Genomic DNA, 288,358 nt, shown 5'->3' with positions numbered 1-288,358 from the left:
TTTCTATCTTCAGGTACCTTCTACACGTCAAAGTCCCAGACCAGCACAGACCCCGCCGACACCCGGATCATCTTCACACAACAATTAAGTACCTATTTATTTATTTACACTATTTGCATTGGACGAATTAATCTGGTCTCCTGGTCATCAATACAGACAGACTTGGTGATGTATAAGGAGTACTTACATCATCACATGGCCACTCAGGTGCAGTCGTATCTGACAGACAGGTCAGTCTGGGTTACGTATGATGCACAGTACTGAGATAGCCCTTCTGCGGGTCTTCTGCTTGCTACTGACTCAGAAGTATCCTCCTTCTTTTAGATTTAAGTGCTGCTTTTGATATGGTTAATCACGACATACTTATCTTCCCTCACTTTCCTGGTTTATTTCATACCTCACCACTCCTAATCATTAGGTTTTATTAAGTTCAAGTGTTTCAGCCACATTTTTTCAGCTACACTGGCTACCTGTCCCACTTTCAATTCAATTTAAAATTCTACTGATAATATACAAATCCCTCAATGGTCTGGTCTCTAGTGTGGTCACTATTCTCCTGCACGATCTCTTAGGTCCTCAGATAGTGGTCTCTTGTCCATGCCAAAATTCAGATTAGTCACTGTTGGTGGCAAATCATTCAGCGTTATGGCACCAAAGCTGTGGAACTCTCTCCCTTTGCTTTTTATTTTCTTCTTTTAAATCTCAGCTAAGGGCAGCATGGTGGTTCGGTGGGTAGCACTGTCGCCTCACAGCTAGAAGATCCTGGGTTCAATCCCCAGGTGGGGTGGTCTGGGTCCTTTCTGTTTGGAGTTTGCATGTTCTCCCCGTGTCTGTGTGGGTTTATTCTGAGTGCTCTGGTTTCCTCCTACAGTCCAAAGACATGCAAGTGGGGTAAACTGTGTTTGTCATTAAAACTTGTGAACTGATTAATCTTGTGTAATGAGTAACTACCGTTTCTGTCATGAATGTAACCAAAGTGTGTAAAACATGACGTTAAAATCCTAATAAATAAAAATAATAATAAACTCTGATAAATACCTACATTTTCTCTCAGTACTCCCTTCCTCCTCCTCTGTCCTAGGTGTGTTTTATTTTCTTTTATTTTGATACACTATATTGCCAAAAGTATTCGCTCGTCTGCCTTCACACACATATGAACTTGAGTGACATCCCATTCTTAATCCACAGAGTTTAATAAGATCTCGGTCCACCCTTTGCAGCTATAACAGCTTCAACTCTTCTGGGAAGGCTCTCCACAAGGTTTAGGAGTGTGTTTATGGGAATTTTTTACCATTCTTCCAGAAGCGCATTTGTGAGGTCAGACACTGATGTTGGACGAGAAGGCCTGGCTCGCAGTCTCCGCTCTAATTCATTCCAAAGGTGTTTTATCGGGTTGTGCAGGCCAGTTAAGTTCTTCCACATCAAACTCACTCATCTTTGTGGACCTTGCTTTGTGCACTGGTGCGCAGTCATGTTGGAACAGGAAGGGGCCATCCCCAAACTGTTCCCACAAAGTTGGGAGCATGAAATTGTCCAAAATCTCTTGGAGTCCAACTCCTGAAAAACAACCCCACACCATAATCCCCCACCACCAAACTTTACACTTGGCACAGTGCAGTCAGACAAGTACCGTTCTCCTGGCAACCGCCAAACCCAGACTCGTCCATCGGATTGCCAGACAGAGAAGCGTGATTCGTCACTCCAGAGAACACGTCTCCACTGCTCTAGAGTCCATTGGCGGCGTGCTTTACACCACTGCATCCGACGCTTTGCATTGCGCTTGGTGATGTAAGGCTTGGATGCAGCTGCTTGGCCATGGAAACCCATTCCATGAAGCTCTCTACACTCTGTTCTTCAGCTAATCTAAAGGCCACATGAAGTTTGGAGGTCTGTAGCGATCGACTCTGCAGAAAGTTTGGATTTGGATGGGTGAGTGAATACTTTTGGCAATATAGTGTATGTAAAGTGACCTTAGGTAAAATATAGAAGCTATTTACATTAAACTTATTATTATTATTATTATTATTATTATTGTAATTCTCTACTTATGAACTGAGTGACTGTTTCCTCTTTTTATTATTCACAAAGAGGGCCAGAATACTGTTTGGTAATATTTATTTGGAGACATTTTTACATTTCTGTTCCCTTAACTTTGTAAATCTGTGATTTTTTACTCAAGGGGAAAAGAAATGCAGCCTGTAAATGCTATCATTACATAGATTAATGAAGGCATGTGGTCTGTGAGGCTTGAAGTCAGCAAACAGCTCTTTTCATACTGTTTCTTATAAAATAGCATAGGACTTATTATGGATGCAGAAAAGTACACTAACTTCCTTATTATGTATACAGTGCAGGTATGAACGGCCTACAGAAGAAATGTGTGTAATTTAGTGAAAGACTGTTTTTAAAAATAGAACAACACATCAATATACATTCAGAATACTAAATAGGCAGCAGCTAGAATAGTGAAATGAAAGTTTCAGTTTTGAATACTTTCATAATTTCCATCTGTTAAATGCATGCGCACACGTCCATTAAACGTACATTAACTGATGGTCAATTGCTTCAGTAAATAATAGGATAGCTCCTCATATTAACTAAGCATGGAAGCAGTAATAAGCAGATAAAATCTCACAAAATGGCTATTTCCAGTGTAGGGTAGTGGTAGTTTGGTAGTTTATGTACTGGACTGGACACCGATCAGCCATAACATTAAAACCACCTCCTTGTTTCTACACAAACTGTACATTTTATCAGCTCCACTTACCATATAGAAGCAATCTGTAGTCCATCTGTTTCTCTACATGCTTTGTTAGCCCCCATTCACCACAGGACCACTACAGAGTAGGTATTATTTAGGTGATGGATCATTCTCATCACTGCAGTGACACTGACATGGTGGTGGTGTGTTAGTGTGTGTTGTGCTGGTATGAGTGGATCAGACACAGCAGCACTGCTGGAGTTTTTAAATACCATGTCAACTCACTGTCCACTCTATTAGACACTCCTAGTTGGTCGACCTTGTAGATGTAAAGTCAGAGACAATCGCTCATCTATTGACCTTCATCAGTGGTCACAGGACGCTGCCCACAGGGCGCTGTTGGCTAGATATTTTTGGTTGGTGGACTATTCTCAGTCCAGTGACAGTGAGGTGTTTAAAAACTCCATCAGCGCTGCTGTGTCTGATCCACTCATACCAGCACAACACACACTAACACACCACCACCATGTCAGTGTCACTGCAGTGCTGAGAATGATCCACCACCCCAATAATACCTACTCTGTTGTGGTCCTGGGGGGTCCTGACCATTGAAGAACAGAGTAAAAGCAGGCTAAAAAGCATGCAGAGAAACAGATGGATTGTAGTAATTGTAGAACTACAAAGTGCTTCTATATGGTAAGTGGAGCTGATAAAATGGACAGTGAGTGTAGAAACAAGGAGGTGGTTTTAATGTTATGGCTGACCAGTGTATGTCCCAACTACCTGACTGTGAGCTTGTTGGACATTCAATTCCAAAACCACAATTGAATTGTGTTTGTGAGAATTGGTGAGGTCAGTCACTGATGTTGAATGAAATGACCCGTCTGGCAGCTGAAGTTTCATTTATCCCAAAACGTTTTATTGGAGCTGAGGCCAGGGCCAGGGCTGTGCAGGACAGTAGAGCTCCTTCCCACCAAACCTGTCAAACCATGTCTTCATGGATGTCTCTTTGTGAGCAAGGTCACAATCTATGCCACACTGAAGTGTCAGGAAGAATTAGGGATTTTCTCTGTCTTATTTAGGTGCTAACAGAAGTCTAGCAGGACAAAAGTGTTGTATATAGAGGGAATGGACAGAAAAAGAAAGCCTGTAACAATATATTATTACAAAAAGAGTTTTTGACTGTAAAAAATATCCAGGCCACCCAAGAAAGATGGGTCCCCTCCTGAGCATGGTTCCTCACAAGGTTTCTTTCTGTAATTGATATACAACCCCAAATCAGAAAGAGTTTCTTACATTAACTTTGACTTTTATTTTTCTGCTGCCACACACTGAACTACAGGGGTTGGACAAAATAACTGAAACACCTGGTTTTAGACCACAATAATTTATTAGTATGGTGTAGGGCCTCCTTTTGCGGCCAATACAGCGTCAATTCGTCTTGGAAATGACATATACAAGTCCTGCACAGTGGTCAGAGGGATTTTAAGCCATTCTTCTTGCAGGATAGTGGCCAGGTCACTACGTGATGCTGGTGGAGGAAAACGTTTCCTGACTCGCTTCTCCAAAACACCCCAAAGTGGCTCAATAATATTTAGATCTGGTGACTGTGCAGGCCATGGGAGATGTTCAACTTCACTTTCATGTTCATCAAACCAATCTTTCACCAGTCTTGCTGTGTGTATTGGTGCATTGTCATCCTGATACACGGCACCGCCATTGGATGCACATGGTCCTCCAGAATGGTTCGGTAGTCCTTGGCAGTGATGCGCCCATCTAGCACAAGTATTGTATTGGGCCAAGGGAATGCCATGATATGGCAGCCCAAACCATCACTGAGCCACCCCCATGCTTCACTCTTGGCATGCAACAGTCTGGGTGGTACGCTTCTTTGGGGCTTCTCCACACCGTAACTCTCCCGGATGTGGGGAAAACAGTAAAAGTGGACTCATCAGAGAACAATACATGTTTCACATTGTCCACAGCCCAAGATTTGCGCTCCTTGCACCATTGAAACCGACGTTTGGCATTGGCACGAGTGACCAAAGGTTTGGCTATAGCAGCCCGGCTGTGTATATTGACCCTGTGGAGCTCCCGATGGACAGTTCTGGTGGAAACAGGAGAGTTGAGGTGCACATCTAATTCTGCCGTTATTTGGGCAGCCGTGGTTTTATGTTTTTTGGATACAATCCGGGTTAGCACCCGAACATCCCTTTCAGACAGCTTCCTCTTGCGTCCACAGTTAATCCTGTTGGATGTGGTTTGTCCTTCTTGGTGGTATGCTGACATTACCCTGGATACCGTGGCTCTTGATACATCACAAAGACTTGCTGTCTTGGTCACAGATGCGCCAGCAAGACGTGCACCAACAATTTGTCCTTTTTTGAACTCTGGTATGTCACCCATAATGTTGTGTGCATTGCAATATTTTGAGCAAAACTGTGCTCTTACCCTGCTAATTGAACCTTCACACTCTGCTCTTACTGGTGCAATGTGCAATTAATGAAGATTGGCCACCAGACTGGTCCAATTTAGCCATGAAACCTCCCACACTAAAATGACAGGTGTTTCAGTTATTTTGTCCAACCCCTGTATATTGACTATGTTAGATTGTTTTTACCTGTTTATTCAAATATTGAAAAAGTCTTTTTGTATTTTTGCACCTTATTTACTTCTTAGGCACCTTATCTCCATTGCCAATTTTACTGCTTATTCAAATATTGAAAAGTCTTTTTGTATTTTTGCACCTTATTTACTTTTTAGGCTCCATTGCCAATTCTTACGCTGCTAATGTACAACATGTCACTACCTCATGAACCATTGTACCATCTATTCACCATCATGTACTAACACTTGTCTTTAGTCCTGTCTTCTAATTACTTGTTTAGATTAGGGATAATTAGGAATATCTTTTGTAGTTATTTATTATAGGATTTTTTTGTATTTATTGTTGTACTTACACTGTTTTGTATTTACACTGTTTTGTCTTGCACTTTTTGTACCGTGTTACACCGTGATCCTAGAGGAATGCTGTTTCGTTTCAATATGTACTTGTATGTAGCTGAAATGACAATAAAACCTCTCTGACGCTGACGCATTTTTTCGTTTCAAAATTCTCCTCACTTTCTCTATTGGGGACAGGTCAGGACTGCAGGCAGGCCAGTCCAGTACCCGTACCCTCTTCTTCCGCAGCCATGCCTTTGTAATGTGTGCAGCATGTGGTTTTGCATTGTCTTGTTGAAAAATGCATGGACGTCCCTGGAAAAGATGACGTCTTGAAGGCAGCATATGTTGCTCTAAGATCTCAATGTACTTTCCTGCATTAATGCTGCCATCACAGAAGTGTAAATTGATAGCCCTAAATTGCTCCCTTCACAACTTTTTTTGGAATGTGCTGCTGGCCTAAAATGCAGGAATGGATGTTTATTAATAAATGAAATGAAGTTGAGCAGATAAAACATGAAATATCTCAGATTCATCCTGTTTGCAATCAAATTAATGTCAAAGTAACTGTAAGGAACACTGCATTTTAATTTTATGTGCTGATTTGGGGTTGTATATATAGGGGACAGTGGTAGCCTAGTGAGTTTCAACTGAAAGGTTGAGAGTTCTAATCCTAGCTCTGCCATGCAGCCACTGTTGGGCCCTTGAGCAAGGCCCTTAACCCTCTTTCAGAGAAAGAATATTCATTGTACTGTATGTCTGTATATGTATACATGACAAATAAAGCCATTCATTCAGGGAATTTTTATTCTATTAAGGGAGTTTTTCCTTGCCACTGTCGCCCTTGGCTTGCTCAACAGGAATTGTTGGTCTGTCGGTCCTGGATTCTGTAAAGTTGCTTTGAGAAAATGTAAAAAGCGCTATACAAGTACATTTGTTTTTCATTCTACCGTTTCCTTCCAGGACAACTGTATCCTTCTCTGTCAAGCATGTCCAGTATATATTGTGGTAAGAAATTAGAACATTGAATGAATCTTTCAGTACTTTATTGGTAAAGGGAGTGAGATCTATTTCTTGCAGTCTGTATACCAGTCTGTTAAAGTGTAATAGTGGTTTGCTTTACATCACTCTAGCCACTCTAGTGTTTGTCCATTAGAACAGTGATCATAGCCTTGGTTGCATTTATACAGACATTTCTATTTCCAATTGGAGATTAAATCCAATAATCTGACAAAAAGTTCCTGTGCTGACATTGCCATTGGTGGCAACATTCAATGGCAGATTGATTTTTTATGCTTTGTGCATCAGCACAGTTATCCTAGCTCATGTGGCACTTTAAATAAACAAAACTGCTAAACTGCTATGCAATATTATGGAAGCAAATCTCTTCGGCTCATACAGTTGACCTGGACAGTGCTAGCAGGATAAATATCTGACACAGTTGTCTAGGTCCAAGCCAACCAATGTGATGTTGGAGCTCGCAGTCGCTGGACCCTGAGCAACCAGCCCATAGGCCATTGCCATTCTCACTCCATTGCAGTCTAGGCCACAGGGCACATGTTTCTGTTAAATGATCCAAACACATTCCAGACAAACAGCTAAACTCACAGGGAGCTATGCAGGGGAAAAGTGAAAGCAATGCTTTGACTTGCAGAAATGTGATGGTTTGGAGTGGAGACAGTGGGAGGGCTGTGGAGTAGCTTGGCACACTTGTGTGCTTCAAAATGTGTTTCGAGAGCAGCAGGATGTTGCCCTTGTGTCCACTTTGGAGCCATTAGCCCTGCCAATAATCATCCAAGTGCATCTCTAATGAAGTAAGCCTAAAAGCAGTATTTGGGTGAACCCTCTAAGGCAAAAGTTCCTTTGGACCAGCTATAGTTCAAATCTATTTTGCAGTCTTGTTGGAAACAGCATTCTGTAATTCTCCAGGTGATGTTCTTCTACACTGGAGGAGTGACGGCTCTTTGTTCAACCTTGCTCATTTCAAAGCCAAGACCAAGGTGAGACAGACAACACTTCGAGACTTGCTCTTTGCCGATGATGGTGCACTCGTTGCTCACGACACCAGCACTTTCCAGGAGATGATCAACAAGCTGAATGAAACATGTAAAGCATTCTCTCTGGCTGTGAATGTTAAGAAAACTGTTGTTTTTCATCAAGGCACAAATGATGCACTAAAACCTCACACTCGATAATGAGACGCTTGACATTACTCACAAATTCTGCTACTTGGGCTCTACAGTCACCAGCTCTGTCTCCTTGGATGTGGACATCAACTGCGGAATAGGGAAAGCAGCCACTACCTTCAGCAGGCTGACCAAACGAGTATGGCAAAACAAATACCTTGCAACAAAGACAAAAACCCAGATCTATGGTGCCTGTGTGCTGAGTGCTCTTCTCTATGCCTCAGAGACATGGACTATCTACAAGGCACAAGAGCGAAAACTAAACGCATTTTATCTGCAATGCCTACGCAAAATCCTTGGCATTAAGTGGCAGGATCATGTGTCCAACACAAGAGTTCTTGAGTTGTCTCACCAATACTCCATTGCAACCATCCTAAGAAAAGAAGAATGAGGTGGCTTGGTCACAGACATTCCAAGTCTCCCAGAAGTTCAGGGAGTCTCCCGCATATACATAGAGGCTCCCGCAATTCAGATAAAATCTCCCGGAATCTAGAACGAGTGGCCAAGAGCGCACACACACGTGCACGCACATACATGCGCGCGCACGCAGGCGACACAGACTTTATTCCCCGATCGCGTATTAAATCTGTTATCTGATATAGAATCTAGCGCACTGTGTAGGGAACATAAATCAATTGTCTAATATACTGTCTAGTGCACTATGTGGGGAACATAAATCCGTTATCTGATATACGATTCGGGTTTCGGGGTCGAGGTCCGGGTCCGGGGGTACCACCCTGAAATGAGTTTTTGCAACTTGGGATGTCTGTGGTCATATCAAGCGGATGGAGGACACTCGTATCCCCAAGCAGCTCCTGTTTGGTGCCCTTGTTGGTGGACAACGGCAATAAGGACGTCCCAAGCTGAGCTACAAGGATGTGTGTAAAGTCACACTAAACAACCTCCAGATCAACCCAGATGCCTGGGAGAAGATAGCAATGGACAGAAGCAAATGGAGAGAAGCAATCCACACAGGAGCCTCAGTCTATGAAAGACAACAGAGAAGGAACCAAGAACTAATGAATCAATGCAGGAAAGACAGAGCTGCATCTTCTTCAACACCCCTTGGGATAATCTTTCCCTGTTCCAAATGCAGTCACCCCGTCTTTCCAATATTGGAAGGATAAGTCACGAACGCACGTGTCATGCATCCACAAACAGCTGCTAAGATCGTCTGTCAAGACGCAAGAGCCAAAGTCACCATGATGAGCGTTTCCCGCTTCTGATTTAATACCACCTATTTATTTTACCCTGTCTGCAGCAATCATCTTCCCAGCTGTCTAAACCATTGTGACAGTGGTTTCATTTACATTCCGCATGTCATCTGCTTCATGATGCCAAGATGGACAGGAGAGACTGCGAGCTTGCTAATGAAGAGTTTGACATTTCTTTTTAGGAAAGAAATCTTTCTGTTCCTTGGCATTTCCAGGACTTTACATTTTTCCAGATTTAATAGAGACCTGTGACTTGTGTTGCCTATGGATTTTTAAATAAATTTTACATTTTAAAGAAAATTTCTAAAAAAAATGCTGCACTTTATTTTTGATAATAGGGTTAAACAGGTAAAGAAAAGACTGCTTCACATTATATTTATTATTATATGGTCTTCTTTACTATTGATGTTACCTGTGCATGAAAGTAATACTAAATTAAATCCATAAGTTTTAGTGATTGTCATTTATCAGTGTCCTCATTATTAGATGTATGTTTTGACTGAAGGAAAGGATTCAAATGTACGTCCAAACAGTGGCTCCAAATAGCATTTTCTTCAACACAATTTTCACTTAAGGTCGGGATTTCAAGCCAGGAGAGTGACAGTCCCACTTTTGCTCATATATAATGGTACCTTGTAACTTAACAACCTCTAAACTCAAAATCTTTGAAACTCATTGCCCTTCGTTAAGAAATTTGTACCCTTAAACTCAATGTTTACCTTAAACTCAACGTGCTCAGCTTTTATTTAAAAAAAATGATTTATTTAATTTTGAAATAACAATGAACAACCACTTTGTACAGCGGCTTGCTTGAGTAGTGCAGTAAGTAATAACTGTCAAATCCACTCTGAAAGTGTCCACATGTATCTGTGTTTAGCTGGATTTTCCTCCTCTTTCACTTTTAAACTTGTGTTATAGCTCAAGGTTCGAGGTTCTGAGAAATTGTATCAGCTTTTCTGAAGGAGTCTAAAATGCTTATCGCTTAAAGAGAAAGCTCAACGTGACCTAATGTATTAAAAGAACGACATAGAAACACTTTTCTTAACAATTCTCTTAATTATTACTGCTCATAAGTTCTCTCCACTAATGAAATTCCTCACACGTTTTAGTACAACAAGTCACGTTAACTTTTGTGCATGTCACACCTTATAGGAAATAATGACATAGCCAGCGCAAAAGCAATTTTGCCGCTTCTCATGTGAATGTGTCCTTACTGAACGGAATACGATATTCCAGGATCAAGCATCTTCACAATTAAGAAGCATAAGGAAACAAAGAAGTAAAGTTAAAGTGCAGGTTTTATTGTATTTTTATTGATTTTTAACTCATTTTAATTGTATTTCAGTGTTTTATATTATATTTGTGTTATTTTCAGTGTATAAGTGTCAAAAACAACCCCATTATTTTACATTAGACTAAAATATATGGGACCATGGAACGCATTAACAGGTTTCCCATACATCTTTATGGAAAAAATACCTTGAAACTCAACGTCTTTTAAACTCAACGCCACTCCTAGAACCAACTGACATTAAGTATTTCAATAATATGGAATGTCAGCTAATAAAATTAGCAAAGAGCAATACAAACATTTGCTCCGCTGTGGTTAGTAAAACAGAATATACTAATTCTTTAAAGCATGACAAAATGTGTTCACTATAACTGGACAGAGTTGTGTTAAAATAGCTTTATTATGCGATTAAGTTCACACTACACAACTGGATCTCTTGCATTTTTACACTACACGACTGATCGGTGATAGGGGGTTTCACACACTGTTAGCAATTGTTGTGGCTGAAACACATGATTTAAAAAAAATGAGAAGGGATGTCCCAATACTTTTGTCCATATAGTGTATGTAGTTGTATGAACAGTTTGTACCAAAAGGATGAAAGAATGTAGTTAATTTATCACTCCATCTATTCCATTTACAACACAACAATTCTCTATTCTTGTAGGGCTCAGCACAGTTTGGTAATTTTCCTTGTTTAACAAACGTACTCTGGTAATAAAGTGCTAAGTGGAATCAGGTGCCTATGAGCAAAAAAAACTGTGCAAGACTCTGTGGAACTGGATTTGTTCAGTTCTGCTATGAGTTGCACATACTGGAAAAAATGGTGTGTGTATGAATTAGGAAAATCCAAGAAACCATTTAAAATGTCTTAATATTTACTAAACCTGACACACTACAATATCATATCACACTTGCTCTGTCAGTGCACCACAGTGGCTGGTAAAGTGGGTGCAACATTTAAGTCTTAAGGACATGGGTTTGATCCTCACCTTCAATCGCTGTGAGATTTTGCATCTTCTCTCTGTGGGTGTACTCCCCAATATTGCCCAATATTGCCAAATGCTCATATATTTAAATAATATGGAATTTCAGTAACCCCTTAGAACAAACTCTCAAGCTAATAAAGTTAGCAAAAATCAATACAATGCAGCTTGGTCTTGTTAATGATGCTTGAGATACCAATGATACAGCAACAGTTTTGTTTTTGTAAACAGTGCACTATTATTAATGACAAACTACAGAACAAACTCAATGTTTAATTACTTCACTTCAGACTGCTGCTTACACTGCCAGTTATTATAAATCACATCTATACAGGAGTGAGTCTGCAAGTGTTAAGGAGCTGTCTGGTACATTGCAGGCACTCAGCCGCTCTTCTAAGAAGGCTTCTCACAAATATTGCAGTTATGTACGTAGAAATTTGTGCCCATTAGGTCAAAAGAGGATGTTTATGGTTGTGCACTGATGTTGGCCAAGAAAACCTTAGTTTATGTTCTAGTTCATTCCAAAGCTGTTCAGTGGGGCTGAGGTCAGGTCAGGGCTCTGTACGGGCACTGAAGTTTCTTTAAACCAAGCTTTTCTTCATGTCTTCATAGAGCTTGCTTTGGGCACAAGGTTATGCTGGAATGGAAAATGGTTTTCCCTAAACTGTTTGTTGCTGCAAACTTGGAAGCATAGAATTTCCTTTATATGATTGATTTATTATAACTGTTAGCAATTTAAAAAAATAGAAGGGATGTCCCAATATTTTTGTCCATATAGTGCATGTAGTATGTACAGTGTATCACAAAAGTGAGTACACCCCTCACATTTCTGCAAATATTTTATTATATCTTTTCATGGGACAACACTATAGAAATAAAACTTGGATATAACTTAGAGTAGTCAGTGTACAGCTTGTATAGCAATGTAGATTTACTGTCTTCTGAAAATAACTCAACACACAGCCATTAATGTCTAAATAGCTGGCAACATAAGTGAGTACACCCCACAGTGAACATGTCCAAATTGTGCCCAAATGTGTCGTTGTCCCTCCCTGGTGTCATGTGTCAAGGTCCCAGGTGTAAATGGGGAGCAGGGCTGTTAAATTTGGTGTTTTGGGTACAATTCTCTCATACTGGCCACTGGATATTCAACATGGCACCTCATGGCAAAGAACTCTCTGAGGATGTGAGAAATAGAATTGTTGCTCTCCACAAAGATGGCCTGGGCTATAAGAAGATTGCTAACACCCTGAAACTGAGCTACAGCATGGTGGCCAAGGTCATACAGCGGTTTTCCAGGACAGGTTCTACTCGGAACAGGCTTCGCCAGGGTCGACCAAAGAAGTTGAGTCCACGTGTTCGGCGTCATATCCAGAGGTTGTCTTTAAAAAATAGACACATGAGTGCTGCCAGCATTGCTGCAGAGGTTGAAGACGTGGGAGGTCAGCCTGTCAGTGCTCAGACCATACGCCGCACACTGCATCAACTCGGTCTGCATGGTCGTCATCCCAGAAGGAAGCTGACGCACAAGAAAGCCCGCAAACAGTTTGCTGAAGACAAGCAGTCCAAGAACATGGATTACTGGAATGCCCTGTGGTCTGACGAGACCAAGATAAACTTGTTTGGCTCAGATGGTGTCCAGCATGTGTGGCGGCGCCCTGGTGAGAAGTACCAAGACAACTGTATCTTGCCTACAGTCAAGCATGGTGGTGGTAGCATCATGGTCTTGGGCTGCATGAGTGTTGCTGGCACTGGGGAGCTGCAGTTCATTGAGGGAAACATGAATTCCAACATGTACTGTGACATTCTGAAACAGAGCATGATCCCCTCCATTCGAAAACTGGGCCTCATGGCAGTTTTCCAACAGGATAACGACCCCAAACACAACCTCCAAGATGACAACTGCCTTGCTGAGGAAGCTGAAGGTAAAGGTGATGAACTAAACCCAATTGAGCACCTGTGGCGCATCCTCAAGTGGAAGGTGGAGGAGTTCAAGGTGTCTAACATCCACCAGCTCCGTGATGTCATCATGGAGGAGTGGAAGAGGATTCCAGTAGCAACCTGTGCAGCTCTGGTGAATTCCATGCCCAGGAGGGTTAAGGCAGTGCTGGATAATAATGGTGGTCACACAAAATATTGACACTTTGGGCACAATTTGGACATGTTCACTGTGGGGTGTACTCACTCATGTTGCCAGCCATTTAGACATTAATGGCTGTGTGTTGAGTTATTTTCAGAAGACAGTAAATCTACACTGCTATACAAGTTGTACACTGACTACTCTAAGTTATATCCAAGTTTTATTTCTATAGTGTTGTCCCATGAAAAGATATAATAAAATATTTGCAGAAATGTGAGGGGTGTACTCACTTTTGTGATACACTGTATGAATGGTTTGTACCAAAAGGATAAAATGATGTAGTTAATTTATCACTCCATCCATTCTATTTACAACACAACAATTCTCTATTCTTGTAGGGCTTAGCACAGTTTGGTAATTTTCCTCATTTAACAAACGTACTCTGGTAATAAAGTGATAAGTGGAATCAGGTGACTCTGGCTCTGCAGAACTGGATTTGTTTACTTCTGCTATGGGTTGCACATACTGGAAAAAATGGTGTGTGTATGAATTAGGAAAAGAAACCATTTAAAATGTATTAATATTTACTGAGCCTGACACACTACAATATCATACTGCACTTGCTCTGCCAGTGTACCAGTGGTTGGAAAAGTGGATGCCACCTTCAGCATGAGTCACTAAGGACCTGGGTTTGATCCACATTGTACCACATTGAACTCTGTACCACAATGAACTCTGTACTTTTTACAAATGTATTATCTCACCTGTATATACCATCAGTATTTTGCAAATTTGCACATGGCACTATTGCACTGTTTACACCAGCACAACAATAATGTATATACTGTATATATCTGCTATACTTATATACTTCACTTTATTTATTCTCATTCATTACCCATTTATTTAGCCACTTTAGTCACCTTCCATTACTCTGTAAATACATATTAGTCTACACACTGTACAATCATCATTATCTGTTTAATATCAACATCATCTGTTTAATATTCTTATATACAGTGTATCACAAAAGTGAGTACACCCCTCACATTTCTGCAGATATTTAAGTATATCTTTTCATGGGACAACACTGACAAAATGACACTTTGACACAATGAAAAGTAGTCTGTGTGCAGCTTATATAACATTGTAAATTTATTCTTCCCTCAAAATAACTCAATATACAGCCATTAATGTCTAAACCACCGGCAACAAAAGTGAGTACACCCCTAAGAGACTACACCCCTAAATGTCCAAATTGAGCACTGCTTGTCATTTTCCCTCCAAAATGTCATGTGACTTGTTAGTGTTACTAGGTCTCAGGTGTGCATAGGGAGCAGGTGTGTTCAATTTAGTAGTACAGCTCTCACACTCTCTCATACTGGTCACTGAAAGTTCCAACATGGCACCTCATGGCAAAGAACTCTCTGAGGATCTTAAAAGACGAATTGTTGCACTACATGAAGATGGCCAAGGCTACAAGAAGATTGCCAATACCCTGAAACTGAGCTGCAGCACAGTGGCCAAGATCATCCAGCGTTTTAAAAGAGCAGGGTCCACTCAGAACAGACCTCGCGTTGGTCGTCCAAAGAAGCTGAGTGCACGTGCTCAGCGTCACATCCAACTGCTGTCTTTGAAAGATAGGCGCAGGAGTGCTGTCAGCATTGCTGCAGAGACTGAAAAGGTGGGGGGTCAGCCTGTCAGTGCTCAGACCATACGCCGTACACTACATCAAATTGGTCTGCATGGCTGTCACCCCAGAAGGAAGCCTCTTCTGAAGTCTCTACACAAGAAAGCCCGCAAACAGTTTGCTGAAGACATGTCAACAAAGGACATGGATTACTGGAACCATGTCCTATGGTCTGATGAGACCAAGATTAATTTGTTTGGTTCAGATAGTCTCAAGCATGTGTGGCGGCAATCAGGTGAGGAGTACAAAGATAAGTGTGTCATGCCTACAGTCAAGCATGGTGGTTGGAATGCCATGGTCTGGAGCTGCATGAGTGCAGCAGGTGTTGGGGAGTTACATTTCATTGAGGGACACATGAACTCCAATATGTACTGTGAAATACTGAAGCAGAGCATGATCCCCTCCCTCCGGAAACTGGGTCGCAGGGCAGTGTTCCAGCATGATAATGACCCCAAACACACTTCTAAGACGACCACTGCTTTATTGAAGAGGCTGAGGGTAAAGGTGTTGGACTGGCCAAGCATGTCTCCAGACCTAAACCCAATAGAACATCTTTGGGGCATCCTTAAGCGGAAGGTGGAGGAGCGCAAAGTCTCGAATATCCGCCAGCTCCGTGATGTCGTCATGGAGGAGCGGAAAAGCATTCCAGTGGCAACCTGTGAAGCTCTGGTAAACTCCATGCCCAGGAGAGTTAAGGCAGTTCTGGGAAATAATGGTGGCCACACAAAATATTGACACTTCAGGAACTTTCACTAAGGGGTGTACTCACTTTTGTTGCCGGTGGTTTAGACATTAATGGCTGTATATTGAGTTATTTTGAGGGAAGAATACATTTACACTGTTATATAAGCTGCACACAGACTACTTTTCATTGTGTCAAAGTGTCATTTTGTCAGTGTTGTCCCATGAAAAAATATACTTAAATATCTGCAGAAATGTGAGGGGTGTACTCACTTTTGTGATACACTGTATATCCTCATTTCACTTATCTGGTCACTTCTGCACTTTAACTGTAATATATGTATGTAATCTCTATCTTGCACTTCTGGTTAGATGCTACTGCATTTAATTGGCTTTGTACTTGCTTACTCTACACAATGACAATAAAGTTGAATCTAATCTAATCTAATCCAATCCTCGCCTTCAATCACTGTGGAAAACGATGGGTTTCCTCTGTGTACTCTGTCTAATTTCCTTCTACCGCCCAAAACATTATAGATTGTAACCCTGCAATGGTTACTGTGTGGACGTGACTAGACCATTATTACATAATATTATATGGTTAGTAAAAAAGAATAGACAAATTCTTTGAAGCATGGTTTGAATCATGTACCCCCTTCCCCCCTAAAAAGAGGTAAAAACAAGAGTTGAACAGTCCATTTGTCACTAAACAAATTTGCACTCTGCTTTGAGGCATAACAACATGTTACTATAACTATAACTGGACAGAAGTCTGTTATAACATTCCTCACTACATGTCAGACATCTGTTTTGAAAGTGTATCCAGCGTACACAGCTGTAAGGAATCATGATGTGTGAGTGATTTCTGCTGCCTCCAACTTCTTTTTCCTAACACATTAAAGGAATATATAGCAGATGCTGTAGCTTTTGGCAATACCCTGAATTATTTAAGCTTGGCAACCTTGGCAGCTGCCTTTTAACATCTCCAAATCTTTGGTGTTTTATTTTCTGGCATTAGATATGAATTCACCAATGTGATTCATGCCTTAGTCAAAAAAATATCTCTCAGTTTATTAATTTTCAGCAGCCCACTCAGGTTTTAATGCCTGCTCAGGCCAAATGAATTTTAACTTAATCCCTTCTTTAACAAGTTCTGCAGTCTGTAACACAGGAGTGTCTTTATATACTTTTAATATATAGTGAACCACACTGTTTGGGTGATGCCCAAAACACCAGCCAGACAGGCTTTCCTGCAACTCCATGCCTTTTGCTATTTGGAATTGGTTCTTGTTTATTTGACTTTTATACAGTGTGTCACAAATCAAGCCTCTATGCTCCTGGAGTTTATGTGCCACACCCCCCTCTCTTGGAGCACAGAGCTGCACCACAGCTGCACCTTGTTTAAGGGTAATGCTGAATGTAAGAAGGCAGCTGTGGCTCATCCACCGGTGGCTGCTTTGACTTGTCATGATTTTGGTTTGGTATGGTATGGTATGGTATGGTATGGTATGGTATGGTTTGGTATGGTTCGTCTTGTCACGATTGTCATGCTCCTGTTAGTCCAGAAGTCTTGTTAAGTGTTTAGTCTTGTTCATGTTTAGCTTTAATATTGTTAGCTTAGGTTTAGGATAGTTTAGTCAAGTTATGTGTTTGGATTAGTGTAGAGTTTAGTTTAGCTTTAGCGTTGTTCATGTGTGTTTAGATTAGTGTTAGCATTTAGGTTAGCATTAGCTTAGGTTTGTGTTTAGTGTGTCTTGTCTTGTGCAACCTGTCTTGTGTCTCTTGTTGTTATTATTAAAACGTCTTGTTAAGACAGCTCTGCGTCTAGTCTTGTCAGTAGCCCAATTGTTACACAGTGTCATGTATTTTTTTATTTTTTGGCTGTAACATTGATAAGTTTGACTGTCTCTTAAATAGTTAACAAGATAACGGACAGCACCAAAGCTTTGAATCAGTTCCGGCCATTTCTGGTGGTTCATTGACGTTTTTGAAGCTTCCGACGTCATAGTCACGTAAGGGTAGGGACTTCAATACAAGCTCTGATACACTGAGTCGATTCAGCGAGTGTTACAATACTGAAACAAGCTTGGAAGCCTTGGTATCGAATGTGCCATCCCTAGTAATTTCTATTAATCATTGACTGAAACTGTTTAAATAGACACAAGTTGCTGAATCCATATAGGTCTAATTAAACATGTCAAGTCATTATAAAAAGTACTATATTTAAATGTGGGTGTGTTTACAGTACTACTGGTTGTTATGTAATAGTAAAGAATCCTGACAGAGTGAAAGCTTGATGCTTTATAAAACAACAAGTAAACTGTTTAAGGCACTGGCCTCCTAAGCCAGGGATTGTGGTTTTGGATCTCATTTGGGGTGTTTAGAAAGCAGCTGCTTGCCTATAGGGGCATTGTAGCCTCGTGGTTAAGGTATTGGACTAGTAATCAGAAGGTCACTGGTTCAAGCCCCACACTGCCAGGTTGCTGCTTTTGGACCCTTGAGCAAGGCCCTTAAATCTCAATTGCTTAGACTTTATACTGTCACAGTACTGTAAGTCACTTTGGATAAAAGCTGTCTGTTAAATCCCGTAAATGTAAAGTCATAGTAAAATGTTGTCAGGTTTCAAATCATTTTAGTCTTTACATTAAGCTCTTAGAATTTGCCTTTTAATAATCTATCAATGAAAGCATTTTATATTGTTTAGTAAAAAGAAGATAATATTACTTTAACGATTTATGTCGATTGTTTTTTTTTTATTATTTTATTAAAGTGGTGTTATGGAAAAGCAGCAATTATTATGTACATGATAAGTAAACTGGCAAGGAAAACTAGGTGTCAGATTAGTGTAATATTTCTGTCTAAGTGTCTGTTTTAAGTGAAATGGTTGTATCCCTTAGAATTTAAAAAAATGTTTATCAAATATTGCCCCTTCCCAGTTTCTTCTGGCCCTAAATGAAAATGTAATTGCCACCTTAGCTACTAAATAAACCAGTTAACCAAATTTTGTTGACAACTGCATTTCTATTGGGTTCAATATCACTAGCCACAACCAGGCATGATTAATGTCAGACCTTTTGAATCTAAACATCACTTAAATAGAACCTGGAAATGTGAAGTAGACTAGAAGGTCTCAAAAAGAGGCACATGATGCCTCAACTCGATTTGAATTGGAATAATCTGTAAAATAACTTAAAGTATATGTTAAAGGTGGAACATTTTAGAAGACATGGGGGGCGGCACGGTGGCTTAGTGGGTAGCACTGTCACCTCACAGCAAGAAGGTCCTGGTTTCGATCCCCAGGTGGGGCAGTCCGGGTCGTCTCTGTGCGGAGTTTGCATGTTCTCTCTGTGTCTGCGTGGGTTTCCTCCGGGTGCTCCGGTTTCCTCCCACAGTCCAAAACATGCCAACAAGGCTAATTGGAAACACTGAATTGTCCTATAGATACCTAACCGCTAGATGCACAAACCAGTGCATTGTAGTGCCGGTCCCAAGTCTGGATAAAATAGGGTGGGTTGTGTCGGGCGTAATAATTTTAGAAGACATGGGTCCTATTACATGTTGTGTAAAGCCCTGGTAAATCTAAGTAAATTAAAGCTTTCAACAAACAAGACACTATGCCGCGTTCAGAAGAAATTCTAGTAAACCACGATTAGAGAGATTTGGATAAACCAAAATTACCTCAAGAGCAACATAAAAAACTGCACATCAATCAAGAGTCAAGAGAGGTTTATTGTAATTTCAGCTATATACAAGTACATATTGAAACGAAACAACGTTCCTCCAGGTCCAGGGTGCAACATAGAACAGAAAGTGCAAGACAGTACAGTACAGTGCAGGTAGACAACATTACAATAATACGAGAATGCTTAAAATAAATAAAGGAAGACAATCAGTGAAAGCATTCACATCACATAATAATATATTGGTTCCTCTAAATTAGTTTTTCACACAAAGAACTGGACACAATGAACTGGAACATCAGTTTAGACTTTCTTGACCAACATCAGTGCCCAGCCATACAAATTCCCTTTTTACTGAATGGGCACAAATTCCCACAGACATGTGAGAAAAGTGGCTGTTGTCATAGCTAAAAAGATCACACAGATGTCACTCTATTTTAATGCTATTTGTTTTTTGCAATGGGATGTCCAACAAGCTCATGGTGAGATGTCCAAATGCTTTTGGCCACATGATGTATCTCTAATAAATACGTTTGACACATGCTGAGGGGAAAAGTGTTGGCATGGCCAGTTAGCCGTGAATTAGAAGCTGCTGAAATCCAGTTAATCAAGCTATACATCACTGTGGGCTTTAACGCTGCTGTGCAAAATAAACTGCTGCTTATGCGTTTTATTTTGTCCATATGATTGGCAACAAACTTTAACGTGCCAGTTTTGAGACAAGAGCTTCTTTCTTACATGGAAACATCTAAGCTCATGGTTATGGAAATATAGCTTTCTGTGGATCTGGGTTCCAGCAGCTTTTAATTCATTGCAGACCTTTTTTGGTTAACACTGATCGTCCAGACAAATGAGCTCTTAGGCATAAAATGACAGTTTGGGTTTTTTCCTGAATTTGACAACAACAGAAAACCACATCATCCCGTCATCAGCTGAAGTCTATCAGTTACTGAGATTAAATAAGGACACCATGCTTCAAAGTAAACACTAACTGATCTGACATTTTGCACAATTTATTGTGTAGTGGATTTGATTCTGAATGTAAAACACCGATTAGGCATAACATTATGACCACCTTCCTTATATTGTGTTGGTCCCCCTTTTGCTGCCAAAACAGCTCTGACCAGTCAAGGCATGGACTCCACTAGATCCCTGAAGGTGTGCTGTGGTATCTGGCACCAAGATGCAGCAGATCCTTTAACTCCTGTAAGTTGCGAGGTGGGGCCCCCAAGGATCTGACTTGTTTGTCAGAACATTGCCCAAAGCATCACACTGCCTCTGTCGGCTTGCCTTCTTCCCATAGTGCATCCTGGTGCCATGTGTTCCCCAGGTAAGTGACACACACGCACCCGACAATCCATATGATGTAAAAGAAAACGTGATTCATCAGACCAGGCCACCTTCTTTCATTGCTCTGTGGTCCAGTTCCGATGCTCATGTGCCCATTGTTGGCACTTTTGGCAGTGGACAGGGGTCAGCGTGACTAATTTGCGGCTATGCAGCCCCATACACAACAAACTGTGATGCACTGTGTATTCTGACCCCTTTCTATCAGAACCAGCATTAACTTCTTCAGCAATTTGAGCTACAGTAGCTCGTATGTTGGCTCGGCCCACACTGGCCAGCCTTCGCTCCCCATGTGCATCAATGATCCTTGGCCATCCATGACCTTGTCACCGGTTTACCACTGTTCCTTCCTTGGACCACTTTTGATAGATACTGACCACTGCAGACCATGAAACTCGCTCAAATCCTTACGCTTGTCCATTGTCCCTGCTTCTAACACATAAACATTGAGAATAAAATGTTCACTTGCTGCCTAATATATCCCACCCACTAACAGGTGCCGTGATGAAGAGATAATCAGTGTTATTCACTTCACCTGTCAGTGGTCATAATGTTATGCCTGGTTGGTGTAATTGCCAGTTTTTTTTTTTAATAAATAAGAAACAAAACAATATATTAAAGCAACTTCACAGATTTCCAAACCATGAGCAAACCAATAAAAAATGAATCAATGCAATTAGAGTTCATCATCTTTAAGTTTAGTCTGTAGTGGAATAAAGTTTGTTGGTGATTTTCTATACAACATCAACATTGTTGACATGGTAACATCAACCTGCAACGATGTCTATTACAAAAACTATAATTTTTCTCTGTGGCGAGGATGAAAAAAGAACTGGGCAAAGTAACTAATGCCTTATCCTGGAAGTAAATATAGAACTGTCAGCATTAGTATTTTTGGTATAAAATGGGGATGAAGTCTCTTTAGCCAGCCTCTTTATAGCCCATAAATCCTGGTGGATCGAATGTTCCCTTATTTCACCTACATTACCTCTCGTAATAGTTCTCAAGTTTGGAAAAATTGATGAAGGGTACATGCATGATTCAGCTGAATGCATTTACAACCCCAAATCAGAAAAAGTTGGGACAGTATGGAAAATGCAAATAAAATAAAAATGCAGTGTTCCTTACATTTACTTTGACTTTTATTTGATTGCAGACAGGATGAACCTGAAATATTTTATTTTTTTATCTGCTCAGCTTCATTTCATTTATTAATAAACATCCATTCCTGCATTTCAGGCCTGCAACACATTCCAAAAAAAGTCGGGACGGGGGCAATTTAGGGCTGGTAATGAGATAAAAAACACAAAATAATGATGTGATTCCAAACAGGTGATGTCAACAGGTGATTGTAATCATGGTTTGGTACAAAAGCAGCATCCAGGAAAGGCTGAGTCTTTGATAAACAGAGATGATCAGAGGATCTCTAGTTTGTCAACAAATGCATAAGAAAATTATTGAAATGTTTAAAAACAATGAACCTCAAAGAAAGATTAGAAGGGATTTGCATATTTCTCCCTCTACAGTGCCTAATATCATTAAACAATTCAAGGATTCGGGAGGAATTTAAGTGCGTAAAGACCAAGGGTGCAGGCTTAAGCTGAATGCCTGTGATCTTCAGATCACTGAATCCCTCAGACGGCACTGCATCAAGAACCACCATTTAACAATAGCTGATAGATCCACATGGGTGAGGGATTACTTTGGCAAAACTTTGTCAAGCACTACAATACAGAGTTACATGCACAAATGCCACTTAAAACTTTACTGTGCAAAAAAGAAGCGTTATGTTAACCATGTCCAGAAGCGGCATCAACTTCTCTTGGCTCGGCGGCATCTGGGATGGACCATCACACAGTGGAAACATGTATTGTGGTCAGATGAATCAGCATTCCGGGTCTTTTTTGGAAAAAATGGACGCCGTGTGCTCCTAACCAAAGACAAAATGGACCATCCAGACTGTTATGAGCAACAAGTCCAAAAGCCAGGTTCTGTCATGGTATGGGGTCATGTCAGTGTCCTTGGCAAAGGTCATTTACACTTCTGTGATGGCAGCATTAATGCAGAAAAGTACATTGAGATCTTAGAGCAACATATGCTGCCTTCAAAATGTCATCTTTTCCAGGGACGTTCATGCATTTTTCAACAAGACAATGCAAAACCACATGCTGCACACATTACAAAGACATGGCTGCAGAAGAAGAGGGTACGGGTACTGGACTGGCCTGCCTGCAGTCCTGACCTGTCCCCAATAGAGAATGTGTGGAGAATTTTGAAATGAAAAATGTGACAATGACGACCCCGTACTGTTGCACATCTTAAGACATGTTTGCAGGAAGAATGGGACGAAATAAAAGCTGAAACACTAAATCACTTGGTATCCTCGATGCCAAAGAGTCTTTTAAGTGTGGTGAAAAGGAATGACAACATTACAAAGTGGTAAATGCTTTACTGTCCCAACTTTTTTTGGAATGTGTTGCAGGCCTGTAATGCAGGAATGGATGTTTATCAATAATAATAATAATAATAAGTTGAACTTATATAGCGCCTTTCTCAAACCCAAGGTCGCTTTACATTAAAGGTAACAAAACACACCGGAAAATAAACCGGAGATGAGCACAACGCAGAAATTGAACAGAAAATAATCAAACACACAAAATTGAACAGAAAGTAATAGACAATCACACAATATTGAACAGAAAATAAAACAATCACACAGAAATAGCAGAAGAAGAAGTGAGAAAGTACTAAGAGAAAAAGGTGAGTCTTTAGGAGTGAGAAAGTACTAAGAGTACTAGGAGTACTAAGAGAAAAGGTGAGTCTTGAGGAGAATTTTAAATTCAGAGAGAGAGGAAGTGGAACGTAAAGAGGAAGGAAGAGAGTTCCAGAGTGAAAGGACAGCAACACTAAAGGAACGACCGCCCATGGTACTGAGCCTGGGCGGTCGTTCCTTTATTAATAAATGAAATGAAGTTGAGCAGATAAAATATGAAATATCTCAGGTTCATCCTGTCTGCAATCAAATAAAAGTCAAAGTAAATGTAAGGAACACTGCATTTTTATTTTATTTGCATTTTCTATGCTGTCCCAACTTTTTCTGATTTGGGGTTGTAGTAAGCCAGTAAGGTGTCATACTCAAAATGTGTAGGGACAAACAATTAAGCTTAAAAGACTTCATAGATAGTGTTTAGTTTACACACCAAGAGTGATTAGGTTATGGAACTCAATAGGAATTCAGAGTTGAACCTGTATTAAAAACTTTTAATACACATTAAATACTACTTACTTGTGTCCAAGATTAGCAAAAAGTAATGCAAAGCAAACATGTTTTTTTCTAATAGGCTTTGTTGTTGTTTCCTGAGTCACTGTACCCGGCATCTCAAGAGGAAAGATTTTAAGTGCTTGCTGGCAAAAAATCAGAAGTAATATATCATAGAATGTTTAACTGTTTAGATTTGGTGGGAAATTCCATAAATCTTCAGTTAAATGGCCAGTTTGAATACATCCAGAATGTTTTTAACTTTAATGAGAATTAAAATGTTGTAAATCAGATTCTAATACAATAACTGTCACTGTATCTCAACTCAGTTAAGAGTCCTATGAGTCGTTTTTGACAGACCACCTCTACCACAATAAAAAAAAAACATTTAAAATAAAGTCTTTGAAATTAAATATTTATCTTCTGTCTCCAAGGACAATTTTTATTTACTTTTTTATCACCCATCACTGCACAATTGATAGTTTTCATTTTGCTGTTTTGGTTTTTAGGAAACAAATAAATGTAACACGTCAGTAGCATCACAACTTTTATAACTAAACAGCTTGTAAATAGTTTTAGAATTGGCTTAGTAGCATTTTTCATAATAACAGTTTATTGTAGCTGAGTTAAATTGTGTGCCAAGTTTCCTGCTGCTTCAATTTCCTCTTGAATAATGATTTATAGATGTATTGTTGCATGACAAATTATTTATACAGTTATGATATTGTGATAAATGTGAATATGAAACAAGGCTGTCATTTACAACCACAACTAGCACTTATTTTTTATTTTTTTATACACAATAACATGAGCCATGAATATTTAAAAGATTAACTTCCAAAAAAGGGGGGCAGTTGGTAAAATGCTAATAAAAACTGAATGCGGGGATATGCAAGCACTTTTACAAGTATTTCTTTAAAGTCAGTATGTATAAGAAATACGCTGATCAGCCATAAAATTAAAACCACCTCCTTGTTTTTAAACTGACTGTCCATTTTATCAGCTCCACTTACCATATAGAAGCACTTTGTAGTTGGTGTATTATTCTCAGTCCAGCAGTGACAGTGAGGTGTTTAAAAACTCGATCAGCGCTGCTGTGTCTGATCCACTCATACCAGCACAACACACACTAACACACCATCACCATGTCGGTGTCACTGCAGTGCTGAGAATGATCCACCACCCAAATAATACCTGCTCTGTGGTGGTCCTGGGAGAGTCCTGACCATTGAAGAACAGCATGAAAGGGGGCTAACAAAGCATGCAGAGAAACAGATGGACTACAGTCAGTAATTGTAGAACTATCGGTGTATGTTTTAATATTTATTTTTTGTAAATATAAATTAATTCCAAACAAATACTGTTAACATAAAGTTGCTTAGTTGCTGACTCTTGGATAATCTTAAAAACCTTTGGGATTTTCTTTTTAAAACAGATGAATAAAAATGTAAATTTAGGACAACAATGCTCTCATCTTGTATAATAAATAGCAAAACAGAAAACTAATATTTAGGGTAACTTATAGAACATTATACCAGGATTCATGCATGGTGTTGATAGTGTTATGGTATGGGGATGCTTTACAGCATCAGCACCTGAAAGCCAGAAAACAGTAGTCAGTCTATTTCTGTCTGGCCACTTTGGAACTACCCTTGATTGAAAACTGCAAGAACTTGCAGAAGAAGGGTGCTTAGGTGGCACAGCTACGAACATGCTAGCCCACTAGTGTTGACATCTCAAACTCACAAGTTCAGTTTTGCTAATGGCCAGTGGGGTCCATATATGGACATATATAGGGCTCGTCCAACGGAGGATGGGAGGCTGTAGGGATGGCACCTGCTCAGAGACGAGGTATAATGGAGACTGGTGTGTGACCTTCCTTGCAGGACACAAATTCACATGTAAACATGCTACCCCACTTTGTAACCCGCAAAGTGACCGCATCCCACCACTAGATGGCAGTGTTTCCACATAAGCGTTTAACTGAGGCAGTTTTCCAACAAGTGATGTTGAGAAATATTTACAAATAATCCCAAAATGTACAAGAAGAGAAAATTGAAGCAGAAGGAACATAATTTAATGAAAGATGGAAAAGTGAATACAAGTTTGTGCTTCAAGAAGTAAAAACGGTACGTCTCTTGTGTTATGAGGCTGTGTCTGTGGTAAAGGAGTACAATATAAATGTAGATATACATTATAAATATACAGTATTAATTTGGCATTTTGACACCAAACACAGAATTGAGCCTGCAAGAAAATCAACAAATTGTCCAAGACCTAAAAGGCAGACTGCAATCACAGCGGGATACGTTACAATCTGCCCTTTGAGGGCCACCATAATGCAGATGTGGCCCTCGGTGAAAATGAGTTTGACACCCCTGACAGAGCATGACTATGAACCCAATGATGGCAAGTAACTGACGTCTCCAATTGCAAGACTATTGGAGGGGCCAAAGGAGGAGTGGTGCAAGCAGCAGAGAAAAATGCAAAAATAAATAGAAATAAATTCTGACCAGACAGTCATTCCATAATCTTCCATAATACATTTCACTGTTTAAATATATAATAAATTACAAAAGAGAAGTAAAAGTTTATTCTAAGTCAGCTTTGTCTGTAGGATCAGTCATTACATAACACAGGGCAAGCAAGCAGAAATAATATTAAGCCAGCTGGTGATGCATGTGCACAAGAACAAAACCATCATCATTCATCAGAATTATAGAGACATTAGATTAAACCCATCCAGGCTTTACTTGCAAATCATAAAAATCTGTCAGAGCAAGAGATTTATCTGAACAGAATCTTATATCAAGAGGGCTTATTTACAAACCAAACCCTTTGTTTTGAGGTGTAATTTACATCTCTATTATGTCATAAATGAATTATTATTGTGGGTAATGTGGGTAATAATTACAACAGATTATTAATGTATTGGACCTTTTTGTAATTGGATGCATACACCATCTGAGGTAAGGGAGCTCTCTGGACGGTTCGCATACTGAACTGAATCATGTCATCCTTTATCATATTGTCCTTTTTTACCACAGGATGGATTTATCATTTCTGTCATCTCTATATCATCTCTATATGCTTAGTCATTATTGGTAAATGAACATAATGCAAAGTTTTACAAAGACTTTACTCTAAGATGACCTACAATATAATGCCAGATCTGAAATGTACTATAAAAAAGCTTTATATTTACACCTCCATATCACCAAATCATGGTGCAGACTAATATGTAATTAGAAGAAATATCAGAAGACTAATATTTATTTGGGTTCCTTTGAGAGCTCCGATTTCCTCCCACAGTCCAAAAACATGCAGTCAGCTTGATTGGAGACACTGAATTGCCCTATAGTGAATGGGTGTGTGTGTGTATGTGTGTCTGCCCTGCGATGAACTGGAGCCCCGTCCAGGGTGTTACTGTGTGCCTTGCACCCATTGAAAAGCTGGGATAGGCTCCAGCATTCCCCTGCGACCCTAATTGGATAAGCGATTAGGAAAGTGAGTGTGTGAGTAATATTTATTTGCCTGGGTACAAGAAAGCACTGCTGGCTATTCCTTTATAAACTTTGATGGTTACATGTCTCTTTCTTGGACTGCAGATGTCAAAATCCTAATGAGACATCTGCATTCTAATGAGTATTTTTTTGCACTTGATACTTGGCTTTAAAGTAGCACAGAAAAAAAAAACATCCAGTGAGCAGCAGTTTTGCATCTTAATGATGATAGATCAGAAGAGATTGGCCAAGTTGGGGTGGTTAGAGCAGAAAGAAACAGAGCAGAAACCTCATTGGCCAGCAGTCCAGCAGTTTAAGAACAACTAGGGATGTAACGATACACTCTACCCACGATGCGATGCGATTCATGATACTGGGTTCACGATACAATTTTTTCATGATTTTTTAAACTGAAATGAGACTGAGACAAATGATGACAAAGTTTCCTTTAATTATTTCTCTTAAAAAAATAAAATAAAATAATGTATTTGTGATTATCTTTTATTCATCTAAATAATGAATGCCCTTTTATTTCTGAGGTAGGTACAAACTCTGCAAAACAATTTTGAATTAAGCCCAATTTGGCTGAAAATCCCCGAATCTGGCAACCAGGCGTATAGCACCAGTGACGTCAACCAGGCGAGGTGTATAGCGCCAGTGTCCTCTGCTGTTTATAGTGAATATTGATTCATTTTACTAATCCAGGCTTTACTTGCAAATCATAAAAATCTGTCAGAGCTAGAGATTTATCTGAACAGAATCTTATATGAAGAAGGCTTATTTACAAAGCAAAGCCTTTGTTTTGAGGTGTAATTTACAACTCTATCACTTCATAGATGAATTATTATTGTGGGTAATGTGGGTAATAATTACAACAGATTATTAATGTCTTGGACCTTTTTGTAATTGGACACGTACACCATGCCAGATTGACTCATCTGAGGTGAGGGAGCTCTCTGGACGGTTCGCATACTGGTACATACTATTGGTAAATGAACATAATGCAAAGTTTTACAAAGACTTTACTCTAAGATGACCTACAATATAATGCCAGATCTGAAATGTACTTCGTATTTACACCTCCAAATCACCAAATCATGGTGCAGACTAATATGTAATACTTAGAATATCAGAAGACTAATATTTATTTGGGTTTCCTCCGGGAGCTCCGGTTTTCTCCCACAGTCCAAAAACATGCAGTCAGCTTGATTGGAGACACTGAATTGCCCTATAGTGAATGGGTGTGTATGTGTGTGTGTATATGTGTCTGCCCTGTGATGAAGCATGCCCCCGCGACCCTAATTGGATAAGCGGTTAGGAAAGTGAGTGTGTGAGGTGGTGTAATTTTTTGCTCTTATACTTGGTTTTAAAGTAGCAAATTTGTCCAAGTGGGTTTGAGAAACTATAATTTAATACCCATAACCAATTAAACAGCATAAGAATAAGGAGAACTAAGGTCGCTCAGGTGGCGCAGCAGTAAAGTACGCTAGCACACCAGAGTTGGGGTTTCGAATAAATCGTATCAAATCTCAGCTCTGCCTTCCAACTGGGCTGGGCGGCAGCATGAACAACAATTGGCTGTTGTTCAGGGTTAGAGGGTAAAAAATCGGATCATAGGTCCTCATAACTGGTGCAACTGTGGCCCCTGCTGGCTGACTGATGGCGCCTGCACAGGGCTGAGGAATAATGCTGATGGGGGTGTAGCCCTCCGTACACAGTGCCCGTCGGTGTATGAACTCGACTCATGCAGGTGAAAAATGCAGTCTGTACTGACTGTGCCGGAGGGGGCGTATGTCATTTAAGAGGCGTCCTCAGTCAGTGGTGAAGGGTCGAATCAGTATAGTGGACGCATTCAGGGTAATTGGACACGACTAGATAAGGGGAGAAAATTGGGGGGAAAAAAGAAGAAGGAGAACTGCTTATGCTGGTCGGGATCCAGTGAGAAGTAGCTGTGTCTGCAAAACGATCATAGTAATGGTGAGGTATGTTAGGAAACCTGATCAGAGCACATTTCTAGAGTTATTATAGTTCAGTCATTTACATGTTGTGAGCACTTACCGTACAGTTAGGGTAAACTAGTGTTTACCTCTTTTGTTTTTGCTATTTGATATAATTCCAGCACATATGTTTGCTCAAATTTTTACACATCTTTGGTGTGTCTGAAAACCTAGTGATCTCTCTACATAGACAGCATTTTACATCATCCTATGCATGCTCCCGGTGGCTCAGTGGGTAGCACTGTTGCCTCACAGCAAGAAGGTCCTGGGTTCGATCCCCAGGTGGGCGGGCCAGGTCCTTTCTGTGTGGAGTTTGCATGTTCTTTTCGGGTTTCCTCTGGGTGCTCTGGTTTCCTCCCATAGTCCAAAGACATGCAAGTGAGGTGAATTGGACATACAAACTTCCAGGAGTAACTACCGTTTCTGTCATGAATGTAACCAAAGTGTAAAACATGATGTTAAAATCCTAATAAACAAACAAACTATGCATGCTCCCAAGAAGAAGCCTGCCCACATTCTTAGATACCTTAAAATGCTGCCTACTGAAGTACCTTAATTTTGAGTGATAATCTGACTGAATAATGAGGGAGCATCCGATGCTTCCTTAGCAGTAAAGGCAATCCCAGCATTCAGTGCAGCACAACTTTTGTCCCAAAAATTATAAATATGGCAGATGAATGCAGAGCAACAAACAAGTTATTTTTAAATGTAAATAAACTCTCATTGATTTTTAATTTGTATAAAGGTGTAAAGTGTAATTTATTTGCAAATTTTGGCTTGTCAGTGACAGTTTAACCGTTAACACAAAGGGAGATGTGAGCTGACATGCTAGCGGGTTGTGCCGCCTCAACACATTGGTTTGAATGGCCTGAGGCTAACTGTGTTAGCTTAGTTTGCAAAAACTGCAGTGACATAATCACTGTCTAAATAATCTTTCTTATTAGTTTAATGTCTTATTAGAATCCTCTCTACCTAGGCAGCGAGGCAGCACACTAGGTCAGACAGACCCAATATCTGTTGAATTCGGAAACTGGTATTAAACAGAATTAATGGTGGAAGTATTTAGTAAACTTAAAAATGTTAATAGGAGGCACAGAATCATTATAGTTCCATGAGGTTACATAGAAAACAAAGAAGAGATTGCATTTAGCTGAAATGAGTTGCAGAGAGACCAGCAAACAGCTGGAACAACCCCCTTATCCATCTAATTATTCAGTCAGCGAGTCAAGTGGCAGCAACGCAATGAATCAAATCATACTCAGGTCAAAAGCTTTAGTTAATGTTCACATCAAACATTAGTATGAGACATTAGAACATGGTTATAGAGCCACTTTGTTCATGGAATGATTTTTGGTGCCAGACAGGCTGGTTTGAGTGTGTTAAAAATAGCTGATACTTTAAAATTTACATTCTTTGGAGTTTACACAGAATCAAATGAAAAAAACATCCAGTAAGCAGCAAGTCCGCAGGTGTAAACACCTTAATGATAGGAGGGATCAGAAGAGATTGGCCAGGTTAGAGCAGAAAGAAACAGAGCAGAAACCTCATTGGCCAACAGTCCAGCAGTTTAAGAACAACTAGGGATGTGCACTCTACCCACGATGCGATGCGATTCACGATACTGGGTTCACAATACAATTTTTAAAACTGAAATTGAAGACAAATTATGACAATGTTTCCTTTTATTATTTCTCTTAAAAAAAGAAAAGAAAATACTGTATTTGTGATTACTTTTTATTTATCTAAATAATGAATTCCCTTTTATTTCTGAGGTAGGTACAAACTATGCAAAACAATTTTGAATGAAGGCCAATTTGGCTGAAAACCCACGAATCTGGCCACCAGGCATTTAGCGCCAGTGACGTCAACCAGGCGAGGTGAATAGCGCCAGTGCCTTCTGCTGTTTATAGTGAATATCGATTCATTTTACATGTCAAATCGATTTGAATCGTGTTATTAACTGTCTTGTGGTGCATCGTTACATCCCTAAGAACAACGGTTCTTAATGCATTATTAAAATATATTTAGAGAGTTCATTGTCTACAGTCCATAATACACAAAAGTGGGAGAAAAAGTGGAAAAAAGTGGGAGAAAAAGGGAAAAATGTATATATAAATATATACTGTATATATACTGTATATACAGTATATATACTGTATATGTATATATATACACAGTATATGTATACAGTATATATACAGTGTATCACAAAAGTGAGTACACCCCTCACATTTCTGCAGATATTTAAGTATATCTTTTCATGGGACAACACTGACAAAATGACACTTTGACACAATGAAAAGTAGTCTGTGTGCAGCTTATATAACAGTGTAAATTTATTCTTCCCTCAAAATAACTCAATATACAGCCATTAATGTCTAAACCACCGGCAACAAAAGTGAGTACACCCCTAAGTGAAAGTTCCTGAAGTGTCAATATTTTGTGTGGCCACCATTATTTCCCAGAACTGCCTTAACTCTCCTGGGCATGGAGTTTACCAGAGCTTCACAGGTTGCCACTGGAATGCTTTTCCACTCCTCCATGACGACATCACGGAGCTGGCGGATATTCGAGACTTTGCGCTCCTCCACCTTCCGCTTGAGGATGCCCCAAAGATGTTCTATTGGGTTTAGGTCTGGAGACATGCTTGGCCAGTCCATCACCTTTACCCTCAGCCTCTTCAATAAAGCAGTGGTCGTCTTAGAGGTGTGTTTGGGGTCATTATCATGCTGGAACACTGCCCTGCGACCCAGTTTCCGGAGGGAGGGGATCATGCTCTGCTTCAGTATTTCACAGTACATATTGGAGTTCATGTGTCCCTCAATGAAATGTAACTCCCCAACACCTGCTGCACCCATGCAGCCCCAGACCATGGCATTCCCACCACCATGCTTGACTGTAGGCATGACACACTTATCTTTGTACTCCTCACCTGATTGCCGCCACACATGCTTGAGACCATCTGAACCAAACAAATTAATCTTGGTCTCATCAGACCATAGGACATGGTTCCAGTAATCCATGTCCTTTGTTGTTATGTCTTCAGCAAACTGTTTGCGGGCTTTCTTGTGTAGAGACTTCAGAAGAGGCTTCCTTCTGGGGTGACAGCCATGCAGACCAATTTGATGTAGTGTGCGGCGTATGGTCTGAGCACTGACAGGCTGACCCCCCACCTTTTCAATCTCTGCAGCAATGCTGACAGCACTCCTGCGCCTATCTTTCAAAGACAGCAGTTGGATGTGATGCTGAGCACGTGCACTCAGCTTCTTTGGACGACCAACGCGAGGTCTGTTCTGAGTGGACCCTGCTCTTTTAAAACGCTGGATGATCTTGGCCACTGTGCTGCAGCTCAGTTTCAGGGTGTTGGCAATCTTCTTGTAGCCTTGGCCATCTTCATGTAGCGCAACAATTCGTCTTTTAAGATCCTCAGAGAGTTCTTTGCCATGAGGTGCCATGTTGGAACTTTCAGTGACCAGTATGAGAGAGTGTGAGAGCTGTACTACTAAATTGAACGCACCTGCTCCCTATGCACACCTGAGACCTAGTAACACTAACAAATCACATGACATTTTGGAGGGAAAATGACAAGCAGTGCTCAATTTGGACATTTAGGGGTGTAGTCTCTTAGGGGTGTACTCACTTTTGTTGCCGGTGGTTTAGACATTAATGGCTGTATATTGAGTTATTTTGAGGGAAGAATAAATTTACACTGTTATATAAGCTGCACACAGACTACTTTTCATTGTGTCAAAGTGTCATTTTGTCAGTGTTGTCCCATGAAAAGATATACTTAAATATCTGCAGAAATGTGAGGGGTGTACTCACTTTTGTGATACACTGTATATATATTTTTCCCTTTTTCTCCCACTTTAGCGCATCCAATTTCTGCCTGTCAATCATCCTCTCACTAATGCTGGTCCCTGCTCCTGATTGGGAAGGACTAGGCTGCTCCACGGCCCCTCCAACTTATCACCTACACTTGACAGTGCAGTTCAGCACTGTGTACGGAGAGCCACACCCTCTACCGCACTTCTTTCCCATCTCCGTGCAGGCATCACCAACCAGCCAGCAGAGATCGTAATCACACTAGTCTGCGAGAGAGTCGCCATCCGGCTTAATCCCGCCCCTATCTGAACAACAGGCCAATCGTTGCTCATGTGGCCACTCAGCCTCAGCAGACAGGCAGAGCCGAGATTTGATACAATGTATTCAAGATCTCAGCTCTGGTGAACAGCATGTGTTTTTACTGCTGCGCCACCTGAGCGGCATAAATATATAAAAAAAAGGTTCTTCATCTTGAAGGTCCTAACACATAATGCCAATAAACGTGTCATATTTCTAATGCCAGATGAATATAAGATGGTAATTAGTAGCTAAATGGTGAAACATGAGGGGTCTGTATTTACACTAAGAGCACAACATTGCATACGAAAAATAGAATCTCTGGATATGCACATGGCGAGGCTGAGTACCACACACTCAGATAAGCAGACAGCATTAGTACTGACATGGCGTGCTGTATTACCGCGTTGCCCAGGCTGAAATTATGAATGGCCCTGCAGGCATGACTAAGCTGCACTGCTCTATCTCCCCTCGAGTCGATCTACAACACAGCTGTGATTATGTTCGTAGATGGGAGTGAGTTGTGCACTGGCTGAAAGGTGTTGACAGAAATGCCAGAATGCAATGATCTCTATTCTCACTCTCCAAACTCCACACTGACAGAGCGTCTCCTAATTGGTTCCACCCTATAGGAGAGAAAGGGAGGTGATGGTCATGGAATTAACAGTGATACTCTTTACAGGGTTAAATGGGAAATTTTAGCAACTGAGCCTGATAGAAATGTGCTGGATACTGTTCAATAAAATGTTATAGACAAGACTGCATGTACACCGTATGCTCATTTTCTATTTCATTTCATAAGTATAATAAATATCTAATAATGAATTTATGCTTACATTTTATTGTCATTGTAAATGTGATCATGGACATCTGATTATGAGTATGTCAGAAGTCCTATTGAAAAACCAGGGATATTAATATGAAGCTACAGTATAACAGCCTACACACCCCTGGAAAGTTATTCCAAAAGGGTTTGGAGCATCTCTGTGGGAATTGGTGCTTGTTAATAAAAGTATTTGTGAGGTCAGGCATTATTGTTGGACGAGAAGGTCTGGTTTACAACCACTTTTCCAGTTCAACCCAAAGGTTCAGTGGGGTTGAGGTTAGGGCTCTGTGCAGTTCACCGACCATGTTTTTATGAACCCTTGCTTTGTGCACAGGTACACAACCACAGGCACGTGCACAGACATTTTTGGGGGCAGGTGCTCAAGCCAAAAAAAAGGGCACCCATTGCCAAAATTATTAATAAATTAAAAAAAAAAAACATCTCCTTAGGCAACACTGTTTCTGTTGCTGCCCCTTAACATGACTCAGTCCTACACTCTGCCTGTCCATCCTCATCTGTGATAGGCTCCTCTGGATCATGTAGTGATACTGATACATCTCCCTCATTTGCTTTACTGGTAGATGGCCTAATCCAGGATAAAAGAGAGCTGCTACCCTGAGCTGCTTGCTGTAGTTCCTTTTCTTTCTGCTTTTGTAACCTTTCTTTTCTTGGCATTATGCTGCAAAATGTGTAAATGAGATAAATCAATGTTGTGCATAATAATCAAGAGTGACTTACTGAATCTCCATAAAGGGGAGAACACAGTATACATCATTTTACTGTTTTCTGACAGAGTTGAAGCATTACACTATTAACATACCATTACTATTCTCAATTTACCTCAACAGACTGTCATGTAGCTCAACTTAAGACCTACATTTGATTTCAAATCAGAAACCCACTTTGGGAAGTTAATGTTAACAATGGGCCTATTATTATGCCAATAAAATCAAATAGACAGCTAAATAACATTTTCCTATTCATTCATCATTTTTTGTATGCTGTTCTATATCATAGAGCATTATATTTAGCCTTCTGCATATATTATTTATATTATTTCTGCATAAAATTATTCCTCATTTGTAAACCTCAACTGTTGAAGTATAAATGCTTGCATGAAAATAACTCCTTGACTAAAGGTGATTTTCCTACACAGCGTTTTGGCCAGGATGCTGTAATTATAAAATATTGTATGTTTGTATCTATTTTCAACACTTTACTGTGAGAGCTACTTGACATTTTCCTGGAAATTGTTTGTGCTCATGCTTTTTTTTTCTTATATCAAAATAAGTAAGATTTTAAATGAAATAAAACTAGTGAACTTGTCTAATTTGTAAAACAGTAAAACTGTCTTTAAGTTGTCTATCTGTCTATCTGTCTTCTGCAGTTTGTCCCCCTCCCCCTTCATTAAACATGACAAACGTCAGTAAACAGCTGGACAAGGCTTTGAAATCACGTATTTCATGACTCATGAGTACAAAACGTGTAGGCTATGTGTTATGCATGGATGCTCTTTGTATGAAACACTGTCATTACCTGTCTGTCTGATGCTGCGGGTCAGAGGAGAAGTGTGTAGCAGCGGTTTGGCCTGGCGCTCAGCACTGCATGAGTGCTAACCGGTGGAGGAGGAGGGAGGAGCAGGGCGCGGATCAAATTGGGGTAGAATTCTCACAAGAACTCAAATAAATGCCCGTCAGATATCAAAACACTTTTGGGGGCAATTGATGACAGAGAGGGTAATTTTTATTTTTAAATATTGATAATTGTAGAAAAAATTGGGCTCCAGCAGAAATGGCACTTTCCTCATCCAGGGCAAAAGGGCAGGTGCTTGAGCACCACTAGGGGTCTATCTGTGCACGTGCCTGCACAACCATGATTCAACACTGCAGAACCAGAGAGAATTCAATAGCCCAACAGTGCAAGATTGGTGAATCCAGATTGCTGGAAGTATTCGAGATTCTGACATTGTGTCATTTAAACCACTTTAAACCACTATAAAACAGGGTGATTTATATACACTATATTATGAAAAGTATTCACTCACCCATCCAAATCATTGAATTCAGGTATTCCAATCACTTCCATGGCCACGGGTGTATAAAACCAAGCACCTAGGCATGCAGACTGCTTCTACAAACATTAGTGAAAGAATGGGTCGCTCTCAGGAGCTCAGTGAATTCCAGCGTGGTACAGCGTGCAACAAGTCCAGTCGTGAAATTTCCTAGGTACTAAATATTCCACAATCAATGCTGTAGATGCTGAGGTGCATAGTGCTCAGAGGTCGCCAACTTTCTGCAGAGTCAATCGCTACAGACCTCCAAACTTCATGTGGCCTTCAGATTAGTTCAAAAACAGTGCGTAGAGAACTTCATAGAATATGTTTCGATGGCCGAGCAGCTGCATCCAAGCCTTACATCACCAAGCACAATGCAAAGCCTTTGATGCAATGGTGTAAAGCACGCTGCCACTGGACTCTAGAGCGATGGAGACGTGTTCTCTGGAGTGATGAATCACACTTCTCCGTCTGGCAATCCGATGGACGAGTCTGGGTTTGGCGGTTGCCAGGAGAACGGTACTTGTCTGACTGCGTTGTGCCAAGTGTAAAGTTTGGTGGAGGGGAGATTATGGCGTGGGGTTGTTTTTCAGGAGTTGGGCTCGGCCCCTTAGTTCCAGTGAAAGGAACTCTTAATGCTTCAGCATACCAAGAGATTTTGGACAATTTCATGCTCCCAACTTTGTGGGATCAGTTTGGGGATGGCCCCTTTCCTGTTCCAACATGACTGTGCACCAGTGCACAAAGCAAGGTCCATAAAGACGTGGATGAGCGAGTTTGGTGTGGAAGAACTTGACTGGCCTGCACAGAGTCCTGACCTCAACCCGATAGAACACATTTGGGATGAATTAGAGCGGAGACTGCGAGCCAGGCCTTCTCGTCCAACATCAGTGCCTGACCTCAAAAATGCGCTTCTGGAAGAATGGTCAAAAATTCCTATAAACACACTCCTAAAGCTTGTGGAAAGCCTTCTCAGAAGAGTTGAAGCAGTTATAGCTGCAAAGGGTGGGCCGACATCATATTAAAGCCTATGGATTAATGGGACGTCACTCAAGTTCATATGCGTGTGAAGGCAGACGAGCGAATACTTTTGGCAATATAGTGTACTTAATTCTAGAGTTAGTGGCACCCTTGGTAAAGATGCATAAGATTATCAATCGCGAAAAATGCTCAGTCAGTGTAATTTATTCCATCATCATCAGTAACCACTTACCCTTGTCAGCGTCACCGTGAGGCCAAAGTCCAAACAACAATGGTGTACGCCCTGACAGGAAGCCAGTCCATCACAGGGCATCACACTTATTCATTTAAAAACACTACTACTAGGAGAGTAGCCAATGGCATGTTTTGGATGTGGAAGGAATCAAGAGTGTGTAGAGGAAACCAAACCAAAAACTTTAAGATGAACTATTTTAATGGTATAATACTAACCAGTATGAGACATTTATTAACTATTAGTTTTACATTCCCTTTCCAACTTTAAAGGAAATGGATACTAAACGAACAGGAAGTCCTCAGATTCAGTTTTTTTCTTTGTCTGTGGGCGAGGCAGGTGTTTACACTGGGAACAGCTAAAAAACAATGGAATCTCATCATGCCTGGTTGCTGAGGTTCTGGCCTTGGCCCATGTCCCTATGAGTAAAAATAACCTGCGGCTCCAAAACACTTCGACTGGAATCAGTCACAACCTGCCAGAACCACAAGAGCTCTTCTATCTCTCTCTCCTTCCCTCTTATCAACATTTAAACTATCCTCGCTTTCAGACCATTACACGCCATATCTGCAGCTATGCCATCGCTCCAATTTCAACTCATTCAACCCAAGCCTATTTTCTCAAGGGTGTAATTAAATTTTAAAAAGCTTTATAGACCCAATATGTTTTGTAAATGCTTTATCGGGTGTATTGTATCTTATATAAGTATTTTAGGCTGCGTTTCCAAACAGTAGCAGGGTGAATGTGCTTCAGTGACACTACAGATTAATCATAAAAGAAGAATTGGTCGTGTGTGTTTGTAACTGGAGGCAATTCAGGCATTTCAGCGCTGGTCTGGTTAACAAGCAAGCTATAAACTTTATATTCTGTTTAACAAGTCAGATTGGCTTAGATATGCTTAGACTTGTACTAAAGTCTGCAGGCAGCAAGATGACACAGGCTGTAAGTGGGTCCTGGGGGAGTTAAGCGAAAACTGATATGATTAAATCACAGTGTGATGCTGGGCCTAGTTCAAAAGCAGCATGGTTGGATTAATTAGCATTATTGGCAAGTCTAAGCTGAATCATGTGTAGCTTAGCCATTACTTTCAATTTCTTCATTCTTTCATTGATAAATTTATTCTGTTACACCGACTAGGCATAACATTATGACCACTGACAGGTGAAGTGAATAACACTGATTATCTCTTCATCACGGCACCTGTTAGTGGGTGGGATATAGTCAGCAGCAAGTGAACATTTTATCCTCAAAGTTGATGTGTTAGAAGCAGGAAAAATGGGCGAGTGTAAATTTGAGTTTCACAAGGGCCAAACTGTGATGGCTAGACAACATCTCCAAAACTGCAGCTCTTGTGGGGTGTTCCTGGTCTGCAGTGGTCAGTATCTATCAAAAGTGCTCCAAGGAAGGAACAGTGGTAAACTGGCGACAGGGTCATGGGCGGCCAAGGCTCATTGATGCACGTGGGAAGCGAAGGCTGTCCCGTGTGGTCCGATCCAACAGACGAGCTACTGTAGCTCAAATTGCTGAAGAAGTTAATGCTGGTTCTGACAGAAAGGTATCAGAATACAGAGTGCATCACAGTTGCAGGGCTGTTGTGGCAGCAAAAGGCGGACCAACACAATATTAGGAAGGTGGAAAAAATGTTATGCCTGATCAGTGTATCTTTTTTATCCTAGAAACACATTATTGCACAAGACATACTGTACATGCGTACTCATTCACAGCTATGGAAGATCTGCCACAGTTTTTAGTCCCCCCTTTGTGTCGTGTTTCCTTGGCAACATTTTTACATTTTATTTTGTTTGTTGTTGTTTCCACGTCCCGTGCTTCTATATGGTAAGTGGAGCTGATAAAATTGGAGTCCACCTGTTGCAATTTGAATTAACTAGACACAGTTCAATAAAGCACCTGGGTCTTGTCATGAATCCAGCCTCTCTGTGCTCCAATGTGCCATGCCCCTCTCTCTGGGAGCACTCTCAGTCTACTGCCACGCCCCCCTTGTTGTGATTGGTCTCCAGCTAATTAGCCACAGGTGCAGCTCGTCTGAGGAACAGACATATATGGAGGCAGCTTTGAAGGACTGATTAGAGACTAATTTGCTTCTGAACTGTTTGTATTTTGATTTGAATGGTTTTGCCCCTTGCTCATGTTATTTTGATTTGATTAGCTTGGCCTTTGTCCTTTGTCCTTTGTCCTTTGTCCTTTGTCCTTGTTAGCCCTGTTTAACTCAGTTTAGCCCCGTTTAGCCCTGTTAACTTTGTTTGTTCCTGTTTGCATCTGTTTGCCCCCGTTTGTCTCTTGTCTTAGTCCTGTTTTAGTCTACTTCCTGTATAGCCTTGTTCGTGTGTTTAGTTTAGATTAGTGTTAGCATTTAGCTTAGCTTTAGCATTGTTTGTGTGTTTAACTTAGCGTTAGTGGTTAGCAGTTAGCATTAGCATAGGTCACATGTTTGTCTTGTCTTGTATAATCCTGTCTTGTGTACCTTTGTCTAGTCTTGTTTTGTTAGTATTAAACATTTTGTTATTAACATCTCTGCGTGTGTGTCCTCACCTCTTGTCTGTCATAGCCCATAAAGTGCTACAGGTCTATAAAATCCCACAAAATACACTGCATTGTCAGGACATTAACAAGTCCAAGGAACTGTCTGTGAATCTTCACTATTAAATTGAGGCAAGACATACATAAAACAATATCTAAGGTTTTGAGTGTTTCCAGAACCACAGTGGCATAAATATTTTGAAAGGGAAGATGCTTGGCATAATCATTAACCTTCCTAGAGCTTCCTGTCTGGTCGATTTGGGCATCTAGGCAAAAAGAAGGAACCCAGAAGGTAATCTAAAAGAACTTTAAAGTCCTGTACAGAGATAAAGGAAGATGTTGGATTAACAAGCACCCCTGCACCACCACATAAATTTGGCCTTTATTGGATAAAATGCATGCCCATGGTGGTGGGGGCTCAGCAGCATGGACAGGAGGACTGGTAAGTAACGTGAAACTGATGAATGCAGCCGAATATGGACATATCCTTGAATAAGACCTCTGTCATATCCAACACAAACTTAGATTGTGCCCTCATTTCACCTTTCAACAGCCAAATCAACACTTTAGGGAAAGCATCTGAAAATCAGCAAATATCTGTGGAGAGTTCTGAAGATGGGTTGAACAGTGGCTCGGTGGGTAGCACTGTCACCTCACAGCAAGAAGGTCCTGGGTTTGATCCCCAGGTGGGGCGGTCCGGTCCGGGTCTTTTCTGTGCGGAGTTTGCTTGTTCTCCCCGTGTCCGTGTGGGTTTCCTCCCAACATGCAGTCAGGTTAATTGGAGACACTGAATTGCCCTGTAGGTGAATGGGTGTGTGTGTATGTGTGTCTGCCCCACGATGGACTGGTGCCCCATCCTGGGATAGGCTCCAGCAACCCCCCACCCCACGACCCTAATTGGATAAGCGGTTAAGAAAGTGAGTGAGTGAGTTCTGAAGATGGCAGTTCAAAGGTGTTTGCCAAAAAAATCTGACGCCATCTGAGAGCCATGAATAATGGGATAAACTGCCAAAATCCAGGTATGCAAAGCTTGTAAAGATGTATCCAAGAACACTTGCAACTGTAATTGCTGCTAATGAGGCTATGACTACTTTTGTACTACTCTTGAGACATGTTTTTACTTAATCATTATTTTTGTTATTATTAAATTATAGAATATACATTCCTGTAATAAACAATAATAAACAACAATACACAGTAGTACTGTACTGTACATAAAAAACACACATCACATTTCAGTACAGTACGTGTGCTGTATCATACACCATAATAACTTTCTTTCCTTTTTTTTATAAAATGTATCTACCAGAAACAACAACTCATATTTCTCTATTATTTCCTTCTTTATTGTATTTTGTAGGTGTAATTGCGTTTAAAAAAAGAATACTTTTCGATTTCCTTCTTCTCTCACACTCACTGTCCCCTCTGTCTGATACACAGTGACAGCTACTGGCAGGAGTAATTATACAACACACCAAATAGTAATAGATTTGTTCATTTTCTCACCACTACGCTCTCTCTGCACCTTGTTTTGAGGCCATTTTAATATTGTATTTTACAAAATATAAAGAAAAAAACGAAAAAAACACTGTCTGCTGTCACTCACTGTATATATATATATATATATATATACAGGGGTTGGACAAAATAACTGAAACACCTGGTTTTAGACCACAATAATTTATTAGTATGGTGTAGGGCCTCCTTTTGCGGCCAATACAGCGTCAATTCGTCTTGGAAATGACATATACAAGTCCTGCACAGTGGTCAGAGGGATTTTAAGCCATTCTTCTTGCAGGATAGTGGCCAGGTCACTACGTGATGCTGGTGGAGGAAAACGTTTCCTGACTCGCTTCTCCAAAACACCCCAAAGTGGCTGAATAATATTTAGATCTGGTGACTGTGCAGGCCATGGGAGATGTTCAACTTCACTTTCATGTTCATCAAACCAATCTTTCACCAGTCTTGCTGTGTGTATTGGTGCATTGTCATCCTGATACACGGCACCGCCATTGGATGCACATGGTCCTCCAGAATGGTTCGGTAGTCCTTGGCAGTGACACGCCCATCTAGCACAAGTATTGGGCCAAGAGAATGCCATGATATGGCAGCCCAAACCATCACTGATCCACCCCCATGCTTCACTCTGGGCATGCAACAGTCTGGGTGGTACGCTTCTTTGGGGCTTCTCCACACCGTAACTCTCCCGGATGTGGGGAAAACAGTAAAGGTGGACTCATCAGAGAACAATACATGTTTCACATTGTCCACAGCCCAAGATTTGCGCTCCTTGCACCATTGAAACCGACGTTTGGCATTGGCACGAGTGACCAAAGGTTTGGCTATAGCAGCCCGGCCGTGTATATTGACCCTGTGGAGCTCCCGACGGACAGTTCTGGTGGAAACAGGAGAGTTGAGGTGCACATTTAATTCTGCCGTGATTTGGGCAGCCGTGGTTTTATGTTTTTTGAATACAATCCGGGTTAGCACCCGAACATCCCTTTCAGACAGCTTCCTCTTGCGTCCACAGTTAATCCTGTTGGATGTGGTTTGTCCTTCTTGGTGGTATTCTGACATTACCCTGGATACCGTGGCTCTTGATACATCACAAAGACTTGCTGTCTTGGTCACAGATGCGCCAGCAAGACGTGCACCAACAATTTGTCCTCTTTTGAACTCTGGTATGCCACCCATAATGTTGTGTGCATTGCAATATTTTGAGCAAAACTGTGCTCTTACCCTGCTAATTGAACCTTCACACTCTGCTCTTACTGGTGCAATGTGCAATTAATGAAGATTGGCCACCAGACTGGTCCAATTTAGCCATGAAACCTCCCACACTAAAATGACAGGTGTTTCAGTTATTTTGTCCAACCCCTGTATATATATATATATATATATATATATATGTTAGAGATGGGACGATCGGGGTTTTTGGCACCGATTCCGATCTGCGATCTCCTTTCAGGGACATCTGCCGATAGCCGATTGCGATCGGGGGGGGGGGTTAGCAGTAAATAAAATAAATAAACTTAAAAAGAGCCTCACGGTGAAGATAAACCGGAGCAGCGCGCGCGCGTTTGTGTGTGTGTGTGCGCCTTTAGAAGAGACGCTTTGTTCACTGTATCGCTATAAGTGATTCATTGATTCACGAGTCATTTTTCGCGAAGCGTAAGTTTCTCTTCTCAGTTATCTCTCCGTGTTTACTGTTATTAATTAAATGTCGTGGTTTAAAATAAACACCAACTACTACAGAACATTTTGTGTGACTCTCTTACATTAAAAAGCTTCATTAAAAAGCTTAATTAAACTGCTATTACCACAGATCTGTAACCGACCGTCAGACTCGTTCCGTCTAAGGAGCTAAAAGTTCAGCAGATGATCCTGAACTAACGAATTTGGTAATGAATAAACTTTTGCCTCTGATTGGCTCTGTAACGTTTTCTGTTCTCATCTACATCACAAGTAAGAACCGCTCACGATTTACCAAAGTGAACCAGGAGTTTATATAACGTGCTGATAGAATCGACTCAGATGTGACCGGGTTGAATTATCTTTTTAAAGTAAATATTACAATCAGCAAAATTACATCGTATGTATGATGCACAACGTTAATGATGTTATTTTAGGTCATGAAGAGCTTTCACTGTGGTTTCTGTACGATGGTTGATGAATGGTGATGTGATGGTTGGTGCTTCGTAGCTCAAAGTCTGGATCAATCCACTGAGCTGTTAACTTAACATGGTCTTTATATATCACACGATCGGATCGGCTACTTTTAGGAAATATCGCCGATCGCCGATTCATAGCCGATCGATCGTCCCATCTCTAATATATGTATATATATATATATATATATATATATATATATATATATATATATATATATATATATATAATAGAGAGAGAGAGAGAGACGCGCGGAGTCAACTTGTTCGTCACGTGTTTCGCGAATTTCGGGATACCGAAATTAGTTCACATGTTAAGTTGAAAAAGATTGCTCATAACCCAAAATGTTCGTATGGTAAACGATTCAGAACTCAAGGGTCTACTGTAATGTAAATTACTGACACTAACTGTACGTTTAAAGGGTTTTGAAAATATGTTGTTTTTTTCAGGATTATTTTGAATCATACAGAAAACTTTTTCTAACTTTTCCAGCCTGTAATGTCACTAAAAGCAATACTGACATGATTTCGTTTGGTCTTTCCACAATCCAATTAAACCTGGCTCACATCCTCTTTAATGCACACCCGACTGGTCAGAAACAAAAGCAATTACTTGCCATGGATGATAAAGAAAATAGAAATATAGTAATGATTCATTTCTTGTGCAATTATATTCAAAGTGAACGTAATGTATTTTAGAACCAAACATATATTCGGTCTAGTAATAAAGAACCAAGTACCTGTGAAATTAATAGTAGTGTTATTATTATAAAGCTCATGCTTAGTCACTGTTGATGATGTACTGGATTTAGACATAATATCTCTGCACAGCTTGCATATTATCACTATTCACTCACTAACTTTCTTAACCGCTTATCCAATCAGGGTCGTGGTGGGGGTACTGGAGCCTATCCCAGCTTTTCAGTGGGTGCAAGGCACACAGTAACACCAAGTCCATTGCAGGGCAGACACATACACAAACACACACTTTCAGTGGGCAGCCACTTTCAATTATGACTAAATGCGAAGTCAGCTCACCTGAAGATGATGCGCACATCCGAGGGAAAAAGCCGAACATTCGCGAGTGGTAAAAAGAAAATGCATGCGTGTTAACACAATGATAAAAGAACTGTTAACATTAAAGAAGCAAGGTGTACTTACCTGGACGTCCCGGCAAAACCGTGCGATTGCGTAACGCTGTCCTTTACAAGAGAGGAAGAGCTCACATTTTCGGAGGAGGAGGGGAGTAGCGCACACGGCAGGAATGAACGAACAAAGTGAAAGAACTGAATAACACGATAAAGAACTGATGCATGAGATCGGGTCATTGCAAAAGTAAAATAGTGATACTGATGTGATGTTAGTGTAAATAAATTGTGTATACTGTATAGTGATTATGTATACCCAAACAGTTAATAAGGCTACCCTAGCTTAATAAATGGTTTAAACCAGAATGCATTGGCGCGAACTGGAGCGCATTTAAGCGGCTCTTTAGTGGTGCGTCAGGGGGGAATAGCTCATTCCGAGTGTGAAAGAGTAAGGAGAAGGACTGTTAATATAAGCGATTCTGTGGTGGAAAAGAATCCCAGTAGTCCTGGTTAAGAATTTTACCCAGCTTGTATATATTGTATATATGTTTGTAAATAGTTTTGAGTAATTTGGAGCACCTGTAAATAGTAAATAAACACGTCTGGTTGGAACATAAAGTCCCTTTTGCAGTGGTTTTCCTCGCTCCTCTCCTTGACTGCTATGACTACGCAGTTAACAGCATCACAGGGACACAATAATGAATCCTCATACTAGAATCCTCCTAGCCTCTAGTTCCTCGATTTCGCTGAGCGTGTTCAAAGATGACCTTCAGGTCAGGGACTGAAAGGATGTAGAATCTAGAAATTGAGAAGTCGTTAATTTGTGTTTAAGATGCACCCAGGGAGAATGGGGGAAGTACTTAAATACATGCAACAGCTAACAGATGTGCAATCAGCTAATGAAAATATGTTCTTCCCACAATCTCTTTTTCAAGTACATCCAACCTCAAACCACACTGTTACAAATGTTTTGTACTTTAGACTTTAGAAATCTTGAGGCAGTGCTGCTTGTGGTGTCAAGGCTGCTTGAAGTGCCAAGGCATGCAGTGTCAATGTGTGCTGAAAATAAAAGAAAGCTGTTTTTTTTTATTCCTTACTCTGTGCAAACAGTATGTGTGAATTTGGTGTTAAGCATGTTTTGGCCCAGTAAACTGAACCCACTGTGACCCTGAATAGGATTTTAGCTGCTTTAGACTTCGACATCTTGGACATTTTGACTAACCGATTGCTAATGTAACCAAGCGTCTTTAGAGTTTGCCACTGGCTTGTTCTTTTGAGGCGCAGCACAGACTAAACAGCATATTGCGCCTCATATTTCATGCGCTACTCTTGGTAAGGTCACAGCCTCCCATGGCTTCTCTTACCACTCCTATGCAGATGATACTCAGCTCATTCTGTCATTTCCTCCTTCAGTCATAACCAGCTGACCTTCTCTCCTCATGTAGCCAACATGACAAGATTGTGTCGGTTCCTCCTCTACAACATCAAGAAAATTTGTCCATTTCTCTCCATGGAAGCCACTCAGATTCTTGTCCAGTCACTTGTAATCTCACAGTTGGACTATTAAACCCTTGCAACTCATCCAAAATGCAGCTGGTCGTCTGGTTTTTAACCAGCCTAAACACTGCCAAATTAACCTACTGCTGTGTTCTTTTCACTGGCTTCCTGTAGCCACCCACATTCAGTTTAAATCACTGATACTTGTCTACAAAGCCGAAAATGGACCAGCCCCAAGCTACCTTCGAGGTCTAACAAAACCCTGCTCTGTACCACGCAACCTCCGAGCCACTAGTCTTGCTCGACTTAATCCTCCACCCAGAACTCAAGGAAGACCAGCATCAAAGCTCTTCTCTGTACTTGCACCCAAGTGAGCAAATGAGCTTCCCTTGTCTGTCGAAACATCTGAGTCTCTGGCTATCTTCAAAAGACGATTAAAAACCTTCATCACCTTTACTAAGCACTTAAGCTGACATGTACTTATTAATGCTCTTATTTATTTCTTGCATTTAAAAAAAACTTTGGTTCTAACAGGGTTTTCAGCAGATGTGTAACCTTGGACTGTTGTTTACATAAACTAGAGTAAGGTAATGTTTACTATGGAAGCACTCTTGTCACAATTTTCACAGCCGTAAATTAGGTAGGGTCATACTTTTTCCTACAGAATTCGTAAATAGAGTGTGTTTAAACTTTTCATCAATAAACAGAAAATCGTTCAGGTCCTGACACTCCAATACACCCCCACACTATTACAATACCACCACCATGCCTTACTGTAAATATAATGTTCATAATATGAAATACGTTTTGCCCAATATAATGAAACCCTTGTTTTTTGAAAGGGTTTTCATTTTACTTACTTTGTCAGATGAGCACTGATGTTTCTCTTGTAAGCCCTGGTTTTCCCTGCTACCCTTCACTGAATCCCATGTTTTCTTTTTGTTCTTTCATATAGCACGGTCATGAACTCTGCCCTAAACTAAAGCTAAAGAAGTTAACAGAGATGTTCTTTAGATGTACACTGATCAGCCATAACATTAAAACCACCTCCTTGTTTCTACACTCACTGTCCATTTTATCAGCTCCACTTACCATATAGAAGCACTTTGTAGTTCTACAATTACTGACTGTAGTACATCTGTTTCTCTGCATGCTTTGTTATCCCCCTTTCATGCTGTTCTTCAATGGTCAGGACCACTACAGAGCAGGTATTATTTGGGTGGTGGATCATTCTCAGCACTGCAGTGACACTGACATGGTGGTGGTGTGTTAGTGTGTGTTGTGCTGGTATGAGTGGATCAGACACAGCAGCGCTGATGGAGTTTTTAAACACCTCACTGTCACTGCTGGACTGAGAATAGTCCACCAACCAAAATATCCAGGAAACAGTGCCCTGTGGGCAGCATCCTATGACCACTGATGAAGATCTAGAAGATGACCAACTCAAACAGCAGCAATAGATGAGCGATCGTCTCTGACTTTACATCTACAAGGTGGACCAACTAGGAGTGTCTAATAGAGTGGACAGTGAGTGGACACAGTATTTAAAAACTCCAGCAGCACTGCTGTGTCCGATCCACTCATACCAGCACAACACACACTAACACACCACCACCATGTCATTGTCACTGCAGTGCTGAGAATAATCCACCACCTAAATAGTACCTGCTCTGTGGTGGTCCTGTGGGGATCCTGACCATTGAAGAACAGGTTAAAAAAGTATGCAGAGAAACAGACGGACTACAGTCAGTAATTGTAGAACTACAAAGTGCTCCTATATGGTAAGTGGAGCTGATAAAATGGACAGTGAGTGTAGAAACAAGGAGGTGGTTTTAATGTTATGGCTGATCAGTGTATGTTGGGGATCTTTTGTGAATTTTGTACTGAATGAGTTGACACTGAGCTCTTGAATAAGTTCTCTTTGTCTGAGTCTCTGATCTGAGATAGACTGACACTAAATGGAAATGTGAGCTGTGTTCTTAGAAAGCCACCTTTAAATTGTTTTGGAAATAAAAATAAATGTTCTTTGGGCTAAATACAAGAAAAAAAAACATTCAGATTGATACCAAAGCAAAGTTTAAAAGCATGCTAGGGGTGTATGCATGAGTAACTTGTACATCTGTGAAGGCATCATTAATGCTAATGGGTACATACACAAACATCTTAAAGGACGTCCATGCTTATTTCAGCAAGACAATGCCAAACTAAATTTTGCATATGTTAAAATAGTTAGGCTTTGTAGTAAAGAGTGAAGTTGCTAGACTGACCTGTCTGTAGTCTGTCTGTCTCCCATTAAAATGTATTGTAATAAACTGTAACATAAAGCAGGAACGAGAAAAATCCATGTCCTCAGCTATCACAAATGGCAACCTCAGTTCCAAGGTAATGTTATACGGGGGTAAATATGCCCCCCTCCCAAAGCTCTAGCCCACTTCCATTGAAATCTGAGTTTGACTATCAGCTGTGCTATCTACTGGTGTCTGTATGGGAGGGAAAATACAGCACCTGTACTAGTGATGAATGATCTGAAGAGCTTAGCATGTCTCTCCACACACAATTAATCTCTCACTGAGAGTCCACTGTGGGCGGGTGAAAAGATGCAGCCGGCAGCTATGTGTGATCGTACTAGGGCATGGGATAGTCCAGTATTCAACAGATTGATACCACTGCATGGTTCAAAAGCCAGTAACCTGTATGCTAGGGGTGTATGCATGAGTAACTTACATCTGTGAAGGCATCATTAATGCTACTGGGTACATACACAAACGCTAGCCCACTTCCATTGAGACCTGAGTTTGACTATCAGCTGTGCTATCTACCGGCTGGGTGCCACACAGAGGCAAAATTAGCTGTGTCTGTATTCATTGCTGCAGTACAAGTGCAGCGTGTGCTGTCTGATTGAGACACCTGCACTAGTAATGAATGATCTGGAGAGCTTAGCGTGTCTCTCCACATGCAATCAGCTCTCACTGAGTGTCCACTGTGGGTGGGTGAAAAGATGCACCTGGCAACTATGTGATAGTACCAGGGCATGTGATAGTCCAGTATTTAACAGAACAGAATTGTAGATAGCTAGATTGGGAGCACATAGAAAAAGAACATTCTCCTTATTTTTTAAACATGCAGCAGACATTACATTTAATATAACATATAAATATACAAAAAAAAGAACTAAAACATTTACTGAAGCCTGAACTATTTCTCACTTCTGATAAAGCTATGTGGCTTTTCTACCTGATGGATAAAATTTTATAGACAGTCCCCAGAGTCTCATTAGCATCAGAATCTTTATTATTCACCAAACACCAGATGTACAAGGAATTTCCCTTGGTGCAGGTGTCTACATATATACATCTAATTAAATAATAGAAAAGGGTATACTATACAGTGGGGCCAAAAAGTATTTAGTCAGCCACTGATTGTGCAGGTTCTCCTACTTAGAAAGATGAGAGAGGTCTGTAATTTTCATCATAGGTGCACTTCAACTATGAGAGACAAAATGAGAAAAAAAATCCAGGAAATCACATTGTAGGATTTTTAAAGAATTTATTTGTAAATTATGGTGGAAAATAAGTATTTGGTCAATAACAAAAGTTCAACTCAATACTTTGTAACATAACCTTTGTTGGCAATGACAGAGGTCAAACGTTTCCTGTACGTCTTCACCAGGTTTGCACACACTGTAGCTGGTATTTTGGCCCATTCCTCCATGCAGATCTCCTCTAGAGCAGTGATGTTTTGGGGCTGTCGCTGGGCAACACGGACTTTCAACTCCCTCCACAAATTTTCTATGGGGTTGAGGTCTGGAGACTGGCTAGGCCACTCCAGGACCTTGAAATGCTTTTTACGGAGCCACTCCTTAGTTGCCCGAGCGGTGTGTTTGGGATCATTGTCATGCTGGAAGACCCAGCCACGTTCCATCTTCAATGCTCTCACTGATGGAAGGAGGTTTTGGCTTAAAATCTCACGATACATGGCCCCGTTCATTCTTCCCTTAACACGGATCAGTCGTCCTGTCCCCTTTGCAGAAAAACAGCTCCAAAGCATGATGTTTCCACCCCCATGCTTTACAGTAGTTATGGTGTTCTTGGGATGCAACTCAGCATTCTTCTTCCTCCAAACACGACGAGTTGAGTTTTTACCAAAAAGTTCCATTTTGGTTTCATCTGACCACATGATATTCTCCCAATCCTCTTCTGGATCATCCATATGCTCTCTGGCAAACTTCAGACGGGCCTGGACATGTACTGGCTTAAGCAGGGGGACACGCCTGGCACTGCAGGATTTGAGTCCCTCTCGGCGTAGTGTGTTACTGATGGTAGCCTTTGTTACTTTGGTCCCAGCTCTCTGCAGGTCATTCATCAGGTCCCTCCGTGTAGTTCTGGGATTTTTGCTCACCATTCTCATGATCATTTTGATCCCACGGGAGGAGATCTTGACCCCAAGGGAGATTATCAATGGTCTTGTATGTCTTCCATTTTCTTACAATTGCTCCCACAGTTGATTTATTCACACCAACCTGCTTGCCAGTTCTTTGGTCTTGGCCATGGTTGAGTTTGGAGTCTGACTGTTTGAGGCTGTGGACAGGTGTCTTTTATACAGATAACGAGGTCAAACAGGTGCCATTAATACAGGTAACGAGTGGAGGACAGAAGAGCTTCTTAAAGAAGAAGTTACAGGTCTGTGAGAGCCAGAAATCTTGCTTGTTTGTGGGTGACCAAATACTTATTTTCCACCATAATTTACAAATAAATTCTTTAAAAATCCTACAATGTGATTTCCTGGATTTTTTTTTTCTCATTTTGTATCTCATAGTTGAAGTGTACCTATGATGAAAATTACAGACCTCTCTCATCTTTCTAAGTAGGAGAACCTGCACAATCAGTGGCTGACTAAATACTTTTTGACCCCACTGTATATAAACATAAAATAAACAATAAAACAGTGACATAAACAGCACAGCAACAGACAAAGTGTGCAATGAAGATGTACAGTACACTGACAGACTTCAAGTAAAAAATTGTGCGATGGAGATTATTTCAAGTAGATAAGGTGCATATGTGCATACAGTCATGTAAAAAAGTTAGGACACCCCATTAAAACCCTTGTCTTTTTGAACATATTTAAACATATGAACATTTTGAGCTTCATTTGAACAGTACTGAGAGATGAAGCTTATATTATTAAACAAAAAAATGTTATAAATTACTGTTCAACTCAAGTTGTAAAATGTAATGAACAAAAAATGGAAATTTATTGTGAGGAAAAAGTTAGGACACCCCCCCCATTTATTACTACTTAAAATGTCTAAAATTAGAATCCAGTGCACCATATCAGCTACAATGATTAGAGCATTGTTAGAGGACATTGGCTCAAAAGAAAGAAATGGAGAGTTCTGGAATGGTCAAGTCAAAGCCCGAAACTTAATCATATTGAGATGCTGTGGGGTGATTTGAAACAGGCTATGCATGCAAGAAACCCCTCAAACCTCACACGGCTGAAGCAATTCTGCATGGAGGAGTGGGAAAAACTTTCTCCCAGTCGATGTCAGAGACTGGTAGATGGTTATAGGAAATGTCTAATTGAGATTATTTCAGCCAAAGGGAAAAATACCAGCTATTAGTACATAGGGTGTCCTAACTTTTTCCTCACAATAAATTTCCATTTTTGTTCATTACATTTTACAACTTTTATTTGTTTAGTTATATAAGCTCTGTCTCTCCATACTGTTCAAATGAAGCTCAAATGTTCATATGTTTATGACTGTATATGCATAAGGGAAAAATGTGGGAGGCACGTGTGATGTGCAGCATGTATGATAAAATTCATGTGCATCTGTTAAAGCGGAGCGATGTGGGAATAGTCCTTGTTTAGTATGGTGATGGCCCGGGGAACAAAGCTGTGGACAGCCTTTCCAAAAAAAGTGAAAAGTGCTATAGCTGCTATAATGCCTGTGGTTTTAAAATGTAATATCACAAGAGTCCACATAGTTTTGACCATATGGTGTAGCATCTAGGCACTCTTTCTTTTGGCTGGATCCTATTCAAAGGAAACCTTGGTGCAATATGTATTGTACATTATTGTGTTTGCAGCAACACAATATTTATTTTTATAAATGTCTCTTTTGCCAGGGTATCTTAAGCTAGTTGTAACTATTCTGACTGTGGATTTTAGCCTTGGAAAATGAAACTGAACCCCAGATTGAGCATGAGGAAAGTAAGAATAAAATTTTATTTAATGCACTTCATTTTTCTTATGCAACATATTGCTGTCCATGCCAGAGGGGCAACAAATATACTCAATCAAGGTTGAATGTTGTTAGGATCAGCAGTTCTAACATAACGCCTAAGACAACAATAATAATATTTATCTTTAATTATATTGCACTTTTCATACAGGTTTCATAAAAGTGATTAACAAAACAGACAATGGCACAAATACAACTTAAGTATAAAAATAAAAATGCTCGATTGGTGTCCAGGTGGTGTAGCGGGATATTCCACTAGCACACCAGCACCGAGATTCTGAACTTCTCGGTTCGAAACTCGGACCGTTGCCACAGTCGGCTGGGCGCCATCTAGTGGGCATAATTGCCTGTGCAGAGTGCATGGGTGGAAAAGGGTTCAGTTAAGGGCTGCGTGCGGGTCAGAGGATGCGTTAGCAGCAATATACCCTCTTCAACTGCAAAAAATCGGGGATCCCCAGCAGCAAAAGTCGAGTTGATTACACTAAATTGGGGGAAAATGGGAGAAAAACACAAGAAATATATATTAAAAAAACAAAATGCTCGATTAAGGTGCCCAAGTGGCACAGCGGGATATTCCACTAGTTCTGAACACCCTGGTTTAAATCTCAGCTCTGCTACCTGTCAACTGGGCGCCATCTAGCGGGCACAATTGGCAGTCCCTTCAACAGACAAAAATTGGCCATCAAGTCTGCTGGGTGGGAATAGACTTAACTAATAAAGTGGTTGTGGTCTTCAAACGCTGTGCAATGACCCTGGCTGGCAGCTCATGTGCGAATCCACCAATGCACGGGCGAAAAAGAAGGGGTCGAGGGACTGCGCATGTGTCAGAGGGGGCGTGGGGAAGGCAAATATACCTTCCTTGGATGCAATCAGGATACCCAGCAGTGGAAGAGAAAAAGGGAGAAAATACATAAATAAATAGAAAAAATATAGATTAAAATTAAATTAATGAATTAATAAAAAAATGCACTATAAATCATCAAGTTACTGACCTCCAATAGACTCAAAACCAGACATGGACCATTCGTCCCAACCAGAAATCGATACTGCTAACCAGAAGATAATTAACAGATGTGAAAAGTCTAAATGTACTAACGTGAAAATTGTTAGGAGAAAGCTGACACCATGTTGGAGGACAATCGCTAGGACTCGTTTCATAGACCTGTTTTAGTAGCTGCTGATCTACAGTGTATTTTAACAAAATGCACTTTAAAAGGCAGTTGTAGCCTAGCATAAGATTGCTGGTTTAAACCCCACCACTTCCAAATTGCCACAGTTCAGCCCTTGAGCAAGGCCCTTATCCCTCAACTGCTCAGACGGTATACTGAATGTCGCTTTGGATAAAACTGTTGGCTAAATGTAAAAAAACGAGATAAAACAAGGCCTTAAAAGATTAAATGAAATGTAAAACATGACATTAAAAGATGAATCAACAGTGCTAATTAAAAATCATAAAATGTTGTTTTAAATTATAAAAATGATGGCTGGATGTCACTCAAAGTGTCCTGCAGCTACATATTAAATGGCATGTGTTAAAGGTTAAAATGTAACCTCCTCCCTTAATCCAGTTCTTCATACCAACACAAGGAGAAGCTCCTCTAATAGACAGCACATGAAATATGATTGACATGGACAAAACCAAAACACAGACATTATACCCCTCACCACACTTTTACAAGATGCTAATAAAGGTGGTAAAATATCCATGAAATGCACAAGTGTTATGATCCTTGGACCTACACTGTTGCTTCAAGTATAAGTCAAAAGACTTAAAGCTAAGCTAACCATGTCAGGATTGTGAACTACCCAGAGCCTACACAGAAAAAATAGCAAAAGGCAGTAGACACTAACTCATTCTTGAACTCCCTAAGCATAGGCACAGTTTAATTTAAAAGTAGCCAATTCCCCTTCTGCATTTTTCTGAAAGGTGGGAGAAAAAACAGAGTTACTTAAGAAACACACAAACGTTTGTTATCTTTCTGCAGGCAGTAACTCGAGTAAGGATCAAATCCTGGTTTGTCCCAGTGGGCTGCCCCTTCTGTATGCTATTATAACAAAAGTATGTGGACGGTTGTTGATCGCTACAGCTACAGCTACAGCCTTTTGAGGTGACTCAGGCCCAACAAGCTTTAATAAAGATAAAAGTGGTTAATGAAAATGATTATTATCAGAGCAAAGTAGATCTACTGAAGGAAGCTGTAATTGTGCAGTATATGTAATATTTAGTGTAATGGTACAGAGGAAGCAGAGAATATGGAGTACTAGAGAAATGCAAGGAGCGTCATTAGTGAAGCACTTAATAGGCATAATGCAGCTATTTTCTCTAGTAGTTTACCCCCAATTTTCCACTACATCAACCCCCTACCCTCCACCAAACAGCCACAAACAGTTCAACTTTATCACTGTGTTTCTTTCTCAGAACAGAACGTATGCTGAGCGTAAATAGTCACAGAGTCAATTCTCACTCTTTTTTTGTACAAGTGAAAAGGTTGATGCACTGTGTTTATTTAAATAATGTCACATTTGAATTGCATGTTGCACTGTGAAAGAACATGATAGTTGCACTTGTGGAATTATTCCCAGAACCAACTGTGCAGTTTATTCCTGAGGGATGTGAATGCAAATGTTTTTTTTAAGTATGTGACTTAAAGCATGTGGCAAATTTCTCCCCTGCCATTTACTACACTTTACTGCCTTTTAAGGAAGCATTGTGAATGTGGCTATTTGTATGTAAGGATGCAAACAGTCCATGATTTTTAGTGCAAATGATTTTTAGCACAGCGTTTACCAAAAGTGGGACATTTTAGATTTATTAAAACAACATTTAAAGTCCTGATTCAGTTTGTCTAATTACACACAATACCTTTGCCACATATTTTAAAAATATGTTACATTTGCGTCAGCAAATGCATCAGGTCTGTGTTACTCTACAATACAAATACAACTAGGCAAATTGGGATTGGGAGTGTAGCAAGAATAAAGCCACTGCTATTCAAGAAGCACATCAAAATCATCCACAGACATTTTGGTAGATTGATCTGGACAGAATATTAAAAATTGGAACATGTAGAATGCAAATACAGCAAAAAAAAGGCACATGGTATGTGTGTGCTTTGTTGGGTTAGGGTTAGACCTGGGTTATTGCTGTTATTAAGGGAACAATGACCTCCAGCGGAAAATTCTTAAGGAATAATTAGATGATCTGTCTGTGAGCCAAAGCTGAGGCATTTTGGATTATTCAGCAAGATAATGGTTAATAATTTAAAAGAAAGTGCAACATCTAAATTGAACTCCTTACTTAAATCCAAATGAGATGCTGTGCTGTGATGAGATCTGATATAAGCAGTTCATGCTTAACAACCTAGCAGTGTCTCTCATGTCTAACTGGTGGTGTAAAATTTATTTTTTGTGGTATCATGTTGTGTTTATTCATTCAGTGTGACAAATACAAAACACAAAATATGGCCAAAGGTATTTGGACACCTGACCATGAAGTTGTTGGACATCCCATTTCAAAAACAAATAATATTCAAATAGATTTCTCAGCTTTAACTCTCTGACAGCTGTTCTAAAAGGTTTCCCACAAGACTTAGAACATTTGTACAGCTGGGCACTGATGGTGGTTAAGAAAGCTTCTATTGGGCCGCACAGGTGGTGCAGTGGTAAAACACACACTAGCTGGGATCTTGAATACATAGTATCAAATCTCAGCTCAGCTCTGGGCTGGGTGCATGATCAGGGTGTGTCTATCCGTACACAGTGCTGATCCGCAGTAGCACTCGCCTAGTGCAGAAGAAAAACGCATATGGCTGCTGCCCAAGTGACAGAGGGGTTGTGGGTTAGCTTCGTTCTCCTCAATCAGAGCGTGGATCGGCATTAGTGAAGAGGAAGCGTGATGCAATCGGGCAATTGGACACGCTAAAAAGAAAAAGGGGAGAAAATGCATAAATAAATAAAAAAAAGAAAGCTTCCATTGATGTTCCAGTTAATTCCAAAGCTGTTTACTGGGGCTGAGGTCAGGACTCTTAGCAGGACACTTGAGTTTCTTTAAACCAGATGTTTCTTGGTGTTGCTGAAACACATACAGTGGGGCCAAAAAGTATTTAGTCAGCCACTGATTGTGCAAGTTCTCCTACTTAGAAAGATGAGAGAGGTCTGTAATTTTCATCATAGGTACACTTCAACTATGAGAGACAAAATGAGGGGAAAAAAATCCAGGAAATCACATTGTAGGATTTTTAAAGAATTTATTTGTAAATTATGGTGGAAAATAAGTATTTGGTCACCCACAAACAAGCAAGATTTCTGGCTCTCACAGACCTGTAACTTCTTCTTTAAGAAGCTCTTCTGTCCTCCACTCGTTACCTGTATTAATGGCACCTGTTTGACCTCGTTATCTGTATAAAAGACACCTGTCCACAGCCTCAAACAGTCAGACTCCAAACTCAACCATGGTCAAGACCAAAGAGCTGTCGAAAGACACGAGGAGGAAAATTGTAGACCTGCACCAGGTTGGGAAGAGTGAATCTACAATAGGCAAGCAGGTTGGTGTGAATAAATCAACTGTGGGAGCAATTGTAAGAAAATGGAAGACATACAAGACCATTGATAATCTCCCTCGATCTGGGGCCCCACGCAAGATCTCATCCCGTGGGGTCAAAATGATCATGAGAACGGTGAGCAAAAATCCCAGAACTACACGGAGGGACCTGATGAATGACCTGCAGAGAGCTGGGACCAAAGTAACAAAGGCTACCATCAGTAACACACTACGCCGAGAGGGACTCAAATCCTGCAGTGCCAGGCGTGTCCCCCTGCTTAAGCCAGTACATGTCCAGGCCCGTCTGAAGTTTGCCAGAGAGCATATGGATGATCCAGAAGAGGATTGGGAGAATATCATGTGGTCAGATGAAACCAAAATGGAACTTTTTGGTAAAAACTCAACTCGTCGTGTTTGGAGGAAGAAGAATGCTGAGTTGCATCCCAAGAACACCATAACTACTGTGAAGCATGGGGGTGGAAACATCATGCTTTGGGGCTTTTTTTTTGCAAAGTGGACAGGACGACTGATCCGTGTTAAGGGAAGAATGAACGGGGCCATGTATCGTGAGATTTTAAGCTAAAACCTCCTTCCATCAGTGAGAGCATTGAAGATGGAACATGGCTGGGTCTTCCAGCATGACAATGATCCCAAACACATCGTTCGGGCAACTAAGGAGTGGCTCCGTAAAAAGCATTTCAAGGTCCTGGAGTGGCCTAGCCAGTCTCCAGACCTCAACCCCGTAGAAAATTTGTGGAGGGAGTTGAAAGTCTGTGTTGCCCAGCGACAGCCCCAAAACATCACTGCTCTAGAGGAGATCTGCATGGAGGAATGGGCCAAAATACCAGCTACAGTGTGTGCAAACCTGGTGAAGACTTACAGGAAACGTTTGACCTCTGTCATTGCCAACAAAGGTTATGTTACAAAGTATTGAGTTGAACTTTTGTTATTGACCAAATACTTATTTTCCACCATAATTTACAAATAAATTCTTTAAAAATCCTACAATGTGATTTCCTGGATTTTTTTTTCTCATTTTGTCTCTCATAGTTGAAGTGTACCTATGATGAAAATTACAGACCTCTCTCATCTTTCTAAGTAGAAGAACTTGCACAATCAGTGGCTGACTAAATACTTTTTGGCCCCACTGTAGATTTAAAAATTAGAAGAAGTGTCTGAATATTTTTATCCAAAGTATAAGAGGAGCAAATATTTCACATCAGTGTATATAAATTGCACACTTCCCTAAAAAAAGTCATATCTAATAGGCCAGATATGTTAATTAGCCTTATCTGACTAATAGCAGTGAAATTATTTGTGGGATTGATACAGGTGCTAATTATTGTCCCTGGGTGATTTTTTTCCCTACTCATTAGAGAATGGAAGTGACCTTCTGTACTGCTCTAACAGCGATGGACAATGTAACCTGCGTCAGAGCATGGTACTTTTTATTAAACATGATTGGCTGAACAACAGACCTGCAATAATGACTGTAATCCTGAGCTTGATTGTGTATATTTCAGGAGTGCGGGTGCATTGAATACAATTTTCTTATAACAACCGCCTTCCGTTGCCAGCACATAGTGTTGATAATCACTGTGTTGTGGACGCACCAGCCTTCCTGCCTTCATCAAATCACATAATATTATTGAAGATTGCTTCGCCTGACATGTTATTATCAGCAGCCGGAATATGCATACAAACAAGGATGTGATGTTCCCCCAATGTCTCACATTAATTTCCTCACATCTGTGCCTGGCCTCTAGGGCAAAATCCGGAAACCACCTAAAATAAACAAAATTGCCTTCTAACAGGTGTGAATACAAACATCATGTAGCATGTCGCTGTATTTAATAAACAGAGGTCACGGTCTTGCATGCAGCTCAAAGCCTGCTGTCATAGGATAAAAACAGGAATTATGTGTTCAATGCTGCTATAATATGAATGCAGGGCAAAATGTACAGAATATATGATTGTAATCCAGCGGAGTTGTTTTTCTCTTCCTGCAGTCTGATCAGAACTAATATCATCAGTCTGGCTGGTTCCTCCAGGCAACTGTTTCATTATTCACATTGAGTCTCACAGGTTTTCTTCTCATGCAGGTATAATTTAGTGCTATATTCAAGGTACGTTGTCACCCTGGTTGGGCCTAAGCCTCGCTCATATACAAATGCATATACAATATTTCATGCCAGAAATTGAAGTGACTGCACTGAAAATGGGAAAGTTGCAGTGCAGGGGGTGTGATGCTCAGAAATGTGAATTTATCATTCACTGTCATTCATTTTCATCAACCGCCTTATCCTCTTCAGGGTCACGGCTCTACTGGAAAATACCCTGGACAGGGTGCTTTTCCCCTCAGGATGAATTCAGCTACCTGTAAAAGATAAGGTTGGCCCTAGGAAAGGGTCCTGTTCCCCTTAAACCTCAGGGGTCTTTCACATGACAGCAGTTTGATTGTGGTGACTTCATAAAAAAAACCCTGAGGGCTTTTGTGGACTCCAGGGCCCCGGATAATTTTACTGACACCACACTGTCTAAAGCTAGTCCCTCTTTATTACTCTCCACAACCACCCAATGCCTGTTTTTCAACAGCCAATCTCTTGTTTTTGGGGTGGTATCTTCAAGTATTGGCCAGCATGTGAAGGAGATACCTTCCACTATTCTGGTTTCCTTGGCTACAATACAATTCATCTATTGATTGTTGGGTTGTTAGGTGTCAGAATTGGAGCCCCAGTGTAGAAACTTATGTTTTAAGGCCCACTCAGCATCTTCTGCTGGGGTAACCAATGGCCCTGACTCTTCTCTGGGTACAGTACACCACCTTCCAAAGGTGTCTTTCTGTCTGGTCCATCACTTCCTGGGCTAATTTTTTTCTCATTTTTAATCCAGAATTTTGGCACCATACCACGTCTTGCAAAGAAGACCTTTTAGTGCTTTTAGTGGTTGCCAGAAACCCAGAAGCCTTTGAGAACATCAAAAACATCTGGTATCTGTTCCAGTCTTCTGAATTCCAGATCATGACATCTTGTTCACTAAGGAGGTGGACACCTCAAAAAATAAGCAATAAGCTGTATCTAGTTCTGCTGAACCTATAGTCTCTAGATCACCAATGGCAGCCCCTTAAGATGAGGACTTGAGGCTGCTCCGGCAAGAGCCGTAATTGTTGTCTATAAATGTTTGATGGGGTTTAAGTCTGGTTTTTTGGTGGACTTTAAAACAATGTTCCAGTGTCATTTTGGCTGTATGCTTTGGGTCTTTGTTGTGTTGAAAGAATAAATGTCGCCCCAGTCTTAAAATAGTAAAGTAAATAGCTTTAGCTTTAATATGGTATATGTATGTATGTATAAAACATTTGTACTTTACCTCATTAAAAGGAATGTTAAAAGGAATCTAGAATTGTATTTTACCCTGGAACCGAGCTATGACTGCTAGTATTTGGTGAGGTTTGACTGTAAAATTTCATACTGCAATCTTATTAAAAACATGTCTAAAATAATGACACATTCACGGAATAGCCTGCCACAACAGTTTACTGTACTTAAAATACTCTTCATGTTAGAAAACAACCTGACAACCTTTTTTTCCTCAAAAGCACATCCATATCACATGCATTTATCTATCAGAGTTAAATGCTTAAAATACCCTGTACATTTTTGAGTGAAAATTCTGAACTTTAACTGGGAATTATTAACTGGCTGAGATGAAGTGGGTACAGAAAAATAATTGAATACATGATTAAAAGAGGAAAGTTAATTACAACTACACAGGTTATATGAAAACTAAGAGATTAAATATAAGGGCAAAAGTAAATGGGAAAAATGATTAAAGTTCAGTACTGCCCCGAGAGCTAAAAAACAGTACCTTAAATTGAAATAAAGGCTTGAGCTAATAGTCTCTATTATAAATTTTCGACCTGTTTACTGTTGTTTTTTGTGGTTCTTTATTTATATTACACTACTTCAATTAAAATAGGGTTTTAGTTAAATTATTAAATAGAGCAAATAAATGCCATGTATAACAAATAGCAGCAAATAGATAAAAAATCTTATGACTATTTTTTTCTAAAACAAAATCGTACTTTCTCTGTGTCTACCATAAAAATATTTAGATCCATTGAAGCTTTAATACCTATAATAATTTTTACCACTTTTTACCCCAAAACTGAGCTGACTTCTTCTAAGGTGTTTATACTGACTTTAACTGTGTTTACTGCTTCTTCTTTAATTAGAGCATCAGCATTACACTGGCTGTATTCACATGGTACAGTGGCATTTTGGAGTCCACTTGCATTTACATTACTGCATCCAAAACCCAAACTGTACTGACTTTAATGTTATGTTCATATTTACATTTACATTTTCAGCATTTAGCAGACGCTTTTATCCAAAGCGGCTTATAGTACTGTGGCAGTATATTGTCTAAGCAATTATGGGTTAAGGGCCTTGCTCAAGGGCCCAACAGTAGCAACCTGGCAGTGGTGGGGTTTAAACCAGCAACCTTTTGATTACTAGTCCAGTACTTTAACCGCTAGGCTACAACTGCCGTTACATGCAGTTGTAGCCTAGTAGTTTTATTTCTTTGAACCTGATTACTGTTGTTTTTGTGGTACTTTAGTTATATCTCACTACCTCAATATAAAAAGGCTTTTTAATTAAATTACTAATGCACTCATGTATGACAAAAAGGAGCAAAAAGAATCTTCTTGAGAAATCATACTCTCTTTGTTTCAACCACAAAAGTATTCAGACCTCTTAAATATTTGCAGACTTTATTGTGCTGTGGATTAAATTTGGCATGGCTATAATAAAGCAATAAGCCACGAGAGGCCGTGCATTACTGTGATTTTAGCACGGGGATGACGAAGCGGAGTGCCTAAAACTTCTTTCCCCATGCTAAAATCATAACAGTAATGCACGGTCTCGAGTGGCTTATTGCTTTTATAAAACGGCGGTCAACATAAAATATAATAAATACAACAATGTTTAATTCATAAATGTATTTATTGTGTATAAACTTACAATAAAGCATTCTTCCGCGACGCAAAATAGTTCGATTAACAGTGTTGCTAGGCAACATGAGGGCGAAAATAACATTAATTTTTTCTATTCAGTGGCGTATTAATATGGAATGATGTGAGGTGGTCATAGGTGTGCGTTTATCGGGGATTTTACAACGGCTTCGAACGCGGCTCAGCCAATCAGATTTTAGGACCGGAACTATCCGTTTTATAATTTCTATTTTACTCATCAATCTACACTTAATGACTCATAATGATAACATGACTAGATTTTTTTTATATATTAAATATAAAACTAAAATGTCGTATAGACAAAAAATATTCACACCCTGTAATCAATGCATTTCAGAAGCCATTTGGCAGCAGTTACGTCTGCAAGTCTTCTTGAATACATATCTTTAAGGTTAGTATACCTGAATTTAAGCAGTTGATCTCATTCTTTATAGCAGATTCTCTTAAACTACACCAGACTGTATGTTGAACTACTATTTTCCAGTCTCTTCAGAGATGTTAGATAGGGTCCAGTGATGTCCACTGGGTCAAAACGACGTGTCACTCTGTTTAACACAAGAGAAAACTCCCTAAATTATCTAGAACTTAAAAATGTGACTTTTCCTGGAGGTCTAACAAATATTTACAAAATGTGTGATGAATGACAGGTCGTTTTTTCATACAAAATAGAAGCTGCTTTTTTTAAGGGGTTTAGTAAAGGCGGGTCATTTTTGAGCCTTTAAACAAAGATAATGTTAAGACGACACAATGGCTAAGTCTGGGCTTTGGCTGGGCCACTTAAAGACATTCAAAGGTGGCCGCTCAGGTGGCGCAGTGGTAAAAACACATGGTGGAACTAGAACTGGGATCTCGAATACATCTCAGCTCTGCCTGCCAACTGGGCTGAGCAGCCACATGAACAACGTTTGGCCTGTTATTCAGATAGAGGTGGGATTAAGCCGGATAGGGTCTCTCTCATAACTAATGCAAATATGACCTCTGCTGGCTGATTGATGCCGCCTGCACAGACGGGAAAAGAGTGCTGTCTGGGTGTGTCTCTCCGTACACAGAGCTGAGCTGCAAAGTATAGGTGACAAGATGCATACGGCTGCTGCCCACGTGTCGGAGGGGGCGTGGGTTAGCTTCGTTCTCCTCAATCAAAGCGGGGATCGGCATTGGTGGAGAGGAAGCATGACGCAATCTGGCAATTGGACACGCTAAAAGGGAGAAAAAGGGGAGAAAATGCATAAACAAAATAAAAAAAGACATTCAAAGGCTTTGCCCCAATGCCCCTTTAGTGTTATTTTGGCTGTTGAAAGATAAACTGTTACCCCAGTCTGAGTTTATATTACCAATTTCAATTTCAATTTTCAATTCTTACTAGTTGTTGCCCTGGAGAAGTCCTCATATAACATGATGGTACCATCATTATGTTTCACTGTAGAAATGGTTTTACCCAGGTGTACATCATTCTTGTTGTTCAGCCCAAAAAGTTCATTTTTGGCTCATCAGACCAGAAAATCTCTGCCATAAAGGCCTGATATATGGAGTGATGTAGCAGCGGTTGCCCATCAATCAAGATTACGCGATTTGTATTCATATCCTACTTCTGCACAGGGCTTTTAAAGCTTTTTCAAGTGACTTCTGGGTTATTTCTTCTCTCCCTGACCAAGGCCCTTCTTTCCCAGATGCCCAGTTTGTCTGGAAGGTCAATTCTCAAAAGGTTCAAGGTTATACAAAGCTTCAAAATTCTTGTGGTCTGTGACTACTGGGAAAACTCAAAGTTGTTTTATATCCTTGCACTGATTCACAACTTGACAGAATTTGATTGTGAAGACCCACAGACAGATCTTTAGACTTTGTAGACTGTTTTTCTCCTGACAATGCAGTGTAAATAATGGGCCCTAATAACTCCAGGTGTATTGCCTTCCAACTTATGTACATTCAGTTAAGTTCTAGATGCATGATGCACCTCACCATGATTTGGATTACCAGATTTGAATTGGTAGAAAGGGTGATTCATTCAGAATTAAATATACAACATAACAAAGTCTGCAAAACATTAAGGAGTCGTAATACTTTCTAAATCAACTGCATCTGGTCACTAGTTCCACTGCAACAGTCTATAGTCTTGGTTAGACAGCTTTGAACACGACCTCGTGGCGCAACGGTAGTGCGTCTGACTCCAGATCAGAAGGTTGCGTGTTCAAATCACGTCGGGGTCAGTGCCTCATTTTCGAAGGTGTCGATAAATACTTCTAATTATGTGGCCCCGCCAATTATCAATCCATACTGGAATCGATTTGGTTTAGTTTCTATAGAAGATCTTTGCATTACTGCACAGAGATCCCCAATCACCAGGTCGTTGACCACTACCGTTCCGTGGGTCATTTATTACCAGGCCGCACAACAAAAAAAAAATTTGAGATCGCTACATCAGCCATAAAAACACTGCTTTTATTTCCAACACACAACAGTTTATCGTCTCATATCACCCCCAGGTGGAAGGAGCGTCTCGCTGCAGCAAAAAAGAGTATAGATATTCTATTTTAAGTCCCTCTGCCCCCGCCGGTCCATGAAATTATATTTTATATGAAACCGGTCTGTGGTGTAACAAAAAGTTGTGAAGCGCTGTGCTAATCCATACTTTTGGCTAAGTTTTGCACTTTCGGTTATAGCCTTAGTTAGCATTCTTTATGAAGGACCTTGTGGCACAATGGTAGCGCGTCTGACTCTAGATCATAAGGTTGCGTGTTCAAATCATGTCGGAGTCAGTGCCTCATTTTCTGATGACTCTGTCAATCAATGCATTTACATCTAAGTATGTGGCCCCGCATGAATTATCAGTTCATACTGGAATCGATTAAGTTCAGTTTCTATAACACATGGGTGTTTATTATCTCATGTCATCCCCAGGTGGAAGCAGCGTCTCGTTGCAGCAAAAAAAAGCTCATTGTGAGCAGTATAGTTATTCTATTTTAAGTCCCTCCACCCCCGCCGGTCCGTGAAATTATATTTTATATGTAACTGGTCAGTGGTGCAAAAAAGGTTGGAAAGAGCTGTGCTAATGCATACATGTATCTTGGCACTTTCTGTTATAGCCTTGTTTAAAACTCCTTATGCAGGACCTCGTGGCGCAACGGTAGCGCGTCTGACTCCAGATCAGAAGGTTGTGTGTTCAAATCACGTCGGGGTCAGTGCCTCATTTCCTGATGACTCTGTTGCTCGGTGTGTTTACGTCTAAGTATGTAGCCCCGCCAATTTAGTTCAGTTTCTATAGAAGGTCTTTGCATTACCACACACAAACGTCACAGCCACCCGTGCAGTATTTTATCAGACACTCCATTGTCTATATGTCTAAATTACGTATCAAATATGCTAATCAAGAGGTCCCCAACCACCGGGCTGTGGACCTGTACCGGTCCGCGGGTCATTTATTACCGGGCCGCACAGAAAGAATAAATAATTAGAGATGAATAATCAGACATGAAAACACTGCTTTTATTTCCAACACATGGCTGTTTATCGTCTCATATCACCCCCAGGTGGACGCAGCATCTCGTTGCAGCGAAAAAAGCTCATTTGTGAGCAGTATAGTTATTCTATTTTAGGTCCTTCCGCCCCCGCCAGTCCGTGAAATTATATTTTATATGAAACTGGTCAGTGGTGCAAAAAGGTTGGAAAGAGCTGTGCTAATCCATACAAGTATCTTGGCTAAGTTTTGCACTTTCTGTTATAGCCTTGGTTAAAACTCCTTACGCAGGACTTCGTGGCGCAACGGTAGCGCGTCTGATTCCAGATCAGTTGGTTGCATGTTCAAATCACAACGGTCTCAGTGCCTCATTTTCTGATAACTCTGTTGCTCGGTGCCTTTACGTCTAAGTTTGTGGCCCCACCAATTATAAAATCATACTGGAATCCATTTTGTTCCGTTTCTATAGAAGATCAAATATGCTAATCCAGAGGTCCCCAACCACCGGGCTGTGGACCGGTACCAGTCTGTGGTTCATTTATTACCGGCCACACAGCTGTTTATCATCTCATATCACCCCAGGTGAAAGCAGCGTCTTGTTGCAGCAACAAAAAGCTCATTTGTGAGCAGTATTGTTATTCTTTTATAAGTCCCTTCGCCACCGCCGGTTCGTGAAATTATATTTTATATGAAACCGGTCCGTGGTGCAACAAACAGTTGGGAAGCACTGTGCTAATCCATACTTTTGACTAAGTTTTGCACTTTCAGATATAGCCTTGTTTAGAAAGTGTTGTGAAGGGCCTTGTGGTGCAATGGTAGCGCGTCTGACTCCAGATCAGCAGGTTGCGTGTTCAAATCACATCAGGGTCAGTGCCTCATTTTCTGATGACTCTGTTGATCGATGCGTTTACATCTAAGTATGTTGCCCCGCCAATTATCAGTTCATACTGGAATCGATTTAGTTCAGTTTCTATAGAAGATCTTTGCATTACCACACACAAACATCACAGCCACCCGTGCGGTATTTTATCAGACACTCCATTGTCTATATGTCTAAATTACGTATCAAATATGCTAATCAAGAGGTCCCCAACCACCGGGCCGTGGGTCATTTATTTCCGGGCCGCACAGAAAGAATAAATAATTAGAGATCGCTACATCAACCATGAAATCACTGCTTTTATTTCCAACACATGGGTGTTTATTATCTCATATCATCCGCAGGTGGAAACAGCATCTCATTGCAGCAAAAAAAAAAGCTCATTTGTGAGAAGTATAGTTATTCTATTTTAAGTCCCTCCACCCCCGCCGGTCTGTGAAATTATATTTTAAATGAAACTTGTCCGTGGTGCAAAAAAGGTTGGGAAGCACTGTGCTAATCCATACTTTTGGTTAGAACGCATTACGCAGGACCTCGTGGCGCAATGGTAGCGCGTCTGACTCCAGATCAGAAGGTTGCGTGTTCAAATCACGTCGGGGTCAGTGCCTCATTTTCTGATGACTCTGTTGCTCGGTGTGTTTACGTCTAAGTATGTGGCCCCGCCAATTATCAGTTCATACTGGAATCGATTTAGTTCAGTTTCTATAGAAGATCTTTGCATTACCACACACAAACGTCGCAGCCACCCGTGCAGTATTTTATCAGACACTCCATTGTCTATATGTCTAAATTACGTATCAAATATGCTAATCAAGAGGTCCCCAACCACCGGGCTGTGGACCTGTACCGGTCCGCGGGTCATTTATTACCGGGCCGCACAGAAAGAATAAATAATTAGAGATGAATAATCAGACATGAAAACACTGCTTTTATTTCCAACACATGGCTGTTTATCGTCTCATATCACCCCCAGGTGGACGCAGCATCTCGTTGCAGCGAAAAAAGCTCATTTGTGAGCAGTATAGTTATTCTATTTTAGGTCCTTCCGCCTCCGCCGGTCCGTGAAATTATATTTTATATGAAACTGGTCAGTGGTGCAAAAAAGTTTGGAAAAAGCTGTGCTAATCCATACATGTATTTTGGCTAAGTTTTGCACTTTCTGTTATAGTCTTGTTTAAAACTCCATATGCAGGACCTCGTGGCGCAATGTTAGTGCGTCTGACTCCAGATCAGTTGGTTGCATGTTCAAATCACAATGGTCTCAGTGCCTCATTTTCTGATAACTCTGTTGCTCGGTGCCTTTACGTCTAAGTTTGTGGCCCCACCAATTATCAATTCATACTGGAATCCATTTTGTTCCGTTTCTATAGAAGATCAAATATGCTAATCCAGAGGTCCCCAACCACCGGGCTGTGGACCGGTACCAGTCTGTGGTTCATTTATTATCGGCCACACAGCTGTTTATCAACTCATATCACCCCCAGGTGGAAGCAGCGTCTCGTTGCAGCAACAAAAACCTCATTTGTGAGCAGTATTGTTATTCTATTATAAGTCCCTTCGCCACCACCGGTTCGTGAAATTATATTTTATATGAAACCGGTCCGTGGTGCAACAAACAGTTGGGAAGCACTGTGCTAATCCACACTTTTGACTAAGTTTTGCACTTTCAGTTATAGCCTCGTTTAGAAAGCGTTGTGAAGGGCCTTGTGGTGCAACGGTAGCGCGTCTGACTCCTGATGTTCAAAACACGTCAGGATCAGAGCCTCATTTTCTGATGACTCTGTTGATCGATGCGTTTACATCTAAGTATGTGGCCCCGCCAATTATCAATCCATACTGGAATCGATTTGGTTCAGTTTCTATAGAAGATCTTTGCATTACTGCACAGAGATCCCCAATCACCAGGTCGTTGAGCACGACCGTTCCGTGGGTCATTTATTACCAGGCCGCACAAAAAAAAAAAAAAAAAAATTAGAGATCGGTACATCAGCCATAAAAACACTGCTTTTATTTCCAACACACAACAGTTTATCGTCTCATATCACCCCCAGGTGGAAGGAGCGTCTCGCTGCAGCAAAAAAGAGTATAGATATTCTATTTTAAGTCCCTCTGCCCCCGCCGGTCCATGAAATTATATTTTATATGAAACCGGTCTGTGGTGTAACAAAAAGTTGTGAAGCGCTGTGCTAATCCATACTTTTGGCTAAGTTTTGCACTTTCGGTTATAGCCTTAGTTAGCATTCTTTATGAAGGACCTTGTGGCACAATGGTAGCGCGTCTGACTCTAGATCATAAGGTTGCGTGCTCAAATCATGTCGGAGTCAGTGCCTCATTTTCTGATGACTCTGTCAATCAATGCATTTACATCTAAGTATGTGGCCCCGCATGAATTATCAGTTCATACTGGAATCGATTTAGTTCAGTTTCTATAACACATGGGTGTTTATTATCTCATGTCATCCCCAGGTGGAAGCAGCGTCTCGTTGCAGCAAAAAAAAGCTCATTGTGAGCAGTATAGTTATTCTATTTTAAGTCCCTCCACCCCCGCCGGTCCGTGAAATTATATTTTATATGTAACTGGTCAGTGGTGCAAAAAAGGTTGGAAAGAGCTGTGCTAATGCATACATGTATCTTGGCACTTTCTGTTATAGCCTTGTTTAAAACTCCTTATGCAGGACCTCGTGGCGCAACGGTAGCGCGTCTGACTCCAGATCAGAAGGTTGTGTGTTCAAATCACGTCGGGGTCAGTGCCTCATTTCCTGATGACTCTGTTGCTCGGTGTGTTTACGTCTAAGTATGTAGCCCCGCCAATTTAGTTCAGTTTCTATAGAAGGTCTTTGCATTACCACACACAAACGTCACAGCCACCCGTGCAGTATTTTATCAGACACTCCATTGTCTATATGTCTAAATTACGTATCAAATATGCTAATCAAGAGGTCCCCAACCACCGGGCTGTGGACCTGTACCGGTCCGCGGGTCATTTATTACCGGGCCGCACAGAAAGAATAAATAATTAGAGATGAATAATCAGACATGAAAACACTGCTTTTATTTCCAACACATGGCTGTTTATCGTCTCATATCACCCCCAGGTGGACGCAGCATCTCGTTGCAGCGAAAAAAGCTCATTTGTGAGCAGTATAGTTATTCTATTTTAGGTCCTTCCGCCCCCGCCAGTCCGTGAAATTATATTTTATATGAAACTGGTCAGTGGTGCAAAAAGGTTGGAAAGAGCTGTGCTAATCCATACAAGTATCTTGGCTAAGTTTTGCACTTTCTGTTATAGCCTTGGTTAAAACTCCTTACGCAGGACTTCGTGGCGCAACGGTAGCGCGTCTGATTCCAGATCAGTTGGTTGCATGTTCAAATCACAATGGTCTCAGTGCCTCATTTTCTGATAACTCTGTTGCTCGGTGCCTTTACGTCTAAGTTTGTGGCCCCACCAATTATCAATTCATACTGGAATCCATTTTGTTCCGTTTCTATAGAAGATCAAATATGCTAATCCAGAGGTCCCCAACCACCGGGCTGTGGACCGGTACCAGTCTGTGGTTCATTTATTACCGGCCACACAGCTGTTTATCATCTCATATCACCCCAGGTGAAAGCAGCGTCTCGTTGCAGCAACAAAAAGCTCATTTGTGAGCAGTATTGTTATTCTTTTATAAGTCCCTTCGCCACCGCCGGTTCGTGAAATTATATTTTATATGAAACCGGTCCGTGGTGCAACAAACAGTTGGGAAGCACTGTGCTAATACATACTTTTGACTAAGTTTTGCACTTTCAGTTATAGCCTTGTTTAGAAAGTGTTGTGAAGGGCCTTGTGGTGCAATGGTAGTGCGTCTGACTCCAGACCAGCAGGTTGCGTGTTCAAATCACGTCAGGGTCAGTGCCTCATTTTCTGATGACTCTGTTGATCGATGCGTTTACATCTAAGTATGTTGCCCCGCCAATTATCAGTTCATACTGGAATCGATTTAGTTCAGTTTCTATAGAAGATCTTTGCATTACCACACACAAACATCACAGCCACCCGTGCGGTTTTTTATCAGACACTCCTTTGTCTATATGTCTAAATTACGTATCAAATATGCTAATCAAGAGGTCCCCAACCACCGGGCCGTGGGTCATTTATTTCCGGGCCGCACAGTAAGAATAAATAATTAGAGATCGCTACATCAACCATGAAATCACTGCTTTTATTTCCAACACATGGGTGTTTATTATCTCATATCATCCCCAGGTGGAAACAGCATCTCATTGCAGCAAAAAAAAAAGCTCATTTGTGAGAAGTATAGTTATTCTATTTTAAGTCCCTCCACCCCCGCCGGTCTGTGAAATTATATTTTATATGAAACTGGTCCGTGGTGCAAAAAAGGTTGGGAAGCACTGTGCTAATCCATACTTTTGGTTAGAACTCATTACGCAGGACCTCGTGGCGCAATGGTAGCGCGTCTGACTCCAGATCAGAAGGTTGCGTGTTCAAATCACGTCGGGGTCAGTGCCTCATTTTCTGATGACTCTGTTACTCGATGTGTTTACGTCTAAGTATGTGGCCGCGCCAATTATCAGTTCATACTGGAATCGATTTAGTTCAGTTTCTATAGAAGATCTTTGCATTACCACACACAAACGTCACAGCCACCCGTGCAGTGTTTTATCAGACACTCCATTGTCTATATGTCTAAATTACGTATCAAATATGCTAATCAAGAGGTCCCCAACCACCGGGCTGTGGACCTGTACCGGTCCGCGGGTCATTTATTACCGGGCCGCACAGAAAGAATAAATAATTAGAGATGAATAATCAGACATGAAAACACTGCTTTTATTTCCAACACATGGCTGTTTATCGTCTCATATCACCCCCAGGTGGACGCAGCATCTCGTTGCAGCGAAAAAAGCTCATTTGTGAGCAGTATAGTTATTCTATTTTAGGTCCTTCCGCCTCCGCCGGTCCGTGAAATTATATTTTATATGAAACTGGTCAGTGGTGCAAAAAAGTTTGGAAAAAGCTGTGCTAATCCATACATGTATCTTGGCTAAGTTTTGCACTTTCTGTTATAGTCTTGTTTAAAACTCCATATGCAGGACCTCGTGGCGCAATGTTAGCGCGTCTGACGCCAGATCAGTTGGTTGCATGTTCAAATCACAATGGTCTCAGTGCCTCATTTTCTGATAACTCTGTTGCTCGGTGCCTTTACGTCTAAGTATGTGGCCCCGCCAATTATCAATTCATACTGGAATCCATTTTGTTCCGTTTCTATAGAAGATCAAATATGCTAATCCAGAGGTCCCCAACCACCGGGCTGTGGACCGGTACCAGTCTGTGGTTCATTTATTACCGGCCACACAGCTGTTTATCATCTCATATCACCCCAGGTGAAAGCAGCGTCTCGTTGCAGCAACAAAAAGCTCATTTGTGAGCAGTATTGTTATTCTTTTATAAGTCCCTTCGCCACCGCCGGTTCGTGAAATTATATTTTATATGAAACCGGTCCGTGGTGCAACAAACAGTTGGGAAGCACTGTGCTAATACATACTTTTGACTAAGTTTTGCACTTTCAGTTATAGCCTTGTTTAGAAAGTGTTGTGAAGGGCCTTGTGGTGCAATGGTAGTGCGTCTGACTCCAGACCAGCAGGTTGCGTGTTCAAATCACGTCAGGGTCAGTGCCTCATTTTCTGATGACTCTGTTGATCGATGCGTTTACATCTAAGTATGTTGCCCCGCCAATTATCAGTTCATACTGGAATCGATTTAGTTCAGTTTCTATAGAAGATCTTTGCATTACCACACACAAACATCACAGCCACCCGTGCGGTTTTTTATCAGACACTCCTTTGTCTATATGTCTAAATTACGTATCAAATATGCTAATCAAGAGGTCCCCAACCACCGGGCCGTGGGTCATTTATTTCCGGGCCGCACAGTAAGAATAAATAATTAGAGATCGCTACATCAACCATGAAATCACTGCTTTTATTTCCAACACATGGGTGTTTATTATCTCATATCATCCCCAGGTGGAAACAGCATCTCATTGCAGCAAAAAAAAAAGCTCATTTGTGAGAAGTATAGTTATTCTATTTTAAGTCCCTCCACCCCCGCCGGTCTGTGAAATTATATTTTATATGAAACTGGTCCGTGGTGCAAAAAAGGTTGGGAAGCACTGTGCTAATCCATACTTTTGGTTAGAACTCATTACGCAGGACCTCGTGGCGCAATGGTAGCGCGTCTGACTCCAGATCAGAAGGTTGCGTGTTCAAATCACGTCGGGGTCAGTGCCTCATTTTCTGATGACTCTGTTACTCGATGTGTTTACGTCTAAGTATGTGGCCGCGCCAATTATCAGTTCATACTGGAATCGATTTAGTTCAGTTTCTATAGAAGATCTTTGCATTACCACACACAAACGTCACAGCCACCCGTGCAGTGTTTTATCAGACACTCCATTGTCTATATGTCTAAATTACGTATCAAATATGCTAATCAAGAGGTCCCCAACCACCGGGCTGTGGACCTGTACCGGTCCGCGGGTCATTTATTACCGGGCCGCACAGAAAGAATAAATAATTAGAGATGAATAATCAGACATGAAAACACTGCTTTTATTTCCAACACATGGCTGTTTATCGTCTCATATCACCCCCAGGTGGACGCAGCATCTCGTTGCAGCGAAAAAAGCTCATTTGTGAGCAGTATAGTTATTCTATTTTAGGTCCTTCCGCCTCCGCCGGTCCGTGAAATTATATTTTATATGAAACTGGTCAGTGGTGCAAAAAAGTTTGGAAAAAGCTGTGCTAATCCATACATGTATCTTGGCTAAGTTTTGCACTTTCTGTTATAGTCTTGTTTAAAACTCCATATGCAGGACCTCGTGGCGCAATGTTAGCGCGTCTGACGCCAGATCAGTTGGTTGCATGTTCAAATCACAATGGTCTCAGTGCCTCATTTTCTGATAACTCTGTTGCTCGGTGCCTTTACGTCTAAGTATGTGGCCCCGCCAATTATCAATTCATACTGGAATCCATTTTGTTCCGTTTCTATAGAAGATCAAATATGCTAATCCAGAGGTCCCCAACCACCGGGCTGTGGACCGGTACCAGTCTGTGGTTCATTTATTACCGGCCACACAGCTGTTTATCATCTCATATCACCCCAGGTGAAAGCAGCGTCTCGTTGCAGCAACAAAAAGCTCATTTGTGAGCAGTATTGTTATTCTATTATAAGTCCCTTCGCCACCACCGGTTCGTGAAATTATATTTTATATGAAACCGGTCCGTGGTGCAACAAACAGTTGGGAAGCACTGTGCTAATACATACTTTTAACTAAGTTTTGCACTTTCAGTTATAGCCTCGTTTAGAAAGCGTTGTGAAGGGCCTTGTGGTGCAACGGTAGCGCGTCTGACTCCTGATGTTCAAAACACGTCAGGATCAGAGCCTCATTTTCTGATGACTCTGTTGATCGATGCGTTTACATCTAAGTATGTTGCCCCGCCAATTATCAGTTCATACTGGAATCGATTTAGTTCAGTTTCTGTAGAAGATCTTTGCATTACCACACACAAACGTCACAGCCACCCGTGCGGTATTTTATCAGACACTCCATTGTCTATATGTCTAAATTACGAATCAAATATGGTAATCCAGAGATCCCCAACCACCGGGCCGTGGGTCATTTATTTCTGGGCCGCACAGAAAGAATAAATAATTAAAGATCGCTACATCAGCCATGAAATCACTGCTTTTATTTCCAACACATGGGTGTTTATTATCTCATATCATCCCCAGGTGGAAGCAGCGTCTCGTTGCAGCAAAAAAAAAAGCTCATTTGTGAGAAGTATAGTTATTCTATTTTAAGTCCCTCCACCCCCGCCGGTCTGTGAAATTATATTTTATATGAAACTGGTCCGTGGTGCACAAAAGGTTGGGAAGCACTGTGCTAATCCATACTTTTGGTTAAAGATTTTTATGCAGGACTTCGTGGCGCAATGGTAGCGCGTCTGACTCCAGATCAGAAGGTTGCGTGTTCAAATCACGTCGGGGTCAGTGCCTCATTTTCTGATGACTCTGTTGCTCGGTGTGTTCACGTCTAAGTATGTGGCCCTGCCAATTATCAGTTCATACTGGAATCGATTTAGTTCAGTTTCTATAGAAGATCTTTGCATTACCACACACAAACGTCACAGCCACCCGTGCGGTATTTTATCAGACACTCCATTGTCTATATGTCTAAATTACGAATCAAATATGGTAATCCAGAGATCCCCAACCACCGGGCCGTGGGTCATTTATTTCTGGGCCGCACAGAAAGAATAAATAATTAAAGATCGCTACATCAGCCATGAAATCACTGCTTTTATTTCCAACACATGGGTGTTTATTATCTCATATCATCCCCAGGTGGAAACAGCGTCTCGTTGCAGCAAAAAAAAAAGCTCATTTGTGAGAAGTATAGTTATTCTATTTTAAGTCCCTCCACCCCCGCCGGTCTGTGAAATTATATTTTATATGAAACTGGTCCGTGGTGCACAAAAGGTTGGGAAGCACTGTGCTAATCCATACTTTTGGTTAAAGATTTTTATGCAGGACTTCGTGGCGCAATGGTAGCGCGTCTGACTCCAGATCAGAAGGTTGCGTGTTCAAATCACGTCGGGGTCAGTGCCTCATTTTCTGATGACTCTGTTGCTCGGTGTGTTCACGTCTAAGTATGTGGCCCTGCCAATTATCAGTTCATACTGGAATCGATTTAGTTCAGTTTCTATAGAAGATCTTTGCATTACCACACACAAACGTCACAGCCACCCGTGCAGTGTTTTATCAGACACTCCATTGTCTATATGTCTGAATTACATATCAAATATGCTATGTATAGTTATTCTATTTTAAGTCAAGTCAAGTCAACTTTATTTATTTAGCGCTTTTTACAATAGACATTGTCTCAAAGCAACTTTACAAAATCCAGGACCAACAGATACAAAAAAACCCCTGTTGAGCAAGCCGATGGCGACTGTGGCAAGGAAAAACTCCCTGAAAATTACAGGAAGAAACCTTGAGAGGAACCAGACTCAGCAGGGCCCATCCTTTTTGGGTGGCCTGGAGGATACTTTAAATAAATACACGATTTACACAGAGCATACGAACACAGAATTAAATGATCTAAAAGTTATAACTGGTAATAAATAGATAAATAGATAAATAATAATAGAGTTGTTCTTCGCTGTAGTCTTCAATAATGTCTGTAGTGATTTCTTGTCATTCTTGGTGCAATTACTCCAGACCCGTCACATCCGGCAGGAGCAGCATAGTTGTCACGGCAGTCTCGACTTTAATCCTTAACCTCAGCGGGTAAACAGGTTTCCATCAGAACGCCTTTGGAGTAAAACAACAAAGAATGTAGTTAATAATGTACAATGCTAGTTGAGTAAAACAGTTTTACAGAGAGTTTTAGACTCCGGCAGCCCTAATTATTACAGCATAACTAAAAGGGAGAGCGAGCAGGTAACAAGGTCATGAAGGCTTTCACAGGACATCAGCGCCCACCTCTCCTACCCAAACCGGAGTGATCGGACAAGAGAGGCAGAACGACAGCAACCCAACATCCCTGATCACCACAAGTTTCTATGACCAAGAACCCCCAAGCTCTGCGCCTTTGTCTATATTAATCAAAAGCCTGAGAAAATAAATTTGTTTTCAGTCTAGACTTAAACATTGAGACTGTGTCCGAATCCCAAACAGAGGCAGGAAGATTATTCCAAAGTTGTGGAGCTTTGTAAGAAAATGCTCTTCCACCAGCTGTGGTCTTTTTAATTTTAGGAACTATAAGTAACCCTGCATCTTGTGAACGAAGTGGACGCGCTGGGCTGTAGTGATTAATAAGTTCACTCAGATACTGTGGAGCCAGACCATGTAGCGCTTTATAGGTTAGTAAAAGTACTTTGTAATCAATGCGGAATTTAACTGGCAGCCAGTGTAGAGATGATAGAACAGGACTGATATGATCAAATTTTTTAGTTCTAGTTAGCACTCGAGCTGCTGCATTTTGAACTAACTGGAGTTTGTTTATGGATCTACCAGAGCATCCAGTTAGAAGAGCATTACAATAATCTAACCGAGAAGTTATAAACGCATGGATCAGTTTTTCAGCATCATTAACAAATAGTATATTTCTTATTTTAGAGATATTACGCAAATCATAGAAAGCAACTCTAGTAATATTATTAATGTGTGTATCAAAGGAAAGATCTGAATCTATTGTGACACCCAAGTTTTTTACATCTGGGCTGGGAGTAACAGAGAAAGTGTTTAGGTTTAGCACCAGGTTAGACAACTTGTCTTTTGCAGCTTTAGAGCCAACAAGTAAAACCTCAGTTTTATCTGAATTAAGTAAAAGAAAATTACACGACATCCAGTTTTTTATGTCGTTTACACAATCTTCTATCTTACTGATTGTGTCAGTATCATTTGGTTTGGCTGATATATACAGCTGTGTGTCATCTGCATAGCAGTGAAATTTTATGCCATGTTTATGAATAATTTCACCTAGTGGAAGCATATAGAGTGTAAATAATAGCGGTCCAAGTACCGACCCCTGTGGAACACCACACTTTACTTTTGTAGTTTCCGAGCATTTATTATTTACATAAACAAATTGCGAGCGGTCAGTCAGATATGATTGAAACCAAGAGAGTGCGAGTCCTTTAACACCTACTGTATCTTCTACAACCCCTGGCAAAAATTATGGAATCACCACTCTTGGAAGATGTTCTGTCAATTGTTTAATTTTGTAGAAAAAAAATAAATCACAGACATGCCACAAAACTATCATTTTTCAAAATGTCAACCTTCTGGCATTAAGAAACAATAAAAAAAAGAAACAAATATAATAGCTGTGGTCAGTCACAATTGCTTTTTTTAGATCAAGTAGAGGAAAAAAATATGGAATCACTCAAATCTGAGGAAAAAATTATGGAATCACGCTGTAATTTGCAGTTTAAAAACAAAACATCTGCAGCAGATTAGATTTGCTAATTATTCTTCAGTTTAAAAAGAGTGCTCACACCTCGGAGAGCTGTTGCACAAAGCAGATTGTCATGAATCATGGTTCCAACACAAGATATGTCAGTTGAAACAAATGAGAGGATTATAAAACTCCTTCAAGAAGATAAATCATTGTGGAATGTCGCAAAAGATGTTGGTTGTTCCCAGTAAGCTGTGTTTAAAATCTGGACCAAGTACAAACAAAATGGGAAGGTTGTAAAAGGGAAGCATACTGGTAGACCAAGTAAGACATCAAAGCATCAAGATAGAAAACAAAGCAATATGTCTTGAAAACAGAAAATGCACAACAAAACAAATGAGAAACAAGTGGCCGGAAAGTGGAGTCAATGTCTGTGACTGAACTGTAAGAAATCACCTAAAAGAAATGGGATTTACATACAGAAAAGCCAAACAAAAGCCATCATTAACACCTAAAAAGAAAAGAACAAGGTTAAAGTAGTCTAAAGAAAAGCAATCGTGGACTGTGGGTGACTGGATAAAAGTGATCTTCAGTGATGAATCGCGAATCTGCATTGGGCAAGGTGATGATGCTGGAACTTTTGTTTGGTGTCTGTCCAATGAAATTTATGAAGATAACTGCCTAAAGAAAACATGTTAATTTCCACAGTTGTTGATGATATGGGCCTGCATGTCGGGTAAAGGCACAGGGGAGATGGTCTTCAATAAATGCCAAAGTCCACATTGAAATTTTGGACGCTTTTCTTATTCCATCAGTTGAAAGGATGTTTGGTGATGATGACTTCATTTTTCAAGATGATAATGCATCTTGCCATAGGGCAAAGGACGTGAAAACTTTCCTTCAAGAAAACATATAATGTCAATGGCATGGCCTGCAAATAGTCCGGATCTCAATCCATTTGAAAATCTCTGGTGGAAATTGAAGAAAATGGTCAATGACAAGGTTCCAACCTGCAAAGCTGATCTGGCAACAGCAAGAGACAGTTGAAGGCAGATTGATGAAGAATACTGTTTGTCATTAGTTAACTCCATGCCTCATAGAGTTTAAACCATTATAAAAGCCAGAGGTGGTGCAACAAAGTAATAATGGTGCAGTGTTTTCTAATGATTCCATAATTTTTTCCTCAGATTTCAGTGATTCCATATTTTTTTCCTCTACTTGATCTAAAAAAAAGCAATTGTGACTGACCACAACTATTATATTTGTTTCTTTTTTTATTGTTTCTTAATGCCAGAGGGTTGGCAGTTTGAGAAATGATAGTTTTGTGGCATGTCTGTGATTTCTTTTTTTTCTACAAAATTAAACAATTGAAAGAACATCTTCCAAGAGTGGTGATTCCATAATTTTTGCCAGGGGTTGTAGCCTATCCAGTAAAATGTTATGATCGACCGTATCAAACGCTGCGCTAAGATCTAATAGAACAAGAAAAGAGACACATCCATTATCAGAAGACATTAACAACTCGTTAACTACTCTAATTAATGCGGTTTCGGTACTATGATTGGGTCTAAATCCTGATTGAAATTTTTCATGAATACAATTTTCATTCAAATAAGAACATAATTGTTTGGAAACAACTTTTTCTAATATTTTAGAGACAAAAGGAAGGTTTGAAATTGGCCTATAATTAGCTAGTACATGTGGATCAAGATTAGGTTTTTTAATCAGGGGTTTAATAACGGCACTTTTAAACAATTTAGGTACATACCCAAGGCTAAGGGATGCATTGATTAATGTAAGCAGGGGCTCTACAATAGCTGGGAGTAAATCTTTAAGTAAACGAGTTGGAACAGGATCGAGTATACACAATGATGACTTAGATGATTTAATCAACACAGTTAGTTCATTTTGGGAGATTGGATTAAAGGAATTTAGTTGGATTAACTCGTTACTATTATCACCAATGCTGCTCGGGGTGAGTCCATACTTAACATTGGCAAGTGACACACTTTGACTCTGAAGTCGTATTTTTTCTATCTTGTCATTAAAGAATTTTAAAAAATCATCGCTGGTACAGTCAGGCGGTATATTAGATTCAGTTTCATTGGCGTTTTTAGTTAATTTGGACACTGTCTCAAAAAGGAATCTAGGATTGTTTTTATTTTTCTCTATTAGGGACGAATAATATAAAGATTTAGCTTTTATAAGTGCATGTTTATACTCAGTTAGAGCATCTTTCCAAGCAATCTTATACACCTCCAGTGTAGTGTGACGCCACTTGCGTTCTAATTTCCGTGCTGCTTGTTTAAGTGTGCATGTGTGGTCATTGTACCATGGAGCAAGTTTTTTCTCCCTAATCAGTTTAGTTTTGAGTGGGGCTACGTTATCTAAGGTTGTGCGCAGTACGGTCTCTAGGTTTTGAGTTGCCTGATCTAGTTCTTTAGGTTCTGATGCTGGTATATTTGGTAATTCTGGTAGGCAGTTTATGAACGCTGCTGCAGTTGCAGATGTAATAGTGCGCTTACATTTAAAACGATGTGGTTGCTGTATATTATTGGACAGGGACACTTCATAAATTAGTAGGGAGTGATCAGAAATTAAGTCATTCTGTGGTATAATTTCCAGGTTGTCTATGTTTATACCATAAGTAAGTATTAAATCTAAGGTATGTTTACAGCAGTGAGTGGGTCCTGTTACATTTTGGGTGATGCCTAAGGATTCTAAAATAGAATCAAACGCAATTTTGAGTGGATTACACTTATCCTCATAATGAAAATTAAAGTCACCAACAATTAAAGCTTTCTTAGTTGATAAGACTAATTTAGAAAGAAAATCGGCAAATTTGTCAAGAAATTCTGCGTAAGGACCAGGAGGTCGATAAACAGTAACCAGTTTAAACATACTAGTTTTATCAGATGAACATTTATTGGCTATGTCAGAGATAAGAACTTCAAACGAGTTTGTTATGGGAGATGATTTTACAGTAAGACCTATGTCTTTATCATAAATTGTGGCTATTCCTCTACCACGACCGCTAAGACGTGGCTTATGTTCATAACTGTAACCCGGAGGAGATGCTTCATTTAAACTTAGATACTCATCAGGTCTAGCCCAGGTCTCGGTTAAACAAAGTGCACTAAGACAATTATCTGTAATTATTTCATTTGCAATTACTGTTTTGCATGCAAGTGACCTGATGTTTAGAAGTCCTAACTTTAGTTTAGCCTTACTAGGGTTTTCATGATGCTCATTTAGATTAATTTTAATTAAGTTATTATGACATACTTTTTGATTTTGTTTTGGCTTACACCTGCCACGGTAAACAGACACAGTCTCAATGGTTTGTGACCTAAAGATTCCGGGTGACATCCGATGGCGACTCGCAGACAGTCGGTGCACCCTCCCCCCCGCCGGTCCGTGAAATTATATTTTATATGAAACCGGTCCGTGGTGCAAAAAAGGTTGGAAAGAGCTGTGCTAATCCATACATGTAGCTTGGCTAAGTTTTGCACTTTCTGTTATAGCCTTGTTTAAAACTCCTTATGCAGGACCTCGTGGCGCAACGGTAGCGTGTCTGACTCCAGATCAGTTGGTTGCATGTTCAAATCACAATGGTCTCAGTGCCTCATTTTCTGATGACTCTGTTGCTCGGTGCCTTTACGTCTAAGTTTGTGGCCCTGCCAATTATCAATTCATACTGGAATCCATTTTGTTCCGTTTCTATAGAAGATCAAATATGCTAATCCAGAGGTCCCCAACCACCGGGCTGTGGACCGGTACCAGTCTGTGGTTCATTTATTACCGGCCACACAGCTGTTTATCATCTCATATCACCCCCAGGTGGAAGCAGCGTCTCGTTGCAGCAACAAAAAGCTCAATTGTGAGCAGTATTGTTATTCTATTATAAGTCCCTTCGCCACCGCCGGTCCATGAAATTATATTTTATATGAAACCGGTCCGTGGTGCAACAAACAGTTGGGAAGCACTGTGCTAATCCATACTTTTGACTAAGTTTTGCACTTTCAGTTATAGCCTCGTTTAGAAAGCGTTGTGAAGGGCCTTGTGGTGCAATGGTAGCGCGTCTGACTCCAGATCAGCAGGTTGCGTGTTCACAAACGTCACAGGCACCCGTGCAGTATTTTATCAGACACTCCATTGTCTATATGTCTAAATTACGTATCAAATATGCTAATCCAGAGATCCCCAACCACTAGGCTGTAGACCGGTACCGGTCCATAGGTTATTTATTTCTGGACATCTGGCTAAGTTTTGCAATTTCTGTTATAGCCTTGGCTAGAAGTCTTTATGCCACCCGTTCAGTATTTTATCAGACACTCCATTTTCTACACGTCTAAATTTCGTATCAAATATGCTAATCCAGAGATCCCCAACCACCGGTCCGTGGGTCATTTATTTCCGGGCCGCACAGAAAGAATAAATAATTAGAGATCGCTACATCAGCCATGAAAACACTGCTTTTATTTCCAACACATGGGTGTTTATCGTCTCATATAACCCCCAGGTAGAAGCAGCGTCAGCAAGAAAATTGTTAACCAAGCATTTACAAACCGGATCAGCTGAAAAAAATAGAATGAATGTAACTTAAGCTATGATTCGGTTTGGAGGTGGTGAACAGGAGTAGCACTCTAGCCCATCAACTAAGCCACAACACCATAGTTTCATGAAATCAGTCTAGTGACAATGTAAGAAGTAGAAACAGTGAAACATTAAAAATATTTTGTCTGCTTATAAATTGTGGTTAATAAAAAACCAATAATTATTTCATTACTTGAGGTCCTTTTAAACTCTTGTTACAGAATCTAAACCTGATCAGTTTCAGCAAATCATGAAAACAAAAATAGAACAAACAGAACCCACAATTCCATGAATTCAACTTTAGATTTGATCTCCCACTGCTGAAGGTCACTTAATGTTAGAAATGTATAAATTAGGGTTAGATATTTTCTATTTTCTGCTACATTTAACATTTTTCTTTTGTTTTTGTTCTCGTCACTATTTCCATCCAATTTGCAACCCCATGGCGCTGTGGCTTAGTTGGTTAAAGCGCCTGTCTAGTAAACAGGAGATCCTGGGTTCGAATCCCAGCAGTGCCTTTTCTGCTGTTTACGTGTTTTGCTGAGAGTGTCATGAGAAAAGAGGACAATTACTAGCTGTCTTTACATGGACAGTTTTTAATCAACCCAAATATGTATATTCTTCTGATGATTTTATAAACCTGTACAAATGATTAAGTATGACTAGATCCTGTTTTGGGCTGTTCTGAATCTTACAAAATCATGTATGACAGAATTAAAACTATACATGTGAAGAACATACAGTATGTGCAACAAAAAACACCATTTATCCAGTCCTGACCAGACTTCTGGTCCCTGCTGCCTAAAATCATCACCATAACCATAATATCTGACATTTTGTATGCCGTGACGGTAGCTATTTTTCTTAGTGTACATTCTAGTTATTTGGTATTGTATTACATCAGGCTTAAGAGACCATCAAACAAACAAGACAAGCAAAACGCACAGTCAGTGCATCCTAACCTGAATCGCCTTCCTTTCCCTCCTTCTCTTTTTCCTCCTTCTTAGCTTCTGAAACCTCATCTGATGAAGTATCTTTATTGTCTATAAGTGAGAAAGACAAAGACTCCTAATTCTTTATTTTCCATTTTACCCAATTTCTTAAATAAATTATGAAGGGATAAAACACAATTAAAATATTTGCTGATCAGCTTCAGCAAATAAAGAAATCAAAAATAGAACAAACAGAACCCACAATTCCATGAATTCAACTTTAGATTTGATCTCCCACTGCTGAAGGTCACTTAATGTTAGAAATTTATAAATTAGGGTTAGATATTTTCTATTTTCTGCTACATTTAACTTTTTCCTTTTGTTTTTATTCTCATCACTATTTCCATCCAACTTGCAACCCCATGGTGCTGTGGCTTAGTTGGTTGAAGCGCCTGTCTAGTAAACGGGAGTTCCTTGGTTTGAATCCCAGCAGCGCCTTTTATGCTGTTCAAGTGTGAGAGAAAAGAGGGCAATTACTAACTGTCTTTACATGGACAGTTTTTAATCAACCCAAATGCGTTTATTCTTCTGATGATTTTATAAACCTGTACAAATGATTAAGTATGACTAGATCCTGTTTTGGGCTATTCTGAGTTTTACAAAATCATTTATGAAAGAATTAAAACTATACATGTGAAGAACAACACCAAAAAACACCATTTATCCAGTCCTGACCAGACTTCTGGTCCCTGCTGCCTAAAATCATCACCATAATATCTGACATTTTGTATGTTATGACTTTGGAGGTCCTTTGGAGTGTACCGACCACTGCTTAGATCCTATTATGACACTGTGGTAGCGTCAGCCATCTTTAATGCAGTGGCGTGCTGGGGAGGTGCAATCTCGGAGAGAGACGGGAAAAGACTGAACAACTGATCAAGCTATGATTTAGTTTGAAGGTGGTGCAGAGGAGTAGCACACTGGCCCAGCAAGCCACAACCCCTCGTACTAGCACTCCAAAACCCGCTCTCCTGCTTACACTCCTTCTTCCTCATTGATATGTGGTGCTGTGGCTTAGTTGGTTAAAGTGCCTGTCTAGTAAACAGGAGATCCTGGGTTCAAATCCCAGCAGTGCCTTGGTTGTAGAGAGAGGATGCTTTTATATCAAAGGATGCCACCAACAGGATAATAGCTGAAGCAAATCATAACCCACAATGTAGTTTATGTGTATATGCTTAGTTAGCATTTCATTAGCATTTTATAGTGTCTTGTCTTTCATTCCATTAGTTTAAGTCCTTGGAAATTACCAGCTTCTAAACCCGTTCAGCTTCAGCAAATCATGCAAACAAAAATGGAATAAATGTAACTTAAGCTATAATTTTATTTGACGGTACAGAGGAGTAGCACACTGGCCCACCAACTAAGCCACAACCCCTTGTGCTAGCACCCCAAACCCCCCTTTCCTGTTTGCTCTAGTTGCAACTAAACGGCAGATGGTGCTGTGGCCTAGTTGGTTAATGAGCCTGTCTAGTAAACAGGAGTTCCTGGGTTCTAATCCCAGCAGTGCCTTGGTCATGGAAAAGTGATGCTTTTATATCAAAGAATGCCAACAGTAGGATAACAGCTGAAGCAAATTATAACTAACAATGTAGTTTATGTATATATGCTTAGTTATTACATTACCATATTAGCATTTCATTAGCATTTTATACTGTCTTGTCTTTCATTCCATTAGTTCAAGTCCTTGGAAATTACCAGCTTCTAAACCCGTTCAGCTTCAGCAAATCATGCAAACAAAAACGGAATAAATGTAACTTAAGCTAGGATTTTATTTGAAGGTACAGAGGAGTAGCACACTGGCCCACCAACTAAGCCACAACCCTCGTGGTAGTACCCCAAACCCACCTTTCCTGTTTGCTCTAGTTGCAACTAAATGTCAGATGGCGCTGTGGCTTAGTTGGTTAAAGCGCCTGTCTAGTAAACAGGAGATCTTGGGTTCGAATCCCAGCAGTGCCTTGGTCATAGAAAGGGATGCCTTTATATCAAAGGATGCCAACAACAGAATAATAGCTAAAGCTAATCATAACCCACAATGTAGTTTATGTATATATGCTTAGTTATTACATTACCATTTTAGCATTTCATTAGCATTTTATAGTGTCTTGTCTTTCATTCCATTAGTTTAAGTCCTCGGGAATGCTTTGGTTAATCAAACATTGTTCACCAGCCGTTTCTAAACCCGTTCAGCTTCGGCAAATCATGCAAACAAAAATGGAATAAATGTAACTTAAGCTATGATTTTATTTGACGGTACAGAGGAGTAGCACACTGGCCCATCAACTAAGCCACAACCCCTCATGCTAGCACCCCAAACCCCCCTTTCCTGTTTGCTCTAGTTGCAGCAAAAAGACAGATGGCGCTGTGGCTTAGTTTGTTAACGCGCCTGTCTAGTAAACAGGAGATCCTGGGTTCGAATCCCAGCAGTGCCTCGGTCATAGAAAAGGGATGCTTTTATATCAAAGGATGCCAACAACACAGACATCCCAAGTCTCCCGAAGTTCCGGGAGTCTCCCGCATATACTGTACATAGTGACTCCCTGATGCCCGCAAGTCAGATAAAATTTCCCGGAATCTAGAACGAGCGGCCAAGAGCGCACACACACGCGCACGCATATTAAATCCGTTATCAGATATACAATCTAGCTCACTGTGTAGGGAACATACTGTATATCAATTGTCTAATATACTGTCTAGTGCACTATGTAGGGAACATAAATCCGTTATCTGATATAAAATTTAGTGCACTATGAAGGGAACATAATTAATTATGTAATACACTTTCTAGTGCACTATGTAAGGAACACAAATCATCATCTAGTTATACTTTCTAGTGCACTATGTAATGAACATGAATGCGTTATCTAATACACTATCTAGTGCACTATGTAGGGAACATAAATCTGTGATCTGATATACAATTTAGTGCACTATGTAGGGAACCTAAATCCGTTAACTAATTTGCTACCTAAAGCATTTTGTAAGAAACATAAGTCTGTTATCTAGTACACTATCTAGTGCACTAGGTAAGGAGCATAAATTCTTTTCTAATATACAATCTAGTGCACTATGTAGGGAACATAAATCTATTATCTTTCACACTATCTAGTGCCTCTATGTAATACACATTAATGTGTTTGTGACGTGAACAGTTAGCTTAGTAGCTCAGTTAGCAGCTCCTAAAAGTTCTGTTATCTTCCATATCCTTTGGTGTGTGAGAGAGGTTTTTTAGCTTTTTTTGGGGGGGGGGCTTGGGGGTCGGGGTCGAGGTCCGGGGTTACCTACCTGAAATGAGTTTTTGCAACTTGGGATTTCTGACAACAGAATAATAGCTGAAGCTAATCATAACCCACAATTTAGTTTATGTATATATGCTTAGTTATTACATTAGCATTTTAGCATTTCATTAGCATTTTATAGTGTCTTGTCTTTCATTCCATTAGTTCAAGTCCTCGGGACTGCTTTGGTTAATCAAACATTGTTCACCAGCCATTTCTAAACCCGTTCAGCTTCAGCAAATCATGCAAACAAAAATGGAATAAATGTAACTTAAGCTATAATTTTATTTGACGGTACAGAGGAGTAGCACACTGGCCCACCAACTAAGCCACAACCCTTGTGCTAGCATCTTAAACCCACCTTTCCTGCTTGCTCTAGTTGCAGCTGAAAGACAGATGGTGCTGTGGCTTAGTTGGTTAAAGCGCCTGTCTAGTAAACAGGAGATCCTGGGTTCGAATCCCAGCAGTGCCTTGGTCATAGAAAAAATTGTCTTTTATATCAAAGGATGCCAACTTATTCTGGTCCTTATGTTAGTTTTTAATTGTGCTCACCTGGGACTTACCTGTGCCAGTGCTGTATATACACTAACAAGTAACCTTAACATAAGGTTAATTAAAGCAAAAAACATTACTGATTAATTTGTTTGAGCAAATTATGTGGTTAGATGACATGGTTAAATAAAAAATCTCATATTTGTGGTTGTTTGTTAACCAAAAAGTGATAGGGAACAGTGGCACAGAAGGTCACCTAGGTGACACACAGTTCCAGCGACCAGAGCTTGAACCTTGCCTTCAGTCATGGTTTGTAAGGAGTTTGGCAAATGTCTGGAAATAGTTTACACAGCTTGTCTTTGGCCTTTTTCCACATCCCAAAACATACTATTGGGCTGTCAGTTATTTATTCCTGCTTATTCCTGTTTTTCTGGTAGGATCTAAACAATTTTACACTGTTTATCTCTTCATCACGGCACCTGTTAGTGGGTGGGATATATTAGGCAGCAAGTGAACATTTTATCCTCAAAGTTGATGTGTTAGAAGCAGGAAAAATGGGCAAGCGTAAGGATCTGAGCAAGTCTGACAAGGGCCAAATTGTGATGGCTAGATGACTGGGTCAGAGCATCTCCAAAACTGCAGCTCTTGTGGGGTGTTCCTGGTCTGCAGTGGTCAGTATCTATCAAAAGTGGTCCAAGGAAGGAACAGTGGTAAAACGGCGATAGTCCCCTGCCTGTTGTGATTAAATGCAAGTGCTGTTTGCTTTGTTGATGAGAAAGATATAGTTGCCAACAGATGTAGCAAGTCTGATTAGGCCTTAAGAAAAGACACGAGTTTAAAGACTTTAATTGCAGGAACAATGTAAGGAAACATAAAATAAAGAAATACAGAGTTTAAAAGATTATTAGGATGCAGCAGCAATAGCTTTAGTCATTAGTCAACTGTAGTAAGCCTGCATTGGTAATCGATAAGCCACTTTGTGGCACTACTCCTGAACCTGTCTGCTTCTTCAACTCTAATTCTTTATGACTTGCCTCCAGGAGGAACCCTGACGTATTTGGCGCCCTAGACGAAATTGCATCATTCCCTGCCTTCTTCTTAACCAACCACCGTGCTTGCTGTCCACCTCCACCCATCCCTTAGTTCACTTTGCTCTTCTGGCTTGTTATATAATTTGGTTGCATTGCATTAAGTTACACAGCCCTGATCTGTTTGCCTTTGTGTGTAGTGGCGCTTTTTCTGCAGCAATTTCATCCTGTTGTCTTGCAGAGTGTGTAATGAAACCTGAGTGCCTAAGAAAACTGACTTCTATGAAGAAAAAAAACAAACTCCCCAAGTGGAGACTAGTTCAACTGAAAAGATTTTGACCTAAAGTATATGGATACCCTCCTTTTGAGGTCAGATGTCTTAGACACACCCATTGTTAATATGTATAAAATCAACGGTACAACCGCAAATCAGAGAAAGTTGGGACAGCATGGAAAATGCAGATAATAAAAAAAATTTCTTACATTCCTTTTCACCACACTTAAAAGACGTTTTGGCCCCGAGGATACCAAGTGATTTACTGTTTCAGCTTTTATTTTATATCATTCTTCCTGCAAACACGTCGTAAGATGTGCAACAGTATGAGTTTTGTTTTTCCAAAAAAGACCTGGAATGCTGATTCATCTGACCACAATACACATTTCCACTGTGTGATGGTCCATCCTAGATGTCTCAGAGCCCAGAGAAGTCGACGCCGGCTCTGGACATGGTTAACATAAGGCTTCTTTTTTGCACAGTAAAGTTTTAAGTGGCATTTGTGCATGTAACTCTGTATTGTAGTGCTTGACAAAGGTTTGCCAAAGTAATCCCTCACCCATGTGGTTATATCAGCTATTGTTGAGTGGCGGTTCTTGATGCAGTGTCGTCTGAGGGATCAAAGATCACGGGCGTTCAGCTTAAGCTTGCGCCCTTGGCCTTTACGCACTGAAATTCCTCCTGATTCCTTGAATCATTGAATGATATTATGCACTGTAGAGGGAGAAATATGTAAATCTCTTCCAATCTTTTTTGAGGTACATTGTTTTTAAATATTTCAATAATTTTCTCACACATTTGTTGACAAACTGGAGATCTGATCATCTTTGCTCATCAAAGACTCCAAACCATGTACCAAGCTATGATTACAGTCACCTGTTTACATCACCTGTTTGGAATCACATCATTATTAAGTGTTTTCACCTCATTACTAGCCCTAAATTGCCCCCGTTCCAACTTTTTTGTAATCTGTTGCAGGCTTGAAATGCAGGAATGGATGTTTATTAACAAATGAAATGAAGTTGAGCAGATAAAACATTAAATATCATGGGTTCAAACAGTCCGCAATCAAATAAAAGTCAAAGTAAATGTAAAGAACACTGTGTTTTTATTTTATTTGCATTTTCCATACTGTCCCAACTTTTTCTGATTTAGGGTTGTATTTGCATCTAGCTTTATGGCAACTGAATAGACTTGTTTTCTGTTCCAGTATGACTGTAGACTTGTGCAAGGTCCATATGTACATAGTCTGACAAGTTTGCTGTGAAGAAATTCTTGTGACTGCACAGAACCATTAGAGTAGAGCCACTGACCTTAACCCACTGAACACCTTCAGGTTGAATTACCTCACAATTTCCTTGATGAAAAGGGCACACAATCTTGCGGAAAGCTCGACCAGAAGCGTGGAGGCTGTAAGCAAGGCCTGTTATAGCAATAGGGGAGTTTAACTCCACATAAGTGCCTGTAATTAAGGAATAGGATGTAAAACAAGCTCATGATCAGGTGACAACATACTTCTGGTCATATAAGACTTACACACTGCAAAAGAGCAAAAAAAGTGTCTAAGCTATTACCACAAAGTTAAATGCATATTTTTTATTTTATAAAATTGATTTTATACACCTGTCAGCAATGGGTATGGTTAAAACAGCTCAACTGTGGCCGCTCAGGTGGCGCTAGCAAACCGGAGCTGGGATCTCGAATACATCGTATTGAATCTCAGCTCTGCCATCCGTCTGGGCTGAGCAGCCACATGAACAACGATTTTCATATAGGGGTGGGGTAGTAGTAAGCCAAATAGGGTCTCCTTGTAATTGATGCAACTACGACCTCTGCTGACTGATTGATGCCGCCTGCACAGGGGTGGGGAAGGAGTGCGTTGATCAGGGTGTCTCTCTCCGTACACAGGGCTGATCCACATTAGCACTCGCCTAGTGCAGGTGAAAAAATGCATACGGCTGCTGCCCACGTGTCGGAGGGGTTGTGGGTTAGCTTTGTTCTCCTCAATCAGAGTGGGGATCGGCATTAGTGGAGAGGAAGCATGATGCAATCGAGCAATTGGATGCGCTAAAAGTCGGGAGAAAAAGGGGAGAAAATGCATAAATAAAACACAAAAAAAAAAAACGCAGCTCAACTGTGGGTGAACACAGTGATGAACACTTTCGGTCAGCTAATGTATCTCATAATTCAACTGGAGCTGCGTAGGTGTTCGAAGTGGAAGAAGAAAGATGGCGGAAAACAGAGAGTCCTCTGTTTACAAGTGTAAGTAAGATAAACAAAATGTTATTATTGCGTACAACCCTAAATAACGTTATGATTAGCGCAAAAAGACGATAAATATCCAAAATTTTGGCAAGTGGGGCTTGTAATGAGCATGTGGTCTGTAACTATGGTGTCATCACGTCATCACTTGACATTGGTAAGATGGCGGACGTAGTACGTAGGGGTGTTGCGTGCATAATGCACACTTCTGTACTGAAAGCGCATACTTCTTTACCGGCCGAGCGGTGCGTACTTCCTCGAATCTAGTACGTACTCTGTAAGTATGCAATTTCGGACGCAGCTATAGTCATACTAAGATTTAACCCAAATCCCAACTAAACATGTCATCCAAGAGGATTCAACCAATTCAAAGAAAAGCTAATTTGAGTTCAGGTGTACCAAGCAGTGTTTTATTAGTTCTCCACACGTGTTCTTGTAGTGTCTGTATTTAATCTCTTTTATGTACGAGTATGTGTCTGCACTGACCCTGACCATCTGTAAACTGCCCTTGGTTGTGAACTTGTAAACAGGATTATAATGAACACTTCAAAATATGATTCTGCAAAATCATCCGAACAGCATGTGAGGGACCTATTAATAAGCTGCTGAGCTGGGTCAGAAGTGGGTCAAAAGGTCCCTAGGACTAAATTACTGGAAGGCATTATTTAATAAAAGACTCACAGATAGTCTTTCAGAAAAAACACTTCCAGACCACACACAAAAATCACACATACCCATTAAGAAAATAGAGCTTTAGAGGTTGGTCTGTAGGGCCTTTGTGGAATCACAGAGGTACATCTGAACTCTTTAACTTAATTGATTTCCCTACTCTAAGAAGCTACTAAAATACTAAACAATATGCATTTAACCATTTTAATACGGTCTTGAATACATAGTGTACAAGTACAGTGGAACCTCAATTTAACAGACTAAAAGGGGGAGCACTAGTCCGTAAAATGTGATTGTCCAAAACAATCACAGAGGTTTTTTTCCACGGGGTGCGAAAATATACAAAAACTCAGCACTAAAGTCCACAAAACTGCTAAACATGCACATATGATAAACAACATAAGTAAATACACTGATCAGCCATAACATTAAAACCATCTGCTTGTTTCTACACTTACTGTCCATTTTATCAGCTCCACTTACCATATAGAAGCACTTTGTAGCTCTACAATTACTGACTGTAGTCCATCTGTTTCTCTACATACTTTTTAAACCTGCTTTTATCCTGTTCTTCAATGGTCAAGATCCCCACAGGACCACCACAGAGCAGGTATTATTTAGGTGGTGGATCATTCTCAGCACTGCAGTAATACTAACATGGTGGTGGTGTGTTAGTGTGTGTTGTGCTGGTATGAGTTGATCAGACACAGCAGCGCTGCTGGAGTTTTTAAATACCGTGTCCACTCACTGTCCACTCTATTAGACAATCCTTCCTAGTTGGTCTACCTTGTCGCTTATCTATTGCTGCTGTTTGAGTTGGTCATCTTCTAGACCTTCATCAGTGGTCACAGGACGCTGCCCACAGGGTGCTGTTGGCTGAATATTATTGGTTGGTGGACTATTCTCAGTCCAGCAGTGACAGTGAGGTGTTTAAAAACTCCATCAGCGCTGCTATGTCTGATCCACTCATACCAGCACAACACACACTAACACACCACCATCATGTCAGTGTCACTGCAGTCCTGAGTATGATCCAACACCTAAATAATACCTACTCTGTAGTGCTCCTGTGGGGGTCCTGACCATTGAAGAACAGAGTAAAAGGAGATTAAAACTGGACTACAGTCAGTAATTGTAGAACTACAAAGTGCTTCTATATAGTAAGTGGAGCTGATAAAATGGACAGTGAGTGTAGAAACAAGGAGGTGGTTTTAATGTTATGGCTGATCAGTGTATATAAATATGTAATTTAAAACCTGTAAATTTATATTATATTTAGTGTTCTGTACTACTGGGGAGAAATTTCACCTTTCACATTTTCCTTGTGTGGTGGTGAAGATGTTTTTTTGCCATGATCGTATAGTGGGGACTCTATCTATAATAGTATCTATTATTTTGAGACTGAAGCACTGCTGGTGGCTACTGGAGCAGTGCTGGTGCATAACTAAGCACTAGTACTTGCAAAAATAAGCATAAAAAAGACAAAAAGGCGAGAACAAAGCGAGCCTCCTGACAAAATAAAGCCTATCAGTCATGTGAACAGAGACATGTGCTGGCTAGTGGACAATTACTGAACTACTAGTCTTGGTACGCTTCTCGCTGGACTTTTAAACAATCGGACCAGACGTTTGGTTTTCCAGATTTTGTCCGTTAAATCGAGGTTCCACAGTATGTACAACTAGCAGCGTGATGTTAATATGCAAGACTACTCAGAGAGACTTTTCTGGGCTAGTACAATGGTCTAATGTACTAGTTCACCACCATGGAATCACCTAGGCCAGCAAGGGTATCATGCAGCACAGAAGATTGCAGGTGCATTTGAGAATTACAGTGCCATCAGAAAGTATTCACACCCCTTCACTTTTTCCACATTTTGTTACGTTACAGACATATTCCAAATCCGATTTGAGTATAGTTTTCTTTTAAAAAATCTACACAAAATAGCCCATAATGACAAAGTCAAAACATGTTTTCAGACATTTTTGTAAATCTTTTAAAAATGTAAACATTTAAACATAATAGGTACATGAGTATTCACACCCTTTGCTATGATGCTCAAAATTGAGCTCAGGTGCATCCAGTTTACACTGATCATCCTTGAGATGCTTCTACAACTTGATTGGAGACCACCTGTGGTAAATTCAGTTGATTGAACATAATTTGGACTGGCACACACTTGTCTATAAAAGGTCTCACAGTTGACAGTGCATATCAGAGCAGAAACCAAGCAATGAAGTCAAAGGAATTGTCCGACCGGATTGTGTCAAGGCACAAATCTGGGGAAGGATACAAAAAAATTTCGGCAGCATTGAACGGCCCGAAAAGCACTGTGGTCTCCATTATTCGGAAATGGAAGAAGTTTGAAACCACCAGAACCCTCCCTAGATCTGGCCGCCCGACCAAACTGAGTAATCGGGGAAGAAGGGCCTTGGTCAGAGAGGTGACCAAGAACCCAATGGTCACTAAGGCAGAGCTCCAGTGTTCCCTTGTGGAGATAGGACAACCATCCAGTAGGTCAACCATTGCTAACACACTCCACCAATCAGGCCTTTATGGTAGAGTGGCCAGATGGAAGCCACTCCTCACTAAAAGGCACATGGCAGCCCGCTTAAGGATTCTCAGACCAGAGGAATCAAAATTCTCTGGTCTGATGAAACCAAAATAGAACTTTTTGGCCTGAACTACAAGCATCATGTCTGGAGAAAAACAGGCACTGCTCATCGCCTGGCTAACACCATCCTTACTGTCAAGCATGGTGGTGGCAGCATCATGCTGTGGGGATGTTTTTCTGCGGCAGGAACTGGGCGACTAGTCCGCATAGAGGGTAAGATGACAGCAGCCAAATGTAGAGAGATTCTTTAAGAAAACCTGCTCCAGAGTGCTCTGGAACTCAGACTAGGGCGATGATTCATCTTCCAACACGACAATGACCCAAAGCACTATTTTACTCCTACTCATTGCTAACAGGTGCTCACAGCCCTGCAATTTTGTAAGGCAAACATCGGTGGTAAATGCATCACACATAAAACATCAGTGAATTTTTATTTTAACATGATGCTACCTTACCAGCAAGTCTATTTATCAGAATTCTACCTTCTTAAAGCAGACACTGTCAAGTAGGAGTACTGTAATTATCTATTAAAAGCTTGCTGTACCAACAAAAGATACTGTATGCCACACAAAATTACAGATGCCTAGTGCTGAAGCCTGTCATCGCCTGCAAACATTCACCTCCAAACAGCCTTTTTAAGCAAGGAACAGGAACACTTCACTGGCTGTTTAGAGTAGAATAGAATGCCTTTACTTGTCGTATATACATATACAGAAGTACAGTACAACAAAAATTTTTCTTCATATTAGAAGAGCGCTGGGTCAGCCACTGTATGGCGCCCCTGGAGCAGAGAGGGTTAAGGGCCTTGCTCAAGGGCCCAACAGTTCACACAGCTGGGGTTCAAACTCTCAATCTTTCAGTTAATAACCCAAAGCCCTACCCACTAGGCTACCACTGTCCCTCCAATTGTTTACATGTTTACATTTACATTGTTTACATGGACAAGCCCCCACCTACCAGCCAAGATCACCATGGATGTGATGTCATGAAAAGCACATTATCACTGGACACTGCACTAATGGAAACACATTCTCTTAATATGATTACACTTTGTGTCCATTCGATAAGCTAGTAAGCTGCCTACCTGCCCACTGCCTATATAGGCAGCTGCCTAAATAGAGAGGATTCTAATAAGACATCAAACTAACCTAAGGCAGGTTATTTAGACGCACTGCTTAGACAGCGATTACGACTATTATGTCACTGCAGTTTTCACTTACTAAGCTAACACAGTTAGCCTCAGGCCATTCAAACCAATGGGCTGAGGCAGCATATCCCACTGGCATGTCAGCTTACATCTTCTCCCATGTACCTCATGACTGACAAGCCTGATTTTGCAAATAAATAACATCTTTATACAAATTTAAAATCACTGAGAATTTATTTACATTTGAAAAGATCGCCGTTCGTTGCTCTGCATTCGTCCGCCATATTTGTAATTTTTTGTAAGAAAAGTTGTGCCTCACTGAATTCTGGGATTGCCTTTACAGCTAAATATGCATTGGATGCTCCCTTGTTATTCACTCAGATTATTGCTTCCAAATAAGGCACCTTAGTAGGCAGCATTTTAAGCTATTTAAGAATTCAAACAGCCTTCTTCTCGGGAGCGTGAGTAAAATGATGTAAAATGCTGTCTATATAGAAAGATCTCTAGGTTTTCAGACACACCCTTTTTCATGGCAGTTAAAAAGAGGATACTGGGAGGCAGCAACACTAAGTTACTATAGTGTCAAATCTTTTGATGCATGCTCAATAATCCAAGTACACAAATCCACAAAGTTGAATCAGTTCATCTTGACACAAGTTTGGTGTGGAGATACGCATTATTATTCATCCAAGTGACTTCTTCAGTCTGAGCTGGTGCTGAATACCCCAACCTCATATGCAGCCAGTTTGCATGAAGACCGAAACTGGCCAATTGCATAACAATGGAACAGGTGATAAGTTCCATATGAAAATCACAATGACCATTAATTGCAATGGCCATGTGAGCTATTCACATATGATTGGGGTAGAGCTTCAATCACGATATTGTGCAGGGAGGATTGACAGGAACTGTACATCGGGAAAACTAAACAGCCATTGGTGAAACGGATGGCACAACATAGACACCTCCTGGTCAGGACGCATCATTAGATGGTTTACACTCACCTAATGATGGAGATGTGCAGATCTTTGACAAGGTTTAAACGGGGATAGGCTATCTATGGGAAGAGGGAACAACCATCCCTGAACTGGTGTGGAGGGCGAGTACATCTTTCACCATCTTACAATGTCGTAATTGCAGCTACACCCCAATCTTATTTGTGTCCAGATGAGCTGATTCAACGTTGTGGAGTGAGGTGAAGAGTGAGGTGTTTTTTATTTAGTTTCAAAGAATGAAAGCAAGTCCCTGCAATCCAGTTCCTCAAATTTACTGAAAATTCTTTCTATGCTGTTTTACAAGCAAAACTTCAGCGGTATAAAGAGCAATATCATTCCTCAAAGTCTTTAAAGTGTTTTCGAAGAGCTTAAATTTACATTTAGATTTTCAGCATTTAGCAGACACTTTTATCCAAAGCAACTTAAAGTACTGTGACAGTATATTATCCAAGCAATTGAGGGTTAAGGGCCTTGCTCAAGGGTCCAACAGTGACAGTTGTGGGGCTTGAACCAGCAACCTTTCGATCACTAGTCCAGTACCTTATCCACTAGGCTACAACTGCCCTTACACTTGCATTGTCTTGGCTGAAGGTTTTGGGTCATTGTCATGTCTGAGCTTTAATCTTTAAGAGTTCTTTTTGATGCTTTGGCTTGTTTTGGGCTTCATATAATTTCACACTATGTCAAATCATCTGTCTTCAAAAAAGATAATGTGGCGCATCACACACTCACCCACTTACTCACTCCTACCTGGGGTGTTTTTAAAATTGCCAGACACCAAAACCTAGAGATTATGAACACTGACAAATAGAGAAAAATGTCCAGCTTTACACATACTATAATCAGAGGCATGATCATACCTGATTCCAGTAGCTGTGTGACACCGATACTACCTGCTGCACAACAGTGCAATCCATCTTTGACTCATAGAGTCTCAATAAAGTTTTAAATGCACTGCATGTAGTACAGTAGTGGGCAAACTACAGCCCGCAAACCACATAGGGCTGTTTATTCCAGCCTGTCAAGTATTTAACAGAATTGTCCTAAAGACTTTTTTATCAGTTGATTCCACTAGATGACGCACTCCAAACACTACTGACCTCTGCTAAAACTGAGTCTATCGTCTTTACACACAGATATTTATCCTTCACATTTGCATTGAGCCCTACTTTAACAATGAATGGCACAAAAAAGAAAAGACAACAGTGAATGCCAAGTTTTTAATAAGGACTGGACAGCTAAATGGTTGTTCACCGAAGTCCAATCAAAGGCCGGTTGTCTTATTTGCCAATAAACCTTTGCGGTTTTTAAAGGATAAAATATCAGCCACCACTTTTCCACCAAGTATGCCAACTACACTGACTAGGCAAAAGGATCAACAACACTGTTACCACTAAAATTAAATAAGGTATGTACCTTACTTCTTAGGTAATGAGTTTCACGTGTAATTTATGAGGGCTCTTCAAAAAGTGTCCACACTTTTATATATTCGTTGGAAACATTGAGGGCGGGAGTAGTAGTAATTGGTCGTGTCTGAGAGACTGAAAGACCTTTATAAGGAAAAAAAGACGTCACTTCAAACTTGATCAAAAATGGTCAATCTTTTTATTACAAGAAGCAGTAGCAAGATATATGAATGTACACCCTGACACCCTGGTTTAGACCTTGATTATGATAATAATGCCATTGAGTGCAGCTAGGTAACCCAGTCATCTTTTGGTCCATACTGTAATTCTAATACCTTATTTACTGTAGCGTCATCTCATTTCCACCTTTTTGGATGCTCGAAGAAGCTTTAAGGGGAAGAAGATTTTCATGTGATTATGATGTGAAAGCAGTGGTGCATCAATGGCTACACGCTCAACCAAAAATATTATTGTGCTGATGGCATTAAAAAGTTGGTACGACACTGGGAAAAATGCATTGGAAGGTGACTGTAGATGTCATTTGTTTTTTAAATTCTTAATAAATAGAGTTAAATCAAGTGCCGAAACTTTTTGAAGAACCCTTGTATTTTAGTTCACCCCCCGATCTGCTAATGGCCCACACCCTCCATCACATTTTAAAACCCAATGAGCCGAAAAGTTTGCTCACCCCTGATGTAATACATGAGTTTAACAAAAAGAATGACCACAAGTCTGTGGTTTAAAAGTATCTTCGTTCGTTCTTGACTCTGTTAAGGATGAGACTCTTGGTTAATTCTTTGAATAATGTACGAAAGAAACTCTTACTTCTATTATCCAGACAAAAAGAAGACCAGAAGACAGATTAATGTAAATGTAAAGAGATAGGAGAGAAAATTGATGCACAGAGAATGCATGATTGGCAGGTAACCTTCAGGGCCTGTGCGAAAATTTAATTTAGGGTTCCATTAGTGGTGATCCAATCCATCAAACTACAATGCAGACCTGAGAGAGCATAATTTTCTATATTTGCTCTTTTGAAAAAATACATTACTATGATTCTATGATTCTGATAGATCATTAAGAGTGGGTTTTAAGTTTCAGATGAGTTTTTCTTTAGAAGTAGAACAACTGAAAACAATGAAAAAATAACTATCACAGAGGTCCAGTTACAGCACCATGGTGTGATTCATAGGATTCATTGCCAGATGTACGGTATGCATATGTCATGTTGGTAGAAGAAAGCATCAATCTTAGTGAAATGAAAAGAATTGAAAATGTAAAAGAGTTCACTAGGATAAAAATGTAAATGCTTTATGATTACACACAACAGAGGTGTTGAAGAAGAATGGAGTTAAAGCACAAGACAAATTATGAAGCAGGGTTTACTAAAAGTATTTAACCCTCATCTGATTTCTTCTATAACTGCTAATTTGTCACATTTTAAAATTAGTTCTCTTAACACTGATGTTAATATAAGATGAAGACAATATGTGTAAACACAAAATGCAGCTTATAAATAATTGTTTTATTTAGGTAAGGTAAAGATTTATTTCAAATCTATAATACCCATGTGGAAAAGTAATTGCCTACTAAAATTGGTTGTGCCACCCTTGGGTTTTCAACATAAACTGCACAGTTAAGGTTTTGCTACATCATTTCAATAAAATTTTAGTCAGGACTTGGACCCAGCCACTCCACATCTTTTATTTTGTTTCTTTTAAGCCATTTAGACGTGGACGTTCTTGTGTGCTTCGGATCTTTGTCCTGCTGCATAACCCAACTGGCTTGAACTTTAGGTCATGAACTGACAGGCAGACATTCTTCTTCAGGACAGCATCAGTTATGACGAGTCATCCAGCTTCTGCGGAATCAAATCAGCTCCAGACATTCACACTCCTCCACCATGTTCGACTGTTGGTATGATGTTCTTATGGTTGAATGCAGTGTTAGGACCCAAGTCTCCCAAAAAGTTCCACCTTTGTCTCAGCAGTTCCCAGAGTATTACCCTAAAATGGGGTCAAAAATACTGTATGTTTTTGTCAAATGCAAGACAAGCCTTTCTGGGGGTTTTTTTGGTCAGCAGTGGTTTGCACCCTGTAACTCTCCTATGGATGCCATTTTTGCCCAGTATCTTTCTTATTGTGAAATCATGTACAGTACATTGACCTTAACTAAGGTGAGTAAGGCCTGTTAAGAAGTAGGTGTGGTGATGCACATCCCAAAATGACACCAAATCTGCTTTTCAAAACTAATAGGCTATACCATCAATTTGTTCTTGTTAAGAAATTGTTTTGACCCTAACATTTAACTTTGGCCCCCAATACCCACATTTAAATCTTAAATTACTAAACTTGCTAAAAACAAAAACAAAACATTAACACATTTTGACAAATTCATTAAAGTACACTATATGGTCAAAAGTATTAGGATGCCTGACCAGGAGCTTGTTTGATATTCCATTCCAAAACCATGAGAATTAATATGGATTATAAAACGGATAGTTCCGGTTCTAAAATCTGATTGGCTGAGCCGCGTTCGAAGCCGTTGTAAAATCCCCGATTATCATTCCATATTAATACGCCACTGAAAAGAAAAAGATAATGTTATGTTCGCCTTCATGTTGCCTAGCAACACTGTTAATCGAACTACCTTGCGTCGCGGAAGAATGCTTTATTGTAAGTTTATACACGATAAATACATTTATGAATTAAAAATTGTTGTATTTATTGTATTTTATGTTGACCGCCGTTTTATAACAGCAATAAGCCACTCGAGACCATGCGTTACTGCTATGATTTTAGCACGGGAAAGAAGTTTTAGGCACTCCGCTTCGCGCACGGCCTCTCGTGGCTTATTGCTTTAGTTGGCCACTTCTTTATGCCTATATTTGAAGATTTTAGAGTGTGTCTGTGTGGATTGTGCCTATGTAGACAAAAGATTATACACTGATGGTGCACAAGAAATAAGGGATGCTGGCCGGAATTTTGGGCCCCATGACAGGATATAACATTGGGCCCCACTATCCCAGGTCAAACAACTAAAAACATAACACTGAGCATGAAGTGAAATTCACTATTTGATGCAAGACTTTATGATATTTAAACAGGGGATGTTTACTGTCTGTGAAACAAGAAAGTTAGTTTTAAATAAAATATTCAGTTTCTTAAAATTATCCTCACTCACTTCCAACATACACACACACACACTGCACCTGCAAGAAGACCTGGCTTGCAATCATTATTCTTAAATTATTCCAAAGATGTTCAGTGGGGTTGAGATCATGGCTCTGTGCAGTCCACAGGAGCTCCTCCAGACCAAACCTCAAGTCTTTATGGACCTTACCTTGTGCACATTTGAGAAATGGCCTCCCTAAAACAGCTGGCACAAAAAATAAAATTAATTTACATAATTAACTCTATATACCTGTTGAGCAGCACAGTGGCTAAGTGGGTAGCAGTGTCGCCTCACAGCAAGGTGGGCCGGCCGGGTCCTTTCTGTGTGGAGTTTGCATGTTCCCCCCGTGTCTGCGTGGGTTTCCTCCGGGAGCTCCGGTTTCCTCCCACAGTCCAAAAACATGCAGTCAGGTTAATTGGAGACAGAATTGCCCTATAGGTAAAAGGGTGTGTGTATATGAGTCTGTGTGTGTATGTATGTGTGTCTGCCCTGCGATGGACTGGCGCCCTGTCCAGGGTGTTACTGTGTGCCTTGCGCCCATTGAAAAGCTGGGATAGGCTCCAGCACCACCATTTGTTATATAAAGATTAAATGGACAAAAGTATTGGGACACCCCTTCTAATTATTGAATTCATGTGTTTCAGCCACAACAATTGCTAACAGTCGTAATCAATTATATAAAAGAAATTGCACTGGCTATGAGCACAGTAGGTCACTATTCAGTTTATCTATAGATACGCACAACTAATTTAACTGAGGCTGAAACAAAGAGGTGCTTATCATGGTTCAATGCATCAACATATGAAACCACTTTTACGCAAACCCAAAGCCAAGCTGACTGCCAAACATAATTACTTACACACACTACAACCCCCAAAATGCTTTTGTAGTTCTGTGTATAATACTGACCAGCCAACAATTTAAAACATAATATACAGCCATTACACAAAGCCAAAACAGCCTAAGAGTAAATGCAGTGAGGGAAAGAATGATTGCCACATTTAGGAAAGGGTGGTGTGAATAAAGTAATGGAAAATGGCTTAGTGCTTGTTTAGCTTAATTTTACACCACCATAGCCATACTTTCCCACGGCTTTATTTTGGTCAGGGTCGTGATGGGTCCAGTTTTCCCAGGAATCACTGCTCGCAGTGCAGTAAAACACTCTAGACAGGACGACAATTCATTCCCCCAAGACACAGCCAATCATGCCTGCATGTAGACGCCCAAACAGGCAATAGCACCGGCCGAATCAAACCCAGGATCCCAGCTGCCATAATAAATCGCTGCACCTCTCCAGCTCCACCTATTAATACACTTGCATATTTCTCCAAGCATGATGGTTGGAGATTTGCAGAATATGGTTGCATTTTGGAGTCTCCTAGTCTACAAGCCCAAATCAGAAAAAAGTTGGGACAACATGAAAAATTCAAACAAATAAAACTATAAAAAATTTTATTTTATCTAATTACAAATGTGAGAGTTCAGGGTTCACTTGATATCACTGAAAGCTCACCTTCAGTTGTTGAATGAAACAAAAACTGAGGTTATTGACAGACAAAGAAAATAATTTATTTATTTATTTATTGGTATTTTAACGTCATGTTTTACACTTTGGTTACAATCATGACAGAAACGGTAGTTACTCATTACTCAAGATTCATCAGTTCACAAGTTCACAAGTTTAATGTTAAACACAGTCATGGACAATTTTGTATGTTCAGTTCACCTCACTTGCATGTCTTTGGACTGTGGGAGAAAATCGGAGCTCCCGGAGGAAACCCACACAGACACGGGGAGAACATGCAAACTCCACACAGAAAGGACCCGGACCGCCCTGCCTGGGGATCAAACCCAGGACCTTCTTGCTGTGAGGCGACAGTGCTACCCACAAAGAAAATAATAATAATAATAATCCCCTTTTAAAGTCATAGGTATAGTCATACAGTGTCAGAAACCACATGTTTATTTGACACTTGTTATGCTGCCCGTTAAGGCAGCGTACTGTGCTTTCCTCCTACCTCCTTCCAACATACTGGTGGTGGATGATCTGGCTGCTATAATTTATCTCTTAGGGTACTACAGTAGAGTATTTTGTCTATTTGTCATACATTGTCAGAAACCACATAAGAACGTACATTTGACACTTGTTATCCCGTTCTGTACAGCACCATATACAGTATATACACCAATCAGCCATAACATTAAAACCACCTCCTTGTTTCTACACACATTGTCCATTTTATCAGCTCCAGTTACCATATAGAAGCACTTTCTACAATTACTGACTGTAGTCCATCTGTTTCTCTACATGCTTTGTTAGCCCCCTTTCATGCTGTTCTTCAATGGTCAGGACCACCACAGAGCAGGTATTATTTGAATGGTGAATCATTCTCAGCACTGCAGTGACACTGACATGGTAGTGCTGCTGTGTTTGATCCACTCATACTAGCACAACACACACTAACACACCACCACCATGTCAGTGTCACATGTCAGTGTCACTGCACAGCTGAGAATTATCTACCACCTAAATAATACCTGCTCTGTGGTGGTCCTGACCATTGAAGAACAGAGTAAAACAGGTTTAAAAAAAAAAGTATGCAGAGAAACAGATGGACTACAGTCAGTAATTGTAGAACTACAAAGTGCTTCTGTATGGTAAGTGGAGCTGATAAAATGGACAGTGAGTGTAGAAACATGGAGGTGGTTTTAATGTTATGGCTGATCAGTGTATATATTGGACATTTGCTTGGGTTTTTTTTCTTGCTGAAAAGTCCAATTATCACCAAGGTTCAATTTTACCACAGAAGAAATAACATTCCTCTTCAAAATACCTTGTTATTACTGTAAATCTATGAAGCCAGTCACACAGTCAAGGTTGCCAGTTCCTGCAGCAGAAAAACATCCCCACGTCATCACTGACTCTCCTTGCTTGACTATGCTTGACTGTGGGGATTGTATTCTTATGTTCACAAGCCTCGCCTTTTTTGTACCTAACAAACCGCAGAGCCATGTGGCCAAACAGTTCCAGTTTTCATTTATCACTTCGTAGAACCGTGATCCAGATCTCTGCATAGCCTAACCATGTTGCTTCTGGTGGGTTTCAGTCAACCCTTCCCATACATCCAGGACAAGAGTGCTGTGCATCGTGGACTCTAGCTATGAAGTCCTTGGTTTAAGTGATCTTATGGTTGCTACTGACACATTTGTTCCAGGCTTCATCAGGTTTAGTACTTCATCTTTAAATATTTTCCATTAACACAGGGTTTTTCCTTCGGTGTCCTGATGAGATTGCTAATTCTGGATGAAGTTTGGGCTTTCTCCCATGGCCAGGCAGGTTTGCTGCTGTGCCATAATTCTGGAACTTCTGTATAACACTCCCAAAGGTGTTTCTAAGAATGTTCAAGGTCTTGCAAGTCTTCTAACACCCATTACTCTACTGGTGCAATAAAATGATCTCCTCTCTTAGCTTTTGTTACAGCTCTTTAGTTTTCAGCATATTTGCAACACACCTTGAACACTTGAATCTTTGGGTAGTGTTTATATATCACATTACAGCTGAAGCATATTAGGGATCACTGCTGAGTGACCTATGATTTAATCATGCTGTTACCCAACTTCAGGTCATATGAACCAGAAATAGGTTTTAAGATCAGCAGTATTATGCAGGGGTTGAATATTTGGGCATGGCCTTATTAACATAGTACACTGCACACATCATTTTCTTGTTTATTTAATGGATTATTCAACGTATAAAGCAAAATCTAATCTAATGTTTTAATACATTTTTCAGACTTATAAATCCTCATTTTCTTTAGTGGGGGTTAAATATTTTTGTATTGGAGCTTTTTGATGGCAGCAACATCTAAAAGAAGTGTCTCCATTTGGCTTGGAGAACACATTATCAATCACAGACCAAGATTTTCCCAGAGTCCTTGAATCTTTTTACAATGTTATGTACGGTAGATTGGCACAAAGTGGTGAGCCACAATCGATCTTTGCTTGCTCCTCCTTTTATGACCGTCACATATTACTAGTCAACCTGTTTATTGTGGAGTTTTTACAAGAACAATTATTTAAAATATTGTGGTGGTTTATAAGACCTGAAATCGGAAAACAATTGGCTAAAATAAGTTAAAAAATATATATCAAAAGCACAGTCCACTGCCGTTGATCCTACAGTTGCACAGTGCAGCACTGCCTCCTGCTGGTAAATATGGGTATTTTTGCTTTGGTGTTTACAAGTTCAGTTTTTGTTCGAAACAACACTAAAAAGCTGAGAATATCTAATATGGTATTATTTCACACAGAATTTCAGAATGGACTGCATAAAATTGGCCACCTTAACCTGGTATTTTGTAGCACACCCTTTAAAAACAATAACTGCAATCAATCCCTTCCTGTAACCATAATTTATGAGTTTCCTACACCTCCCTACTGGAATTTTTGAACACTCTTTTTTGCCAGCTGCTCCAGGTCATTCCAATTTGAGTGTGCTTATACGTGCAGTTATTTTTAAGATTGCTTTACAAGTGCTCGTTGGGATTTAGATCTAGACTCATTACTGGCCATTTCAAAACCCAGTAGCACTTTGTCTTAATTCATTTATGTGTGCTTTTGAAGTACACTTTGTGTTATTGTCCTGTTGGAAGACCCATGTCCTTTGATGAAGACTCACCTTCCTCAGTTAAGGTCTGGCTATTTTATGTCTCCGGGTCAGCAGTTGGATCCTCCTGGGGCTCCTACCATAGCGTCCTATTTCATTCAGATGACAATGGATAGTGCAAGCTGAAACTGTTGTATCTTGAAACTGTTGTAACCCTTTGTTGCAATCTTACATCAATTTCTTCTTTTCATCCATGTCCAGGGAGGTCAGCTCCAGTGCCATGGGCTGTAAACCTCTTAATGACCCAGTGCACAGTGGACATAGAAACATTAATTTATGTGGAGATTAAGTTAAACCTTGAGATTTTGTTTCTCACATCCTTGGACAATTATTTGCTATTCTTTCTTTTCTCCATGCTCAGTGTGGCACATACAGACACAAAGACCGAGTCTCTAAGTACAAATTAAAGGAGCAACTGGTTCTCACAATTTTGGGAATAATTTTGTTCAGTTCATTCCTCGAGCTCTGTGTAGAATGCTGGAAACAATGAAAGAATTTATGAAAGAATTTGAGGGTAACAATATTTTGGTCAAGGCTGTATGTCACGGTAATTGTAAACAATAGCAGTAGTAATAACAGATCAATTTTAAGTTTTCCACACTATGGTGGGTGTGGTCTTTGCCTATAGCCATTTTTATGCATTATGATTCCACCTTTAATATTGCAAAAAATTCACTGAGTTTTTAATATGGCGCTTGTATCATTTCTTTGATGGCAATTCTGTTTGACCAATCAACAGTCTGCATTGTTTTTCACTCCGCCTATATGGCCTGCTTTAATACGCATGGGCCCCTGGTCAGGAAGAGCAAACATATTTAGCACAGATAAAACTACTACATGTGGGAGTACCATGAGTACCATGTAGTGGAAAATGGGCATAAAGCAGAGGGAAGCACCCTTATTAGTTCTGGACATCCACTGCCCTGCAGAGTTTAAAGTGGGTTTTTTTTTTTCATACTTTAAGACACCTAATCCAACATATGAGTTAATGATCAAGGCTTTCAAGGATAGATTAATTGTATTATGAGTAAAGAAAGCTTATAATTGCAGGGCCTTCAGGGCACTCGGACAGCAAACCTGTGGTTCCAAAACCCTGAAATAAACTCACTACTTAAACGTTTCTATTAGTTTGTATGAGCTTATATTTAGTGTATGACTTGTAAAGGCAAAATAATCACAGAGCAGAAGTGGTGCCAAAGATGACAGCTTACCTGTTTTAATCATTTCCACACAAGATCATGGAGACAGCATACTATATAATAATACCAAAAACTAGTTATACTACATAATTGATTATTATTGGCTCTTGGGAAATCCTGTTTTGAACTGTACTTACTGTGCACTTCTCACCTAGCTGTATTTTGCCATTTTTTGTTGATCACATTGGCATCCTACGATTGCTGAGTGACATTCAGATGAGTAGGTGGTCATAACAGTCAGTGAAGTGTGGAGGCACCTGACACTTTGTCATATGCTGTCATATACGTACCTCTGACAGTAAAAACCAAAACACACCCTGCTTTTTCTTTTATGATTTAAGTAAATTTTCATTCCAGCTATTTTTGTGGTACTACTAACACTCTTTGCTACCCAGCTGCTCCTGTTGAAAAAGAATAGTGATGCCCACCGCAGTGACTTTTATACTTCTCCTCATTAAATAAGATTTGGTGATCATTTAATCGCTGCCATATTATGTAAAATGCCTTATCAACAGAGACTGGAATGGAATGGCTGCCATATATGTAGAGTAAAAAATAAAACATTACAATAAATAAATTATTGTAGTGCTTATTTTTTGCAGTTATGTGTTCTGCATATTTGTAAATGAGTTGTGGTCTTCTATATCTGTTCGTCCTAATAAAGGTGGTGTGGTATCTGTACCAGTCAGTTCCAGAGAAGAACGTGGGACCAATCAGCCCTTGTAAAGGAGGCATGGCCTCTACACCAGTCAGTACCAGTCGAGGACATGTGGCCTTTATAGCAGTCAAGCCAAGTAAATGAGATGGGGCTTCTATAACTGTCAGTCCCAGTGAAGAAGTTGTGGCTTCTATACCCATCAGTCCCACTGAAGAGGTTGTGGCTTCTATACTTGTCTGTCCCAGAAAAGAGGTGTGGCCTCTTTACCTTCGAATACTTTAACAGTATTCAGAGCTGCTACACAGTTGATAGGATTGCATGTGACACCTTACAGTGGGGCCAAAAAGTATTTAGTCAGCCACTGATTGTGCAGGTTCTCCTACTTAGAAAGATGAGAGAGGTCTGTAATTTTCATCATAGGTGCACTTCAACTATGAGAGACAAAATGAGAAAAAAAAATTCAGGAAATCACATTGTAGGATTTTTAAAGAATTTATTTGTAAATTATGGTGGAAAATAAGTATTTGGTCACCCACAAACAAGCAAGATTTCTGGCTCTCACAGACCTGTAACTTCTTCTTTAAGAAGCTCTTCTGTCCTCCACTCGTTACCTATATTAATGGCACCTGTTTGACCTCGTTATCTGTATAAAAGACACCTGTCCACAGCCTCAAACAGTCAGACTCCAAACTCAACCATGGCCAAGACCAAAGAGCTGTCGAAGGACACCAGGAAGAAAATTGTAGACCTGCACCAGGCTGGGAAGAGTGAATCTACAATAGGCAAGCAGGTTGGTTACATAAATTGTAAGAAAACGGAAGACATACAAGACCATTGATAATCTCCCTCGATCTGAGTCCCCACACAAGATCTCATCCCGTGGGGTCAAAATGATCATGAGAACGGTGAGCAAAAATCCCAGAACTACACGGAGGGACCTGATGAATGACCTGCAGAGAGCTGGGACCAAAGTAACAAAGGCTACCATCAGTAACACACTACGCCGAGAGGGACTCAAATCCTGCAGTGCCAGGCGTGTCCCCCTGCTTAAGCCAGTACATGTCCAGGCCCGTCTGAAGTTTGCCAGAGAGCATATGGATGATCCAGAAGAGGATTGGGAGAATATCATGTGGTCAGATGAAACCAAAATGGAACTTTTTGGTAAAAACTCAACTCGTCGTGTTTGGAGGAAGAAGAAAAACCCAAGAACACCATAACTACTGTGAAGCATGGGGGTGGAAACATCATGCTTTGGGGCTGTTTTTCTGCAAAGGGGACAGGACGACTGATCCGTGTTAAGGGAAGAATGAACGGGGCCATGTATCGTGAGATTTTAAGCCAAAACCTCCTTCCATCAGTGAGAGCATTGAAGATGGAACATGGCTGGGTCTTCCAGCATGACAATGATCCCAAACACACCGCTCGGGCAATGAAGGAGTGGCTCCGTAAAAAGCATTTCAAGGTCCTGGAGTGGCCTAGCCAGTCTCCAGACCTCAACCCCATAGAAAATTTGTGGAGGGAGTTGAAAGTCCGTGTTGCCCAGCGACAGCCCCAAAACATCACTGCTCTAGAGGAGATCTGCATGGAGGAATGGGCCAAAATACCAGCTACAGTGTGTGCAAACCTGGTGAAGACTTACAGGAAACGTTTGACCTCTGTCATTGCCAACAAAGGTTATGTTACAAAGTATTGAGTTGAACTTTTGTTATTGACCAAATACTTATTTTCCACCATAATTTACAAATAAATTCTTTAAAAATCCTACAATGTGATTTCCTGGATTTTTTTTTTTCTCATTTTGTCTCTCATAGTTGAAGTGTAGCTATGATGAAAATTACAGACCTCTCTCATCTTTCTAAGTAGGAGAACCTGCACAATCAGTGGCTGACTAAATACTTTTTGGCCCCACTGTATATGGAAACTGGGAGCCTTTTACTACAGTGATCCTTCTCTACTACCTCATATTTCTCATTTGCACATTCATACATATTTCATGCCTGTCCATATGTACAAATGAAGCATTGCACTTTGCATACTTTCTGCACTGAAGTACTTGTGTATATCTATTCTATTTCCTAAGTAGAGAACACAATCTTATTGTACTTGTACAATGACAATAAAGGTATTCGTAAACCTGTATTTCCTGGCAGTCCTATTAAAGGATGTGTGGCCCTGCTGGCATTCAAACCCGGATCTGGTGGTGGGCTAGCATAACAAACGTCTGCATCACCTAAACTACTCATATAGTTTGCACTTTTGTGACCTGATAGTTGCACAACATCACTCACTGAGGGTGAAATTTTCTATACTATGTTTATATAGACTAGGCAGTGTAGCCTAGTGGTTAGGGTACTAGACTAGTAATCTGAAGGTTGCCCCACCACCACTGCCTGGTTGCCTCTGTTGGGCCCTTGAGCAAGGCCCATAACCCTCAATTGCTTAGTCTGTATACTGAAAGTCGCTTTGGATAAAAGCATCTGCTAAATGCTGAAAATGTAAATATCATGACACTGAAATGGTACACAGTAGTGTATATGTAGTATGTATTTATTTAACCACTGGCAATGGATATCATGTCCTTACATCCAGGACATGCATCCCCACTCCATGTAAGAGACACAGACATACAGACATTATTTGTCTGTACTGTTCAGGCCAACCCGTCAATAGCTCTGTGGCTACAATACTTTGACAGGCAGATCTGATGACTGGGTGGTGAGAGTCTGCAAGCCCAAGGCTTGCTTAAGTTCAGTCCAAGAGTTCACACACCCAGACAGTCACCAGTAGACCAAGCTTTCTATTCTCCAAAAATTCCTTTTATCTTTGTTGTAAAAAAAAAAAAAAAAAAAAAACACAGACAGTAATGAAGAGGTTAAATGTTGTGATGCCATGATGAAATCTACTCCAGAACCACAGTGCCACCTGCTGCTTCTAGCGCTGCTTTAAGCTTCTCTGCTTCCTCTTTGGAAACGTTAGGCCGGATCTCCTGTGGCAGGGATTCAACAATCTTCTTGGCCTTTAAAGAAGAGAAAAATATGTCGTTAATTCTTAACAGTTCTCCTTCCTGCAGTATAAATTCTTCTCTATAATGCGAACATTTATAGCAACTAGTAAACAAAAAACATAACTCACAATGACGTGTAAATTTCACCCTGGATTTAATTTCTATAGGTTTGATTATGGCTGTTATAGCATCACAGGACAAGGTTTGAAATGTGTGAAAAACATTGAGGGTGCACAATGTCCTAATAGTGCAGGAAAACTCAGTGCAACAACTGAAACAGGCTGCAGTCCAAATCACAATCAGATGAACTAAGTGAAGTATCAAACTAGTAAGCTACCAATGGTATAGTTACCCACTATATCACACAGTTGCACATGTTTTCAGTCTTTTTTAAGGAAATTGATGACTATTTCTATATTATCTTGTGTGAGAGTTTCTTTTACTGTATTGGGCATATGTAGTCTTTGTCTTTCAATGATGTATTTTGGGCATTTATTCCGAATGTGTGTTATTGTGATTGGTATGGGTCTTTGAAAAGTATGGGGTCTTCCCCTAGTATTAAGTGTTGGTGTGTCAATCTGGAATGGCCTATTCTACATCTAGTGTATAACTTCATTTGTTCGTTTTCCATAATATACATTATGTTTAGTCTATTCCTGGTGTTGGGGTGAATCTCATGTAGTTTATTGTTTGTTTGTGCGTTCCATTGAAGTTGTCATTTATTTTTAATGTAGTCATTTATAAGGGGTTTGATGTTCTTTTATGGTGCTCTGTATTTTGATTATTGTTGGGTGTTGCCATGAGAAGGGCATATGCTTCTGCTGGTCTCAGAGCTTCAGTTCATCCCACTTTTAAAATAGGGTAATCCACACAGGTTCTTGACATAGTTACCCTACGCTGCAAACTGTAAATCAGAATGTTTTTTACCTCACTTATAATTTACTAAGTACCATGTACTCTTGTCTTTGGTCCCACCCCCCTCAATTTCTTTAGATTAGAAATGTCTTTTGTATTTATTGGAGGTTATTGTACTGTTTTTATCTGCACTGTGTATCTTGTGCTGTTTTGCACTTGTGTTCTGTGTTGCACCCTGGTCCTGAAGGAACGTTGTTTCGTTTCAATATGTACTTGTAGCTGAAGACAATAAAGCCTCTCTTTGACCCAGTGATCGTCCTACTTTAAACCCATTAAAGCCTTTCTGAGTAGCAATACTGGTTTCTCAAAATAATTAATTAATTAATACATACAAAACGTTCATGCAAATAATTCATACCTGTACAAGATTTAAGCCCTGAATACAGTTCTTCACTTCTTTAATCAGTTTCACTTTATCAGCTGCCTTCAGCTCTGTCAGTTTCACTGTGAAATGCGTTTTTTCCTTCTTCGCTGGGGCTGCATCTTCTTCCTCTGCCTGTAGACATGAAGTTGAAGAAATGAAGTGTCGGCTTTCCCAAATAAAATGCAAACATCAGCAAACATCAAAATGATATGCTTTTGCACTCAGTATTTTTTTTTATTAGGATTGTAACGTCATGTTTTACACTTTGGTTACATTCATGATAGAAACAGTAGTTCATCATTACACAAGATTCATCAGTTCACAAGTTTAATGTCAAACAGAGTCATGGATAATTTTGTATGTCCAGTTTCACCTAACTTGCATGTCTTTGGACTGTGGAAGGAAACCGAAGCTTCCGTAGAAAACCCACACAGACACGGGGAGAACATGCAAACTCCACACAAAAGGACCCAGACCACCCCACCTGGGGATCGAACCCAGGACCTTCTTGCTGTGAGGCGACAGTGTTACCCACTGTGCCGCCCTATTGCACTCAGTAAAACCTTTGTAGAATTGAAAAGGTGAATTTCTAAGGTATTATGTGGGCACTGTAAACAATTAATATTTGATTTCTTTTTAGCGTGCCTAAATATGCACATTACATAGGACTAAACACGAGAATCCAACTACTCTTAGAGAAGGCAAAATTAGCACCCAGTGGATGGCAGTTTGGCAAACAGAAATGCCATGTTGATTTAAAAAAAGCACAAAAAATAGCCAGCTTGCTTTAAGATGACACACATGCTACAGTAACTTAAACACACACACACACACAGAGTTGTGAAGCAGAGCACTGCATTAGTGGAAGACTGCATCATGTCATAAAGCATATATGTCCAACTGGTTCAGTGAACATCAGCATTAATTCAGCATTTTCATTGGCCTCCCCATTTACCAGATCTGCATTCAGTAAGGCGTGTGGTAGAAAAATAGAATAATAGCACAAATGTGCAGCAATTACATTACACAATCATGTTAGAATAGACCAAGATCCCAAAAGGAATGTTTACATTTTATGGAATCAATGCTACAACTAATTAAGGTTGTACTGAGAGTAAATGAGCTTAACCAGTAATGATATGATGTCTCTAATGAAGGGACCAGTGAGTCTTTTTTTCAATAAGCAACTCAAACACTACCTGTGCTGCTGTGGCAGATGGTGCTGCAGCCACTGCTCCAATGGGCATCATGCCCACATCCTGAATGTTAAGAGTTTTCTGAAGAAAAGCACAAACATACATACATTAAAAGCAGTAATTTATTTTTACTTCAAAAATTACAATAAACCACTAACCGACAAGCTTATATCGTCTCATTAAAATAAATAGAAGTTTCATATCAAAAAATTACTTTTATGTCAGTTAACTGATTCATTATTGACATCCCTATGACTTACTTATGTAAACTTAGTGGTTTTCCATAAAAGGTTACAAGTTATGCCTAGTTCACACTACACGATTTTTGCCCTAATTTTTGCTCGGCGACTGGTCAGCGCTAGATTTGCCGGCTCGGGAGCAACTCGGCGTTTGCTCGGCGATCAAAACTCGGCTCTCAATCGCTATGTGTGAACTACTCAACAACTCGATCCGACCGGCTCGCCGAGAATTCGGCGACCAGATCGAGATTTCTAGCATGTCAGATATCTGATCTGAGTTGCACGACTGGCAATGAGTGCTATGTCGAACAGCCAATGAGAACACAAGATACAGTGTGAGGGGAAACGCAGGAGAGGAGGGTAAACAGGTGGGACAGGGGCATAATACAACCCCTGGCAAAAATTATGGAATCACCACTCTTGGAAGATGTTCTGTCAATTGTTTAATTTTGTAGAAAAAAAAAAAAAAAAATCAGACATGCCACAAAACTATCATTTTTCAAAATGTCAACCTTCTGGCATTAAGAAACAATAAAAAAAAGAAACAAATATAATAGTTGTGGTCAGTCACAATTGCTTTTTTTTAGATCAAGTAGAGGAAAAAAATATGGAATCACTCAAATCTGAGGAAAAAATTATGGAATCACTCTGTAATTTGCAGTTTAAAAACAAAACATCTGCAGCAGATTAGATTTGCTAATTATTCTCTTTATAAAAAGAGTGCTTACACCTCGGAGAGCTGTTGCACAAAGCAGATTGTCATGAATCATGGTTCCAACACAAGATATGTCAGTTGAAACAAATGAGAGGATTATAAAACTCCTTCAAGAAGATAAATCATTGTGGAATGTCGCAAAAGATGTTGGTTGTTCCCAGTAAGCTGTGTTTAAAATCTGGACCAAGTACAAACAAAATGGGAAGGTTGTAAAAGGGAAGCATACTGGTAGACCAAGTAAGACATCAAAGCATCAAGATAGAAAACAAAGCAATATGTCTTGAAAACAGAAAATGCACAACAAAACAAATGAGAAACAAGTGGCCGGAAAGTGGAGTCAATGTCTGTGACTGAACTGTAAGAAATCACCTAAAAGAAATGGGATTTACATACAGAAAAGCCAAACAAAAGCCACCATTAACACCTAAAAAGAAAAGAACAAGGTTAAAGTAGGCTAAAGAAAAGCAATCGTGGACTGTGGGTGACTGGATAAAAGTGATCTTCAGTGATGAATCGCGAATCTGCATTGGGCAAGGTGATGATGCTGGAACTTTTGTTTGGTGTCTGTCCAATGAAATTTATGAAGATAACTGCCTAAAGAAAACATGTTAATTTCCACAGTTGTTGATGATATGGGCCTGCATGTCGGGTAAAGGCACAGGGGAGATGGTCTTCAATAAATGCCAAAGTCCACATTGAAATTTTGGACGCTTTTCTTATTCCATCAGTTGAAAGGATGTTTGGTGATGATGACTTCATTTTTCAAGATGATAATGCATCTTGCCATAGGGCAAAGGACGTGAAAACTTTCCTTCAAGAAAACATATAATGTCAATGGCATGGCCTGCAAATAGTCCGGATCTCAATCCATTTGAAAATCTCTGGTGGAAATTGAAGAAAATGGTCAATGACAAGGTTCCAACCTGCAAAGCTGATCTGGCAACAGCAAGAGACAGTTGAAGGCAGATTGATGAAGAATACTGTTTGTCATTAGTTAACTCCATGCCTCATAGAGTTTAAACCATTATAAAAGCCAGAGGTGGTGCAACAAAGTAATAATGGTGCAGTGTTTTCTAATGATTCCATAATTTTTTCCTCTACTTGATCTAAAAAAAAAGCAATTGTGACTGACCACAACTATTATATTTGTTTCTTTTTTTATTGTTTCTTAATGCCAGAGGGTTGACAGTTTGAGAAATGATAGTTTTGTGGCATGTCTGTGATTTCTTTTTTTTCTACAAAATTAAACAATTGAAAGAACATCTTCCAAGAGTGGTGATTCCATAATTTTTGCCAGGGGTTGTATAGTTTATATCAGAAATGCACCGGCACACACACGTTTTACAGTATTTCTGACTTGATCGTTCTCTACAAAACATAACACCAACACTGCATTGCAAAAATATTTATTAACCTCCAACTTACTATAGAACAATCCATACTGTTCGTGTTGTCAAATCCACTCAGATTCATTTATTTTTCCTCCTTGATTTTACGCTGCACATCAGCGCACTAGTCACTTCTCGCGTTTGTTTTCGTGACAAAACGTAGTTTGGGAGACCAGAGAAGCTCGCCTGCGATTCCAGTTGGTGATAGATCGTGTAGTGTGAAACCCCCTATCACCGATCAGTCGTGTAGTGTGAAATACACACCGACTGAAAGACTCCCGAGTGCAAGAGATCCAGTCGTGTAGTGTGAACTGTACAGTGACCCGGCAAATCAGAAAGTCGTGTAGTGTGAACTTGGCATTATAGTCAAAATCTGATTTCTTTATATATGATATATAGTTCTAAACAATGATTTCTAACAGACTACTACTAGAATCTGTTGATGCATGCTCAATAATCCAGGTACACAAATCCACAAAGTTGAATCAGTTCATCTGGACACAAGTTTGCTGTAGAGATACGTTTCGTCACTCAATCCAAATGACTGAAGAAGTCATTCGGATTGAGTGACGAAACGTATCTCTACAACAAACTTGTGTCCAGATGAACTGATTCAACTTTGTGGACTACTACTAGAAACTTGTGGTTTTTAATTTTACCATACCTTAAGCAGCTCATTGAGATCTGACACCTCTAGCAGAGTTAGACTGGCTATATCGCTGACCAGCTGCTGGATTTTGGGTGAGTATTGCTTGGGTGCTCCATCAAAGGGCGGCGCAGCTAAAGCATCAGACAGACAGGCAGGACTGCTGTGGAGCGCTCGCAGGGCGTGCAATGCTGGTGCTGACAGATGACTCCTAAGTAGGACAAATTGCAATACATTAGTAAAAATTTCCATTTACCATGTTCATAAAAACAGAACATATTGTGAGTGTCATTAAAATGACAAACACAGAATATTAGCAGTATTATTTTGTATCAGTATTATTATTATCTATACTCACATCAAAGTGGAAAAAATACAATCACATAAGATCTAGAGACATATGAGAACAGATTCAAGCATTCTACAACCCCAAATCAGAAAAGTTGGGACAGCATGGAAAATGCAAATAATAAAAAAAAAAAAAAGTTTCTTTTTATTTGCATTTCCCATATGGTCCTAGCTATTTCTGATTTGGGGTTGTAAATATTGCATATGTAATTTGCACAAGATGGATTTTAGAACAAAAACTATGGATGCACCAACACAATTTAGTTCTCTTCTGACACTAGATCCTCAATTATCGGACAAAAAGGTATTGAAACCAACTAAGGTTTACACATGAACAATTCCACATTTTTGCACACTTATGTATCTAGAACACACAACATGTCAAACACTGAGACTGATAAGTTGTGTAACAGTAGAAGACCACTTTTTGTTCCACTTATGTCATAAAAGAACAAGAATCCGTGGCTACAGCAGGCACAGGTTTACCAAAACTGTTTATTAGAAATATGTTGCCCAGTCCGCTGGATCTGTATTTTTGCTGTGACATACAAAGTTACAAAGTACGGTTAGAATTTGACATGAACAGCATATGTGGTGTTCTGCCTTTAAGTTCCACATGTTGTTTATTCTGAAATGCAGTCCCAGAGGATTAGCATACTCAAACATGCACATGTAAAATCATTTAAATTACATTTTCCCTGTTTGACCTATATTGAAGCTTTATGATTATTAAATTACTGCCTGATTTGGAATGCCTTCAGTTTGCGTCGGTATTCATTGGCTGGAATCTAACTAGCCAGTAAAGAACAAATGTTTTGGACAAAGTACATTTACTGTGATTTACTGTGTATTTCTGTTACTTATACAAGTTTAATGTTCAACAAATTGATGTTCATCATAAGTGTGTGTGTGTGTGTGTGTGTGTGTGTGTGCATTATTGAACTATTATTAAGCATACAGGCTTACTAAAATAGTGGAGGGATAATTGTTACTCAATTATTTTGTAAAATTTCATAATTGTTACAGCCCTAATTACAAAAAGCGGGTGTTTATAATACTGCCTGTGTAAAATAATGATTAAACCATGTTTGTGGATCAATGACATGTTTGTGTTTGTAACAAGGAGGACTACAGAGGTCTTTAACAACTCCCAAGAATAAATGTAATGACATGAACCACGAGGTGCAAGATATATCAGTGAAAAGACAGTCAAGGAAATTCTCACCATGCTTGATACAGGGTCGGTGATGTCATTTGTCCAGTTTCTGTGGCTTTTCCCTTATTGATGGTCTTAAAAAATTAACAGTTGTTCCCCTTTATGTAACTAAGTCTTTATTAACTATGGTTAAATAAGTGGTTGATAACAGACGAATGTAAAACATGTAGCTGCACCCAAGAACTTTACATGGAAACCATAAACTGAGGAAATAATAATTAATGAATAATTAATGCTGCAATCTGAGCGCACTAAATTAAACAGAATATGAACATTACTATGCAAGACCAGGAACATCCAATATTTGACCTTGTGCAGCATCTCTTTCATACCTGTGAAGGCTAATCGGCTAACTAGCTAACTTAGATTAACCATGTATTAAGGTTTAAATGAATGTCGTCTTAGATGGTGCATTAGTAAAAGACCCGCGGATGTAAAAGTGGACTCTTAATAATACACACAGCTTATGACTGATGTGAAATACTAGGCTAATACTAATGAGCTAACTTGTGCACACTGTGCACAAACGTGACTGCCAAAATGTTCAAGACCTTGTAATAACGCACAATTCGTAATGGCTACATTATCTTTTATTAACATATTATACCAACATTGTTATAAAATTCACATACTGTCCTTGAATCCTGTCAAAAAACTGTCGCTAACCTGCGGGCTGAATTCCAAATCTCAACCTCTTAAAACATATAGGGCACTACATAGTGTGTTAAGGGTAATGACATTTATTGCGACTGGAGGGCACCTCTATACAGACTAAATATACATTTAGGATACAGCCCCGGAACTTATAAGAAATTGTGACCCACGGTTTGAACTTACCGGTGTGTTTTAGCGGCTATCCGCAGAGAGTAGCGTATACAGTGCAGGGCGCAATACATCTTCAGAAATCAAATTCTCTACTCTTGAGGAAAATAAATCCCTGCGGCACCAACACTCCACACTCACTTAATTATCCAGTCACACCGAAACATTCAAAAGCACATGGCGTCCTCCACTCGCTATCTCTGACCTACCCACAATGCAGCGCTCCCACTGCTGTCTGGTCACATGGTTGCCAGGCATATTTGCTAAAATCCACCCTTTAAGCCAAAAATCACAACAGCCCAGTTTCCAGCTCATAGGATATACATACACTGTTCTTGCTATTATTAATTATTATTATTATTATTATTGTTGTTGTTGTTGTTGTTATCCAGAACATTCTGCCATCGGTTTGGGCTTCTTATTGGCTCATTCATATTATCCATCTTGTTGCTGGCCGTCCTCTTCCTCTTTTACCTGTAACTCTTCCAAGCATAATGGCCTTTATAGAGGAATTGGTTCTTCTTATAATGTGTCAGAAATAAGAGAGTTAAGGATCCATTTATTTGTATTTTTTTTCTTTTGTCATCCAGCTAACATACTCTCAAAATTTTGACTTTATCTGTATACTGTATGTGTATCAGTTAGTATAAGTGTACGTAAGGAATGTGCTGCTACTGTATTTGCACCTTAGTATATTATTATAGATACTTATAAGTACATCTAATTTCTTCACTTTCTTTGAAAGTGGCTAGCACTGTCCCCTCACAGCAAGACGGTCCTGGGTTCGGTCCCTTCTGTGTGGAGTTTGCATGTTCTCCCAGTGTCTGCGTGGGTTTCCTCCGGGAGCTCCGGTTTCCTCCCACAGTCCAAAAACATGCAAGTGAGGTGAATTGGAGATATAACCTTGTGAACTGATGAACCTTGTGTAATGAGTAACTACTGTTCCTGTCATAAATGTAACCAAAGTATAAAACATGACATTAAAATCCTAATAAACAAACATCAACCTCTTTATTCTGGTCAGGGTTGTGACAGATTGGCGGATCTGGTTGCACTGTGAAACACTGGGCAGGTATACCTTGGAAAAGGCACCAATCCATTACAGGGCTCCAGCCAGTGTCCCCGACACACATATACAGTGGTGTTCAAAAAAATAGCAGTCCAACATCATTAACCTGATAAATCACTGTTTTTAGTAGAAATGCTATTTCTACATAGCAAAAAAATGTACTTGAAAGTGTAGTAGAGTAATGAAAACAAAACAAACCCAACAATTAGGACATGCATGCCACTCATTCTGAGTAATCAAAGCATTGATTGAAAGGGGGTTGTTCAAAATAACAGCAGTGAGGAGTTCAATTGGTGAAGTCGTTCTGCAGAAGAACGCGTGTCAATTTTGGCCCTTATTTAAGGTAGGAGGGTGGCAAATGTTGCACAGCTTGGTCATAGCGCATTTCCTTCTGAAATACTGGGTAAAATGGGTTGTTCCAGACATTGTTCTGATGAACAGCGTACTTTGATTAAAAAGTTGATTGTAGAGGGAAAAAACATACAGAGAAGTGCAGCAAATTATAGGCTGCTCAGCTAAAATGATCTCAAATGCCTTGAAGTGACGACCAAAACCTGAAAGACGCAGAAGGAAGCGTGGAACTACTGTTCGATTGGATCAAAGAATAGCCAAAATGGCAAATACTCAGCCAATGATAATTTCCAGAAAGATCAAGGAACATCTGAAGTTACCAGTGAGTACAGAAGATGATTAAGTGAAGCCAATTTACCAGCAAGAACTCCTTGCAAAGTCCCGTTGTTAAGAAAAAGACGTGTCCTGAATGGGTTAACATTTACCAAGGAACACATTAACTGGTCCAAAGAGAAATGGCTCAACATTTTGTGGACTGGTGAAAGCAAAATTGTTCTTTTTGGGTCTAGTGGCCGTAGACAGTATGTCAGACGTCCCCCGAGCACTGAATTCAAGCCACAGTTCACTGTGAAGACAGTAAAGCATGGTGGTACAAAATGATGATCTGGGGATGTTTATCATACCATGGTGTTACGCCTATTTATCACATACGAGGGATCATGGATCAATTTAAATATATCAGAATACTTGAGGAGATCATGTTGCCCTTTGTCGAAGAAGAAATGTCCTTAAAATGGGTGTTTCAACATGACAATGACCCAAAACATCTTGATTACAGACAAACAAGATTAAGGTGATAGAGTGGCCAGCCCAATCCCCTGACCTCAATCCCAGAGAGAACTTGTGTTCTGACATCTGAAACGTGCTTTTTTGAGGCAAAACCCAAAATTGCAGAAGAACTGTGGAATGTCGTCTATCATCCTGGACTGGAATACCTGTTCAGAGGTGCCAGAAGTTGATCGACTCCATGCAACACAGATCTCAGAAACAATTGTTATGCCACTAAATATTAGTTCAGTAATTTAAACTAAAGTGAAACCTCAAACATTTTTTCAGTTTATAGATGCATTTTTTTGAGTTTTTACAGAAAAATGCTTCACTGCTATTTTTTTAAACAGCCTAATATTCATTTTTCTTAATTTTCTGTAAAGGATTAACACAAACTGGCTACATTTTGTTAATGTTTTGATTTAGAATTGAAAGTGTAGTATTTTCAGTGCATTTGCATTTATGGAAATAAAAGTTATTATAATGATTTTGTGCTTTATTCACTTTTTTAAAATCACTGCTATTTTTTTGAACACCACTGTATAGCTAATCATGTCTGTGTAGACATGGCCAGCTGACAGCATGACTGAGATTCAAAACCCATTCTATACCAAGGGTTCTTAACCTGCAGCCTGTGGTACATTTAGTTTATACATGACTATAATGCACAAGTCTTGATTTTATTAGGTATACCCACCATATAGTACTTACACTTTGTAGTTATAAATCTGTTGACTGTATATCATCTATTACTATGCAGAAATGTTTGACAATTTCAGAATGCTTTAATCTCAGTATTGTATGATGTGCTGAAGATTTGCTCAACAGCTATTTCCCTTCACACAGGTGCCCAGACCAGTCCCAGAGATCGCATAAGGCAGAAGACTTTCCTCTTTTCCAACTTTTCCTCCCCAAAATCTGGTGAATTTCTAGGTTAACGCCCTGACACTTCAGCCATCATTTGACATAAAATTTTGAATCAAATTGAAAAATCTGAAAACAGGATTCTAAACACACTCCTTTTTTCTTTGAGTGGGAACTTCCAGATATGTATGTGCTAGGACAACTTGCATTGAATGGTGAGCTCTAGTTTGTAATATATAAATGATGTAGCTGCTTATACATAAAAATGTATCTACTGCATTTTTTACTGACAAATTGACATGCAAGAATGCAACAAACGTCTGAACTATTGATCTAAAGGCTGAGGGTTTAACCTGAACCACCACCAAGCTGCTACTGTTCAGCCTTTTAACTGGGTGCTTAACTTTCAGATGTTTGACCTGAACAGTCTCAGCTGTAAGCTGCTTTGAATCAAAGTGTCTATCAAACGCCTTCCTATAAAAAGCAGATGTCACATGTTGCCTTATGTTGTGATGATTTACAGTGAAAAAAAACAAGTGTTTAATCACTTCTGTTTTTGATAGTATAAGTATAAATAGCACTTTACCTTGAGAGCATGCCAGATTTCTCAGATAGTAAACAGAAGCAAGTAATTGCAATATTCTCAAGTCAGACGCCATGACTGTCTGTTTTAAGTCTGGGTTCAAGTAGTGTTCACACAATTTCTTTTTCACATTATCAACTTTGACACAATAAAAAAAGTCTTCATGAATTGTTGCACAATAAAAGAATGAGATTTATTAAATATAATCTTAAAATTATTTTTTGGGGAGTCATACAGATCAGTGTAATTTAATAAAGCTGTCCACAGATGGCATTAAAGGGTTACAGAAGTCACTGATGATGTACACTACAAACATGCAGTACTTGGTCAAAACTTGGTCCTTCATTTGTATCAAAAGATCTCGTTTCATCATTCACAATTCTCGCTGTACACAACCACACACGACCATGGGCTTGACCAAAACGGAAAAAAGTTTTTACTTCATCTAAAACTGATTCAAAATGAACTGCTTCCTAAATTCTGAGAAGCATTGGTTAGGTCCACAGAGAATGAAGAAGAACTGGGAAGCCAGCTGAGCCCAGAGTGTCTGCAAAACTACCTGAACGCTATACTCGGCAACAGCAGCTGGTTTGTTTCATCAAAATCAGAATTAGACTCAATATGGCTGTAACGTTTCTGTTCTGAATTATCAATATAACCTACGACGAGACTGTAATAATTATGTTCCAGACTGCTAGAAAGCTAGGATATCTCAGTTAAAGCTACAGCATGTAAACTTCTATGGTAGACAAATGTTAGTTCATGCAAGTACATATTTTTTTTAACTGTGCACCTCTCTATTGCACTGAATTTAATTCATATGTGGTAAATCAATACAAATTACAGACGTGTTTGGTCAACACCTAGCGGCAGCGTGTCAGAACATCTTAGTCCTCTTCAGACTCAGACTCCCCATTAAACTTAATATTTTTATGCATTTTAGGGCCAACCTGCATCACTGTTCCAAATAAAATAATACATTTATTAGTCAAAGTTACATACTGCAGCTTTAATCTCAAATCTGATTATAGTGGGTTGAGTACAACAGCTTTGCTATACTGACCTGAACTGACACTATGCACCAAAATGACTATTTTACTCCACTGATTCCTAGGTTAATTGTTGCCTGTTCCCACCCTCTAGCTGAGTCTCTTTAATGGCTACCAAGATGAAAAGTTAAGTGTGTGCATGTGCTTTATCAAAGGCAGGTAACCAGACGTTTATGCAACGCCACTAGCCAGATTTACCTGTCTGAATAATGACACTAACTGTATTCATACTTCTACACCCAACTTAGGCTAACGTCGCTTTGATTAACATGGATACAGGAATAGCCAATTATAATCTTCACAATCAAACTAATGATTTTCTGATACACAGACTTCTGATGCCACTAGGAACCCTTGCCTTATTTAAAAAAAATTACATGCAGATTGACTTTAGAAAAATACACGATGGTTATGTCTGAATTCTTTCGATTTATATTGTAATTGTGTACTCATTTAACCCTATTATACGAAGTACTAGCTAAGATCCAGAGTTGGTTCCAGAAAGAAAACACTACATACATTAAAAAAGACCAACAAAGAAAGGCTGAGAGTCGGCAATGTGGAGGTTTAAGATATCCCCCATCAGAACCAGTTGTAAACCTCTCTCCATGTAAAGCAATAAGGGAAACAGAGGAGTTCAGAGCAGCAGTTATGTCTCACAATATTCCTGATAACCGGGACATTTGTACAACAGATGGTTACAGAACTACTGCAAGTATGTGAAAGTAAGGGTTCCAGGAACTGTGGGCTGACTGTAGTGTGCAGGTTAGAAGGTGGAGTATCAGTCGAAAGAGATGAGCTGAGCCTCGGCGCTGCCCACAGGTGCCTGCTGAGGCTGCTGCGCCTGCTGCTGAGGACCGCCAGGTGGCACCATCTGAACATAAACAGGTAAAGACCGGTTAAAAACACATTTCACTTTACTCACTCTCACTTTCTTAACCACTTACCCGATGGGGGGGCTATACAATTTTTTCAATGGGCACAAGGTACACAGTAACACCATGGACGGGGCGCCCATCGCAGGGCAGGCAGGCAGGCAGACAGACAGACAGACAGACAGACAGACAGACAGACAGACACACACACACACACACACACACACACACACACACACACACACACACACACACACACACTCACCTATAGGGCAATTCAGTGTCTCCAGTTAACCTGACTGCATGTTTTTGGACTGTGGGAGGAAACCGGAGCTCCCGGAGGAAACCCACGCAGACACGGGGAGAACATGCAAACTTCGCACAAAAAGGACCCGAACCGCCCCGCCTGGGGATCGAACCCCGAACCTTCATTTCACTTTAATCAACCAGAAACACTGAAACACCCTGGAAAGGGCACCAATGCATCACAGGGCTTTGGCAATCTGCCTCAGACATAACCAATCATGTTCGTGTAGATGTCTGGTCTGCTGATAGCATTGCTGAGATTCAGATCTCAGTGGTGATGGACTCAAATAATAGATGGCTGCGCCACCCAAGTGCTTAGGAAATGGGTTTCTTTTACAGTGCCTCTTCTTCAAATCACCAGTACAAAAGTGAAGTGACTGTTTAGCAACCACAGCTTGGCAATACAAACAGTGTATGTTGCTGCATTTACAAATGTAGATTAAGACTGACAATAGTTTGAAGCTCGGTTTAACCCATTCCTTTAAAATCTGCCCCTTAATGTTAGACTAAATGGATCATAACTGGTATTGTACAGCAAGGCCTTTTGTCAGGGGCAGAGGGCCAGGGTTTAAAACGTTAGGGTTTGCTACTGTGGTACAGAGAGTTAAAGCCATACTGCAATGGTATGCACTTGAGTTTGCCACATTACATTCAAAACAGCTTTTGTGGCGTATAATACAAGCAGTGGTTAGCAGCTATGGAAATACAAAAGGTTTGCCAATACACAAATTGCACAACAGCAGACAACTAAAAACTAAGTGCATTTTACAGGATTGTGGGCTGTTATGACATCTTACCTGCTGGTACATGGGTTGCTGACCAGGCATGTACTGCTGCTGAGGGGGCATGTTTGGGTCCTGCCCGGGAAGTGCCGACATCATGTTCTACAAGAGACACACAGATGAAGTTAGGACAAGTTCTTTCACTGGACCTGGAGGAAAAAAAAATTATATTGGCATGTATGAATTCCGACCTGCATGCTATACGGCTGGTAGCCCATGTAGGCCATGCCATTGGTTGGTGCAGGCTGTGACATTGGAGGCAAACTCTGAGCTTGAGACGCCACATTCTAAAATTAAAGTAGAAGTTAGAGTGATTTTAAAAGTAAAGGATCCACTAAGACTAAATGACTTGATTTGTATATTTGCCTTGTTTGCAGCTCTTACCTGATAGCCCTGTGTCGGGGTGGGCTGGTAGGTAGTGTATGGAGGACTGGTGTTAGGAGGAGCCTGACCAGGGGCAGCTGGCTGCCCGCTGGTGCCTGCAGTTTGATACATGTAGGCGTTCACCATGTTTGGATCTAAACAAAAGAACAAGTCTAGATTTAACTTTGTAACAAAAGTTTAAACCACGAAAGTACAAAACTCCTCTGAGAAGCTCAACACATTAACTCATAATCATTAACTCATAATCATCATTGATCATTTTACAATATCAACATACATTACATTACACAGGTCTGCAAAAAAAAAATTTTCAAGAGCTGTTTTGGTTATTCCACGTAATCTTTATGTTTTTGGATGCGCTGAATCCGAAAATGACCTCCGTTTTGTCATAGGACATCCCATTTTCTGACAATTTAGGTAACTATGTTAAACAAGGCAATACCTCAAAATAAATGAAAGTAGACTTATAAAATAAATTTTTTATTACAAATTTTTCATGAAAATCATTTATTTAACTGGAATGAGCTCACTAACACACACTAAAATCGATTCTTCTTCCCTGTGAGGCTCCTCTTGGTACATTTACGCTTGTGAGTAGCATCTGCAATGTCTCTCTGAAGCGTCCAACAGTAGTCTGCCATCATTGTAATGCTCCATCTTCCCTGGTATCTTCTTTCCATCTCTTTAATGTCCTGGTGGAATCGTTCACCTTGCTCTTCACTCACAGCTCCCAAATTTTCAGGAAAGTTGTCAAGGTGGGAGTGGAGGAAATGCACTTTCAAACTCATCAGGCAACCTAAAGCTTGAAATGCTTTCAGCATTCGTCCGACGATCTTTTTGTAGTCAGGATCTTTGTTATTGTCTAAAAATTTCTTTATGACTTCTGTAAATGCAATCCACCCTTCTTTTTGAGGATCCGTCATGGTATTGATAAACTCTTGATCAGCTATAAGCCTTCTAATGTCTGGTCCGACGAACACACCTTCCTTCAATTTTGCCTCCGAGAGGCCTGGAAACTTGATGACCAAGTATTTGAAGCGTTCTCCATCTCTTGGAAGGGATTTTACGAATTGCTTCATCAATCCCAATTTTATGTGGAGAGGTGGTAGAAGAACTTTATCGGGAGCTACCAAAGTTTCTCGGAGGAAATTTTTTTCACCAACTGTGAGCACCCTCGGCTGGCCTCTTCTTGGTCCAGTGATTTTGTCGGTCTCGACTGTCCCATAGACACAGAAAACAAGGGTATTTGGAATACCCAGCTTGTTGCCCGAGCAGCATGCACAAGACTTTCAAATCCCTGCACACTTGCCAACCGTGGTCTTCATATTTAAGTTTAAGAAGAACCAATTCCAGGTTCAAGGTTTCCTTGAGGTGTACGGAATGACCTACAGGGATGGAAGCATAAAAACCGCCGTTGTGGAGTAAAACTGCTTTGAGACTTCTTTTTGAAGAATCTATAAAAAGACGCCATTGCGCTGAATCATATTGGATTTTGAATTGACCCATCAAACCTTCGACATCGATGCAATAAATCAACTTATCTTCCTGGGCAAAGTAAGGAACGAACTCCTTTTCACGATGTCTGAACCATGAAAAAGACACTCCTGGCAACAATAAATTCCTGCTTTTGAGCCTTGATCCGAGTAACTCAGCGGCATCTTTGGGAAGATTCAAGTCTCTTACCAAATCATTCATCTCCTCCTGGGAAAACAATTTTGGTCTTGTATCATTTTCAAAGTCAGAACTTGATTCATCATCTGGTTCAGGTATGACTCCATCTTCATCGGAGCTAGTTATCTCTTCCAAGGTAGCAGGGGCCTTGGGTACTGGTATATCTGTGCCATGGGGGATGGGACGAATTGCTGAGTGAAGATTGGGGTATGAAATGGAATGCTTCCATTTTGAATTATACCCTTTCACATCGCATGAACAAAAGTAACAATCGTCACTATGGTTCTTTTGCTCTCGCCATACCATAGGAATCCCATAACGGAAAGCTTTTTTCTTACCCTTGAACCAATTTCGGAGGTCCTCAACACACCGTTTGCACACTTTATGAGGCGCCCAAGCTTTATCTTGATCTCCAAGCTTTAGTCCGAAGTATGCGAAGTATACTTTTTTCACAAAGTCTGTAATATTCAGCTGTTGCTTCAACACTGTATATTCACCACAAATGTAACAGAAACTGTCAGGCGAATTAATACACTTCCGCTGAGCCATAATGCTAATTTTAAGAAACACGGTTGAATAATGACGAGCTAACACGAACTGAGATAAAAAAGTGTGAACAGGCGAGAACCAAGAAAAGACTATTGAATCAAGCCCGGGTATGTCAGAGCCTGCGCGTTCAGCTTGCAACATGTTGATGCTGGTTTCATTAGCTCACTGTGAAAGTTCATTTCTTTGAAAGTTATATTTTTTTGGCATTGTATATCTTGAATGCACTGATGTGAATTAATTAATAGTAATTTTGACTTTAAATTTGGTTAAAAACCCTAAGATCAAAAAATACAAAAAATTGAGAAAAATTTACTAAATTTGAAGAGAATTTTGCATTTTGTGGCAAATCCTGACGTCCAGGATTTTTTTCAATATTTTTTTAGTTTTCAGCACACCAAAATACATGGAAATTAGATGAAAATAATCAAACAGCTTTTTAGTCGCACACCTGTGTTATTTACTGCATTTTTTAAATACATTCAGCCATATAAAGCTCACCAGTTGCAGAAACAGGCATTGCCTGGTAGGGTCCTGCTCCGGGCTGTCCAGGTTGGTTCATGTAGACGCCATGCATGGGAGAGCCCTCCACAGAGCCAGCAGGGCTAAATGTGCCTGGATAACTGGGAGGACCAGCAGGTGGATACACTACCCCACCAGCCACATTAGGTGGCAGTGACTGCATCTGCAATGCCCCAAACAAACACAAGAAAATGTTATTAATCTTCAGATTTTTAAAGGTATTACTCAAGTAATTTCAAACGATTTTTTTATACCAAAAAGAACAGAGTCAAAGAAAATGCTCTCAGTCTTTCTTAATAAACAATGACCCCTTGTAACCATCTGATTATTGGATTGTATGTTCTTTCAGCAGTGGACACCAGTTAGCGTGGGCGCTATGACTGGTCTGCAAATACGCAGCACCATACAAAAGAGTTTGCGTTGTGACCCTTTACCTCATCGCCAGAATTAAAATGATCTGCCTTAATGAGTCTTGGCCACTTGGTACGTAACAGTAACATTGTAAATACATTGCCATCTATACATAACTTTTGATTTTACAGTGCAGAAACGCCAGTATTTGGCATATTTAATACATCCAATATATCTGAGAACTGGACTGAAGACCAGACAGCCGTGTGTTGAGCAAAATGCACAGGGCCGTGGACCTCAGGGGCGAATATTCACCAAAAAGGGAAACAAACGGAAATGGGTTGGCAGCACTGACCTGTGCGTAAGGGAGCGAAAAAGCAGGCATCTGAGCACGCATCTGGATGGTGTGTTTCTGCTGCTCTAGACGCATTTGCCTTTCCTTTTCCTGCTCTTGCAGACGTTGAATAGCCAGCTGTCTCTGCATCTCCAAGTACTCCTGTAAGCAAAAATAAACTGGTTTCACAATCCCATAGCTTCACCAACAATTATACCTTATCCAATCAGACTGATTCACATCCTTTTTTACTGTTTACATGGAATCCTGTTCAACAGTGCTTACCTGTTTCTTCTGCCTCATGATCTCAAGTTTCTGGGCCAGCTGGATCTGCCGCTGTCGCTCAGCCTCTTCTGCAGCACGGCGCAGTTTTTCACGGTGCTCGTCTCTCAGGGCGTTCAGAGCCGCCCGTGCATCCCGAACCTGGGCTAGCTTGTCCTGCAGTCCCTCGTAGTAGACTACACAAAAATAAGTAACATATTTACTGTTACTCACTGCAACAGTCCATGTACATTATGATCTTCATTTCGAGTTGTTCTTTGCAAAGGATGAATAACAGTGATCAATACCAAAGAGAAGCACATCTTAACTTGCAGTTTTATGTTTGTTTGTTTGTTTATTTGGATTTTAACGTCATGTTTTACACTTTGGTTACATTCATGACAGGAACGGTAGTTACTCATTACACAAGGTTAATCGGTTCACAAGGTTATACTGAACACAGTCCTGGACAATTTAGTGTCTCCAATTCACCTCACTTGCATGTCTTCGGACTGTGGGAGGAAACCGGAGCACCCGGAGGAAACCCACACGGACACGGGGGATCGAACCCAGGACCTCGGGAATGAACCCAGGACCTTCTTGCTGTGAGGTGACAGGTGTGAGGTGTGTAATGACTAACTACCGCTTCTGTCATGAATGTAACCAAAGTGTAAAACATTACGTTAAAATCCTAATAAACAAACAAACAAACACTAATATCTGTACACATAAGTGATTTGCTTAACAAAGTCTTAATGAACTATAATGTCACTTAAATAGAAATGAATAGCGTCACATAAAAAACAAACACAAAAACAACATAGTACTCACGTCTTTTCTCGTCAAGCTGGTTCAGGACCTCCAGAAGCTGTGGGTGCATGTTGTTGATGGACTGAAAGAGGGAAAGCACAGCACTGTCGTTGGTGATGCTGCGTCCCCTCATGTGGTTACTCTTCATGCGGTTCAAGAAGGTGGTGACAGCATTCTGCAGAGCCTTTAGGAACTGCTCATGGTTTTCCTCTGATTCTCCATTCTGGTACTGCTGCTGAGGGGGCACAGAGCGGAGTTCAATTCACAAACACATTTGAAGATAGAAAAAGCTTATAAAAAAAAAAAAAAAAAAAAAACCTGGTTCATAAGCTGTTCACCTGAGATGGTAATTCGATCACAAGTGGACAGCAGAGATAAACAGCCCCTGTCATTTGAATTTTTTATAATTGTGCCTCCATTGTTTACTTTTTGAATAGCTTCTTATAAAGGTTGCATAATGGTGTAACAAATCAGCATGAACTATTTGGGTATGCTTTTCAGAAAAGGTGCTGCTTTAACCAGTCAATTAAAAGGCTGTTCGCTAAACAATGAGCTTAAAATGCTAATATCATTATTTATATTCATATCTAATTTAGCACACAGTTATTTAATACAGTGTGGCACTCATTTACCCAAATACATTCAAGCATGGTTAAGCAGGTTTGGGATATTATATACAAATATTTTATGCTGAAATACAATAAGCACTATATTATGCGAATAAAGGAGGCAAATTTCTTTTAACCAGTAGTCATTAGTTGCTGGTTAACCCCTAACTGACAAGCTTATAGTGATTCATCAAAATATAAAACAGCACTGAGTTTCATTAACACCGTGACCAGATCAACTTCAACTTTCAGAATGTAGATTATATGAAAAAGTCAGTAGCAAACAGTTCATTGAAAGGCTAACTAAACATACTTATCATTATTAATAAAGAAACAGTGTGTATTTTAAAGCTCTTCGTTGCATTATTAGTGTGGTTACTACAAGATGACAAGCAGAGTTCTGGCTTAATACCGGAGCATAATGCAAAATATCCACATCATGTAACACAACAGTAAAAGATGCTATATCACCAGAGCAGATATCTTAAAGTTCCAATCTACCACTATTTTCAACCATTTATTTTAGCACATATGCAAAAAAATTCATAGTATTATAGCAACTGTAAAGCCCTATCAAATCTGTTTCTAGCCTTTTTTAATAGTTCATGTTTAAACACTATTTCAAACAACAAAACTATCAGAAATCCAAACTGACTAGTAAAAAAAATAAAATAAAACAGATGGCCACATATTTTAATACCACACATTCAATGTACCTCCACTATGTTGATAGGCTGGACAGGGGCATGGCTTTCCACTGGCTGGCTGATTGGCAGGGGTTCAGCCAATGTCACTGGAGCTGGAGCTGAGGGGGTGGGACTCTTGCGCACTTCTTCCTGTTTCTTCTCCCAGTAAGTCCTATTCAGATAGCGAGCCAACTGGAAAAAGATGAACAAAAATGTAGTTTTAACAGTAAAGTAAGATCATGCTGTAGTGAATTTTGGGAAGGTTGGGTATCTTGTAAGCAGTATAGCCTTGGGTTTTTCCACAACAATAAGGAAAGAACCATACCAGGTCAAAAGTGGACTGTTGTGTTAACATACTGCACCATTTACCATGATAATGTTCAACTGGTCTCCAAATAGATTCTTTTGTGCACAGTCAAACTATAGTATGAACTTTAGCAAACAATACACAGCGTATCATTACCATTTGCCTTTTTTTTTTCCAATGGTCAGTGTTGAGATACTGAATAAGAGCCAGCATCTTACCTCAGGATCGACGTCTTCAGCTGATGGAGCAGAAGAGTTCTAAACAGAGAAGATTACAAGAAGATTTGTTTTTAAAAATACAGAACAGGATTAAGAAGAGAAAATGAAATTAGAAAACACATTCAATAATGAATGAGCAAAAACACACATAGCATTAGATTAGATTAACTGAAATTTTATTGATTATTTATTTTGCACTTGGGTAATGCAGCATTAAAACTTGCTAGGCCATTAGTTCTGGGGTTCGAATCTCAACCCCTCAGCTGGTCAGGTGTCTACACAAACATGGCTGTGTCTGGGTGGGTGGCCAAACAACCTAGCCATTGGAAGGTGTATTTGCTTAGATAAAATTAAGCAGGGTTGTGTCAGAAATGGCATTCGGCATAAAAACTGAAAGATTTCCTCCCAATCTAGTCCAATCATTTAATCGCATTTCACTTCTTCTATTGCTGGAGATCACCAGTCCTGACTGAGGAGAGCCATGACTATCACACATCCCCTGTGACACGTGCGAAGAAGCCAACCGCTTCTTGTCACATTTATGAAAGTTCATATGGAGTAATACACTAATCTCCATTGTCCCCTGTCTATGTACAGACGCCATCAATCAGCCAGCAGAGGTGGCAGCACTTATTAAGGAATCTCCTCAGGCACACCTATCCTTCAGACAAGCCAATCATTGTCCATACAGGCGTCCGGCTTGCCGGTAGCAGAGCTGAGATTCAAATTTGCTAATATGCTTTACCGCTGCACCAGCACAGCGCCCAATCAAATGCAGTATGTAGCAACCTCTAAATATAGGAGTTTATTAGTAATGTGTTTACTTAATCATATATTTGAATTTAAGTTAATTTTCTTTTCATTTGGTTGATCTAATGATGAACTTTTTTAGGAATATTAGTATATACTGTATGCAACATATTATTTACTACAGACTGCTATAAATTGTCCTTATATTCTGTAATGCTTAAAAGAGGGAATAACATGGATGATTACACAACTACTACTCGATCTGAATCAAATCTTAATGTAGTTCAGGAGAATAAAAAAATAAATAAAATCTGCACTCAAAGTTTGTAAGCACATTTCTGTAGCAGCCAAATTTTTAGCATCTAAGAATCATGTCCATGTTAGTTCAGAACCTTACCACAGGAGAGGAGTAGAGAGTGCTGACAGGTGGAGCAGAGGAGGTTACAGGAGTCGGGTCAGCTTTGGGGTACACAGAGTAGGAGTTCTTGTGCCTCTGTGAACACATACATGCATGAGTGACTTTAGACATTGAGTCCCATTTGTAAACATTGCACAAAAAAAGAACCGTGTAGAGTATGTGTATCACACCATCCTCTCTTTCTCTTCAGCTTCACTCTGAGACAAAGCAATGGCCAGCTGCAGCTCCTCTTCCTCCTGCAGGGCAGACTCATCCCTCTTAGGCGGCATCTGGAAAAGTTGAGCAGCCAGAGAAGTTGAGCATCACCACAGGAGAACAGATAAAGAATAGTGTGCCAGCCGCTCAGGTGGCGCAGCGGTAAAGTACGCTAGCGCACCAGAGTTGGATATTCGAATACATCGTATCGAATCTCAGCTCTGCCTTTCCGACTGGGCTGGGCAATGATTGGCTGTTGTTCGGGGTTAGAGAGTAAGAAAGTCAGATCATAGGTCCTCATAACTGGTGCAACTGCGGCCCCTGCTGGCGCCTGCACAGGGCTGAGGAATAATGCTGATGGGGGTGTGGCCCTCCGTACACAGTGCCCGTCAAGTGTATGAACTTACTCGTGCAGGTGAAAAATGCAGTCTGTACTGACTGTATGTGCCGGAGGGGGTGCATGTCAGTTGAGAGGTGTCCTCAGTCAGCGGTGAAGGGTCGAATCAGTATAGAGGACGCAATCAGGGTAATTGGACACGACTAGATTATGGGGGGAAAATTGGGAAAAAAAATAAAGAAGTGTGCCAACCACAATTTTTAAACTAAAGCATGGCGAACCAATACCTGCATTCAAAAGACATTTAGTATGCGGCATAGCATTTTTAGAAGAGGAACAGTTACTCAGTAACTAAAGCTACTACCTGGGATTGCTGGGCCAGAGGGCTGGTCAGGTATTCAGGGGGCAGTTCGGACTGGCCGCCAGTACTGCTGCTGCTGCTACTGCCGCTGCTCTTACCATCTGCTTTCCTAGAAGGAGGAGAGTTTGACAGGAGGCTGGTGAGGACAAAAAATCAGAACACACACAGGTTGGTAAATCTATGTTGGAATGCAAACAACCTTGGAGTCATCTCTGACTATTCAAGTGTACAAAATTTCTAACAGAAACTGTATTTGCATCCTGGAGTCAAAGAGCAAATCAGGAAAAATATTACAGCTGTGTATGTCCAGTCAGACTCACTTGTTAAGAATCTCGAAGCAGGGCTCGCACACTCGCACCTCTTTTTCAATGCCGAACTTGGGAATGGTAGAGTACTTGGATGAGCACTTGCCACAAAAGATCTGCCCGCATGCCCTGCAGTGGTGCTGTAGAGGAACAAAACAGAAAATCACTTGATGTAGGAATTTTCTTAGACTTATTAAGACAAGCAATAGTTTTGTTTAATGACATTACTGCTAATAATTACAGCCAATTACGAGACTCACTTCAAATGTAATTGGTTAGCCAAGATGTGTAACGTTACAACTAAAAGCCACCAATTTACATACAACATGGCTAATTCTCTCTTTTCTTAAACTGGTACAAGCCAATAATTTATCTCACCATATTAATTAATTGACAAAAACACACATCTTGACAAACATTGAAGAGGATCAGGTTTTACTTCTGTAGGACAAGAACAGGAATCTGAAGCTACAGTGAGCAAAGGATGCCCATTACTAAGACTAGAAAACTAGCCACCTAGTCTAAAAAATCTTAATGCAGCAGGATTTGGTATAAACTGAAGTAATTCATAAACCCAACCTGCCTTCTGTTAACAGGTTGTGAAAAGTGTTTATCACTCATGGAACCAGGACTGTTTAAATGCCACAGCTTATCTGAGCATCATTGCTGATTAGATCACCTCATAACAGTCAATTCCAGCATGATAACGTCAAAAAGGCATGTCATCGCAAACTGGTTCCATGAACACGACAATGAGTTATAGCGTGAACACACATTACATGATGCAAACATGTCAACATGGACCAAAACCTCTAATGAATGTTTGTCACATTGTTTGATCTTTATCTTCCTTCGGCTGCTTCAGTTAGAGAGAATCAAAATGTATAAAAACAAACAAAAAAAGAAAGTCACTCCACTTACTGGTCAGATGTGTCTAAATACAGGAACAAGGTTCTGTGTCTTGGAATAGTATATTACTATGCAATGAAACAACGAGCAATGGCAGAGATGGCATTGGTTTATAGCTGTGGGCAATATACCTGACTAAACTACATCAGCAGAATGCCAAAATCACTTTAAAAGCAGCACAACACCAAATCTGAAGCAGTACAGCATTTTTAAGACAGCTTAAAGACAGACCACTCGACAAAAGAAGAAAGCTAATGATGAGAATGTGCAACAACATGCGAGTCAACATGCCACAAACAAACTGCTTCAGAGTTCGTTAGGGACTGGAACGAGACCATCACCTCTCAAGAGTCTCGGTGTGGTTGTTTCAGTCTGTACCCAAGTGGGATTACTGTGTTAAAGCTTACCCAAACAATTCATACCAAGGAGGAAAACAAACCTGAGTCCGATTGAACTGGACTAAACTTTTGGTTCGCTTAGATGTTCTTTGTGTGAAAAGAAACCAAACCAAAGGAAAAAATGGAAAATCCTCTAAGCAAACAAACTCATCAGCTGATTTAGACCAGAGCAAATAAACTATAGGTGTGAAAGGTCCTAAGACTTAATGCAGAGCTACACTTATCTACAGCATTTGCTGTTAAGCGCAAACAGATTTTGGCCGAACAGCTCCTTTGATTAATGCTACATGGGACAAAACAGCAGGCTGAAAAAAAAAAAACGTACCTTTCGAGTCATCACACCGAACTGAACTCTGCATCTGTGGCACTCCTCAGCATCCACCCATTCAGGGGCCTAAAAAGCACACCATTGCAATATCAAGACACATGATGCAAACAATGTACCCATCACTCTTCTTAAAGCATTTAACTCACCCTCTCTGCAGCAAACATGGCATCACTCTCCTTAAATTCAGGAAAGCTGTGACCTGTTGGAGTAAAAGAGACCTCAATCAGAAACATCGTTTCATCCAAATACTCCACGTCAGAAACCAGATATTACAGTTTAAAAATCACTTTTCTCTAGTCAATCCAGAGACATTTTGATAACCTACAAAGTTCCTGGACCAGATCTAATAAGAACCATATAGAACGAGAACATTGTTTTCTGGTTCCCTTCACACTACTGGAACTGATATGGCAATATCAAAAACAACCCGTGATTTTCTACAACACAGCAAAAAAACTAGCACTGAAGCAAAACCACTGGCTATTTTAATAGTGGAAAATGTTGTATAATGGCAGAACTTTTAAAGAAATAAATCTTTTTTTATAAGAATTTTACCGTCATGTTAAAATGACACACTTTGGTTACATTCATGACAGGACAGGTAGTTACTAATTACACAAGATTCATCAGTTCAAGACTTTCATGTCAAACACAGTCATGGACAATTTTGTATCTCCAATTTACCTTACTTGCATGTTTTTTGTACTGTGGGAGGAAACCCACACAGACACCGGGAGAACAAGCAAACTCCACACAAAAAGGACCCAGAGCGCTCCAGCTGGGGATCAAACCCAGGACCTTCTTGCTGTGAGGCAACAGTGCTACCCACTGAGCCATCGTGTGCCGCCCCATGACATGGTAAAAACCAACTAACTAGCCTGGTGCAGAGCGGTAGAGAGAACAGAGTGGCGACACTCCCATAGGGAACCGTTGGCAAGGGGACGGGAAATTTTTTCTGCGCAGCTTCCGGGTTGTGGAGCTCTGTATAGTTCCAAACAACCCATAGAGCCCCATTCATTTCCACTACTTATCAAACATTTTTAGCTGTATGTTGCTTTGTTTTAAAAAAAATTATGAATTTAATGTCATTAATATACTTAATACTGTTATTGTTTAGCATTTGCTCAACACTAAATGTTACATGTTTATCTTAATTAATAGGTATAACCCAATTTAGCTTAGTCAGTTAAGCTTAATTAATGACACACGAGTCTTTTCACCTAAAATGAGTTGATTAATCAAGAGTCTTGTTACAGAAATGATCATAAAACATTAGAACCACAATAAATCATTATACTTTGACTTTCATACTTAAGTACATTTGAAGGTAAATTTAGTTTAGTACTTTAGTGGAGGTAAAGAGTATTTTTACTTTTACTACTACTTTTACTGGAGTAATATGTTACCTTGAATATCTCTACTTTAACTCAACTACATGGTTTGTGTACCTTGTCCACCACTTACATTAGACAAAATGAACTAGTGCATATTCATAATGAATTCATTAAAGTATTACATGTAGGAATCAATTATTAATCACTCATGAAATAAGAGATGAATGAATGCTATGTCATGTACCTGCACTATAATGTTTTTGGTACGGTAATGTGTTTATGAATCTGTTCATTCAGTGCAGGTAAACCTTATGAATCCAGCACATGACTTAGTGTTTAGCCAAAATGATTATTATTATGAATCCTCAGGAAAGTGAAGGGAGATTAGTTTATGCAAAAAACAAAACATAAAAGACTTTAATGTCTATACTGTATATTGTCTCTACTACTTAATGATATCGCATTATGTAATGTATGCTAATATCTTCCACTTTATATACCAAATTGACATTAAAGCAGATGCAGTAAATGTAAACGCAGTTGAAAATACCCAGAAATTGTACAAATGTTTATTATTTGCCGTTTAATATGTCATTTACTGCTGCCTGTCCCATTTGAGAACATGACAACGCCGGGTTTGTTTGGAACTATTGAGGGTTACATGAACCACGTGACCGCGTAGCGGCGAGATCAAGGAGTGTCGCAACTCTATCTACGGCTCTGGCCTGGTGCTTGCATGTTTTCTTGTCCATTCATTAGTTCCTCAGGCCCTAAAGACATTGGTGCTTGATCTAAAACATTAAAGGATATCTGCTTTGCTACTCACAGCCAATATACTGTAAATTATCACAGAACAAAAAAACACACTCAAACAGCAATTGCTGCGAACAGTCCAAAAAGTAATAGGAGGCCATTCCACATTCCTCAAAAATCCATTCATGTTTTAATCATGTTAGAAATATTTTGATTTACATCATGGTCCTTTATAAGCTCCATGCTCCCCAATGTGCCAACATGTGTTCTGGTAGTTTTCTGTATTACTACTGCTGACTAATGCAGTCCTGGACAGCCTGTAAAAACTGTAAGTTCTTAATCAAAGGTCTCTAGAGAAAATGGGTTCAATGAACTCCAAACTTACCTTCCACCTTCATGATCTGGTAAGTGTCTTGGACCACTTTGTACTTGGGTTCGTTGCGAAAGGCGTGAGCCCAGGCCTGAATCAGGTACAGAATCTTATTCCTCACATTTGGCTCAGTTTGCTTCTGATGGACAAAGCACAACAGCAATTTTATTAGGTTGTTTCAAAGCAAAAGTACCATTTATGATTCAGCATATATAAACATTTGTCATAGTGCTTGTTTTAAGTGTCATAGTGATATGATAGGAAATGTTCACTTGTTTACACATTTAGATAAAACATTTTAATACACCATGAGCAAGTTAAGTTGCCTTACTACAATGCAAATATTGGAAACAGGAGCTAATTCTGACAGAAAGGATTGATCAAAAAAGCCAACAAGTAAAATTTTTAAATTCATCCTAAAATTTTGAAACAGTAAGCACAGAAGTTCTGCTATAATGTACCTTATTTGTAAAGAATTTCTTTAGTTGTGTTGCATTTTCTTAGAATCCAATAAAGCTAAGCACCAGCACTCCTGTGTTTTTACCATCTCATTTGAACACTCACTGGAACTCCCCTGGGCTTTATAAACTAAATCATGTGTCGTGACGACACAAGCAGGAAGTAGATTGCATGATGAGTAATCAGACTGTGGCTGTGTCTGAAATCGCATACTTAAGCAGTACGTACTAGATTTGAGGCAGTGCGCACTGCTCAGCCGGTAAAGCAGTACGCTCTTTTAGTACGCAAGTGTGCAGTATGCACGCAGCCTTGTACGTACTACGTCCGCCATCTTACCAAAGTCACATGATGAATGACGTCACATCGCCACAGTTATAACAATTTTAAAATCAGACAAAATGAATTCTGTCGTTCTCCACAAAGCTACTCATAACGTTATTCAGGGTTGTACTTAATCATAACATTATTAATGTTTGTTTTACTCCGCTTTCCACCATCGTTCTTTTTTGCTACGAATGCCTTGTAGCTCCAGTTGAATTATGGGATAGATTATCCAAAAAATGGCAATCAAAATGCCATAAAAAATGGCTGCCCAGGCAGGAGGTAATCCAGGTACTTTTCACGCACTGTTTAATGTAACGTATTCGGACATAATAACCGCTCAGTCGTGTACCACTAATAGCGTACTGCTTTCGTGTACTGTTCAGTATGGAACAGAGATGGGGATTCGCGTCTGCGACCCGAGTCCGAGTCGCACGTAAGTCTCACATACAGCGACTTTAGACTCGACTCGTTTCAAATGACTCGGACTCGACTCGTGACTCGCAAAAAATTACTTGTGCCCAACAAGAGTCCCTAGTGTCATCATGTGTTAACATTAGTTACCTGTGACAATTAATTATATATTATATCCTGATTGTGTCATTTTCTGCTCTCTAATAACGCTCCAGTCGGTTTAACCCGCAACGCACGCAATGGGTAAATGTTACAGCCAGCTTCCGGTGTAGCAATGAAGCGTCGCTCCCTACCTTTGGAATCTCACTCAAAATGGTGGAATACCCTACGTAGTGCACTTCACTGGAACAGCTGGTGTAAATGAAACGCTCCTACAGAATTGGCGCTAATGATTGTAAGAACTGCTTTCTGAACCAATCAGTCCTTCTGATTGTAATTTTTAGTAAGAAATGCTGTTAATTGCATGTATTTAGTTTGCAGCGTCACACAGATGATGTGTTAATGAAAAGCTTGATTGGCTTTCTAACGAGTTTGTGTTTTACTTCACAACAGAGTATTTGTTTCGACACTACATTTACAGTATATGTTTTGTGTATATTATATTGACTCGTGATTTGACTCGGACTCTAGTCTAAAGACTCGTGACTTGACTCTGACTGATTTTGTGACTTGTGAACATCTCTGGTATGGAAGTATGCAATTTCAGACGCAGCTTATGAAAGAGGGCCAGAACAACACTCATCCAAAAAAGTGAACTGAGGAAATGCCTTGTGCATAAAAAGAATTGCCCCATCAATCACAAGAAAACTGTAGATATTTTCCACTTAAAGGATGAAGTTTCTTAAGTCACAGAGCACCAGGTCATCAAAAGCACAATAAATGAAAAACACGTCCTTTTCAGAATTTATTCTGTTACGTGTTGCTTATTCACTAACTCTTCTGTTTGCTATCTTAGCAACTCAGCACTTTGCTTAGCAGAAAACCAAACCATCCACCTGCAATAGACTTGTTTAGCTTAGCACAGTGTACTTAAACATTAGTTTTAGAGGTCCACCTCCCTGCAAAATTTTATCAGATTTACTAATGAGGTAATTATCAAGCTTGGGGTTTGTTTGTTTGTTTATCATGATTTTAACGTCACGTTTTACACTTTGGTTACATTCATGACAGACATGGTAGTCACTCATTACACAAGGTTCATCAGTTCACAAGGTTATATCAAACACAGTCATGGACAAATTACTGTCTCCAATTCAAAACACTTTTGTTTATCACATATACAAGGGTTCTTCAAAAAGTTTCCCACTTTTTTTTTTTTAAACTCTATTTATTAAAAATGACATCACTTTTCCAACACGGTGAAAACATAAAAGTGCGGAAACTTTTTGAAGATCTTTCATACATATACACGTGTACATTACACATGTGTAAATTAAATTATTTTCCCACATATCCCAGCATGTTTGAAATCTGAGGTTCCAAAGCACAGGGTTGGCCATTGTACGGCGCCCCTGGAATCGAGAGGGTTAAGGGCCTTACTTAATAATAATAATAATAATAATACTTTCAATTTATATAGCGCCTTTCGAGATACCCAAGGTCGCTTTACATCAAACAATAAACAGTTCAGTGAGGTACAAAAAGAAAGCATAGTTAATTGAAGAGATGGGTTTTTAACAGAGATTTAAATTGTGGAAGTGAAGAGACAGAGCGAAGAGAAGAAGGGAGAGCGTTCCACAGAGTGGGGGCAGCCACACTAAATGATCTGCCACCCAAGGTTGACAGCCTAAATCTAGGTGTGGCCAGCAGGCCAGCATCGGAGGACCTGAGTGAGCGACTGGGTATGTAAGGTGTCAGCAGATGGGAGAGGTAGACCGGGGCAAGTCCATGAAGGGCTTTAAAAGTAAGGAGTAGTATTTTAAATTGGAGGCGTTTATGCACAGGGAGCCAATGCAATTGCTCCAAAACCGGGGTGATATGGTCGTGTTTTCGAGTGGATGTGAGGATCCTGGCCGCAGCATTTTGAATAAGCTGTAGAGGGCGTATCGACTTGTTAGGAAGACCATAGAGCAGTGAGTTGCAATAGTCCAGCCGAGAAGTAACAAAAGCATGGACCAAAAGCTCTGCTGTCTGAGGTGAAATCATGGGGCGAAGACGAGAAATGTTACGTAGGTGGAAGTAAGCAGACTTTGTGATGGAGCGGATGTAGGGCTGAAAAGTTAGGAGAGGGTCGACTGTCACACCAAGGTTCCGTGCAGTAGCAGCAGGAAAAACAGAGGTGTTCCCAATGAGAAGAACAGGGCAAGAGAAAGAGGAAAGTGCAGCTTTCGAGCCAACATACAGAAGCTCAGTTTTATCGGTATTTAATTGAAGATAATTCGCCCGCAGCCATAGGATGAGATCTTGAAGACACCTGGAGAGGGCAGTAGGAGGAAAGGGATCAGAGGGCCTGAGGCTAAGGTAAATCTGTGTGTCGTCCGCGTAGCAGTGGAATTTTAACCCGTGATTTCGGAAAATTTCACCCAAGGGAGAGATGTATAGAATAAATAGCAGTGGTCCAAGGACCGAGCCCTGAGGCACACCCTGATGTATGTATGCATTATTTGAGACATGGCACCCTAGCTGCACAAAATGTTGCCTGTCAGAGAGGTATGATTTAAACCATGCAAGTGGCAGGCCAGAAAGACCAATATTGGACAGTCTGGACAGAAGAATAGTGTGGTTTATAGTATCAAATGCAGCAGTGAGGTCGAGAAGTAGAAGCATGGAGACCAACCCTTTGTCAGCGAACAAAAGGAGGTCATTTAAAACGCAAAGCAATGCAGTCTCTGTACTATGATATGGACGGAAACCAGATTGAAAATCTTCGAGCAGGTGATTAGAATTTAAGAAATCAAGCAGCTGGGATGCCACAACTCTTTCTGTAATCTTGGAAAGAAACGGAAGGTTTGAAATAGGTCTGAAGTTACTGAGATCAGTGATATCAAGATCAGGCTTCTTGATGATGGGAGTGACTGCAGCGAGTTTCCATGATGGAGGAACATAGCCAGAAGAAAGTGATAAATTGACCATGTGACAGATAGGGGCAGCAAAAGCAGGCACAGAGGACTGAAGAAGGAAGGTAGGGATAGGGTCAAGACGGGCGTATGTGGTAGACTTTGACTTTGACTGGTAGGAAGGAAGAGAAAAGTTCAGAACCAGACACCAGCGAAAGATGGGATGGGGCATATGCAGGTGCACCCTGAAGCCCCCTATAGATAGTTGACACCTTGTCACTAAAAAAGTTAAGGAAGGCCTCACACAAACCAGGGGAGGGGACAACTGGGTCACTGGGGGGGCATACTAGTTTTTTGACTGTGGTGAACAGCCGTTTAGGATTTTGACCAGCTTTTTTAAACACCTCGGTGTAGTACAAACAGCGAGCTTTATTTAGGGCCGCTTTATAATCGGCCACGTGGTCCGTAAATGCCAAAAAATGAACCGTGAGGCCAGATTTCTTATAACGCCGCTCTAGGCGCCGACCCAACGTTTTGAGGGCACGAAGCTCGCCGTTGAACCAGGGTGCAGAGTGAGAGGAAGGCACAAACCGGGACTTAATCGGTGCCAGGGTGTAAAAAATCCTTGCCAGTGTTGTGTTGTATGATAGTGTAGCCTCATCGAGAGAGTGAAGTAAACAGATGTCATTGAAATGAGACACACTAAGCAGAGTAGACAGGGAAGAGGGGTCAGCAGCAGAGAGATTTCGGTATGAACGTAGCAGTTTGGGCTGGGACTTGGGAACAGGTAAGGAGGCACAGAAGGAAATAAAGAGGTGATCAGATAGGCCGGTAGAGTGCCCAGAGAATTTACTGACAATCCCATTATTAGAACAGATGACATCTAGAATATGACCATGTTTGTGAGTTGGAAAATCAACATATTGAATTAAGTCAAAGCAATGTAACAGAGAAAGAAAATCAGATGCAACAACAGACCCAGTGTCAAGGGGAATATTGAGATCCCCGAGAACCATTAATGAGGGGGACAGTGAACTAATGACTGTGAGAACTTCACTGAGTTCAGATAGAAAATCATGTACTGAGCTTTTAGGTGCGCGGTATATTAGTAGTAGAGTAACTGGACGTGGGCCAGTAATTTTTAAAGCCAGACATTCAAATGAAGAGACAACTTGGACGTTGCAAACAGAAAGGTTGATCACTGGACTACATAGTACAGCCAAACCCCCACCCCGACCAGAAGTTCGAGGTGCTGTAAATGGTTTAAATCCAGGTGGGGTTGCTGCGTTTACATGGATGCAAAAAACACAGATCGATATGATGGTGGACAATGTAGTCCTGGAGAATTGTGGCTTTGTCTGTGAGAGAGCGGATGTTGAATAGTCCAAAGTTGAGAAGCCGAGGTGATGGTGAAGGTTGGTGAGCAGGTTGTGAGTCCATAACTCGAGGAATCTCACGTATAACACTGAAGTCTATTCCACGAAGCAGTCTGCGTCGGCGTCTCCTGGATCCAAGAGTTGTAATATGAACTTCAGGAGAACAGGCAGTGTATGAAGAAGCAGCGGGGGAAGCAGAGAGAGTGCGTCGATGTCTTTGACCGCGATGTATGTAACGCTTTCTTGCAATCCCCAGTGATTGACACAGCCAGTAGGTGGAAGAATCCAGACGGCGGGTAGTGCGTAAAGAGCAGAGATCAGCAGAGGAATATATGAGCCGTTGGCATAGAATTTTGCTATAGCCCGAGATGCAAGACATCAGCGCAATATTGGACAGCGCAGCCACGGAGCCTCGTTAGCCGACAAACAACCAGGCTCAAACCAGACAATCAAGTAGCAACACCAGAAACCACTAGATAGCTGTCAGCAGAACCATGAGATGAACAGAATTAAATTCACTCACCTCCTGGAAGCTAAGAGACCAGGCAGTATGTAGAAGGCTCGCAGATTGTACCGCAACCTGACTGCTAACGCCGGCGAAGCTAAATGCTAACAGCGGGAGCGGCACAGCAATGTATGCAATAGCAGGTTTAGCGAAAACCATGCAATCAATAGACTGGACAGCAGAAGTTCGGACAGGTCCCAGTGCAGATGGAAACAGTAGATTTAGGTAGCACAGAGTAGAAAGAAATTAGAATAAATCCAGCGAGAAGCGGCAGCGACGGAATCACGCACAGCGTACTCTCAACCGGAACACGGATGATTTTCTCGATATGGATAGATAGTGCAGACACCAACAGTGGGTCCAACAGTGGTGGCTTATAGAGCACAAGCTTTCAATTCATAGCCCGAAGCTTTACCCACTGAGCCATCATCCTCCCCAACAACAGAAAATTACCTTGAAGAGTTCCTTCAGTTCTTCCATGGTCTGCTTACTAGCCACCTCATCATGAATCGTCTGCCCACAATTCTTCACCACCGACTCGAGTACCTGTTCAGAGTAAAACCAAACTCCATTTTTTTAAAACACAATTATTTGCTGATTATAAACACAAATGCTGTAGCACTTTATCATTTATAATAATTCAAGTAGAAACACTGTATTAAACGTATACAGTGTATCACAAAAGTGAGTACACCCCTCACATTTCTGCAGATATTTAAGTATATCTTTTCATGGGACAACACTGACAAAATGACACTTTGACACAATGAAAAGTAGTCTGTGTGCAGCTTATATAACAGTGTAAATTTATTCTTCCCTCAAAATAACTCAATATACAGCCATTAATGTCTAAACCACCGGCAACAAAAGTGAGTACACCCCTAAGAGACTACACCCCTAAATGTCCAAATTGAGCACTGCTTGTCATTTTCCCTCCAAAATGTCATGTGATTTGTTAGTGTTACTAGGTCTCAGGTGTGCATAGGGAGCAGGTGTGTTCAATTTAGTAGTACAGCTCTCACACTCTCTCATACTGGTCACTGAAAGTTCCAACTTGGCACCTCATGGCAAAGAACTCTCTGAGGATCTTAAAAGACGAATTGTTGCGCTACATGAAGATGGCCAAGGCTACAAGAAGATTGCCAACACCCTGAAACTGAGCTGCAGCACAGTGGCCAAGATCATCCAGCGTTTTAAAAGAGCAGGGTCCACTCAGAACAGACCTCGCGTTGGTCGTCCAAAGAAGCTGAGTGCACGTGCTCAGCGTCACATCCAACTGCTGTCTTTGAAAGATAGGCGCAGGAGTGCTGTCAGCATTGCTGCAGAGATTGAAAAGGTGGGGGGTCAGCCTGTCAGTGCTCAGACCATACGCCGCACACTACATCAAATTGGTCTGCATGGCTGTCACCCCAGAAGGAAGCCTCTTCTGAAGTCTCTACACAAGAAAGCCCGCAAACAGTTTGCTGAAGACATGTCAACAAAGGACATGGATTACTGGAACCATGTCCTATGGTCTGATGAGACCAAGATTAATTTTTTTGGTTCAGATGGTCTCAAGCATGTGTGGCGGCAATCAGGTGAGGAGTACAAAGATAAGTGTGTCATGCCTACAGTCAAGCATGGTGGTGGGAATGCCATGGTCTGGGGCTGCATGGGTGCAGCAGGTGTTGGGGAGTTACATTTCATTGAGGGACACATGAACTCCAATATGTACTGTGAAATACTGAAGCAGAGCATGATCCCCTCCCTCCGGAAACTGGGTCGCAGGGCAGTGTTCCAGCATGATAATGACCCCAAACACACCTCTAAGACGACCACTGCTTTATTGAAGAGGCTGAGGGTAAAGGTGATGGACTGGCCAAGCATGTCTCCAGACCTAAACCCAATAGAACATCTTTGGGGCATCCTCAAGCGGAAGGTGGAGGAGTGCAAAGTCTCAAATATCCGCCAGCTCCGTGATGTCGTCATGGAAAAGCATTCCAGTGGCAACCTGTGAAGCTCTGGTAAACTCCATGCCCAGGAGAGTTAAGGCAGTTCTGGGAAATAATGGTGGCCACACAAAATATTGACACTTCAGGAACTTTCACTAAGGGGTGTACTCACTTTTGTTGCCGGTGGTTTAGACATTAATGGCTGTATATTGAGTTATTTTGAGGGAAGAATAAATTTACACTTTTATATAAGCTGCACACAGACTACTTTTCATTGTGTCAAAGTGTCATTTTGTCAGTGTTGTCCCATGAAAAGATATACTTAAATATCTGCAGAAATGTGAGGGGTGTACTCACTTTTGTGATACACTGTATGTATGATGAGTAATAAAAAACTATTTTAAACAATATATTCCTCCAAACAAACCGGGCAGCACGGTGTCTAAGTGGTAGCACTGTCGCCTCACAGCAAGAAGGTCCTGAGTTCAATCCCCAGGTGGGGCAGTCCGGGTCCTTTCTGTGCAGAGTTTGCATGTTCTCCCTGTGTCTGCGTGTGTTCTCCCTGTGTCACCCTGTGTCTGCGTGGGTTTCTTCCGGGTGCTCTGGTTTCCTCCCACAGTCCAAAAATATGCAGCCAGGCTAATTGGAGACACTGAATTGTCCTGTAGGTACCTAGCCGCTAGGATGCACAAACCAGTGCATTGTAGTGCCGGTCCCAAGCCCGGATAAATAGGGAGGGTTGTGTCAGGAAGGGCATCCGGCATAAAAACTGTGCCAAATCAATAATGCGGATCACAATCCACTGGCGACCCCTAACGGGAGCAGCCAAGGAAATAGATGGATGGATAAATGCATGGATGGATGGATAGATTCTTCCAAACAAACCAAATATAAAACATGATTTAAATTTGTTTAAGGGGCAGAGTATATAAACAGCCATATTACCCTTGTAAAAAAAGTAACCCCCCCTCAACTTAAACACTGGTTGCACCACATTTAGCAGTAATGACTACAACTAAACACCGCATTTGATTTTCATATCGCAAATCACAGAAGATAATTTAGTCATCTCGTCTTTGCACAACTGACTTGTCGTGTGTACTCTTGCCAAACTTATGGGTGTTGAGTAATGCTCTTAAACAATTGTTTTCCTAAATGTGCTTTGTTTTTAATCAAGTTCCCTTCATGTAATACATTTCACTTGATGATCTAAATCATTTAATGTGGCAGGTATCTGGAAAAGGGGCAATTCAGTTTTACCAGCATTGTATGTGCATTCCTTACCTCAAGAGCATAAAGGGCAACATGTGGGTTTTTGTCATTAAGTTTTTTCTTGATGGCACCAATCGCATATTTCGCCCTAAAAGTGGTGATGAAAACAAAACATTAATACTTCACATACATACAAATAAACTTAGAGCTGTAAGAAACACTGTCAGCTCTTACTGTGCGTCGCCCTGCCGGATAAGGTCGCAAATCTGCAATATTGATTCCCAGTCTGTCTCCAGCAACAGCTGACTGGTGGCTTTGTCTGAAAAGGAGAGTAAAAAAAACGTATGTACAAAAAATGGCATTTCCTGTACAAGTGCACTAAAATAGTTTGGGTCACTGGAACTTCTTCAGAACCAAACATAAATTATACCTTTAATGAGAGCTTACGACTTCTTGTTGAAGTCAAACCAACCAAGTTGTGGCAAAATTATTCTCCACCAACCAGGTTATGGCAATATGACAAACTAGCGCTTGTCTCACTTAAACCTGAAGTAAATGAACTCTAGGTATCTCTCAGTTATAAAACTTTTTGCATAAAATAGGGACCATAACGTCTACAGGGATAATCTTTAAAATAGGAATGTCTTAAGTTTTACAGTATGTGATACAATACCCATTGTAGACTGGATGGGAAATAATAATGTGACAAATGTATTTATTTATAAGTCAGGATTAATGTCATGTTTTACACACTTTGGTTACATTCATGACAGGACAGGTTACACAAGATTCATCAGTTCAAGTTTAATGTCATGAACAATTTTGTATCTCCAATTCACCTTACTTGCATGTCTTTGGACTGTGGGAGGAAACCGGAGCTCCTGGAGGAAACCCACGCAGACACAGGGAGAACATGCAAACTCCACACACACAAAAATGACCCCGACTGGCCCACCTGGAGATCGAACCCAGGACCTTCTTGGTGTGAGGCGACAGTGCTACCTACTTAATGAGCCACTGTGCCACCCTAGTTTTAAATAATAATTTCTGCCACCCCCAGACACATTTGATATTTGCACGGCGCTAGGAAGAGTGGAGCTAGCAACCACTCGACCTGGGAATCGAACCTACCAAGTCACAAAGCTGCCCCACAATCTGTTAGCAATAATGCAAAATCACTGCATGTAATGCATTATATTAAATACTAATTAAACTGATGAAGCCTTTGTTTTACCAGTTCTCCTGCCGTGAATGACCATTCTTTAATCAAAATATTCTCAAAGGAAACCATTAAAATCTAAACAATTCTAAATGGGTTTTATATGATAATCATAAAAGTACAGAACACAGTAAACCACAGTACAGAAGTGATACACAGAATTTAGCTGAAAACAGATATTCTATATGTATAACTTACTCACTTTATTATAGCCATAGAGAGCAAGAATAACTTAATAACAGCCGTTTAGTACACTTAATATAGCTTGATTAAATAATGAATAATAAAGAATAATTATAAATAATTATAAATGCCACTTTTGTTTATTAATCAGTTAAGGGGTAGATTTGCTCTATTTTGATCTATTAAATATTTTAATATTTTATTGTAAATTATTGGTCTCGTATATAATAATCTTACTAAACTGTTACTTAATGAAACAAAAACACAGATGCAGGCCAACAAACAGCCACTGATCTGAGGCAGAGGCTGACAATCGAGAATAAACACCATTCCGAAATAACTCGAAATAAGCTTTATTAATTCTCAACATTAGTAAATCAGCGATAAATGACGGTATATAGTTTATTTACATTTAGTCATGGGCTAGTTTTACTGACAAGCCATTAACAACACTATTGTAAACAAAGCTAGCCTATGCTATTGCTAATACGGCTAACTGAGCTTCTGTTAGCTCTTATAAACAGATTGGCTATTTTAAAAAAGCTTCGCATTATGATCGTTTTTTAATTAATGGCTTTAAGTGGTTAACAATGAAAATGGCACAGAGGCCGTAAACATTAACACAGGAAAACAGATTGCTAATGTAACCCCTTTGTGTTTTTCCACCCGCATTCCGTCACGTAGGGCTGGGAGTTGATCCTAAAGAGTCGATACTGCAGCGCAAATCTGACTCGGAGTTGATTTTAAGGTTTTAAAAATGACAGGACTGAATGATTCGACCTTGTATTTGATCTCGCAACGTTTATTTTTATATAATAATAATAATAATAGTAAAGGGCTGATAGAATGTCTTAATTTGTCATACATATTTAAAAACGTGTACAGTACAACTACAAATAATATTTCCTCATATTCTTGTTTGAAAGCTGAAGATCATAGTGCAGGATCAGCCATTGTATGGCACACTTGGACCTGTAAGTGTTACAGGCCTGGCACCGGCTGCATAGATGAGCCGAGATTCTAATAGGACTGCCACTAACGACTATTTTTCTATCGATTAATCTACAGACAATTTTATCGATTAGTCGATTAATCTAACGATTAATTATTCTTCAAAAAATGCCATTCAGAATCTCACTTACGCTTCTTTTATTTTAACAACAAACTGTACGGCATAATAATATGGCACAAAACTAAATGTAAACAGGGTTTATGTCTATATTATCAAATTCTCAAGTGCTCCATATGAAACAAAGTACAACGTGTGTTTATGGCATTCTGTACACAAAGCAAAGTGCTTAAACTTATAGCAGAAATAAAATAGAGGTGGGCACATCTCATTAAGTCCAACGTACAGTAACGACAGAATGAGCCCAGATTCTAATCTACACATTCACTCAAAACTTACTTTAAAATCTAAGCCATGTAAACACAGTGGTAAGCTTTAAGGCTCATTCACATGAGAAGCGTTTTGCGCTTTGATCGCCTGCAGCAACCGCAAAAATCATGAGTCCAACGGAGCAAGTGCGCGGCGTGTGTGAATGTGTCCTAACTGAACTCGGTAAGAAATACTGTGTTCCACGATCTCCACGTTTAATGAAACAAGACGTGCAACATGGCGCTAGTGCTGCTGTGGTACCATTAAATCTCTGCACAGTGTACAAACCACCTTTTTGTTTTGTGCCAGTTTTTGAGTATTCCCAAACTTTTGATGATTTGGGTCTTGGAAAACTTTGAGCTTTTCTTTGAAAGTTCTACAATCGGCCTCTGACTGCTGCAGACGGCTTTTTTTTAAGACTGCGCTTAATGCCACCAAGCAGTGACTAGACCAAATACGACTTAGGTCATGAACACAGAAAGTAGTGCTGAGGGAAATCATATGAAAGGTGATATGAATGGAAACATTGTAGAAATTAAAAAGTTTTAAAAACGATGCATCAACTGATGGCGTCCAATTGCGGCAGCCCTAGATTCAAACCCACAACCTTCCAACCGATAACTCAAAGCTCTACACACTCAAGCTACCACTGTCTATGCAAACCTTCTATTACCAGGGCTTGGGATCGACACTAAGGGTGCACTGATGTGTGTCCCACTAATTGTTTGTTTGTTTGTTTATTAGGATTTTAACGTCATGTTTTACACTTTGGTTACATCCATCCCACTAATGGCTACATTCACATAATATCATGACCTTTCTGTGTTTTCGAGCCCAGTCTGCGATTTAAGTCCCAGAAACTGAGGCACTGCTGTTAATAGCAGAATGGCTGCTTCCATTCTGGCCCACAAGCTCACTAAAATCAGATTCAATAATCAAAGAAATTCAAAATCTGAAATACTCTGTAAAGGACACATCAAAGTCATGTAGTATGTTTGTGAGGATTTTATTCTTTTAAAACACGGAAGAACAGTTAAATTTGAGGAGGCTCTGATCCATTTTTATATCATACTTTGTACAATACTGACAACAAGGCTCTGAAGATTCGACAAGACATCAAATTCTAAAGTTATTTAGGGACAGTAGTAGTCTAGTGGGTAGAGCTTTGGGCACTGAACTAAAAGGTTGAGAGCTCGAATCCCAGCTCTGCCATGCCTGTTGGGCCCTTGTGCAAGGCTCTTAACAGTGGCTGACCCTGGCTTACAAACAAGCTGGGATACATGTAGAAAGTTATGTTATGTTATGTATAAATGACCAATAAAGGCTATTCCATCAAAAAAAAAAAACTCAATTCCAACCAGTATTACTTTTTAATTAAGCAAGCCATGCAAATGTTGAATCCTGTGTGGGCAACACACTTCAATTTGCATCCTCTAATATACATGGATTGAATGACAAACCGAATCATAACAGTTAGTCAGTGGATCACTTAAGTAAATATATAAAATCACATCTGATGGGCCGCTCAGGTGGCGCAGCGGTAAAGTACGCTAGTTGGGGTTTTGAATACATCGTATCGAATCTCAGCTCTGCCTTTCCGACCGGGTTGGGCGGCTGCATGAACAACAATTAGCTGTTGTTCAGGGTTAGAGGTAAGAAAGTCGGATCACAGGTCCTCATAACTGGTGTGACTGCGGCCCCTGCTGGCTGACTGATGGCGCCTGCACAGAGCTGAGGAATAATGCTGATGGGGGTTTGGCCCTCCGTACACAGTGCCCGTCAAGTGTATGAACTCGACTCGTGCAGGTGAAAAATGCAGTCTGTACTGACTGTACGTGCCGGAGGGGGCGTACGTCAGCTAAGAGGTGTCCTTAGTCAGCGGTGAAGGGTCGAATCAGTATAGAGGACGCATTCAGGGTAATTGGTCATGACTAGATTAGGGGAGAAAATTAGGGGGAAAAGTGGGGAAAATAGAGAAAAAAAAATTATCACATCTGATCTCTGAATGAATTCTCAGGATCAGACCAGATCAGTTCATTTACGCTCCTAATACTTAAACTTGTACCATAGATCCAAATAAATAATAATACTTAATACTCTTAATACTTATACTTCAGCCATGAAACCAAATAAAATAAATAAATTACAAAGATAATCAAAAGAACTGCACACAAATGTAATACTGCACTATGAATTACTCTGTTGAATCGATTCCTTGAATCAAACATCTCGAATCAGAATCGAAGTATTGACTAGCCTCGTCTTTACCGTTCTCTGTGACGAAACAGTAACTACGTCATTCTAAATACTCTTCTGATTGGTTAAACCTCCTGCCACTGTTACGTAATAGCCAATAGAAAGGCAGGAGGCGGAAAACAGATGGGGGAAAAATAACGCGTTATTTCCTTGGCTGCATTTCAAGCCGAATACTACAGAACTGAACAGTTTAGGAAATTATTACATAGTTCGTCGTATCATTGGCGTACTAACATACTATCCGATTCGTTAGTACGTGTACTCTTTTGAAGAGAGTATCCTCAGCCCCGCTGGCAGTTAGTCCTAGCTAAGTGCTAACATGACAGTCCTTTTATCAAAACCGAAATACAGAAACGCATTCCAAAACAGATGATATAAAACGTTAACATACCTAACAGTCTTTCAAATGAACCTCCACCTTTTCCCATGATTATTTTCTTTATAGCACAACAGACACTTGATGACTAGACACAACCGAACCCTTATCTTCACCCGTGTTGGGATGTGTCACGTGATACCTATTTCCTGTGGTAGTGTCATGGCTGTATCTGGAATCACACAGCACTCCCTATTTCCTACACACTACATAGTGTATTAATATGTGCTCAGCGTGCTTTGGCTTCAATTGTGAAGGCAAAAACATTGGTAAAAATTTAACATTTCGTTAGATATTCTTTTAAATATTCTGTAATTTATTAGATATTCTGTAATTTATTTACAAAAATAGTAAACACCACAAATAGTGCACTATGTAGTGAATACGGTGTGGTTTGGGTGATTTGGTTGTGTTCCAAATCACTCTGTACGCTTTTTAAGTGCACTAATCACATGATTTTAACAGTTTACGTCTGCAATTACATAAACAACCCTTCAGGAAAAAGGATGTGTTCCAGACACCTAAATCTCACCTAAATCAATATAACAATTTAATATGTTTAAAAACCATCAAATACTCAACCACCACCCAAAGTATTTACATTCTAAGCATTTAGCAGACACTTTAATCCAAAGCGACTTACAGTCTAAGCAATAGAGGGTTAAGGGCCTTGCTCAAGGGCCCAACAGTGGCAACCTGGCAGTGAGGGGCTTGAATCAGCGACCTTTTGATTATTAGTCCAGTATATTAACCACTAGGATGTTTAAGTTTTAATATGGTTGGTGACAAAATACACCAAAAAGAATGATGTGCAGACACCCGAACCATGTGTTCACTTATCTGGTACATCCCAGAGATTTAAACACATTCATGTATTTTGCCATTTTTTCAAATTAATTATGGCTGTTAAAAGCTGTAATATCATTTAAAACATGATGGTAGCTGTATAGTTGAACATTCCTAATGTCATTAAATAACTCAAGGCTTTTATTAAGTTGTGAGACATTTTATGATATACTTTATTTAACCATTTTATGGTCGTAATCATGTTGTAACGATATACAACATAATTACAATCCCTTACACTAACTACATCCATTCAATATCGCAAATGCCAAAAATAGCAGGTGTAATAATGTTGTCCCACCATACTTATGTTGGCTGGGATGTTGTAGGTAGAGATTTTTTTTATTTAATTATGCAGTTAATTAATCATACCCACCAGTTATTAAAGTTAATTGCATTTATAAAGTTGATGTTACGTATTACATGCATTTTTCCGTTGCAGTCAATGCACATATGCACCTTATTTACTTATTTACCTTATTTACTTGAAATAATTTCCATCACACAATTTTTTATTTGAAGTTTGTCAGTGTACTGTGCTGTACATCTTCACCACACACTTTGTCTGATGCTGTACTGTTTATGTTGCTGTTGTATTGTTTATTCTATGTTTATATATAGTGTTCCCTTTTCTATTACTTAATTAGATGTATATGTGTAGAAGAGAAATTCCTTGTACATCTGGTACTTGACAAATAATAAAGACTCTGATTCTGATTCTAACACCTACAAAGAAAATGTAGTTTTAAAACACCCCAAAAACAGATATCTGTATGTTTTGCTCTGTTATGCTCTGTATAGTAACATTATATAATGTATTTCTTCTTTAAATGTATTTATTCTACCAGAGTTGCACTGTATGCTTAAATAAATTTTTTTTTTTATTAACCAGTCTCTAATTGCTGTGGCACTGTTTTCATTGTGGAATTTCTCCTGAGTAGTGTAGAGAACTGATAAATGTATTAATGGAAAGCTTAGGCCCTTAAAATTGGCATATAAACATGTAGACATTTGTTGTGTGTTATTTTTAATGACCTTTAAAAGGACTTTGACAATTTAGACAAGTTGGTGATTACTAGTGAATAGAGAAAGTGGTATGCAGTGTGCTATATGTCCTGTAGGGCTATTTGGGATTCAGCAGTACATTACAGATTTAGGTAGTTAGTTAGCCATCCTGTTATTTGTGTGTTAAAGTTAGTGTCATAAAACCACAGTTGATATGTTATATTTTAAGTTCATCTAATATTAGATCATTAAGAATATATTTTTTTAATTAGTCCCTGATAGTGGAATTGTGTGTTGTTTGTAGACCTGTGTCTAATGTGAGCTAGATTATTAGCAGCTGGATAGCAACCTGTTTAATTGACAAAGACTTCATAAGGCTATGCAGGACAATGCAGTATATAAAGGTAACTGGTCAGAGAGTAATTACAGAGGGAAGGTGATTATAATAGCTGTTCCAATGTATATATTTATTCATGAATTCTGGTATTATTAACAAGGGTGAAGGTTTAATTAGACAAATGGTTTAGAATAATGTGATTAGAGGATTAACACTTGCCTAAAACTTGCCTAACACGTGCTTAACACTTGCCTGATTATGAAATCTGATTTTTTTTTAAACTAATTAAAAACCACTAAGCCAACATATTTCTTTCCCAATATGGAAATACCTAAAACAAAAATCACCTTTATGCTTCTCTATTTATTGTACCAATGTTTGTGTGTTTATTTAATCCTGTTACCAGCACCATTAGATCACAAATGACTCACTAGCAGGCACAAAAACACTGAGCTATTGTTGAGGATGTGCCTGTTGTGCTTCCTACAATAGCATTGTGATGCTGGCATATGGTGTATAGTAGCTGCACACATCACTACAGTACATTTAGATACAGTCAGTTAGGGTGGTGGCACAAATCAAGTGTGTCCTTATCAGCAACAGGTTCTATACAATGCTTCTCACAGCCATTATGAGCATAAAGAGGATATATTTATACAAACTCTTAAGTGCTGATTCTCTGTTGTTTTCTTACAAATAGTTTGAGGTCAAACTTAAATTTAAAAAAAGTTATAGCATTAAAGGGACTTTTAAATTAATATAGGGACAAATACCCAAATGTGATAGTTGCCTGACAGACAAAACATATTAGTTCAAACTGAAAAACACTATGTTTTCTGATTTATGTAAATTGAGCTACACTGTCCATTGTCCATTGCTCGTGCACACACACTCTCCACACAAACACACACTCATGTACATTCTTTTAAACAATGGATATTTGTTATGTTTTCTTGATTTCAATGTATTGAATCTGCAGGATGAACGTATGTTTCTTTATGCAGCTCTGTTGATATTGAGGTGAAGATTAGGTGGACTTTTTTTAAAAGCAAATTACTGAAAATATAGTAATTATACCCTTTTTATTGTTAATAATGACTTGACTGAATAAAAAAAACATAGGAAACACTTTCAAAAGGTGGCACAGCTAACAGGATTTTACATCTGAAGATAATTGTAAGAGATTCAACCTTAATGGTGGGAGAAAAGTTTTAATAGGAAACAATCTTTAAGTAAGAGTCAATCCTCTAAAAAAGCAAATAGCAACCAGTTAAAGCTCAAGAACAAAATAAGTGATGAGAACACTGTGGTTAAACTTAAAGCACATTATGCTGTACAGTTCAAATAAATCTCTGTACAAGAAGTAAACATTAATAATGGTGGAGCAAAACAGTGTGCTTTTAAAGCAGAAAGAACACCGGTGCATTGAGCCACCCCCCAAAGAACTGAATAAAATAGCAAGTTTGTTTTCTAATTTAAATTCTGTTTGCTAAAATTTAAGTGTGCCAACAACTCCCTCTAGTGAGAAAACTTTTACCTGCTAAACATGTCTGATTTGTAAGAAATGATGGCTGTCAGTGAGTATACCCAGTGTAAATATTTTGAATTTGGAACAGTTACTTAAACTGTACACCCTGTTTCTGTATAGCATGATGCTGTCATCACCATTTTTCACTGTCAGGATGGTATTAGCTTAGCCGGGCGATGAACAGTGTTATTTCGTTCTTTTTTTTTATTTTTTATCCCCCAGTCTAGTCGTGTCCAATTACCGTGAATTTGTCCTCTATACTGATTCCACCCTTCACCGCTGACTGAGGACACCTCTCAACTGACATGCTCAACTGACTCTGGTATGCACAGTCAGTACAGACTGCATTTTTCACCTGCACGAGTCGAGTTCATACACTTGACGGGCACTGTGTACGGAGGGCCACAGCCCCATCAGCATTATTCCTCAGTCCTGTGCAGGCGCCATCAGTCAGCCAGCAGGGGCCGCAGTCACACCAGTTATGAGGACCTATGATCTTACTTTCTTACCCTCTAACCCTGAACAACAGCCAATCGTTTTTAATGCAGCCGCCCAACCCAGTCGAAAGGCAGAGCTGAGATTCGAAACCCCAACTCTGGTGAGCTAGCGTACTTTATCGCTGCGCCACCTGAGCGGCCCCTTATTTTGTTCTTGAGCTTAGGATTGATTCCTAATTAAAGACTGATTCTTAATTAAACTTCACTGACCTTTAAGGTTGAATCTCTTACAATTATCTTCAGATGTAAAATCCTGTTAGCTCTGCCACCTTTTAAAAGTTTTTACTATGTTTTTTTTTTATTTACTAGGTATATAGGTGTACAGTTACACACTGGGTTGTTTCATGTGTGATCAAAGACCTTTAAATCTAAGTCAAATAGACATAGGAGATGCATAGTTTGTCCAGGCAAAGACAGTGTGTTAAAAATATAAATGTCGGCGCTCAGGTGGCGCAGAGGTAAAATACGCTAGCACACCAGAGCTGGGATTTCGAATACATTGTATTGAATCTCAGCTCTGCCATCCGGCTGGGCTGGGAGCCTACATGAACAACGATTGGCTGTTGTTCACAGGTTGGGAAAAGCCGGACCTGGATCCTCATAACTGGTGCAATTACGACCTCTGCTGGCTGATTAATGGCACCTGCGCAGAGTTAAGGACTAATGCTGGTCAGGGTGTGGCTCTCTGTGCACAAGGCTGATCAGCATATGAACTTGCCTCGTGCAGGTGAAAAGATGCAGTCGGTACTAAGCACGTGTCGGAGGGGCCGTGTGTCAGTTGCGAAGCTCCTCAATCAGCAGTGGAGGGTTGTATCGGTAGAGGTAAAGCGTAACGCAATCAGGGTAATTGGATACAACTAGATTAGGGGAGAAAATATAAATATCCTGCGAACGTAATTTGAGGGCAGCACAGTGGCTCAATGGGTAGCACTGTCACCTCAAGATTCAGTAAGATTCCAGGTTCAATTCCCAAATGGAGTAGTCCGGTTTCATGAGTGTGTAAGAGTGTGTGTTTGCCCTGTGATTGACTGGTGTTTCATACCTTTTGCCCAGTGAATCGGACCCATCGCAACCTTGGATAGGATAAAGTGGTGGTAAAAAAGACAATAAATGAATGAAAATGCTTTTGCCTAATCAGTTGGACACACAAGGTTTGACTGATTGAACTTGAATAGTGTTCATTAAATCACCAGCATTAAAAAATGGTATTTCAGAACAGAATATATAAGAGGGCTGATCTTTATTGTTCAAACATGAATAGATAAACAGGGTTAAATAGGACAAAGAAGCTGTGAAACAAAAGAATTACAGAATTTTCATCACAACAGTTTGTATCAACACTGAATAATAAAAAATACATTAACATTAATTTGAATCTATTACAATGGGGGAAACTAGCAAAGAGGATTCAGTTGTGCTAGACTCGGGCCAATGCTTGTTAAACATAACCTTTAACCTGCGTGCCTCCTCCACCGCGCCGAGGGCTGCTCTCTCCGCTGCTGAAAGTGGGTGAGGAAGGAATGCCTGGTGGACTGGAGCCAGCGTAGAGCAGAGAGCCACCAATCAGCAACAGACCTGATCCAACCCAGCCCAAATAGAGTACCGGGCCGAGTTCACGTTTGTGTGGTGCGGCTACGTATGGGTTATAGAAATCCTTGATGATAGTATGGGCAGACCAGCACACGGGCACAAGGAAGAGGAAGCCCGCAATGGCAAAAAGTATGCCGGAGATTCGTGCCAACCGGGCCTCTAAACTTGGTTGGCCTACACACTTCGTGCACTTGATGCCCAGGACGCCAAGGGCGAGCGCTAGGCTGCAGAGGATGAGGGAGAGCACGGTAAGGCCTCGGGCTGCCTGCATGTCACTAGGCAGTGCCAGCAAGCTGTCGTACACCTTGCACTGGATCTCTCCTGTGCTCTGGACGATACAGTTCATCCACAGGCCTTCCCATGTGATCTGCGCTGTTACAATGTTGTTCCCAATGAAAGCAGTGACACGCCACATGGGGAGGGCACACACCAGGAAGCCGCTTACCCAGCCGAGAATGGACAGGATTAGGCCCAAAAGTTGCATGCCGGTAGTTGCCATTCTGAATTAGGTGTTTAAATGGTGTGTGATGCTTCTAACAGAACAAGCCAAGGTGTGGTTGGTTTGTAAAAAAATGTCAGTCCTTAGTTCTTTTGTCGAGTTTATCCACAAGGGACTAAGGGTGGCACAACTTGACCTAGAAAACGAAAAAGTACAAGTTGAGAGTTAAACAAAATAGATTCATTTTTCTTCTGATCTACCATTCAGGGAACAATGCATTTATTTATGTAATTATTTATTTATACATAGTGACAGTTCAAGCCTAGCGATTGTGATGCAGTGGTCTTCAATGCTGACCTGCAAATCCAAATCTGGCAATCAGTAGTAGTTAGCTGTCCAACTGTTGGGCCACCTTGTTGTTACCCTTAACACTCAAAGATAGATGAAAGATATGTAGGAACCATACTTTACTGGTTTCTTTAATGCTGGGCACAGAGCAGGACTTAAAGGTTCATACTTAGGTTCATATGGTTTAAAAATTGTCCTTCCAAGAATGTTCTTTCATCTACCTGGTTTTGCAGTTACTAAGTTCAGGTGTTTTAGTCACACCTGTTGCGAACGGGTGTATAAAATCCATTACATACAGTACATTATATGCTTTCAACTTGGTTGCTACACTTGCTCTTTCCTGATCCACCATAACTGTGCCCCTTCACTTAAATCAAGACCCATAAAGATGTGGTTGGAGAAACTCCAGTGGTCTGCCCAGACCTAAAATCCCATTAAACACCTTTGGGATAAAATGTAACGTCAACCAAGCGCCAAGCCTACTTATGCAATAATAGTGCCAGACCACACAAATCCATTAAACGTCTTGTGGAAAGCCTTTCTAGACAAGGTTACAGCTGCCAACGATCTCAGGTGTCCACATACTTCTTTTCATATACATGAGTACAATACAATTATATTCTTCCCTTCATATGTCCCAGCTTGTTTAAAAGCTGGTGTTAAGAGTGCAGGGTTACTCATTATACAGGGTCACTAGAACTTAAAGAGTTAAGGGCCTTGCTTAAGGGCAGAGCAGTGGTTTTAAACACTCAGCATTCCAATAGATAGCCAAAGCTAAGCTAATTATTTTTAAAATATCATTTGGGTGGTAGAATATCCCACCAGAACTTTGGGTCTCTTGTTGGAAAACAAGTCTCTCTCTAACACCTAAGGGCCAATCTGAACAGTTAACTGGTGTGCTGACATATTTTTAATATATAAAAGAACATCAGAGCACCTGGAGGAAACCTGGCATACATGGGAAAATGTTCCAAATTCCACACAGAGAGTAACCAATGATTTGGCATGATGTGAAAGCTATGGGGCACCAACACTGCCAAACTGGCATTCATGCATTATTGATATTACCCACAATAAATATTTAGGGGTCTGGCATAAACAGTGAGCATTTCTGAATTCCAGCGGCCATGCGAGAGAATGAATCCTTTTCACACTCTTGTGGGTGTCAAGCTACGCCAGGCAGGGCGAGTGGATTATCTCAAAAAAACATCAGTCAAAGGCAGAGAAACACAAGAAGCTTTCATGCTCCCATGCAGAGTGGGCCAAGAGGGCTAGCATCTTGTTCATGCCTTTTCTATGATGTTTTTCACAAGTGTCACTCCTCATGCCATTCACTGCACTACAGAGCTTTTAATTCCAGATTGTGGTACAACTACTATAAATAAACTACAAATACTACTGAAATTTGACAAATTAATATGACATTATATACTTTTATACAGCACATGCTATGAGTTGGTTAATCCATAAGAAAAAAATTGGTTACCTGGTTCAAAAGTTGTCTCTTTTCCAAATGACTACAACAGGAACTGATGGAGGTATGCTGCAGTCCTCACTGGTATTCAAGGTGTACCCAAGAGAGCGGAGAGAGGGGCTGCCCTCTGCAATGCCAGTGTGCTTCTGTGTGCCAGTGGGCAGAAGCATGCGCTTGTGTGTGCGCGCTCACAGCAATGTGTGAATGCATTAATGTGTCCAAGTGTGTGTCCCCCAGTGCCTGGTGGACCAACACAATAGACTGCTGTTCTGTCGCCCTCGCACTCCTGGACCCCTCCACCCTACCCATCCATCCCTTCCAGCCTCTTTTTCATCTTTTGCCTTTTGAGTTCTAATGCCATGAACTCTTATTTCATCTCATTTTTGCTTTACTTGTTTATCGGGTTTATGAATTTACCAGATGTTTCTCACGTATACAAGTTACATGTGGGGCTATTACTTAATGTGGTTAATTAATTAGAGTATGGTGGACTTTATGCATTTGAAGGCCATAGAAAGAGCACAGATAAAGTCAGACATTTAAAACATGTGTAAGGGGCATGTACACCATGGCCAAAAGTGTCTGAAAACCTGAACCTAAGCTTGCTGGGCATCCTATTACAGAACCAAGGGCATTAACATAGAGCTGGTACAACCTTTAAGCTGTAACAGAATTCAGTCATCTGGAAAGACTTTACAGGTTTGGATGTCTGTGGAAATTTTAGCCCATTCACATTTGTGTGTTCAGGCACTGATGTCACCAGTTCATTCCAAGAGTGTTCAATAGAGTTGAGGCCGGGTATCTGGAGCTTCTCCACACCAAACTCATTCAATTATGTTTCATGTTCTAGTGGGTAGAGATTTGAGCTACCAACCGGAAGATTGGCGGTTCAAATCCATGTTCTGCTGTGCAGCCACTGTTCGGTCCTTGAGCAAGGCCCTTAACCCTGTCTGCTCCAGGGGCGCCGTACGATGGTTGACCCAGCGCTCTGACTCCAGCTTCCAAACAAGCTGGGATATGTGAAGAAAGATTTTTATTGTACTGCACACCTGTATATGTACAGTATATATGACAAATAAAGGATATCTAAATATCTAAAAGTTAACCCAGCTGTTGCATAGCATATAGACAACAAAGCTCTGTGGCAACTTAGTATTGATTTATTTATAAAAGTACCAAAAGCTTTCATATTTTAAATACATATCAGAAACAATCATTTGTTATTTAATCAAAAAATAAATAAGAATCATTTTCTTTAAATGTTCAGTCAGGATCTTTAAAATACGATGTAAAAGTGCTTAACAGAATTCTTAACTGTAATTTTGTGAAGACAGAAGTGATAGGAAAGAGCAGCAAGAAAAACAGAAGGCTTTTCAAAGTGCCATACTGGTTTAAATGGTGCAGCAGCTGGTGCTGATAATAAGTGGTGCAGTGTTCTTGGTCCCATGTGGTCGACCTGGGTTGAAGATGGGATGTAATTTCTCAGTAAAAGTGTCTGTGAATGTGTAGATATGATTCCCAGAATCCAAACAGAAGAAGGAAACGTGTCCCTCTTCGTAGTCCAGATAGATGGCCAGTGTTGTGGGTCTGAAATTGAGAGACAGGTTGGTTGGCGGCAGCGTGTTGGCCGCATACTGATTTCCATTCCTTAGACTGAGCACCCAAAAGCCGTTAACTGGACTGATGTTGAATTTCCCCTTTCTGTTTACAGACTGTTTGGCCAACCCCACATCCCAGTCTGTCTTTTCTCCTACTTTTACCTCCCAGTAATGTCTACCAGAGATAAAAGCCTCCTTAGAAAGGACGTTAGTAACACGGTCAAATCTTTTGGGGTTCTCAGGGACCTCCTGCTGCTTATTGGTGTGTCTGACCTGCTTCTTGCTGTCTGATACAGAGAGGCAGGCATGAGCAGTGCGAGGGTTCAGATGGATATCAACTGCCAAAAAAAGAGACAATAACCTTTTAAATATTTTGAGCTAACACATTAATTATACACTGATTAGGAATAACATTATGACCACCTCCCTAATATTCTGTTAATCCCCCTTTTGCTGCCAAAACAGCCCTGCAACTGTGATGCACTGTATATTCTGACACCTTTCTAACAGAACCAGCATTAACTTTTTCAGCAATTTGAGCTACAGTAGCTCGTCTGTTGGATCGGACCACACAGACCATCCTTCTCTCCCCACGTGCATCAATGAGCCATGACCCTGTCGCCAGCTTACCACTGTTCCTTTCTTGGACCGCTTTTAATAGATACTGACCACTGCAGACTGGGAACAACCCACAAGAGCTGCAGTTTATATCCCACCCGCTAACAGGTGCCATGATGAAGAGATAATCAGTGTTATTCACTTCATAATGTTATGCCTCGTCGGTATATTACATTTATTCTATGTGCATAAAACATGTTAATGTACAATAAAAGTAAAACAAAAGCAACACACCTGAGTATTTCTGTAGCCTTTTAAGCTCTGAAAAATGACAAGACATTTAATTAATTTTTAAAGCTCATAATTGAAAACATTTAAACTAATAAATCAACTTAGCATGTTAACGTTCATTCAACAACACTTGCTAACAGGTGTAATAAATCAATGATATCAAGAAAATTATATGCTTCCAACTATGCAGCAACTGTTTAGGGAAGGCACTCTCCTGTCTCACTCAGCATGACTGTGCCCTTGTGCACAAAGCAAGGTCTATAAATAAAGAATGAAGACACAAAGAAAAGTTTGGTTTAAAGAAACACCAGTGGCCTGCAGAGAGCCCAGACCTCAGTCCCACTAAACAGCTTCAGAATAATCTGGAACACCACTTAATGCTGTCTTGACCGACATCAGTGTTCAGTCATTCAAATGCTCTTTTGACAGAATGGGCATAAATTCCCACAGACACACTTCAAAGTCTTGTGAGAAGCCTTCTCAGAGAAGCGGCTGTTGTTATAGCTGAAAAGATCACATAAAGGTCACTTTATTGTAATATCTAACAAGCTTATGGTCAGGTGTCCAGATACTGTAAGTACTCTACACTGCAGTGTAAGTGCAGTTTCACTACTGGAGTCTAGTAATGTATTTATAGCCCAAATGTAAGAGTATACTATAATAGCAGTTTATATACAGTGGGGCCAAAAAGTATTTAGTCAGCCACTGATTGTGCAAGACTTACAGGAAACGTTTGACCTCTGTCATTGCCAACAAAAGTTATGTTACAAAGTATTGAGTTGAACTTTTGTTATTGACCAAATACTTATTTTCCACCATAATTTACAAATAAATTATTAAAAAATCGTACAATGTGATTTCCTGGATTTTTTTTTCCTCATTTTGTCGCTCATAGTTGAAGTGTACCTATGATGAAAATTACAGACCTCTCTCATCTTTCTAAGTAGGAGAACTTGCACAATCAGTGGCTGACTAAATACTTTTTGGCCCCACTGTATATATATAAAGAGTCTAAAGGCTAGCTGCATTAGCATAGCATAGTACTATAATAGCGGCCTGTTCGTTGTGATTTGCTGATTTCACCCATTGTTACCCCTTGAGATACATGCCCCACTTCATTAATTCTTAGTTCTTAGTTAACTTCTTAGATTCTTATTACTAAAACTCTGAAAGAAGCTTTTACTTCAGGTACATGACAGACTGTCTTTAGTATCCCCTACAGATTAAGCAAAATACAGGAAGACTCAAGACCTTTGCACCATTGTCTGTCTGATAGCAAGGCAAGCCATTATAATGGCTTAAAATGCATTATTAAATTAATTTGAGACATTTTTGCATTTTAAAGTGATTCATAAATGCTTGAAAACATTAAACAATTGGCAAATTGGACAATTAAAATCTTTTTTATAATTAAAAGACATTGTCTATACATTCTGATATCTTTTTTTAATATATATTTTTTATTTACGCATTTTCTCCTGTTTTTCTCCCTTTCAGCGCGTCCAATTGCCCGATTGCGTCATGCTTCCTCTCCACCAATGCTGATCCCTGCTCTGATTGAGGAGAACAAAACTATCCCACGCCCCCCTCCGACACGTGGGCAGCATGCCTTATGCATCTTATCACTTACATTTACATTTTCTGCATTTAGCAGACGCTCTTATCCAGAGCGACTTACAGAAGTGCTTCCATAGTAAACATTTCATTTCTCAAGTTTTAGTAAACAACAGTCAAAGAACACGAATCTGCTGAAACCTGTTAGAACCAAAGTGTTTTTTTTTTGTTTTGTTTTTTTAATTAATGAAATGGAAAAATTTTTTTAGTAAATAGGTATAGGTCAGCTTAAGTGTTTAGTAAAAAGGTGATGAAGGTTTTTAATCGTTTTTTAAAGACAGCAAGAGACTCAGATGTTCGGACAGACAGAGGAAGTTCATTCCACCACTTGGGTGCTAGAACAGACGCACACTTTGACGAGTGCAGTGCATCTCAGCACTGTGTACGGAGAGACACACCCTGAGAGCGCTCTTTTCTCATCTCTGTGCAGGCGCCATCAATCAGCCATTCATCAATCATAATTGCATTAGTTATGAGAGAGAGACCCTATCCGACTTAATCCCACCCATATCTGAACAACACGCCAATCGTTGTTCATGCGGGCAGGCAGAGCTGAGATTACAATGTATTCAAGATCTCAGCTCTGGTTCCAGCATGTGTTTTTACCGCTGCGCCACCTAAGTGGCCATTCTGATATCTTAAACTGACATGTGTTGCATCAAACTGCTTCATCCTAATAAGAATTACATTTCATATAGGGCACCAACAGTGTAACAGGGTGTTGCACACCTATGTACTCACTACCTAGGGAAAATTTTGAGTGGTCAAGCTCCCCTCTGCATGTTATTAGGAAGTGAAAGAAAACTAAGGTCCCAAGGAAAAAAACACTTAGACACAGGGAGAACCCCTCACAGACAGATGCCACCAAGGAAAAACCAATGTAGAGTATGTCTACAGAACCCTAAAGCTATACGGCCTTCACAACACCTACTGGCCCCCAACATTAAACACCTCATGCAAATACAAAAAAAAATTATAAAATATTTTTTTATTTAGGAGAGCATTTACCGCTATATACAATACACATGTACTAATAGACACCTGCAATTGTCCACTTCTGTACTGGTTTTACCTGTATTTAAATGATTTGTAAAGCAAATGGGATAAATAAATACATTTATTTATTTAAAGCACATACAGACCTGCCATAGAGAGTTTGTCAGCTTCCATCCTGACAGCATTCATGAGATCATTCACACCTTTCCTGGTAAATCCCACACATGGTTCTGTCTCTAGTCTCACCTTTGTCCAGTCCTTCATCTCTCTGGGTAAATGAACAAAACTCTACAAACAGAAAATCAAGATTCCCATGAATTATGTTATTATAATAAAGTTATATCTGATAAAACTGGGATACAATGGGCTTCAAATTGTTGTTGTATTGAATCAGTCAATGCCTAAATAGTTTCTTCACCCACAATTATTTCAGTCAGGGTAACAGTGAATACAGGTGCCACCCAGAATTACTAGGGCACAAGGCTGAAATACACTCTGGATAGGGCACCGATTTATTTCAGTGTAAAACATTAACTTACAGTCAATCCACATTCTGCATGTGTATGAGAGTTAAAAGGAAGCCGGAGTACATAGAAAAAATCTATGCAGACTCATGGAGAACATGTAAAACTCCTCGGTCCGCTGGAAATGAGGACTGGACCCAGGAATTCAGGGCCCCATTGCAATTTAGCAACAATTTACCAGTTGGCCCACCATGCTGCCATGTTTTTGGGACTTGTACGTATATGGTTTATTTATTGAGTCTAATTTGATTGTGTTAAACTTTTTTTTCACTCCCACAATGTCAACAACAGCAACAATGACAACTACCAGTGATGGAACAGTACCAGTGCTGATAGTGAACAGCAACAATGGCAGGACAGTGAATAAATGAATAATGTGTGCTGGTTGATGGGTGATTGAGGGGCAGGGTGTATAGACAATAAGGAGATGAGGTAATGTCATTGTAATGTGTGTGTGCCAATGTATGGATACGTCTGTGAGTGTGTGTGTGTTTGTGTACAAAAAGGTCAATGGTCCTGCTTAGCAAAATTCCTATATTTTACTACATTGAAAAGTTGCATTTCTGAAGAAAATGACATGAACTTCAGAATGTACTAGTATTTGGCATGGCTGTATTTATAACTGTTGAACAATGGCCATAAATATATGAACTTAAACAAGCTTCAGCTGCTCAAAGTTGCCTGAGCATGTGTTATAATGGAAAAGATAAAACTCAAAGAAATCTGACCCTTTCTGTAGTGCCAAATACTACGAAATTCAGAAATGTGTGTATTTTCCAAAAGCCATGAACAACAGAGATTGGGACTCGAGTCTGCGATTCTAATCCGGGTCGCACGTAAGTCGCACACACAGCAACTTCAGACTCGACTCGGACTCGTTTCAAATGACTCTGACTCGACTCATGACGCGCAAAAAAAATTACTCGTAAACAACAAGAGTCGTTAGCATCAGCATGTGTTAACATTAGTTATGTGTGACGATAATAGATTATATATATATATATATATATATATATATATATATATATATATATATATATATATATATATATATATATATATATATATATATATATATTTATACAACAGTTAGTTCCGACCTTACAATCTGATTGGTTGAGAAGCGTTCTAACCGTGCTGATATTCGTAATAACAGCACGGCCTTTTCACACCACAACTGCATTACTCCGCTGACGCGTTGCCAGTAACGACAAGCTTCATGCACACAAATGCGCATGGAGGCGACACAGACTTTATTCCAGATCACGTTTTAAATCCGTTATCTGATATACAATCTAGCGCACTGTGTAGGGAACATAAATCCGTGATCTGATACACAATCTAGTGCACTATGTAGTGAACATAAACCCACGATATGATACACAATCTATTGCACTGTGTAGGGAACTTGAATGTGTTTGTAACGCGAACAGTTAGCTTAATAGCCCAGTTAGCAGCTCCTAAGAGTTCTGTTATCACCCATATCCTTTGGTGTGTGTGAGAGGTTTTTATCTAGCCTAAAGACTTGTGACTTGACTCGAAATCTAGCCTAAAGACTTGTAACTTGACTCAAAATCTAGCCTAAAGACTCGTGACTTGACTCAGACTCGTATTTTGTGACTTGTGAACATCTCTGTAAACAAATAGGGATAATAAAAAAACTAAAACAAATCAATGAATGACACAACCCACAACGGATAAAGTGGACAGAACAGGGATAGTGCAGAACTGAACACTGGTTGTCACAATGTGACAGGCTACTCAACAACATCCCAGTTCTCAGAAAAAGGAAAGACAGGGAACTCTAAAATGTAATATAAGCGGGACCACAATACGACTGCCGCAGCTCATGTAGTGGTTTTGTAATGTGGGGCCCACATCGGAAACGAGAACAAAAAGTGCTACGAGTTCTGTAAAAAAGAAAAAAGAATGTGGACATCCCCCACCAGCAGAAAACTACAGGTGGGAGTGGCGGGCAGGTCTGCAATGAAGAAACCATAATAAATAGAAACACTCCCAAATGGAGTGAATTAACACTCAGTGTTTGTTTGTTAGGATTTTAACATCATGTTTTACACTTTGGTTACATTCATGACAGGAACGGTAGTTACTCATTACACAAGGTTATATCGAACACAGTCACAATTTAGTGTCTCCAATTCACCTCACTTGCATGTCTTTGGACTGTGGGAGGAAACCCATGAGAACACGGGGAGAACTCCACACAGAAAGGACCCAGATTGCCCCACCTGGGGATCGAACCCAGGACCTTATTGCTGTGAGGTGACAGTGCTACCCCCTTAGCCACCGTGCCACCCTGCCACCCTGCCACCCTGCCACCCTAACACTCAATGAGCCGCAGTTGACTGTCTGGTGTCCATCATCTGCACCTCCATACCCCATCTCCCAGCCAAATTTAGTAAGTCAGAAGGACATGATTCCCTAACCAAGCCATGTCACTGATCTCCATAGCAAATGGGTTTGTTACAGATGGTTTGACTTATATGTTGCTACTCATGCATTAAGATACACGTTGTATGCTAACTACACTAAATGGCTGCAGAATGGCATCATGCTGCTTTGGAGAAGTATCTGCGTCCTGAATAAGAACTACAGCACCATCTGCTGCCAGTGAAATACACTAACTGAAAACATTTAAAGTTAAAGTCATGCAGATAAATAGCCATCAGTTGTCCACCACCAATAAGCACATCTTAGTAAGACAAAAACACATTTTGAGAAGGTTTAGAGATTCTAGACTCTTTTAATTATGAGTGCCAGCACTACAATTACATTCTGGTTTACTGCTGTGATGATTCTTGGAAGCAAGTTCTCATTTTCCACAGCAAGGTTCCACAGCAAGGTAGAACATGTGATTTTTAGTGTACAAAACACATATTTTGTCATTAAACAGCTTTGTCTACCATAAATATAATTCAGAAAATAGCTGTCATGCATTCAGTCCTTCTTTGTCTGTCAACACATGGACTCCATGCTTTTGTTATTGTTACACACCCCCTTTGTCTCCACCCCGATGTGGTCATTGTTTAAAAAGCCGTACCTGTTTCCCCATTGTGTCCTGATTATCATGTGTATATAGAGCATGTTGTGTTCAGTCTTTCCTGGTTGGTCATAGTGGTTGTGTTGTTCTTTGCTAGACTGTCTGCCTGCACGCCGCTTCCTGACCTTGCTCTGGTCTGTATTCTGTTTGGTTAGCTTAGCTTACCTTTACTTAGCCTTTAGTGTATGGCTTAACATATTCTGTTTTGTTCTAGTTTAGGTTAGACTAGTTTAGATGATGGACCTGTTCTGTGTTTAGCCCTAGATTAGCAATTAGCATAGGTTAGCATAGCATTAGCATAGGGTTAGTCATTAGTATACAGCAGGGGTGTCAAACTCATTTTCACCGAGGGCTAAGTCAGCATTATGGTGGCCCTAAAAGGGCCGATTGTAACGTATCCTGCTGTAATTGCAGTCTGCCATTTAATTCTTGGACAATTTGTTGTTTTTCTTGGAGGCTAAATTCTGTGTTTGGTGTCAAAATGCCAAATTTATGCTGTATATTTATAATGTATATCTACATTTATATTGTACTCCTTTACCACAGACACGGCCTCATAACACAAGAGACGTACCACTTCTCTTCTTAAAGCACAAACTTGTACTGCACACTTGCGTACTGAAGAAGCTTACTGCTTTACCGACTGAGCAGTACAGGGGTGTAACTACCGGGGAGCAGGTGCACTGGGGCCCATGGCATGGGGGGGCCCTCCACGACATGAACTAAACCCCCCATCGCACTGCCCCCCATTGGCTGGACTCGTCAGGTCGTTATTATTATATTACAATATTTTCGCCAATCATACGTCTTTTAAGCTCTCACGGGTCACATAAAATGACTTGGCGGGCCAGATGTATAGACATGTGGTATAGAGAGTTCCTTGTTGTTGTCTTGGTACACCTTGTCTGTTGTGTCTGCTTTGATCCTTGTGTCGATCTGTTCTTTGTATTAATTAATACTAATGCGCTGAATCTCTCCACGTTGGTGTCTGGCTACCTTCCCTAAACGGGTGTTTCAATTGCTAAATGTGACCTTAAAAAAAAGTAAATAATGTTCAGAAATGTATAGTTATTGCTGTATGTAGCAGAGGTTGGCAGGCATTCGGCAAGACCAGAAATGTAGATGTATTCTTCACCTCTAAGACAATTAGTTACAGATGTGTTAAAGTTCAATTTAAATGAATGGTTTATGGGATTTCTATAGCAATTGGCTTATATTTTTAACAAGTCATCTTCACTAATCAGGATTACAGTGGAACTGCACCCTATCCAGACAAGGAATACACACTTGTAAATAATGCCAGTCTATTGCAAAGCATCACATTCTTACACACTCATGTCCTTAATGTGCTACATAAAGATGTAAATAATATGCAGAATTTTCATTTAAAACATTACAATGCAAAGTTTTACACAAAATTATGCATTCTTGAGATTTCAGTGATCTGGGTGGTGGGGGGTGTCAGGGGCAGTTATGGTTAGGAGGAGTCCACACTCCTGTATATATAGGCATGCAGAATGAGAGTAACATTGGTTAATGAGTGCAGAATGCTCACCTTTCTGAGATGCTCCTTGCTCTCTAAAAGATTCTCTTGAACGTTCTGTCCACTTCTCAGCTCAGCAATCTCCCCCTCCAGTTCTTTAACCAGTTGGTCTACTCGTTTCTCAGCTTCCATTTGTTTCTCTTCCACTTGTGCCACCACTGCCTTATGAGCCATTTCTGCCGTGCTTAAGAGGGCAGAGAACACCCTATGACTCTCCTGTACCTCCCGCAGACATGAGCTCTGTTTAAAGAACATATTCTGGGTTAACGATTCTATGTGATAACTTTCACCACATTTAACTCACTCAACTGTTTTGGGTCATTTCACTGGTTATATGACAATTTCTATTTTCAGAAAAGATGACCCACCTTGAGAAGTTTCAGGGAATGCTTGAGTTTTTCCACCTTCTGGATCCTCTGTGTGATCATCTGTTCCACTTCTGTATCAGTCCTCTGTTCCTGCATGGTTTTAAATAACAGATCAAAAACACTGACGGCCATGAAGTTCTAAATTTAAACACACAAACAAATACCATCTTAAAACTTCAAAAAAAATAGCTACATACTGGCTCATTTAGAAGTCCATCTACACTGAGAGACTTGGCTTTCCTTTCCACCCGTGATTTCCTGTAATGCTCTGTAACATCTGCCAAGATGTGATTCACGCTGAGATGAGGCTTGGAAACAAAGGCCTTGCAACAGAGAGGACATTTTCCTGAGCCAGCACCACTCCAGTACTTGCGCAGGCACACTTTGCAGAAGCTGTGGCCACATGGTGTTGTGACCGGACTTTTAAAGATATCCTCACATAACGAGCATAGAAAGTGCTTCTTGGAAAGCAGAGCAAAGCTTGATTCCATTTCCTGTAAAGCAATTTCACATTGATACACAGTGAAGTCATCTTATTTTTGTAAGGCAACATTATCTTTTAAACATAAAATAGCTTGATAGTAAAAACTAAGGAGGAACTCACACAAAGTCCTTGTCTCCAAGGTCTCAACCTTGAACACCTTTGTAATGCATTTAATTGCATTGGTTATCCAGACATTTTTTTTACCCAAAATTTGTGCCTAATCTTACAAATGCATTTTTAATTGGGCACATATTCCCACAGACACACGTATACTCTATACAGACACAAATAGTGTAAAGAAGAGTGGTGGCTGTTATAGCCACAAGGGGAGGCAACTCTATGTTCATGGTCAGGTGTCCACATTCTATTGACGTTAAGGTGCATATACACTGATCCGCCACAACATTAAAACCACCTCCTTGTTTCTACACTCACTGTCCATTTTATCAGCTTTACTTACCATATAAAAGCTGTAGTCCATCTGTTTCTCTACATACCTTTTAAACCTGCTTTCACCCTGTTCTTCAATTGTCAGGACACCTACAGGACCACCACAGAGCAGGTATTATTTAGGTGGTGAATCATTCTCAGCACTGCAGTGACACTGACATGGTGGTGGTGTGTTAGTGTGTGTTGTGCTGGTATGAGTGGATCAGACACAGCAGCGCTGCTGGAGTTTTTAAATACAGTGTCCACTCACTGTCCACTCTATTAAACACTCCTACCTGGTTGGTCCATCTTGTAGATGTAAAGTCAGAGACGATCGCTCATCTATTGCTGCTGTTTGAGTTGGTCATCTTTTAGACCTTCATCAGTGGTCACAGGACGCTGCCGACTGGGTTGGTGGACTATTCTCAGTCCAGCAGTGACAGTAAGGTGTTTAAAAACTCCATCAGCGCTGCTGTGTCTTATCCACTCATACCAGCACAACACACACTAACACACCACCACCATGTCAGTGTCACTGCAGTGCTGAGAATGACCCACCACCCAAATAATACCTGCTCTGTAGTGGTCCTGGGAGAATCCTGACCATTGAAGAACAGCATGAAAGGGGGCTAACAAAGCATGCAGAAAAACAGATGGACTACAGTCAGTAATTGTAGGACTACAAAGTGCTTCTATATGGTAAGTGGAGCTGATAAAATGGACAGTAAGAGTAGAAACAAGGAGGTGGTTTTAATGTTATGGCGGACTGGTGTATACAGTCTATTGGAAAGGTTTTGACGATTCTGGTCACATCCATACTTCTTTACTTACAAGTTTAGTTTACGTACAGAGTAAATCAGAACTGGTCTGTTACAGCGAGCCCAAATCAGATAGCATAAATCAGACAGATATGATTGGTATGACATTTGCCAATGACATATGCATTGTTCATTAATTTATTTTGCAAAAACACACTTGTTTACACATTTATCATGTGCAGCTAAAGGCAATCAGCTAGTTTACTTAGAAACAAGAGAACATTTATCAGAAATAGTTGATAACAGAATTAAAAAAAACTGAAGTTAATAATAGCTTCACAAAACTGATAAAACATTAAAATAAAAATAAAACTATGAATACACTACAATGAGTGAACTTTGTGAATCTACTGTGAATTGTATGTTGAAAATACATTGTTTTGTAAAGATTAGGTCCTTCTATGCAAGGCTGGTGGCATGCAAGAACACTGGTTCTACCGGAAACTCCTGACGTCAACAGGAAAGCAGATTACCCTTTAAGGAGTGAGTTATGGCATTTTTTGAATTCCAGTTGGTCTTTATTATGTCATGTTTATTTCATTTATTAAAAGAAATATATATATATATATATAAAAACATATTTAATATATGTTTTGAATGATTATTAGATTAGATTTTTAAAAATGCACAAAAAAAAAAAGTTACTATATATCAATAACAATAAACACAAGTGTTTCCCATAAACATGTTATATACAGGCAGCCCTTTAAACAACAGCCCCAATAAAATTTTATACTATTTTATTCTACTATTTTATTCCATGTTTATTGTTCCTTCTTATTAAAAGTATTTTCAAATAGTTGTGATAATCATACCCGCAATAAGTGTTAAGATAAAGCACTGAACACAAAACAGACTAGATCTTACATCTCCCCATTTTCAGATTTCCCAGATACTACAGCTAGTGGAAGGTCCATTTTACCCTTCACAGACTGAATTAATAAGAAATGTACTTCTAACAATGGTGATCGGTTGAAATCTTACCTGGTTTGAACTGTGTGTTGGATGTTTTTTTCTCTGGCGTTCCTCCTTCACTGTTTTTAACAACTGAGCTAAATCATCAACAAGGTGTGGAGGTATGTTTAAGACAAGGGGAGGGACTGACATCTGAACTCACACTGTCAAGGCTTCAAGAACCTCTGAATAGGTAATTTTTAACCATTAAATGCTTCTTGTAGGATGATATATGTTTAATATGAAACTATTAAATGTTGTTTGTTTGTTTGTTAGGATTTTAACGTGATGTTTTACACTTTGGTTACATTCATGACAGAAACGGCAGCCACCCATTACACAAGGTTCATCAGTTCACAAGGTTATATCAAACACAGTCATGGACAATTTAGTGTCTCCAGTTCACCTCACTTGCATGTCTTTGGACTGTGACACAGACTCACGCAGACACGTGGAGAACATGCAAACTCCACACAGAGAGAACCCGGACCGCCCAACCTGGGGATAAAACCCAGGACCTTCTTGCTCTGAGACGACAGTGCTACTCACTTAGCCACCGTGCCACCCTTTAAATGGTGTAAAATCACATTTTGCATTCAAAAAAAGTTACGTAAATATAATAAAATTAGTAAAATGGAATAAACAAGCAGTAGCAACTGATATATACAGACTGCTTGACAAACAGAAGGTAGGTGCAAAATGTAGATTTTATTAATTCTCAGCTACATTGCAATTTAAAATACTTTTACAATCAGAATGTTTTCATTTACAAAAATCTATTTGTAAGACACAATTTCATTTCAGCATAAGACCATTCAGCATGTCTGGACGATATGTCACAAATACTTCAACATGCCAAGAATATGGCATGATTAAAAATGTAAACAAAAAATGAAATAGAACACATACACTATATGACCAAAAGTATTCAGACTACTGGCCATGAGTTTGTTAGACATCAAATATCAAAAACATAGAGTAGAGTGACCTCTATGTGATATTTTTAGTTATAACATCAGCCACTCTTCAGACAAGGTTTCTCACAAGACTTTGAGGTATGTCTATGAGAATTTGTGCCCATTCCGTCAAAAGAGCCACTGGAGGTTTTCCTCTTGTATTTACAGACCTTGCTTTGTGCACAAAGGCACAGTAATGCCAGAACAAGAAAGCGCCATTCCCTAAACTGCTGCTTCAAAGTTGGAACCATATGATTTCTGAATTTGGTAATTAGAAGGCATGTACCAATAGTTTTGTCCATATAGTGTAAAAAAATCATTACAGATTTTTTTAATCAATACATTTTACAAAAATGTAGGTTAATAAAAAACTATTAAAATTGCTGATGTTTGTAAATCTTACATAAAATAAGCTATATATTATTGCATATATTATTGTTCTATATGTGACATTGTTGTCACTTTATCTACCTTTTAAATCTTTTTACCTGTACACACATCCTGCTATCTGTACACCTCTAAAAGCATGAGAATAGTGTGCTGTAGTTTTGTTCCTTATTTTATGTTTTAAATAGTGCAATTATTTTTGTAAACGTGTCTGTCTTTTGCTATAAATTAGAGCCCATAAAGCAAAAGTGGGTTTTTAACAATTTTACAATAATATACATAATATGTATCACACAGTGGTAAAGTGAAACATGAGTATTCCTTCCCAGTGATTGGTCTTGATTTTTGCGTCAGTCAAATGTGGGTGCAGGCTGATCATGTGACTTTTAAAATAAAAAAGGCCTTGTACTCCTAAAGAAAATGTGTATTTAAACACAACCAAGTATGATTATTTTTAACTATCTCTATGGACACCAGTAAAAGTGTTAACAAGGACATTCCAAGCTGCTCCAGCTGCACCTCCAAGTAGAGCACCAAGACCTGCACCAACAACTGCTCCTACCTCCATAGCCTGAATCCCCATTGCCAAACCAAACAATGCACCTGCAGCTGCTCCTTTACCTATTGCTGCTGCATAATCAACAAGTCTGTGAGTAAAGCCAATTCTGTCTGCAACTAGCACTTCTGCCCTCTTCCTGGTCTTTAACCATTCCTCTTCCTTATAACGTTTCACTGCATCTTCCCCCTGTTTCTTTAGTTCCTCCAACATTCTCCTGACCTCTTTTTCTCTTGCCTTTTCTAGGATTTTCATCTCTTTTTCAATTCTGTTGTCTGCTTCTTTAAACTCCACATTGGAGAAAACCCCGTGATTTACAATTATCTGGTCAATAATGTCAAATAGTTTGTTAGTCATCTCAGCTATGTCAGTGTTTTCATTGACAATCAGGTATCTTTGATGACACTTCTCGATAAGCTCCCTGTAGTTATCTCCCTGTAGTTCATGGTATAAAACAACCACTGTGTGGTTTAAGATTTTTTCTCCAAAGTACTGCACCACAGGTTTGAAAATGTTGTATGCATCCGATTTCATGTCTGAGGGGCCTAGAGTAAAAAGTACAACATGTGGCCCAGGACAGGAAAAACAAACAGACTTCTTTAGCTCTTTTTTAAATGTGAAATGCATTAAGTCATGGTTCTTAAGATTTGGGGTGTTGACCACAGTAACATTTCGTCCTGATATGCTTTCTGAATTTTTTGTAGTTAGAGTAGCATTAGGATCATCGCTGTCAAAAAATGCATTCTTCAGAATCAACTTTGTGAGAGAGAACTGATAATCCTCAGAGTTCCCAAATGTAATAATCCTCAAAGATTTGTCCTCAGTACTCACTGAAAAAAAGATTTAATAGCTTTTAGAAAAATGTGTCTTTCTGCATACAAGTACTAATTTCCAGTACCTATTATAAATGCCAACTTACCGTTCGGAGGTTCGTCAACACTGCTTCTACGCTTTTTTGGTTTCGCTGATTTTAATAAAGCAAACATACCTCAAGGTTAAAAAAGTAAACACTTATGTGGAAACTTGTGCTAAACCATAATGTGTCACTCACTCTCGACTGATGCCATCTTTTTTCATTCAGATCTCTTGTCCTTCAGAGCAACTGAAAAAAGTGAAATACATTTGTTTGTGGTAACTTTTGGCCTTACAAATATGTTAAAAAATAAGGATGAATAAAATTAATTTTGTCAGATTTTTAAAAGCAAACATTTGATTAAATTCTCTGAATGTGATGTAATTAATTGCTAAATGCTTATCTTTGTTTTGTTTTAAATAATTTTCCCACTTTTTTCCCCCCTAATCTAGTTGTGTCCAATTACCCTGAATGCGTCCTCTATACTGATTCGACCCTTCACCGCTGACTGAGGACGCCTCTCAACTGACTTGTGCCCCCTCCGGCATGTACAGTCAGTACAGTCTGCATTTTTCACCTGCACGAGTCGAGTTCATACACCAAAGGGCACTGTGTATGGAGGGCCACACCCCCATCAGTCAGCCAGCAGGGGCCGCAGTTGCACCAGTTATGAGGACCTATGATCCGACTTTTTACCCCTAACCCTGAACAACAGCCAATCGTTGTTCATGCAGCCGCCCAACCCAGTCAGAAGGCAGAGCTGAGATTCGATACGATGTATTTGAAATCCCAACTCTGGTGCGCCAGCGTACTTTACCGATGCGCCACCTGAGCGGCTTATCTTTGTTTTTATTGTTGTATTAAGCAAATTATATGTTTTATTATTACCATTATTATTAGCAGTGGTTCAAGTGGTTCAAGTTATAATAATAAAAATGAGGGCAATTCAATAACACACCCCAGACAGGACATGTCAATAATGATAATAATAACTTTGCTTTATTATAGATTCATTTATAATTGTAAATTAACATTGGAATCCTTTGTATTTACTCTCATGTTTCAGTTATAACTGTATGTGATAGACATAGTTGGGAAAAAAATCATATTTTTACTTGTTGTTGATGGATCAGAAATATAAGAATACAAGAAAAACAGGCATATCACATGTCAACAGGGACAGTGGTAGCACAATGATAACATATTGGACTAGAAAAGCTTGCTGATTCTAGCTTCTCTACTGCCAGGCTGCCACTGTTGGGCGCTTGAGCAAGGCCCTTAACCCTCAGCTGCTTGGACTGTATATGGTCACAATTGTAATGTACTTTGGACAAAAGCATCTGCTAAATCATAGAAATGCAAATGTAAACAAAGCTGAAACTGAATCTGCATGTTTCTGGTTGTCATACATACAATATAAATTATAATAATTTTTATAGTCATCACATTTGTCTGAAATAAATGCTTTGTGATGACTGCAAAAGACTGGCAAAGTGGAAAATAGTTCTCCAACTATCCACCAGTGCTACCACAAATGTGTCTACCTTTCCAGTTTGCAACTTAAGTTTACTTTTCCCACTGTTTAATAAGCCCTGACACTGTACTTAAGAAATAATGTCTAAAACATGGTATAAATCAAATAAATCTTAAATAACTCGAATTTGTTGTAAAATTGGAAACAGTCAGAAAAATAAAAAATGAATTAACTTGACCTGTTTCTTTTGGTTAAAGGTCTGGAAACTACTAGAGGTGTTTTATGGCCTAGTGGTTAAGAAACCCTGCACTAGACTATTTACTTTAGTTAAACATTAACAAGGATATAGCAATGAGAGGCAGTCAATAATCAAAATACTTTTTCTGATCACAATGTGATTTTTTAATGCCTTTAAATACATTTGCTTGTTTAGCTCACTTTACTGCTATCATTTTCATGATAAAAAATCTCCACTTTAAATATCTTTATATTTGCCCTTAAAATGTACCGTTGTCATAAAGCTTACTTTGATCTCATGCAGCACATTCCCTGCTAAACTAAAATGCAACACATTACTCAACAGAGAAACTGTTAATTTTTTTAAACGTATGTGTGACAAACATCTCTCCTGGGGTGGACCAGAATGATTCATAGTTGTGACCCCTAAATATGAGAGCAGCCAAAAGACAATAATGTGCAGCATAAATCTAACAAGCAGTGTAACAAATATCGATGGTAGCAGCATGTTATGGGGATGCTTTTAACACCAGACTGTCATTACAGAGAGATCTTAGTTTAACACCTGCTAAACTGGAACATACACATACCCTATATTGCCAAAAGTATTCGCTCGTCTGCCTACACATGCATATGAACTTGATTGACATCCCATTCTTAATCCATAGGGTTTAATATGATGTCGGCCCACCCTTTGCAGCTATAACAGCTTCAACTCTTCTGGGAGGGCTTTCCACAAGGATTAGGAGTGTTTTTATGGGAATTTTTTACCATTCTTCCAGAAAAGCATTTGTGAGGTCAGACACTGATGTTGGACGAGAAGGCCTGGCTCACAGTCTCCGCTCTAATTCATCCCAAAGGTGTTCTATCGGGTTGAGGTCAGGACTCTGTGCAGGCCAGTCAAGTTCTTCCACACAAACTTGCTCATCCACGTCTTTATGGACCTTGCTTTGTGCACTGGTGTGCAGTCATGTTGGAACAGAAAGGGGCCATCCCCAAACTGTTCCCACAAAGTTGGATAAACACAAAGCACATGAAGTTTGTTGGTCTGTAGCGATTGACTCTGCAGAAAGTCGGCGACCTCTGCGCACTATGCACCTCAGCATCCGCTGACCGCGCTCTGTCATTTTACGTAGCCTACCACTTCGTGGCTGAGTTGCTGTCATTCCCAATCGCTTCCACTTTGTTATAATATCACTGACAGTTGACTGTGGAATATTTAGCAGCGAGGAATTTTTCACGACTGGACTTGTTGCACAAGTGGCATCCTATCACGGTACCACGCTGGAATTCACTGAGCTCCTGGAGCAACCCATTCTTTCACAAATGTTTGTAGAAGCAGTCTGCATGCCTAGGTGCTTGGTTTTATACACCTGTGGCCATGGAAGTGATTGGAACACCTGAATTCAATTATTTGGATGGATAAGTGAATACTTTTGGTAATAATATACATTAAGATATTAATGCTGCATAATCAATACCTCAATTATATTTGTTATTCTACCCCATGCAAAAATCCTCAGTCAAAAAAGAACGGAGAAGTGTCTAAGATACGCACACAAGTATTTAGAGAAATTAAAACATTTATAGAGGAAGGTACACTGGTCAGAGTGTTTAGCAGTAAATTACCTTATCACATTTGAAGAAAGAAATGTTGCAAGTATTATTCCAGGAATAATAGGCCCACATTCAAGTCCGGGGAAGGCAGAATCACAGCATGGCGGTACTTCTCAGAAAACAGTACTAAAACATTACACATGATCAAAGGAAACATTAAGTATGTACTGTACCATACAGAAGAATAACTGAATTTCATCAGCTAAAACACTTCATCTTCATTTCATAAAGACAACAAAACTGAAAGTAAACTCAAAATATCTCAAGATTTCAAGGTGTAAGGTTTCTAAAAGAGAATCTAAATGTGCTTGCATGAGACTGTTAAAGTGAGATCCTTGTTACTTTGGGAAATTCAAGTCAGTGTGTCAAAATTAATAGGTAAAACTTAAACCACCATAATGGAAAAAGCGAATTACTACAACTTCACTGTTAATTTGTAGAATTTTCATACATTTTGAGTTTCATTTTAAACATATTTAAGGGGATGCCCAGGTGGCGCAGCGGGATGTTCCGCTTGCACACCAGCACCAAGTTTCTGAACTCCCCGGTTTGATACTCGGTGTTACCACTGGTCGGCTGGGCGCCATCTAGCGGGCATAATTGGCAGTGGCTGCAGCAGATACTAATTGGCCACCGTATCTGCAGGGTGCGGACCGGAGTGTGTGTGGGTGGGTCTTCATACCCTGATTGACGGGCGAGAAGAGGAGGGCTGTGCACGTGCCGGAAGAGGCGTGTACAGTGACGTGCTCTCCTCAGGTGCAATCTGGTATCTCTCAGCAGGGGAAAACAAAATTGAGTGCGCTAAATCGGGAGGAAAATGGAGAGAAAATGCCTTTAAAAAAAACATATTTATTAGACCAACTAAAACACAATTTCTGCTCATTGCTAAAAAGTTTATACTCGGTATGTGGTTATATGCACTGTAAGCACACTGTAGCTAAAAGTGTGTGAACACCCCTTCCTTGTTATTAAGTGTTCATTCAGACCTCTTGTTACCAGATGCATAAAATCAATTGTATGAAAGACATGTTATGCTTGTAACATTCTGGCAACAGTTTGACAGTTAGACAGTCTGTTCTTGCATAATTCCAATGTCCATAATGACGTAAAATCCAACGTCCTGCATCAAACCCTGAACTCCACTGAAAACATTTGGGATTAAATAAAAAGGTCGGCTGTTAGGCAGGTTTTCTCTGACCTCACAAATGTTATTTTGTCTGATTGGACTCCACACATTTTCATTTAGCCACCGCTATCTCGTCGCCACTAAACCACGAATTAGACTGCGTCACATCTGTAGTAGTAAACCGCCTCAGCCTTTCTTTAGGTCAAACAGAAATAAAACAAAGTTAAACAAGATTATATTTTGATCAAACTTACCTTTACTGTCGCTAAAAATCCGTGTAACCATTAAAAAAAATAGCATTTTACCGCACGAAGCGTAGAAAATGAAACTGAAACCAGATTTTGATGACTTGCGATGCTGCGCATGCGCTCGTACATGAATCTTATGTTTACATGATAGTAGTTTTATAAGTATGAAATGTGTAATTCGTGATTTAAACATTGAAACAAATAGTGAAATAAATATTGACTTATTAATATATAAAAGCTAAGCAAATAAATTGATCAAATCTTGTAATCCAAGCTAAAGAAATGTTCATTTAAATGACAAGCAGGTGGCAGTATTTAACTATACTATCTCTTATGACCCTCCACCTCAAATCACACTTGTGAACATGTATTACTAAAAGAGATCACTTTTAACAGTTCGTGTGTCTGTTCGAGCTTAAAACACTAAAAACCCGAGACTTTAACAATAACATGGTGTACTCAGCAGTACAGCTGATTGTCATTTGGTCGATTGTTATCAAAAAGCATCTATCAGCTAACAGTTGGCACTTTTATATATGTGAGAGCACAGCAAAATGAAAATCAAACTAAGCCCAAGTTGTAGTCTAAAAAACTAAAGAAATAATTGTTTTTATAAAAGCAAAGTCTTAAAAAAGTTATGGCAATGTTTATAAAGCAGACAAACAATGTCAGCAAATTGAAAGTCGAAGCTCACAGACACTTTATACTAGTAACACTTTACAACAATAACTACAGAAACGGATGCTGTATTCTCCAGACCAAATATGGCATGATTATTCAGACTATTAGAATCAACAGGTCCAAAAGGCAGGGTCTGTCGTGGTATGGGATTGAGTTATTGCCTTGGGAAAGGTAATTTACACTCTTAATGCAAAAATGCAAAAAAAAAGTGCAAGTGCAACATATACGACCTTCACGACAACATCTATTCTAGGGACGTTTCAACACAGCAAAACCTCATGCTGCGCACATTAAAAAATCAAGGCTTTGGAGGAAGACGGTACAGGTACTACACTGGCCTGTCTGTCTACAGTTCTGCAAGCATGAAACTTGAGGACTTGTTTTGGGTCATGTTTAACATTAGCAACCAACTGTTCTAAAATCAAATCTAATGTAATATAAACTTTGATTAAGCAAAGATTTGCTTTTCCCACCTTTTTCTGATGACGGTTTTGATTACTCAACATCTGGGCCAGCATGCACCCGATTGAAAGCTCTGCTTTCTGAGCACCATTGATGGGTGCAGACGAAGACTATCAAATAGGGTTTGCCAAAGAGTTCTTATTTCTTTAAGTGGATCAAGTGAACAGAGGACACTTTAGATTCTGCTTGTCAATTATCCAAAGCCCAAGATGTCAAGAAGAGGAGGTTCAAGTAAAGGTTTGTACACCCATTCACTATTGTTAACAGTGGATAAAGAGGAGCTAGCAGATGATGGTTTCGATCCATTGACCTCTGGGTTATGGGCCCAGCACGCTTCCGCTGCGCCACTCTGCACACTGCCTAAACCTGCTGGGAATTGATGACTTGTTCATGGGCGTGGTTATCCTTACCAGACCAAGGGTCTAAAGTCTAGTCTACCATCTAGTCTAGCATCTGCCATCTACCCACCCCAGATGGGACTCGAACCCACACTCCTTGGCTTAGGAGGCCAGTGTCTTATCCATTAGGGCTCTAGCGGGACTGCACGTTGCTGTTAGTGAGTGTGAGGCTGATGGCATTATGGCCAGCAGAAGGAGGTTCCCGTCGATTTAGCCTAAATGCACAAGAAGAAACCACTCCTACTGAAAGCTGTTCTCTTTCTGATAACAGATTAGACCACTCAACCTCTGGGACCAACATTCATCAGATGGACATCTCTGTTTTCAGATGGTAACAGTCAACAACTGCTTGCCTTACATTTCTGTTTCAGAGCAGCAACTGAAGTTAGCATCAACCTCTGGGTTATGGGCCCAGCACGCTTCTGCTGCACCACTCTGCTGACAGTACTGGGACTTGAGGACTTGTTTTGGGTCATGGTTATAGTTAGCAGCCAACTGTTGTAAAATTCAATCTGATGTCAGGAAAACTCTGATTAGGCAAAAATGTGCTTTTCCCATCTTTTTCTGATGATGGTTTTGATCACTCAACATCTGGGACCAGCATGCACCCGATTGAAAGCTCTGCTTTCTGAGCACCATTGATGGGTGCAGACGAAGACTATCAAGAAGTGTTTGCCAAAGAGTTTTTATTTCTTTAAGTGGATCAAGTGAAGTTAACAAAGTACACTTTAGATTCTGCTTGTAAAGCCGAAGATGTCAAGAAGAGGAGGTTCAAATAAAGGTTATCACACCCATTCAGTGGAGGAGCTAGCAGAGGATGGTTTCGATCCATCGACCTCTGGGTTATGGGCCCAGCACGCTTCCACTGCGCCACTCTGCTCGCTGCCTAAACTTGATGGGACTTGATAACTTGTTCATGGGCGTGGTTATCCTTACCAGACCAAGGGTCTAAAGTCTAGTCTGTTGGCAATAGTAGTCTCTTTAAATGAATGCATCTGCTGGACATCTCTGCTTTCTGAGCACCCTATATGAATGCAGATGAAAAGCACCAACAATGCTTTGCCACATGTTGTCTTTTTCATTTTTCCCTTGATGGGACTTGATGACTTGTTTTGGGTCATGGTTATCCCAAGCAGCCAATTTTTCTAAAGTCTAATCTGGTTTCAGTAAAAGTTTCTTTTTTTGTTATAATGGCTAGATTTGCCAACCCTTTCTGTTTGCATAAGTACAGGCAGACATCAAGCAACAGTTTTCAATCGCTCAAACAGCAGAAGTGGGCAGGCATCTGCCGTCTAACCACCCCAGATGAGACTCGAACCAACAATCCGTGACTTAAGAGGCCAGTGTCTTATCCATTAGGCCACTGGAGCTCTAGCTAAACTGCATGTTGCTGTTCGTGAGTGTGAGGCTGATGGCATTATGGCCAGCAGAGGGAGGTTCCAATCTGATGTCAAGAAAACTCTGATTAAGCAAAGATTTGCTTTTCCCATTTTTTTCTGATGAAAGTTTTGATCACTCAACATCTGGGACCAGCATGCACCCGATTGAAAGCTCTGCTTTCTGAGCACCATTGATGGGTGCAGACGAAGACTATCAAGAAGGGTTTGCCAAAGAGTTTTTATTTCTTTAAGTGGATCAAGTGAAGTTAACAGAGGACACTTTAGATTTTGCTTGTCAACGACCCTAAGCCCAAGATGTCAAGAAGAGGAGGTTCAACTAAAGGTTTGCATACCCATTCACTTTTGTTAACAGTGGATAAAGAGGAGCTAGCAGAGGATGGTTTCGATCCATCGACCTCTGGGTTATGGGCCCAGCACGCTTCCGCTGCGCCACTCAGCTCTCTGCCTAAACCTGATGGGACTTGATGACTTGTTCATGGGCGTGGTTATCCTTACCAGACCAAGGGTCTAAAGTCTAGTCTGTTGTCAATAGCAGTCTCTTTAAATGAATGCTTCGGCTGGACATCTCTGCTTTCTGAGCACCCTATATCTATGCAGTTGAAAAGCATCAACAATGCTTTGCCATATGTTGTGTTTTTCATTTTTCCCTTGATGGGACTTGATGACTTGTTTTGGGTCATGGTTATCCCTAGCAGCCAATTTTTCTAAAGTCTAATCTGGTTTCAGAAAAAGCTTTTTTTTTGTTTTGTTATAATGGCTAGATTTGCCAACCGTTTCTGTTTGCATAAGTACAGGCAGATATCAAGCAACAGTTTTCAATCGCTCAAACAGCAGAAGTGCTCAGGCATCTAACCACCCCAGATGGGACTCGAACCCACAATCCCTGGCTTAGAAGGCCAGTGCCTTATCCATTAGGCCACTGGGGCTCTAGTGGGACTGCATGTTGCTGTTCGTGAGGCTGATGGCATTATGGCAAGCAGAGGGAGGTTCTAGTCGATTTAGCTTAAATGCACAAAAAGCAATCACTCTTACTAAAAGCTGTTCTCTTTCTGATAACGGACTAGACCACTCAACCTCTGGGACCAACATGCATTAGATGGACATCTCTGCTTTCAGACTGGAAAAGTCAACAACTGCTTGTCCTACAATTCTGTTTCAGAGCAGCAACCGAAATTAGCAGAGGATGGTTTCGATCCATCGACCTCTGGGTTATGGGCCCAGCACGCTTCCGCTGCGCCACTCTGCTGACATTTCTGGGACATGAGGACTTGTTTTGGGTCATGGTTATAGTTAGCAGCCAACTGTTGTAAAATCCAATCTAATGTCAAGAAAACTCTGATTAAGCAAAGATTTGCTTTTCCCATTTTTTTCTGATGATAGTTTTGATCACTCAACATCTGGGACCAGCATGCACTCGATTGAAAGCTCTGCTTTCTGAGCACCATTGATGGGTGCAGACGAAGACTATCAAGAAGGGTTTGCCAAAGAGTTTTTATTTCTTTAAGTGGATCAAGTGAAGTTAACAGAGGACACTTTAGATTCTGCTTGTCAACGACCCTAAGCCCAAGATGTCAAGAAGAGGAGGTTCAACTAAAGGTTTGCATACCCATTCACTTTTGTTAACAGTGGATAAAGAGGAGCTAGCAGAGGATGGTTTCGATCCATCGACCTCTAGGTTATGGGCCCAGCACGCTTCCGCTGCGCCACTCTGCTCTCTGCCTAAACCTGATGGGACTTGATGACTTGTTCATGGGCGTGGTTATCCTTACCAGACCAAGGGTCTAAAGTCTAGTCTGTTGTCAATAGCAGTCCCTTTAAATGAATGCTTCGGCTGGACATCTCTGCTTTCTGAGCACCCTATATCTATGCAGTTGAAAAGCATCAACAATGCTTTGCCATATGTTGTGTTTTTCATTTTTCCCTTGATGGGACTTGATGACTTGTTTTGGGTCATGGTTATCCCTAGCAGCCAATTTTTCTAAAGTCTAATCTGGTTTCAGAAAAAGCTTTTTTTTTTTTTGTTATAATGGCTAGATTTGCCAACCGTTTCTGTTTGCATAAGTACAGGCAGACATCAAGCAACAGTTTTCAATCGCTCAAACAGCAGAAGTGCCCAGGCATCTAACCACCCCAGATGGGACTCGATCCCACAATCCCTGGCTTAGAAGGCCAGTGCCTTATCCATTAGGCCACTGGGGCTCTAGTGGGACTGCATGTTGCTGTTCGTGAGGCTGATGGCATTATGGCAAGCAGAGGGAGGTTCTAGTCGATTTAGCTTAAATGCACAAAAAGCAATCACTCTTACTAAAAGCTGTTCTCTTTCTGATAACGGACTAGACCACTCAACCTCTGGGACCAACATGCATCAGATGGACATCTCTGCTTTCAGACGGGAAAAGTCAACAACTGCTTGTCCTACAATTCTGTTTCAGAGCAGCAACCGAAATTAGCAGAGGATGGTTTCGATCCATCGACCTCTGGGTTATGGGCCCAGCACGCTTCCGCTGCGCCACTCTGCTGACATTTCTGGGACATGAGGACTGGTTTTTGGTCATGGTTATAGTTAGCAGCCAACTGTTGTAAAATCCAATCTAATGTCAAGAAAACTCTGATTAAGCAAAGATTTGCTTTTCCCATTTTTTTCTGATGATAGTTTTGATCACTCAACATCTGGGACCAGCATGCACCCGATTGAAAGCTCTGCTTTCTGAGCACCATTGATGGGTGCAGACGAAGACTATCAAGAAGGGTTTGCCAAAGAGTTTTTATTTCTTTAAGTGGATCAAGTGAAGTTAACAGAGGACACTTTAGATTCTGCTTGTCAACGACCCTAAGCCCAAGATGTCAAGAAGAGGAGGTTCAACTAAAGGTTTGCATACCCATTCACTTTTGTTAACAGTGGATAAAGAGGAGCTAGCAGAGGATGGTTTCGATCCATCGACCTCTGGGTTATGGGCCCAGCACGCTTCCGCTGCGCCACTCTGCTCTCTGCCTAAACCTGATGGGACTTGATGACTTGTTCATGGGCGTGGTTATCCTTACCAGACCAAGGGTCTAAAGTCTAGTCTGTTGTCAATAGCAGTCTCTTTAAATGAATGCTTCGGCTGGACATCTCTGCTTTCTGAGCACCCTATATCTATGCAGTTGAAAAGCATCAACAATGTTTTGCCATATGTTGTGTTTTTCATTTTTCCCTTGATGGGACTTGATGACTTGTTTTGGGTCATGGTTATCCCTAGCAGCCAATTTTTCTAAAGTCTAATCTGGTTTCAGAAAAAGCTTTTTTTTTTTTTTGTTATAATGGCTAGATTTGCCAACCGTTTCTGTTTGCATAAGTGCAGGCAGATATCAAGCAACAGTTTTCAATCGCTCAAACAGCAGAAGTGCACAGGCATCTAACCACCCCAGACAGGACTCGAACCCACAATCCCTGACTTAGAAGGCCAGTGCCTTATCCATTAGGCCACTGGGGCTCTAGTGGGACTACATGTTGCTGTTCGTGAGGCTGATGGCATTATGGCAAGCAGAGGGATGTTCTAGTCGATTTAGCTTAAATGCACAAAAAGCAATCACTCTTACTAAAAGCTGTTCTCTTTCTGATAACGGACTAGACCACTCAACCTCTGGGACCAACATGCATCAGATGGACATCTCTGCTTTCAGACTGGAAAAGTCAACAACTGCTTGTCCTACAATTCTGTTTCAGAGCAGCAACCGAAATTAGCAGAGGATGGTTTCGATCCATCGACCTCTGGGTTATGGGCCCAGCACGCTTCCGCTGCGCCACTCTGCTGACATTTCTGGGACATGAGGACTTGTTTTGGGTCATGGTTATAGTTAGCAGCCAACTGTTGTAAAATCCAATCTAATGTCAAGAAAACTCTGATTAAGGAAAGATTTGCTTTTCCCATTTTTTTCTGATGATAGTTTTGATCACTCAACATCTGGGACCAGCATGCACCCGATTGAAAGCTCTGCTTTCTGAGCACCATTGATGGGTGCAGACGAAGACTATCAAGAAGGGTTTGCCAAAGAGTTTTTATTTCTTTAAGTGGATCAAGTGAAGTTAACAGAGGACACTTTAGATTCTGCTTGTCAACGACCCTAAGCCCAAGATGTCAAGAAGAGGAGGTTCAACTAAAGGTTTGCATACCCATTCACTTTTGTTAACAGTGGATAAAGAGGAGCTAGCAGAGGATGGTTTCGATCCATCGACCTCTGGGTTATGGGCCCAGCACGCTTCCGCTGCGCCACTCTGCTCTCTGCCTAAACCTGATGGGACTTGATGACTTGTTCATGGGCGTGGTTATCCTTACCAGACCAAGGGTCTAAAGTCTAGTCTGTTGTCAATAGCAGTCTCTTTAAATGAATGCTTCGGCTGGACATCTCTGCTTTCTGAGCACCCTATATCTATGCAGTTGAAAAGCATCAACAATGTTTTGCCATATGTTGTGTTTTTCATTTTTCCCTTGATGGGACTTGATGACTTGTTTTGGGTCATGGTTATCCCTAGCCAACCGTTTCTGTTTGCATAAGTGCAGGCAGATATCAAGCAACAGTTTTCAATCGCTCAAACAGCAGAAGTGCACAGGCATCTAACCACCCCAGGCGGGACTCGAACCCACAATCCCTGGCTTAGAAGGCCAGTGCCTTATCCATTAGGCCACTGGGGCTCTAGTGGGACTACATGTTGCTGTTCGTGAGGCTGATGGCATTATGGCAAGCAGAGGGATGTTCTAGTCGATTTAGCTTAAATGCACAAAAAGCAATCACTCTTACTAAAAGCTGTTCTCTTTCTGATAACGGACTAGACCACTCAACCTCTGGGACCAACATGCATCAGATGGACATCTCTGCTTTCAGACTGGAAAAGTCAACAACTGCTTGTCCTACAACTCTGTTTCAGAGCAGCAACCGAAATTAGCAGAGGATAATAATAATAATAATAATAATACATTTTATTTATATAGCGCTTTTCAAGATACTCAAAGACGCTTTACATAAGACAAATAATCAAAACAAATACGTACATACACCATACAAATCATAGTACAAAATCAAAATAGTACATCAACATCAAGAATAATTAAGATAAAAACAAAGAGAGCAGCATAAGACAGTTCATTAAAAATTAGCTAAATTATGAGAGAGAACAACAAATATAGAACAATTTCTTAAAATTAGACAGAAACAGGACAGATTTACATGCAATCAGGAAACTGAAAACTTTACAAGTTTTAGGATCTAGGACTTCACATTTCTGTCGTGATCTAAGTATAAAAACTATTAAAAAGAATAGCAAAAATAAAAGCATTTATTTTGTGTTGTTACAAGTTAAATGCCACTCTGAATAGATGAGTTTTGAGAAGTGACTTGAATTTGGACAGGTCAGGACAATCTCGTAGGTGTTTGGGGAGAGCATTCCATAAAGATGGAGCAGCTATGGAAAAGGCCCTGTCACCCCAGGTCCGGTGCTTGGTCCTAGAGGGTATGGACAGTAGGTTAGCCTCAGAAGAGCGAAGGCTACGGGAGGGAATGTGCTGATGGAGCAGGTCGGTGAGGTAGGATGGGGCCTGATTATGGAGAGCTTTGTGAGTGAATAGAAGAATTTTGAATTGAATGCGTTGAGCAACGGGAAGCCAATGAAGTTTTTGTAGAACAGGTGTAATATGATCACGGGAGCGAGTATGAGTAAGGAGGCGAGCAGCTGAATTCTGGATATACTGAAGTTTTTTTAGGATTTTGTTAGATGTACCATAAAGGATGCTATTGCAATAATCAATTCTGGATGTAATAAAAGCATGAATCAAGGTTTCGGCGGCAGAAAAGGAGAGTGATGGACGTAGACGTGCTATGTTTTTTAGATGAAAGAAAGCAGTTTTGGTGATGTGATTTACATGGCGGTCAAAAGAGAGGTTGCTATCAAAAATTACACCAAGATTTCGGATGTTAGAAGACGGAGACAAAGTGTCATTATCAATGGTAATTTGAAAATTTTTTGTGGTTTTTGCCAGGGTTGTAGGACCTACGATGATCATATCTGATTTTTCACAGTTTAATTTGAGGAAATTAGCTTTCATCCACAATTTCATTTCAGTGATGCAATTTGTCAGAGTGGAGTGAAGTTCAGTATTAATGGATTTGGAGGAGATGTAAAGCTGAATATCATCAGCATAGCAGTGGAAATGTAAACCATGCCGACGTATGATGTCACCAAGGGGGAGCATATAAAGAATAAACAAAAGGGGACCTAACACTGAGCCTTGGGGAACGCCTTGGGACAGTGGAGCAATGGCAGAACTACAATTGTTGATATTAACAAACTGTTGTCTGTTTATGAGATATGACCTTAACCACAAAAGGGCAGTACCAGTGATGTTGACAGAGGATTCAAGGCGGGAAAGAAGAATGGAGTGATTAATGGTGTCAAAAGCTGCAGTAAGATCAAGGAGGACGAGAATATTAATTTGTCCAGAGTCTGAGGAAAGATGGAAAGGATGGTTTCGATCCATCGACCTCTGGGTCATGGGCCCAGCACGCTTCCGCTGCGCCACTCTGCTGACATTTCTGGGACATGAGGACTTGTTTTGGGTCATGGTTATAGTTAGCAGCCAACTGTTGTAAAATCCAATCTAATGTCAAGAAAACTCTGATTAAGCAAAGATTTGCTTTTCCCATTTTTTTCTGATGATAGTTTTGATCACTCAACATCTGGGACCAGCATGCACCCGATTGAAAGCTCTGCTTTCTGAGCACCATTGATGGGTGCAGACGAAGACTATCAAGAAGGGTTTGCCAAAGAGTTTTTATTTCTTTAAGTGGATCAAGTGAAGTTAACAGAGGACACTTTAGATTCTGCTTGTCAACGACCCTAAGCCCAAGATGTCAAGAAGAGGAGGTTCAACTAAAGGTTTGCATACCCATTCACTTTTGTTAACAGTGGATAAAGAGGAGCTAGCAGAGGATGGTTTCGATCCATCGACCTCTGGGTTATGGGCCCAGCACGCTTCCGCTGCGCCACTCTGCTCTCTGCCTAAACCTGATGGGACTTGATGACTTGTTCATGGGCGTGGTTATCCTTACCAGACCAAGGGTCTAAAGTCTAGTCTGTTGTCAATAGCAGTCTCTTTAAATGAATGCTTCGGCTGGACATCTCTGCTTTCTGAGCACCCTATATCTATGCAGTTGAAAAGCATCAACAATGCTTTGCCATATGTTGTGTTTTTCATTTTTCCCTTGATGGGACTTGATGACTTGTTTTTGGGTCATGGTTATCCCTAGCAGCCAATTTTTCTAAAGTCTAATCTGGTTTCAGAAAAAGCTTTTTTTTGTTTTGTTATAATGGCTAGATTTGCCAACCGTTTCTGTTTGCATAAGTACAGGCAGATATCAAGCAACAGTTTTCAATCGCTCAAACAGCAGAAGTGCGCAGGCATCTAACCACCCCAGATGGGACTCGAACCCACAAGCCCTGGCTTAGAAGGCCAGTGCCTTATCCATTAGGCCACTGGGGCTCTAGTGGGACTGCATGTTGCTGTTCGTGAGGCTGATGGCATTATGGCAAGCAGAGGGAGGTTCTAGTCGATTTAGCTTAAATGCACAAAAAGCAATCACTCTTACTAAAAGCTGTTCTCTTTCTGATAACGGACTAGACCACTCAACCTCTGGGACCAACATGCATCAGATGGACATCTCTGCTTTCAGACGGGAAAAGTCAACAACTGCTTGTCCTACAACTCTGTTTCAGAGCAGCAACCGAAATTAGCAGAGGACGGTTTCGATCCATCGACCTCTGGGTTATGGGCCCAGCACGCTTCCGCTGCGCCACTCTGCTGACATTTCTGGGACATGAGGACTTGTTTTGGGTCATGGTTATAGTTAGCAGCCAACTGTTGTAAAATCCAATCTAATGTCAAGAAAACTCTGATTAAGCAAAGATTTGCTTTTCCCATTTTTTTCTGATGATAGTTTTGATCACTCAACATCTGGGACCAGCATGCACCCGATTGAAAGCTCTGCTTTCTGAGCACCATTGATGGGTGCAGACGAAGACTATCAAGAAGGGTTTGCCAAAGAGTTTTTATTTCTTTAAGTGGATCAAGTGAAGTTAACAGAGGACACTTTAGATTCTGCTTGTCAACGACCCTAAGCCCAAGATGTCAAGAAGAGGAGGTTCAACTAAAGGTTTGCATACCCATTCACTTTTGTTAACAGTGGATAAAGAGGAGCTAGCAGAGGATGGTTTCGATCCATCGACCTCTGGGTTATGGGCCCAGCACGCTTCCGCTGCGCCACTCTGCTCTCTGCCTAAACCTGATGGGACTTGATGACTTGTTCATGGGCGTGGTTATCCTTACCAGACCAAGGGTCTAAAGTCTAGTCTGTTGTCAATAGCAGTCTCTTTAAATGAATGCTTCGGCTGGACATCTCTGCTTTCTGAGCACCCTATATCTATGCAGTTGAAAAGCATCAACAATGCTTTGCCATATGTTGTGTTTTTCATTTTTCCCTTGATGGGACTTGATGACTTGTTTTGGGTCATGGTTATCCCTAGCAGCCAATTTTTCTAAAGTCTAATCTGGTTTCAGAAAAAGCTTTTTTTTTGTTTTGTTATAATGGCTAGATTTGCCAACCGTTTCTGTTTGCATAAGTACAGGCAGATATCAAGCAACAGTTTTCAATCGCTCAAACAGCAGAAGTGCGCAGGCATCTAACCACCCCAGATGGGACTCGAACCCACAATCCCTGGCTTAGAAGGCCAGTGCCTTATCCATTAGGCCACTGGGGCTCTAGTGGGACTGCATGTTGCTGTTCGTGAGGCTGATGGCATTATGGCAAGCAGAGGAAGGTTCTAGTCGATTTAGCTTAAATGCACAAAAAGCAATCACTCTTACTAAAAGCTGTTCTCTTTCTGATAACGGACTAGACCACTCAACCTCTGGGACCAACATGCATCAGATGGACATCTCTGCTTTCAGACGGGAAAAGTCAACAACTGCTTGTCCTACAATTCTGTTTCAGAGCAGCAACCAAAATTAGCAGAGGATGGTTTCGATCCATCGACCTCTGGGTTATGGGCCCAGCACGCTTCCGCTGCGCCACTCTGCTGACATTTCTGGGACATGAGGACTTGTTTTGGGTCATGGTTATAGTTAGCAGCCAACTGTTGTAAAATCCAATCTAATGTCAAGAAAACTCTGATTAAGCAAAGATTTGCTTTTCCCATTTTTTTCTGATGATAGTTTTGATCACTCAACATCTGGGACCAGCATGCACCCGATTGAAAGCTCTGCTTTCTGAGCACCATTGATGGGTGCAGACGAAGACTATCAAGAAGGGTTTGCCAAAGAGTTTTTATTTCTTTAAGTGGATCAAGTGAAGTTAACAGAGGACACTTTAGATTCTGCTTGTCAACGACCCTAAGCCCAAGATGTCAAGAAGAGGAGGTTCAACTAAAGGTTTGCATACCCATTCACTTTTGTTAACAGTGGATAAAGAGGAGCTAGCAGAGGATGGTTTCGATCCATCGACCTCTGGGTTATGGGCCCAGCACGCTTCCGCTGCGCCACTCTGCTCTCTGCCTAAACCTGATGGGACTTGATGACTTGTTCATGGGCGTGGTTATCCTTACCAGACCAAGGGTCTAAAGTCTAGTCTGTTGTCAATAGCAGTCTCTTTAAATGAATGCTTCGGCTGGACATCTCTGCTTTCTGAGCACCCTATATCTATGCAGTTGAAAAGCATCAACAATGCTTTGCCATATGTTGTGTTTTTCATTTTTCCCTTGATGGGACTTGATGACTTGTTTTGGGTCATGGTTATCCCTAGCAGCCAATTTTTCTAAAGTCTAATCTGGTTTCAGAAAAAGCTTTTTTTTTGTTTTGTTATAATGGCTAGATTTGCCAACCGTTTCTGTTTGCATAAGTACAGGCAGATATCAAGCAACAGTTTTCAATTCGCTCAAACAGCAGAAGTGCGCAGGCATCTAACCACTCCAGATGGGACTCGAACCCACAATCCCTGGCTTAGAAGGCCAGTGCCTTATCCATTAGGCCACTGGGGCTCTAGTGGGACTGCATGTTGCTGTTCGTGAGGCTGATGGCATTATGGCAAGCAGAGGAAGGTTCTAGTCGATTTAGCTTAAATGCACAAAAAGCAATCACTCTTACTAAAAGCTGTTCTCTTTCTGATAACGGACTAGACCACTCAACCTCTGGGACCAACATGCATCAGATGGACATCTCTGCTTTCAGACGGGAAAAGTCAACAACTGCTTGTCCTACAATTCTGTTTCAGAGCAGCAACCAAAATTAGCAGAGGATGGTTTCGATCCATCGACCTCTGGGTTATGGGCCCAGCACGCTTCCGCTGCGCCACTCTGCTGACATTTCTGGGACATGAGGACTTGTTTTGGGTCATGGTTATAGTTAGCAGCCAACTGTTGTAAAATCCAATCTAATGTCAAGAAAACTCTGATTAAGCAAAGATTTGCTTTTCCCATTTTTTTCTGATGATAGTTTTGATCACTCAACATCTGGGACCAGCATGCACCCGATTGAAAGCTCTGCTTTCTGAGCACCATTGATGGGTGCAGACGAAGACTATCAAGAAGGGTTTGCCAAAGAGTTTTTATTTCTTTAAGTGGATCAAGTGAAGTTAACAGAGGACACTTTAGATTCTGCTTGTCAACGACCCTAAGCCCAAGATGTCAAGAAGAGGAGGTTCAACTAAAGGTTTGCATACCCATTCACTTTTGTTAACAGTGGATAAAGAGGAGCTAGCAGAGGATGGTTTCGATCCATCGACCTCTGGGTTATGGGCCCAGCACGCTTCCGCTGCGCCACTCTGCTCTCTGCCTAAACCTGATGGGACTTGATGACTTGTTCATGGGCGTGGTTATCCTTACCAGACCAAGGGTCTAAAGTCTAGTCTGTTGTCAATAGCAGTCTCTTTAAATGAATGCTTCGGCTGGACATCTCTGCTTTCTGAGCACCCTATATCTATGCAGTTGAAAAGCATCAACAATGCTTTGCCATATGTTGTGTTTTTCATTTTTCCCTTGATGGGACTTGATGACTTGTTTTGGGTCATGGTTATCCCTAGCAGCCAATTTTTCTAAAGTCTAATCTGGTTTCAGAAAAAGCTTTTTTTTTGTTTTGTTATAATGGCTAGATTTGCCAACCGTTTCTGTTTGCATAAGTACAGGCAGATATCAAGCAACAGTTTTCAATCGCTCAAACAGCAGAAGTGCGCAGGCATCTAACCACCCCAGATGGGACTCGAACCCACAATCCCTGGCTTAGAAGGCCAGTGCCTTATCCATTAGGCCACTGGGGCTCTAGTGGGACTGCATGTTGCTGTTCGTGAGGCTGATGGCATTATGGCAAGCAGAGGGAGGTTCTAGTCGATTTAGCTTAAATGCACAAAAAGCAATCACTCTTACTAAAAGCTGTTCTCTTTCTGATAACGGACTAGACCACTCAACCTCTGGGACCAACATGCATCAGATGGACATCTCTGCTTTCAGACGGGAAAAGTCAACAACTGCTTGTCCTACAATTCTGTTTCAGAGCAGCAACCAAAATTAGCAGAGGATGGTTTCGATCCATCGACCTCTGGGTTATGGGCCCAGCACGCTTCCGCTGTGCCACTCTGCTGACATTTCTAGGACATGAGGACTTGTTTTGGGTCATGGTTATAGTTAGCAGCCAACTGTTGTAAAATCCAATCTAATGTCAAGAAAACTCTGATTAAGCAAAGATTTGCTTTTCCCATTTTTTTCTGATGATAGTTTTGATCACTCAACATCTGGGACCAGCATGCACCCGATTGAAAGCTCTGCTTTCTGAGCACCATTGATGGGTGCAGACGAAGACTATCAAGAAGGGTTTGCCAAAGAGTTTTTATTTCTTTAAGTGGATCAAGTGAAGTTAACAGAGGACACTTTAGATTCTGCTTGTCAACGACCCTAAGCCCAAGATGTCAAGAAGAGGAGGTTCAACTAAAGGTTTGCATACCCATTCACTTTTGTTAACAGTGGATAAAGAGGAGCTAGCAGAGGATGGTTTCGATCCATCGACCTCTGGGTTATGGGCCCAGCACGCTTCCGCTGCGCCACTCTGCTCTCTGCCTAAACCTGATGGGACTTGATGACTTGTTCATGGGCGTGGTTATCCTTACCAGACCAAGGGTCTAAAGTCTAGTCTGTTGTCAATAGCAGTCTCTTTAAATGAATGCTTCGGCTGGACATCTCTGCTTTCTGAGCACCCTATATCTATGCAGTTGAAAAGCATCAACAATGCTTTGCCATATGTTGTGTTTTTCATTTTTCCCTTGATGGGACTTGATGACTTGTTTTGGGTCATGGTTATCCCTAGCAGCCAATTTTTCTAAAGTCTAATCTGGTTTCAGAAAAAGCTTTTTTTTTGTTTTGTTATAATGGCTAGATTTGCCAACCGTTTCTGTTTGCATAAGTACAGGCAGATATCAAGCAACAGTTTTCAATCGCTCAAACAGCAGAAGTGCGCAGGCATCTAACCACCCCAGATGGGACTCGAACCCACAATCCCTGGCTTAGAAGGCCAGTGCCTTATCCATTAGGCCACTGGGGCTCTAGTGGGACTGCATGTTGCTGTTCGTGAGGCTGATGGCATTATGGCAAGCAGAGGGAGGTTCTAGTCGATTTAGCTTAAATGCACAAAAAGCAATCACTCTTACTAAAAGCTGTTCTCTTTCTGATAACGGACTAGACCACTCAACCTCTGGGACCAACATGCATCAGATGGACATCTCTGCTTTCAGACGGGAAAAGTCAACAACTGCTTGTCCTACAATTCTGTTTCAGAGCAGCAACCGAAATTAGCAGAGGATGGTTTCGATCCATCGACCTCTGGGTTATGGGCCCAGCACGCTTCCGCTGCCCCACTCTGCTGACATTTCTGGGACATGAGGACTTGTTTTGGGTCATGGTTATAGTTAGCAGCCAACTGTTGTAAAATCCAATCTAATGTCAAGAAAACTCTGATTAAGCAAAGATTTGCTTTTCCCATTTTTTTCTGATGATAGTTTTGATCACTCAACATCTGGGACCAGCATGCACCCGATTGAAAGCTCTGCTTTCTGAGCACCATTGATGGGTGCAGACGAAGACTATCAAGAAGGGTTTGCCAAAGAGTTTTTATTTCTTTAAGTGGATCAAGTGAAGTTAACAGAGGACACTTTAGATTCTGCTTGTCAACGACCCTAAGCCCAAGATGTCAAGAAGAGGAGGTTCAACTAAAGGTTTGCATACCCATTCACTTTTGTTAACAGTGGATAAAGAGGAGCTAGCAGAGGATGGTTTCGATCCATCGACCTCTGGGTTATGGGCCCAGCACGCTTCCGCTGCGCCACTCTGCTCTCTGCCTAAACCTGATGGGACTTGATGACTTGTTCATGGGCGTGGTTATCCTTACCAGACCAAGGGTCTAAAGTCTAGTCTGTTGTCAATAGCAGTCTCTTTAAATGAATGCTTCGGCTGGACATCTCTGCTTTCTGAGCACCCTATATCTATGCAGTTGAAAAGCATCAACAATGCTTTGCCATATGTTGTGTTTTTCATTTTTCCCTTGATGGGACTTGATGACTTGTTTTGGGTCATGGTTATCCCTAGCAGCCAATTTTTCTAAAGTCTAATCTGGTTTCAGAAAAAGCTTTTTTTTTGTTTTGTTATAATGGCTAGATTTGCCAACCGTTTCTGTTTGCATAAGTACAGGCAGATATCAAGCAACAGTTTTCAATCGCTCAAACAGCAGAAGTGCGCAGGCATCTAACCACCCCAGATGGGACTCGAACCCACAATCCCTGGCTTAGAAGGCCAGTGCCTTATCCATTAGGCCACTGGGGCTCTAGTGGGACTGCATGTTGCTGTTCGTGAGGCTGATGGCATTATGGCAAGCAGAGGGAGGTTCTAGTCGATTTAGCTTAAATGCACAAAAAGCAATCACTCTTACTAAAAGCTGTTCTCTTTCTGATAACGGACTAGACCACTCAACCTCTGGGACCAACATGCATCAGATGGACATCTCTGCTTTCAGACCGGAAAAGTCAACAACTGCTTGTCCTACAATTCTGTTTCAGAGCAGCAACCGAAATTAGCAGAGGATGGTTTCGATCCATCGACCTCTGGGTTATGGGCCCAGCACGCTTCCGCTGCGCCACTCTGCTGACATTTCTGGGACATGAGGACTTGTTTTGGGTCATGGTTATAGTTAGCAGCCAACTGTTGTAAAATCCAATCTAATGTCAAGAAAACTCTGATTAAGCAAAGATTTGCTTTTCCCATTTTTTTCTGATGATAGTTTTGATCACTCAACATCTGGGACCAGCATGCACCCGATTGAAAGCTCTGCTTTCTGAGCACCATTGATGGGTGCAGACGAAGACTATCAAGAAGGGTTTGCCAAAGAGTTTTTATTTCTTTAAGTGGATCAAGTGAAGTTAACAGAGGACACTTTAGATTCTGCTTGTCAACGACCCTAAGCCCAAGATGTCAAGAAGAGGAGGTTCAACTAAAGGTTTGCATACCCATTCACTTTTGTTAACAGTGGATAAAGAGGAGCTAGCAGAGGATGGTTTCGATCCATCGACCTCTGGGTTATGGGCCCAGCACGCTTCCGCTGCGCCACTCTGCTCTCTGCCTAAACCTGATGGGACTTGATGACTTGTTCATGGGCGTGGTTATCCTTACCAGACCAAGGGTCTAAAGTCTAGTCTGTTGTCAATAGCAGTCTCTTTAAATGAATGCTTCGGCTGGACATCTCTGCTTTCTGAGCACCCTATATCTATGCAGTTGAAAAGCATCAACAATGCTTTGCCATATGTTGTGTTTTTCATTTTTCCCTTGATGGGACTTGATGACTTGTTTTGGGTCATGGTTATCCCTAGCAGCCAATTTTTCTAAAGTCTAATCTGGTTTCAGAAAAAGTTTTTTTTTTTTTTTGTTATAATGGCTAGATTTGCCAACCGTTTCTGTTTGCATAAGTACAGGCAGATATCAAGCAACAGTTTTCAATCGCTCAAACAGCAGAAGTGGGCAGGCATCTAACCACCCCAGATGGGACTCAAACCCACAATCCCTGGCTTAGGAGGCCAGTGCCTTATCCATTAGGCCACTGGGGCTCTAGTGGGACTGCATGTTGCTGTTCGTGAGTGTGAGGCTGATGGCATTATGGCAAGCAGAAAGAGGTTCTAGTCGATTTAGCTTAATTGCACAAAAAGCAATCACTCTTACTGAAAGCTGTTCTCTTTCTGCTAACGGACTAGACCACTCAACCTCTGGGACCAAAATGCATCAGATGGACATCTCTGCTTTCAGACGGGAAAAGTCAACAACTGCTTGTCCTACAACTCTGTTTCTGAGCAGCAACCTAAATTAGCAGGGGATGGTTTCGATCCATCGACCTCTGGGTCATGGGCCCAGCACGCTTCCTCTGCACCACTCTGCTGACAGTTCTGGGACATGAGGACTTGTTTTGGGTCATGGTTATAGTTAGCAGCCAACTTTTGTAAAAGTCCAATCTAATGTCAAGAAAACTCTGATTAAGCAAAGATTTGCTTTTCCCATTTTTTTCTGATGATAGTTTTGATCACTCAACATCTGGGACCAGCATGCACCCGATTGAAAGCTCTGCTTTCTGAGCACCATTGATGGGTGCAGACGAAGACTATCAAGAAGGGTTTGCCAAAGAGTTCTTATTTCTTTAAGTGGATCAAGTGAAATTTACAGAGTACACTTTAGATTCTGCTTGTCAATGATCCAAAGCCCAAGATGTCAAGAAGAGGAGGTTCAAATAAAGGTTATCACACCCATTCAGAGGAGGAGCTAGCAGAGGATGGTTTCGATCCATCGACCTCTGGGTTATGGGCCCAGCACGCTTCCGCTGCGCCACTCTGCTCACTGCCTAAACTTGATGGGACTTGATGACTTGTTCATGGGCGTGGTTATCCTTACCAGACCAAGGGTCTAAAGTCTAGTCTGTTGGCAATAGTAGTCTCTTTAAATGAATGCATCTGCTGGACATCTCTGCTTTCTGAGCACCCTATATGAATGCAGATGAAAAGCAACAACAATGCTTTGCCACATGTTGTCTTTTTCATTTTTCCCTTGATGGGACTTGATGACTTGTTTTGGGTCATGGTTATCCCTAGCAGCCAAATGTTCTAAAGTCTAATCTGGTTTAAGGAAAAGTTTTTTTTCTGTTATAATGGCTAGATTTGCCAACCGTTTCTGTTTGCATAAGTACAGGCAAACATCAAGCAACAGTTTTTAATCGCTCAAACAGCAGAAATGAGCAGGCATCTGCCGTCTAACCACCCTAGATGGGACTCGAACCCACAATCCCTCGATCCATCGATCTCTGGGTTATGGGCCCAGCACGCTTCCGCTGCTCCACTCTGCTCACTTCCTAAACCTGATGGGACCTGATGACTTGTTCATGGGCGTGGTTATCCTTAGCAGACCAAGGGTCTAAAGTCTAGTCTGCTGTCAATAGTAGTCTCTTTAAATGAATGCTTCGGCTGGACATCTCTGCTTTCTGAGCACCCTATATGGATGCAGATGAGGAGCATCAACAATGCTTTGCCATATGTTGTGTTTTTCATTTTTCCCTTGATGGGACTTGATGACTTGTTTTGGGTCATGGTTATCCCTAGCAGCCAAATGTTCTAAAGTCTAATCTGGTTTCAGAAAAAGGGCTTTTTTTTTTGTTATAATGGCTAGATTTGCCAACCGTTTCTGTTTGCATAAGTACAGGTAGACATCAAGCAACAGTTTTCAATCGCTCAAACAGCGGAAGTGGTTAGGCATCTGTCGTCTAACCACCCTTGATGGGACTCGAACCCACAATCCCTGGTTTAGGAAGCTAGTGACTCATCCATTAGGCCACTGGGGCTCTAACGCGACAGCATGTTGCTGTTCGGGGGTGAGAGGCTGATGGCATTATGGCCAGCAGAGAGAGGTTCTTGTCGATTTAGTTTAAATGCACAAGAAGAAACCACTCCTACTGAAAGCTGTTCTCTTTCTGATAATGGATTAGACCACTCAACCTCTGGGACCAACATTCATCAGATAGACATCTCTGCTTTCAGTCGGGAACAGACGACAACTGCTTGCCTTACATTTCTGTTTCAGAGCAGCAACTGAAGTTAGCAGAGGATGGTTTTGATCCATCGACCACTGGGTTATGGGCCCAGCACAATTCCGCTGCGCCACTTTGCTTACTGTTCTGGGACTTGAGGACTTGTTTTGGGTCATAATTATCATTAGCAGCCAACTGTTGTAAAATCCAATCTGATGTCAAGAAAACTCTGATTAAGCAAAAATGTGCTTTTCCCATTTTTTTCTGATGGTGGTTTTGATCACTCAACATCTGGGACCAGCATGCACCCGATTGAAAGCTCTGCTTTCTGAGCACCATTGATGGGTGCAGACGAAGATTATCAAGAAGGGTTTGCCAAAGAGTTTTTATTTCTTTAAGTGGATCAAGTGAAGTTAACAGAGGACACTTTAGATTCTGCTTGTCATTGATCCAAAGACCAAGATGTGAAGAAGAGGAGGTTCAAATGAAGGTTTGCACACCCATTCACTTTTGTTAACAGTGGATAAAGAGGAGCTAGCAGAGGATGGTTTCGATCCATCGACCTCTGGGTTATGGGCCCAGCACGCTTCCGCTGCGCCACTCTGCTCACTGCCTAAACCTGATGGGACCTGATGACTTGTTCATGGGCGTGGTTATCCTTAGCAGACCAAGGATCTAAAGTCTAGTCTGTTGTCAATAGTAGTCCATTTAAATGAATGCATCTGCTGGACATCTCTGCTTTCTTAGCTTTTTATATGGATACAGATGAGAAGCATCAACAATGCTTTGCCATATGTTGTGTTTTTCATTTTTCCCTTGATGGGACTTGGGATGACTTGTTTTGGGTCATGGTTATCCCTAGCAGCCAAATGTTCTAAAGTCTAATCTGGTTTCAGGAAAAGTTTTTTTTTAGTTTTTTGTTATAATGGCTAGATTTGCCAAGCCTTTCTGTTTGCATAAGTACAGGTAAACATCAAGCAACAGTTTTCAATCTCTCAAATAGCAGAAGTGGTCAGGCATCTGCCATCTAACCACCCCAGATGGGACTCGAAGCCACAATCCCTGACTTAGGAGGCCAGTGCCTTATCCATTAGGCCACTTGAGGTCTAGCGAAACTGCATGTTGCTGTTTGTGAGTGTGAGGCTGATGGCATTATGGCCAGCAGAGGGAGGTTCCAATCTGATGTCAAGAAAACTCTGATTAAGCAAAGATTTGCTTTTCCCACATTTTTCTGATGATGGATTTGAGCACTTAACATCTGGGACCAGCATGCACCTGATTGAAAGCATTATCGCCAGCAGAAGAAAGTTCTTGTCAATTTAGCTTAAATGCACAAGAGAAAATCACTCCTACTGAAAGCTGTTCTCTTTCTGATAATGGATTAGACCACTCAACCTCTGGGACCAACATTCATCAGATGGACATCTCTGCTTTCAGACGGGAACAGTCAACAACTGCTTGCCTTACATTTCTGTTTCAGAGCAGCAACTGAAGTTAGCAGAGGATGGTGTCGATCCATCGACCACTGGGTTATGGGCCCAGTACGCTTCCGCTGCTCCACTCTGCTCACTGAATAAACTGGATGGGACTTGATGACTTCTCGAATTTCCCCCATGGGGATCAATAATGGAATCTCATCTCATGACTTGTTCATGGGTGTGGTTATCTTTACCAGACCAAGGGTCTAAAGTCTAGTCTGTTGTCAATAGTAGTCTCTAGGGATGTCCCGATCACGTTTTTTTGTTCCCTATACCGATTCCGATTATTAATTTTGATCCCGATCCGATACCGATTCTCAAACCGATACTTTTATTTCTAGATATTGTCTAGATAAGAAATAGATAATACTGTTCACACAGTGCACACTTCAAGTACATTACAATTATTCAAATTAATCCAATGTTTATGTTTAACAACTAAATAGTTCTGCCCTGCTGAAGAGAAAAATGCTGCATCCAAGCTATTGCTTAATGTTTTTGTATTTTTACAAAATCAATCAAAATGAGTGAGATAATTAGTTTTACTTTAAACTTTACATTCAAAGAAAAAAAATTTTTAATGCAGTGATACACTAAATATACTTAAAGATACTTAAAAGCCTTACAGTAAAACCTGAATACCAAAATAAAATGGAAAGGCTCTTTTGTTATGAAGGAAAGCCAGTTCTTAAAGTGCTTGTATTGTGACAGTGGTTTGATGGACGTTTGTACACGAAGTGCGTGTGTTTTGACCCTTTAGGCCTTCCATAGAACATGAAATAGCGTGCTTGACTCAACTGTCGGCTATTCGGTACCGTAACAGAAGAAGTTAATAAATTGTTCTGCTCCCGACAATATGTGAATATACTGTGTATTTATCTCTTTATTAAACGAGTGCATCACTATGTTGTTTTGTAAACCGGAGTGATCCTTAACTCACACACACTCTCACACATGAACGCAGCTCTGCTCCCACCGCCTCGTGAAACGCTCACACTGCAGACGTTACACTTCACTGCTGGACTTGTTTTACTTTTCAATTTAAAGTATTTCCCCACAGCGGACATGCTGACGTAACACAAAAGATCGGGATTAAGATCGGGTTTAGTAAAGCCGATTCCGATCAATTAAAAAATGCCTTGATCGGCCCCGATCCCGATCTTTGAGATCGGATCGGGACATCCCTAGTAGTCTCTTTAAATGAATGCATCTGCTGGACATCTCTGCTTTCTGAGCACCCTATATGGATGCAGATGAGGAGCATCAACAATGCTTTGCCACTTGATGACTTGTTTTGGGTCATGGTTATCCCTAGCAGCCAAATGTTCTAAAGTCTAATCTGGTTTCAGGAAAATGTTTTTTTTTAATAATGGCTAGCTTTTCCAAACCTTTCTGTTTAAGTAATGGCATAAGTTTTGGATTTAAAAATAAGGGAAATTTTCCGCCACGCGCTTCGAACCGTCCCACCAGCCCAACCGAGGTTCAGTATCCCTTACATTTTAAGACAGGTTTACAAGAAATCTAAAATAACCACCTGTGAACCACTTACAAACTGCAATTAGATGATCAGAATCTGATAGGCCTACCTTTGTTGACACTGAAATGCTGTGGACATTCCTACAATTCTTATAATACAGCCTAAATGAAAACACAGTTACAAACCTTACAGAATTCATAACTCTGCCCCATCCTGCTCCTCTTTAGAAAGGTAAATTCGATGTCCCATTTCTCTAGATATTTACATGCAGTCTTTACTTTTTTGGCAGGAATGCCCTCTCTCTCCTTGCATCCATCCATCTCTCCCTGTTCCAGGTTTGTTCCTGCTGTCCGCACTAACCTCGTGAGAACTGCCACTTGCAGCAGCCTGGGTGGAAGTTCTCACGAGGTTAGTGACATTTCAGTTTGGAGAGGCACAGGAATGTTTTTTAAAATTATAATTAGTGATGGGAATTCCGGCTCTTTTTAGAGAGCCAGTTCTTTTGGCTCGGCTCACTGAAAAGAGCCGGCTCTTTCGGCTCCCAAGTGGCTCCTTAGATTTTTTTGTTCCTTAAATTAATTTATTACCAAATTACATGTAAAATTAATTACTAATGTAAAAACATTGTATCAAATGTTTATTATTTAAATTGTTTTATTTATATACTCAACGTGGAAGAGTGCTACAACAATCAATTATAAAATACAAAAACAAAGACCCATCTCAATTAAACAAAAAGGTCTGATTGTGTATATTATTTGTACATTTGCATCTAGAGTAAAAGAACACATCAACAAAGCATCACTCAACAAAGTATAAATGAAAATGTGCAAAAAAAAAAAAAAAACAGCATCCAGGTATTTGTAAGTCTTTAGCGACGATCCTGTTTCTCCTTCTGTTTTCATCTGCCCTGTTTTTTTGAAAAGATTCTCTTTGAGGGGACAGATGTTGCTACATTACACAGTCTATGTGCCATCACATGTATAAGATGTGGGTAGACTGAATACACCAGTTCAGTGGGTCTGTAAAAGGGGCTCCTCGTGTCCAAACTTTACTGTTTCCAAACTTTACTGTTTCCTCTCACTCATGTTCCTCACCTTTCCAGCGTGTAATGTCTGCGTATGTAAAGCGCAATGTCAAACTTCATCAAGTTCTCTCTCTCTCTCGCTCTCTCTCTCTCTCTCTCCTGTTCGTGTGCACACCGCTACGCATCTTGACCAATCATGTGCGGCTTTAACAGAAAAAAAAACTTGGAAAAAAAAAACGAATCGGCTCCCGATCAGGAGCCGTATCCCGTCGTTCACTTTAAAGAGCCGACTCTTAGAGCCGGATCGTTCGCGACCGACCCATCACTAATTATAATATAATACGGGAAATTTACGGGAAAATACTAATACGGGAGGACGGCGGGAAAGAGGGGTAAAATACGGTAGTTTCCCGGCCAAAACGGGAGACTTGACAGGTATGGGCATAAGTACTGGTAGACATCAATCAAGCAATCGTTTTTAATCACTCAAAAAATTATCTACAGTTTACACACCCCAGAGGAGACTCGAACCCACAATCTCTGGCTTAGGAGGCCAGCGCCTCATCCATTAGGCCACTGGGGCTCTGGCTGAATTACATGTTGCTGCCCGTGAGTGTGACCAGCAGAGGGAGGCTTAAAGTCACAAAAAAATCACTTCTACTGAAAGCTGTTCTCTTTCTGATGATGGTTTTGATCTCTCAACCTCTGGGACCAACATGCATCAGACCAACATCTCTGCTTTCAGACGGGAACAGTCAACACCTGCTTGCCTTACATTTCTGTTTCCAAGCAGCAACTGAACTTAGCAAAGGATGGTTTATGCTGATTTTGCTGAGAACAATACAGGAACCAAACAGTGTAATTATTTATATGTCTGTCATATATTTTTGTTTTCAAGCAATAGATAAAGCGAAGTTAGCAAAGGATGGTATTGAGCCACGGACCTCAGAGTTCCGTTGCGCCCCTCAGCTTATGGTTTATCCTAAATCACACATCGTAAGTTCAGCAGTAGGCAGCAAGTGTGCAGGCAGGTGCTTTCCGTTTAGGACAGAACCGGATGTAACGTGACGTCGTGTGCGTCTTTAAAAATGTTCAGCGCTGCAGCTAAATTAACGTAATATCTTCATAAAACTTATTCTAAACATGCATATACTTACTATAATGTATTGTTTAACGTTGCTTGAAAGTGATAGAACATATAAAGTATTACACTGGAGCCTTTAGCACTCAGTAAAGTGCAGTTCAGTTGTTCGTGTTTACATGTTTACAGTGTAAATAAGCATGTTGGTTCACACAGTGCGAGATGTTTTTCAGCGCTCAGGTTTACTTTGTCACGCCAGCTACCTTAATACAACAGTGTGCAGAGCTTTAAGTGTACCTCCCTATTCAGACCAAGCTTCACTCTACGTACATGTGAGTATTTATTTTTGGACCTGGTCCACTACTGCAAACAGGCATCACATCATCAAAACCTTTTGAAACATCCCGTCACTATGTTATATTTAAACAACGTGTGTATCCATTCATGTAGTCATGATCCCACTTTGGGGATTCACTTTATTTTCGGGACCAATCACGAAGCTTGGGCGAAAGCAGAAGAGCCAGCTGATTTACTGGGCAATTTGAGCAAATGCCAAAAGCATGAACATCTTTAGGGTAGTTGTGGTGATTTTTTTCATTAATTTTGTATGGTCATAATATTTTGGACAATGCTTAGATTCTGTGCATTTAATTTCATGAATAAATCAGCCATAACATTACAACCACCTCCTTGTTTCTACTCTCACTGTCCATTTTATCAGCTCCACTTACCATATAGAAGCACTTTGGAGTTCTACAATTACTGACTGTAGTCCATCTGTTTCTCTGCATGCTTTGTTAGCTCCCTTTCATGCTGTTCTTCAATGGTCAGGACCCCCCCAGGACCACTACAGAACAGGTATTATTTAGGTGGTGGATCATTCTCAGCACGGCAGTAACACTGACATGGTGGTGGTGTGTTAGTGTGTGTTGTGCTGGTATGAGTGGATAAGACACAGCAATGCTGCTGGAGTTTTAAACACCTCACTGTCACTGCTGGATTGAGCATATTCCACCAACCAAATATATCCAGCCAACAGCGCCCTGTGGGCAGCGTCCTGTGACCACTGATGAAGGTCTAGAAGATGACCGACTCGAACAGCAGCAATAGATGAGCGTACGTCTACAAGGTGGACCAACTAGGTAGGACAGTGAGTGGACACGGTATTTAAAAAAAACTCCAGCAGCACTGCTGTGTCTGATCCACTCATACCAGCACAACACACTAACACACCACCAACATGTCAGTGTCACTGCAGTGTTGAGAATGATCCACCACCCAAATAATACCTGCTCTGTGGTGGTCCTGTGAGGGTCCTGATTATTGAAGAACAGGGTAAAAGCAGGTTAAAAAATTAATGTAGAGAAACAGATGGACTACAGTCAGTAATTGTAGAACTACAAAGTGCTCCTATATGGTAAGTGGATCTGATAAACTGGGCAGTCAGTGTAAAAACTAGGAGGGGGTTTTATTGTTATGGGTGATCTGTGTACATACTGTACATACTGATGAAGTGTTCGTAAGCAGTAAAACATTACACAGATATGATTGTCTGTGAGGGGAGGGGATGAACGAAGCTCTGTGATGGATTGACACCCTGTCCCAGGTATTGCTGCCTTGCACCCAGTGTTTCCTGGTGGAATAAGCCCTGTTGTGACCCTGTTCAGGAAACAGCGATTGTTGAAAATTAAATGAAATTTTTTTGGGTGGTTGTTTTAATTTTTTGGGTCATCCGTGTATATAATCTTAGAACAAAAATTGTCAGTGTAAAATTGAGTTAATCAACCACAGATATTTTTATAACCGTTATAGTAATCTTTAACACAAGAGCCACCTCTTGTCTTATTGTGTGTTTAGATGATTTCCCTCTTCTGTATTTAAACAGTGGCCTTACTGCTTGAAGCGATGCTCATACTGCAACTTTAATAAGTATATCCCTCGCTCAGTGGACAACAAGGTTATGAGGGACTGCCTACAACAGGAGACCCAGACATTGCTGCAGATGAGCCAGGTTTCCAGGTAGGTGCCCAATTACAGTACCAGGTCACTTGTTTATTCCTGTCTCTGCTCAGTAAGCTGTTCAAGTTCCCATCAGGAACGATTTCTTTGCCTTCATTTGCTCACCATATTAATTTAGATTCTAATTAGTTTTCAGCATTGCAGTTACACTGACAATTATCTCCCTGCTGAGTCTGGTTCCTCTCAAGGTTTCTTCCTGTATTTTAAGGGAGTTTTTCCCTGCCACTGTCGCCCTCGGCTTGTTCAACAGGGATTTTGGTCTGTTGGTCCTGGATTCTGTAAAGCTGCTTTGTGACCATGTGTCCATTGTAAAAAGCGCTATACAAATAAATTTGACTTGACTACTGTACACTTAGACCTACCTTGATTGTACAGCATATAGTATGGTGGCCACTTTCATAACAACCTAAAAAATGACATGACTGGTGGTGTCACAACCCAGCTAAATTAAAAATAACAATATAAAAGTTGCAACATGTTTAAACCAAGAAACATCTATAATTTTTAATGTAATGTTCTACTTACCAAACATGATGCAGACTCCTACTCTGACAGTACCTGAGCGATGCTATACCTAACACCAGAGAAAGGTTTACACAAAGAGCAGTGTTGCACCTGGCTGATCGATAACACAGCTGACAGTCAAACTCAGATCTCAGCTGTGTTGTTGTCAGCGCATTAGACTGCTGTGCTATCTGACGGCCCACTATCAACACTTTTAACATGAAATAACAAACACATAAATAGGTGAAAACATTGAAATCTTTATTAAGACAGTATTTTAAGAGTGATTCAACAAGCTTTCTAAATAAATGATGACTCCTGGCATCATTTGACAGATTAGCAGCAGATCAGTTAGCACTGTAGCATAATGAATGGCATCCTTTTTACTAACTGAAGTGGCACGATCAGGATGAGGGTACTTTTATCTGAGCAGGGTTGATTTTAAAGCTCATTGTCTGACCAATTACATTAAAATTTGTTCTAATACTACAGTATTGTGCAGTGAAGTTTGTACTGTTCTATGACCATGTATCGGGTAATAAAGTCAAATGTTATCCAGTTTATTTTAATTTAACAGGAGGACAAACAGGCCTTTGGCCACTCTAGTTTGTAGTTATGAAGTTAGTTAAAGACACTATACCATATTTTTTTTTACATTAGTGTGGAGAGCTTCTTCCGGATGAAAACATGATGTTGTAGGCTGGATATCATTTGGTTGGTTGTCTACCACACACTGCCATTTCATTGTCAATGCTCTACTGTATATGAGCCTCCAAAATAATAACTGTGTTGTAGTTTGGTGGTCTTCTCATTTATTTTGGGGAAGGGGTGGGATAGCAACCCCCGATAGTATTTAACTATGTTTACATTTACAGCATTTAGTAGACATTTTTATCCAAAGTTACAGAACACAGTTTGAGCAATTGAGGGTTAAGGACCTTGCTCAAAGGTGTATCAGTGGCAACTTGGCAGTCTTGAGGCTTCAACAAGTGACTTCTGATTACTAGTTCAGTGTGTTAACCACTCAGCTACAGTGTGATAAATGCACTGTGTGCTGTATGGTGCCTTACACATAGTCATATAATCAAAGCAAGTCATTATATGTTTAAGAAAAACAAGCAAAACAAACAAACCACAGGTCCAGGATAGCTTTTTCAACATTACATTGACATGTTCCATTTACATTCCATTTAACATTATACATGTTATATACGTGTCCCCAATGGTCCAACCTCAACTCCCATTTTACTGCTCATAAATACTAGGGATGTAACGATACACTCAAGTGACGATGCGATATGATTCACGATACTGGGTTCACAATACGATTTTCCCCCGATTTTTTTTAAACAATATAAAATTGAAGACAAATTATGACAAAGTTTCCTTTTGTTATTTATTAAAAAAAAAAAAAAAAAAAATGTATTTATTTAAATAATGAATGCCCTTTCATTGCTGAGGTAGGTACAAACTATGCAAAATAATGCTGCACATTTCCCTTTTTGTGTAAAAACACTGAAATGAAATTTTTTTAACAAATTCCACAATATATGAATAAATGAATAATACAAATAAAGAAAGTATCCTCACATAAATAAATTTGCCTGGAAAATCCCATACAACTCTGTGTAGTGATGTCAATCAGGCGAGGTGAATAGCGCCAGTGCCCTCTGCTGTTTAAAGTGAATATTGATTCATTTTACATGAACTACTGATTCGAATCGTGGCACATGTGCACCGATTTTGAGCTGCCTTGTGGTGCATCGTTACATCCCTAATAAATACTATTGGAAGTTGCATATCCAGAATTAAAGAAACATACTGCCAATGAAAGGGGAAAAAGCTGGATGCGAAGTTAGGTAATTGTTAAATGTCTGTGCAGCTTACACCCTAGCAAAATTCTACCCAATGCACATTTAAAGTACCAGGTTATGTGTTTAATTAATAGAACAGTTGTTGTGATCACTGACTATAAGAAATGTGTGTTTTCCAGAATTAGCTCTGTGTTTTTTGGTGGAGGAACACCCAGCCTGGCCCAGCCCTCAACTGTGACTGCTGTCCTAGAGACCGTTTCCAAACACGCACATCTCTCTGATCACACTGAGGTTACACTGGAGGTGAACCCTGCGCCCACTGGTAGAGCTCCACTCAAAGACTTTGTGGCTGCTGGAGTCAACCGACTCTCAATTGGAGTGCAGGTGGTTTGCATATAAACAAAATTCACAAATGGATTTTATGTATCATAAATAGACTGTGACAAAGTTTTCATTGTTTGGTCATAGCTTATTTCAGAATGTGTTCTAATGGTGTACTAAATATTTAAAGTACAGAACAGGTTTAAATGTATTGTTATGCTAACCTACTATAGTGCAGATGCTTTCAGACAGGTAAAGTAATCCATGCTAAACAGGAAAGAGATCCATGTTCGACATTACAGCACAGATGGTAGGAGCCTAAATTTCATACGCTGCTTTGATGCCTTGGGTTTAAATAGTGAAAGCAAATTAAGTCGGTGAGTGAATGTGTAGAGTACACCAAGAGAATGGTTTAGGGCTGAATGCTTGACCACTACAGTAAGGGAGTCCAGTCTACATTTAGGAAGTCTATGTTGCTCTTATGGGAAAAGGTCATTGCCAGCCAGGAGAACGTTCTGATACATCACCAAATTGAGAGTGAACTCTTTCAGCATGCTTTGATTTAAATGGTTTGATAAAGTGTAAAAATCATCATATGATATGGCCTTTACATCCTGTGGTAGATCAGTTTTTTAGACAGCACTATTACACTGATCAGCCATAACATTAAAACCACCTCCTTGTTTCTACACTCACTGTCCATTTTATAAGCTCCACTTACCATATAAAAGCACTTTGTAGCTCTACAATTACTGACTGTAGTCCATCTGTTTTTCTACATACTTTTTAGCCTGCTTTCACTCTGTTCTTCAATAATCAGGACCACCACAGAGCAGGTATCATTTAGGTGGTGGATCATTCTCAGCACTGCAGTGACACTGACTTGGTGGCGGTGTGTTAGTGTGTGTTGTACTGGTATGAGTGGATCAGACACAGCAGTGCTGCTGGAGTTTTTAAATACCGTGTCCACTCACTGTCCACTCTATTAGACACTCCTAACTAGTTGGTCCACCTTGTAGATGGAAAGTCAGAGACGATCGCTCATCTATTGCTGCTGTTTGTGGTGGTCATCTTCTAGACCTTCATCAGTGGTCAAAGGACTCTGTCCACGGGGCGCTGTTGGCTGGATATTTTTGGTTGGTGGACTATTCTCAGTCCAGCAGTGAGGTGTTTAAAAACTCCATCAGTGCTGCTGTGTCTTATCCACTCATACCAGAACAACACACACTAACACACCACCACCATGTTAGTGTCACTGCAGTGCTGAGAATGACCCGCCACCTAAATAATACCTACTCTGTAGTGGTCCTGGGAGAGTCCTGACCATTGAAGAACAGCATGAAAGGGGGCTAACAAAGCATGCAGAGAAACAGATGGACTACAGTCAGTAATTGTAGAACTACAAAGTGCTTCTATATGGTAAGCGAAGCCGATAAAATAGTCAGTGAGTGTAGAAACAAGGAGGTGGTTTTAATGTTATGGCTGATCGGTGTATATCATCATTAAATTACAGATTGACAGTTGCATTAAATCTGTTCTTGCAGCACTTTATTAAGACAATGTGTTGGTTGTACATTTAAATTGTCACCTATCTGTATTACAGAACACCTCATAAACTGGGGTATTATGATTACCATGACAGCCCTACGTTCACAGTTTAAATATTTATGGTCTTCTCTGTATATTCCTCTAGTCTCTAAATGAGGCCAACTTGAAGGTACTGGGCAGGGATCACAATTCTCAGCAAGCACTGCAGACGGTGTTAGAAGCCAAAACGCTCTGCCCTGGACAGGTCTCCATTGATGTCATGTTTGGAATTCCTGGCCAGAGCGTATCCTCATGGGAGAGCGAGCTGGAGGAGGTGCTGTGTATGTGTGATGACCACATCTCTTTGTACCAGCTGACCCTGGAGAGAGGCACTCAGCTCTTCAAACAAGTTCAGCATAGCCAACTGAGCATGCCCAGTGATGAGGATACTGCCAAAATGTACACCTCTGCTCGAAAGATTCTTAAGAAGGCTGGCTTCCTTCAGTACGAGGTGTCTAACTTTGCCAGAAATGTGAGTTTGCAATCATCACAGTTTTTTTGTACAATGTTTAGATTATTTTTTATTGAAATACTTTTTGTTTTAATGTATTTTTGCAGAATGCTGTCAGTACACACAACATTGGTTACTGGAAAGCACAGCAGTATATTGGCATCGGACCTGGTAAGTTTTTAAGCTACAATTTTGATATGTGATTAAAACTAGGTCTGCCACTAACAACTATTTTTCTATTGATTTAATCTATAGACTTTTAGTCGATTAATCTAAACGATTAATCTTCCTCCAAAAATGTAATTCAGAATCTCATTTAAGCTTCTTTTATTTGATCAACAAACTGTATGGCATAATAATATGGCACAAAACTAAATGTAAACAGGGTTTATATAGAGTTAATATAGAGTCCATATTATCAAATTCTCAAGTGCTCCATATTAAACAAAGTGCAACATGTGTTTATGGCATTCTGTACACAAAGCAAAGTGCTTAAATTTATAGCAGAAATAAAATATTTAGAGGTGAACACATCTCATTAAGTTCAATGTACAGTAACAACAGAATGAGCCCAGATTCTAACCTACACATTCACTCAAAACTTACTTCACTTTTTAAGCGATGTAAATACAGTGGTAAGTGTTAGGGCGCATTCACATGAGAAGCTGTTTGCGCTTTGAGCGCCGTGGCAATCACAAAAATCATCGCGCTAGTGCTGCTGTAGTACCATCAAAGCTTTTCACAGTGTACAAACCACCTTTTTGTTTTGTGCCAGTTTTAAGTATTCCCAAACTTCTGATGATTTTGATATTGGAAAACGTTTAGCTTTTCTTTGAAAACACTCTACAATCAGTCTCTGACTTCTGCAGACGGCATTTTTTAATACTGCGCTTAATGCCGCCAACCAGTGACTGGACCAATTACGACTTAGGTCATGCACGCAGCAAGTAGTGCTGAGGGAAATCATATGAATGCTTATATGACTGGAAACATTGTAGAAATTAAAAATTATCATTTATAAACATAGTTTTAAAAACGATGCATCGACTTAAAATACTAGGTCGACCAATCGCGGCAGCCCTAGTTAAAATCTGCTTTTACACTAATAGCAAGGGTCTAAAATGGCCTGAAGTTGTGCACTGTATTGAGTGGATCGACTGTTGGGTTTGCAAAATGGGCGGCTATGTGCTGAAGTTTAGCAGAGTTTAACCTGATTCCTATTAGCTATTTGTATTGTTCCTGAGTGAGTTTAACTACTGCGTGAACAGCCAGTGATGGACAGTAATTGTTCTTTTTTTTTTTTTTTTTTTTTTTGATAAATTTATTAAAATAATTTAGGCACGTCTAGCCTCCTTCTTATTTTCCCTCAGACACCACCGTAAGATTTGTCTGACCAGTCTCTACAAAACATAACGCCAACGTTGCATTGCAAAAAATATTTATTAACCTCCAACTCACTATAGAACAACCAATCCCTGCTGGCCACGTAGCCAAATCCACTCAGATTTATTTATTTTTCCTACTTGATTTTACGCTGCACATCAGCACACAAACTTTGATCGCTCGCTACTTGTTGACGTGCATTTTTGGACGTGGTATCATTAAACCCCTCGTCACTTCTCGCGTGTGTTTTCGTGACAGAATGTAGTTTGGGAGACCAGAGAAGCTCGCCTGCGATTCCAGTTGGTGATAGATGGTGTAGTGTGAAAGCCCCTATGGCCGATCAGTCGTGTAGTGTGAAAGCCACACCGACTTGAAAGACTCAATTACAAGATTACAAGAGATCCAGTCATGCAGTGTGAACTGTACAGCGACCTGACAACTTGGAAAGTCGTGTAGTGTGAACAACCTGTCAGCTGTTTGTGGATCCACTGTTTCTTCTAAGCACTTCTTGCTGGTTCAGAAATACTTCATATAAACAATATAGGAACAAAAGTGTGTGGCTGCCCTTCTAATTATTGGTTCAGGTTTGTATAAAATAAATATGTTTTCAGCTTTGTAGGTTAGCGGAAGGCCTTTTCCTGTTCCAGCGTGATTATTCCCTTGTGAACAAAGCAAGGTCCATTAAACATTGTTTGAGGAGTTGTTGTGGCTTGCACAGAGCCCTGTTTTCAGCCACATTGAACACTGAATGAATTGGCACAAATATCCCCAGAAACATTCCAAAGTCTTGTGAAAAGCCTTGCCAGAAATGTGAAGTGTGTTGTAAAATGGGGGAGCCAACTCTACACTAATCCATGTGGTTTTAGAATAGGATGTCCAGTAAATTCATGGTTAAGTGTGTTTACACTTTAGGCCACATGCTGAATGTTTGGTTTTCATGTTGTTGTAATCATTTGTCTTTCAGGAGCACATGGGCGCTTCATTCCTCGGGCACTGGGTGGAGTTTACAGGGAGGCACGAACTCAGACGTTAGAGCCAGATGTTTGGATGAGAGAAGTTCAGCAGCACAGGCATGCAACACGCAGACGGATTCAACTCAGCCAGCTGGGACTGTGAGTGATTCACACATGTGATTCACACATACACAATTTTGAATGGTGGACTAACTGGTAGTGAAGCTTATGTTCTTAAGTTGGTGTGGTCTGTTGTGTGTGTAGCTTGGAGGAGGTTTTGGTCATGGGATTGAGAATGACTGAAGGAATCTGTCACCAGGTAGGATATTGTGCCTGCAATGAGTCACTGGCTCAGCATCATCTTTTTTATTAATGGTACACCCTACTGCATGATGTCACAGGTCTGGTGAATGTTGCACAGCAACATTGGCCATAACAACATGCAGAATATAGTGCACATTCAGATTAATCATTCTATCTGATTAAGTGAGTGGGTTGTAAAATGATGTTTTGACCTGTCAGTGGGCAAGTAACACAGCTGGTTGGGTAGGTGGTTACCATGCAGCAATATGGGTCCTGGGTTTTTCTCAGTTCAAGTGTTTCCTCCAGGAACTCTGTTTTCCTCCCACCTTTCAAAACATGCAGATGGTGGATTATCTGTATTATTGCTGTAAACTAAAGTTAGATAAGCACTCAAGTTAGATAAGTGTGTGATGCCCTGTGATATACATTAGACCCTTGAGTTACGAACCGTTTACCATACGAACGTTTTGGGTTACGAACGTGTGTTCTTTATATTTTGTAAAATACTATATTAAAATGGCCCCAAAGAAGGTGCAGAAAAAGCGTAGTGTTGAGAAAATGAAAAAATCTATTACTATTTGTTGTTGTATAATTACTCCTGCCAGTAGCTGTCACTGTGTATCAGACAGAGGGGACAGTGAGTGAGAGAGAAGAAGGAATTCGGCTCAGTAAAGTATTCTTTCTTTCGTGCAATTACACCTACAAAATACAACACTACTGAAATAAAGAAGGAAATAATAGAGAAATATAAGAGTTATTGTTGTTTCTGGTAGATACATTTTATCAAAAAAGAAGAAAATGTATTATGGTGCATGATACAGCACACGTACTGTACTGTACTGTACCATATAGAAATGTGATGTGTGTTTTATGTACAGTACTGCTGTGTATTGTTGTTTATTATTGGTTATTACAGTAATGTACATCTATAATTTAAGATTTAAGGGAAAATATACTTGTATTTATAACAAAAAAGACCATTTAAGACATTAGAGAGGTTAGGTAAGGGGGTGGTTTGGGAGGTCTGGCACGGATTAATTCTATTTACATGATTTCTTATGGGAAAAATAGGTTTAACTAACAAAAATTTTGACTTAAATTAAATTAAAACCAATTAAATTCGTAAGTCAATGGTCCACTGTATTAGCACCCTGTACAGGGTATATGTCTGCCTTGAGGACAGTGTCCTTGGATGGTGCTGAACCCCCATAACCTTGACCGGGATTGGTGGTGTGAATAGAATTCAATGAAAATAGGCAACAAGAAGTCTCTCGGTAAACAGAGAAATATGTTTTTTGATACATACAAGCAGTTTTGAGAACATATATTATTCAACCCCCAGTCTAAGTACATGGTTCATCTTTTTTGCCTTGATAACCTCTAATTAGTGATTAAGTGCTAACAAAACTTCTGCTCATTGAGGTTTGATTGCTTTTGTGCTACAACTGCTTGCTTGAAATATCTCCAAAGATTTTTGATGTGGCGACACCTAAAAATGGGGGCAGCTGAAAAAGAAAAATACCTTAACAAATAGTTTATCACCAAAGCCCTACATTAGCGTTGTAGCATTAATGTAAAACTAAAGAAGCTAACTTTGAACACCAAATGACTTCATGTTTTAAATAAAAGTAAGTTAGGTAGAAAATCATGTGCATTTATTTTTGGCTTAACTACTTTTATATTCAATTTAAGAAACTGAGGTAAGTGATGATTGTCTTCTGTAAACTCTGATCTGTGTGTTTGTTTTATGGACAGCACTGGACAGCATTCAGCCCTGAAGGAAACTTGCACCAAGTTTTTGGAGCATCTACAGATGTTCAGGAACTGCAGCAGAAAGGATTTCTGATCCTTGATGACGGGTGATATGTAATAACGTTATATAGTGACTTAGTAGTGTGGTTATCATACAGTGGTGTTATAATTTTTTGCAGTAACACTCTCGCTTCTACAAAGTCATGAAAATACAAGGTTTAATATTTTTGCTGTTTCTGCTGGCAGCTATGTGATACCAGAAAGAGCAGAAAAAAAGGTGAAGAACTGTATAATGAATATTAAAATCTACAGGGTTTGAGGTGTTAGCGCTATTACGACAGAAGTAAAGATAAATTCAGAAAGGTTTGCATTCAGAAATAATAAATTGGGACATATTAACATACATCATTTATTCATTTATCCTAAGCAACTACATCCTAATATCCTAATAAGGGTCATATTGAATGTAGAAGCCAAATCAGAAAAAGTTGGGACAGCATGGACAATGCAAAAAATAAAAACCCCACAGAGGTCTTACATTTACTTGCATTGACTTACATTTATTTCATTGCAAATTGTATGAACATGAGGTATTTCATGTTTTGTATGGTCAACTCATGTGGTTATATCAGCTATTGTTGAGTGGCGGTTCTTGATGCAGTGCCGTCTGAGCGATTGAAGATCACAGGCGTTCAGATTAAGCTTGCACCCTTGGCCTCTACACACTGAAATTCCTCCCAATTCCTTGAATCGTTTAATGATATTATGCATGGTAGAAGGAGAAATATGCAAATCACTTTCAATACATCTTTGAGGTACATTGTTTGTAAACATTTCAATAATTTTCTCACACATTTGTTGATCCTCTGATCATCTTTGCTTATCAAAGACTCAGCCTTTCCTGGATGCTGCTTTTGTACCAAACCATGATTACAATCATCTGTTGACATCACCTGTTTGGAATCACATCATTTGGTTTTTTCACTTCATTACTAGCCCTAAATTGCCCCGTCCCAATTTTTTTCAGAATGTGTTGCAGGCCTGAAATGCAGGAATAGAGGTATATTAACAAATTAAATGAAGTGAGCAGACAGAACATGAAATCTTGGGTTCAAACTGTCTGCAATCAAATAAAAGTCAAAGTAAATATAAGATACACTGCATTTTTATTTTATTTGCATTTTCCATACTGTCCCAACTTTTTCTGATTTGGGGTTGTAACAAATACACCCTGAACATGGTACCACCAGCTAATTCCAAGGTATCACATGCTTATGGGACAGTTTAAAGTAACCAGCAGGTTTTGATCAGGTGGGGAGAAACAACTTACAGGAAAACCACAAAGTGCTGCCATGAAGAGGTAATAATGGAAAAATATATAAATGTATAGAAACCATCAAAATGCCATGGTATCTCCTATGTACAACATTTATGAGGTCATTCTGCAGATCTTCTATACAACTGAGCTCTGACAGGGCCATTCCAAGAATCTGATCTTCTAAAGCCCTTCCTTTATAGACTTGTAATCTTTAAGTTGTGTCCATGCTGGAACATGAAGTTTCTATTTATTTGGCCTTTGGATAAAAAGACAAATTGTTTTGATGGTACCTGTACCAGTACCTGTCAATTTTGCAGCATATTTAATGCTGCTTGTAGGGCTCTTGGTGTTCTTCTGTCCTGCTATCAATAGTTTAGGTTGTCCTTATCTTGGATAGTGGATCTGGTGACACATTGTCTTCGATTCCATGATACATGCTGGTATTTATGGTCATGACGTGGTTGGTTTGTCTTTCTGGCCAAAGTACAACCAGTTCTATCTGAGAGTGTTCTTGGTCTACCAGACCTTGCCTTGACTTCCATAGTAACTACTTACTTCCATTACATTACATTGTCCTGCATTTACTGCTTTTAGGCATTAATTAGCTTCATTTTCAGATCCTTATTCAGCTATTCAGAGAGGTTTGTGGTTGTTCAGTATTAGCACACTGTGGAATTGTCATTAGCTGTCATTAGCAGTAGATGCTAATTATCTCACAGGTCTTAATACACTGATCAGCCATAACATTTAAACCACCTCCTTGTTTCTACACTCACTATCCATTTTATCAGCTCCACTTACCATATAGAAGCACTTTGTAGTTCTACAATTACTGACTGTAGTACATCTGTTTCTCTGCATGCTTTGTTAGCCCCCTTTCATGCTGTTCTTCATTGGTCAGGACTCTCCCAGGACCACTACAGAGCAGGTATTATTTGGGTGGTGGGTCATTCTCAGCACTGCAGTGACAATGACATGGTGGTGGTGTGTTAGTGTGTGTTGTGCTGGTATGAGTGGATAAGACACAGCAGCGCTGATGGAGTTTTTAAACACCTCACTGTCACTACTGGACTGACAATAGTCCACCAACCAAAAACATCCAGCCAACAGTGCCTTGTGGGCAGCATTCTGTGATCGCTCATGAAGGTCTAGAAGATGACCAACTCAAACAGCAGCAATAGATGAGCGATCGTCTCTGACTTTACATCTACAAGGTGGACCAACTAGGTAGGAGTGTCTAATAGAGTGGACAGTGAGTGGACACAGTATTTAAAAACTCCATCAGCGCTGCTGTGTCTGATCCACTCATACCAGCACAACACACAAACACACCACCACCATGTCAGTGTCACTGCAGTGCTGAGAATCATCCACCACCTAAATAATACCTGCTCTGTGGTGGTCCTGTGCGGGTCCTGACCATTGAAGAACAGGGTGAAAGTAGGCTAAAAAAGAAGCATGCGGAGAAACAGATGGACTACAGTCAGTAATTGTAGAACTACAAAGTGCTTCTATATGGTAAGTGGAGCTGATAAAATGTACAGTGAGTGTAGAAACAAGGAGGTGGTTTTAATGTTATGGCTGATCAGTGTAAGTCATTTATGGCTGAATGAATACAATTTTAAAACTTTACAACTAGAAGAATTCCACGTGCTACAATTACTATTAATGTTTTTCACTATGGATATCAGAAAACTGAAATTCGTATACAAAAGAACCCTCTAACAAAATAATATTTTGTTAATTCTCCAACTACAATGTGTATTAGCATATTTGGTGCTAATACCCTGCAGTGGTACAATTCTTCATTTGATATTTGTATGTGTATATAGCCCAGTTGTGATAATCTATGTATAGCCCTAATACTCAGTTTGTATTTTTAGGGGACTGCGTTGTTCCTGGAATGGTTTAGCGTTATTGGACAGTATTTTGCCAGTGCTGTTACTGCAATTGGAGACTTTCTTTCACACACCGAGATCAGCAATGCTTAATACAACAGCTGATAGACAGAGGGACAGGTGAGAGTTCACTTCACCTTTAGTAAGGGATTATATATGTTTGATTATGTTATAATAAAATGGGCAGCATGGTGGCTAAGTGGTTAGCACTGTCGCCTCACAGCAAGAAGGTCCTGGGTTCGATCCCCAGGTGGGTTGGTCCCCAGGTGGTTCTGTGTGGAGTTTGCATGTTCTCCCCGTGTCTGCGTGGGTTTCCTCCAGGTGCTCCAGTTTTCATCCCACAGTCCAAAAACATGCAGCCAGGCTAATTGGAGACACTGAATTGTCCTATAGGTACCTAGCTGCTAGGATGCATAAACCAGTGCATTGTAGTGCCGGTCCCAAGCCCAGATAAATAGGGAGGGTTGTGTCAGGAAGGGCATCCGGCGTGAAAACTGTGCCAAATCAATAATGCAGATCACGATCCTCCGGCGACCCCTAATGGGAGCAGCCAAGGAAATAGAGATTATGTTATAAAAATGGGAAGCTAGAATATCTGTGTAACTGGAATATCTGGGGAATTTAGTGTTTCATTGAGTGTAGAAGCACATATAATAAAAAAATAATCAGCAAAAGTTTTGTATGATTATTATAATTATTGTATTTGTTATAAGAAGCACTTTTTAAAATATTGCCTGTGAATTTCTTCATATTGTACAGAGTTGTTTTTTAAATACTTATAATTTGTATTAAATATAATATAACCCTCTTTTTTTGTGTTTGTGTTTTAATTTTTGTCTTACTTGATTTCACGTCACTTTGCTTCTGAGATCTTTGCAGTCTTCCAAAAAAAGATAGACGTTCCAACAAGTCGATTCTGATGTCTGGTGACCATATGGATAGCATTTCTCTAATTGTTCCTCTAATTGTATTCCTTTATATATAGGTATATACATATTTGTTTATGCATTTTCTCCCAACTTTTAGCGTGTCCATTGGCCGATTGCGTCACGCTTCCTCTCCACTAATGCCGGCCCCGGCTCCGATTGAAGGGAACGAAGCTAACACACACCCCCTCCGACACATGGGCAGCAGCCATATGCATTTTGTCACCTACACCAGACGAGATCAGCTGCGGACCAGCTCTGTGTACAAAGAGACACACCCTGATCTGCACTCTCTCCCCGTCTCTGTGAAGGCGCCATCAATCAGCCAGCAGAGGTCGTAGTTGCATCAGTCATGAGAGAGTCCCTATCCGGCTCAATACCCCACCCCTATATGAACAACAGGCCAATCGTTGTTCATGTGGATGCACAGCCCAGCCGGCAGGCAGAGCTGAGACTCGATACGATGTATTCGAGATCCCAGCTCTGGTGTGCTAGTGTGTGTTTTTACCGGCATTGCATCCCTTTTTTACTTTCAAGTTTTCCTATACTTTTCATTATGGTTTTTCCAATGAATACGTTCTTCACATAATGTGCCCAAGTTAGGATAGCTTCAGTTTGGTTATCTGGGCTTTAAGTGAGAGTTTAGGTTTGAGTTAGTCGAGTTACTTTCAAAGGTTTTCGCTCAGCAGCAAATCAATTTTCTTCCTGTCCTGCTTCATGTGGTAATTTCTAGGAATTTGTGCTGGTTTTCACTTTTCTATTGGCTTCTAAAGAAAAGGAAAAAGCTCTTATAAACAGCAGTAGTAACACATGGGTTAGTTTTAGCTTCAAGCCATTAATTAGCATTTAAACACATCCTTACCTTTTTGCTTTGTTTATGGGGTGTATTTTATTTGTTAAAATGACTAAAAAGCACATCCCTAAAATGCATGTGACTTAAATAATATTCATTCAAATAATATAGCTTGCAAAAACAACCAGGTACATACAGTATATTATCAAGGACACAATAACATTTTCTGCCAAGGCAATTCCAGCCTGCGCTGTCAGGATGTACCACCTCTACCAGTCTCCTCGACACCTGTGCATTTCACACCAAGGTCAGTCCAGTGGTGAAACTGAATGAAAACATGAGGTATGTGTTAACAATGGCCCTCCATGATGATCTGTCTACTACAAAAAATCAGAGTATGGCCATTTTCAGTTTCAGGATAATTAATTAATCCAGATTTTAGCCCTTGAACGGGGTAATTAGGTGTGCATATAATCCAATCCTCAATTTCTATCGGATTTGTACAGGTGTGCACTACTTTGTGATTTGGGATGCTGCCCCATTTAAGTAGCACCAAGCAGGGCATTGTTGAGGCTTTCTGTAACAAGGCAGCAGGCCAATATTTAAGAAACATGCTATCAGGAACAGAGTGTTTGTGTTTGTCATGTCTGTGTACCACCTACACCTGTGGCTGAAATGGTGGTGGTGGTGTGTTAGTGTGTGTTGTGCTGGTATGAGTGGATCAGACACAGCAATGCTGATGGAGTTTTTAAACACCTCACTGTCACTGCTGGACTGAGAATAGTAGTAATAGACCAACCAAAAAAATCCAGCCAACAGTGCCCCATGGGCAGCGTCCTGTGACCACTGATGAAGATCTCAAAGATGACCAACTCGAACATCAGCAATAGATGAGCGATTGTGTCTGACTTTACATCTACAAGGTGAACCAACTAGGTAGGAGGGTCTAATAGAGTGGACAGTGAGTGGACGCGGTATTTAAAAACTCCAGCAGTGCTGCTGTGTCTTATCCACTCATACCAGCACAACACACACTAACACACCACCACCATGTCAGTGTCACTGCAGTGCTGAGAATGATCCAACACCTAAATAATACCTGCTCTGTGGGGGTCCTGACCACTGAAGAACAGGGTGAAAGCAGGCTAAAACAGTATGTAGAGAAATAGATGGACTGCAGTCAGTAATTGTAGAACTACAAAGTGCTTCCACAGTACTCGTTTACTACTTCTACTTAGCCTCTAATACTGCCATGTATGTGTGTATACTGCCAAGTATGTGTGTATATATACACATGAGCACTGCTCATGCTGAGCTCAGCTGAAATTGGTATTGTGTCCCACATTTTTGCCATTAATCACATAATCAAGCTTCCATTACTTTTAGTTATGCCTGGTTTGAGTATTATTAATATTGTGTATCTTGATTTTGGTAGGCGTAGCCTAAAAACTCCTAATGTGTATCTGTAGGAATTAACCCCTACTGTTCTCTTATATTTGGGGTAATCCCAGTTGTATTGATGCCACTATTGTGGAGCATTGCTCTTCTTTGCCCCTCCTCTTTGTATACACCCCCTGGTTTCTGTCTGCCTGTCTCGCCCTAGTGATGTCATCCTTCTTTTGTTGGGAAACAAAGAATTTGGTCAGGAGTCTGTTTTTAGGAGAAATAAAGAAGTGTGTGGGGGAAGGCACTAGAAGAGGCTGTGTGACATACACAAAGAAGTAAACGGCATCTGTGGCAGGATTGTGATTAACAGGAAAAGAGGATGGACTGATATGCACATAAAAAATTTATGTTCCTTCAGAGTGCAGAGGAAGAGCCTGCAAGTACCAATATGAATGGCCAGCTTGAGTCAAGGTGACACACCCTGTACTGCAGGAAAAGAACCCTTGTATTATTTATCTGACTCATGTAGTCTGTATCCAAACATGTTCAGGGTGTCAGTGTATCCTGAACATCACAATTTTGGCATTTTGTGATTTCAGTATTGGAATCTTGGTTAAAATCACCGTATTCTTAGGTGGTTTATCCAGTAGAAGCCAAATGTGTCAAAATGTATTTATATTTATAGTAATTAGTGCACACACTAATCCAAAAACACATGCTGTAAGGCAAGAATACACCTTGGACAGGGGATCAATCCATTGCAGGGCAACACTTGGATTGGTTACTCATTCCATCACACCTAGAGGCAATAAAAAAGTCTATCCAACTTTTATATATAAGGTGCTGGACTAGTAATCAGCAGGTCACTGGTTCAAGCCCCACCACTGCCAGCTATCGGCTGTTGGTCCTTTGAGCAAGGCCCTTAACCCTCAATTGCTCAGACTGTATACTATAACTGTAATATAAGTCGCTTTGGATAAAAGCTTCTGCTAAATGCTGAAAATGTAAATGTATGTTTATGGGCTTGGCATATACAGAGTATGTGCTCCTTTCTCCAAATTCATTCACCACACGTGCTGAAGCCACAACTAAGAAGGCTATTCCCCATCCATCTAGCCTTCTCTCTCTCAAACACTACAAATTGTGACTTTTGGCCAAGCCAGTGACACCACAGAGACTAAACCTGGGAGTCAAATGTGTTAAACTGTAGCACCAGACAAGTGCCCACCAGCTTAACACCAACATGGTAAGATTTGAGGCTCAGTGCATAAACACAATACATCACAACAAACTGAAACACCGGAGGTAATCATGTTACTGTGTGTGACTGTGATTAGCTAGACAAAAATTTAACCAGTTTTTATGCATTCTTATGTACATCAGCCAGCATTCTTGTAATTGTTTAGATCTATGAAAAAAACAGACAACCCCATCTGAACTGTGTAACTTCATTTCAGACTGCTTTCAATGACATTATAAGAAGAGTCGAGTCAGGTGAAGTTAAATGACAGTTTTTCCTCTAAGCAGCTTTACAGAGTGAGGTATGCCAAAGTATCATAGCCTTATAAGGACCAAGCGACCTAGATCAAGACTGCTCATTGCTTGGTTGTGTTGTTAAAGTGTAGCTATATTGGTATTGGAAGCACACTACAAAAATGTATTCACTAGCATTATTGTTTTACAGCTGACTTTTTCACAGCAGGTAACTAGATTACACACACTTTACCGATAGCGTTCTTTTTAAGGTGGCAATCATTTTGTAGAGACTCGCAGAGATTTAACACAGTTTTGTGACAGTACTGTGTCTTTCTTGGTTCTGTTATGGAACTTAAACTGTTTGCTTTTGATGAAAACAACCGGCATTCTAAAAAAAAAAAAAAACACTGACAATAACATTAATTTAAAAATGTAACATAAAAAATGCTAACCCCAGAACAAATCCTATTTCCATAAAAAAATTTAACATAAACCGATAAGGCATAACATTATGACCACCTTCCTAATATTGTGTTGGTCCCCCTTTTGCTGCCAAAACAGCCCCACAACTGTGATGCACTGTGTATTCTCAGAACCAGAATGAACTTCTTCAGCAATCTGAGCTACAGTAGCTCGTCTGTTCGATTGGACCGCACGGGCCAGCCTTCATGCAAGTGAGGTGAATTGGAGATATGAAATTGTCCATGACTTAAACTAAGTAATTACCTGTCCTGTCATGCATGTAAACATGTTAAAATCCTAATAAAAAAACAAATCTTTCAACTTTTGGCAGTTATATAAAGATTCAATAAATTTAACAACCTACAACCTACTAATTAACAACTAATTAGCAACCTACATTAATATGAAATATATTGTCAGTATTGTTTCATAAAATCATTATTCTTAACAGTATTAGTTAAATAAAAGACATTCTTGCTAAATACTTCTCGGATGACAAACATTCTATGCTACATTTCTGTGACAGCTTCTCTCTTAAAGACAAATATCACCTGTGGCCGGACATCCAACCAAACATCCTACCCCATTTACTCCATAAAGCTATTTCCAATTTATTAATTAAACTACCATTTTCCTCTGTGAACATGGTATCATGGGGGTCTGTCATGTTTTCATTTGTAAACAGTAAAGATCGCCATGAAATGAAGGGCTCCGGGGGGCACATGGCTTTGTGTTTTTCAGATGTGCATTTCTGTCATGATACTTCTTTTTAATAAAGAAGATTTTAATTTGCAATTTTATTTTGCACTGGTGTAATGTTCACTGTTTAACTATTTGCAAATTTATTCACGTTCCAAATCAGTTTTAGTGAATCAAAGCTTTTAAATCAGTGGAAGGATGAATCGTAAATCTAAGCATGCAGTTTTGCACAGGCCTAAATAATCTGAGTAGAATCAAGAAGAAACACCCCAGTGTTAAACACAGTGTTATGGCAAGACTGTGCAGCTGCACATTCAGATGCAAGAGGTGTGTGTGTGTGTGAGTGTGTGTGTGTGTGTGTGTTTGTTTTGGAGCACTGAAGTCTGCATCGGACAGGAGCAGCGTGTTAACGGTTGCCAGATTGATAGTTTTACCACGGATAACAAACACTTTCTCAGACAACATTTTATCAGCCAATAAATTTTAAGATGGACTAATTAGTTAATTACCCGTTAATCAACCCGTTAATTACCCGTTAATCAGCCATCGACATTTGGCTGAAAATGTTTTATTGGGTTCTGTGTGTATCAGTTAATGTAATGTGGAACTTAAGTGTGTTAGTGTCATTAATGCAGAAATTTTTTTGCATGATCTAAAACAGGAATATTTGTTTAGGAAATAAAAGTGAGTAATGGTGCTTTATGGCTTTGCTGATTACTAATAAGACATTACATGCTAAAGGAATTGGCAGCTACAATCATGAAAAAATGAACATTTGTTGGATTTGTTGTGCCAAATAAGATTTGATGAAACTGAATCAAACTTTTAATATTTTAATATTTTATTTTTAAAGCATATTTACAAAGTTACACTTGTAATTTTGCTTGTGTTGCAGATTAAAGGGAACTATTCATGATTTTTTTTTTTAAGCTGTGCAATGCAAGACCTTTAAAAACGGCAAAGTCTGTAATTTTCTCAAAGGCAGGAAAAAAACTGGACCAATTATGTCATTGTGTCTGTATCAAGCAGGAAATTTCCCAGACTGCTTTGATTCTCATGTTTTTACTGCCTCTTAATCCAGTTTGTGCCGAATTCCCACGCCCCGGCAGAATCCGACTCCCATTCGCGTCCAACAGCCAAACAGACTTGCACTGCTTTTATAGCTAAGACCAATCTAACTAATTAATTAATTTTGGTGGCTTATCTTCATTTGTGGATTACACTATAGCATATGTCTCTAACATACTGGGGGGCTGGTATTTGGGGAGTATGGTTTCGGCAGTGTTAGGGTGGGCCATTTATATGGATACACCTAAATAAAATGGGAATGGTTGGTGATATTAACTTCCTTTTTGTGGCACATTAGTATATGGGAGGGGGGAAACTTTTCAAGATGGGTGGTGACCATGGCGGCCATTTTGAAGTCGGCCATTTTGGATCCAACTTTAGTTTTTTCAATGGGAAGAGGGTCATGTGACACATCAAACTTATTGAGAATTTCACAAGAAAAACAATGGTGTGCTTGGTTTTAACGTAACTTTATTCTTTCATGAGTTATTTACAAGCTTCTCTTTGTTTACAGCCATTGACATGTCGCAGAGGTTAACACGTGAGGAGCGGATAGAAATTGTGTTGATGTCTGGTGAACACAGTACCCAGGTCATTGCAGCAGATTTCAATGCAAGACACCCTACGAGACCACCCATCTCCCATGCTACAGTTAGCAAACTGCTTGCCAAGTTTCGTGAAACTGGTTCAGTGTTGGATTTGCCAAAATGTGGACGCATGAAAACTGTCACTAATGAAGAAACATCAGTGGCTGTCCTAGCTTCATTCAGCAAGAGCCCACAGCGTAGCACTCGCCGCATGTCACTGGAGAGTGGCATCAGTCGAACATCCCTTCGGCGGATATTAGCTACTCACAAATGGCACCCGTACAAACTTCAGCTGCTGCAGCATCTCAACGAGGATGACCCAGATCGGCGCACTGAATTTGCAGAATGGGCAAAACAAAAATTGGAACAGGACCCTCAGTTTACACAGAACATTTTGTTCAGTGATGAGGCAAACTTTTATGTGAATGGTGAAGTTAACAAACAAAACCACCGCTATTGGTCTGACACTAACCCACATTGGATAGATCCCTCCAAGACTGTTGGAACACAAAAATTGATGGTATGGTGTGGTATATGGGGTACAAAGATAGTGGGGCCATTCTTCATCAATGGAAACCTCAAGGCCACTGGATATTTGAAATTGCTACATGATGATGTGTTTCCCTCTTTATGCACTGAAGCTGGCACGTTCCCTGAGTTTTTCCAGCAAGATGGTGCACCACCACATTATGGGTGTCAGGTCCGAGCATTCCTAGATGAACAGTTTCCTGGAAAGTGGATTGGTCGTCGTGGGCCAGTTGAATGGCCCCCCAAGGTCTCCCGATCTGACCCCCTTAGACTTTTATCTTTGGGGTCATCTGAAGGCAATTGTCTATGCTGTGAAGATACGAGATGTGCAGCACCTGAAACTACGGATACTGGAAGCCTGTGCTAGCATTTCTTCTGCGGTGTTGCTATCAGTGTGTGAAGAGTGGGAGAAGAGGGTTGCATTGACAATCCAACACAATGGGCAGCACTTTGAACACATTTTATAAGTGGTCAGAAACTTGTAAATAACTCATGAAAGAATAAAGTTACGTTAAAACCAAGCACACCATTGTTTTTCCTGTGAAATTATCAATAAGTTTGATGTGTCACATGACCCTCTTCCCATTGAAAAAACTAAAGTTGGATCCAAAATGGCCGACTTCAAAATGGCCGCCATGGTCACCACCCATCTTGAAAAGTTTTCCCCCTCCCATATACTAATGTGCCACAAACAGAAAGTTAATATCACCAACCATTCCCATTTTATTTAGGTGTATCCATATAAATGGCCCACCCTTATTTGTCATATCTACAATGAAATTCTTTCTTTGCATATCCCAGCTTGTTTGGAAGCTGGGGTCAGAGCGCAGGGTCAGCCATTGTACGCCATCCCTGGAGCAGACAGGGTTAAGGGGCCTTGCTCAAGGACCCAACAGTGGTTGCATAGCAGAGCCAGGATTTGAACCGCCAATCTTCCGGTTGATAGCCCAAAGCTCTACCCACTAGGCTACCACTGTCCCTAAAATGGTCCCTCAAAAACCTTTCCCCATGTGAGGATCAAACTCACGACCTTTAGATTATGAGACTGGCGCGCTACCTAATGTGCTGACGAGGCTGATCATTATGACGCCTGCGGAAATCATAATCCCTACAATAAAATACCCCCTGTTGAACGTAGGGCAAACTGCTTTTCAGGACACAAAATACATACCAAGACATGCTAGAAAAATTAATGAGATGTGATTCAGACTCTGCTTTGCTGAGATCATGTGGGGAGTATGATTTCGGCAGGCGAATGGGAATTTGGCACAACAATTCGGCACACACCTGTTACACAGAATCACTAAGTGAATTACTAATAAACTGTAGTTTATACTAGCATCATATTTATTCTTGAAAGTCGGCTTCTTTTCCTGTGTAGGACAGGAGCAGTGACATTATTGGTGCAGTCTAGTTGGCATTTTAACAGAAATGTTTTTTAAGTGATTGTATTAACAATTTGGTGAGCTGTAAGCTTTTACTAAGGTCCCATTGCTCTCGCTTGCCATAGCGTCTGGTGTAAATGTCGCCAATCTGGCATCCCACCTCAGTGCTGTCTGTATGTACCAATCCTATACTGGAATGGAACGGGTTAATGGTTGACTCTGCACCCCTCCCTTTACTCCTCCCCACTCCCTTGTTCACTTTCTCTGTTTTGCAGGGGTTTGAATGAGGTTAGTTAGCTTATCGGTACGTTTATTCAGTAAGCACAGCACAGCACGTACAGTAACTAGAAGCCTAACATTGATTGTGTTTAGTGTAGGTGTGTTTGGTGTGTGTGTGTGTGTGTTAAGGTAAAGTCTCGGCAGTAAAGGGGTCAGTCAGGATGTGGAAAAGCTGCGCACTCAGCCCCACCAGCCCAAAGTTGGGACCAGTATGAGGAGCGATGAGGAGAGAGGTGAGAACAACGCGGATTTGTAATCAGTTCTGTTTCTTGGTGTTGAAGGAGAAACTCGGGGAGCTTTAGCTGAGTCATTTAAGCTGTTTGACGCAGTGCTGCTGGATATGTGCAGGGTTTAGATTTGGAATTGTGGGTGAAGCTGATCAGACCCCCTCTTAGTGAAAGAGGGGTCAGCGTTGTTGTTTTGGTTCATCACGAGGGCTGTAGTGATGTGCAATCATCAAGACTGATGTTTTGGTGTAGGGAACAGTTGTGTACCGTGTGGGTTTTCCTGAATATACAGTTGGTCTTTGTGGTGGGCAAGAGTGCCTACATGTCTGTTTGTGTTGGAGTGAGTGAGTGAGTTGGGGGTGGTGGTCTGTAGTGCACCTCCACTTCTTTCATCGGTCCAAACTGAATGGGGTATGTCCAAGGTAAGTCTACCTTAAGTGCCTTCAGTTTCCATATGAGTCAATAACATTTATTGCTATTAAATATAATCAGCTTGTAACTTTTTATATCTTTATTTATCTGTTAATTTTTAATGGTATTTTTAGTCCTAATCATTAGTTAGATTACAGTAGACCCTTGACTTATGAATTTAATTGGTTCCAAAGGGCTGTTCTTAAGTCAAAATATTAATTAGTTAAACCTATTTTTACCATAAGAAATACCTCCCAAACCACCCCCTTACCTAACCTCTCTAATGTCTTAAATGGTCTTTTTTGTTATAAATACAAGTATATTTTCCATTAATTCTTAAATTATAGATGTACATTACTGTAATAAACAATAATAAACAACAATACACAGCAGTACTGTACATAAAACACACATCACATTTCTATATGGTACAGTACAGTACAGTACGTGTGCTGTATCATGCACCATAATACATTTTCTTCTTTTTATATAAAATGTATCTACCAGAAACAACAATAACTCTTATATTTCTCTATTATTTCCTTCTTTATTTCAGTAGTGTTGTATTTTGTAGGTGTAATTGCATGAAAAAAAGAATACTTTTTGTCACACGGTTGGAGTCAACTTTCTGTTCGTAATTCGAAAGTAGTTCGTACGTTAAGTTGAAAAAGATCGTTTGTAACCCGAAATGTTCGTATGGTAAACCGTTCGTAAGTCAAGGGTCTACTAAGTGCTGTATAACACATTAGGTTTAGCACCTAAAACTACTTTTAGGACTCTCACTGCATAAAATGTGAAATAAGAATCTAAAATCTTATAATCATATAAAATGTACATAACATGCATAATGCATTTTTGTGTCTGAAATGATGTTGTCCATTTAATTGTGTGTTGATTTGGGTATATCCACCTCTCCTGTACTTGGGCAATCCCCTGGCCAGGATGGAACATAGGCTAGGACAGTGTACCCCCTCCAACCCTGGTGAAGCTGTAGGCAGCTTCTTTTAATCGGACAACAACTGATTGTTAGAGAGACCTTAATGTATACAGGGGATTGTAATATAGTAATGCCTTTATTTGTCATATACAATGGTACCTTGAAACTCAACGTCAATTGGTTCTTGGCCTGGAGTTGAGTTTAAAGGTATTTTTCCCATAAGGATGTATGGGAAGCCTGTTAATGTGTTCCATGGTCCCGTAAACTTGCATATATTATAGGCTAATGTAAAATAATGAGGTTGTTTTTGACACTTATACTGAAAATAAGACAAATATAATATAAAAAACACTAAAATAAGCTGTAACACAAGTTTAAAAGTGAAACAGTGAGAAAAACTCAACAATAGTCCCAGAACCAATTGACGTTGAGTTTCAAGGTACCATTGTATATGACAAATAAAGGCATTACTATATTACAATCCCCTGTATACATGAGATAAATATAGCTAAACACAGATAAATGTGAAAGCTTTCAGAGTGAATCTGATGGTTATTCCACACAAATGCAGTTTCGTCTCATATGCACACTTTGATGACATATTACAGCTCCGCTCAAGCCGAGCGGTAAACAAAGCGACTGTTCATTGTTAATTTGAAATGAAATAAATAAATTTTTTAAAAACAAACTGAACATGTTTAAAGGTATAAATTTCTCGACGAAGGGTGTGGAGTTTCAAAGATTTTGAGTTACAAGGTACCACTGTATACATAAACACATGTCCAGTACAATTAAATTCTGTTTCTGCATATCTCTGTTGTATATCTGTTTGGAGGCTAGGGACAGAGCACAGGGTCAGCCATCATTCAGGGTTTGCAAAGCTGAGAGGTCCCAACAGTGGCTGCATGGCAGATCTGTCATTTAAACCCAAGAGATTCCGATTGATACCACTGGCCCTGTTGTGCTGATCTTCCTAACACTACTCATGTTGGTGCCTTGATCAGTGGTAAGGTAAGCAGGCCCCATATTCCCCACTCAATCCTGCAATCTTTTGCAGACTTTTGTGTCTGCCCGACCAAGAGTCAGAACTCAGCTATCCGCTGTGGTAGACTAGTTAATAAAACTGCTGCACACATTCTTTTAAGCTTTTTAAAATGTATGGTTTTTATTATTTATTTTTAGTAACCACTTCATGTAGGTCAGGGTCACAGTAAATACCGAGCTAACCAGAAACAGTGGGTGAGGATTGAATCTAGGTCCCCTGAACCCTGGTGATGTGCAGTACCCATATCACTGTGCTTCCTGCTGGGCTTGACTTCCAGCTTGCTTTGAACAGTTGTACTGGAACAGAAATAGGCGATCCCCAAACTGAAAGCATATCAGAACTGAAAGCATATCATGGGTGTGACTGAAAGAGCTGTTGGAAGGGGTGTCCACATGATTTTTGCAGAATATAAATTTAGACAACCTTTTTTATTTACTAGTTGTTTAGGTATTTCAAGCAATTAATTTTTCTGGGTGGTGCCAGGCCCACCTTTCGTTTGCTTAGAACTTTGACTAAACTATTGCACATATAGTTATAACCCACTGTAAATGGAAAAATCTGAGTAAGTGCAGTGTGGTTAGTTTGTACATGAGATATTGATTTAATGCCTTAACCAACCTCAGTAAAAGAGCAATGTCCCGGCATCAAGGTTGTGACTTTGTACTGGGAAACACTATCCATTTCCTGATCATTAAGCTCAGCCTATAGCCAACCAGGCTATATTTGTCCAGCGTGACTTGTGATTTTCTTGTTAAATTCCCATTATGCCCTCCACCAAAGGACATTAGATTACAGTAACAGACACATTTTTACATGTAGTTTGCAGCTGATTTTCAGATCATGTTATGAACAACTGTGTGTATTGATTATCTGACATGTTGGGTAGTGTACAGCTGGATGTTACCATCCCAGTTTAGCATTGTCTGTGCTCCTGCTGGCCAGTAAGTGGAAATAACAGAAATAACAGTTAAAAGCACAATATACTTGCTTTTGTGTGGTGCAATGCAAGAGTTTTCATAAATATGATCCCCCTGTAGATGCCACAGTAATACATGGTCAGAAGTCAGGGAGAGCATAACTCGTGCTGCTCTTTGGGTGGTAGGAATAGCACTATTGCCTGTAGTGACGCCTGTGAGCCTGTGTATACATTTACATTTACATTTACATTTACATTTTTGGCATTTAGCAGATGCTTTTATCCACAACGATTTACATTACAGTATACAATCTGAGCAATTGAGGGTTAAGGGCCTTGCTCAAGGGCCCAACAGCAGCAACCTGGCAGTGGTGGGGCTAGAACCTGCAACCTTCAGATTACTAGTCCAGTACCTTAACCACTAGGCTACAGCTTGTATAGAAGGGGCAGTTAACACTTCCTTTGAGCTTGCTGATCTACAATAGCAACTATAATGTGCAACTTGCTGAAATCTCTGGGCGCAATGCTCTAACCCATTCTGGACAGGACGGCAACCCATCGCTGGACCTCAACCATTCCCTCCGCTAGACATAATCAGTCATATCTGTATGTAGACGCCCAACCGGCTGGGGATTTTTACCCTGGATCCCAGTTGTAGTGGGCTAGCGTAATTAACCGCTGCGCCACCTGAGTGCATATAATTTTATCTTAAATTCCTGGGCACAGGGCATCACACACTCATTGATTTACTCATTCACTCACATTCACACCCCCAGCAATCTGAAGAAGTCAGTCCACTCACTGATATTTCCAGACTTGGACACAGACATTAGGTCAAAGTCAACACAGGATGGGAATCAAACCTGGTTGAATTTTAGCATTAACACTGTCAGTAGTGAGTATGATTCACAGATAAATAAAATGGACAATTAGATCTTAAAACTTAAGAAACGTTTCATTTTTATACAGAGCACCTGATGTTTCTAACTTTACATTTTTTACATTTAGTGGACAGTACTCTGACAGTATACAGTCTAAGCAATTCAGAGTTAAGGGCCTTGCTCAAGAGCCCAACAACAGCAACCCAGCAGTAGTGAGGCTTGAACCAGTGACCTTCTAATTACTAGTTCAGTACCTTAACCACTAGGCTACAACTTTCCTAACTTCACTCAGCTGCTTGCTCACAGTTAGCAGTTTTCCACAAGCAGGATCTACTGTTACTGTAGTTACAACAGTGTTGCATTACAGCACTGACACAAAGGAAGAAAGCGGTGGTGGTATATTGAAATGACTGCGCACCCAACCCTACACAGCAACACCAGCAAGCTATATTTATTCTGACACGCCTCCCTCCATTAAACTCTTTTTGCGTCATATGGTGATGAACACTGGGTTGTCATCATGGGCGAGTCAGACAAAAAAAAATCTTGCTTGGAGAAGTAATAAGCATGAGAGTTGACAAGAAATTACAGTTGACTTTAAATAATATACACCGATCAGCCGTAACATTAAAACCACCTCCTTGTTTCTACACTTACTGTCCATTTTATCAGCTCCACTTACCATATAGAAGCACTTTGTAGTTCTACAATTACTGACTGTAGTCTATCTGTTTCTCTACATACTTCGTTAGCCTGCTTTCACCCTGTTCTTCAATGGTCAGGACCCCCACAGGACCACCACAAAGCAGGTATTATTTAGGTGGTGGATCATTCTCAGCACTGCAGTGACACTGACATGGTGGTGGTGTGTTAGTGTGTGTTGTGCTGGTATGAGTGGATCAGACACAGCAGCGCTGCTGGAATTTTTTAAAAATACAATGTCCACTCACTGTCCACTCTGTTAGACACTCCTACCTAGTTGGTCCACCTTGTAGATGTAAAGTCAGAGACGATCGCTCAGCTGATGTTTGAGTTGGTCATCTTTTAGACCTTCATCGGTGGTCACAGGACGCTGCCCACAGGGCGCTGTTGGCTGGATATTTTTGGTTGGTGGACTCCATTAGCTCCATCAGCACTGCTGTCTTATCCACTCATACCAGCACAACACACACTAACACACCACCACCATGTCAGTGTCACTGCAGTGCTGAGAATGACCCACCACCCAAATAATACCTGCTCTGTGGTCCTGTGGGGGTCCTGACCATTGAATAACAGCATGAAAGCAGGCTAACAAAGCATGTAGAGAAACAGATGGACTACAGTCAGTAATTGTAGAACTACAAAGTGCTTCTATATGGTAAGTGGAGCTGATAAAATGGACAGTGAGGGTAGAAACAAGGAGGTGGTTTTAATGGCTGATCAGTGTATTTTAAGACTGTATTTTAACCCGGGTACTGGGTTGCGATATAATTAAACTATTGGAAACTCAGTAATAAGGCTTAATTTGCTTTGTGTGTACAAAGCCACACTGTTCTGTTGTAGCATGTACAGAATGAAACCTGGCATTGTGAAGCTGAAATAATCATGGACTTCCCGAGAAAAGACTTCACCTTGATGGCTGCATGTGGCCCTTTAAAATCCCAGTATACACCTCAGCATCAATTGTACCCTAACAGTAATGCAAGTCACCCATGCTATGGCAGATTCTGGCTTAGCTTCTTTTCCTGACAGTCTGGATGGTCCTTTTTATTTTTGCATGGTGAACCCACCGTCCATCTGACCACAGCACACATTTCCACCGTCTTTCAGTCGATCTGAGATGAGCTCAGGCCCAGAGAGCTGTAAGGCATTTCTGCATAGAATTGATGTACAGCGCTCTCCTTGCATAATAGAGTTTCAGGTTGCATTTCTTAATGCAGCGGTTTTCTAAAGTACTTCCGAGCCCATGTGGCTTTATTTATAGCTGTAGCATAATGTTTGCTCATGCAGTGCTGTCTGAGGGCTTGAAATTTACACACATTCAAAAGTGGTTTATCGCCTTGTCCTACACAGACTGAGATTTTTCCAATTCCCTAAATGTTATTATAATCAATATTATGTTAGTAGATTGTGAAATACATCAATTATTATTAGCTGGTCTTTTTTTTGCTTGCAAAGAGCCTTAGCCTTAGGTGGGTCCTTCTTTTATACCCAGTAATGATTCCCTTACCTGTTACCAGTTCATCTGGTTATTGTACAATGTTTCAATATATTTTCTTTTTTTGGCCTCTGTCAAGTTTTTTTTGAGTGTGTTGCAGGCATCAAATTCAACATTTGTTGGTCAACCAAAACAAAGTATTTTTGTTATTTTGTCTGTTAAATAAAGGTTCAAGAGAATTAACAAACTACAGATTCTTGTTTTATAGCATTTCACAAAATTCATAAGGATATTTTTCTTTTCTTTGCATCCCGGACAATTTTCCTGGCAGTTGTGTCTGAAATTTTTGTTGGTCTACCTGACCATGACCTTGTAGGGATTCCAACAGAATCCCTCATTTCCCACTTCTTAATTAGAGTTTGAACACTGCTGATTGGCATTGTCAATTCCTTGGATATCTTTTTATATCCTTTTCCTGTTTTATAAAGTTCAACTATCTTCTCCCGCAGATCCTTTGATAATTCTTTTGCTTTCCCCATGGCTCGTAATCCAACGTCAGTGGCAGCACTGGATAAAACATGCAGGGGTCTGTCAGAAGCCCAGAAACTCACTTTTTATACACACACACTAATTACAAGCAAACAGATCGCAGGTGAGGATGGTTACCTTTAGTAGCCATTTAAACCTGTGTGTGTCAACTTGTGTGTGTTTTCATGCCAAAACTTCCAGGGTATGTAAACTTTTGATCAGGGTAGTTTCTGTTGTCATTATGATTTAAAAAGGGCAAACACAATAAATGGCTTCACCCAACTACTAACCATGAATAAAATAAAAGTTTTTGTATTATCATTCATATTATCTGAAAAATTGCCAAAAAATCACTAGTATAGTGAGGCATTTACACTTAACAAATTGAGTAAGTTGAGATCAAGCTTGTGTTACAAGTCTCCACCCTGCACTGTGTTTTCGAAAAGCTCAGTTTTCACTGACCTAAAACACTGTTGCAAAGAAAAAAATGTAAGTGGACAGGGCCTAAATCTTTATCTAAAACTTTACCCAAACTGTTACAATGCTTTTTTTTTCTTGTGATGCAATACAACACACACAGTTTTATACATAAAATAGGAAAAAAAATTATATTTTGTCTGTCTAATTTAGCACAGCGGTAAAATATGCCAGTCCACTGCAACTGAGAGCTGTGATTTGAACCTCAGTGGTACTATCAGCAGGTCAGGCGGCTACACAGACTTGATTGGCCATGTCTGATGGTCGGCTGGGGATGGCAGAGTAGCCTTGCCATTGGAAGGTGCACTTGCTGTGTGCTCTCAGTGTCTGTCCCAAGTTTGGATAAAAATAAGGAAGGGCGTACAACTGTAACAAATCAGGTATGAAGACCAAAATAATATGCTCTGGCAACCCCAAAACAAAGAAATCTGTAAATGTGTAAATCTATGACAATAAAATAAAAAAGTTCAAAAGCAAAATACTTTTTCAAGCCGCTGTATCTGTTTTAAATTTCTAAATTGAAAGCACCTACAAACCTCGCTCTCAAAACACATCTGCTTTCTGTGTGACTAAAACATCAAACATGTTAGTGTTAGAGGGGGCGATTTCTGAACTGACAACAGGGTGATTAACAGACAAGTTAAATCGCCGCATCATAGTTTTTTCAGACTTTAAAAAGACTGAGGCTACACAAAGACTGCAGTTTTTCTCTAAGCATGTACACCGACCAGGCATAACATTATGACCACTGACAGGTGAAGTGAATAACACTGATTATCTCTTCATCACAGCACCTGTTAGTGGGTGGGATATATTAGGCAGCAAGTGAACATTTTATTCTCAAAGTTGATGTGTTAGAAGCAGGAAAAATGGACAAGCGTAAGGATTTGACGAGGGTCAAATTGTGATGGCTAGACGACTGGGTCAGAGCATCTCCAAAACTGCAGCTCTTGTGGGGTATTCCCGGTCTACAGTGGTCAGTATCTATCAAAAGTGGTCCAAGAAAGCGCCCAGGTGGCGCAGCCGGATATTCCGCTAGCACACCAGCACCGAGTTTCTGAACTCCATGGTTCGAAACTCGGTGTTGCCACCGGTCAGCTGGGTGCCATCTAGCGGGCATAATTGGCAGTGCCTGTACTATTAGCAAATACTAATTGGCCACCGTATCTGTAGGGTGGGGGCCAGACTATGGGTGGGTGGGTCTTCATATGCTGTGTAAGGACCCTGATTGGCGGAAGAGACACCTGTGCAGAGTGCAGGGGCGAGAAGAGGAGGGCTGTACACGTGTCGGAACAGGCGTGTACAGCGATGTGCTCTCCTTAGATGCAATCTGGTATCCCTCAGCAGCGGAAGACAAAATTGAGTAATTGAGTGCATTAAATTGGGAGGAAAATGGGGAGAAAATGATAGGGTCATGGGCGGCCAAGGCTCATTGATGCATGTGGAGAGCGAAGGCTGGTCTGTGGAGTCCGATTGAACAGATGAGCTACTGTAGCTCAAATTGCTGAAGAAGTTAATGCTGGTTCTGATAGAAAGGTGTCAGAATACACAGTGCATCACAGTTGCAGGGCTGTTTTGGCAGCAAAAGAGGGACCAACACAGTATTAGGAAAGTGGTCATAATGTTATGCCTGATAGGTGTATATTATGTATCGTATAAGAACAAGTATTACAAAAATTATCTGACTAAAAATGCCATTAACATGGCGTGATCTGCTAGAATGAAACTGGAAACCTGATTTTCCCAGTCTATTTTACCCACAATGACTAAACGTTGTTTATATGTATGTATTTAGTTGAAACTGGTTATGCCAGTCTACTACAGTGATCTCCTTTATCTGCTGGTTACAGGTCACACACTAATAATATGGCCGCTGTAAAAGATTGCCTGATCTAAGATAGATGACATTTTAATGTGATTAATATACGTCTGACTACAGGGTAGAAGGTAGCCACGTTTTTGAAATGTAACACACTGACGATATCTAGCAGAGGACGTAGGCTTCTGTGTAAACAAATATTTTCAGCTGACGCTTATTGTAAGTATTACTTTCATTCTCAAATTTCTTTGACCTTTTTCTTTTGACTTGCTGTGATAACAGCGTGTTTGATTAATATAGAAACAATGTGCTTAGAAATGCTGGGGACTGTTTGGCAGAGCAGTGAGGATTATTTTTGTACTAAGCAAATTAGTTTGGTGGGGGGGTGCACAAAGTTCAGACACTATGACGTTATACAATAGGGGCCAAAAGCACAATCTGAGACCACAAGCACAAATGCTATTTAAAAAGAATGCTAGTAAAATATGTGAATATGTTTTACTGTTTGTCACTAGTGAGAAGCAAGGAGGCACTTTTTCACCATGTCAGCTTCTTTATACAATAGAGCCAGATTTTCTTGAGTCAGCTTTTCCATTTGAAGATCAAACGACTTTGAGCAGGTGGATTTGATCTACTCATCAAAAGCTTGTTTAGGCTAGTAAATGTGCAGCCTTTACTGTTCACCTTTTGCCATACCAAATACTAAAAAATTCTAAAACTTTTCGTGTAAAGTATGTTGCTCATTAAATGATTTATAATAAAAAATATTGTATTACATTTGAGAAAAAGACAAAATCTAGCCCTTTTCGGCTGATGTGGAACTGGCTCTGTTCTGGTTTAGCACGTTTCCACCAAAAAAGCTTCTGAACAGCTGGAACCAAAGAAGGTTTTTCAGCGTGAAACGTGGCGTCATCTGTGGGCGTGCCAAGTTGTAGAGGATAGAGAAAAGAAACAATGGCTGTAGAGTTTCAAATATAAAATATGTAAATAAAGTTTTAAAATATACACTGATCAGCCATAACATTAAAACCACCTCCTTGTTTCAACACCCACTGTCCATTTTATCAGCTCCACTTACCATATAGGAGCACTTTGTAGTTCTACAATTACTGACTGTAGTACATCTGTTTCTCTACATACTTTGTTAGCCTGCTTTCACCCTGTTCTTCAATTGTCAGGACCCCCACTGGACCACTACAGAGCAGGTATTATTTGGGTGGTGGATCATTATCAGCACTGCAGTGACACTGACATGGTGGTGGTGTGTTAGTGTGTGTTGTGCTGGTATGAGGGGATCAGACAATGCATCAAAACGAAAAAGAAAATGAAATATACTTAATTAATAAAACTGTGGTTTACAAGATGTACCGTAAAGCCTCCACAACGGGGCATTCATGTACAAGTGTATTTTGTGTTTGTGCCTGTTAAAATTAGTTGATTTAGTTATTATTATTTCTCTGGAACTTCCTTTTTTTGGCTCGCAACCCACCCAAGGGTTTGAAACCCTGGTCTAGATTGTTTTAGATCTGCATGACTTTCTTTCATGGAAAGCAGTCATGAAACCACAGATGAATTGGTGCATGAATCAACTTCCTACACGGCGAGTTTGGCAGGTATGAAATCTAATATTTCATTATTGTTTCTTCTTTTTTTGCACCAGGTTCTGTGGACTCGAATAAGTGTTGCTGAATTAGAGGAGCGCAGCACTTTCACCATTTCAAGCCATTAACTGAATTATTTCTTACCCCCAACCAAGAGAGGCTACATTTCTCTACTGCCACAATGACGACCTCGTCCTTGCGCCGCTCTGTCAAGAACATCGTCAACAACTACACAGATCCGGAGATCAAGGTGCGTGAGGCGACCTCCAACGACCCATGGGGTCCGCCGACCTCCCTCATGATGGAGATCTCCGAGCTGACGTTTAACGTGGTGGCGTTCGCTGAGGTCATGGGTATGGTCTGGAAGCGTCTGAATGACCATGGCAAAAACTGGCGGCACGTCTACAAGGCGCTGACGCTCCTGGACTTCCTGATCAAGACGGGCTCGGACCGTGTAGCGCAGCAGTGCAAAGAGAACATCCATGCAATCCAGACGCTGCGCGACTTCCAGTATATAGACCGTGATGGTCAGGATCAGGGCCTGCATGTACGCGAGAATGCCAAGCAGCTCGTTACTCTGCTGCAAGACAACGAGAAGCTGAAGAAAGAGAGGAGCCAGGCACACAAGACCCGTGAACGGATGGCGGCCAGTGGTGGAAGCATGGGATACGGCTCAATGCCACCGCCCTATACGGCACGCCGCACCAGCCAGCCCAGCATGGCAGCCATTTATGGGGACGAGTATGGCCGCTCTCGAGGCTCACCCTCCTCTCACAACTGTGAGTAAGAAACTATAATAATATATGAATAACTTAAATGTCTTTGTTAAAAGCTGAGGTTTCTTATATAAGACTTTAAAGCAGGGTTGGGCTGATCAAGTTAGTGTGAGCCATAATCAGGCACCCATGGTATAGGTTAGCACACCTTTCTTAACAAAACAGGGTGTGACGTTGAATTTAGGGTGTTGGCTTAACACAGTTGATGTGGAATTTTAAGTAGCTGAACCTTTTTTTAGTTTTCTTTGATGATGCGAACTTGGCCTGTTTATACATTTGCTTTCCATTGATAAGCATTCTGTGCCATGTTCACCGTGGGGTAGGGTGCATATTGCCGCTCACTGTAGTGTTTATGGCTTTCACATGATACGTGGCAAATCCACTTTCTCTTGGCTGGCAACTAAGCAGCAAGCTCGAAAACCATGCACAATATTGACTGACAGTATTGAAATGGCTTAATGAAACTTTATTGCTGCAATTAACGGGCACATTAAACCTAATTAAAGAGCTATGAAGCCACAACAAGCAATTCCGGGATTGTTTAGTGCCGGACTGCTATTTAAAATGCAAACCGGGTCTCCATATTTCAGAGTTCACTAGTCACCACGTTGTATGTTCTTCACAATGCTGTGGTTCCAGTTTAAAGTGAAACAGTGAGAATCGGTTTCTCTCTGTCGTGTCTGCTATATAAACATTTTGTCTCACTGGCGGTGCTTTGAAAAGGTCAGTGGCAAACTGGGTCGAAGTTCAATCAGACTGAACTATTGCCACCGCTCAGTGGCAAGCTGTAAAAACCAAGCGCCAAAGCGGTAAATCTAGACCCAGTCGCAATATAATGCCTAGTTCACACTACACTATTTTTGCCCTGATTTTCACTTGCCGACTGGTCACCGCTAGATGTGGCAGCTCGGAGGCAACTTGGCGTTTGCGCAGGGATCGAAACTTGGCTCTCGATTGCTATGTGTGAACTGTTCAACAACTTGATCCGAGCAGCTCGCCAATCGCCAATCGCAATGTTAAATATCTGAATCAGTCGGCCGACCGGCAGTGAGTACAGTGTCGAACAGCCAATGAGAACGCAAGATATGGGGTTTGGAAACCCGAGGGAGGAGATGTAAAAATGTGGGACGGGGCATATTATAGTTTCTATCAGCATACATCGGCATACACTCAAGTTTTACAGTATTTGTAACCTTATCGTCCACGCCAAACCATAATACCAATGCTGCGTTGCAAAAAATATTTATTAACCTCCAACTCACAACAGAACAGACTATCCCTGCTGGTCATGTTGCCAAATCCACCTGGATTCATTTATTTTTTCTCTTTGCTTTTACACAAACTACTTTGATCACTCGCTTCTTGTGACGTGCATTTTTGGACATGGTATCATTAAACCCCTCATCACTTCTCACGTTTGTTTTCGTGACAAAAACTTAGTTTGTGAGACCAGACTGACTCATCCTGGTGATGGATCATGTACTGTGTGACCCTCTATCGCCAATCAGTCGTGTAGTGTGAAAACCACACCGACTTAAAAGAATCCCGAGTGCAAGAGATCCGGTTGTGTAGTGTGAACTGTACAGCGACCTGGCAACTCTGAAAGTCGTGTAGTGTGAACTTGGTATAAGTAGCACGGCTTCACTCCAAAACAGTGTCATGCGACTTGATTAAAAATTTCGAAACGGACATACTTTTTTAACACACACTTAATAAGAAGAGAATAGGCTCCATTGTGTGACACCTTCCAAGTGCCAGCCTACATCATATTCTGACTGTCCAATGGATTTACAAGAGCGGCATTTACAAGACTTGATTTTCCCCAAACAGTGAAAGAAATCTTCAAGCTGAAACTATTCAAACTCTTCATGAATGTGAAACTGAAAGCACACATATGAAAACAGACAACACAAAAACTGAACAAGAAAGACTGTGGTCAGATCCTAAACCAAAAAACAAACAAACTGAACAGACCTAACAAATCTAAACTAATATTTAATATAGTCTCTGACTGGCTAATAGATGCGTGTTAATTCAAATAAATTTCCTATAATACAGGGTGTGTTTGAAAACCTAGTGCGCCCTCTACATAGACAGCATTTTACGTCATCCTACACACATTCCCGAGAAGGAGGCTGTTTGAAATCGTAGATGCCTTAATATGCTCACTAGTAAGGTATCTTAAAATTTCAACAGTATTTTGAGTGGAGAATGAGGGAGCGTCCGATGCTGTCGTAACGGTGAAGGCAATCCCAGCATTCAGTGCAGCAGAGTTTTTCTCACAGAAAAATAAAAAATATGGTGGACGGTGCGGATTATTTTCAAACGTAAATAAATTATTATAGATTTTTAATTTGTATAAACTTGTACAAGTGTCATTTATTTGTAAATTCGGGCTTGTCAGTGAATTTAACCGTTTTCGGTACACGAAGGGAGATGTTAGTCGACATGCTAGCGCGTTGTGCCACCCCATACCATTGGTTTGAATGGCATGAGGCTAACTGTGTTAGCATAGTTAGCGAAAACTGATGGAATTGCTGTCTAAGTAGCACGTTCGAATAACCTGCCTTATAAGTCAATGACTTATTAGAATCCTCTCTACTGAGGCAGCTGCCTATGTAGGCAGTAAGACAGCAAGGCAGCTCACTAGGTTTTCAAACACACACCTTATGTATGAGTTCTTAACATGAAGCCCATGTGTATGGAGGTGCAGCCCTCTTTTCTATGCTTTAGGCCTACACACTACTGATCAAATGTTTTCAACACTTGAGGAATTCTTTCTTCAGTATGAAGTATGTTGCACCCTTCCACCCAGTTGATTTCAAACCAGCTTGATGGGGTTCAAGTCTGGTCATTCCATGATCTGATGGTAGCTCTGATTTATCTTGGAGGTATGTGATAGGCAGGGTGATAGTTTTGCTGTAGAACGAACCCCTAAGGAACTAGATGTAGACCAGAGGGTATTGCATAGTGTTGTGAAATGCTGTGGTAGTTTTTGGAGATGTGTCATATACTAAAGAACTGTCCTTTGGTGGTGTACAAAAACCTGAAGTGATGAACTGAAGATGTCAAGATCCATAAAACCTTCTTCCAGTTGTGGCCCAGCCTAGCTTTTTTTCCTTAATCTGGCATCTTAGCAAGGGCTTTTTACTGCCATTCGACCTGTTAAACCTGCAATCTTCTCTTCACTGCTGAAACTGAGACTTGCTTCCTTTGACCACTGTTAAGCTGTGCTTGAAGCTGTTGTCCTGTGAGGTAAATAATCACACACGTCACTGATTGTTGAGTTTTCCTCAGATTCTGAGTTTCTTTTAACTGTATAAGAATCTGTACTCACTGACACCTTGGCTTTCTTTGTAATTTCGCTTTAGGATTTCTTACCTACACGTAGTGCTGGACAATAATTCAATATCGATATATATCGCGATAGAAAATGTTTCAATAACGGTGATATGATTTTTAAACAAATTCGATCAATATATATTACGTCAGTGCGTGATGACGTACGCGACAGGCACAAAGCCAGTGCTCAGCGTTACCGCTCTGATTACACTTCCTACAACACGGTGGATGTTAGCGGCTAAATGAGTTCAACAGCTGTGAGTGAACGAGCATCCACAGCCAGGGGCGGAGCCAGGGGGTGGCCAGTGGTGGCCAAGGCCAACATAAATGAGTCTTCGGCCGGCTCCCCCCACCACCGCTTTTTTTGCGGAAGCATTTATGCACGCAGGTGTTCCCACATTCAACAGCGCACCTCAAGCATGTACAGTAGTTCTCCACCAAAACAGTGCAGTAATACACTCAACATGAATGTCAACCACCAACACAATTACAGAAGAAGTACTACTACTGAGTACTAATATTACTGAGTACTAATTAATGCTACTGTAGTTGAGGCGCGCTACGAGTAAAGGCACCAACGGGCTCTGCACGTTCCAGTGTTGCCAGATTGGGCGGTTTTCCTCTAAATTGGGCGTGTTTTTTTTTTAAACAATTTAATACCAGTTAAATAACACTTCTATTTAAAAGAAAATGTTCAGTTTTAAGAAGCCCCAGCATTGTAGAAGGCTATTAAAAGTAAAGTCAATTTTCAATGCTGATTTGGCTTAATAGTGTTGGTCAGTGTGTGTCATATTCTTGAAAGAAAATTAAAATTAGTTTTCCATGCATTCACGCTGGCATGTTCTGGGGTTCAAATGAGTGAGTGACCAAAACACTACTAGATCAACAGCAACTTGCCACATAAAAAAAATAAGGTATCAGACAGGTATCAGGTATTTCTGTGCCACCCCTGTGTGAGCAATGGTCTCAGTCTGGCCAACCCTATGAAAATTGTCTGGCTCCGCCACTGTCCACAGTTGAAAAAGAAGCAGATGAAATAGCTGATAAGAGAGGAAGGACTAATTCAGTGGTGTATTCAGCTTGTATTTCTTGCCAGAAACCAGAAAAGAGGTTTGCAGGTACAGCCATCCAATTTTGGTGTTCTTGGCAGTTTTTCTGACATTTGTATTATTCATATCGATATTGGAATTATATCGTATCGACCGAAATTAGGAGTTATATCGTGATATAAATTTTAGTCATATCGTCCAGCCCTACCTACACTTTTTAAAATCTTCTATCTATTAGTTTCCCCACTTTTCCATCCAATCCAGTCGTGTCCAGTCGGGGAATATCTCTCTCATCCTTGCCACTACTGATTGAGGAGGGCCGAGGCTATCACAATTCACAACCCTCGCTCTGACACCTGCTAGGGGCACGGTTTCACAGAGCACAGTATTATGTGCAGAGGTCATAATTGCCCCAGAGATGAGAACCCCTGTTTCAGCCATTGTCCCTCTCTTACAAACACACAGCCAATCGTTTGCGTGTAGGCATCCGTCCGGCTAATAGCAGAGCTGAAACGTGAGAGCTCCAGATCTCAGCACTTGCAGGCTAGTGTGTTTTACCACTATGCCACCTGAGCACCTTAAGACCTGAGGGCTATAATAGCCTGCTTATCTTCTTGTGTCAATTGCCTTTTTCTCATTATGAGAACAACAGTATACTGTATCCAGTAATGCAATCAATGTAAAAAGTGTTGGCTCCTTATTTGGGGCTATAACAGCCTCCATTACAGCCTGTTCTGGAAAGACTATATTTTGCAGTGTGTCTGTGGGAATCTGTTGATGCATGCTCAATAATCCAGGTACACAAATCCACAAAGTTGAATCAGTTCATCTGGACACAAGTTTGTTGTAGAGATACATTTCGTCACTCAATCCGAATGACTTCTTCAGTCTTCAGTCTGAAGACTGAAGAAGTCATTCGGATTGAGTGACGAAATGTATCTCTACAACAAACTTGTGTCCAGATGAACTGATTCAACTTTGTGGATGTCTGTGGGAATGTGTCTAAGGTGAGGTACATGTTGGACAAGAAGGTATGGCTGGCTCTTAAGGTCTTGAGGTCTGGGCTCTGTACTTGCCACCGGAGTTTCTTCACACTTAACTCTCCAAAGCTTGTCTTTATGAATCCTGCTTTGTGCACAGTCAAGCCGACACAGGAAGAAGCCTTCCCCAAACTTGCAAATTTATTATAGATGTTCTGTATGTTCTAGACCAGGGGTGTCAAACTCACGGCCCGCGGGCCAGATCCGGCCCGCCGCGTCATTTGATCCGGCCCGCGAGAGCTTAAACGACTGTATGATTGTTGTGATGGTTCGAGTCGTTACAGAGACGCGCTTATAATTTAATGCGCTCCTGCGCCTTTAAGAGACGTGACATCGTAGTCATGGCAAGTAACTTTAACCTTCGCTAAGAAGCTATGTGACTTTTACGGCAAAAGAACGCGGGGTAGCGTAGTCAGTAATGTAAACAATAATAAATAAATACAAATAATTATATTGCAGTATAATACCAAAGCATCGTCTGTAAGTAGTGGCGTTTATATTCTCAGTTGTTAGTAAATGTTTAGTGAGTATATCACAGCGTTTTAGTTACAAATTTACCCTAATTAAATACTGTTGTTACGTTACTATAGCAATTAGTATCTTTACACACAATTTTAACTCGTTATTTTACGTTTGGTTAAATCTCATATTGTACCAGATGTAACACTTGATTACAGCTGTGTGCTTGTACTGTATTAAGTTCTTTATTGTTTTTATTGTTTGTATTTTTACTTCATTTTGATGCACACAGTGTATCACACAGCTGGGGAGCAAATAAACCGACTGTATTCTGAAGGGAGCTGTCTGTCTGTCTGTCTGTCTAGCTGAGAAAGGGGGATAAACTATTAGTGAGGGCAGAATGATTCTTAAAAATACACTAACATCCTAAACAAACTGCATCTTTCAAAATGTAGGCTGATTTTGTGACCTGCAAAGTGACACATCCCACCAGTAGATGATGTTACACATATTTACACATGATCCTAAAATGTACAAGAAGATAAGTAAGAAAATTAAGCAGAAGGAGGAAATGTAATGAAAGTGAAAACAAGTTTGTGCTTCAGGAAGAGAAACCGGTGCGTCTCTTGTGTTATGAGGCTGTGTCTGTGGTAAAGTAGAACAATATAAATGCAGAATTCAGCCTCCAAGAAAAACAGCAATGTGACTGCAATCACAGCAGGATACGTTACAATCGGGCCTTTGAGGGCCACCATAATGCTGATGTGGCCCTCGGTGAAAATGAGTTTGACACCCCTGTTCTAGACTTTTAATCAACTGGCTATACTTAACAAAGTAGCAACATTAGCAAATGTTAGATAGATGGAAGTGGCTTTCTTTAACAGTGTTAATTTAATTAATATTCTCCAGCAGGTACTCAAGTTTGAGAAATGCCAAACATCCATATTCGCAGTGTGAAGGCCGATTTATAGAAGAGTTTACCAGCTTTGTCCCCCAGGTGCTGTTTGTGTGATATTTTTTTCTTAGATATTGAACTGATGCAAAGCTGTTTCTATACATTTACAGTGATGGAAGACAAGTGTTTAAGCACTCTTGTATTTACAATGGAATACACTCCAGGGCATATATCCACTTTAAATCTACACTGAGAATATATTTTGTCTTGTACTTGTATAAGCAATGATATACACCGATCAGGCATAACATTATGACCACCTTCCTAATATTGTGTTGGTCCCCCTTTTGCTGCCAAAACAGCCCTGACCCGTCAAGGCATGGACTCTACTAGACCCCTGAAGGTGTGTTGTGGTAAATTGCGAGGGCCAGCACGGGCCAGCCTTCACGCCCTGTCGCCGGTTTACCACTGTTTCTTCCTTGGACCACTTTTGATAGATACTGACCACTGCAGACCGGGAATATCCCACAGGAGCTGCAGTTTTGGAGATGCTCTGACCCAGTCATCTAGTCATCACAATTTGGCCCTTGTTAAACTCGCTCAAATCCTTACACTTGCCCATTTTTGCTGCTTTTAACACATCAACATCAATAAAATGTTCACTTGCTGCCTAATATATCCCACCCATTAACAGGTGCCGTGATGAAGAGATAATACACCTGTCAGTGGTCATAATGTTATGCCTGGTTGGTGTATTTTCAAAATGAAATGATTGTAGGATGGATGGATATTCTGATCACATGCATTAATAACATTAGTAATTTTTTGATGGCATTTTTGTTGGCATTACAATTTTGAGCCATCTATGGTTAGCAATAATTCAGTTTTTGCAGTGTTGTGTCAATTTTGGCCTTTTCCTCTTGGCATACTGTCTTTAATTCGTTAATGCTTTAATGACCTTTAATGAACAAATCTTCTATAATTGACTTTAATGCATTAAAGTCAGTAGCTTGGCTAGACTATTCAAGTACATTCACCTTTTAGCCCCCTAGAAACCAGTCTTGAGTTATTTTGGCTTTATGTTTGGAATTATCACTTCCAGATTTTGTTTCATGCTCAATGAGACAAATGCTGAACCCTCCACTTAGAGTACTGTTTACTGTCTAAGTGCTGTTCCTGTTGTTTTCATGTAGACAAAGAAAAAAACCTAATGTATAAACATTTGAAGTGGATATACACTGATCCGTTGTAACTTATTGTAAATGCAGACGTCACTTTGATGTCTTTAAGATTACTATATCATTGTTGACCTGAAACAATACATAAGCCATGATGCATAATCCAGTTTAGGATCTTTCTTATATATTTTCTTATTACATTTCGTCACAATGAGGTGTGGCTGGGTGAATTGTGATGGACAAAGAGCCAGATGAATTAAATGTGTGTGTGTGTGTGTGTGTGTGTGTGTGTGTGTGAAATTGTGTTTCTTCTACTTAACATGCATGAAATTTCCACGTGTATGTAGCTCAGTAGCTTTTGTCATTAGGATATCTCTGAACTGTAAATAGTTGTGGAATGCCAGTCAGTTATAAGCTTATCAAATATAAGTGGTGTGTTTGTCAGATTTTCCCACCATCCAACAGAGTCCAGTTGGACAGGAAGCCAGATTAATTTCATTCCTCACTTGCTTTAAATGGGGTTGTTCTACATTGCATTCAATGCCGTACTGGATTTTCCAGCTCTGTCACATGTTTTGTGACATGTCGGAAAAGTATGAGGTGGCTGTAGCATTGGGAGTAACAAACACTGACATTATGACTTAAGAATGGTTTTCCACACCTCAGGCACTGGAATAACTGGTTAAAGTTTGACAGCAGAAATGTAATTTGCATTGTAATTGATAAGCTGTTTCTATTCTCAGAATGTCTATACAACTAGAAATATAGCAGCATTTCAAGGAAGTCATATGGCATCATTGCCTTCCATTGGAGAATAATGTAACTCTCAATGTGAACTGCAAAATTTACATTATTAAAACATGATTTATATACAATATAATAATAATTACATTATTCAAACATGATGCCATCTATTCAGGAAAGGTACTGTTTCTATTCCCTAAGGCCCTGTTTACACCGAAATCCTCACTCACATCTGCTAAGTTTGGTTATTATAATTTGTCAGTGTGTCAGGGTGTCAGAACAATGCTAAGTACAATCTTATGTGATTGGGGACGGGGCCTCAGAGATGTTCACAAGTCACAAAATACGAGTCCAAGTCGAGTCACGAGTCTTTAGGCTGGAGTCCGAGTCAAGTCACGAGTCTTTAGGCTGGAGTCCGAGTCGAGTCACGAGTCTTTAGGCTAGCGTCTGAGTCAGGTCACGAGTCAATATAATATACACAAAACATATATTGTAAATGTAGTGTAGAAACAAATAATCTGTAAGTTCAGATAAAAAACAACAACAGATTAGTGACTGTATTTTGCCGTTTTACTTTCCTAGGTAACAGTTAAAAGCTTCAACTGATACGTTTTGTTTTCATTGCAAAACAAAAGCACACAATAAATCACGGCACAGCGGCCCAAATCCAAAACACAGCAAAAAAAATCCATAATACTGCTTACCTTAACTTCTGTACTTCCAGATGCTATTAAATTTATAACCGTGTGTCCCATGAGGAGTATAATCCGTTAGTTTGTAAATGTGCTTATAATTAAAAACCTCCAAACATTTCCCGGTTGTGAAGTAAAACACGAACTCGTTAGAAAGCCAATCAAGCGTTTCACTGACACATCATCTGTGTGATGCTGCAAACTGAATAAATGCAAATAACAGCATTTCTTACTAAAAATTTAAATCAGAAGGTCTGATTGGTTCAGAAAGCGGTTCTTACGATCATTAGCGCCAATTCTGTAGGAGCGTTTCATTCACACCAGCTGTTCCAGTGAAGTGCACTACGTAGGGTATTCCACCATTTTAAGTGATATTTCAATCCAAAGGAGGGAGTAGGGAGCGACGCTTCATCACTACGCCGGAAGCTGGCTGGAACATTTACCCATTGTGTGCGTTGCGGGTTAAAATGGCTGAAGCGTTATTAGAGAGCATAAAATGCATGATCAGAATGATGTCGGATCATATACAGTGTATCACAAAAGTGAGTACACCCCTCACATTTCTGCAAATATTTTATTATATATTTTCATGGGACAACACTATAGACATGAAACTTGGATATAACTTAGAGTAGTCAGTGTACAACTTGTATAGCAGTGTAGATTTACTGTCTTCTGAAAATAACTCAACACACAGCCATTAATGTCTAAATGGCTGGCAACATAAGTGAGTACACCCCACAGTGAACATGTCCAAATTGTGCCCAAAGTGTCAATATTTTGTGTGACCACCATTATTATCCAGCACTGCCTTAACCCTCCTGGGCATGGAATTCACCAGAGCTGCACAGGTTGCTACTGGAATCCTCTTCCACTCCTCCATGATGACATCACGGAGCTGGTGAATGTTAGACACCTTGAACTCCTCCACCTTCCACTTGAGGATGCGCCACAGGTGCTCAATTGGGTTTAGTCTATCACCTTTACCTTCAGCTTCCTCAGCAAGGCAGTTGTGATCTTGGAGGTTGTGTTTGGGGTCGTTATCCTGTTGGAAAAGGGAGTTTTCGAAGGGAGGGGATCATGCTCTGTTTCAGAATGTCACAGTACATGTTGGAATTCATGTTTCCCTCAATGAACTGCAGCTCCCCAGTGCCAGCAACACTCATGCAGCCCAGGACCATGATGCTACCACCACCATGCTTGACTGTAGGCAAGATACAGTTGTCTTGGTACTTCTCACCAGGGCGCCGCCACACATGCTGGACACCATCTGAGCCAAACAAGTTTATCTTGGTCTCGTCAGACCACAGGGCATTCCAGTAATCCATGTTCTTGGACTGCTTGTCTTCAGCAAACTGTTTGCGGGCTTTCTTGTGCGTCAGCTTCCTTCTGGGATGACGACCATGCAGACGGAGTTGATGCAGTGTGCGGCGTATGGTCTGAGCACTGACAGGCTGACCTCCCACGTCTTCAACCTCTGCAGCAATGCTGGCAGCACTCATGTGTCTATTTTTTAAAGCCAACCTCTGGATATGACGCCGAACACGTGGACTCAACTTCTTTGGTCGACCCTGGCGAAGCCTGTTCCGAGTGGAACCTGTCCTGGAAAACCGCTGTATGACCTTGGCCACCATGCTGTAGCTCAGTTTCAGGGTGTTAGCAATCTTCTTATAGCCCAGGCCATCTTTGTGGAGAGCAACTATTCTATTTCTCACATCCTCAGAGAGTTCTTTGCCATGAGGTGCCATGTTGAATATCCAGTGGCCAGTATGAGAGAATTGTACCCAAAACACCAAATTTAACAGCCCTGCTCCCCATTTACACCTGGGACCTTGACACATGACACCAGGGAGGGACAACGACACATTTGGGCACAATTTGGACATGTTCACTGTGGGGTGTACTCACTTATGTTGCCAGCTATTTAGACATTAATGGCTGTGTGTTGAGTTATTCTCAGAAGACAGTAAATCTACACTGCTATACAAGCTGAACACTGACTACTCTAAGTTATATCCAAGTTTCATGTCTATAGTGTTGTCCCATGAAAAGATATAATGAAATATTTGCAGAAATGTGAGGGGTGTACTCACTTTTGTGATACACTGCATATATATATAATTGTGACACGTAACTAATGTTAACACATGCTGCAGACTTTTGTTGTCTACAAGTCATTTTTTGTGAGTCACGAGTCGAGTCCGAGTCATTTGAAACGAGTCCTAGTCGAGTCTGAAGTCGCTGTGAGTGCGACTTGCGTGCGACTCGGACTCGAGTCCCCATCTCTGCCACTGGTTTGAGGAATGTTAAACAGTAATGGTGTTTCAGTTGATTTTCCAGTATTGTAGTGGTTGTAACTTATAATCAGTATAACATTTCTTTCACTTTTTGAATATCAGTGTAGCTTGTTGTACATGATTTTTGTGAAGAATTTCAACACCCTAAGAAAGACACAGCAGCATTTCAATTTAACCTAAACCTCAATTTAACTTAACATATCTTACCTAAATAACAAATCAACAGTGTTGTTTCGAGAAACTGAATATGCTAGCCGTACCTGAGATTGATTAGAATTCTTTGAGATTCATTGGAACGCTGAATGGGACCAGTGTCTCACTAATACTGCAAAATCTTGTGGAAGGCTTTCCAGGAAGAGTGAAGGCTGTTGTAACTTCAAATTAGGGGGTTGTCACAGTTGCCTGAAGTGTTGCCTGTAAAAACACTGGATTTAGCTTAGATTGTTATTACTGTTATACAAATTTACATTTTTGGCTGCGGGATGTTATAGTAAATTAAAATTGCACAGGTCATACAGGTGGGTTTTTAAAGAGAAGCCTGTAGGAGTAGCCCACGCTTTTGAGCAATAATTACCAAAATGTGTGTGTGTCTTTTTAAATGTCTTGTTCCTAAATTAGGTCTGGCTTTACAAAATAAGAATAGGACATGAAAATAAGACTTAGCAGGTGGAACGGCTCATTTCTGCTTTTTCTGTGGTGCAGCTCAGGTATCCCCCTTCTACTCTTCCTAGGTCTGGTACCCTGAAAGATTCAGTGTCACCAAAAAATTGATGTGTAAGCTGGAATAATGACCAACATCCCCTTTTTCCCTGTTCCTCACTTCATCCTCACGACCCCACTGCAACCCAACTACCCGACACAGACAGCCTTTTGTTCCTACCAGAGTCAAAGAGGCAGTCGGGCATGGAGCCGCGTAGATTAGGATGCTCACTACAAACTTAATATGCAGTGGTAGTGCCAGACTCAAACTGGGAGACTGGATCCCAGTGACCCAGCTTTTTATGAACTAATTAAATAAATGCTTGGTTTGTGCTTAACATTCTCTATCTGACTTCTTTCTGCCAGCCGCCTCTTCTTCCCCTCATCTGGCCCCCGATCTGGAGCAGGCCCGGCCGCAGACCAGCGGGGAGGAGGAGCTGCAACTGCAGCTGGCACTGGCCATGAGCCGAGAGGAGAGTGAAAAGGTGAGAATCACGTACACATTCTTTTCGCCATGTGGGCTTAACAGTGTCTGTCAATGAAGAAGGAGCTATCCAGTGAAAAAATGAAATGGTTACTGAAGTTTTTTTCTTTCAGCTGCTTCTATCTTTTAGGGGGTCGCCACAGCTGACCACTATGTTTCGTGTATTCCTGATTTGGCACACAATGCCCTTCATTTCACACAAGAAACTCAAATCTGTTTTAACAAGACAACAACCCCATACATTATTAAAACATGATTTTAATATTATAATTATTACATTATTGAAACATGATTTTAAAATTATAATAATTACATTATTAAAACATGATGCCATATATTCGGGAAAGGTACTGTTTCTATTCCCTAAGGCCCTGTTTACATCTGGCTATACAAACTGGTTTTTGCTGTGGATCATACAGCAGTTAATGCCACCAGATGTTCATATGAGGGTGGTAAGCAGCTTGGAGAAGTTACTAACTGAACTGAAGTGCCTGAAATCCTCACTCACATCTGCTAAAAAAAATCTATATTTTAGGGGTTGCCGCAGCTGTATGTTCCGTGTATTCCTGATTTGGCACAGGATGCCCTTTATTTCACACAAGAAACTGTTTTAAGAAGACAACAACCCCAAACATAAAGCCGAAATAACTTAAGGCTGATTTCAGAAGCTGAAGGTGCTTGCATGGCCTAGCAAATCTTTTAACTTAAATCCTGTTAAACAACTATGAACAATTTAGAAATTGTATGTCTATTAGAGGGACCCTTGTGACTGCGGGAAATTAATTTTGGCAGTGCCAAAATTAACCCATAATGCTGCAAAAGTACAACAGCATGCCAACAGCATTTTTGCAACTAAGGACTAATGGAATTAATTTAGGCAGCTTTTACATGATAAGCATTTAGCACTTTGTTAACCGAGAGGATAGGCACGTATTCCTGCTTACTGCAGCGTTTAAGCCTGTATCATGATACTCAGCAGTACTTTTAGCAGAATGTGCCACTAAGTGCCAAGCTTAAAACAATAAAACCTATTGACATGAAATGTTTTTTAGTTTAAAACTAGAAAACTGTGGCAGTGGTCGTCATTTAGAATGTAATAAAAAACAAAAACAAACTCAGTAAAAGAATAAAATAGGCTCAGTTCATGAAACCTTGTTTCGTTAATGTAAGACTGAATTAAATCTTATCGAAGATCTACAAAGCCACCACAAGTGATTCCAGAATGAGGAAACATGCTATCTAAAATGCAAACCCAGTCTCCCTATTTTACAGCTCACTAGTCACTAATTCCCACAATGTTGTGCTAGATTTAAGGTTGAATTAAACAGTTCTGGGTTTTGTAAAACACTGAGAATCAGTTTCGCCTCTGTATATGTCATATAAACAATTTGTCTTCACTTCACTTTGAAAAGGTCAGACTAAACATAACCCAATTAAACTGAACTTTGAGCACAGCAATAAGCAGTAAAACGAGCGTGAAAGTGGCAGATGTGTGCAGTGTGAGATGCTCAGGGTAGTGCAGAAGCCTCATTTCATAGGAAACAGTGGCATGACAGCGCAAAAAGGGTTTTGCTGTGTATTATGTGAATGCAGAATTGAGTTATTTTGGCATTTAAAAAATAATAAAAATGCATTAATGCTTAAAAGTAAATACACTGATCAGCCATAACATTAAAACCACCTCCTTGTTTCTACACTCACTGTCCATTTTATCAGCTCCACTTACCATATAGAAGCACTTTGTAGTTCTACAGTTACTGACTGTAGTCCATCTGTTTCTCTGCATGCTTTGTTATCCCACTTTTATGCTTTTCTTCAAAGGTCAGGACTCCCCAGGACCACTACAGAATAGGTATTATTTAGGTGGTGGATGATTCTCAGCATTGCAGTGACACTGACATGGTGGTGGTGTGTTAGTGTGTGTTGAGCTGGTATGAGTGGATCAGACACAGCAGCGCTGCTGGAGTTTTTAAACACCTCACTGTCCCTGCTGGACTGAGAATAGTCCACCAACCAAAGATATATTCAGCCAACAGCGCCCCTTGGGCAACGTCCTGTGTTCTTTGATGAAGGTCTAGAGAAGATGACCAACTCAAACAGCAGCAATAGATGAGCGATCGTCTCTGACTTTACATCTACAAAGTGGACCAACTAGGTAGGAGTGTCTAATAAAGTGGACAGTGAGTGGACACGGTATTTAAAAACTCCAGCAGCATTGCTGTGTCTAATCCATTCATACCAGCACAACACACACTAACACACCACCATGTCAGTGTCACTGCAGTGCTGAGATCCATCACCTAAATAATACCTGCTCTGTGGCGGTCCTGTGGGGGTCTATTATGTGGGGGGACCACTACAGAACAGAGTGATACCAGCTAAAAAAGCATGCAGAGGAACAGATGGACTACAGTCAGTAAATGTAGAACTACAAAGTGCTTCTATATGGTAAGTGGAGCTGATAAAATGGACAGTGAGTGTAGAAACAAGGAGGTGGTTTTAATGTTATGGCTGATCGGTGTATATGGGTCAAAGACGAGATGTAACTTTTTAGTGTCCCCACTTGATAAATAATATACAATTATATTAATATAAGTGGATATACCTTCAATCTACTCCATTTGTACATCTTTACTGAAACCTAAAGTAATTTTTACGGAAAATGTATGATTTTTGAAAAAATAACCCTTGAAACCTTTTCATTCAGTGCAACGGTCCCCCTACCTCTTTAAGTAATAAAACATTAAGAAAAAACTAATTAATCTTAAGTAAAACTTAAAATTTACTGCTTTGGCATAATTGTACAAATGTCATGTGTGACATATTAAATAATATTCAATCAGATGTGTTTTTTAATATTAATAATATTCAGGATACTTTCAGTCCCCATTTTCCCAATCTTCAGTTGTCATTCAGTACAACGTTAATAAAAAGCCTTATTTTAATATGCAATCAAGCTACTGCAGTCATGTGACCAATTATAACAACAAAAGAAGACTCCTGGGGACCCTTCAGCACACACACGAGGTCAATGCATTTTAACATTATTTGATAAAAATGTCTTTTTACTGACACAGTACATTAAAGAACAAAACTGAGTGTCATTCAGTACAACACAGAAAACGTAATATTACGGTTACTCTTGTAAACAAACAAGGTTATTAACATTTAAATGTGAATATGTCTTTGAGCTAAGGTCAATGTTAGCTTTTGCTAACCACTGGGATAACTGTAAAATGTGCTAAAGTAAAATTTCTGTCATTCAGTACAACAACAGTCATTCAGTGCAACAGAATTTCGCTGTTGCACTAAATTGACAATGACATTGTTATACTAACTTTATAATGTTTTAAAATTATTTTTAAATATTAAAACCACTTTTTTCCATTCTAGTCTTCCTTAATAAGAGCAGTAATTACAATGAATATTAATAATTATGTTTTTGATGAAGTGGTCCCTGAGATTTTGTTATTGTCAAGTACGATGACCTGCCATTCGTTGGGCAGGTACTGCTGTCTGTAGGAGATGAGGTGCAAGTTAGCTGCATGCTACAAAATTGAAACAGAAATTCCTTTGTGTGGCCAAATCCACCTGATGAAATTTACTACCTTAAGTCTGATGTCAAAATCATAATCGCAGAACCAAAGCCATGTACAGCAAGAACCTCAAGGTTAACAACAAAAGACTGGAAAACATTTGTTCAGTTCATGAAATAAAATGCGACTTCAAATGGTTTTCACGGCTGAATGAATTTAGATTTACTGCAGCAACTTTTTCACGTGTTATGACACAAATTCCACACTTCCACACTGTTCTGGTGCCTTACAAGTTGTTATGATGGCTTCATTAGCTATGTTTTTCATTGCCTTACTTTTTTCATGATGTAGTAATATTATAACACATATTTTCATTCTACTACTGCTACTTTAATCAATAAAAAACTTAAAAACAAATTAAGTCATGAATATTCTGATGTAACAGGATAATTGGGAATATGTCATTCAGTGCAGCATAAAATCATCATACAGTGCAACAAAAACATTTGCTTAAAATAACTGTAATAAGTAATTATTATTATTGTTTTTCATGTGAATGCAAGAGAATCCAGGCCTGCTTCATAGAAAACAGAGTTTGATTAGGTTTCAAATAGAATAGAATGTGTAGGAAAAACATCTTGTATACAAATAAACAAAATCCCAAGACGCATTAGAGTACAAACAATGCACAGAAAATTCAAAACAGAGTAAGTACAGTTTCTTCTGAGGTTTTAAATCTTTTGTAAGAGATATACTAAACTTATAAATTTGAAATGGCTAAGATTGTTCCTTGTGTGTGTATTTTGTCATAAATTAGTCGTTGCACTGAATGACATTTTTGTGCCCTTGTTGTGTGTCAACAACACTAAAATTATCAAATAAGCAAAATGCTGAGAAAAAAAAATACATATTTACATAGGTGACACATTTGTGCACAATATTAAATGAAAAAATTATACAATTTAACCATTTTATTTTTTTGGTACTTGGAACACCCTATTCGTCTTTCACCCATATACAGTAAGAAGTCAGACAGTGTGTGTCAATTTACTTGAACATATGTAAATTTAGTGGACTGGATAATGAATATTCGAAATGAAAGCTTTTTTTTTATTACCTCACTAGTTTTGCAGATTGCATTTTGCAAATTGAATATACCTGTACCGGCAGGTCTAAACCTAGCAATGTTATCTGCCTTGGGCCATAATAAATACCAGAGCATTCTTAAAACAGTGTCATCGCTCTGCATGTGTCTGAGATTGTGTCTCTTGAAAGAATACCTGAACTTTTTATGTATGATTTTTAAATAAACTTTAGACAAAACCATTTTCAGCCATCCTGTGCTGAGAGAGCAGTATTTCCTCGATTTTGCTGGGCTGTCAGAGCTCATTGTTGGGCACTGAATAGAATAATGGATTAAGGCAATGATTTAACCCTCATCCTCCAGCTCAGGAAACCATAATTGCATGAATGTCATTGTGAGTATCAATGGTCAGGGTATCTCTTAAAAAGTGAAATCAGCAGCTTTAAACAAACTTTTTAGCTTTGGTGACAAAGCAATATAATATGCTAGCCCAGCTGAATTTAAAGTTTAAATTTTAGTGGTATGACTGAACGGGCAATAGACACAAATGGTTTTGTCTATAGAAGGGAAAGCCGGATAGGGAAGCTGTATTTCTTGATGGTGCAACAGCTACTCCTGCTGTATAGCAGAGGTTCCAGCTTGAACAGAGTAGGAATACAAAAATAACTGCATGATGCATTTGTTTGGGGAAAGAATTTGTCCCCAGATGTTGTAAATAAGCGCCTGATAGCTTCACGTGTCGGAGGAGGCGTGTACAGGTGCTCTTTAGCCAGCAATAGTGTTGTGCCATTGCCAGGGGTCTCCACAGTGCACATACACCGATCAGCCATAACATTAAAACCATCTCCTTGTTTCTACACTCACCATCTCCTTGTTTATCAGCTCCACTTACCATATAGAAGCACTTTGTAGTTCTACAATTACTGACTGTAGTCCATCTGTTTCTACGCATGCTTTGTTAGCCCCCTTTCATGCTGTTCTTCAATGGTCAGGACCACTACAGAGCAGGTATTATTTAGGTGGTGGATGATTCTCAGCACTGCAGTGACACTGACATGGTGGTGGTGTGTTAGTGTGTGTTGTGCTGGTATGAGTGGATCAGACACAGCAGCGCTGATGGAGTTTTTAAACACCTCACTGTCACTGCTGGACTGAGAATAGTCCACCAACCAAAAATATCCAGCCAACAGCGCCCCTTGGGCAGTGTCCTGTGACCAATGATGAAGGTCTAGAAGATGACCAACTCAAACAGCAGCAATAGATGAGCGATCGTCTCTGACTTTACATCTACAAGGTGGAACAACTAGGTAGGAGTGTCTAATACTGTAGAGTGGACAGTGAGTGGACACGGTATTTAAAAACTCCAGCAGCGCTGCTGTGTCTGATCCACTCATACCAGCACAACACACACTACCACACCACCACCGTGTCAGTGTCACTGCAGTGCTGAGAATGATCCACCACCCAAATAATACCTGCTCTGTAGTGGTCCTGGGAGAGTCCTGACCATTTGAAGAACAGCATAAAAGGGGGCTAACACAGTATGCAGAGAAACAGATGGACTACAGTCAGTAATTGTAGAGCTACAAAGTGCTTCTATATAGTAAGTGGAGCTGATAATAGACAGTGAGTGTAGAAACAAGGAGGTGGTTTTAATGTTATGGCTGATCAGTGTGTGTTAGATGCAAAATGATTTCAATATTTCCATGCAGCCGGTAGAAAAATAATAGAAACACTTTTTGATGTTTAATTAAATAAATGAGAACAATGGTGTATTAGGTTAAAAATTAGTTAATTAATTACATATTTTAAATATTATCATGTTTGTGGTTCGGTTTTTGGCACCCTGGAAGATTACGAAACCATGAATTTCGAAAAGGTGAAACTTGAAACATTTGGGACATTAAACAATAAAACAAAACAATGAGGAGGTTTGTGTATCTGTGTAATCAGCAAACAATCGTACCATTATGTTCTCTTGGTTCCAGTCAGTTCTCAAAGTGGGCCGGTACTCACCATCAGCACTTCTACATTTTACTCTTTGGCATACTGTGACTTTTTCTTGCATACCGACACTTCTTAGTGTATAACTGTATAACCCAGTGGGCACTAAGTGACGTTGACCTGTTATTTGCAGGTCATTTGCTTTTATATGTTACATTTTTTCAACTTTAATATACCTGTACTGGCATGTCTAATCTTGGCAATGTTATCTGCCTTGGGCCAAAATAAAGACTAGTGCATTCTTAAGACTTTTTTAAGTATCTTTGCTGCGGGTGATGATGACCTTATATGAACTGCATTACCCAGTGGGCACAACATGATGCTGACCTGTTTCTGTTCTCTCGACAAGTCTAGTACAAGACAAGTAACGTTAATGCTAGTCTAAATAATAATAATTCAGAATGTAATACTTGATTATTTGCTGATACTGGCTGATACACACACCAACATAGGAATAAGAGGAGGATTGGCACTTTTTCCCACTTCAAGCACTGGTTTCTTCAATGAGCTGCTGCAGCGCCATACAACCATGGAATCTACAGTTTCATACTGGACAGATAGCCAATGTAAAAAGCAGTTATATTTGTATTTGCAGTGGAAAAAGGCTCTGGTTCAACGAATCACTTAATAAGTAAACACTTCCATCAAATGTGACTGTAAATCTGCAGTTGATCATTTCCCCCATTTCCCCCATTAGCCACCACCTCCTGTGGATATCGATGAGCAGACACAGCTCCAGATTGCTATGAGTCTAAGCAAGGAGGAGGCCCAGAAGGTACAGCGCCTTCCACCTTCAGAAACGAATGCATCCCAGCCTAACCTCCATCATCTACGTCACTCACGTCTGTCTTTATGACCATCAGTGCATGTATCGCCTCTTCCCGGCTTTAGCCACCGTTCTGCAGCTTATAGAGGAGCATGCGTCCTGTGTTTTCTAACAAATACATGCTCTCGATTGCACTAACCAGCCTGTGCTGCATCTTTTTCCCATACTGATGAAAAGTCTCCCTTCATCATTTGCACAGACCCGTGTCTGACCCTAGTTAAGTTCTTTGCCTGGATGTGCTGCTCACCAGCATGCATGACAAGAGTGTGCCAATCATGTCACAGCCTAACGTTTATACTTTTTTAATGTGTTCCGAAAGAGGGTTCCTCCTCCTGGGGTGGCTTTAGACATGGATGAGGAGACCCAGCTTCAGATCGCCTTGAACCTCAGTAAGGAGGAACATCAGCAGGTATGGACTCAGTTTGGACAGTGAGCGAAGGCTGCATGGACATATTTCAAGTCTCCGGCATGTTGTTTATTCCCTGACATCCTTTCTAGACTTCCTTTATTTGCTAATCCACGATGATCCCCCACCCCAGCAGCTCCAGCTGTCTTTGTCAGATCTGTACAATGAAGGTACTCAGTGGATTGTGCTTGATTGTGCTTTCTCTGCAGCTTTTCTCCAAAGAGTCATTGTATTCTTCAGTCCTGCTGCATCATGCATCATTGAATGAGTTTGGCAGCGTGAGCGTGCTTGTTGATTGGAGTGTGCATCATGTTTGTAACAGTGAAAGTGTTTGAGTATGGCTTTTCTCCTGATGTCTGATATTCGGTATCAATGTTTTCATTTGGGTTGCCAGGAGCAGAGAAATCGCCAAGGTGATGAGTCATTGCTTCAGAAAGCTCTTGAGGAGAGTAAACGAGAAATGGCAGCTAAAGCAGAAGGGGTACGAACACCAAGCATAAGCCATTCTTAACCTGGTCACCTTAAAATGCATATAATTAGTTCTGCATGCTTTTTAAATCCCAAACCATAAAGTTCTAGGAACATCACAACATGTAATTTTTTTTTTACAATACAATGATCAATGACCATGCAAATGCATATACCCTCATGTTCTCCTTGCATCTCATAGTAGGTCAGCACAAGTTAGACGTGCTTAAAATGAACCAAAACCGCTATAACCTTTTTTAGGTCTACATACAACTCTATAAAAAAGCATCTCAAATGAGTGTACGACTATAATGCCATTAACACTCTGACCCTACACAGGGTATGCAGTTTGTGATGCAGCCAAGTTTGCTACTACCTTCCCTAGCACGCTGACTATTCTATTTGGCCAACACATAGAACACTATTCAAGCAACTGAGGGTTAAGCTCCCCACCCCCCCAACCAACAAATTATTAGTATGTCACTGCTAATATCGAGATCTTGAATCAGCTGGGCGCCTACGCAGGCATGATTGGCTACGTCTGAAGGTGGGCAGGCCGAAGGGATTCTTCATTGCTGTTGCAGTTGCAGCCTCTGCTGGCTGGTTGATGCCGCTAGCACAGGCACAGGCAATAATGGAGTGTGTAACACTGTATGAACTTGCCTAGTGTAGGTAAAAAGAAGTGGTTATCTGCTGCACACTGGATGAATTTTGGAGGGGGCATGTGTTAGGTAGTATTTGCATACAATTATTTAAAAAAAAAAGAAAGAAAGAAACTGCTGCTTAGGTGGCGCAGCGGTAAAATACGCTAGCACATCAGAGCTGGGTGGCTATATGAACAACGTTTGGCTGTTGTTCATACAGGGTTAGGGAGCTGGATAGGGACTCCTCATAACTGATGCAATTACGACCTCTGCTGGCTGGTTGATGGCGTTTGCACAGAGGAATAACGCTGATCAGGGTGTGGCTCTCTGGTACACGGCTGATTCGCATATGAACTCGGCTGGTGCAGGTGAAAAAATGCAGTCTGCTACTGCTCACGTATCGGAGGGGACGTGTGTCAGTCTCGCTCTCCTCAGTCAGGGGTGGGGGTCAGCACCAGTAGAGAGGAAGTATAACGCAATTGGGTAAAAAATGGACGCGCTAAAAATCGGGAGAAAAAGGGAGAAAATGCATTAAAATAACAACAAAAAAAACCCTGAGGTTTAAGGGCAGTACTCATAGGGTCAAACTCTGGCTGCTTGAACCCTAAACTTTCTGGTAAATATTCAATAAATTATCAGTGTATTTAATAATAGCCAAACATATGCATTTGCAACATTATGGCCCTTAAATAGTGTTATGATGACATAGGATGAATCTCAGGTACACACATCACACCTGATTAAGTAATGTTGTAAAAACTTTAAAAGCCTATGTTTTAAATGTAGCATTGGGTGCTAGCCCGCTGCCGCAGAAGTACAGGTTTTTATCTCAGTGGCACTATTGGCTAGCTGGTCTTGTTAAAACTGGACATGTCACAACCCTGACAACGGAATAAAATGAAAATGTTTTAGCTTTGTGTGTTCAGCTCCTACAAACTACCTGGAGTTTTATTAACTGCAGTTTTTTGTGACCCCATTGCAGATTTTGTGCAACTACTCACAAGTGAATGCTAAGCAGTAAGGTATGACCTATATAAATCTCTTGAATAATAATGCTTTTGTCCCCCTCTTGCCCTGGCAGTCTGCCATGCTAGATCTGCTGGATATTTTTGCTCCAGCTGCTGAAGCACCTCCAACTGTAAGTCCATGGGCTGTGTCTGGAACTGGTGGTCAAGCTCAGGCTGTGAGCCCACTGAGGTCTGACCCCTGGGATTCTCTAGGTAACATCATCTACATTCTCATTACAGTGCATTTTTATAAACTGGTGAAAACGTTTGGAACTACAACTTATTTGTTGATTATTTTGTATATGCAGTCATAGACATCTGCATACTTTTAGTAATTCACAAAAAGGTTGTATCGCCTGTGAATGGTGTGAAGCTGTGTAGTAAATTAGGTTTTAGAGGCTTTCTGACTTGTAAATATTGGGGCTGTTAAGCTGAATACAGCTGAATCTGATCAAGCATTGTCTTAAAACAGAACCTAGCTCCTCAAGTAGAGGTATTGAAAGCCCCTGGATGGCACCTGCTAGTCTTCATTCTCAGCCATGGAACCAGCACCCTCCTGACCCATGGGAAGCCTCTCAGAAAGCTCCCAGTCCTGCACCGCCAAATCAAACATGGATCTCATCTGCTCCAGCTGGTAGAGACATGCCATTTATTTTAACTAAATCAAGTATAAACTGTATATATATAATTTATACATGTCATACTTAAATATGTCGCTTTTTTGGCAGCCTCAGGAATAGATCCCTTTTCTCCCCTGTCAGCAGACAAAAAGGGGTCTGCTGCCTCTGCCAGAGGCCCATCGCCACGACCCGGAAGTCCCTCAGGTAATTATATCAACCCAGTCATTTATTCTAAAGCTTTTTTCTTTTTTTTATTTGACTGTAATAAACTCTCATGATTATGTAATGTTTGTTAGATGGATATCTTTTTGATGAGGCCATGAATGGAGGACAGGTAAACATTAATGGCAGGAGTGAGGAGAGCCCGGAGTTATTCGATCTGTCCCGTCTGAGAGAGAGTCTAAATGAACAAAACCCTCGAAGCTGTCACACTCCAGAAGCCTTTCTGGGCCCAGAAGCGGCCTCGCTTGTGAACTTTGACTCTCTGATCCCGTCAAATCCTGCTCCTAAAAACTTGAACCCATTTCTATCAGGTGAGATAAGTGAAACATTGCACCACATGCTTAAAGACATTACTGCTAGCGTTTTAAAGACACAAAAACTAAAGCTATGGATGTTGGGATGTACTAATCAGACACTATTTTGTATTGGTATTTTGGGCTGTTACTGGCCTGAAACACTTGATTCGATTGATGTGTTGGATTTAACATACTTTTATAAAGTTTATCAAATTATTATTAACATTATAGTTACACAACATTATAGTTTAGCAAGAAATACAGAACATTCATAAGAACACAGATCCTAAATAAAAAAACACATTACTAGCCATCAGCATGTTTATAATGAAGATGTCAGTATGAGATCAGTTTTAGTATCAGCTGGTGTGTTGTTATCAGTGCTGTATTAAAATATATAGGACAGTGCTATTATGACATCCCCAAAATGGAAGAACCATTGTACACTGATCAGCCATAACATTAAAACCACCTCCTTATTTCTACACTCACTGTCCATTTTATCAGCTCCACTTACCATATACAGTGTATCACAAAAGTGAGTACACCCCTCACATTTCTGCAGATATTTAAGTATATCTTTTCATGGGACAACACTGACAAAATGACACTTTGACACAATGAAAAGTAGTCTGTGTGCAGCTTATATAACAGTGTAAATTTATTCTTCCCTCAAAATAACTCAATATACAGCCATTAATGTCTAAACCACCGGCAACAAAAGTGAGTACACCCCTAAGAGACTACACCCCTAAATGTCCAAATTGAGCACTGCTTGTCATTTTCCCTCCAAAATGTCATGTGACTCGTTAGTGTTACTAGGTCTCAGGTGTGCATAGGGAGCAGGTGTGTTCAATTTAGTAGTACAGCTCTCACACTCTCTCATACTGGTCACTGAAAGTTCCAACATGGCACCTCATGGCAAAGAACTCTCTGAGGATCTTAAAAGACGAATTGTTGTGCTACATGAAGATGGCCAAGGCTACAAGAAGATTGCCAACACCCTGAAACTGAGCTGCAGCACAGTGGCAAAGATCATCCAGCGTTTTAAAAGAGCAGGGTCCACTCAGAACAGACCTCGCGTTGGTCGTCCAAAGAAGCTGAGTGCACGTGCTCAGCGTCACATCCAACTGCTGTCTTTGAAAGATAGGCGCAGGAGTGCTGTCTGCATTGCTGCAGAGATTAAAAAGGTGGGGGGTCAGCCTGTCAGTGCTCAGACCATACGCCACACACTACATCAAATTGGTCTGCATGGCTGTCACCCCAGAAGGAAGCCTCTTCTGAAGTCTCTACACAAGAAAGCCCGCAAACAGTTTGCTGAAGACATGTCAACAAAAGACATGGATTACTGGAACCATGTCCTATGGTCTGATGAGACCAAGATTAATTTGTTTGGTTCAGATGGTCTCAAGCATGTGTAGCAGCAATCAGGTGAGGAGTACAAAGATAAGTGTGTCATGCCTACAGTCAAGCATGGTGGTGGGAATGCCATGGTCTGGGGCTGCATGAGTGCAGCAGGTGTTGGGGAGTTACATTTCATTGAGGGACACATGAACTCCAATATGTACTGTGAAATACTGAAGCAGAGCATGATCCCCTCCCTCCGGAAACTGGGTCGCAGGGCAGTGTTCCAGCATGATAATGACCCCAAACACACCTCTAAGACAACCACTGCTTTATTGAAGAGGCTGAGGGTAAAGGTGATGGACTGGCCAAGCATGTCTCCAGACCTAAACCCAATAGAACATCTTTGGGGCATCCTCAAGCGGAAGGTGGAGGAGCGCAAAGTCTCGAATATCCGCCAGCTCCGTGATGTCGTCATGGAGGAGTGGAAAAGCATTCCAGTGGCAACCTATGAAGCTCTGGTAAACTCCATGCCCAGGAGAGTTAAGGCAGTTCTGGGAAATAATGGTGGCCACACAAAATATTGACACTTCAGGAACTTTCACTAAGGGGTGTACTCACTTTTGTTGCCGGTGGTTTAGACATTAATGGCTGTATATTGAGTTATTTTGAGGGAAGAATAAATTTACACTGTTATATAAGCTGCACACAGACTACTTTTCATTGTGTCAAAGTGTCATTTTGTCAGTGTTGTCCCATGAAAAGATATACTTCAATATCTGCAGAAATGTGAGGGGTGTACTCACTTTTGTGATACACTGTATGTAGAAGCACTTTGTAGTTCTACAGTTACTGACTGTAGTCCATCTGTTTCTCTGAATGCTTTGTTAGCCCCCTTTCATGCTGTTCTTCAATGGTCAGGACTCTCCCAGGACCACTACAGAGTAGGTATTATTTGGGTGGTGGATCATTCTCAGCATTGCAGTGACACTGACATGGTGGTGGTGTGTTAGTGTGTGTTGTGCTGGTATGAGTGGATCAGACACAGCAATGCTGACGGAGTTTTTAAACACCTTACTGTAACCGCTGGACTGAGAATAGTCCACCAACCGAAAACATCCAGCCAACAGCACCCCGTGGGCAGCGTCCTGTGACCACTGATGAAAGTCTAGAAGATGATCAACTCAAACAGTAGCAATAGATAAGTGGTAGGAGAGTCTAATAGAGTGGACATGGTGTATAAAAACTCAATCGGCATTGCTGTGTCTGATCCACTTATACCAGCACAACACACACTAACACACCATCACCATGACATTGTCACTGCAGTGCTGAGAATGATCCACCACCCAATAATACCTGCTCTGTGGTGGTCCTGACCATTGAAGAACAGGGTGAAAGCAGGCTAAAAAGTATGTAGAGAAACAGATGGACAACAGTCAGTAATTGTAGAACTACAAAGTGCTTCTATATGGTAAGTGGAGCTGATAAAATAGACTGTGTAGAAACCAGGAGATGGTTTTAATGTTATGGCTGATTGGTGTATATTCCTGTAAAAACCGCTGTTATGATTTTAATAGTAAGTCTTGGTGACTGGACTTTGGAGGGCTAGTCACAGTTGATGATAGACAGCTGAGTTGCTCTCTTATCAGCTGAACAGTTATAGATTTCTAAGTTTGTACTCTACAATCATTAACTCTATCATTCAGCCTCAACACTGAAACTGTTTATAGAGTTCTATTAGTGTATGTCGCCACCTATTGGTAGGGTGGTGGTATTGTCTATCACTTAAAAATCTAGAATGTGGCTATTATTAATAATCTTTTGTTTTTGCTTTGGATCTACCTTACAAAGTGTATATGCTCTATTTGGACAGAAGTATTGGGGTTAGACTTTTAATCATTGAATTTAGGCATTTCATTCAGTTTCATTGTCACAGGTGTATAAAATCAACTATCTGTGCAATCTGTGTTTACAAAGATTTACGAAAGACTGGCTCAGTGGGTAGCACTGTCACTTCACAGCAAGAAAGTCCTGGGTTTGATTGCCAGGTGGGGCGGTCTGGGTCCTTTCTGTGTGGAGTTTGCATGTTCTCCCATGTCCCATGGTGTGGGTTTTCTCCGGAAGCTCCAGTTTCCTTCCACAGTCCAAAAACATGCAAGAGAGGTGAATTGGAGATACAAAATGACTGTGTTTGACATTCAATTTATGAACTGTTCATTAAATGTATGAGTTGTTCTCAAGAGCTCACTGAATTTGAGTGTGGTACTAAGATGCCAACATTGAAACAAGCCAGTTTTCTTCCCTCCGAGATGTTCCATGAACAACTGTGAGTGGTATTATTGACAATAGGAAGCATTTAGGAACCACATCAACCAGACCACATAAAGTTACAGAGCAGGGTCGCCAAGTGCTAAGTGCACACAGTGCATAAAAGTCACCAACCTCCACAACATCTGTGCACCGGGAGCTTCATGGGTGCAAGCCTTACATCACCAAGCACAATACCAAGTGTTGGATGGAGTGAAAATGTGTTTTGTGATGAGACAAGTCACACTTCATCATCTGCCAGTTTGATGGACGAGTCTGGGTTTGGTACATGCCAGGACAACGTTACCTGCCTTATTGAAAAAAGTTTGGTGGAGGACAGATAATGCTAAAGGATTGTTTTTAGGGCTTGGCTTAGGCCCCTTATTTTCATCCAACATCTGTGTCTGAACTTAAAAATGCTCTTCTGGATGATAGGACAAAAAATTTCCACAGACATACTCCATCTTGTAGAAGGCCTTCCCAGAGGAGTGGAAGCTGTTATAGTTGCAAGGGGGGAGAGGGACTCCATGTAAATGCCTTCGCATTTAAAATGGAATGTTATAAAAGCTCCTGCAGGTGTCCCATATAGTTACTCTTGGCCATATAATGTATATGTTGAAGGCTTCTGCACAACTATCTTTCACAAACCTGAACCTGTGGTTTGGTCTTTATACATGAATGTGTTGGTTACACATACACACGTTAAACATACAAACGTGAAAAGTAAAATAAATGCATTTAAACATACATGAGATTAAATGCCATAAGTGTGACAACCATTTATATATTTTATTAACTAAATATTCAACCAAATATTCAAATATTCATGTTTTTCTCATGGTGGTTACACATTTGACAATATTGTTGACCACAGGGCTGAGAGTCCTAAGAATAGGCATTTTTGATACAGGCCTTGATTGATGTAAGCAGTATACTGTATTACGTTTATGGCATTTAGCAGACTCTTCCAGAGCGACTTACAACTGTGACCATCCAAAGCCAGGGCCCAACAGTGGCTTGAATAAGAAACCTTCCAATTACTAGCCCGAAACCTTTCCACTGCCTGCATTACCTGTATACTACAGTGCTGACCTGGCAACCTTACCCTTTTCAGTAACACAGATATAACCGTGCCTAAAACTCAAATGTCCAATCTCTAAAGTTTACACATGCAATCATGAATAGATTCAAGTACTAACTATAGGAAACGTTAATTTTAGGGGGAGAAGTAAAAAGTGACTTAGTATTTTTTGACTCCTCCCCCTAAAATGTAAATTTTCTATAGCACAAAATGTACAATATTAATAAAAAACCCTGATTGTCTTTCTTACTTCTTTCAGCTCTGAGTGCTCCGTCAGCTACCAACCCATTCCAAAGCGAGCCGCCACGGCTCACTCTGAATCAAATGCGTCCGAGCTCCACGTCACCTGGTCCAAGCTCGCTGCCATACAGCGCGTCTCTGCCTCTGCCTGCGAGCAGTCAGCCTTTGTCTTTACCCAGCTCCTTCACCCAGTCTGCAGAGGGACATGCTGGCATGCCTGGGACCCTGCCTCAACCACTACTCCCCCTATCATCCACAACCACGCACGGACAGCCAGATCACAGTCAGAACCCGTTTCTATGAGTGCCTGTATGAGCAAAATTTTAAAACACTGGCCTGAACCTGAATGTAAGCTTGCTTTCAATGAAGTGACAATTTAACCACAGACTTGGCTCAGAACTGGAATGTATTTCAATTTAATAACAGTACTGTTTTTTTATGGGCTTTTAAACGTTTTCACACTCTTTACAGGTTTGCTCTTAGCAGCTGCTACTTCCTGCTATCTTCCTTATATCTATGCCAAAAGAATCAGCACTACAAGATAAATCAATTTTTTTATATTAGAAAGCAATGGTGAATTTATGAACTACACCTAGTTTTAAAAGGAACTTCCTAGCATATTGTAATCACCAGTATGTTCAATTTATTTATGACATTACCAAGCTTGCATCCTCACCATCACTCTCCACTACTATTCGTAATCCAATAAAGCCTGAAAACTTCCTGTTCCACGCTCCTATCACACACTTTGGGTGATTTCTATCTATTACCGGAATAGCATGTCATAAAACTCAATCAGGGAAAGGTCTGTAATCAGTGTGCCACATGAATAACACAACTTTTATATTTGCCACATCTTAATTGGCTAAATAATCACAAGTTTAAAAATGAATACATTATCTTTGAAATTTTAACTAAATACAAGCAGCGACCCAACAAAATATAGAAAAGCAGGACTGTTGCATACTAAAAGAAGGAATGAAAATGCACCTTAAATGTTCATATTTAATCTATGACACAGTCTATGGTTCAAACATTGGTAGAGTTAGGATTGAGAAAGTTTGGATTGGCTACACAACAGAATAAGAAAGATAAGCTGCAAACTTCAACACTGTACCACTGCAACAATTCTAATTTGCGTACAACCAGCAGTGGTGCAGTAATCTTGAGCATAAAAAGCACAATATTTCATGTGCACACAATGTAAACACAGGATTTGTCAGAATACATGTAAAAATACCATGATTTGGAAGCAATTTTCCAGTTGCAATGCCAGACACACATGTCCAAACTGACACGTATTAACTTTCTCATGCATTTGCACACAAACACAGGGCACAACATAGAATCAAAGTTACTCTAATATTTTCTATGCATAATGGTAATGTAAAAAAAACCTCTGCAGCTCAGCTTGTTCAGGCAATGTGATTATATGAGTACACCATCTCACATTTCACTTTTTTCCTGATGGATCTAAGTGCTAGTGTGTTGTGTGTCAGTATCTACCCTGATCTGCTCTTAGACTTCTATAAAGTTCAGGTCAGTCAGGTTGCGTTGAGTTCAGCCAGTCAAGCACTTCCTGTAGGCCCTTGCCAGAGCTAGCACTAAGCTCCAAAGTTGTGACTGGTTGAGGGGCAGAGGCAATGATGTCATCCATCCTGAACAGCGACTTCATTTCCCCAAGTGACATAGTGCATGGAAGGTCACTAAAAAGAAGAACAAAGAAAACACAAGTTTGCCATGGTGAAGGTATGATCAAATACAACTAGTCCAGGTCTAAATTCATACTATATATGAATGAATAAAATGTGTCCTAGTGACGGTTCCTGTTTATGTTTAACTACAAATACTATGCACAGTCAGTCTGGTGCACTAGATGCCTAATAGTATACTGTGAGATTCACAATGACTGGCTTGGCCACGGGTTGGATTGCCATCTGGGATTCCTCATAACTGCTGAAATGACGATCTCTGCTGGCTGTTCGATGGCGCCTGCACAGAGATGAGGGATAATGGAGATCAGTGTATGACTGTTCGTACATGACACTGATAGGAACTTGCTGTGTGCAGGTGAAAAAAGAAGCGACTGCACATGTATTGGAGGTGTGTGTTAGTCACGGCTCTCCTAAGTCAGGAGTGGAGATCGGCAGCAGTGGAGAAAGGAAAATGCCATAAGGTGATTGGATATAACTAACTTGTAAGGAAAAATGGGGGGAAATGCATAAAAAGAAAAACGTATTCACAAAGTACAAAACAGCGGCCTAAAGTAAGCATCGTACCAAGCATTCTATATAGATATATACCTTTATAATAGGGGATGAAAAGTAAATTGTTAATGCGTACCGGAAGGACAGTTTCACTGCAGTTTTGTTTTTTTCTTAAATGCAAAAGCTGTAGACATAGCATATTTTAACCCAAGCAATAGAATTTATCTTGATTTCTTATTTTTAATTGGTCATTGGTGGATCTTTATTTCAGCTCACAATAGGCAATCTAAATTAACAGGCATGTCCCACTGACACAGCTGTGCTTTTAGCTAAGGGAAGAACTGGTTACTTGAACAGCTTGCAACGATGTTGAATAGGCTAGGTATTATGAAAGACCTAAAAAAAACTATTCAAGAAGAAATTTGGAATGAAACACTTAATCTTGCAATGTTAGTGTAACCGGATTGTACTGTTATGAAAAACAGTCAGTTAAAAAGCACAATCCTCATTAGATATGTCGGAGATTCTGCCTGAGCAGTCTAACCTCTTGTTGAACAGCACAAGCACTGAGGCATTCTGGAGCGGCTCAGCAGAGAGAACAGAGAGCAGCTGGATACAGGATGAGGAAATCTGAGTGATGTTGGCAGTGTCCACCATGAACTGAAAACGGAAATAGTTGTTCAAGGAGTTGAGTTCAAGGATTCATTGGTATGGAACAATATGAGTAATTTTATTGTGTTGAACCATTGAGGAGAGAACAGAATTGCACAGCATGTCAAATTAATAATGTCGAATTAATAAATTATGTGCCGACACTGAATTTAATGGATAATTGCATATCATTTTTTCCACAGATTTTCTTTACCCTAAATTGTATCCCCAAGACCATTAATTTATCCTTAAATAGCTTAATGTAAATTAGATTGCTCTACTGTTGTAGAGAGCAAGCCGTAGCCTAGTGGTTAGGGTACTGGACTAGTAATCAAAAGCTCAGTGGTTCAAGCCCCACCACTACCAGGTTGCTGCTGTTGGGCCCTTGAGCAAGGCCCTTAACCCTCAATTGCTCAGACTGTATACTGTAACTAATGTAAGTCGCTTTGGATAAAGGTGTCTGCTAAATGCTGAAAATGTTAGCAGTCAGCCCAATTCAACAATTTTGTATTTTCACATCTTTAGTTGTATTATGTACATTTGCAAATAATTTTTTAATTTATTTTAATTTTCGGTGGCATGTAGCAGAGAACTGCTTCTGCAGTGATGGAAGGGTAAGTGTGATTGATTGGCACCCATTGTATGACATTATCTTGCTTTGCAGTCTGTCTTTTTTTCAAGTAGCATCAGATCCAGTGTTTTTAAAGCATCACTGACCATGTGTTAATAATTTATATGTATATGTACACTGTAATACATGGTAAAATGCATATTAAACTAATAATGGGAACTAATAATGCAACCAAAGGTGATTAAACAGCTGAAAGAGTGTCGCAATACTCACTATAACAGAGGTGCAGTCTTTAAAGTAGCTGGGCCAGATAGGACCCATGCAGCCTCCTAACTCTCTCACAGTCACTGTGTTCCTTCTCAGGCTCAGGTCTGTGAGGTTGGTGCCCACCTATGCCACAAAGAACAAAAGGTTTATTGTTTCTTTATACAGGAAAAATTAAAATAGCTAATAAGCTTGTTACCTTGTTTAGTTATTTATCTTATGTACTGAATTTACACCAAGTCAAAAGGTTAGCTCACCGTGGGCAGTGTAGCAGGTGGTTCACCTAAATCAACAGGCATGTCCCGCTGACACAGCTGTACTTGGTGATAAGGAAAGAACTGGTATCTTGGACAGCTTACTACAGTGCAACTCACAGATAGTTTAGTTTGATTAAATAGCTAGCTAGTCAGGTAAAACAAACAAACTATGAAATATTTAGACTAAATGCAAACACTATTTAGAGGAATGACATGATTGTATTCAAAGGTTTGTAGGGCGGCACGGTGGCTAATTGGGTAGCACTGTCGCCTCACAGCAAGAAGGTTCTGGGTTCGATCCCCGGGCGGGGCGGTCCGGGTCTTTTCTGTGTGGAGTTTGCATGTTCTCCCCGTGTCTGTGTGGGTTTCCTCCTGGTGCTCCGGTTTCCTCCCACAGTCCAAAGACGTGCAAGTGAGGTGAACTGGAGATACAAAATTGTTCATGGCTGTGTTCAATATACAGTGTATCACAAAAGTGAGTACACCCCTCACATTTCTGCAAATATTTTATTATATCTTTTCATGGGACAACACTATAGACATGAAACTTGGATATAACTTAGAGTAGTCAGTGTACAACTTGTATAGCAGTGTAGATTTACTGTCTTCTGAAAATAACTCAACACACAGCCATTAATGTCTAAATGGCTGGCAACATAAGTGAGTACACCCCACAGTGAACATGTCCAAATTGTGCCCAAAGTGTCAATATTTTGTGTGACCATCATTATTATCCAGCACTGCCTTAACCCTCCTGGGCATGGAATTCACCAGAGCTGCACAGGTTGCTACTGGAATCCTCTTCCACTCCTTCATGATGACATCACGGAGCTGGTGGATGTTAGACACCTTGAACTCCTCCACCTTCCACTTGAGGATGCGCCACAGGTGCTCAATTGGGTTTAGTCCATCACCTTTACCTTCAGCTTCCTCAGCAAGGCAGTTGTCATCTTGGAGGTTGTGTTTGGGGTCGTTATCCTGTTGGAAAACTGCCATGATGCCCAGTTTTCGAAGGGAGGGGATCATGCTCTGTTTCAGAATGTCACAGTACATGTTGGAATTCATGTTTCCCTCAATGAACTGCAGCTCCCCAGTGCCAGCAACACTCATGCAGCCCAAGACCATGATGCTACCACCACCATGCTTGACTGTAGGCAAGATACAGTTGTCTTGGTACTTCTTACCAGGGCGCCGCCACACATGCTGGACACCATCTGAGCCAAACAAGTATATCTTGGTCTCGTCAGACCACAGGGCATTCCAGTAATCCATGCTCTTGGACTGCTTGTCTTCAGCAAACTGTTTGCTGGCTTTCTTGTGCGTCAGCTTCCTTCTGGGATGACGACCATGCAGACCGAGTTGATGCAGTGTGCGGCGTATGGTCTGAGCACAGACAGGCTGACCTCCCACGTCTTCAACCTCTGCAGCAATGCTGGCAGCACTCATGTGTCTATTTTTTAAAGCCAACCTCTGGATATGACGCCTAACACGTGGACTCAACTTCTTTGGTCGACCCTGGTGAAGCCTGTTCCGAGTGGAACCTGTCCTGGAAAACCGCTGTATGACCTTGGCCACCATGCTGTAGCTCAGTTTCAGGGTGTTAGCAATCTTCTTATAGCCCAGGCCATCTTTGTGGAGAGCAACAATTCTATTTCTCACATCCTCAGAGAGTTCTTTGCCATGAGGTGCCATGTTGAATATCCAGTGGCCAGTATGAGAGAATTGTACCCAAAACACCAAATTTAACAGCCCTGCTCCCCATTTACACCTGGGACCTTGACACATGACACCAGGGAGGGACAACGACACATTTGGGCACAATTTGGACATGTTCACTGTGGGGTGTACTCACTTATGTTGCCAGCTATTTAGACATTAATGGCTGTGTGTTGAGTTATTTTCAGAAGACAGTAAATCCAGAGCGGTAGAGAGAACAGAGTGGCGACACTCCCATAGGGAACCGTTGGAAAGGGGGCGGGACATTTTTTCTGCGCAGCTTCCGGGTTGTGGAGCTCTGTATAGTTCCAAACAACCCATAGAGCCCCATTCATTTCCACTACTTATCAAACATTTTTAGCTGTATGTTGCTTTGTTTTAAAAAAATTATTAATTTAATGTCATTAATATACTTAATACTGTTATTGTTTAGCATTTGCTCAGCACTAAATGTTACATGTTTATCTTAATTAATAGGTATAACTGAATTTAGCTTAGTCAGTTAAGCTTAATTAATGACACTAGAGTCTTTTTACCTAAAATGAGTTGATTAATCAAGAGTCTAGTTACAGAAATGATCATAAAACATTAGAACCACAATAAATCATTATACTTTTACTTTCATACTTAAGTACATTTGAAGGTAAATTTAGTTTAGTACCTTAATGGAGGTAAAGAGTATTTTTACTTTTACTACTACTTTTACTGGAGTAATATGTTACCCTGGATATCTCTACTTTAACTCAACTACATGGTTTGTGTACCTTGTCCACCACTTACATTAGACAAAATGAACTTGTGCATATTCATAATGAATTCATTAATGTATTACATGTAGGAATCAATTATTAATCACTCATGAAATAAGAGATGAATGAATGCTTTTTCATGTACCTGCACTATAATGTTAAAGGTACGGTAATGTGTTTATCAATCTTTTCATTCAGTGCAGGTAAACCTTATTAATCTAGCCACATGGCTTAGTGTTTAGCCAAAATGATTATTATTATGAATCCTCAGGAAAGTGAAGGGAGGTTAGTTTATGTAAAAAACAAAACATAAAAAAACTTTAATCTCTGTACTGTATATTGTTTCTACTACTTAATGATATGGCATTATGTAATGTATGCTAATATAATGTACTGTGTTAACAAGAACGACCTATTAACAAGTCATCATAAACATAAATCTTCCACTTTATATACCAAATTGACATTAAAGCAGATGCAGTAAATGTAAACGCAGTTGAAAATACCCAGAAATTGTACAAATGTTTATTATTTGCCGTTTAATATTTCATTCACTGCTGCCTGTCCCATATGAGAACATGACAGCGCCGGGTTTGTTTGGAACTATTGAGGGTTACATGAACCACGTGACCGCGTAGCGGCGAGATCAAGGAGTGTCGCAACTCTCTCTTATCTACGGCTCTGAGTAAATCTACACTGCTATACAAGCTGTACACTGACTACTCTAAGTTATATCCAAGTTTCATGTCTATAGTGTTGTCCCATGAAAAGATATAATGAAATATTTGCAGAAATGTGAGGGGTGTACTCACTTTTGTGATACACTGTATAACCTTGAGAAGTGATGAGTCTTGTGTAATGAGTAACTACCGTTTCCTGTCATGAAGGTAACGAAGGTGTAAAACATGACGTTAAAAATCCCAATAAAAAACTAAAGTTTATAGTTTACATTGTTCAAGTAAGGGTAGCACTGCCACCTCACAGCATGAAGGTCCTCGGTTTGATTCCCAGATGGAGTGGTCTGGGTCCTTTTAGTGTGGAGTATGCCTTTTCTCCCACAGTTTAAAGACATGCAGTCAAGTTAACTGGAGTTACTCAAATTGCCCTAGGTAAGACTGTGTGGGTGAATGTGTGTGTGTTTGCCCTGTAATGGAATGGTGACCTGTCCAGGGTGTTTCCTTGCATTTAGCAGACGCTTTTATCCAAAGCGACTTACAGTATTGTGACAGTATACAGTATGAGCAATTGAGGGTTAAGGGTCTTGCTCAAGGGCCCAACAGTGGCAAACCGGCAGTGGTGGGGCCCGAACCGGCAACCTTTCGGTTACTAGTCCAGTACCTTAACCACTAGGCTACAACCGCTAGGCTACAACTGCCCTACCTTTCGCCTGGTGAATTGTACACACTGTGACCATGAACAGAATAAAGCTATGGTAAAACATACAATGCACAAATATTTTTGTGTTTATATTTATCCTTTCTTAAAAACAGAAGGAGATAGACCTAATAAAATAAAAACTGTGCAATGTGTAGTCTCTAAACATTACGGACTCGTTAGGTAAGACGTTTTTGTCAAATCAGGATTTGTCAAAGGAGGACAGAAGTATGTGGACGCTCACCTAACCCGTTAGTTCAGGTGTTTCAGCCATACTCATTGCTAACAAGTAAATAAAATCACACAAAAAAAAAAACATACTGCTATATGAAATATGAGATATGCCTCCAACATTATGGCAACCGTTTGGGGAAGGCCCTTTCCTGTTCCAGCATGACTGAGCACAAAGTAACGTCCATAAATAAATGGTTTGTCAAGTTAGGTGTGAAGGAACTCCAGAGAACTTTGACTGAATGTGCACAAATGCCCACATAGAAGAGTGGAGGCTGTTATAGCTACTAAGGACCAGAGAGAAAATGTATTGGATGTCAAATAAGCTAATGGCCAGGTGTCCACTTACAGTACTTACTATCCACCTCTTACACATCGTTAACGGACGGCGACGTTCAAATTTGAAATGTAACGGTCACACAGAAACAAGCGCGCGCGAGAAACTATCGCACCGTTATAAACATATATTCAACTATGTTCAGGCTAGCCGTTTTAGCTAACGCCTGTAAAGGATATTCTGAAGTCGTTTCAGGAGCAGCGTCTTTCCAACACCGGTAGCACCCAATAATAAGCACATAGCTTCTACTAAGAACTAAATTCAGCCATTAATACAACAACTTTAAAGAACATTTTCATTATAAGAATTCAATTCGACAAAGCTAACTAGCACAACTGCTAGATGCAGCACTTCTCACAGCGTGCCTCAGTTACCATGACGACACCCCGCACCCTTTCAAAGTAAAAGTAACTGGAACTTGAGGTTATTTACGTGATTTCATAAATTCAGTTTTACCAACTATTTTACTAGGGTTATTAGAATACATCCCAAGTCTCACGAAGTTCCGGGAGTCTCCCGCATATACATGCCTGATGTCCGCAAGTCAGATAAAATCTCCTGGAATCTGGAACGAGCGGCCAAGAGCGCGCACGCGTATTAAATCCGTTATCTGATAAACAATCTAGCGCACTGTGTAGGGAACATAAATCAATTGTCTAATTCACTATCTAGTGCACTACGTAGGGAACATAAATTCGTTATCTGATATACAATTTAGTGCACTATGTAAGGAACATAATTAATTATGTAATACACTATCTAGTGCACTATGTAGGGAACATAAATCCGTTATCTGATATACAATTTAGTGCACTATGTAAGGAACATAATTAATTATGTAATACACTATCTAGTGCACTATATAAGGAACGGGGGTACCTCCCTGAAATGAGTTTTTGCAACTTGGGATGTCTGTATTAGTATGATTGTATAAATTACAAAAAACAAAAAGCAAAAACAAAAGCAATATTTAAAAAAAAAGTCAACAACAGCAAACAATAATGACAAGAGCAACTACCAACCGCTTGTCCTAGTTGAGGATCTTTACCTCACACACAGCAGTTTATAGGTCATAATGTCAGTGACATTATGTTATGACATTAAGTTTTTTTCTCAATATTATTCTTCACACAGTCAATACCATACCCTCTTTTGTTTGACGGCGTATTAGGGCCACTGTAAAAATATTTTCAATATATGGCCAAAGAGTGTGCAGCCGTCATAGGCTTGTCAGTTCAGAGAAGCACGGGTCTCAGTACCCAAGCGTCGAGGGCAGCCTATAATGAGTGTTACTGTGGTTTGTCTTGTGGTTTGAGTTTGGGAGGAGGTGGCTGTGACGTGGTTCCTGGTTAAAGTTAACTGCTTTATAAAGACTGAAACCAAAGGGCGAGAGTCAAAGCGAGACAGAAAAAAGAAGTAAAATTAGACGTTAGAATGACAGCGAGTTAAAGTAAGAAAATAAAATACACTTATTAGCCATAACATTAAAACCACCTCCTTGTTTCTACAATTACTGTCCATTTCATCAACTCCACTTACCATATAGAAGCACTTTGTAGTTCTACAATTACTGACTGTAGTCCATCTGTTTCTACTCATGCTTTGTTAGCCCCCTTTCATGCTGTTCTTCAATGGTCAGGACCCCCACAGGACCACTACAGAGCAGGTATTATTTGAGTGGTGGCTCATTCTCAGCACTGCAGTGACAATGACATGGTGGTGGTGTGTTAGTGTGTGTTGTGCTGGTACGAGTGGATAAGACACAGCAGTGCTGCTGGAGTTTTTAAACACCTCACTGTCACTGCTGGACGGAGAATAGTCCACCAACCAAAAATATCCAGCCAACAGCGTTCCATGGGCAGGATCCTGTGACCACCAACTCAAACAGCAGCAATAGATGAGTGATCGTCTCTGACTTTACATCTACAAGGTGGACCAACTAGGCAGAAGTGTCTATTAGAGTGGACAGTGAGTGGACACTGTATTTAAAAGCTCCAGCAGCACCCTGTGTATGATCCACTCATACCAGCACAACACACACTAACACACCACCACCATGTCATTGTCACTGCAGTGCTGTGAATCATCTTCCACCTAAATAATACCTACTCTGTGGTGGTCCTGCCCACTGAAGAACAAGGTGAAAGCAGGCTAAAAAGCATGCAGAGTAATAGATGGACTACAGTCAGTAATTGTAGAATTACAAAGTGCTTCTATATGGTAAGTGGAGCTGATAAAATGGACAGTGAGTGTAGAAACATGGAGGTGGTTTTAATGTTATGGCTGATGTATACTGTAGGTAGGCTGTACACATTCACAGCACAATGAAATTAGTTGCTTTACATAAACATGCTCTGGGTCAGTTTACATATAAAACCTCTGGAACAGAGACTGTCAAGGTTCTTGTCCAAGGGCAAAACAGTAGCTACTTGCTGAACTTCTGATTGAGTAGGATTAGTTGACCACTAACCACTGAGACACCACTACCCAACCCAATATAAAAAAAGTTGTTACAATAGAAAACATGTAAATAAAAACCAGATAGGGTTATCTGCAGGTTCTTTTAAAAAGCCAGTTGTAATGAATTGGGAACTGATGTTTGATAATATTGAAGAACACAGAGCAGAAAATCTGAAAACACATTATAATGAAATCTCTTCAGATACATGTGGTTGGTCCTCTTTTGCAAACCTTCCTCATCAGCATACCTCACAACTTTCTAACAGGATGTAAATTAGAGAACTGGGATTGTAATGGAAAACCTTGATTCTGTGCTAATCAAACCATATAGTGTGGATTTGGATATATGTATTCGATGTTTTTGGGCTGTGGGAGGAAACAGGGAGAACATGGACCACTTCACCTTGGAATCAAACCCAGGACCTACTTACTGTAAGGCGACAGTGCCCACTATGCCTATAACAGTTCATTTCACACCAAACTCACAGTGAGTGGCAAAAGCTCTATGCTAGTCTTCCAGTCTTCCATACAGCACAGTTCCAGCCATACGTCCATTTGCATCTTGCACACTCCAACAATTATGTATGTGAGCAAAAGAAGATATCTTTCTTCTGTTCTGTGGTGGATGATTCTGAGCACTGCAGTGACACTGACATGGTGGTGGTGTGTCAGTGTGTGCTGTGCTGGTATGAGTGGATCAGACACAGCAGCGCTGCTGGAGTTTTTAAATACCGTGTCCACTCACTGTCCATTCTGTTAGACACTCCTACCTAGTTGGTCCACCTTGTAAAGTCAGAGACGATCGCTCATCTATTGCTGCTGTTTGAGTTGATCATCTTCTAGACCTTCATCAATGGTCACAGGACGCTGCCCACGGGGTGCTGTTGGCTGGTGGACTATTCTCAGTTCAGCAGTGACAGTGAGGTGTTTAAAAACCCCATCAGCGCTGCTGTGTCTAATCCACTCATACCAGCACAACACACACTAACACACCACCACCATGTCAGTGTCACTGCAGTGCTGAGAATGATCCACCACCTAAATAATACCTGCTCTGTGGTGGTCCTGTGGGGGTCCTGACCATTGAAGAACAGCATGAAAGGGGGTTAAAAAAAGCATGCAGAGAAACAGATGAACTACAGTCAGTAATTGTAGAACTATAAAGTGCCTAAAGTCATACTTCCTCTGTCCTGTGCATGGTAAGTGGAGCTGATAAAATGGATATATATACACACATACTTATTTTTTCTGATACTAGTTTTGCATCTTTACCTACACTCTTGTCAACACCAATCAACCACAGTTGCACATTCTAGAAGAACAAAGAACATTCTGTCCCCATGGCAATGTGTGACACTAAAAAAAGTTTAAGATTGCAATCATACTTCCTCAAAGTCATACTTCCTCTGTCCTGTGCATGTAGGTAAGTAGAGTAAAAGTACAAGACGGTTTTATCTTGTGGGGGGGATTTGAATTTAATTAAAGTATTAAATTAAAGTGTTAAAATATTCAATTCAACATCTGTATAATCTGTATCTGTTTAATATCTCCTCTATTTCTTCATCTTATTTAGCTGCTTAAATGCACGCTTGTATAAAGAAGCTTTATTACTCTTTGCTGAAACGGCTCCTTTGTGGGCGGCACGGTGGCGAAGTGGGTAGCACTGTCGCCTCACAGCAAGAAGGTCCTGGGTTTGATACCCAGGTGGGGCGATCTGGGTCCTTTCTGTGTGTGCATGTTCTCCCCGTGTCTGCGTGGGTTTCCTCTGGGTGCTCCGGTTTCCTCCCACAGTCCAAAGACATGCAAGTGAGGTGAATTGGAGATGCAAAATTGTCCATGATGTAGCCTTGTGAAGTGATGAACCTTGTGTAAAGACAAGAGTAACTACCATTCCTGTCATGAATGTAACCAAAGTGTAAAACAGGAAGTTAAAATCTTAATAATCTTACCCTATCAGTCAGTTTGGTTTCATCATGAAATCATTGTGTATATTTACTTTATTTAATTGTGTAGTTTATTGTCTCTTATTTTGTATTGTTGTTGTTAACTTTTCCTTTAAATGACCTTAACATGTCAGACAAAATTAAGAAATAATATTGTATGGAGAATTATTATTAAATAAATTTGGTTGATTTTAAGGTAACAATTTAAGGTAAGGAACAGTAAAGTAAAATCTTTATGGAGTTTTAATTATGTTAAATAGATTTAAATATCTACAGTTAGATTTTAATTGCTGCTTCATTTTGACTCAAATACTCTTCTACACGATCAAAATCAACCATCATATAGGACATAACAATTAAAATCTTATTTACAAATACAAAATGGTTTGTTAATGAAGTACTAAATATCAAATTACAAAATGTTCAGATCAGCCATAACATTAAAACCACCTCCTTGTTTCTACACTCACTGTCCATTTTATCAGCTCCACTTACCATGTAGAAGCACTTTGTAGTTCTACAATTACTGACTGTAGTCCATCTGTTTCTCTACATACTTTTTAACAACTTTCACCCTGTTCTTCAATGGTCAGGACCACCACAGAACAGGTATTATTTGAGTGGTGGATCATTCTCAGCACTGCAGTGACAATGACATGGTGGTGGTGTGTTAGCGTGTGTTGTGCTGGTATGAGTGGATCAGATGCAGCAGCACTGCTGGAGTTTTTAAATACCGTGTCCACTCACTGTCCACTCTATAAGACACTCCTACCTAGTTGGTCCACCTTGTAGATGTAAAGTCAGAGTCGCTCATCTATTGCTGCTGTTTGAGTTGGTCATCTTTTAGACCTTCATCAGTGGTCACAGGACGCTTCCCACATGGCGCAGTGCTGAGAATGATCACCACCTAAATAATATCTATTCTGTAGTGGTCCTGACCATTGAAGATCAGAGCAAATGGAGGTTAAAAAAGTATGTAGAGAAACAGATGGACTACAGTCAGTAATTGTAGAACTGCAAAGTGCTTCTAGATGGTAAGTGGAGCTGATAAAATGGACAGTGAGTGTAGAAACAAGGAGGTGGTTTTAATGTTATGGCTGATTAGTGTATACTAAACCTCTAAAAGAAGAATTTAGACAAAAGAAGGAAAGATGAACCATGGTAATGCCAAACATGGCTGAATTAAGAAACGTTTTTTACAGCCCTCTGGTTTTTATTGCAGTACAGAGTAGGGCTGGGCGATATATCGAGATTTTTTAAAATATCGCTATATTTTCATATGCGATATAGATGTTGCGTTCCAATTAGATCCGACAGTTCGTTTTTCTCTTCTCCCAGTTTGTCTCTGCACATGTTCACCTTGCCCCGTCTCTCTCCCTCACTGAACACAACTCGCCCCTCCCCACCGCCAATTCTTTCTGCCCTCAGAACACATTTCTGTAAGTAAAACTCCCATGATAGCATGGAGACGGTGGAGGATCTGGTTAGTAAAAAGAATAATAATGGCTCAATTATTTGGAGATGGTTCGGATTCAAAGTGTCAGATGAGCAGCAGAATAATATATTCTGTAGAGAATGCCGAAAACAAGTCCAGACAAAAGGTTCCAGCTCCGTGTACCTTTGATCATTCGTCTTTCACTTCAAATCCCAAAGTTGAAAAACAAGAAAACAAGTCGTTATTCGTTTCAAAAAACAATATTGGAAAACGGAAATAAACATACAAGCGCATACACGTGCTGACATGCACGTATTTTCTTCATATATAAACAGTGTAAATCATGCAAGTGTTGAGAAAGTAATAATAACGTAACGGTGGGTCTCCTGTTGTTCTGACTTGTGTGTTTGTATATTTGACGTACATATATTTGCTCTATCTGTAAAAAACAAACATTATGGGGAAGTGATTTCTGTACTGGATGTTGTACGTGATTGTGTTAGTTTATACTGGACGATCGCCCGACGTCCGAGACGTCATTTATTTATTCATCTTCTATTATAGTATTTCTTGTTGTTGGCCAATAAACATCCAAAAATTTATAAAATTGCATGAACTAACTCTGCAGTAAACAAGGAGCAAACAGCAATTAAACAACAAATAAAGCTGTTAAATAAAGTGTATTAAGCAGAACGCTGATTAAAATGCATTATATGCTGTAATAGTTACACAGTAACATGAACGATTAGTTATGCCTGTATTACAGAATTTATTTATTTAAATGTTAATGTTGTGACGACTGATGTAAAACAATGTATAAAGTCCAAACATGTGAGGGGGGTTTAACGAGAACGCTACTTTTAATGTCATATGAGCACAGCCGGAAACATTTCAGATATCTTCTCTACACACTCGCTCCCTGCGCCCTATAGTGCACTTAACATTCTTAAAGGGCCAGACAATATATTTGTAATTCACATTACACGACAGGTGAGATGTTTGAAAACAACAAACTTTTTCTTAGAATAGCTCTGTTTTTTTTTTAGTAAAAATAGTTCTTGTGTGAAGCTTCCCCAGCATGAATATTAATAAAAGTGCCTGTAAAAAAATTGGAACATGTAGCTTTGTCTCAGAAGTGTCTTTTTGTTATTACCTTATGGGATGAAAAAATATCGAGATATAAATCGTATATCGTCATTCAGCGAAAAAATATCAAGATATTATTTTTGATCCATATCGCCCAGCCCTAGTACAGACTATTGAGGAACTCGCACCATCCCACAGCTGTGCTCCCTCCTTTCAGAGTCCCCCCTCCTCTAGAGGGGCAGGTGTGGCTGTTTCTAAATCATAGTAGAGCATAGGACTGAAATTCAAGCTAGAGTTTGTGACTCACACATCAGATAGTGCAAGATTAGAGAGAATCAGGGAGTCTTGTGCTGAATGAACACCCACTTTTTTTTTATGAGACTGTGACACTGGTAGAGCATTAGTAGATAGATACACTAGTTCCAAAACCCTCTTTATTTAATGAATGCAGCAAATTAGGTTTGGGAATAGAGCTTAATCTGTGGTCAGTATTTCTATTGTGAATCTGTTTTTTTTTCTCTGCTCACCATGAGACGCTTGTATCCCCTGATTCTAGGTGAGTCACATCCTTTTAAATTCTGTCCTGTTTTGCCATTATGTATGAAGCTCACATATACAAGTTTAACATTTAATATCAGATTGATAAAAAATGTGATCTGATTGACTTTGACCGTAGACTGATTGTTGCTGTCATACAGGTTGATTTTATTTTGTTAGAAACTGATGATCTCCTGGGATTCACACACACACGTTTCACAGAATAGAGCAGCATTTCCACAGAGGAAGAGATCTTGTAGAAAAGCAGAAAGCTCAGGGGTACGATTGGGTACAACTTAATCTAGTCAGCCAGAAATCTGAGGCTACAATGAGCATAGACTCACAGAAACAGACATTACCTGGTCTGATAAATCATATTTTCTTGTTACATACAGCTGTTGGGATCAGCATTCAGTATTTTGACATCAGTGCTCTTGTCTGACAGGAGTAGAACCTAAAGTCTTCTGCTCTTGTAGCCTATCTGTCTCATTGCTCACTATGTTGTCAGGTCTGGAATGCTTTTCTGCGTATCACAGAGTAAATATTTAAGTAGCTTACCCTATAACTCAAACCAGACCAATTTTCTCTGTCCTCTCTCATTAATGAGGTGTTTCCAATTGCAGAACTTAATATTCGCTTAAAGTCGCTTAATATTTAGCGTAAGCATTACGTTCTTGATGCGTGTTTGTATTATTTCATGCATAGCGCTGCTGCCACATGAGTGACTGATTGGATAATTACATAAATAAGCAGTTGTACAGGGGTTCCTAATAAATTGACCAGTGAGTTGTATATATAGACTGATTAGCCATAACATTAAAACCACCTCATTGTTCCTATATTGTTTCTTTATCAGCTCCATTTACCATATGTAAGCACTTTGTAGTTCTACAATTACTGACTGTAGTCCATCTGTTACTCTGCATACTTTTTTAACCTGCTTTTTACCCTGTTCTTCAATGGTCAGGACCCCCACAGGACCACCACAGAGCAAGTATTATTTAGGTGGTGGATCATACTCAGCACTGCAGTGATAAGATAGCCTTTTATTATCCCACAGGTATGGTGGCCGAGAAGTGCAAAACAAATTAACATTTTAGAAAACAAAATTACAAAAAAAACAAATTTACAACAAAAACAAAAACAAATTTACAAGAGCTGAAACACTTTTACCAAAAACAAAAACAAATTTACAAGAGCTGAAACACTTTTACCAAAAACAAAAACAAATTTACAAGAGCTGAAACACTTTTACCAAAAACAAAAACAAATTTACAAGAGCTGAAACACTTTTACCAAAAACAAAAACAAATTTACAAGAGCTGAAACACTTTTACCAAAAACAAAAACAAATTTACAAGAGCTGAAACACTTTTACCAATGCCGAAACAAATTTACAAACGGCAGATGTGACGGAAAAGGTAGGAACAATACACAGGAAGTGCTTGCTGTCAATCAAACTGTTTCTCGGGGGTGAAGTGAACGGAGTTTGTGATGGTAATGCTAAACAATGTTTTGTGTAGTTTGTGGAAATCATTTTATCCAGTTTACCTGCTTTTGTTTGTCTCGTGGGAAGTTTTTAGATTGTTTGTGCAGATGTTTAGATGTTGCCTGTGCATCTCTATCGACCGTCCACTCTTCTA

At 40.3% G+C, this 288,358-nt stretch overlaps 8 protein-coding genes and 25 non-coding genes across 51 annotated transcripts; 15 read left to right on the top strand and 18 right to left on the bottom strand.

Moving 5' to 3' along the window:
- Positions 1 to 64,514: 64,514 nt before the first annotated feature.
- trnaw-cca (transfer RNA tryptophan (anticodon CCA)) lies at positions 64,515 to 64,586 on the top strand. The gene has a single exon. It is a non-coding gene; the product is annotated as a tRNA-Trp (tRNA).
- A 900-nt stretch (positions 64,587 to 65,486) lies between these two features.
- On the top strand, positions 65,487 to 65,558 carry trnaw-cca (transfer RNA tryptophan (anticodon CCA)). Its single transcript has one exon. It is a non-coding gene; the product is annotated as a tRNA-Trp (tRNA).
- A 1,685-nt stretch (positions 65,559 to 67,243) lies between these two features.
- trnaw-cca (transfer RNA tryptophan (anticodon CCA)) lies at positions 67,244 to 67,315 on the top strand. Its single transcript has one exon. It is a non-coding gene; the product is annotated as a tRNA-Trp (tRNA).
- A 2,073-nt stretch (positions 67,316 to 69,388) lies between these two features.
- On the top strand, positions 69,389 to 69,460 carry trnaw-cca (transfer RNA tryptophan (anticodon CCA)). The gene has a single exon. It is a non-coding gene; the product is annotated as a tRNA-Trp (tRNA).
- A 1,685-nt stretch (positions 69,461 to 71,145) lies between these two features.
- On the top strand, positions 71,146 to 71,217 carry trnaw-cca (transfer RNA tryptophan (anticodon CCA)). Its single transcript has one exon. It is a non-coding gene; the product is annotated as a tRNA-Trp (tRNA).
- Positions 71,218 to 72,926: 1,709 nt separating this feature from the next.
- On the top strand, positions 72,927 to 72,998 carry trnaw-cca (transfer RNA tryptophan (anticodon CCA)). The gene has a single exon. It is a non-coding gene; the product is annotated as a tRNA-Trp (tRNA).
- Positions 72,999 to 74,694: 1,696 nt separating this feature from the next.
- On the top strand, positions 74,695 to 74,766 carry trnaw-cca (transfer RNA tryptophan (anticodon CCA)). Its single transcript has one exon. It is a non-coding gene; the product is annotated as a tRNA-Trp (tRNA).
- Positions 74,767 to 75,306: 540 nt separating this feature from the next.
- On the top strand, positions 75,307 to 75,378 carry trnaw-cca (transfer RNA tryptophan (anticodon CCA)). The gene has a single exon. It is a non-coding gene; the product is annotated as a tRNA-Trp (tRNA).
- A 7,339-nt stretch (positions 75,379 to 82,717) lies between these two features.
- trnat-agu (transfer RNA threonine (anticodon AGU)) lies at positions 82,718 to 82,791 on the top strand. Its single transcript has one exon. It is a non-coding gene; the product is annotated as a tRNA-Thr (tRNA).
- Positions 82,792 to 84,268: 1,477 nt separating this feature from the next.
- On the top strand, positions 84,269 to 84,342 carry trnat-agu (transfer RNA threonine (anticodon AGU)). Its single transcript has one exon. It is a non-coding gene; the product is annotated as a tRNA-Thr (tRNA).
- An 805-nt stretch (positions 84,343 to 85,147) lies between these two features.
- On the top strand, positions 85,148 to 85,221 carry trnat-agu (transfer RNA threonine (anticodon AGU)). The gene has a single exon. It is a non-coding gene; the product is annotated as a tRNA-Thr (tRNA).
- A 399-nt stretch (positions 85,222 to 85,620) lies between these two features.
- On the top strand, positions 85,621 to 85,694 carry trnat-agu (transfer RNA threonine (anticodon AGU)). Its single transcript has one exon. It is a non-coding gene; the product is annotated as a tRNA-Thr (tRNA).
- Positions 85,695 to 86,938: 1,244 nt separating this feature from the next.
- trnat-agu (transfer RNA threonine (anticodon AGU)) lies at positions 86,939 to 87,012 on the top strand. Its single transcript has one exon. It is a non-coding gene; the product is annotated as a tRNA-Thr (tRNA).
- A 22,635-nt stretch (positions 87,013 to 109,647) lies between these two features.
- On the bottom strand, positions 109,648 to 118,167 carry mrpl12 (mitochondrial ribosomal protein L12). Its single transcript, XM_062990840.1, has 5 exons — positions 117,990 to 118,167; positions 115,607 to 115,799; positions 112,604 to 112,681; positions 111,399 to 111,536; positions 109,648 to 110,137 (listed from the first exon to the last, which is right to left on the bottom strand). Exons 1-5 carry the CDS (start codon positions 118,046 to 118,048, stop codon positions 110,021 to 110,023), a joined length of 585 nt encoding a protein of 194 aa, XP_062846910.1. The 5' UTR covers positions 118,049 to 118,167; the 3' UTR covers positions 109,648 to 110,020.
- Positions 118,168 to 121,775: 3,608 nt separating this feature from the next.
- hgs (hepatocyte growth factor-regulated tyrosine kinase substrate) lies at positions 121,776 to 152,517 on the bottom strand. Of its 7 annotated transcripts, none has more exons than XM_063015707.1 (21): positions 152,419 to 152,517; positions 147,226 to 147,310; positions 147,064 to 147,139; positions 144,302 to 144,394; positions 137,793 to 137,916; positions 135,467 to 135,519; positions 135,318 to 135,386; positions 133,701 to 133,825; positions 133,384 to 133,516; positions 132,658 to 132,756; positions 132,467 to 132,562; positions 131,320 to 131,358; positions 130,825 to 130,986; positions 129,522 to 129,735; positions 128,715 to 128,887; positions 128,451 to 128,591; positions 127,724 to 127,907; positions 125,006 to 125,139; positions 124,813 to 124,908; positions 124,637 to 124,723; positions 121,776 to 123,532 (listed from the first exon to the last, which is right to left on the bottom strand). In XM_063015707.1, the coding sequence occupies exons 1-21, from the start codon at positions 152,453 to 152,455 to the stop codon at positions 123,440 to 123,442; spliced, it is 2,313 nt and encodes a 770-aa protein (XP_062871777.1). In that variant the 5' UTR covers positions 152,456 to 152,517; the 3' UTR covers positions 121,776 to 123,439. The 7 variants fall into 7 exon arrangements, with proteins under 7 accessions (XP_062871777.1, XP_062871796.1, XP_062871804.1 ...); XM_063015726.1 differs by having other exon boundaries at positions 133,384 to 133,489; XM_063015734.1 differs by having other exon boundaries at positions 129,522 to 129,732; positions 133,384 to 133,489.
- Positions 152,518 to 157,839: 5,322 nt separating this feature from the next.
- cldnk (claudin k) lies at positions 157,840 to 160,602 on the bottom strand. The gene is made up of 2 exons (XM_062990839.1): positions 160,480 to 160,602; positions 157,840 to 158,841 (listed from the first exon to the last, which is right to left on the bottom strand). The coding sequence occupies exon 2, from the start codon at positions 158,703 to 158,705 to the stop codon at positions 158,055 to 158,057; it is 651 nt and encodes a 216-aa protein (XP_062846909.1). The 5' UTR covers positions 158,706 to 158,841; positions 160,480 to 160,602; the 3' UTR covers positions 157,840 to 158,054.
- Positions 160,603 to 161,656: 1,054 nt separating this feature from the next.
- btr02 (bloodthirsty-related gene family, member 2) lies at positions 161,657 to 173,773 on the bottom strand. Its single transcript, XM_062990837.1, has 7 exons — positions 173,736 to 173,773; positions 171,218 to 171,514; positions 171,021 to 171,110; positions 170,665 to 170,892; positions 165,671 to 165,812; positions 162,918 to 162,944; positions 161,657 to 162,403 (listed from the first exon to the last, which is right to left on the bottom strand). The coding sequence occupies exons 2-7, from the start codon at positions 171,509 to 171,511 to the stop codon at positions 161,859 to 161,861; spliced, it is 1,326 nt and encodes a 441-aa protein (XP_062846907.1). The 5' UTR covers positions 171,512 to 171,514; positions 173,736 to 173,773; the 3' UTR covers positions 161,657 to 161,858.
- A 620-nt stretch (positions 173,774 to 174,393) lies between these two features.
- si:dkey-120c6.5 (GTPase IMAP family member 9) lies at positions 174,394 to 180,545 on the bottom strand. Its single transcript, XM_062990838.1, has 5 exons — positions 180,468 to 180,545; positions 179,798 to 179,911; positions 176,656 to 176,706; positions 176,524 to 176,568; positions 174,394 to 176,434 (listed from the first exon to the last, which is right to left on the bottom strand). Exons 3-5 carry the CDS (start codon positions 176,669 to 176,671, stop codon positions 175,503 to 175,505), a joined length of 993 nt encoding a protein of 330 aa, XP_062846908.1. The 5' UTR covers positions 176,672 to 176,706; positions 179,798 to 179,911; positions 180,468 to 180,545; the 3' UTR covers positions 174,394 to 175,502.
- Positions 180,546 to 183,508: 2,963 nt separating this feature from the next.
- Positions 183,509 to 183,580, bottom strand: trnam-cau (transfer RNA methionine (anticodon CAU)). The gene has a single exon. It is a non-coding gene; the product is annotated as a tRNA-Met (tRNA).
- Positions 183,581 to 184,953: 1,373 nt separating this feature from the next.
- trnar-ucu (transfer RNA arginine (anticodon UCU)) lies at positions 184,954 to 185,026 on the bottom strand. The gene has a single exon. It is a non-coding gene; the product is annotated as a tRNA-Arg (tRNA).
- A 248-nt stretch (positions 185,027 to 185,274) lies between these two features.
- On the bottom strand, positions 185,275 to 185,346 carry trnam-cau (transfer RNA methionine (anticodon CAU)). Its single transcript has one exon. It is a non-coding gene; the product is annotated as a tRNA-Met (tRNA).
- An 880-nt stretch (positions 185,347 to 186,226) lies between these two features.
- trnar-ucu (transfer RNA arginine (anticodon UCU)) lies at positions 186,227 to 186,299 on the bottom strand. The gene has a single exon. It is a non-coding gene; the product is annotated as a tRNA-Arg (tRNA).
- A 2,401-nt stretch (positions 186,300 to 188,700) lies between these two features.
- trnar-ucu (transfer RNA arginine (anticodon UCU)) lies at positions 188,701 to 188,773 on the bottom strand. The gene has a single exon. It is a non-coding gene; the product is annotated as a tRNA-Arg (tRNA).
- A 2,768-nt stretch (positions 188,774 to 191,541) lies between these two features.
- Positions 191,542 to 191,614, bottom strand: trnar-ucu (transfer RNA arginine (anticodon UCU)). The gene has a single exon. It is a non-coding gene; the product is annotated as a tRNA-Arg (tRNA).
- A 1,201-nt stretch (positions 191,615 to 192,815) lies between these two features.
- Positions 192,816 to 192,888, bottom strand: trnar-ucu (transfer RNA arginine (anticodon UCU)). The gene has a single exon. It is a non-coding gene; the product is annotated as a tRNA-Arg (tRNA).
- Positions 192,889 to 194,090: 1,202 nt separating this feature from the next.
- trnar-ucu (transfer RNA arginine (anticodon UCU)) lies at positions 194,091 to 194,163 on the bottom strand. Its single transcript has one exon. It is a non-coding gene; the product is annotated as a tRNA-Arg (tRNA).
- Positions 194,164 to 195,364: 1,201 nt separating this feature from the next.
- Positions 195,365 to 195,437, bottom strand: trnar-ucu (transfer RNA arginine (anticodon UCU)). Its single transcript has one exon. It is a non-coding gene; the product is annotated as a tRNA-Arg (tRNA).
- A 1,201-nt stretch (positions 195,438 to 196,638) lies between these two features.
- On the bottom strand, positions 196,639 to 196,711 carry trnar-ucu (transfer RNA arginine (anticodon UCU)). The gene has a single exon. It is a non-coding gene; the product is annotated as a tRNA-Arg (tRNA).
- Positions 196,712 to 197,912: 1,201 nt separating this feature from the next.
- trnar-ucu (transfer RNA arginine (anticodon UCU)) lies at positions 197,913 to 197,985 on the bottom strand. The gene has a single exon. It is a non-coding gene; the product is annotated as a tRNA-Arg (tRNA).
- A 1,201-nt stretch (positions 197,986 to 199,186) lies between these two features.
- On the bottom strand, positions 199,187 to 199,259 carry trnar-ccu (transfer RNA arginine (anticodon CCU)). Its single transcript has one exon. It is a non-coding gene; the product is annotated as a tRNA-Arg (tRNA).
- A 7,269-nt stretch (positions 199,260 to 206,528) lies between these two features.
- rsad1 (radical S-adenosyl methionine domain containing 1) lies at positions 206,529 to 221,383 on the top strand. Its single transcript, XM_062990835.1, has 9 exons — positions 206,529 to 206,612; positions 208,166 to 208,299; positions 210,797 to 211,001; positions 212,632 to 212,997; positions 213,084 to 213,147; positions 215,324 to 215,471; positions 215,577 to 215,631; positions 217,371 to 217,474; positions 220,569 to 221,383. Exons 2-9 carry the CDS (start codon positions 208,241 to 208,243, stop codon positions 220,705 to 220,707), a joined length of 1,140 nt encoding a protein of 379 aa, XP_062846905.1. The 5' UTR covers positions 206,529 to 206,612; positions 208,166 to 208,240; the 3' UTR covers positions 220,708 to 221,383.
- A 1,052-nt stretch (positions 221,384 to 222,435) lies between these two features.
- Positions 222,436 to 279,559, bottom strand: arl16 (ADP-ribosylation factor-like 16). Of its 9 annotated transcripts, none has more exons than XM_063015624.1 (6): positions 279,434 to 279,559; positions 274,848 to 274,906; positions 274,600 to 274,716; positions 273,649 to 273,764; positions 272,404 to 272,603; positions 222,436 to 222,627 (listed from the first exon to the last, which is right to left on the bottom strand). In XM_063015624.1, the coding sequence occupies exons 1-5, from the start codon at positions 279,492 to 279,494 to the stop codon at positions 272,438 to 272,440; spliced, it is 519 nt and encodes a 172-aa protein (XP_062871694.1). In that variant the 5' UTR covers positions 279,495 to 279,559; the 3' UTR covers positions 222,436 to 222,627; positions 272,404 to 272,437. The 9 variants fall into 9 exon arrangements, with proteins under 9 accessions (XP_062871694.1, XP_062871712.1, XP_062871703.1 ...); XM_063015642.1 differs by lacking the exon at positions 222,436 to 222,627 and adding an exon at positions 245,152 to 245,178; XM_063015633.1 differs by lacking the exon at positions 222,436 to 222,627 and adding an exon at positions 254,011 to 254,040.
- epn3a (epsin 3a) lies at positions 230,249 to 271,646 on the top strand. Of its 5 annotated transcripts, none has more exons than XM_063015563.1 (11): positions 230,249 to 230,405; positions 241,214 to 241,933; positions 254,692 to 254,810; positions 262,131 to 262,208; positions 262,579 to 262,668; positions 263,060 to 263,146; positions 264,859 to 264,997; positions 265,257 to 265,418; positions 265,513 to 265,608; positions 265,701 to 265,937; positions 270,917 to 271,646. In XM_063015563.1, the coding sequence occupies exons 2-11, from the start codon at positions 241,336 to 241,338 to the stop codon at positions 271,198 to 271,200; spliced, it is 1,890 nt and encodes a 629-aa protein (XP_062871633.1). In that variant the 5' UTR covers positions 230,249 to 230,405; positions 241,214 to 241,335; the 3' UTR covers positions 271,201 to 271,646. The 5 variants fall into 5 exon arrangements, with proteins under 5 accessions (XP_062871633.1, XP_062871623.1, XP_062871649.1 ...); XM_063015553.1 differs by having other exon boundaries at positions 230,249 to 230,821; XM_063015570.1 differs by lacking the exon at positions 230,249 to 230,405 and adding an exon at positions 232,700 to 232,758.
- Positions 279,560 to 288,358: the final 8,799 nt, after the last annotated feature.

The sequence above is a fragment of the Trichomycterus rosablanca genome, chromosome 2 (genome assembly GCF_030014385.1).
Source record: "Trichomycterus rosablanca isolate fTriRos1 chromosome 2, fTriRos1.hap1, whole genome shotgun sequence".
Lineage (NCBI taxonomy): Eukaryota > Metazoa > Chordata > Actinopteri > Siluriformes > Trichomycteridae > Trichomycterus > Trichomycterus rosablanca.
The sequence above is the reverse complement of the archived record's forward strand: the minus strand, read 5'-3'. Positions and strand labels throughout refer to the sequence as shown.

Bases quoted from the DNA above. Each gene is read 5' to 3' on its own strand.
- epn3a (XM_063015563.1), top strand. From the start codon at position 241,336: ATGACGACCTCGTCCTTGCGCCGCTCTGTCAAGAACATCGTCAACAAC. The intron at 262,669-263,059 runs GTATGGACTCAG...TTGGGTTGCCAG, and splicing joins GTAAGGAGGAACATCAGCAG to GAGCAGAGAAATCGCCAAGG. The intron at 265,938-270,916 runs GTGAGATAAGTG...TACTTCTTTCAG, and splicing joins CTTGAACCCATTTCTATCAG to CTCTGAGTGCTCCGTCAGCT.
- mrpl12 (XM_062990840.1), bottom strand. From the start codon at position 118,048: ATGTATTGCGCCCTGCACTGTATACGCTACTCTCTGCGGATAGCCGCT. The intron at 115,800-117,989 runs GTAAGTTCAAAC...TGTCCTACTTAG, and splicing joins ATAGCCGCTAAAACACACCG to GAGTCATCTGTCAGCACCAG. The intron at 112,682-115,606 runs GTATGGTAAAAT...GCTTTTCTTCAG, and splicing joins ATCTCAATGAGCTGCTTAAG to AAAACTCTTAACATTCAGGA.
- si:dkey-120c6.5 (XM_062990838.1), bottom strand. The intron at 176,435-176,523 runs GTAAGTTGGCAT...TCTTTTTTTCAG, and splicing joins TGTTGACGAACCTCCGAACG to TGAGTACTGAGGACAAATCT.
- hgs (XM_063015680.1), bottom strand. From the start codon at position 147,353: ATGCCATTTTTTGTACATACGTTTTTTTTACTCTCCTTTTCAGACAAA. The intron at 147,140-147,225 runs GTAAGAGCTGAC...CACCACTTTTAG, and splicing joins ATCCGGCAGGGCGACGCACA to GGCGAAATATGCGATTGGTG. The intron at 132,563-132,657 runs GTGTGATACACA...ATGTGTTCACAG, and splicing joins CTGAAGAGAAAGAGAGGATG to AGGCACAAGAACTCCTACTC.
- btr02 (XM_062990837.1), bottom strand. From the start codon at position 171,511: ATGGAATCAAGCTTTGCTCTGCTTTCCAAGAAGCACTTTCTATGCTCG. The intron at 165,813-170,664 runs GTGAGCATTCTG...TTCTGTTTGTAG, and splicing joins GCAAGGAGCATCTCAGAAAG to AGTTTTGTTCATTTACCCAG. The intron at 162,945-165,670 runs GTCTGTATGTGC...GTCATTTTTCAG, and splicing joins TGACAAACTCTCTATGGCAG to AGCTTAAAAGGCTACAGAAA.
- rsad1 (XM_062990835.1), top strand. From the start codon at position 208,241: ATGAGGGACTGCCTACAACAGGAGACCCAGACATTGCTGCAGATGAGC. The intron at 212,998-213,083 runs GTGAGTTTGCAA...GTATTTTTGCAG, and splicing joins TGTCTAACTTTGCCAGAAAT to AATGCTGTCAGTACACACAA. The intron at 215,632-217,370 runs GTAGGATATTGT...TTTTATGGACAG, and splicing joins CTGAAGGAATCTGTCACCAG to CACTGGACAGCATTCAGCCC.
- cldnk (XM_062990839.1), bottom strand. From the start codon at position 158,705: ATGGCAACTACCGGCATGCAACTTTTGGGCCTAATCCTGTCCATTCTC.
- arl16 (XM_063015624.1), bottom strand. From the start codon at position 279,494: ATGTGCTTATTATTGGGTGCTACCGGTGTTGGAAAGACGCTGCTCCTG. The intron at 274,717-274,847 runs GTGAGCTAACCT...TTTGTGGCATAG, and splicing joins CACCTGCTACACTGCCCACG to GTGGGCACCAACCTCACAGA. The intron at 273,765-274,599 runs GTGAGTATTGCG...TTCCGTTTTCAG, and splicing joins AAGACTGCACCTCTGTTATA to TTCATGGTGGACACTGCCAA.